The 288358-nt window shown below is 39.9% G+C and overlaps 6 protein-coding genes, 2 non-coding genes and 1 pseudogene across 20 annotated transcripts in view; 6 read left to right on the forward strand and 3 right to left on the reverse strand.

Moving 5' to 3' along the window:
• Positions 1 to 15308: 15308 nt before the first annotated feature.
• Trnaa-agc (transfer RNA alanine (anticodon AGC)) lies at positions 15309 to 15381 on the forward strand. Its single transcript has one exon. It is a non-coding gene; the product is annotated as a tRNA-Ala (tRNA).
• A 12501-nt stretch (positions 15382 to 27882) lies between these two features.
• On the forward strand, positions 27883 to 70677 carry Nme9 (NME/NM23 family member 9). Of its 6 annotated transcripts, none has more exons than XM_046431958.2 (12): positions 27883 to 28017; positions 28382 to 28418; positions 31473 to 31530; positions 36364 to 36467; positions 37333 to 37404; positions 39133 to 39249; positions 40664 to 40739; positions 43405 to 43487; positions 43753 to 43845; positions 44708 to 44862; positions 45963 to 46099; positions 69435 to 70677. In XM_046431958.2, the coding sequence occupies exons 2-12, from the start codon at positions 28386 to 28388 to the stop codon at positions 69464 to 69466; spliced, it is 960 nt and encodes a 319-aa protein (XP_046287914.1). In that variant the 5' UTR covers positions 27883 to 28017; positions 28382 to 28385; the 3' UTR covers positions 69467 to 70677. The 6 variants fall into 6 exon arrangements, with proteins under 6 accessions (XP_046287914.1, XP_046287911.1, XP_046287913.1 ...); XM_046431955.2 differs by lacking the exon at positions 69435 to 70677 and adding an exon at positions 48088 to 48337; XM_046431957.1 differs by lacking the exon at positions 69435 to 70677 and adding an exon at positions 48088 to 48337 and having other exon boundaries at positions 36364 to 36437.
• Armc8 (armadillo repeat containing 8) lies at positions 51011 to 150029 on the reverse strand. 3 transcript variants are annotated; one of them, XM_046431952.2, is made up of 22 exons: positions 149748 to 150029; positions 128705 to 128781; positions 117397 to 117468; positions 114552 to 114694; positions 114351 to 114448; positions 111205 to 111297; positions 104932 to 105012; positions 102972 to 103047; positions 102784 to 102874; positions 101235 to 101295; positions 99145 to 99345; positions 96573 to 96668; positions 79410 to 79492; positions 79020 to 79101; positions 75893 to 75979; positions 72481 to 72573; positions 70671 to 70820; positions 69608 to 69703; positions 62827 to 62922; positions 59217 to 59289; positions 57777 to 57870; positions 51011 to 53461 (listed from the first exon to the last, which is right to left on the reverse strand). In XM_046431952.2, exons 1-22 carry the CDS (start codon positions 149790 to 149792, stop codon positions 53428 to 53430), a joined length of 2022 nt encoding a protein of 673 aa, XP_046287908.1. In that variant the 5' UTR covers positions 149793 to 150029; the 3' UTR covers positions 51011 to 53427. The 3 variants fall into 3 exon arrangements, with proteins under 3 accessions (XP_046287908.1, XP_046287909.1, XP_046287910.1); XM_046431953.2 differs by lacking the exon at positions 149748 to 150029 and adding an exon at positions 149677 to 149738; XM_046431954.2 differs by lacking the exon at positions 128705 to 128781.
• Positions 125531 to 125637, forward strand: LOC124084631 (U6 spliceosomal RNA). The gene has a single exon (XR_006849172.1). It is a non-coding gene; the product is annotated as a U6 spliceosomal RNA (small nuclear RNA).
• Positions 150030 to 163408: 13379 nt separating the features above from the next.
• On the forward strand, positions 163409 to 173225 carry Dbr1 (debranching RNA lariats 1). The gene is made up of 8 exons (XM_046431940.2): positions 163409 to 163742; positions 164312 to 164436; positions 165093 to 165173; positions 166242 to 166327; positions 167908 to 168132; positions 170451 to 170531; positions 171351 to 171496; positions 172345 to 173225. Exons 1-8 carry the CDS (start codon positions 163546 to 163548, stop codon positions 173042 to 173044), a joined length of 1641 nt encoding a protein of 546 aa, XP_046287896.1. The 5' UTR covers positions 163409 to 163545; the 3' UTR covers positions 173045 to 173225.
• Positions 173226 to 196594: 23369 nt separating this feature from the next.
• Positions 196595 to 202358, forward strand: A4gnt (alpha-1,4-N-acetylglucosaminyltransferase). Its single transcript, XM_046431211.1, has 2 exons — positions 196595 to 197002; positions 201711 to 202358. Exons 1-2 carry the CDS (start codon positions 196595 to 196597, stop codon positions 202323 to 202325), a joined length of 1023 nt encoding a protein of 340 aa, XP_046287167.1. The 3' UTR covers positions 202326 to 202358.
• An 8730-nt stretch (positions 202359 to 211088) lies between these two features.
• Dzip1l (DAZ interacting zinc finger protein 1 like) lies at positions 211089 to 244137 on the forward strand. 6 transcript variants are annotated; one of them, XM_046431854.2, is made up of 17 exons: positions 216151 to 216274; positions 216391 to 216543; positions 218848 to 219429; positions 222044 to 222128; positions 224725 to 224849; positions 225589 to 225750; positions 226718 to 226846; positions 228218 to 228280; positions 229420 to 229560; positions 230011 to 230041; positions 230652 to 230705; positions 233363 to 233496; positions 234718 to 234907; positions 237672 to 237888; positions 238339 to 238529; positions 241307 to 241446; positions 243186 to 244137. In XM_046431854.2, the coding sequence occupies exons 3-17, from the start codon at positions 218929 to 218931 to the stop codon at positions 243345 to 243347; spliced, it is 2325 nt and encodes a 774-aa protein (XP_046287810.1). In that variant the 5' UTR covers positions 216151 to 216274; positions 216391 to 216543; positions 218848 to 218928; the 3' UTR covers positions 243348 to 244137. The 6 variants fall into 6 exon arrangements, with proteins under 6 accessions (XP_046287809.1, XP_046287811.1, XP_046287808.2 ...); XM_046431853.2 differs by lacking the exons at positions 216151 to 216274; positions 216391 to 216543 and adding an exon at positions 211089 to 211253; XM_046431855.2 differs by lacking the exons at positions 216151 to 216274; positions 216391 to 216543 and adding an exon at positions 211292 to 211754.
• Positions 244138 to 253661: 9524 nt separating this feature from the next.
• On the reverse strand, positions 253662 to 254261 carry LOC124084213 (large ribosomal subunit protein uL13-like; annotated as a pseudogene).
• Positions 254262 to 274268: 20007 nt separating this feature from the next.
• Positions 274269 to 288358, reverse strand: part of Cldn18 (claudin 18) — a 19323-nt gene continuing 5233 nt past the window's right edge. Inside the window, exons 2-5 of the mRNA XM_046431210.2 lie at positions 283094 to 283258; positions 281900 to 282017; positions 277943 to 278053; positions 274269 to 276474 (exon numbers count right to left, since the gene is read on the reverse strand). Coding sequence (XP_046287166.1) covers positions 276303 to 276474; positions 277943 to 278053; positions 281900 to 282017; positions 283094 to 283258 — 566 coding nt within the window. The 3' untranslated portion in view covers positions 274269 to 276302. The remainder of the gene's footprint in view (positions 276475 to 277942; positions 278054 to 281899; positions 282018 to 283093; positions 283259 to 288358) is intronic.

Here is a 288358-nt window from a genome sequence, read left to right on the forward strand (position 1 = left end):
GGTTTATCTTTTGTCCCTGTTGAACAGAGCTTGCTCTCTGATTCCTGGCTGTCACGAAATGAGTAGCCTTCCTCCAACATGCCCTTTAGTCATGAGCTCCTGCCTCCCCTCAGGCCCAGACCTATGAAATCAACCATCTATGGACTGAACCTTTGAAACGATGAGCCAAAATAATCTTTTTCCCCCTTTAAGTTGTTTCTGTCAGGTCTTTTGGCCACAGTGAAGAAAAGCTGATTGAAACAGTAGGCACATCCAGGTAACCTGGGCTCCTCCAACAGTGAGCTGAAACCCTGCAGGCTGTGGCTAGGGGTGGGCTGTCCCCTTTGGGCTGCCTCCTCTGTTCTTGGAAACCTGAAATGTGGCTCCGTCACTGACAAGCAGAGGCTTCAGAGAACAGGTAACTGAGCAGAAAACCAAGGCCTGGGTTTGAGAGTTTATTCACTAAGTAAACTCTGTCAGAGCAGCAACCTACTTGTCAGAGTACCTACTTGCCAACAAGCTGAGTGCCAACCAGGGTCAGTGGCATGGGGTTGGTGGGTGCCAGAGGAAGGGCATCTAACCTAAGCTGTGGGTGGGGGTAAGTAAAAGCTGATGACTGAGGACACATAGCACTAGCTAGGCTGAGAAGGGAGGGACAGACCCTACACTGTGGCACAATTGCACTGAAATCTTTCCCCAAATTCCAGCAGATCAGCATGGCTGATCAGGTGTGTCTGAAACATGGTAGAAGGCCAGACCCCTGACCAAGAACCCAGGCAGGGCTCAGGCCCAGATTTCATGCCCTGAGGTCCAAGGCCAGCCACTGGGTTAGGAACCAATTCCTGAAATGGGGCAAATACAGAACTGCTGGGCTGACCCAGATGGGACCTCCCCAGTTAGTGACAAAGCAAGTGTTTCATCCACTGTGGTGTGTCCTGTGCCTGCTTCTCTGCCCAAGCTTGCTGAATGCAGTGCTTCAGAGAGACTTAAGCTGGTGCCTAGATGTCGAGCAACCCAGGGGGATCTGGGGACTGCAGGGCTGGAATCAGCCAGGTCGTTGTGGTCCAGTCTTCCTCTAAAACTCCTAATCCCAGTGTGGTCCCTGGGGGTAAAAGTAGCTCTGAGTTCCTGAGTACTCAATATAACGTGCCCGACACTGGGCAGTGGTAATGGGGCCCACACACACCACCTAACCACCCTGTCCTGAAGGTCTTAACCACCCTGTTTTAGATATGAGCCAGCTGTGAGCCATGCCCACAAGGTGGTGGGCTGAGAGTCAGGTTCTTCTGACTACAAAGCCAGTGCTCTTTCCACCATATCAGGTGGCCTCCATGGGAAGGTCAGTCCCCTGTGTTTGGTGTTGGGAACAGGAGGAAGGTGAGCAGAACAGCACTTGTTCCAGACCCTGAAACTCCAACCACAGGTGAGCAAAAGAAGCTCACCCCAGCCCCATGCAGGTTCCTGCTCTCAAGTGACCTTTCTCCTGAGCCAAGTGCAAGGCTCTTCATATTCTGTCCATGATTTAGCACCAAGAACTACAGTCTGCTCGCAGGGTTTCCAAGGCCTTTGCCAACCTTGGTCCAGTCACTTCTCTTCACCCTTCCTCCTAGCCTCCTGCAGTCTCCTCCTCACTCCTCAGGAGTGAGGCCTCCCAGGGTTTCTTCTCGGTGCTTGTAGTTCATTCCTCACATGGGCTCCATCTTGCTCTTTGGAGCCAGAGAGCAGTTTCCAATCAGTCTGCTTCCCGCTTTCCACCAAACTTCAAAAGGTTGTCCATCCTCAACTAACAGGTTTGTTTCTGAGCATTTGTTTCCTCTGTCTTGGTATTTTCCTCCTTTAAAATTCAGTGGCTCTTAAATTTTGGGGGAGAATTGCAACTCATAGGAATAAATAAGTTTTACATTGTAAATCAGAAAACACACACACACACACACACAAGTGTAACAAAAGTTTCACAATGTGGATCTTGACTATGTGTGATGTCCTCTGATCTAATATGCTCTATTCTGTCATTAAAAGATGCTGGCAAGACCTACTAAATCAATTTCCTACCCCACTAATGGGTTATGTCCTACAGTGTGAAATGCACATTTTGACAGCCAGAGCCTCCATGGAGTGATATTATAGCAGATATTTGTCAAGAAAAAAAAGTCAACTTTAACATGCTAGAGACAATAGTTTGAAAAGAAAAAAAACATTCAGTTTGAGTTTTAAAAGCCCAGATTTCTGCTTCAAGGTAGGATCCAATAGGTCGCAGCAGGCTAATGTTCCCCCATCCCTCCCCACCCCTGCCCGGGACACTTGCCAATTTGGGGCACTCACTAAAGATCACGTTTTGCCCAGAAGGAGGACTTTAATGGAGGAAGGAGGAACCAGAAAAGTGGCCACATGTGCTGGGATGACAAATTAGAACATAGAGGGCCTTAAACACATAACCAATTTTCTCCACATGACATTTGCTGAATTCTGGGCCCAGGAATGCATATAAAAGCATAATGAAATCTTCCACAGTTCTACAGTTCTTAGAAAACAAAGGCTCCCCCCACCCTCCCCAGAAAAGGGCCTGCCTCAAATGCCAAGGCAGCTCCCACCTCTAAACAGTGAACAGATTTTGAAGCTTCATGGGGACAGTCTGAACTGCTGAATCAGGAACTCCTGGAGAGCAGAGCTGGATCTCTAGTCTTCCAAGGCTGAGGATACAGAGACCTGTGAGGTTCTCACCCTAGGAATAGGGTGAAATGAGATTAGTATGCTAGGAACAGGAAGACTCTATAGAAGTTGAGTTTTCTAAATCAAAACCGGTACCAAGCCAGTTCAATTCTATATTCCTGTGATCATTCCTTACCCCCATCTGCTTAACAGAGGAAAAAGGGAAAATTATATACAATGATTGCATATGATAAAAAATAAATAGGTTGGATGCGGTGGCATACACCTGAAATCCCAATGATTTGGGAGCCTGAGGCAGGAGGATTGCAAGTTTGGGGCTAGCCTCAGTGACATAGCAAGGCCCTTAGCCACTTAGCAAGACCCTGTCTAAAAAGGGCTGGAATGTAACTCAGTAATAAAGCACCCCTGGGTTAAATCCTTAGTACAAAGAAAACAAAAACAAAACAAATTTAAAAACCAAACTAAAACAAGCAGAGATCAGATTAGGGGTATACTTCAGTGGTAGAGGACATGCTTAGCATGTGAGAGGCTCTGAGTTCAATCCTCAGCACCAAAACCCCAAACCCAACAAATAAACAAAAACTAGACCTGTGAGAAGGCATGAAAATATAATTGATAAGCGAGAGAGAGAGAGAGAGAGAGAGAGAGAAAACAGATAGTAGAAGCAGACACAAAGGTGATTCAGATGTTGTGTTTGGTGGACAAGAACTTTAAAATAACTCATTGTAAGAGCCAGGGATATAATTCAGTGGTAGTTCACTTGCCTTGCATATGCACGGCCCTGGATTTAATCCCCAATAGCACAAAAACAAAACAAACAAAAATAACCTATTGTAGAGGAACTGTGTCTCACACGTGGGTGGTGAAAGCATAAAGTGGTATATGCATGTATCAGTACTCAGGGCTAACTCAGGATACAGAAATCACACAGTAATTTGGACAAGGATATTTAACAAAAAGAATTATTAAAAGTAAGAGGGGTCTATCCACTCAGGAAAAGAAAACTATAAACAATTTGGTTGTAGTAACACCCAAAGAAAGCACAAATCTGGATAAGGTCCTGCGCTTTGCCTCCTACCATCAAGTTCAATTCATATGGAAATGGTGCAGCTGTGATTCAGTGGATGAAGTTCATTGATGTTCCACGCAGATGGAATTCCCTGGGGAGCATCCATCAGGGGAAGCTATCCACAGAAAGGTGCCACACCACAGAAGTTTCTGGAAAACTTTCCACAGGAATAATGCATGGTGAGTCAATCTTTGGAATGTGGAGGGTGCCCCTAGAGATGTGCTGTGTGATTCTGGCTGTGATGTTGCAGGAATCTTCCAAGCGAGCACATGAGAACCGAGAAGAGAAGCCTGTTCTCTTGCAGTGGAAATGAAAGGTCCCCAGGTAGGTTGGAGGATCCCAGCAGAGAGGAAGCTATGCCTCTCTGGCAGAGTTTTCTCAGAGGCTCCCAAGCCACAGAGCATAGGAACAGGAGAAAACAGATAGCAAACTTGTTGATGGCGTTCCTAGTGAGGTGATGAACAGGACATGTCTGTAGCAGGAACATCATGGGTGGGGGCTCTAAAGCCAAAGAATCCACCACATCACTGTCACAGGGAAATGCAGAGTAAAATTATGATAAGATACAACCGCTCACCTTTTGGAATGGCCAAAACCCGGACAGCTGACAACACCAAATTCTGCTAAGGAGGTGGAGCATTGGGAACTCTCACCCATTGCGGATGAGAATGCAAAATGGAACAGCCACTTGGAAGACAGCTGTTTGGTAGTCTCTTATAAAACCCATGGGAGCCAGCGATTGTGTTCCTTGGTATTACTTGTGTTACCTGAAGGAGTTGAAAACTTAGGTGTACAAAAAAACCTGCAAGTGGATGTTTATAGCCTATTTATTCACAATTGCCAAAGCTTGGAAGCAACCAAGATGTCCTCTAGCAGCTGGGTGCATAATTACACCATGGTACATACAGACAATGGACTGCCATTCAGTACTAAAAAGAAATGATCTTCTCAGACCCTAAAAAGACATGGAAGAAAACTTTAGACATGTTAATAAGTAAAAGAAGCCCAACTAAAAAGGCTTCACACTGTATGATTCCAATTCTCTAGCATTCTTGAAAGGTCAAACTATGTAGTCGGTAAAAAGATTGGTGGTTGCCAGGGGTTGGAGGCAGGAGGTATGAATAAGTGGAGCACAGAGGAGTTTTAGGGCAGTCAAACTATAATGACACCATCATGATAGATACTCATCTGCCAAAACCCAGAGAATGTACACCTAATGTGAACTGTAGACTTTGGATGACTGTGATGTGTCAATTTAGGTTCATCAACTGTAACAAACTTAACACTAGTGAAGGATGCTGAAAACAGAGGAGGCCATGCATGTACATAGGCAAGTAGTACAGAGAAAATTTCTACCTTTGTCTCAATTTTGCTATGCACTTAAAACAGGTCTAACAATATAAAATCTTTTTTAAAAAAAGAAAAGAAAAACCAGGCACAGTGGCACAGGTCTGTAATCCCAGCCACTTGGGAGGCTGAGGCAGGAGGATTGTGAGTTCAAATCTAGCCTCAGCAATTTAAGAGGCTCTAAATAACTCAGTGAAACCCTGTCTCTAAATAAAATATAAAAAGTGGGGATGTGGCTCAGTGATTAAGCACACCTGGGTTCAATCCCTTATACCAATAAATAAATAAATAAGAAAGAAGAGAAAAGAAAGACCAGAGGATCATATGAACCTTAATACATAGGAGGATGCAGTCACCATTTGTTCGGACTAACAACCTGATCCCAGCAGATGTGTAGGTACCTGCAGATTCCAGAGCAGGCAGGTGACAGGGACCACCTGCATCTCCCACTGTGCAGTGGCATTAGGTAAGTCTTCTCTGACTGTAAGGCGACTCCAACAAAAGGGCGCATATTGGGGGTGAGTATAGAGAAACAGTAAGTAACAGAAAAACCTGAGTTTACTGTTATGAAACAGAACTGGTCAAGACTTCATTTGACCCCAGGTGAAATGAGAGTTTTCAATAAAAATTAGCTGAGTAGCTAGGTGCAGTGGCACACACCTGTAATCCCAGCATTGTGAGAAGGAGAATCAGCAACTTAGTGAGACCCCCAACAACTTAGCAAGACCCTGTCTCAAAAGTTAAAAAATAAATTTAAAAACTGAGGATGTAGCTTAGTGGTAAAGTGTCCCTGGGTTCTATTTCCAGTACTGGAGTTTAAAAAAAAAAGGAGGGGGGCTGGAATTGTGGCTCAGCGGTAGAGCACTCCCCTAGCATGGGCAGGGCCCGGGTTCCATCCTCAGCACCACATAATAATAAAGGCATTGTGTTGTGTCCCTCTACACCTAAAAGAAAATAAATATTTTTAAAACAAAAGAAAAAAAAAAGTTGCATAGTGTTGCTTTGAGATGAGAGAATTGGAAAAAGTCTTGATGTCCATCCCTGCAGAGAGGGTTGGGAAGGTTGCACGGAGTACCAAGCAGCCATGGAGTATTAGGACCAGAGGTTCACACATCAACACGGACAGATCTTAAAAACAGAGATGATTGAAAACATCAGAAATAGAGTGAGGAATGAAACGTAGAATACAATAACCTCTGTGTAACTGAATACATATGCACGTGCAACAGAATTAGATTTGGCAATTACATACACAGTGCAATTGTGTATGTAATTCTAATATTAGAATGTGTTCTGTGGGAGTGTGGTGGGGAACAGGAGTGGGGAAGGGGATCCTCTTCCCAGAAAACAGGGCCAGAGCCAAGCGTACATACTGACGTTCCTTCGAAGGAGGGTTTAATCCCAGGGCAGCAAAAGTGAGAGGAAAAGGTAAGTGACAGATGAAAGGTAGTCCCCTAACCAGGCGGACCATCGATTCATAAGAAAATGTCCTTTGGGTCCATGGTGCAGGGTGTCTGTAACCACCGAGACTCAGGGGAATCCATTAGGGAAAGGAGAGAAGAAGAATTCATCTCCTTCCTGTGTCTGACTCTCATGGGTCAAAGTTCTTCCTGATACATTTCCATTTCCAGGCTGGATCATTCACCTTTTCAAGGCAGCCACTGGAGGACCCAGATCCTGTGCTTCACCTGCCTTGAGAGGTAGGAAAGAGAGGTGCAGGGATCCGCTCAGCAAGGCTGTTCTGAGACTGCTGTGTCTTTGGCTGCAGCAAGTGCAAAGGAAACCCTGCGAGGGCTTGGCATTCGCCCAAGCAAAGGATGAAACAGCTGGTGGTGCAAGAGATGAGCTGGTGGTGGAGGCAGCTGGGCTCTCCATGGGGTAAGTGGCTGAGGGCCTGGGGAGCAGGTGGGCCAATAAATTGGGTCTGATACAATGCCTTTGCACAGATCTCCTACATCATTCTGCCTAAGGACCCAGTGATCAGGGCAGATTTCCAGGCTGGTATGTTTCTTCCCCTGATGGCACAGGCTAAGCTTGCCTGTGCTCAGGTCCCAGCCCTTGTCCAAATCTGACCTGTGAATAAGGCTCAATTTTTCTCCCTATTCTCATAATTTCCCAGCTCCAGCAGGTAAAGCAATGAAAATTTGTCATCGTTTGTTTCTCCATATTTTTGTGATTCTTAATATTTAAGATATTGTAAGGCCGAGACAGAGAAAAAAAATTGCTTCGATGCTGGGCTTCCTTATTTCGATCTAGCCCAATTTTCGGAATCCAATAGCATCACACCTGTTGACAAACAAGTCGGGAAATTGCTTTTGATTCCCGAATGTTTAGAATTTCAAACATTATTTTTATATCAAAACAAATGTAAATACAGTACGTAGCATTCCAATATGCACATAAAATCTTTTAGATAATTTTCAGGGGAATTTAGAGGTCCCAGAAGGTCATTTAGAATTAAGCCCTCAACTCTTGGAAAGAGTTTTGATGTCCATCACTGAGAGAGGGTTGGGAAAAAAAAAAAGGTGAAGGCTTTCATGGAGTACCAATCAGCCGTGGAATCCCAGGACCATTCAGGAAGTTTCCGGGGAAGTGCTGGAAGAAAGCAGTTCTTGGTAATAAGGACTTTGTGGTGACTGAGATACAGCTCTGCCTCAAAAGCTTATTTGTTGGCCCAATTGGATGGGCAAGAGGTAATCTGGGCAGTTAAAAGTTCATGCTGTCTAATTTCCCAGAGGAGCCTAAATAATCAAAGGGAAAATTTCATTACCTCTGTGGAGCTGTCAAGAAATGTAAAGCGGAGTCTGGTGCCATTGTGTGTGTCTGCAGACCCAGCACTTGACAGGCTGAGGCAGGAGGATACTTAAGCCCAGAAATTCCGGGCCAGCCTAGGCATCACAGGGAGACCTCATCTCAAAGAAGACAAGACAGGAAACAGAAATGTCTGAGATTTTTATCCTCCTTGCAAGCTAATAAGTTATCCTCTCCAAATTTTATGGATGCTGGCAGAATACATGAAAGTTCTGAGTCAGAGATGAAGGAGAGTTTACTACTCCAAGCAAAAGCAGCAGCCAGGTTACTGGAATTTTTGCACCAGTTTCCTGAAGCTCAGTTTTCACAGGACAATGCAGAGGGCCGGGTGACACCTGCACTTGGAGTGGGTTGTGTCACAGGAGAATCCCACCTTCAGGAAACCAAAGCTTTTACACTGGGAAGTAAATATGCTTTCTATAGAGGGAAACGTTATTTCTTCCAAAGCTGTACGCAAACCTTTCCTTTCCTTTAGAAGAAGTCTGTTTTTTTTTAAGGCTGTTCAGTCTATACACATTCCTGAAAAGATAGTCAGGAATAAAGACAATTTGGGGAAGAAACATGGGAGCCTGATGGAGAAAAGTCTGCCAACAGGAGTGACCTATGATCAGACTTATGTAAACATGAAGGATGGCTCTTTGCCATCGACCCTAACTTCTCAAGAATGGTGGGCAGCATAGGGCTCATTGGTTTTTGTTGTGACGGCAACCTGAAGCTCTGTGATAAAAGGTTCATTAGGAAGTCACCAGGACAATCTACCTTACAGGGGTTCATGATATAGATCAGCAGTTGAATGGTCAACTCTACAATTTGAAGAAAATGCCATATAGTTAATGCAGGTTGTTAGGCTCAGAAAGACAAGTTGCTTCCATTCCGTGGCTCACTAGCTTGTGTTCTCAAAGTCATCCTCACAATCAATGAAAAATACTACTAGCACAGATGAGTCTAGTGAGATTTCAGAATACATGGTCAATATTTTTTTAAAAGTTGTATTTCTATGTTCTGGCAACAAATAATTAGAAATCAATTTCATTGATAGTAGCATTGATAAGCACAAAATACAAATGACTTCCAAGGTTGCTTGATACTATATAATCTTTTTGAAATTTCAAAAATAAATGCAAAGATACACATATTTACACATAGAAAGACTCAATATAGATAACATGTCAACTCTCCTCAAGTCTTCTTTAGAATGAGTGCGATACTAATCAAATTTTCAATGGGATTTTTTGAAGAAAAATATTAACAAATCAACTCTGAAGTTTATATGAAACTCAAAGGAATTAGAATAGCCAGAGAAATTTTGGAAAAGAAAAACCAAGTTGGAGGACTTAGGTTACCTGATTTTAAGGTAATCTTGATTTCTACACAATTAGTAATCACGAGGAATAGACTAAAGAGTTCTGAAAGAAACACTTGCATGGCCAAATGACTTTTGTCAAAGGGGCCAAAGCAATTCAATGAAGTATAGGTAGATCTTTTCAACAGCTGATGCTTGAACAGCCAGAAACACATAAAAAAGTGAACCTTGATCCCTACCTCACATCTCACACAAAAATTAATTTGGAACAAACTGTGGTATACCAATACCATGGAATTTGCAGCAACAGAGAGGAATTAAAATACGAATGCGTGCAAACAAGAACTTGGATGAGTGTTCAGGGAAATTGCAAATTCTATGGGAATTATGCTGGAAAAAAAAAAACTTAACCCAAAAGTTTACATTCTGTAGTATATCATTTGTATAGCTTTTTTTAATTGACATTTTTAAAAGTGACAACATTTTGGAAATGGAGGAGAGAACTGCAGTTATCAGACATTAGGGGAGATACACAAAAGGGAGATGGGTATGGTTATAAAGGGCCACACAGGGGATCCTGTGCTTAGAGTGGTGACCCAGGCAGTGGATGCTCCAACATGTACTGGAAATAAAACCCTATAGAACTTATCACATATATACACAGGAATGAGGGCAACCAACACTGGGGAAATTTGTCTAAGATGAGTGATTTTTGTCAACACCAGTATTCTGGTTGTGATACTGTACAATAGTTCCACTAAATGTTACCATTAAGAGAAGTGAGTAGGTCTCACTCTTCTTTTATGCAGTCACATCAGTTCTGAATTTTTTTTCCATTTAAAATAATTTATTGTATTCTTCCAGAACAGATATAAAGAGCATCTTGGGAGTTGATATCACAACACAATGTTACCTACCATTTTCACAACTACCCTTGCATTGAATTCTTTCTTAAGGAACACAGCAATTTTTAAAAATCAGAATATTTACATATTAATAAAATATATATACAGAATATTAAGACATTATCCATAGATACGTGTGTTAGTTTTGTTTTGTTTTGCTAAGAAAGCCTATAAAAAGGATTTCTGAACAAAGTATGAACAGTAAGTTAACACACAAACAGTAAGTTAACACAAAAACAATTTTAACTTATAAAATATGATTTTGCGGTTATAGTTTTCATATGTATTTCCAATTGGTGAATCTATTGCAATCTGTGATTGAATATTCCCTCTCCCTCCTCCAAGATGTCACTTTGCTCTTGAAGGTTCATGGTGCATATTTAACTGACCCACAGTTATGAGTAAATGTTTCTACCTTTATTAGAGACATATGTATTCATCATGGTTTAATAGAATGCAAGGTCACTAATTAATTTTTTCTATTCCCTTGAGAAATATTTTATTCTGGGAGGCAGAAGACAAAATTTTAAGCATGTGCTGCAGAAAGAAAAAGCCCTGGTTTATACAGTAGTTCATCAAACCACTTGATAAAACAAAGGAACTGGTTTCAGGAAAGAGATTACTGACTGGGGTAGAAAAGGCTAACTAAAAAATACAATGGAAACAATTTTTCTGACCCTTCCTTTTATCTTCAAAAAGAAGAAAAACAAAAGACACACATACACAAGATTAACTGTCTAGTAGACAGATTCCACCAGCCACACCTAAAACCAGTTTTCTGTCACATTGCAGGATGTTGTGCATCATCTTCAGTTGACCAGCTGGTCTTGTGGAATACTGACTTATTCCAGAGCATCCCTCCTGACTCCAGGCTTAGTTTTTCAGGGTGGTACGACACCAGGACCTTGGACAGGGTAGTAAGGAAATCTGGGTTTTGTGCCCTGCCAGCCACTGAATGGTTCCCAGCTGTCACATGGTAGTTTTACTTATTTATTTACTTCTAGTTGTAGATGGACATAATACCTTTCTTTATTTTATGCAGTGCTGAGGATCAAACCCAGTGCTTCACACATGCCAGGCAAGTGCTCTACCACTGAGCCACAACCCCAGCCCCTCACAGTTTTAACCCCAGTATCTAGTGGATATATACTCAAATTTCTTTCATGCCAATATTTGGCCTTTAGATCAAGTGCTAAAGATTCAAAGGAAGAAAGAAATCTGGAGGCAAATATTTCTGTAAAACAGATACCCACATGGCAAGATATCTCTTTCAAATAATTCAGAATTTCTTATGTTGTGAATATGCATAGTTTTGAAGTATATTTATTTTCACATAAACTGCCTAGCTGCAGTGTAAAGGAGATTTTTTTTTCCCCAAGACTGAGAGAGGCTTTGTAAACACCAAAACTTATTATGCCTTCTTCAGCTTAGAAGAAAAAAATGTTCTGGGAGACAAGATAGCTCTGACCTATAAGATAAAATCATTTATGACATCAGTGCATAGCCCCCCCATCCCCACACCCCCCCCCAAAAAAACCTAATATTTGTAGCTAAATTAAGCTCAAGTGATGTGTGAGTTCTTATGGTAAAAGAAAAAAACCCATTTCACATAAATTGGGTCAACACAGCGACAAAATAACTAAGTATAAGGTGTAAAGTAGCCAGTTCTACTTGATACATAACAACCATTTAAACAGATGGCTTTAACTGAGTGAGCCAGGATATCAGCTGTGCCCTAACCAGCCACAAGTGTACATGCTTAATATTCTAGAACATTTCCTGATACACCTTTCCCTCTGCTTTATATAAAACCAACATAAGAAGTTCTGAAGTATTTTGATAAAGAAAATGCTCCTGCTGTTTTGACTCTCAGAAGAGATTTCTTTGAGTAACCCGCCACCTGGTGGCAAAGTACATATCTTGTAGGAGAAATAATTTGTTTTTAATTTTACAGATGTTAAAACATTTCAGTAATCCTTAAAATTAGAAAGTTTTGCATTAAAACAAAGCAAAGCAAATTTTAAAATGAAAAAAGTACATTCCTTATGCCAGGTTAATTAAAAACAGATATCTCTGAGAAAGACATCTGGATTTTGGACAAAACAAGTCACTGACCTTTATCATCAAACATGAGAAAGACAGAATTTTCATTAAATCAAGATGTAAAAAGCAGGGTGACTCAAGATGATCCATTTGGAGAAAAGTTAACAAAGTTCCATATTGTCCGCACTATTAATAATTGCATGGGATTGCAGGAATAAATTAGGGATATCCCAGGCAAATGGGGAAATATATTTCTTCTAAATTGGTTTCTGGGGTTCAGCCTGGAAAAGATGTGAATACATTTTAGAGTAGAGACCATGTGGTAAGAAATTAAATGCATTTAAAAGGAATAAAATTCTTTCAAAGCACTGGCAGGAGGAATTTGCATCTGATTGGAATTTTATTTGAGAAACTAAGTTTGAAGGGAGATGCCAAACAATTCAAGAGCTTGAATAGCCACCATCTGGGGGCAATGAACATGACTTGCATAAGGTCAACTCAGTTTGAAATGCTGTCCTACGGACCGACTCCGTGGCTCTGGGGAAGGTTGTCATGGGACTAAATGCTGTCATGGAACTGAATGCAAGAAAAACGTAGGTGGCTTCAGAGCTGAAGTGGGTGATGGCAGGACTGTGGTGGGATCAGAGGTGGGAGTCAGTCTTCAGTATCTCCATCTCCTTGGACTTCATGGAGGATTGCTGGCCCAGTACCAGTGCTCCTGGATGGAGATTATTTGGAGTATGTTTTAGTACCACATTCTGTCCACAGTCTCCAATTCTTCAGTGCCCATTAACTCTTCAGTATAGAAGTTTCCAGCCTCCTTCCCTCATTATGTCACAGAACTACCCTTAACATAATCACCACTGACCTTCAAATCAATAAATTCAATGTATGCATTTCAGCCTTCAACCTACTTAACCTTTGTGCAATAGTTTACTACCCCCTCTCTTTGGAGCCCTCTCCTCAAGTTTCTGTTTCTTTTTACCTTTTCTCTAGTGGGGCCCTCTTGGTTACCTTAGCAGGCAGCTCTTCTTCCCAATATCTTAATGCTTGATATTCCTCAAAGATCTGCCCTCCATGTAGCCCCTCACTGTATTGTAATGGTTTGTAAACATCTGGATTTTGTTGTTGTTGTTGTTTGTTGTTTTTCATTTTTTAAAAAAATCAGCCTTGAGCCTTCCACATACAAAATGTTTGTTTTGTACATTTTCATTTCCCAAAGAACCTAGAGTGTTTCTTAGTAATAAGGAAGGACCTAGAGATCTTGGCCAAAGGCAAGAAATGACAAAACTGGCGAGAAAGGTATGGAGGTATCTCTGGCTGTAATGTTTCCATGCTGACTGAGGAGTTAAAATAAGCAAACAAAGAATAATTCCAGAGTTTATTTCTACATTATGGTTTTTCAGGAGGAGAACATCAAGACAAAACAAAAAATAGGAATGTGGATATAAAACTGTATTAATTCAACATCCCAGACCATCTCTAACAAAGCCTAAGACCAAAATTCTGACTTTATTTCTTTAGAATGGATGTAGATTTATGAGAAAATTGATAATACAGAGTTCTATCCTCACAGCTTCCCCTATTACCATCTTACATTTGATTCAAGGGGAAGATGGCCAGTGTCTCATTGGAGGGTTCTTTAGCTTAGAGGAATCCAAGCCATCCTAAATGGCCACCCTAAGTCTTAATATCTCAAATGATTAACAAGTAATAAAACACACTCAGAAATATATCTACAAAAGCGAAGCCCCTGATAGATCTAGTTCACATGGGTTCTTGAACTAGACAAAGATTAAAATGGCTCCCGTGGTTTATTTAAGGGGGCACATCAAAGGCAGGGTTCAAGGGTGGAGTCTTGCTTTGTAATGTCTTGCAGTCAGGTTGATTGACATCTTGGAAGGTCACACCCATCTCAGGTGTTGTGTGGGATCCTAGGCAGAGCTTGAGTGGGAAGTTCACCTGCATCAGGCAATCAGTTCCTAATGGGGGTGTGGGGTGAGAGGAGTGGGAGGTGAGGTGCCCTAAGGAGGTTTCAATGCCAGACCTATCCCCTCAGAAGGCTATCCTAAATGGCCACCTTAAGTCTTAATATCTTAAATACTTAAGCCACCCTAAATCAACAGTCCATACACAGCCCATGGATGGCTCGTGACACATTAGCATATTTGTCACCATGATGAATGAATACTGACACATTATTATGAACTGGAATCCACAGTTGATTCAGATTTCCTTAATTTTTACCCAATTTCCCCTTTCTGTTACAGAATCTCATCCAAGACACCTTATTACATGTAGTCATCACATTTCCTTAGGCTTCTTTTGGCTTTGAGAGATTTTTCAGACTTTTCTCATTTTTTATGACCTAGCCGTTTTGAGGAGTACTGGCCAGTTATACTGAAGGATGCCCATCTAATGGAATCCGTCTGATATTTTTCTCATAACTGTACCAGGGGTTATATTTAGGGGGAGGAAAATCACAGAGGTAAAATGCAGTTTCATCATATCATATCAAAGGTACAAGGGTTCATACTGTCAGTTTGATCTATCACTTTGGTTGATCTTGATCACCTAGCTGAGGTAGTATTTGCCATATTTTCCCATTGTTGATCACTCTCTCATTGACCTTTGGAAGGAAACTACTACACACAGTCCATACTTAAGGAGTAGGAAATAAAGCTTCCCCTCCTTTAGGGAAGAATATTTACATAAGTTATCTGGATATCTTCTGTAGAGGAGATGTGTCTCTTTGCTCCCATTTATTAATTTTTTCAATAATCTATTTATACCAATATGAATTACTATATATTTACTCATAATTTGGATTGTAATCCAATATTACATTATTTTCTTGCTCATTCCACTTCTTTTTCTTTCCTTTGGATTGAACCCAGAGGTGCTTTGCCACTGAGTTATATCCCCAGCCCTTCATTCTACTTCTTGCTAAAGTTTGGTCACTAGGACTTCTTTCACTTGAATCTTGTCTCTTTGACATAGTCCATCAATGTGGGATTTATTTATTATTTATTTAGTTATTTCCACTTCTTTACTTTCTGACTCCACAAAATATCCCAGGCTCATTTTGTAGATTTCTACTATAGTCCTAGAATCAGGTATTTCTCTAAGGATTGCTGATTTCTTTTCTCAAAGAATGGTATTAGAAACCTAAATCTCAGGCTGGGGTTGTAGCTCAGTGGTAGAGCGCTCGCTTAGCATGTGAGGGGCCCTGGGTTCGATCCTCAGCACCACATAAAAAATAAATGAATGGAACAAAGGTATTGTGTCCGACTAAAGTTAAAAAAATAAATATAAGAAAGAAAGAAACCTAAATCTCAGTGCTAGATGTCCTCAATGATACTTGGGTATTATTTCCACTGGACATTTTTAGTTAACAAAGAAAGGAAATGTAAAATAATACTGAGGAATTTCAACACACATTGCTCACCAAAAGATAGGAATCCAGACATAAACTCGGTGAAGACTTTAGATCTGAAAAAATACTATAGAACTTCTTTCTGGAATCCGCCATCCCGCAGGCTTTGCTTCCCTCTGGGCCCAGGTTACTCTGCTGCATCTGTGCTGAAGCTTACCAGGGAGCAGGTGTGGCTGCTGAGCACCAGGATATGGCCTAAGCCCTACTCAGGGCCAGTGTCCCTTATTCCCACTGGCCATCCCGGTGTGGAGCATGTTGGTGGCCAAGACTCTTGGCAGCCTCTCCATCCCCTGTGGCAGCCTCAGCCCCTGCTCAAGTCCTATCTTTCAGATTAGGTTGTCTTGCAAGAGCAGGCCCAGCAGCCCACCGGCGTGGTAGACACATCACCCCAATTGGAGGAGGGGCAGAGCCCGCTGCCCGCGCATGCAAGGTAGGCAGACCTGCGACCTACTGGGAGAACAGGCCCAGTGGCCCGCCAGCATGGTAGACACATCACCCCAATTGGAGGAAGGGCCCAGCTGCCGCCCACAAGGTAAGCAGACCGCGCGTCCCGGAGAAGGGGCCCAGCGGCCTGCCGGCCTAGTTGAAAGATCACCCCAATTGGAGGAGGGGCACAGCCGCCGCCTGCGCCTGCAAGGTAGGCAGACCTGCAACCTGGAGAACAGGCCCAGCGGCCCGCCAGCGTGGTAGACAGATCATCCCTATTGGAGGAGGGGCCCAGCCGTTGCCCGCAAGGTAGGCAGACCACGTGACCTGGAGAAGGGGCCCAGAGGCCCGCCGGCGTGATGGACAGATCACCCCAATTGGAGGAGGAGCACAGCTGCTGCCCGCCCCTGCAAGGGAGACTTTGCAACTATACAAGAGCAATATAAATATATAGGGGGAAAATTCAATAACATAACAGTTTCACCAAGCAGAAAGAAACGTGAGCAGTATAAAAAGACAAGGAAAGAAAGGACCACAAGCAATGCAGGTCAACTCGACTTTAGAAGAGGTAATAGCTGCAGCAGATGGAATTTCAGATAAAGAATTCAGGATTTACATGCTTCAGATGATCTGGAGTATCAAGGAAGACATTAGACAGCAAAATCAGACAATGAAAGATCACTTCGACAATGATTACATAAACAAATCCAAGAAGCAAAAGATCAACTATACGGGGAGATAGAGGTTATAAAAAACAAACAAACAGAAATCCTAGAAATGCAGGAAGCAATAAACCAAATTAAAAACTCAATGGAGAATACTACCAGCAGAGTAGAACACTTAGAAGATAGAACATCAGACAATGAAGACAAAGTATTTCAACTTGAAAAGAACATAGACAGCTCAGCAAGACTGTTAAGAAACCATGAGCAGAACATCCAAGAAATATGGGATAACATAAAGAGACCAAACTTGAGTCATTGGGATACAGGAAGGAATAAAAGTCCAAACCAAAGGAATGAGCAATCTGTTCAATGAAATAATATGAGAAAACTTCCCAGACTTGAAGAATGAGACAGAATCCCAAATCCTAGAAGCCTACAGGACGCTGAATGTGCAAAATCATAAGAGATCCATACCTAGACACATTATAATGAAGATGCCCAACATACAGAATAAGGAAAGAATTTTAAAAGCTTCAAGAGAAAGGAAGCAGATTACATTTAGGAGTAAACCAATCAGGATAACAGCTGATCTCTCAACACAGACTCTGAAAACTAGAAGATCCTGGAACAACATATTTCAAACGTTGAAAGAAAATGGGTTCCAACCAAGAATTGTGTATCCAGCGAAATTAAGCTTCAGGATGGAAGATGAAATTAAAACCTTCCATGATAAACAAAAGTTTATTTGCAGCTAGAAAACCATCTCTTCAAAACATCCTCAGCAAAACATTCCAGGAAGAGGAAATGGAAAATAACAATGAAAACCAGCAGAGCGAGGTAGTAAACTAAAAGAAAAACTAATCAAAGTGGAAAACCAAGTCAAGTTAAATACCAAAAATCAACAAATATGGCTGGAAATACAAACCATGTCTTAATAATAACCCTAAATGTTAATGGCTTAAACTCACCAATTAAGAGACACAGGCTAGTAGAATGGATCAAAAAAAAAAAAAAAAAGATCCAACAATTTGCTGCCTACAGGAGATGCATTTGATAGGAAAAGACATACATAGACTGAAGGTGAAAGGTTGGGAAAAATCATATCACTCATATGGATTTCGGAAACAAGCAGGAGTGTCCATACTCATATCAAATAAAATAGATTTCAAGCCAAAGTTAATCAAAAGGGATAAAGAGGGACACTACATACTGCTCAAGGGAACCATACACCAACAAGACATAACAATCATACATATATATGCCCCAAACAATGGTGCAGCTATGTTCATCAAACAAACTCTTCTCAAGTTCAAGAGTCTAATAGACCACCATACAATAATCATGGGAGACTTCAACACACCTCTCTCACCACTGGACATATCTTCCAAACAAAAGTTGAATAAAGAAACTATAGAACTCAATAATACAATTAATAACCTAGACTTAATTGACATATATAGAATATACCACCCAACATCAAGCAGTTACACTTTTTTCTCAGCAGCACATGGATCCTTCTCAAAAATAGATCATATATTATGTCACAGGGCAACTCTTAGACATTATAAAGGAGTAGAGATAATACCATGCATCTTATCTGATCATAATAGAATGAAAATGGAAATCAACGATAAAAGAAGGAAGGAAAAATCATGCATCACTTGGAGAATGAACAATAGGTTACTGAATGATCAATGGGTTATAGAAGACATCAAGGAGGAAATTAAAAAATTCTTAGAGATAAATGAAAACACAGACACAACATATCGGAATCTATGGGACACAATGAAAACAGTTCTAAGAGGTAAATTCATTGCCTGGAGTTCATTCCTTAAAAAAAGAAAAAAACAACATATAAATGATCTTACACTTCATATCAAAATCCTAGAAAAAGAGGAGCAAAACAACAGCAAAAGAAGTAGAAGGCAAGAAATAATTAAAATCAGAGCTGAAATTAATGAAATCGAAACAAAAGAAACAATTGAAAAATTGACAAAACTAAAAGTTGGTTCTTTGAAAAAATAAATAAGATCGACAGACCCTTAGCCATGCTAACGAAGAGAAGAAGAGAGAGAACTCAAATTACTAGCATACGGGATGAAAAAGGCAATATCACAACAGACACTTCAGAAATACAGAAGATAATTAGAAATTATTTTGAATCCTTATACTCCAATAAAATAGAAGATAGTGAAGGCATCGATAAATTTCTTAAGTCATATGATCTACCCAGATTGAGTCAGGAGGATATAGACAACCTAAACAGACCAATATCAATTGAGGAAATAGAAGAAGCCATCAAAAGACTACCAACTAAGAAAAGCCCAGGACCGGATGGGTATACAGCAGAGTTTTACAAAACCTTTAAAGAAGAACTAATACCAATACTTTTCAAGCTATTCCAGGAAATAGAGAAAGAGGGAGAACTTCCAAATTCATTCTACGAGGCCAACATCACCCTGATTCCTAAACCAGACAAAGACACTTCAAAGAAAGAAAACTACAGACCAATATCTCTAATGAATCTAGATGCAAAAATCCTCAATAAAATTCTGGCGAATCGGATACAAAAACATATCAAAAAAATTGTGCACCATGATCAAGTAGGATTCATCCCTGGGATGCAAGGCTGGTTCAATATATGGAAATCAATAAATGTTATTCACCACATCATTAGACTTAAAGATAAGAACCATATGATCATCTCGATAGATGCAGAAAAAGCATTCGACAAAGTACAACATCCCTTCGTGTTCAAAACTCTAGAAAAACTAGGGATAACAGGAACATACCTCAATATTGTAAAAGCTATCTATGCTAAGCCTCAGGCTAGCATCATTCTGAATGGAGAAAAATTGAAGGCATTCCCTCTAAAATCTGGAACAAGACAGGGATGCCCTCTCTCACCACTTCTGTTCAACATAGTTCTCGAAACACTGGCCAGAGCAATTAGACAGATGAAAGAAATTAAAGGCATAAAAATAGGAAAAGAAGAACTTAAATTATCACTATTTGCAGGTGACATGATTGTATACCTAGTAGACCCAAAAGGGTCTACAAAGAAACTATTAGAGCTAATAAATGAATTCAGCAAAGTGGCAGGATATAAAATCAACACGCATAAATCAAAGGCATTCCTGTATATTAGCGACAAATCCTCTGAAATGGAAATGAGGACAACCACTCCATTCACAATACCCTCAAAAAAAAAAAAAATAAAATACTTGGGAATCAACCTAACAAAAGAGGTAAAAGACTTATACAATGAAAACTACAGAACCCTAAAGAGAGAAATAGAAGAAGATCTTAGAAGATGGAAAAATATACCCTGTTCATGGATAGGCAGAACCAACATCATCAAAATGGCGATATTACCAAAAGTTCTCTATAGGTTTAATGCAATGCCAATCAAAATCCCAACAGCATTTCTTGTAGAAATAGATAAAGCAATCATGAAATTCATATGGAAAAATAAAAGACCCAGAATAGCAAAAACAACTCTAAGCAGGAAGTGTAAATCAGGCGGTATAGCAATACCAGACTTCAAACTATACTACAGAGCAATAGTAACAAAAACAGCATGGTACTGGTACCAAAACAGGCGGATGGACCAATGGTACAGAATAGAAGACACAGAAACCAATCCACAAAATTACAACTATCTTATATTTGATAAAGGGGCTAAAAGCATGCAATGGAGGAAGGATAGCATCTTCAACAAATGGTGCTTGGAAAATTGGAAATCCATATGCAACAAAATGAAACTGAATCCCTTTCTCTCACCATGCACAAAAGTTAACTCAAAATGGATCAAGGAGCTTGATATTGAATCAGAGACACAGCGTCTGATAGAAGAAAAAGTTGGCTACGATCTACATACTGTGGGGTCGGGCTCCAAATTCCTCAATAGGACACCCATAGCACAAGAGTTAATAACTAGAATCAACAAATGGGACTCACTCAAACTAAAAAGTTTTTTCTCAGCAAGAGAAACAATAAGAGAGGTAAATAGGGAGCCTACATCCTGGGAACAAATCTTTACTCCTCACACTTCAGATAGAGCCCTAATATCCAGAGTATACAAAGAACTCAAAAAATTAGACAATAAGAGAACAAACAACCCAATCAACAAATGGGCCAAGGACCTGAACAGACACTTCTCAGAGGAGGACATACAATCAATCAACAAGTACATGAAAAAATGCTCACCATCTCTAGCTGTCAGAGAAATGCAAATCAAAACCACCCTAAGATACCATCTCACTCCAGTAAGATTGGCAGCCATTATGAAGTCAAACAACCACAAGTGCTGGCGAGGATGTGGGGAAAAGGGTACACTTGTACATTGCTGGTGGGACTGCAAATTGGTGCGGCCAATTTGGAAAGCAGTATGGAGATTTCTTGGAAAGCTGGGAATGGAACCACCATTTGACCCAGCTATTCCCCTTCTCGGTCTATTCCCTAAAGACCTAAAAAGAGCATACTACAGGGACACTGCTACATCGATGTTCATAGCATCACAATTCACAATAGCAAGACTGTGGAATCAACCTAGATGCCCTTCAATAGACGAATGGATAAAAAAAATATGGCATTTATACACAATGGAATATTACTCTGCATTAAAAAATGACAAAATCATAGAATTTGCAGGGAAATGGATGGCATTAGAGCAGATTATGCTAAGTGAAGCTAGCCAATCCCTAAAAAACAAATGCCAAATGTCTTCTTTGATATAAGGAGAGTAACTAAGAACAGAGTAGGGACGAAGAGCATGAGAAGAAGATTAACATTAAACAGGGATGAGAGGTGGGAGGGAAAGGGAGAGAGAAGGGAAATTGCATGGAAATGGAAGGAGACCCTCAGGGTTATACAAAATTACAAACAAGAGGAAGTGAGGGGAAAGGGGGAAAAAAAGGGGGGGGGGCGGAAATGAATTACAGTAGATGGGGTAGAGAGAGAAGAGGGGAGGGGAGGGGAGGGGAGATAGTAGAGGATAGGAAAGGCAGCAGAATACAACAGACACTAGTATGGCAATATGTAAATCAGTGGATGTGTAACTGATGTGATTCTGCAATATGTATACGGGGTAAAAATGGGAGTTCATAACCCACTTGAATCAAAGTGTGAAATACGATATGTCAAGAACTATGTAATGTTTTGAACAACCAACAATAAAAATTAAAAAATAAATAAATAAAATATATTTCAAATTAAAAAAAAATAGATTGTCTTGCATGTTTTATATCTCTAGGATACAGTGACTTGTTAGACCTGTTTGGGCTAGAATTGAGAAGAAACAAGTAAAACTAAAGTTGCTCCCAGAAACCCCCAAATGATGGTGAATTTAAAGACTAAAAAATGTGAAATAAAGTGTCTACATTTGAATTATATCAGCTAGAGAAATCATACACTTTTCTTGGTCTTGCATTTGTAAGTAATTTATTTTTAATTTTTTGTTATTATCTTTCTAACGTACATAATTTTTAACTGTTTTTTGTACGTTTTTCTTATTTTTTCATTTGTATGTGCTCCATTTTTCTTTTCCATATTTTTGTTGTCACTCTTTTTTAATCTCACCACTTTTTTCTATATATTTTAGTATTAAATTTAGAATAACTAATGCCTAAATTTGGGGCATTGTACCTTATTATCACTTCTTCACTGGTTAGTGGAGTTGAAAAATTATTTTTAATTTTTTTTTGGGGGGGGCTGGGGATGTGGCTCAAGTGGTAACGCGCTTGCCTGGCATGCGCGGGGCACTGGGTTTGATCCTCAGCACCACATAAAAATAAAATAAAGATGTTGTGCCCACCAAAACCTGAAAATTAATATTAAAAAAATTCTCTCTTTCTTCTCTCTAAAAAAAAGTTTTTGTTTTGCTTAAAAATCAACATGTGCTTTTCTTCTAAGTTTTTGCTATTACTGGTAGTTATTCTTTCCTCTTAAAGTGCTATGTATTTGTGGTCCCACCACTTTTGTCAATGAGTTGGGGTTTTGAATATAGAACATAAACTCTGTCATGGCATATCCATAGAGAAATCTTCCCAACAAAATTACCTACATCTAAGAGGAAAAGAAAAATCTATTTGAAAGTATACAAAAACCTCTCTGAACATTAAAACAGGAAAGAAGAAAGAGCAAGGTACTAGGACACTACCAAAGTTCTTAATTCCCCAACAACTTAATCCACATACTCTGATGTGGAGAATATGCTGAGCAAAGAATTCAAACTATTGTGAAAATAATTTAAGAAATTAAAGGACTAAGAAATAAATTAATGAAGGCAATTCAAGTTTCAAAAGAATATTCCAACAAGGAGATAGAGTTTCAAAAAAAATAACAAAGTAGAAAATTTAAAAATCATAAGTTTTATTAACTCAACTAAAATTCCAAATGGGAAGTATGGCCAATAAACTATGTCAGGAAGAATATTAAGTCTTGAAGACAAGGTAGATGAAGTAGAATTTTCATATAGTACTAAAAAGGAGAGACTTTTAAAACAATACACAATCATTCTAGGATAACTTTAAAAGACCAATTGAAGACTAAGGAATTGAAGGAAGGAGTGTCCATAAGGACTAATGAAATAGAAAACTTATGGTGAACTTAAACCAGAAAAATTTCCTTAATTGTGAGAACAAGTTGGACATCCAGGCACAGAAAACATTTAGAAGACCTGACAGACATGGCCAAAAAAGAACTTCTCAACATCATATTTGGGTTAAAATGACAAAATTCAGAGCAAAGAACGATTTTTACAAATTCAATAGAGAAGCACCAAGTTATTGATAAATGTTAATGTAGCTGGATAACTCTAAATGCCAGCAGAACATGCAATAATATACTTTAAGCACGGAAAGAAAAACACTGTAGTGGCACCTCCTCCTCCACAAATGCATCTTAATTAAGCTTCTCCAGAGACCCTAACCACAATTTTTCTTTTTAACAAAATATCAGCAAGGATCTCTGCAATAGGGCTCAACTATACTTACATGCTCTATTTCCTACTGCTCAGCTCTGTCATACAAAAACTAAATTTAACCACAAACCTAATGGATGTACTCTGCTTTTGTGGTATAATCTGCAAAATCCCAAACTGTTCTAATGTTATTTGTGGTATAATCTGCAAAATCCCAAACTGTTCTAAATGGACAATAGGTACCTTCTGAGAACTCAAAGAAAAAATTACTTTTAGTACACCTCCAAGCACCTCTGCCTACCACTGGGTATAAAGTTCAAAGAATGTCTAGACTTGGCATTAAGAGGGAGAATTTGTTTTAGGTGAAAGCCTCTGCTGGACAGGCTGCAGACAATAAACCTGCTTATGCCAATAAATAAATAAATAAATAAATAAATAAATAAAAATTAAAAATACTATAAATCAAATGGACCTTATAGGCACCTATAGAATATTTCATCCCAAAACAGCTAAATTAAATTTCTTCTTAGCTTCCCATGGAACCTTCTCCAAAACAGACCCTCTTTTAGGACACAAAGCAACTCTTAGCAAATACAAAAAAAATGAATATCATTCCTTGTATCTTATTGATCTTAATGGAATGAAATTAGAAATCAACACAAAAACAAACCCTATGGAAACTATATAAATACATAGAGATTGAACAATACACAAAGAGGTGGTTCTTTGAAAAGATAAACAAGGTTGATAAACCCTTATCCAAACTAACTAATATAAAGAGAGAATACCCAAATAAACAAAATTAGAGATGAACAAGGAGAAATCACCATGGACATAAGAGAAATCCAGAGGATCATTAGGGTCCACAGGGTCTATTTTAAAAACTTATACTACAAACCTAGAAGAAATGGGTAAATTTCTAGACACATACAACCTGCCAAAATTAAATCAAAAGGACACAGAAAATCTAAACAGATCAATAATTAGCAATGATATTGAAGCAATAATGCCTTCCATTAATAAATAAACAAATATATAATAATAAAGATAATAAATGAAAATTAATAAATAATAAATAATAAAGCCTTCCAAAAAAAGAGAAGTCTAGGACCAGAGGGATTCTCAGCTGAATTCTACAGACCTTTAAAAAAGAATTAATGCCAAAGTTTCTCAAATTACTCCATGAAAAGAAGGGGATGGAACACTTCCAAATTCATTCTATGAAGCCAGTATTACTCTCACCCAGACCAAATAAGGATTATATCAATAAAATAAAACTACAGACTAATGTCCCTGTTGAACTTAGATGAAAAAAATTCTTAATAAAATATAGCAAATCGTATCCAATACCATATTCAGAGATTGCACATTTTGACCAAGATGATTTCTTCCAGGGTTGAAGGATGGTTTAATCTACACAAATCAATACATGTAATTTACCACATAAATAGAATTAAAGGTTAAAAATAACATAGGCATCTCAATAGATGCAAAGAAAGCCTTTGATAAAATTCTAGCACCTGTTCATGATAAAATCACCAAGGAAGGTAGGGTTAGAAGAAATTCTATCCAGAGCAATTAGGCAAGAGAAAGAAATAAAAGAGATAAAAATTGGAAAGGAAGGAGTCAAATTATCACTGTTTGCAGATGATATGATCCTATAATTAGAAGATCCAAAATACTCCAATAGAAGACTGCTCAAGATAATAAACAAATTCAGAAAGGAATCAAGTTTACAAAATTATCTACAAAAATCAACAGCTTTCCTATATACCAATAATGAATCTGCTGAGAAAGAAATCAGGACTATAATCACATTAACAGAGGCCTAAAAAAAATTACCCAGTAACATCTAACCAAGGAGGTGCAAGACTTCTAGAATGAAAACTATAGAACATTGAAGAAAAATTGAACAAGACCTCAGAAGATGGAAATACTTCCTATGTTCATGGATAGGCAGAATTAATATTTTAAAATGGTCACATTACCAAAAAACTATAGATAGATTTAATGCAACCAATACTAATAACATTTTTCACAGCACTAGAAAAAAGCAGTCCTAAAATTTATTTGGAAGAATGAAAGACTCAGAATAGTCAAAGCAATTCTAAGTTAAAAAACAATGCTGGGGGCATCACAATACCTGGCTTCACTACAGAGTGATAGTAACAAAAACTGCATGGTACCTGCATAAAACAGATAAAACAGACCAATGGTACAGAATAAAAGACACACAGACAAACCCACACAGATACTGTCCTTGACAAAGGTGCCAAAATAATACACTGGAGGAAAGATAGGCTTTCAAACAAATGGTGCCGGGAGAATGGCTTATCTAAATGTAGAAGAATGAGATTAGATCCTTATCTCTTACCCTGCACAAGTCAACTCAAAATGGATCAAAGACCTGGGAATCAGACCAGAACTGCAACTCCTAGAAGAAAATGTAGGGTCAACACTCCAGCATATAGATATAGGCACTGACATTCCCAGGAGAACTCCTAAAGCTCAGGAAATGATATCAATAATTAATAAATGGAATGGCATCAAATTGAAAAGCCTCTGCACAGTAAAAAAAAAAAAAAAAAACCACTAATGTGAAGAACCTACAGAATGGGAGAAAATCTTTGCTAACTGCTCTTGTGACAGAGGATTAATATCCAGAATATATAAAGAATTCAAAAAACTTATCACACTCAAAAAAATAACACTTAACCCAATTAATAAGTGGGCAAAGTAAACAGACACTTCTCCAGAGAAGAAATACAAATGGCCAGCATATATATGAAAAAGTGTTCAACATCTTTAGCAATTAAGGAAATGCAAATCAAATCTATGCTAAGATTACATCTCACTCTGGTTAAAATGGCAGCCATGGAGGACACAAATACTAAATGCTGGAGAGAATGGGGAGAAAAAGGAACACTTCTACACTGTTGGTGGGATTGTAATATACTACAACCACTGTGGAAATCGGTATGGAGGTTCCTCAAAAGACGAGGAATGAAACCACCATATGACCCAACTATCTCACTCATTGGTATTTATCCTAAAGAATTAAAGTCAGCATACTATATTGATATATGCATGCCCATGTTTACAACAGCACAATTCAGTGGTCAAACTATGGAACCAGCCAAGGTATCTATTATCACTGAATAGATAAAGAAAATGTGGTAGATATAAACAATGGAGTTTTATTCAGCCATAAAGATAAATGAAATTATGTCACTGGTAGGAAAATGGATGGAAATTGAGAACATTATGTTATATGACATAAGTCAAACTCAGAAAATCAAAATTTGTGTTCTCTTTCATGCATTGAAGAAGAAAAAGGAAAAGAAAAGGTTAGGAGGGTAAATCTCATGAAGATTGGAGGGAGATCACTAGAGTGGAGGAAAGGGAACCAGAGGAGGCAGATAAAGGGGGAAAAGGGAAATACAGGGGAATGATACTGCATTTTATTGTTATATTGTGAGCAGGTATGGAAATGTAACAACAAATCCATTGTTATGTACAATTATAATGCGCCGATAAAAATATGGACAAAAAATTGGAACAACAACAAAAATAAAGAGGTTGTCTTTTTTTTTTTTAAACAGGCAACACACAATTCAGCCTTGTTTTTATGTTTGCTTTTTACAATATCCTAATTGCAGGGCTGGGATTGTGGCTCAGCGGTAGAGCCTTCATCTAGCACGTGTGAGGCCCTGGGTTCGATCTTCAGCACCATATAAAAATAAATAAAGAAAATAAAGATATTGTATCCAACTACAACTAAAAAATAAATATTAAAAAAAAAATCCCAATATCCTAATTGGTGTAATTTAGACTGTTCACATTTAAAGTGATCATTTATTGAACTACTTGAGTTAATAACTACCCTGTTTGCAACTGCTTCATATTTGTATTTATTATACTTGACATTCATACTTAATTTTAAATTCATAATTTTATTTTATTTATTTATTTTTGTCTTCAAGAGAACCCTTTCAAACCCCCTCAAAACCGATCGTGCCTGGGACGCGTTATGCAAGTACATAGTGGAAGAAAAGCATCACATTGGCTCAGGCGGGTAGGAAGGATGCAGGGATCCAGCAATGCAATTCTAGGATGCACGCAAAGGTCAGGTCTTTGCCTCAAATCCGCCCGACACTGACATACATACGCTCCAGCCAATGAGGGCCTTCCTAGAGCCTAACGCAGCCCTCAAGGGGCGGGACTCCCCCGTGCCATTTGCGTACCGGGAGTGCGGCTAGGAGATTGCGCAAAGCCCCAGGAGGCGTGGCTTACGGGTCCGCGGCTTCCCGGGCCGGCTGGGCGGGGTGCTGGGTTGCCAGGACGACCGTAGCGGGTTAGTAGCAGAGTCGTTTGGAGACTCCCGGCGCGTAGAAGACTGAGTACCGGTGGAGAGGTCGTTCGCAGTGGCTGCTTCCCGGTAGTACGTGGGGGAACCGCACGGACAACAGGATCTTCTCCTCCCCACCCCCTAATCCCCCCACCCCCGAGCGCTCTGGTGTGTGACAGGCTGCACCAGCTGAGCCCGGATCCCGGGTGGCGAAGGGGCTTCGCAGATCCGCAGAAAACCTCCTGGCGGGTCGCCCGCCGTGGCCTGCAGGCTCTGCTCCCTTCAGGCGGTGTTCATTTGCTATCAGGGACTTGATTTGCTGCCACTTAGAAGCACCTTAAAAAGGGGGCGGGGGACTTTGTGAAGAAGGCTCTGCGCATGCTGACTGGCACAGCGGTTATAGGGAGTCCGCTGCCAGAAGGGCCCAGACGGTAACAGGGCTTCGTCTTCTTTGCAGAACCATGGGCAGCAAGAAGAAGGAAATTGCTTTGCAGGTAAACCTCAAGGGGCGCTAGCTTCCAGCACTTGGTTAGGGTTGGAGGGTGGTGTGGTGTGGTGGGGAGGGGAGGGGAGGGTGCAGTACGAAAGTCATGTTCTCTGTGCTAGCAGTATGTAACGGTATTCTAGAACTTGAGTTTTCTACCCTTATGTCTTAAAGTTAAAAAAAAATTATCTCGGACCCCTCGTTTTGACAAACTTTTTATGCATAAATATATATAAACAAAATTGGGCAAAAGCTTTTTTGCTTATAGTGCACATACAACCGTAAGGACCCGAACATGCGTTATCACAAATCAAAACTAAGGAAAGATTATCCAGCATAATTCCCAGGTGATAGTTGAACTTCTTTGCTGAAACATAGTTGCAACTTGCATGGAGAATAGGATATAGATGATTTTGAGTTTGGGCATGGCTCTGTACCTCTGTGCTTTGTGCAGATTTCTCCATCACTGTTCTCTTCGCTTATTAACAATATGCTTTGAGATGTATTATGTGATGAGCATTTGTTATACAGAGTGCCTAACTTCATTTGCACTTAAGACAAGTGAAACTGTAAGTTTTTGTTACCTCTTGTTTTCTTCTTGGTCCTGGACAGTAAGTAGCGAGTGATTCTACAGCTATGGTAAAAACATGCATGCCTGGGCCCTGGAATTGGGAGAGAGGACTTTGTCATAAGATCATTGAATGATCTGTAATATGGGTACATTTAAAAACAAGCTTTAGAATGTCTCATAAATCAACTGAATCCCCAAAGATACATGCTTAGGCTGCAGAAGCCAGATATAGTTCTTGAAATTTTCTCTAAGTCAATTCTGTGATTTAAAATATATTACATAACTTCTCTGGGCTATGGCTTGCCCATTGTGGGATGAGGGTGTGTGTGATATCCTTAAGGGTCTTCTGGCTTTGCTATTCTAGGACTCTGAAGGTGGGAATCTTCTGTCTGTAGTAGATTCTGAGCACCTTGCCCTCCCACTTTTTCTATGTGTATCATTTTTTTCAGCGTATATGAGCCCCATATCCTTTATATAAATGGGGAGGGGAGGAATACATAACTTGCAGAGTTGTAATGAGATTCTTTTGGAAGTTTCCAGATCCGTCTGAATGCTTTCTGTGGTTTCTCTGATGTTATTGGCCCGTATGATTATCATCTCATAGGTTTATGTCCTATATCCCCATTGGGGGTAATGTGTTAGCAATATTATTTTTTCATGTGAATTCCTCACAGCTCTAAGTACCATTTGCTGAGGAGAAGGGGGAGCAGCAGCCCCTCCCCACTCACACCAAGGAATCTGTGTATCACCTACGTATAAAGTAAATCCCTTGAAAGCAGTGCCTAGGGTCTGCCATCCTAGGAACCCTGTCCTGTCTCTGGGTTTCCTTCTGTGACTAAGAATCAGAAATGATAGGATATTGAGGCAATCTGTTCAAAGGTGTTAATACATTTCCCATTATTTCCCTACCAAACGTGGGGCTTAGTGAAGTTCAAATAGTTTCTATTCTTTTCTCCTCCTGCCCTTCTTCTAGGGGTGAGATTCTTCAGCTACCCAGAGTCCTGGACCCAGAGGTGATGTAGCTCATTCCATGACAGGAAGAGCCACAGAGAGTTTGCCAGTGACTTATAGTTGAGCCTCTGGGGTGGGAGTGGGAGCTTTTCTGATCTCTCCTGTCATTTGCCCCAGGACTGTAGTTGTGCCTCCAGGATGACAGATGTTTAAGGCTCTTACCTCTTTTAAGGAAACCTACAGTATGATATTGTTCATGTGCATTTTAAAGACACTAAGAAATTTTATATCCTGATTTTTTTGTCATAGAAACAAAAAGTCAGGAGTATGCTTTCTTAAAAAAAGAGACTTCTCACAGAGGACTTGCAGATGTTACATGATTCCTGCCCTTATTACAGATAATGTATCCTATCCTTTTATAGGAATACAGACTTTAGCATACTTGTATTAAAAACAATTTGTAATTTTCATGGTATTCCAAATATTAATTACAAGAGGAAAGAGAGTGGTTTTTTTAGTGCAGGAGTCTGAGAGTAGCACCTTGTTCTGGTGGTTAATCGGCAGATGGAAATTGTGTATCACCTGATTGGATGTAAGCAGAGGAACTCTCTTCAGCTTCTCTAATACTCCAACCAATCTAAAGATGTACCACCTGAACCTAATCAGCAGGAACTAGACACACCATTTTACAAAACAACTGGCATATAGTTTTTAAAAGTTTTGAGATTTTGAAAATAAAAGAAAGAGTTAAGAATTATTCTAGGTGAATTGATGCTAAGAGATTTGACTAGTGTGGGATTCTGATTACCTCCTTTGCTATCTAGGACATTATTGGGACAATTGGTAAAACTTTAATGGCATGTAAGGATTAAATGTAACAGTATATCAGTGTTTTTTCCCCTGATGTTGATGATTTTATTGTGGATATATAGGATAATGTATTTGGGAGTGATGGAATATCAGACTAACAATCTACTTTTAAATATACCCCCACACATTCTTTATAATGTACTTGCAAAACTTCTGTAAGTTTAAAATTGTTTCAAAGTAAAAATACATTCTGTATACTCTATAAAAATGTTTACTATTAATGAAGAGGGATAATATGCACTTCTCCTTGAATTCCATGTCTAATATAAACCAGAACTCTTTTTAGATAAAAGAAAAAGAAGTGAATGAATGGTAATAAATTCAACTCTTCGTTATTTGTGATACTGAGTGAAAATATAAATTGCAAAAGGAAAGCTATAATATTATACTGTTCATGTACATTTTAAAGACACCAAGAAATTTTATGTACTGTTTCTGAAGAAGTAACATTTTTTAAAATGCTAAGAATAATATGTATCACTCTTAGTTTCGTGTTTTTTTTTTTTTTTTTTCCTGGGGGAAAGAAACAGGAAGAAAGGTAAGGACTAAAGAAGATTGGGGAGAGAGAAAAACTTGAATGTATTTCTAAGTGTTTTGGAGAAAGACAAAATTCATGAAATTGTTTCCCCATTTGTGCCCTCGGTGTTAAAGCATTTGATTCTCTGAATTTAGGTCAACATCAGCACCCAGGAGCTTTGGGAAGAAATGCTGAGTTCCAAAGGATTAACTGGTAATTCAAAATAAAATATATTTTTTTCAGATCCATTTTTTTCAAGAATGTTGATTGAAGTGTTGAGCCATAAAGAGAAGGCTGCAATAACCTTTTCCTATAACCTTGAGCCTCATAAACAGCCAGGTGCTTTCTTTGTGTCTGTGTGTACAGTAGTTCTCCCCTTGTCTGTGGTTTTGCTTTCTAGTTTCAATTACCTGCAGTCAACCACAATTCAGAAACATTAAATGGAAAATTCCAGAAATAAACATTTCATAAATTTTAAAACACACACCATTCTGAATAGCATGATGAACTCTTACATCATCCCATGGGTTGATGGGACATGAATCATCATTTTGTTCAGTGAATCGACACTGTATATGCTACCTGCCCATTAGTCTTTTAAGTATCCTGCTTAGTTATCCAAAAGACTGTCATGGTATTGAAGTGCTTATAAAATGTTGGGTACTATCCAAAGTATCAGGCATCCTCTAGGGGTTTTAGAACAAATCCCTGAGGAGAAAGATGGGTATTGTATTTATATCTGGCTTGAACATCATAAATTTGGTTCAGGAAATGAGTCAGTACTGTCAGAAAGCAGGGTTTCCTTATTTTAGAGCTGATTGATATTCTCAGGGTTGTTTGATGTTCAGTTACAGAAACTTCTTCTAATTACCCGAGGCACAAAAGGAGAATGCATTAGAAGGAAAATGGGGATCTCTTGGAACTCTCAGATAGGAGGAAGAGCCAGGCATCATAAGGCACTGGAACCAGGAACAGCACAGTAATCACTAGGAAGCAGCATAGCCACTGCCCAGGGGCCTCCTTGTTCTTAATCCTTCTTGTATTTGTCATCTGTTGCTGCACAAAACTAGTGGTTTACAACCACAAACATTTATTATCCCACAGTTTCTGTGAGTCAGAAATTCAGATGCAGCTTAGTTGGGTTCCTCTGGCTCAGGAGTGCAGTTGTTGGAAGGTTTCAAAGCTCAATTTGGGGCAGATTGGCTTCTAAGCTTTTGGCCAAATTTAGAAGGTCCACTTCCAGGTCCACTCGTGTGGCTGTTGGCAGGATTCAAATCCTCACTAGTTGTTGGCCAGAGACATCAATTTCTTGCTATCAGTTTCTCCATGAGGCTGCTCAGGACATGGCAACTTACTCCTTTAAAGCAGGGCTCTGGGAGCGCATGTGATGGAAGTCAGTCCTTATTAACCTAATCTTGAAAGTGATATCCTCCTGCCCTCTTCTGATCACTAGAAACCCACTAAGTCCAGCCCAGGGAGTACCAAGAGGCTGATCTTTGGAGACATCTTAGAGGTTACTACCTCCCTCGCACTCATTATTATTCCTTTCTCTTCCTCTTGATATCTTTCTCCAGATTACCTCTGGGCTCTGTTATTCTCTGCATGTCTGCTTGTATCTGTTCTTATCCATGTCTCTGCACCCCATTTGGATGACTTCCACATTCGAGAACTCTTGCTCTCTTGTGACTTGATCTGTCTTCCCAGCCCCTTCCCCACTGCTTCCTGAGCTGAGTCCTTGGTGCTGACATTTTCCCAGAACATATCACATGTTTCCCTGCTTCTTCACTTTACCCTTGTCCCTACTCCCTGGCATATCATGACTCATCTCAGCCTGTTGAGAGCTTTCTCCTTCCCAGACCCAGCTCCAAAGTAGCCTCCCTGGGTGAAATCTTTGCGGAAACTTTGTATGGTTCAGGAGCCCCTGGACTCTGTCAAGCCCCTCACCCCCATCCATGTGGGTGTCATTAGATTCTTAACACCACAGCGCTGGCTCTCTCATCTCTCATCTATAGCCCACCTGCCCAGACCTGGGCCAAGTGGATGCTAAATAAATGCTGGTTGCATTGATCCATTTGTGTGGGTGTGAGTACTGCCACACACTCCGATTTGAGGAATTATATAAAGCCTTTTCAATGGTGCCAAGACTGAATTATTGTGTTCTGTCTGGGCAACTGGAACCCAACTCCAAGGTGAGACAACCACTGCTTGTTTCTTCAGCAGCAGTGATTTCCTGCATGCCAGCTACCTTGCTAAGCACCAACACCATACCAAACACTGACTCTGCCAAGCCTGCTCTAATGCTCTAGGGCCTTGTAGGCAGCCAGGCTCCTACTGGCCCCTGATCATCAGGCAGCTAGATGAACACACACACACACACACAGTATAGATGCTCATTCTCCCTGGAGCCGGCAGAAACTTGCTTCCAAGGTCAACAACGGTCTTGGGAGTCTTCCTGTGCTGGCTCTTTTGCACCTGCCTTCAAACATGCTAGTCTAATCAGGTCACGTGGTTCAGGCACTCTCATCATTTCTGCTCTTTCTTCCAGGGGTCTTCTCCATTTTGCTTCCTGCCTTTCAGAGTCAACCTCTTAATGCCCCTTCCTCTCCAGCGTCCCTCAGGCCCCACCTGACTATCTCCTAAGTTGGTGGAGTTTGTTCCCATAGCTCCTGCCTAGAGCCAAGGAGAATGAGAGGGGACTAGAAGCTGGTAGAAGCGGCAGGTGAACTGTCGATGCAAATACTGCCTGGGGATTTTAAGCTGATCGGGGCCCACTGTCTTTCTTTGCAGTAGAACCTGCCCTCCTAGCTTGACTCAAATGCTTTCTTGCCTCCGCCCACATCACCCTGGAGTGTTGAAATCCAAACACTGGCCAATTGTGAGTCCTGTTCTCAAGCCCAGCGTCTGATCCCTCCACCTGGACACTGAGGAGGCCAAAGCCCCCTCTCTGCCCCTGGTCTCCTTCTGAGTGTCTGGTTGCCTGTGCAATCTCTTGGTTAGCACCAGAAAACCAGCCCAACTAGAACTAGTTCAACATTCCTCATCCCTTCAACTCTCTCTCCAACTCCACCCAGGTCTTTTTCTGCCAGGCTCAGAGGTGGAGTCCCTTTCACACCCCTTGGTGTTCATCCACATCTCCATTTCCACATTCCTTTTGCAGAGGTTGTGGTCCCCACCTCTTTGGCCTCTCACCCCACTGCAGCTCCTGTCTGGCTGCCTCTCCTCCCACCCAGCCTAGGTCTCACATTCTGCAAAATGCTGCTGCCTGCTGAGCCAGCCCTTGCTCTTGAACTGGCGTGTCTCCTCCTTTCCAGGAGCAGCTGAAAGAACGTGGGCTGTGACCTCGGACAGCCCGGCGCAGTATTTGGTTCTGCTAGGCTAGGGATTGACTATGTCTCCTCTAAAACTCCAGTGTTGAAACTTAATGGCCAAAATAGTGGCATTAAAGGTGGATCCCCGAGAGCTCTTCCCCTCAAGAATGGGATTGGCGCTTGATGGAGGGAGTTTGTACCTCCTGTCCTTCACCTTCCAACACATGTGAACACAACTTTCACCGAAGCTGCCAGTCTTGGTCTTGGCCTTCTGATATTCCAAAATTGTGAGAAACAGCTGTCTGTTGTTTATAAACCACCCTGTGTGGAATTCTTACCTTTGGCCAGCAGCTTCACCTCTATGAACTTCAGTTTCTTCATCTCTATGTTGGGATGATTCTCAACTCAGTGGGCTTTTTGAGAAAAAAGCAAAGCACAGATGCTTGCTTTGGCTCAAGAAAAGTTAGGTTCCTTTCCTCTCTGAAACTTACTGTGAGTCCTTCCTTATGGCCACATAAATCCAGATGGAGGTCTTCAAGTCCACATCTCAGACTTCTCCAATGAGCCCCACCACCATTTCCCATCACACAGGCCTGGGCAGGTCTGGTTAGGGCAGGCAGCCCAGGGTCCCTGAATTCCCCCTGTGTGTGCCTGGCTGCCCAGGCTTTGCAGCATGCTTACTTCTCTGCCCATGCATGGCCAGCATTTCTGCAATGCCCAGTACACCTGCCCTCCACCCAGAAGGCTGCCTTCCCTGGCTAGTACAAAATGGTGTTAATGCTGTGCCACCAGAGTCTATGCTTAATTTTAGTCATGATAGTTTGTTAGAGTAATTGTACTCACTTGATGTGAAACTATGGAAATATAAATCTGCATTAAACAATTAAAAATTGCATGCTATTAAAGCTGGTAGACTAATAAATTATAAGCAATTTTTACACTATTTGCCTATAACTATGTTATGGTAGCTGTTGAATGGAAATACCCACCTGTGTGGATTAGGCACAAACTCTTAAGTGGTGAGGCTCCTAGAAAACACTCCTCTACAATGTGGCCTCCAGTAAGCGACAGTCTAGCTCTTGCTGCTGCCTCCTGATTGGGCAGTTCCTGCATATATCTGGTACACAGGAGTTGGTTGAGCCTGCCTAGCCATGACACCCTCTATAGATCGGGATCAAAAAAGATAATGGAATCCAAGTTCCCATCTCATGCTCCAACAAGTTCTCTTTGCAGGAGAAAAGTACTGATTTTATAAAATAAATTAAATTCTTTTACTCAAAGCAAATGGCTTTTATCAATCAGGGAAAAGTTTAAAACTGTGTTTACTCTCGAGCAGGTGAGTCAATTATATGCTGACTGGTCACCCACAGTAACCTTCATGGCTCTTCTTTTGGAACAGATGGTTTCAGTCCAATTCAGATAATCAATTGAGGGTCACTCTGTGCCAGGTTTGACCCTGAATGTAGCCTGAAATATCTGTAAGGTAAAGAGGCCACTGTAAGAAAATTACTTTCTGCCATACTTTCTTCAATATGTTTTGAATTCAGAATACTGAGTTCATAAGAACAAGGGACAGTGGTTTCCATGCTCGCTCACAGTCTGATGGAATAAAAAACTCCTTTAACCATTAAGTATCCCTGCAAACAGATGAGACTTGAGGGCATTAGAATGTATGGGAATGGCTGTGCCTGTCTGGAGGGTGGGGTGCCTGCTGACCCTGCTTCTTGGCTCCTCACAGTTGTTGATGTCTACCAAGGCTGGTGTGGCCCCTGCAAACCTGTGGCAAGCCTCTTCCAGAAGATGAGGATTGAGGTTGGCCTGGACCTTCTGCACTTTGCATTAGTAAGATTCCCTCCAAACCAAAGGTCATAAAACACTGTTGACATTGTCATGATGCCTTCTAATTTCTCTAGATGTAGAGATCCTTACCCCTCCACCCACTGCAGTCCTTTTGGCTCAGGCAATCTCTTTATGCTGTGTGAAAGGAAGGAATCCATGTCACTCCTATGCATATACTCCTGGTCTCATGAACACTATTGATTGAAACATCACTTTCAGAGCACCATGTTTCAAGATTTCCAACCTCTGTTTCATAAAGGGGAACTTATAGCAAATGCTTGTTTTGTTTCATGTGTGGAAATGGAAATAAATTTCAGAGAAGTGTGCAAGAGACACTGTTCATATGCTGCATGGGTTCAAGGTTCACAGACAGTGAAGACAGGAGATAATATAACATATGCTGATCTCTCAAGAAGTTGGATTTCCAGGACTCTCCACTTGGGACTCAGTCTCTCCTTGGGACTCAGCCTTGGTGCTTCTATAGCAAGGGTGTTGCTGATTGGCTCACCTGGGGGATCTGTGGTGTCTACATACAGTGGGTTCATCAGACATCAAAGGCAATTTCTGAGGATTTTTCATGTCTGCTGTTGCCAGTCATGGCCGCAGAAGGACACCAGATGGTGGAGTTTCCTTGGACTGGTGGAGTAGCTGGGTGAGAGAAAGAGAAAGTCTTTTTCCTCCTCATTAGACTCTTTAAGGAAGTACACTTTTCACAATTACCAGTATGTTGACAGGACAGTTGTGATTAGAGCGAGCAGCAGGAGAGCAAGTTGGGCTTCACCTGGGGAGGTTGGTCATGGGGGTATGGAGTTCCCAGGGCCCTGTGCCCAGGTCCAGTGGGTGCCTGCTGACAGTTTGTCTTCTTTAGGCAGAGGCCGATTGTCTTGATGTCCTTGAAAAATACCGAGGGAAGTGTGAGCCAACCTTTCTGTTTTATGCAGTAAGTACATCTGTAGAATAAGAACTATTTGATGGTTACAGATCATTAGCTTTCAAATAGATGCAACTCAATGTCATTAATTGCCTCAGACCTGGTGACACATACCATCTTGACCCTGTTTAGGACAGTGGCCTTCAGGCCATCCCTACTCCCCAGGAGAGGACACAGTTCTCTGGTGGTCACAGTTGGCTGGGGCAGCCATCCTGACTGGCCGTACGTGGGAAAGAATGAGACACTCAAATACACATGCTCCTTCTTGGCTCCTATACACTTTAGACTATGGATTCACTCTCAGAGCACAGGGTTTGAAGATTTCTATCCTCTGTTCATAAAGAGGAAATTTTAGCAAAAATGAATACTTCCTTATGGGGCAGACAAGCTCTGCATTCATCTTTTCAATCATAAAATGTGAAGAAACATGAGAGACTATTGAGGAAAGCTATATGGCACCGTGTTCTGACAAGCTAATGTGGATGTCTCTGAGTGTGACATCCATGGCCCCACTCCATGCCCCTTAGGGCCCAACGTCAGATCTGGCTTCCCAGGCTGAGGCCAACTGCTATACCTGAAGGAAATGGAATAACAGGCTATTTCCAACCCAGTCCAGCCCCTCATTGTATTCAGAGAAAGTGGGATCTTCTCTCCCAGGGCTCCTGAGAGCCAGGCCAGGGTTGTTAGTTTGGAAAACGTAGGCCTCCTGGGCTTGTTACAGCCTTGCAAGTCTTACAAGTTGGGAAACATAATGAAACATTGGAGCTTCAGTTTTCGGTAGAGACTCAAGTTATACTATGAACTGAGATTGGGGGAAGGGAGGGATTAGTGGGAAGATCAGAGATGAGTGTCTGTGGCCACACCAGACGGAGCTCAAGTGCAGGAAGGGGATCATTATCACAGTAGTTTGGCTGTGTAAGTCCCTGGTGATGAAAGCATATAAACCATTCCTGGCTGGGTGGGAACACAAGCCTCAATCTCCAACTCTATTATGGGCCACTACAGGATGGCTGGAAATGTAAGGGAGCTCGCTTTACATGGCCTTCACTCTCCAGATTCACTCCTTTTGGGTACTACTTATAGAGACTCTTGTAAAAGTGAAAGCAGAGAATTCAGGCTCACCCTAAATACACCTCCATTGTGAAGTCTTCCCTGACTACCCCAGCCAGTGTTGGGAATTCTTGTCCCAAGTTCCAAACACCTTATAAGTTCCCCCATTAAAGTGATTCTCTTATCATAGCCTAATTGTCTATTTGGAATGATTACTCCATCCTTCATTCATTCAGTGACTATGTCTTTTCAAGTTTAGTGCGTATTCTTTGCCTCTGCCTGGGTGCTTGGCATAGTAAGTGCTCAATAAATATTTGTTTAAAAATAGGCTATATGTAAGTCACCCCCAAATTTTTGTGTACTGTTCTTCCTTTAACTAACTACCAGTTGCCCTGAAGGAAGCTTTGAAAGGAGGGGCACAAGGTGGAAGGTAGAGATCACAGTGAGAGATTATTTTAGAACTAAGAGCAGACCTGAGGAACTAAAGCAGATCTAAAGCAGACTTGACTTTAATGGGAAGGGCCCCAGAAAGTGGCAGAAGAAGTGAATATCCATGTTGGAAATGGGTGGTAGAGGCTGTGGGCCTGGGGTCAATGGACTTTGACCCGGGCATACTCTTAAACACTCCCAATGTTGAAAGAGATTAACGTGTGAAGAGGCTCTCATGAGGTGTGCGGTTTATTATAGGGAGGAGAACTGGTGGCTGTGGTCAGGGGAGCAAATGCTCCACTGCTGGAGAAGACCATCCTCGACCAACTGGAGGCTGAAAAGAAGGTGCTAGCTGAAGGCAGAGAACGGAAAGTGGTAAGTAGAGGTCACTTCCACAAACAACAAATTTATGTCTGCTTGTATGGGAAAGCCAGCAGTCTCCCCACTCCCACCTTCACCTGATTTTCTTGGAGCTATGAGAGGAAAGTTTCATGAATGTCCCACATTGGATCTGTTCCTCACTGAGAGTGCACAATGCTGTGATATATCTGCATTTTGAAGCCTTTTAAAAGCTGTCCCCTTCAACCAGGACCCTTTAATTTCTTTTATTCATTTTTCTTTCACCCTCCACTTCAATTTTTAACCATTAATTCAGAAAGGAAAATAAATTTACAGAATTGAGTAGTGGTATGTTAGTCAGATTTCTGTTACTATAACAAGATACTTGAAATAATCAACTTAAAAAGTGGAAAGGTTTATTTTGGCTTACAGTTTTAGGGGCTTCAGTCCACGATCAGTAAGGCATGTTGCTTTTGGACCCACGGTTAGGCAGCACATTATGATGGAAACATGCAATGGAGGAAACTTTCCCTCATGAAGGCAGAGAAGAGACCATGTTGTCTCACAATTCCCTTCCAGTGATCAGATCAAAGACCTCCCACTAGGCCCCTCCTCTTGTAGATTCCACAACCTTCCAATAGCGCCAAGCTGAGGACCAAGCCTTCAACACTTGGGCCTTTGCGAGACACCTATCCAAATGATAACAAGGAAGAGTCTCCCACTCAACCTTGGGGTAAAGTCTCTCTGGGTGACCCATAAACTCAAGTTCCTGAAGGTTTTATTTGTAATTCCCTTAATTTAGAAACCAAGCTCTGTCATTACTATAAAAACAGGATCAGCCTAGCTAGTGATTTTGATTATTTCCACAATAACACTGACTACACATTCTTCACAAATAATTGTCTGCTTTTGAAAACCAACACACAGAGAGTATTTCCAGGTGCTTTTGCAATCTGCTAAACTGCTCAAGTTTTCTTATTCAATTCCAAATAGCAAAGCTCTTTTTTAATGGAATGAATTAGCATTGAATCTTATTTTTTCCCAAACCAGTTTTCTGCAAATGCTTCCATTCTTATGAGCCTCTTCTGGGGAACAATGATCTCTCCCTTTACTTCTCTGCACTGTTTAGCCTATCACTTAACATTTACTTACAGTTTAATTCTTTCTCTTGCCAACTTTCTATTTTTCCTTAGTCTCTACTTAATGCTTGTGAAAAGAGGCAAACTCTAACATTTAAGATAAGCATGGATTTCTCGGTCCTCTCTGTGTCCCATCACCCTGCTACTAAAAAAGGATCTTGTAGGTCTCCAGGACTTTCCTCACCTTGCCCTTGCCACTTGTTCCACCTTTTGTAGCTTTATTTTTTGTTGTCATTTCTGTAGGGTTTTGAAGGTCTTAGGGGTAATTTAAATTGGCTAACTATTTTCTGTTCCTGACCAATTTGTACTAGATTAAAGATGAGGCTCTTTCTGATGAAGACGAATATTTTCTCCATGAAAAAAATGATGGAGAAGATGAGGACGTGGGTGAGTGCAGAACCAATGAGCAAGGCCAAAGGCAAAGGAGGTTCAGATCTGATGTGAGTAATCAGGTCATTGAGATATCTGGACTCTGGCAATATTGACCATGAAATGTCTCCAGTCACCTGAGTTCAAATGTACTGTGGTCAAATCTCCCTTCTGCCCTATAAAAGCATCTTGGCTACATTTCACAGCTTTCTGATCATGCTTCAAATATAACAAGCTTGGATTTCATGGCAATCACCAGGCCTCTGTTAAGCGTTACATGGAGGGTAGAAGAACTGGTCATGCAAAGCGATAATGCTGGTGTTTCCTTGGTCCTTGGCTGATCTGGAAAGTTCGAGTTTCTATTATCATCTCTTTCTCAAACATCAGAAAACCTTCCCTCCCCCCAGCTCTGCACCCTTCTTCCCTTACTGCTGAAGCATCAACTCATTTTCACTCATGGGCAACTTGGCTGGCCAGTGAAGACAGCTGGGAGTCGGGCTACTGCTGGGAAGGCATCTCTTGGTGGCAACTGAGATGCCAGGGGAACCAGGATCAAGTTCAGGAACTGAGCTGATGACAAATGGAGGTTTTTTTTTTTTTTTAATGTTTTATTCTAATTTGTTATATATGACAGCAGAATGCATTACAATTCGTATTATACAAATAGAGCACAATTTTTCATATCTCTGTACACAAAAGCAGGTTTTTAAATTATTATTGAACAAAGTAGAGAGACTGTTTTTAAGTGTTTTTTGTTTGTTAAATAAGGCTATTTGAGTTGGAAAATTCTAACAGGGAAGGAGTTGTGGCTTAGGAAAGCAAAAAAACTTCAAGTGCAAAAAGAAAATCAGCCATTTGACTCTGCAGGAAACATTCTTTGCCTGCTTTTTGCATTATCTCCTCTTTCTTTCTTCCTCCATGATTTCCTCCCAAGTCTCTCCAACCTGGAAAACCACACAAAACCTTGTCTTTGTCCTGAGCCATCTCCTTAACAGCCAAGCTTCCTGAACTTTGTCCACACTCTTGGGGCCACTCCTCACCCTCCACTCGTGCTGGACCTGCTGCATTCTGGGTGTACCCATTGCTTCCTGAAAGGGTGCCCACAGGGGGCATTGGACCTCCTTGGTAACAGGTTCATATTCTGTGGGATCTCCCTGCAGAGCAGGATGATATTCCTAGCATCATCTTCTCGAAAGTGTTCTCTCTTTTGGGCACTAAGGTATCCTGACTCTCCTCCTTTTCCTTCACATCCCTGGCCCCTCCTCAGCATCTCCTTCATTGAGTTCCATTCCAGCTAGAGTTCTCCAGGTCCCTGCTTAGGCCTCTTCTCACTCTACACTCTAGGTGGTCTTGTGAGTCAGCCAATGTATAATGGAATTTATTGTAAAAGACTAAGTGCTCATAGCATGTTGGTAATCCCGGGAAAACGGACAGGTTTGATTGCTTAAAATGATTTATACTGTTGGGTTTCTGTCACTGTAACAAATACCTGAAATAATCGATTTATAAAGGTGAAATGTTTATTTTGCTCACAGCTTGGGAGGTTTCAGTCCATGACTGATTGGGCCTGCTACTTGTGGGCCTGTGATGAGAGCACAGCGTGGGAGGAGAGAGGCGCATCCTTCAAGGGCCCCACCAGGACCCCTCATACAGGTTCCACCATCAACCAATGGTGTCACATACTAGGACCCAGACTCTACTTACCCAAACCATAGCACATGTATTTTCAGCACCTTATTCAGATTTTCAGAGCCAAAGGTCCTCCTTATATGTAGATATTGTTTTGTTTCACTGCAACATAATCAGTATAAAGGTTGAGAAACAGAAAATAGATGAGGGGGTATGCTGATCCTGTGGAGAGAGCAGGTAATACACCAAGGCCACAGAAGCAGGAGTGTGATGGAGATGGGCTTGTGGACAGACTTTGGTTTCCTTACAGACCTTTCCAGAACCTGGCCTAAGCAGTGGACTCTTCTCATTGCTACATCTGATTGGACGGGTGGGCACTGACTGAAGGGCAGCCAACCCGTGGACTAGCCAGTGGGCTTTGGGTGGTGCCTTGGATCAAGAAGATGGGTTCACTGGTAGAGCACTAGCTTCTCTCAGGAAACCTTGAACGGGGAGAGGACTGAAGCTGCAGTTTGGTAGCATGTGCTGGAGCTGGAAAGTCATGCTGATTCAGGACTTGGGGCAGCCATACTTACCACATGGCAGGAAAGGTTCAAAGAGGCAGAGACAAAGGAGCCAGCCAAGCGGGGAACATGGCAGATAGCAGTTAGAGACTCAGAGTCTTCAGGAGCTAATGGGAAGGGGTGAGGATTCCTGGGCCCGTGTTGCCCCTGCTCCAGCACGCTCTGTGCAACTCTGTTCCTCCTACTCATTGAGTTGTTTCTGCCTTTCTGTTCCTAATTTCTTCAGCAATCCTCTTACCTGTCTGTCCCCTGATCCAGGGACCAAGTATTGTCCCCCACAGCCCAGCTGAAGTTGAATTAGGTGGGTGCATCCACTAGAGTCGGGGTCTGCAGGGTAAGCAAAGAGGCCAGGGGAGAGAACCAGGAGCTCAAGCCTTGGCCTGGAACATGGTTTGCAATGGAACCTGTGTAGAGGCTGCACTGTCCCCTCAAGTGGCCTCTTAGTGCCTCAAACACCAAAATCTGACTGCACATCCCCTGGCTTATTTCAGTGTCATCAGAGGAGACCTGTACCTTGGCAATCATTAAGCCAGATGCAGTGGTCCATGGAAAGACGGATGAGATTATTATGAAGGTAAAGGAGAAACACTTACCAGGCACGACTGTCCTCATTTCCTCTCTGTTGGATAAGTAGGGATGGGGTAGCAGGCCGTGGATTCCTGCTGAGGAAAGGAGGATTCCATAGGGTTGGAACTCAAATCTGATTGGGACAGATGCTGGGGGAATGAGGGTCCCCACTGTTTTTAAAGTTGCTTATCTTTATTTTTTAAATTTCAACTAATTTAAATGCACATTTGGATTTGATTTACCCTTTCAGAATACTTATATATGTTCTATAGATCCAAGAAGCTGGGTTTGACATTCTAACAAACGAAGAGAGAACCATGACCGAGGCAGAAATGCGTCTTTTCTACCAATACAGAGCTGGAGAGGTCAGCTCATCTGCTCCCATATGCTTACCATGTTCTCCTCCTCCAACATTATGCCTATAGATTAACAGTAGTTTGAGAGATGATAGAACATTATGAAGGACAAGGATATGAACAGCAAGTGGGTCATGAATTTGCACTCAGAATCACAGTCATAGCTTCTATCAGTTCAAGGAAAAGATTTTGACACTGAGTAACAAAATAAAGAATTTACTAGATGGGTACTCTGTAGCTCACAGAATTAACAAAAAAAATTGAAGTGTTTACCAGGAAGTGCTTGGAGAGAAGAGGAATGAAGGGAGCTCAGAAGCCAAAGGCTGACAACACAAAACTTAAGACAACCCAGATTCAGCTGCTTTCCATTTGCTTTTACTTCAGACTCACCTCCTTGGGAGTCTAGTTGACCTAGCAGAGGTCACAGCCCCTACCTCTCAGGTTAGAGGTACATTGGGGGTACTAAGCATCATGGTTGTCAAAGTAGGACCAAATGAAATGGAGAAGAGCTGTTCCCCAAAGAGGAGTCAGAGCCTTGGTACTTGAAGAAGGAAGAAGGGTTGAGAAGCATCTCAAAACAACAAAACACTTAGCTACATCCCACCCCTTGGATTTGCAGCATCAACACAATTTCCATATATCTGGTCTTCAAGGCTCACCTTTCTGGGTTCTCTGGGGGTGGGAGGTCACTACCACCATCTTCCCCACAGCAGGCAGAGGTGGCCAGGAAATGGCTAAGTGTCCACAGGCACACACCAGCAAGGCTGCTCACTGACTCCCTCTTATCCTGTGGGTAGGATGGATTCGCTGACCCTCTTCAGGCCCTAGTATACCCTGCCCCATGTCAACAGTTTTCCTTCCCTGTGCCCAGGAGGCATTTGAAAAGCTGGTACATCACATGTGCAGTGGACCGAGCCATCTCCTTATCCTCACCAGGACCAAGGACAGCGAGGATGTGATTACTGCCTGGCGAACCCTAATGGGGCCCTGTGACCCCTGTGTGGCCAGGAGAGAGCAGCCTGAAAGGTGATGTCAGCAGCTGTGGTCCTTCCATCCATCTCAAAACCTCTACCCCACTTGGTGTTTGGTGCAGAATTGTGGGTAACGAAGCTCTCTGTTGACCAGGAGACCTCATCATTGTTATAAATTTGGGGGGACCCTGACGCCATCCCCTTCTGATCCAGTGCCCAGTCTTTGCTGAGCACCCCTGTGAGCTGCCTCCTCCCCTCCTCTACCCTCTTCTAAAGGTTGCTGCTAGATTGGTCCAATGGTCCTTGGTCACCATTCTCTCTTCAGCCAGAGGGTCCCACCAAGTGCTTCCAGAATACAGATTCTGGGGCTCCATTCAAGCCTGTCAAGCCAGAGACACTGCCATGTGACCTGAGAAACCGCATTATAGACACAGCCCCTTCCACCCAGGGTGTCCCAAGGCCCCTGAAATCTGGAGTACCCTGCCCGCACACTGCCCTGAGTTGACTTGGCTTTCTCCTTGGCCCTGTGTGTCACCAATGCCAAATCTGCATGTCTTAGCCTTTGAAGCTGAGAGGACCAGACAACAGAAAGGAGCTTAGCAAGAAGCCAAGGAGCTGCAGTTGGACTTACAGTTGTGAGGGGCTGAGAGCATTTATATAAAGGCAGCTGGGCTAGTGAGAAAGCCTGGGGTGTCACTAAAGCAAGTCCTTCTGAGCCTCAGTTCTCTCATCTATAAAATGAGGATATAAGTAAAATAACCATCAATGGAGGACAGAGGCATTTAGAACACTGCTCGACACACAGGAAGTCCCAGCTAAACAGTTGTATCAAGTGCATGGTAGTAATATTTACAACATGGCAGCTCAGTGCTTACACAATTACACCTGTCTAAAATGGAAATACCAGGGTTTCCCCTCAGGGCTTTGGTGAACCGCAGGAGATTCTGCATGTAAAACACCCAGCTGGGGGTCCAGACCACTGCCAGGACCAAATGAATGTTGCCTACTGCTATTGTTCTTGGTATCTCTACAAAGAAAGCAATTTCACAGAAATGCAGAGTGCTGATTTGTATCTGGAAATCATGTTGCCAGAAAGCAAGACATTTCTTTTCAAATGAAACAATTGTTTCTTTCACTTTTTACCGATGTCCCCAGTCTCCGGGCTCTGTATGGCACAGAGATGCCCTTCAACGCTGTCCATGGGAGCCGCGACCGAGAAGATGCCAGCAGAGAGCTGGCATTACTCTTCCCCAGTGTCAAGTTTTCAGATGAAGATGTGGAGGCCCCTCAGGGTAAGTCACCAAGGCAGTCTGTGGGAGACCAACCTCGGTGAATAGGAGTTTGTGACTAAGTGCTTGGGTGTGTGTGGGACTGGTAATCATTTGGTAACTAATTCAAAAAAATTCTGTTCTGAAAATATGGGTCATCAGGTAACTTGGATATGAATATTAAACTGTCTTATATTTTCATAGAGAAACAATGATGCCTTTCTGTACCTCACTACATCTTTAGTTTATCTTGGAATCCTATTTTCATTATAAAGGCATTTTGTATTTCTCTGTGAAAACCACTGGGAAGGTCTTAGCAACTTAGTGAAATCTCCTGCAAAAACCTGTGTTGCTCCTGCATGTCCCCTGTGCTCCGCCTCCCCCTTCCTGAATCCCCTAGTGGGCTGAGAAGCAGGGGCTGCAGGGGAGGGCCCTCTTCCTGGAGCCCACTGTGGCACGAGCTCCAGGTCATCTTCTCCATGAAGAGAACTCAGCCTCTGGGAAAGGTAGCCTGAGTCATTACCACCTCCAAATCTGGGCGAGAACCCCACAGGGTCCAGAGTGCATGTGACAGCTCATGCCACCAGTGGAGGAATTGGCCAGCACTATTCCTGTGCCCAAGTTACATCTGCATTGAGCCTGCAGTAAGGTGGAAGGAGCTGGGAATATCCACATGAATGCTCTGGGAAAAACCAAAGGACATGAAGGTCATTCTTGGAGAAGGCTGCGTGCAGATCTGAAGTGTAATAACCTATATATGTCCAAATGTTTGGGTTTAACCCAAGGTATTTGGCTAAATGTTTGCTATGCTCATGGTTTCAAGGTCTCAAACCCAGCCACAACAGAAAGGTGGACAGGGGCTGACCTGAACTGGCCCTTATTGAGTCCTTGCCACTGCCCTGAGGTGACTATTCCCACTGGCAATTGAGGAACAGGCTGAGTGTACCTAGAGCCTAGGGAGTCTGAACCTGCAGGGAAGTGTGACTGTGTGTGGATCAAAGACCCAAGCCACATCCAAGTACCTGTTACTCTCCAGTCATTCCCCGCTGGGGCCAGCTTTCCCAAGGACCTGGCCTGGGATGGCTTATGATGCATTTCCTATGTGTTCACAGTCATGGGGCATCTTCATCCACCTGAGGGATGACTGGAGGCATGGAGGTGTCACTCAGAACTGAGAGGAGGGTGAACTCACTGGGGTTCTGGGGAGAGTATTGGGAGATGTCAAACCTCACTTTGGCCCCAGGTGATATTGAGCAAAGGGGACAGTTCCAGAAGGAACTGTCCACCACTTTGAAGCTACCTGATTGGAATGCTGCTCCCCTGCCTATTTGTTTTGATGTGTCTCATCTTCTCAGTTCTGGGGAGCAGCATGTGCCTTCACTTACCCGGCATTTCTGCTAAGAAAGCATGGGGGCAGGGGACAAAAGTTCAGGACACGATGATACTGTGTTTGAATCCTGGCTCTACTACTCACCAGCTAAATAACTTCTGGAAAATTACTTACCTTTTCTGGGCCTCAGTTTCTTCATCTGTGAAAATGGAGAGATAATGATATGCCCATTATAACCCCAAACCAATAACTTTGTTTGGGCCCTACTGTTGAAGGCCATTGCATTCCCATGACCTTGTGCTGCCTCTGAATGGAGACGTGCAAGTCCCCAGTGCAAACCAGCATCTGTCCTGGGCCCCTGCATCAAACAATAAGCCCAGCAGAACTGTCAGAAAAGTGGGATCTACTGTTCCAGAGCCCTGGGCACACCTCCACAGAAATGTTGCAGAGACAGGATGTAAAGCTTAGCCTGGTGACATATCTTAAGTACTCAAACAGATGTTACTCGTTCTGCTAGTTCTTTAATTCTAAGACATATTGGGACCCCTCTGCTGACCTCTTAGCCTGACACCTAGCTTGGTCCTCAGTGATATGGTAGCTATTCCTTTCCCTGTTTCTTTGCAGATGGTGGGTGGGGCAGGGTTGGCTTCACAAGTCCTGCAGAACATCTGTCATCCCACAGGCACTGAAACCAAAGGAGCAGCAGGCGCCATGGAGGTGCTTTGCATCCCTGAGGACATGGACTGAGATGCTGTGCTGCTCTTCTGAGCATATGACCAAGGGCAAGGCCACAGGGCCACGAGATGTTAGTATACTGGAGCCTGCCTGGAAGGAACCTCAGAATTGGAACATGCTTTTATAAGCACCGATGCTTCCTTGTTTACCTGTCTTTTGTGGAAATAAAAAATAGCATATACTTTCTCCTTATTAAACAGTATATAGAACACATTCTCCCACATCCTGTCATCAGGTTTTAAAAAACAAATAGGCATCGGTTACTGTACTCTGGTATCATCTTAGAGGATACTGAGCCACATGGGGGCAGTGTCTTCCCAAGAGTACACCTCCTTTATGGTTAAACCATTTTAGATCCCAACCTGGTAACTATGGACTTAAAAGTAGTGCAACAAGCCAGGGTCTGACAAAGGCAGCTTCCCAATGTGGGGTCAGGTGTCAACTGGCTTTTGGCGGGGCCTCCTGCTTCCTGTCCCAGTCATGCATGGCCATTCAGTGCTGCCTGATCTGCCCACCTGAGGTTCTCCATGCGTCAGGGCACATTCATCGGCAATACTTGGAAGTTACACGTGGAACCAGAGTTCACCCAGTTTACTTGATATCTCCCTCCCCAGTTCTTTGGCTTCTGATTTGGCTAAAGCCTAATTTCAAACTTGCTCTGAGTGGGGCCCCAGGTTGCCTTCCACTGAACTGCCTGGGTTAGCTGTCTCTCTAGGTTCTTCCTTTGAAGGATGCAGGGTTTTAGTAAAAAGTAACTATTAGCTTTCCAGCAAATATTCCCACTCCCTCTTACCAGCTTGTTCTCAGGCTATTTTAAGTTCACCAAGTGCAGGCATCCTCTGTCTTTTCTGAGGAAAAGGCTGTATTGTTTAAAACCAAGAGGAAAATGCCAGCAATCTCATTTGCTGGTTTTCCCCAGAGGAGTCCACTCTTCCAACTTAAAGTTCTTTACATGGGCAGTTGGCTCCCAGAAGACAGCTCTTCACAGGGACATTACATTTCCTGTCAGCCTAGTGTGAAACTGTGCTGGTTCTGGAGAGAAATGGATAAGCCTGGCCTGAAGAACTACGGCCTGAGACATTGGATGGGCCCTACTGTTGAAGGCCATTGCATTCCCATGACCTTGTGCTGCCTCTGAATGGAGACATGCAAGCCCCCAGTGCAAACCAGCATCTGTCCTGGGCCCCTGCATCAAACAATAAGCCCAGCAGAGCTGTCAGAAAAGTGGGATCTACTGTTCCAGAGCCCTGGGCACACTGCTCACCATGGGGCTGTGCTCTTCCTTTGTACATGGGCTCAAGTCTGTGCCCATGACAGAGCTGGCAAGACTTGGAGTACAAAAGTCATACATCTGGGCTTTCATACCACAGGTGTCAATGAGTCACCTGGAGGAGGAGGTGCAAAGAGCTGATAGCTATCTGATCTCCCCAGAAGCCAGGAAGTCAAGAATCTCCCACCACTGGTGACATGAGAGATGCAGCAACCAGGGCCTCTGAAAAGCAGGTGACGGGGAAGAGTAGGTGGGGAACTGAGACTCAGGGCGAGAAGCGTTTTTGTCAGTGAGAGGGATCTTTAACATCCCCAGAAAACAGACAAGAAGGTCAGGGCTGGGCAGGAGAAAAACAGGAGAGGTACTAGGTGAGACGGTCAGAGTGGGAAAGGTGGTGACCTGCCCCTTCCTCCCATTGTCAGAGGCTTAGGGATGCTGTGGCTTCAGCATTGTAGGGAGTGACTTTTCTAAGAGTGCATAAGGAATGGGGGATAGGGTAGGGGCTCCTGAGAGTGGCTGTAAGACCATTCCACTCTCAAGGGGACAGTACTCCTTTGTTAAGACCCTGGTTGGTCCTGATTTCCTGCCAGAGGCTGCTTTGGGCTTCATCCCCTAGATGCAAGTGCTTGATGGGAGGAGGGCAGGCCTAGCCCCATTAAGTCTAGGAGGTGGACTCAACTCTTAAGGACAGGCTCTGGCCCACCCCCCAGGGAGAGAGCTGGTGGCCTGGCAAAACCAATGCCAGGACCTGCAGAGAAGGTTCAGTAGTTGACTCTGTGGCCCTTGGAGGGCTCCCACAGCTTTCCCTGAGGCCAGGTACTGGACAGAAACTTCCCTTATGTGCCTCCCTGCTCAGTAATCAGGGAAGATCAGTGTAAGGGGCAGGTTGGGATAGCAACAGTCCCTATTCCAGGTCACAAGGTGTTTGGAACCCTTTCTGTTAGCCTTCCATCAGGACCTGGGGTGGGATGTCCCTTTCCTCTCTTCCTTTCTAGCCCTCAATTCCAGTGTCCCATTGCAATTATGAAAAAGGGGACCTCCTAGTCTCTCCTTGGGTTCCCACAGAGCTCCACTCCACTAGGACTCCCTCCTCCATAGCCACTGCACTGTCCTCCTACCCCATGCTCTGTAGCAGGTGTCTTTTCTCTTCTTCCAGTGAGGCCTGGAGTTGGGAGTGCCATCTGCATCTCAGAAATGGGAAATGGTGATACACAATTAAGTGAAGGGCACCTGTGTACCCTTGCAGAGGGCTGGTGGCTGCTGGGCACCATGCAGCTGTGAACTGCCAAACTTCGGGTCTGTGTCCAGCAGGTGGTGGCAGTGGAGGACCCAACACTGGTGGTAACGGTGTCATGCTGGTTGGGAGTGGCCACCTATAAAGGGCCTGCTGGCCTTCAGGAGGCCAGGAAGAGTGGGGTCTCCAGACTTCAGCAGATGCCCCTGGGAGCGTAACTGCCTGAGGTACTGGCTTCCACCCTGAAAAGCAAAGGGCTCCCAGCCCTTCACATGGATCACAGGTTCCAAAAGCTGCTCCACACCATCTCCTAAGGTTTCCTAATGCTCCAGACATTTGGAAAACAGACTCCTTTTTAGAAGTTGCTATGATTTTTCTTGGCTTTTATTAGCATGTGTTAAAATCATATTATCCAAACACTACCAGAAGAACATGTATTGTTCTGAATAAAGTGCTTAAGGAAAAAAAAAATGCAACTTATTAAATTGGACATTCTTTTCTAGTTCATAAATTTTGGGTTACAATCAGGGCACAAGAGGAGGAACAGAATGCAGTATTAAAGAGAGCGAGAAGCTTAGTTAAGAACTTGGGTGTAGACACAAGACCATGTCCCATTCTTCCCACTTCCTTGCTGACTGAACACTGCACCTGCGTAAAGCAGCAAACAGCTTTGTTTTAATAAATACATTTCCCTTCATTCAAATCAGAAAAGTTACTTATTGTAAAGCACTTTTTACTTGACCATTGTGTATACCCACAGGCAAGATTCATGCAGAGTTGGAGTGTGAAAGTGTCACTTCCTTGGGCCTTCAGCTCTCTAATGCTATCTGGTTCAAGATTGTCTCAGCAATTCATTATTGGTTTCCTCATATTTACCTGAAACATTTTAATACCAACACTATAGTGTTTTGTGTTACAAATGCCAACCAACGATATTTTCTCAGTACTAAAAATGACAGTGAATGGGCCCTAAATAAGGCTGTACTCCCAATAAATTAGGTTTTCTTTAAATTGTATCTCTCACATTAGCACTCTAATATCTGCACAAAACCCAAGTTCCTGTTGGACAGAAAATCAGTGATGTTCTGAAAAAAATAACAATAAAATCTCTTGTATTTGAGTCTTGAGTGGCCATGTTGAGAACAGAAAACATTGCATTAAATACATCTAAAAAACATTCATTTGCAATCAATCATATTGAAATCTTCCAAGGAAGGTGCAGGTTGGTGACAGGGCAGCTGCGATGTGAGCAACCCCACTGGGAGTGGCTGGTGGGTGGGCGTGGGGCCCCATCAGTGGCACACACTCACCGCAAACTTCTGGACCGCAGACCTCTCATCCTGGCCTCGGTGCCTCTGGCCTCCTTCTAGCAAAGGGAAAAGGCTGGTTCTACCTTCAAACAGTCAAGAGCAACCGCTGTTGAATTCACCTTGAAGCTGACCCAGAAGCTGGAGCCGGTGCCGAGCTAAGGGTTGTAGAAGGGCTAAGCAGTACTCGCTGTAAAAAGATGCCATCCTCAGTCATCCAGGGCAGATTCCCTTCCCTTCTCTCAAGCTCTTAGCTTCCTGTAGGAGAAGATCTCAGGTCTCGTTTTCACAAAAGCACACCAACTAGCAACCCTGAGCTACCACTGTAGCAGCTGAGAGAAGACTGCTTTCTGAACTATTCTGTTTTTGCTTCTTCCTACAGAAGTGTCTGTAGAACACTCTTTAGTTTCACAGTGATATATGCTGTTTCAGTAAGCACAAAGTGATCTGACATTGTTTCCAAGAAGTGACGGCCTACTTTTAGCTTGAGAATAAGGTTCCACATCTGGTGCTAAGTTCTGCCAGACACTGCCACACCAATGATAGGATTTACGGTAGTTGGGAGGCTCTTGGTCTCCTGTCAAGGGAGCCCACTGGCTTTCACTATCATTAGTTATATTTCCCTTTGATGTTTTAAAAACCCTACTGTGAATCTGTGGCCTTACTCCACTCCGCTCTGTCCTTCTGACTTGGAAGCCTGAGAACTTATTAAATTAGGCTGAAAGGTGGCTCGACCTGCTAACATTGATGGCAGTTTAAGATGCTAGCTTACTCATTTGCACAGCACCATGTAGAGTGCCTGTTATTCAGGCCAACTATAGCCAACTTTTTCTGTTTTTGTTTTATAAAGAAAGTCTATGTAAGTTGAGGTTCAGAAATGCATATATTTTTTTACTTACAAATATTCATCTGACCAAAATTCAACATAACCTTTATGGAACACTAAACAATTGTTTTGTTTTTAAAATAACATTTCATTCAAACTGTATATAATTCAGTAAAGTTTTTTTTGTTTTTTGTTTTATACAGCAAGCAATGCTTAAACCCTGGAAAATCTGTAGAAAAGAGATTTTCACACAAAATAAGAAAAGAAAAATCTGAGGTATCCCTCACCCACACATCCACTCACTCTGACCCACACGCAAGCACACACACACAAACTCATTCTTACTCACAAAGTGGCTGCAGCATAGGCAAAAAATTGTAGGTCCAAAGGAAAATGATTGATTGTTCTAATAAAGAGTCCAGGTAGCTCAGAAAACAAAACAAAACAAAACACAATAGTCCTCTGAGGAAATTACTACCTCAAAAAAATGTCCTCAAGATGAATTTGAGATCTAAGCCTACTAAAATGCTTTTGCAAAACAGCTCCCTGCAGTCCAAGGTGACTTGTGCAAATAGAAGGAATCAATTGAGGCTAGTTCCTGTACTTCCTTAAACAAGGATGTGGATGCTCACAGATGTCCGGCGCTCCCATCATGCCAGGTACTGCTGCAGTGCCGTCTTTGCCCTGAAATCACAGTTCTCCTGTTAGCCATCATCTCAATTGTAATTGAGGGAGAGAAAAAAAACCAAAACCCTGTGGCTCAATGATGGTAGTTGGCGTTGATGTGTCCTAAAAAAAGTAGATTCCCAGAGTGAACTGGGGTGACCAGCTGGGCACCTAACTTAAGGAGCAGAGGGCCATATTCAAAGAGCTCTGAAACCTACACTGGGTATATTCTTCTTCCTGTGGTTCTCTTAGACAGCCATCCTTACCCTTTAACCTGCTATAGCTTGGTGACATTCTACACCCCCTTGTATGTGCTCACATTTTATAGTTTTCCTTTGTCACTAGTCCAGAGTTGTGATGGATCTGGAATTCTCTACTTTCTCCTACTGCCATGCAGGTTTTACATAGTAACACACAACACTAGGGAAGGACCCTTTGAGTTCTGGGAAGCTAAGGGGAAGGAAATCTGACCCAGGGATTAGCTGCTACTCATGGGATGAAGCGCCTCATGGTTCAAATGCCTCAGAACCATGGAAGAAGGGTACAATTTCATCTTGTTCTATATGCCTGATGATACCATCAATGTGGGACATGCAGCATGTTAAGGTGACTGGGAAGAAAGGGGTCAGGTGGAGAGGAAAAGGTGTAATGTCAACAGTGCTCCAACCTCTTCCACTCCTCTGAGCCTCCTTTACCACTCCCATCATAAGCTTTGTAGTTTCTAGAGAGGATGCAATTGTGGAGCTAGGAAGTCTGGTTTTAGCAACAGTCTCCCCTTCTAAATTACAGAAAGATAAGTCTAAAATTCCAGTTCTATTAGCTGACAAAAGTAGCACCAAGTAGACTGGGCATGCAATTAGCTGGATTTAGTGCAGTTTTGATAGTAAAGTAATATACTAAAGGTTTTTTTAAAATATTTTTTTAGTTGTCAATGGGCTTTATTTTGTTTATTTATATGTGGTGCTGAGAATCAAATCCAGTGCCTCACACATGCTAGATAAGCACTCTACCCCTGAGCCACAACTCCAGCCCTAGTCTACAGTTTGTAAAGTGGTACACTAAGGAATGTTCTTACAATTACATAAGACTCTAGAGACGATAACTGTGAACAGTCCAAAGCATCAGAACAGAAATCTCTAGAAAGACTGTCCCTGAGCCCCAGGCAAGATGGGTTTTAAGAAAGGACATTTTCAGAAACAAGTTTTCAAATAATGCCACAGTACCCCTTAGGGACCATTCACCTGCCTCCGTAAATCCATAAGGAAGCGGGGAAGAGCAGTGTGAGGGTTGGGTGAGAATGCCAGGGCCTTGCGACCCTGAGGCCCTCTGAGCCTGGGCTGGAAAGGCTGGTTAGCAACAGCTCAACTGTTAAGTACTTCAAAGTCAAAGGATCACAAAGACTTAAATACAGAAGTACCTGGGAGAGGTCTTCTCTAGATGACAGACTTTACTGTATGATTACGGGAATGTCCATTTGAGGGTCTTAATCAAAATCCTGTGTTACTCAAACTGTCAATTCAAATTCCTTCTGGATCTTACTCAGAGGCTGGCTATGTTTGATTATTTTGTGCCTCAGAAAGTTCTCTAATCTTTCTGCTGTCTATTATTACCTAAGAAGTTTTTTAGACAGATGTTTTCGGAGGTATGATCATCTTTTCTTAGATGGACTTAGACTGGGTAACTCACACCTTTTTTTCTTTTAATGGGCTGAAGTGTAAGAAGTGGTGAAAACTTATATATACCATACAAATTTGGGGGAGAAAGCACTGACTTGTCTATAGCAATGCAGGGAGGGCCCACACACCCCTCATTACATCTTGGTGAGGCCTCTCTCAGCAATCTAGATCATCCCAGAGACAATGTTAAGAAGAACAGTTTTCACTTCTGAACAATTATGAGAGAAAACCCTCAGAAAATGACCTGGTTATCATCCAGAAGAGGTGGGTTTACAGCCCTCCATATAAGGTGGCATCTATGGAGGGGAGCAGAGGTGCCAAACCTCAAGCAAAAGTTCAAATCCAGCCTGTGACATGTGGCCGGCCTGGACTTGCCTTTGGTGTTACACTTATCTGACCAGCATTGGGGTTGTGGTTATTCAAGGGCTTGCCCTCTTTGACCTATAGGACAACAAGCTCCAAGGAGGCAAAAGCCCAGCCTGCTCTTGTGTTCCAGAGTCAGGAATAGCCATTCACTGGCAGAGCAGTTACTAAGTACTTTGTCCCTTCAGCAGAGAAAACAGGCTGCAGCAGAAACACAGTGCAATGTGTTCTGCATGCTATGGCGCACAGAAGGGGTTCCTAGCATAGCCTGGGTCAAGGCAGGAGAGTGGGTCAGACAAGATGTTTTGGAAGAGGTGACAAGCTGATCCAGTTTTGAAGGATGAAAGGCCCTGTCTAGGCACTCTCTTTCTTTGCTCTCAGGACACTACATGCCTGGGTCTCAAGTCTACCCCGTTGGTTTTTCCTATGCTCTTTTACTGGAAGTTTCTCATCTTCCCCTAACTGTTGGAGGGCCCCAAAGCTTGGTTGTTGGCACTCTTTTCTCCTCTCCCTCTTTTAGTCTAGTTAGGTGACTCATCCAGCTCCCTTTAAACACCATCCAAATTTATATCCCTGTTTTTATCTCCCCTGAGTACCTTAGATACCTAATGGGTCTCTTAAAGTTGGCTCATCCCAACAAAAACTCGATTCTCTCTACCCCAACTCACTCTCCGAGGTTCCACACCACTGTCGTAAACTGCACCTCAATCCAGTTGCTCAGGCTACTGGCATTTTCCTTTCCTCTTTTTCATTAATACCTTCCACCAAGTCCAGTTGGCTCTGTCTTCAGATTAAATTCTGAATCCAACACCTTCTCAATACTTCACCAGGACCATTGTTGTTTCTTACTTAGGTTATTGCAACAGACTTCAACTGGTCTCCCTCCTTCCCTTCTGCCTACTAAAGATGATTCTGTACATAGCCACCAGAGTGATCTTTTAAAAATCAAAATTATTTAATGCCTCTTCTGCTCAGCACTCTCCAATAACCTCCAAATTCTGAATAAAAAGTCAAAATTCTTACCTACAAGGCTCTTTGTGATCTGGCTCCTTCCACCTACGTTTATGCTCCCCCTCATTATTTTCCTCCAACCCTACTGGTTTTCTTGCTGCTCTCTGGAAATGCCAAGTTTACCTGGCATTTGAACCCACCATGCCCTGTGCCTGGAATATTCTCCCTCTAAACATCTGTCTAGCAGATACCTTCATTCCATCCAGTTCTCTGATCAAATATCACATCCTCTGAGAGAGATTTACTGACTACCAGTATGATAACCAACTTTCTTTAATCTCCGTTCCCTTATCTTTGCTTTGTTCTTCTTCATGGTACCTGTCATTACCCAACTGAACTTACATTCATTTGTGGATTATCTGTCTTTTATAGTAGAATGTAAGTTCCATGAGCAAGGATTTCACCAAGTTTATTCACCATACATCTCCAATGCCTAAAACAGTGAGGGGAGTGAGTGCAGGGTAGGTATTAAAAAAAAAGAGAGAGAGAATGAATGGGGACTTGGAGGGAAGGGACCCAGGGTGGCAAAACAGATAAGAGAGTTTGTGAATGCCTGAAGTGTGATACTGAAAGCAGGCAGGTAAGGCTGGAGTATAGGGTGGTATGGTGGAGGTGGGATAGGCAGAACCAATTCACAAGGAGCTGAAGGGCTTTTGAGCTCTGCTCAGGTGTCTGGAGAAGGACAGCTGATGTTCCCTCCTGCTGCTACACACAGAAGTAAGCTGGCACATGAAGTCTGCTATCAGGGAGTGTACACAGCTAGGAAGAGTATTTCTGACTATTTTGAGGTTAGCTGGATGTATGGTTGTAACTCCTACCCTTCCTGGGGAATGGCAAGCTCTCTGAGGACAGGGACTACTTAGTGGTCACTGCTGATTCCCAGCAGCAGGGGTAGACTAGGCTAGATTACAAGGCTCAGTGATCTGATTTCAGTGATCTAATCAATGTTTTCAATAGTTGTCTTTCTGCTTTCCAAAAGGCTACATGCATTTCTATTCTAATGATCTTAGGAAGTAAGGGAATGGCCTCTGGATCTTAGATACCAACTAAGATGATGCAGACTCAACATTAATTCAGGGTGAGAGTCTTTAATAATTTGGTAATTACTAGTTTATACCTCACTCAAATGTCACAGTTGACTCAGAAAATTAAAAACGAAATTCTAAGAATCTAAAAGATCTTAAAAGTTTGGCCATGTGAATTACTAAGCAATTCAAACCATTTCATAAAAGATTTGACTCCAAAGTAGCTCAAATAGAGGCCCCTTTCATGTTGATACTCACTTGTCACAAAGGTTGGAATCTGGTGACTGGCTCAGTTTGTGTAGAATATCTACAATGCCCATGTCTCGTAATTTATCTTGGCGTTCTTGTGAACCTAAAAGATTAAAGCTACCAGGTTACTGGGAAAATGATGCAGACAGCTGTTCTCCTTCAGCCTTACTGGGACCCTTCACTCCTCAACCTTTTGCCTCTTATCCACCACCCTCCTGCAATGTACCTGGATCCTCTCATGCTTGGACTCTCAGCCTAAGTGGTCTCTGTACCTCTTGTCCCTCCTTCCTGCAGTCCACCCCATACTCTGCTGCTGGACTAATTTTCCCACAGACTCTTAAGATCAAGATCAGATTCTTTCAGTCTGGTACAAGGTCCTCTGTCATTGGCCCCAAGCTCTGATGCTTTTCTAGGACATTGCCACAGCACTGGGGAGGACAGTCTCTTCCTATTCCTAAGAGACCTTGTTTTCCCCTCCTTCTATTGTTTTCTGCCCTTTTCCTTCCTCCCTGCACTTCTTGCCTTTCAGCACAACTGGCAGTTCCAATTTCATACCACTCTGTTCCACCTTCCAACTAGACCAAGACTTTGAGGCCTGGATTTTTCTCTTGGAATTCAAATGTTACATGGTATGGAGACCTGTGGGTTAAATCCAGTTTTGCCTCCTACCACTTCTGGATACAAGTGCTAAGTATAACAATCCCTCTGGAATCTTTCCTCCCCACTGAAAAATCTACACTGATGCACTGAAGAACCTACATTGAGGCACCATACCCTCTAGACCCAGTGAACCAGAATCTCTATGGCCAAAGCCCAGAAACTCGCCTTCTAAAAGTTTCTCGGTGATTCTAATGCAGCCAGCCTAGCACTGAGATCCAGTGCTCTTCTCCATACCTTGGCTGTATACTGGAACAACCTGTTAGCTTTAAGAACTACTTGTACCTAGACCCACCCCCAGAGATTTTAATGGAACTGGTCTTTTGCAAAAATCCCCAGGTGACTCTAATATATGGAGAACCTTTGATCACTACCCCTAGCCACCTTACTGTAAGACTATATCTCACCAGTATATCCTCTTCTCTGTCATGCTTATCTGCCAGTAGTCCTTAAATGTGCTTCCTATGCTTACAACAGAAGGCCATCCTCTTATCCACTCTTCTCTCACCTTCTTCAAGTGCCTCTTATATCCTTCTTATCAGCTCTCCCAAGGGCAAGGACTGTCACTCACTCCTCACCCCTAGTAATTCGGTATAGTGTTGGCTCAGGTCAGCTGACTCAGGCTAGTCCCACTGACTCTCCTACTGGGGTGCCTCTGTAGGGCGGTGAGGGCCAGTTAGGCCAATGAGTAGGGCCCCTGCCTAAAATCTCAGGGGAACTTTCTGCTTTCCCTGTGCCATACTTTTATCTTCCCATACTTTTCTTCAGGAAAACATCTCACCAGACTCTTACCTTCCTCTTCATTCCATATGAGGTTCGATATACAAAACATAGCAGCAAGCTGCAGTTTGACATGTGAATGACCCTAGTAATATAGAAAAGGATTAAAAATGGAGGTGATCTCATTTCTGATCATTTTTTTTTTTGAGTAACATGTCATAGGTGATAATTAAATTACTCCTATTTCTGTAGAAGGATCAAAAAGACTAGACCCAATCTCTACTTTATCAAATGTATCAACTATCATTGAGCAGCCTTCTATCTTCTAACACATAATTCTTGTTTACTTTTGTTTATATACTAAAAGTACAACTATTTCTGGTTAAGTTGGATCATTTATCCATATAGAGTGCTTTTTCCTAAGTGAAAGAGGACTCATGAGTAAAAGAATCTTTTTTTTTTTGGTACCGCGGATTGAACTCAGGGGCACTGGACCACTGAGCCACATCCCCAGCCCTATTTTCTATTTTACTTAGAGACAAGGGCTCACTGAGTTACTTAGTGCCTTGCTTTTGCTAAGGCTGGCTTTGAACTTTCGACCCTCCTGCCTCTGCCTCCCGAGCCACTGGGATTACAGGCATGTGCCACCACGCCCAGCAGTAAAACAATCTTACAGGTTATTTACCTAGTGGTCAATTAAAAAAAAAAAAAAAAAAGCTAGCATATTTAAATAATTCATGCATAACTAATGGACTACCAATTACATAATATTCTTAATGGTTTCTTGAAGGTCAAGACAGATTTATCTCCTAAGTAGGACTGTACCTCTACCAAGAAGAAAAAGAAATGGACATGGCTTCCTCTGTTAGAATTCTATGCTTTGTGCTTCATCTTCTACCTGGCAACAGTTTTTAAGAGATGTCCAGTTTGAGCTCCATTAAGACCAAACAGAATAAAACTTACCATCTGCTCACAGCCTCAGGCCATCAATGGGTAAACTGAATAAATGAACTTGCATATACTATAAAATGCATTTACTATTTATAAGTTCATTAATCATTCAATAAAACTAGAGGGCAGGAACTTAATTTAGATGGTGCAGAGAACATTTCTTTGAAAGAGGCAACATTTTAACAGAGATTTAAAGAAGGAAGGTGCCAGATGTGTAAAAATCAAGAGGCTAGGGTTCCCAAGAACAATAGTTCCTGAAAAGATCTGAGGTAAGAAGATGTATATTCAGAGAAGGAGGCATGGCCAAATTGTGGGCCCTTTAAGACCAGAGCAGGGACTCTGGATTTCATTCTGAGTTCAAAGCTCTTATAGGATTTGTACAATGGAGGGACAAGATCTTATTTACACTTTTAGAAAATCACTTTGGCTGATGGGACTGAAGTAACAAAGCAGAAGATCCTGGAGGCTACTATGATTATGTAGTCAATCAGTCATAATATACTATGGCTTAGACCAGAAAGGGTCAGTGGTGATGGAAAGATATGAACAGATTCAAGATTAGTTTTGAAGGAAGAATTCATGGGACTTGGCAATAAATTAGATGAGTGAAGGTAAGAGCTAAAGAAATTAAGATAGACTGCCAGGTTTTGGCAATGGGGTAGATGGCAAAGCTACTAAACTAAATGGTAAAGACCAGGAGGTGAGACACGTAAATCTAAGGGAGATAGCTAAGAATTCATTTTTGAATACCAAACTTGAGAGGCTATCAGACAGTCACATAAAAATACTGAGTAGACAGGGAGATATGAGTCTAGAGTTCTGAAGAGAGGTTGAGGTTGGGGGCAGATACTTAGAAATCATCAGCACAGAAATGACAGTACAAGCCACAGGGTGGACAAGATTCTCCATGCCAATTGTTCTTAACTCTTTATGTAAGAACCACTCAGGGAACTTTTAAAAATCTGATGACCAGGCTATACTTCAGACCTTTTATATCAGAATCTTGGGAGAAGCAAGGCTATAGTCTCTGAAAGCTCCCCAGGAAATTATGTTGTATAGCCAAGGCTGTGAATCAGTGATTCAGGAAAGCTTGTAGAAGAAGGCGGCCCAGGCAAGAGGATCAAGAGAAGGTCATGGAAGCCAAGACAAAGAGATTTTCTGGAGGAAGAAACAGCAATGCTGAAGTCCGCTGTAAGTGGGGTAAGAAGTGGAGAGAAAGCACCGTTTGGATTTGGCATCACAGAGATCACTGGTGACCCTGACTAGAACAGTTTCAGGTGATGGGGATGGAGGCCAGATGAATTAGGTTAGAGAATGAACTTTGAGGTAAGGAGGGAGAAAGCATGTGCAGAAGATGCTTTTAAGAAATGTAACTTCAAACAGAAGCAGAGAGGTAGGTGTATGCAAGGTTAAGGGAAACTTTCTTTGCTTTTTGTTTTTGTAGTGAAGATTGAACTCAAGGATTCTTACATGCTAGGCAAGCACTCCTCTGCTGATGGAAGGACTGTCAAGAGATGAAAGCTACTATGTGGAAAGATCAGGGAACTCCTGGTTGAAGCAGGAGGTTTTCACTCAAGTTTACTGAGCTTATATGAAAGGCCAGGTACTACAAGGTGCTGGATACAGAACTGTGAACAAACTGATGTGTCCTTAATGTCATGGAGTTTATGCCTGGTAGAGGAGAGGCTCAGGTGGCACACTCACTATATCTGAGCTGAATGCTGTAAAGGCAAGAAACAGAATGCAGGAACACAGAATAAGAGAGGAAGGGTCAGTTCACCTTAGGTCTGAAGAGTGAGAAGGAGTGGGAAAAAAGTGTTCCAGGAAGAGAAGCCAGTATGTGTGACGATCCTCAGGCAGGCAAGAGCATGGCCTTGCCGAGGAAATGAAAGAAGAGAGCAAGGCAATGAGCGGGGGATGAGGAGGGGTTAAATTTGCAGTACATGATGGGCGGTCATAAGCGAGTATGGATTTGACTTCAAGGTGTACAAAGAGCCTCAAAAAATTTTAGCTTCTATTCTCTTAATAAAGCAAAAAACTAGGTCATCACTAAGAGTAATGGGGAGGGAAGAAATGAAGTTTAAAGAATGAGGAGAGGGTAAGAACCTATTCTTGTTTGTGGAGAATGGGGGTACCAAACTGCTTGAGAGTCACTGAAGGAAACCCAGTGAGGCTGAGTGCCCAGGTGGATTTTGTGAAGTGGATCAATCAATCAGCTTGTTCTGTCCTTCCTCTGCAATTGTTAACCGTGTGGTGACCAAGAGGAGGCAGGTTCCTCTGTGGTTAGAATTCAGTTAGGATATGTTGAAAATGAAAAGAGGAGGACAGATTTTAGCCATGGGTGATGAAATGATGTAGGGCATGGCCACAGCAGTAGGTGGCATGCTATTTGGAAGCAAACGGGTTGAGAAATTAAGGTGCCAAGGAAGCACCTTAGTTCCATGGGACTGAAGCCTTGAGAAGGGAGACAGAATTGGGGCACTGAGAGAAAGCCAAGAGCCCCCAGCTTCACTGGGTAAGGAGGCAATCAGTAGATGAGTGGAGTGGGGATTGGGGTGGTAGATGTTAGTATCTCCAATGGCATAAGCTTCAAGGAGTTAGTGTTTTCCACCCTTTTGGATGGAAGAGTACCCTGAATCTGTCACAATAATTTATTCTTCTTAGAAAATTCCTGCAACAACACTATAATCCCTGCCTTCCAATGCTGCAGTTTTGGGGGACAAGGGCTTACCATGTAATATTTGATTTTCTGCAGGATGTCATCATTAGTCATAATAAGTTCTTTTGCTGTTGTCCCATCTGCTATGTTGGCTAGGATGCAGAGCGTCTGAAAAAGAACAAGACCCAGAAATCAAGAATCCTCTGAGGCTCCCAGTCTCTCAAGAGTTTGGGCAATTTCTCACCTGAAGGTACATGTATTCTCACAGGTTCCATTATCAATGGCCCTGATTTCTCAACTCCTGACACTGCCAACAAAAGTAACCACCCCCAACCTGAGTCTACTTTAGGCAAAAACACATCAAACACTCCTAGGGTTTCTTGCTGAGCATTAAGCTGGGTAAAGTCATGTCATATAGGTCATACTATAGTACCACAAAAGGAAAAAAGAAAAAGTATTTTATTATTATTTTTTGTCTTGGAAAGCTCATTTCTGAGAGAAGCTCTTGTGATTAACCCACAGATTTCTTCAAAGTGCATTCAGTTTGGTGAATACTTCATTAGTGTTGTCCCCCTCCCTTCCCCAAGCCTCCACCTGCGACTTGCTCCCAAGCTAACAACCTCTGGGTGAAAGCCTAGACTATGTCCACCAGCTACACTGACCATGTGCAATTAGAACCTCTTAACTTTTTTTGACCCCTGTTAGAAGAACAGAAAAGGAAGCAAAATGTGTGAAGGAATGAAGTCCAGATTGACCTGCTGTGCAGACTGGAGGAAGCCCGTACCCACTGGTTCAATGGGACAATGGGACATCTAGAGGACAACCACTGCACTGCCTGGAGTTTCTTCTCAGAAGAAGAGATTGCTCTTGTCTGCTGGTCCTTTTTGATAGCTAAACCAGCAGATGGCAAGGGTTAAGGTAAAGGAGATAGGGCTATGGTAGGGGTAATAAGCTGGTGCCAGACTTAGTAACAGATTTACTGAACATCTATCATGGAGCTGCCTTCTGCAAGGCATGAAGCTGAGACAGGAATAAGATACACTCCTCGACTTGGAAACTGTGACATGAGGAATTACATTTCACTGTGGTATGATTAAAGTAGAACAGAGAACCAAAAAGCCTGAAGAGCAAGGGCCTGAATCCTGCAAGGGCCAGGAGGCTTCCAGGAGGAAGCGCCACTGACCCCTCCTGCAGTACAGTCAGCAATTGCTCCGGTAGGTTGAGTGGTGAAGTGGGGGAGAGACTAATAATTATCTCAAATTCTAACTTTTTTCTTTGCAAGACTTCAGTTTATTATGCCATTGAGGTTGTTTATTTTTTTCTTTTTTTACTCAGGCCTAAACCCTCAAATATACTAAAGGGTATGTAGTTTTATTCATCTAGATTAATACAGTGTAGTAACTAGATTTTTAGGGAGTGAACCCTGAGTTGTGAACTAGGAAAAGGGTGCCTCTAGGAAACAAGAGACGGAAGAAATACAATTTAGAATCATTCATACATATGTATGTATATAAATAAAATAAGGATATAATTTTATATATATAAATAAATAAAATAAGGAATATATATATTTACATATATTCCTAAGCGGACACTGGGGGACTAGCTAGGTAATGATGAGGAGAATCTGATCTTTCCCACAAGTTAGAGTTGACCTAGGGAAGATGTCAGATTTAAGAGTGATCTTTATTTACCAGAAGAGGCAGTGAGCTGGATTTAGCCCACAGGCCACAGTTTGCTAATCCCTAGTCTGTTTCATTGATTTCTAATTGTTCATATTAGTGGACATACACACATGTGTATTTTTTTTTAATCTCTGCTGTTCGGTATATTGAATTGATTTGGCCCTAGAACTAATTGAACTTTTTAACATTTGGTTTTATCTCCACAGAAATGTTTATAGTATGCTTTCCACGGGTCTATTCTAACACTCCAAAAAGAGGAATCAATCACTTATCTTGCTGCCCTAGTCTATTTTGAGGTATCTCCCTATAAATGTCATTCTTTCCAATGAATCTAAATGTATTCTCCTTTCCCCAGGGGCACCTTGGTCACGAAACCTTTTAGAATTCCTATCCATGGTCAGGGTCATTTCCATTATTTCTTTTTCTGCTTTAGCTAATTCATAGGATTGAAATGGGAGAAAATTGAGAAGAAGAAAGATTCTTCCATGTTCCCTTTGCACCCTCAGCCAGGCTCTACTTCTGTCCCTGCTGCTGGCTCTTCTTTTCCTGTTGGTTTTAGCCTGGCAGAGCCTCCTTCATGAAGACAGGTGATTTATTTACCACTGCCTGTTCTAGTAAATAAAGTTTTTCTGAAGAGGCCATGAATATTCACTTACATATTATCTTTAGTTACTTTCAGGATAGAACAGCATGGTTAAAGGGTTACTATAGAGATTGTATAGCATTATAGAAACTTGTAATACCAAAGCTCACTCAAGAATAAAGAACTTGAACAGTCCTGTTCCCACTAAAGAACTGAATGTGTAGCTAAACATCTTTTCACAAAAGAAACACCATGTCTACAAGGCTTCACTGAAGTTTCGACCAACATTTTAAAAAAAGAATACCAATTCTCTACAAATTCTCAAGGAAGATTGGAGAACATCCCCACCTTGTTTCCTAGAGCCAGCATTATCTCAATACCAAAACCAGATAAACACATTACAAGAAAACTATCCATTAGTATTTCTCAGAATGTAGAAGTATATGATCTGTATATGAAAACCTATAAAATATTGCTATAAAGAATTTAAAAAAAAACCTAACTAATTGGGAAGATAGTGTGTATTCGATGATTGGAAGACTCAATATTGTCACTTCTTCCCAAACTGATCTATTGGATGTCATTACAAATAAAATTCAAGTTGACTTTTTGGGGTTAAAAATAAGGACACAATTATTAAATACAGTAAAATTCACTTTTTGGTTTGATTTCTACCTGATAAATGTATAAAATCTTATAACTCTCACCACAATCAGCATTAAGCATGCAGAATGGTCTTCTGTCTCCCTCCCCACTTGCCCTATGTTATCCCTTTACAGTCCCTTACTCCTCCCTTAAGTCTGGGATATGTTTGTTCTCTCTTCTATGACTTTGTCTTCTGCAGACTCATAGAAATAGAAGCATAGAGAATGCTTCTTTTTAAATTGGGCTTCTTTCATGTAGCATAAGGCACTTAAGATTCATCCATGTTGTTGAATGCATCAACAGTTTGTCTTTCTTTATTGCTGACTGGTATCCCACAGTGTATTCACTGCCCAGTTAAGGGACATCTGGCTTGTTTCTAGGTTGTGGTGATTACCAAAATAGTTGTTATAAACTTTTTTTGTTGTTCATATGCAAGTTTTTGTGTGAATATAGGTTTTTGCTTTATGTGAACACATGCTTAGGAATGGGATTGTTGGGTTTATGGTAAGTAAAGTTGGCACTCCATTTCTATGGATTCCACATCCATTGATTCAACCAACCATGGATGGAAAATATTAAAAAAAAAATGTGTTCATACTGAACATGTACAGGCTTTTTCTGGTCATTATTTTTTAAAAAATGATGATTATTTATATAACCTTTATATTACATTAGATATTATAAGTAGTCAGAGATGATTTCAAGTATACAGGAGGATATGCCTCGGTTATATGCAAATACTATGCCAATTTATGTACTGATCTGGAGGGTCTGTAGATTTTGGTATACCTAGGTGTTCTGGAACCAATCCCCCACAGACACTGAGGGATAACTGTATATCTTCAATCTTAAAAGACACTGCAAAACCCAAAGTGTATCATCTGCATTGCCATTTGATGTACTATCAGTTTTAAAATATTTTTAACCAATCTAAAAGAGTGTACTGATATTTTATCATGGAGTGTCTGTTAATATTGTTCACTTGGCTTTTTTATTTGGTTGGTTTTTTGCTTATTATTTTGAGAGCTCTTTATATATTCTGGATAAAAGTCACTGTGTCCAATGTGTCCATAAGACATAGGATTATTCATAAATATTTCCTTCAGGTGGATGCTTTGTCATTTCATTCTCTTACAGTGCATTTCAAAAATAGTTTTACATTCTGATGAAGACCAGTTTTCCCTTTTGGATATTTATACTGTCATATCTAAGAACCCTTTGCCTAATCTTTCAAAGATTTTCTCTATGCCTTTTCTGTTATGCCTATGAATAAATTTTCATCTAAGTTGTGAGATATAATCCAAGTTAAATTTTTTGGCAAAATATTTTGTCAAAAATTGTTACAGCACCATTTGTTGAAAATGGTGCTTTCACATGTTTGTCAGTAATCAATTGCCATATATGTGTGGGCCTATTTCTGGACTCTAATCTGTTGTATTAATGTGCTACCTATTTGCTGATGGCATACTGTCTTGATTACTCTATTTCATAGTAGATATTCTAGCATTTACATTTATATTAATGTTTATAAGAGATATGCTGGGATTTTTATTAAGATAATGTTGAATCAGTAAATCTCCTTGGGAGAATTTTAACATAATATTCTCTAAATGGTTAAAATGTTAAATGGAATTTTAACATAGTATTCTCTATTTATTGGATTTCTTTCATTATCAGAGTTTTGTCATTTTCAGTGTACAGATCCTTCTGAAATTTATACCAAAGCATTTCATTTTTTTCTGAGCTACTATTAAATGGCACTGTTTCCACTTCTAATTGTTCAGTGCTTATATGTAAAAATAAAATCAATTTTTCTATTTTGTGACCTGCTTATTAACTTATTTATTAGCTCTAGATTTTGGGGGGTGGGAGGGTACCAGGAATTGAACTCAGGGGCACTTAACCACTGAGGAACATCCCCAGCCCTATTTTGTATTTCATTTACAGACAGGGTCTCACTGAGTTGCTCAGCACGTCACTTTTTAAAAAAAATATTTATTTTTTAGTTTTAGGTGGACACAATATCTTTATTTTATTTTTATGTGGTGCTGAGGATTGAACCCAGTGCCTCACGCATGGTAAGTAAGCACTCTACCTGTGAACCACAACCCCAGCCCCAGCACGTCACTTTTGCTGAGGCTGGCTCTGAACTTGCAATCCTCTTGCCTCAGCCTCCTAAACCGCTGGGATTATAGGCATGCGCCACCACGCCCATCAGTTCTAGATTTTTATGATGAATCTATGGCACTTTCTATTTATGTTGTCTGGGAATAGTTTTGCTTCTTCCTTTCCAATCTGTATATCTTTTTTTCTTGACTTACTATACTTGGTAGATATAACAGTATAATGTTGAACTGGATTGGGACAGATGAACATTCTTGTCTAGTTCCTCTTTTTTTAAAGAGAGTGATAGATATGTTCACCATTTTGGTTATGGTGATGGTTTCATGGGTATTTACACACATACAAACTTATCACTGCAACATACCGAACATCAATTAGGCCTAGATTAAAAAATTATTCATTAGATATTTTTGAGAAGCATTAAACTTCCAGCTAAGGACTAGGCAGTTTAAGCATTCCATACTTGTCTACTTCTGGATCATCTCCAAAATCTGTATGAGAGTGTCATCTGTTTCTTACAAAAAAACCCCACTGTTGTTGGTCTTTTTGTTTGTCCTCATCTAAATCTCACCTAGCCTTCCTGCCTTGCTTTACTTTTCAAGTTAGGGAAATTCTATCCAGGTGAGCTATCTTTCCTAGACAAAATCTATTCCACTGGTCTCCCAATAGAATAGTTTCTTCTGAACAATGTATTTCCTGTTAATAAGATTTCCAGTAATGAATTTCATCTCATTTCACTTCAGTGATGCTTTGGAGATTAATTTTAAGAAAAAAATTGGGGGCTGGGGTTGTAGTTTAGTTGGTAGAGTGCCTGCCTTGAATGTATAAGGCCCTGGGTTCAATCCCCAGCGCTGCCAAGAAAAAAAAAAATTGATTGGCCTGACTTTAAAAAAAAAAAGAAAAAAATCATCGAAACATCTTAAAAGCAGTCTGTCAATCTAACATTTTCTGTTCATGAATTACATCACAGCTGCTAAGTCCTTCTGCTCTTACTCCTGGGACTGCTCTTTGGAAGCTGGCTGAACTACTCCAGCTCCAGAACACAGAGGAGGAGAAGTCTGGGCCCTGCACTTAGACTCTATGCCTAACTTTCCACTAATGATTTTGGCAAGTTTCTGGCATTAATATAGGCATACATATATGTGTATGACTCAATAAATTTAAACCTAACACCTCAGATTCTGGGTAAAAATCTTAAATTTGCAAGTGACCTTTATTTTTATGGCAAAGTAAAATATATATATAAAACATTAAAATTGCCTTGATATCTCCCAGAAAATACAGAAAAGTGATTCCCATGCGGTTCCCTGATAAATGCAGTGTCCATACTTTTATGTCTACCACAATCTTGCCCTACTAAAATCCAACAGAAAGGGGGAGTTCAGGTGGTGACTAAGAACAGAAGATGCCTAAGAGTAAAGAAACCAAAACCATCAACAGGATAAGAAATTCTCTGACCAGGGAGTTGTAAGAGTTTGGGTTTATAGCACGGTGGCAGAAAGGGCTAGAAATAGTGAATTCTGGAGAAAGGAATAATTCCAGGATGACCAAAGAAGGCTGCTACTTTAAAGACAGGGACAGTGTATACAATGTGTGACACAGGGGGAAACTATAGACTCTGGTCATGTTTTTTTCTATTCCAGGAAGAAGAAATATTGAAGAGTTCAAGGGCTGATGGAGCCTCTCTCTTGCCTATGGACCCTCCATAGCAGCGCACCCTGTCTTCTTCAGACCTGAACATTTTAGGAGGTTCCTAACTAAGATCTGCCTTTGTACTCACATTCAGAAAATACTCCCCAGGAGAAAAGACACATACCTGCTCTTTGACCTCAATGTTATGCTCCCCTTCCAGAATAAGGGTGACGGCTTGCATAATTTGCTTTCCATGAGTACTCATTATTTTATCTATATGCTGTAAAACAATGGGAAGGCCACGGTTATCATCTGGGAAACGAAAAGCCCACAGAAAGAACAGAAAGCTTCTAAAAGTTAACATTCTATGATACACAGTTGCTTCAAGCAGAACAACACAGCATATAGAACGAGATGCCAAAGAATAGTATTTATTATACTGTAAAGCTGCATTTTGCCTTCAAATACGTTTCTGAATGACTTTATTACAAAGAGAACATAGAGTTGGTCTGATAGAATATAGAACTAAAATCAGTGGGAGTGCTCAAGCCCAAAGATATTAAACAAAAAGGAAGCATAAAATTATGGATTGGGGGGCAGACATGGAAAATACAGTATAGGTATTAATACTATCTTGGAGCACAACTGTATGAAGATGATTCAAAAGACAAGCAAAGCACAGAGAAGTAAAATATGACCATGTTTCTTCATCCACCTGAAGTGGTCACCTGACATGGTTGGTCAGGGAACATCACAGAACTACACTGAGTGTGACCCCACCAGCAAAGCTGTGCCTTTTCTATTGACAAATGCCCACTAATCTCCACAATGACATCTCCAGAGGTTAATCCAATAAATGTGGGAGGGGAAGGTATGGGAGTGTCTATGGAACGGCATTAAGAAGAGTTCTCTAAATCCAATCAAGCAGAAGCCTCAGAGAAAATGATTCAGGCAGATGAAAAATGTGGCCAGCAAGCCAAGCAAGAATAAAGTAACAAATCAAGGCAGATATATATTTGGTGCAAAGGGTGGAGAGACAGACAGGATGGGCAGTACAGCAGTGTTGGGCAGGGGGGCTCCCAGAACACCTATGAAGGTGGCAGGTCAAGACATCAACTCCATGCTTCTCTGAAAAGGGGCAACATTTGAGTCATACTCAGAGGTAGATGTTGGGGATTAGAGACAGCAGTGTTGGGTTAGGGACACGGAGGGCTAGCTAATCTGGAAGCCTGGGTGATTTTACTTACAGGCCGAGTAGAAAGGAGATTTCTAAGAAGTCCCAATGTCTTCATCAGCACGTTCAAATCTGAATCTGATAATAACCGGAATAGCTGTTCAGTACTCAAGCTTCGTAAAATATCTGCTTTTATTTTTTGTTCAGCCTGAAATGCCATATTCTGAAAGGATTAAAGAAGTTGCAAGAATCATTTCTATATTTATTTTATTAAATTATATAATTTTTATTTTTGTAGTAATTCTGATAATTTTCAAAGTATAAACAGAATCTGTTAAAATCCTTAAGCATGAGTAATACTATTTTTCTAATTCCTGTTAATTTCCTATATTTCTATTTGTCAAGAGAAGGATAACTGCTACTCTTAGGTATACACCTATAATGATGAATATGATTACTTTCTGGCATGGGCATTTGAAGGTCTTAAGGTTTCTCAGATAAATACAAAATGTATTTATTACTTTTGAGAAGTAATAAATACATTTTGTATTTATGGTTATCAAGTTGCCTTCCCTGTATTTTAGAAACAATATGACCATTTTTTTAAAAATTATGTTTAGTTGTAGACAGATACAATACCTTTGTTTATTTAGTTTTTTTTTTTAATGTGGTACTGGAGAAGATGGTTATTTCTATTTCAAAGTTCGGATGAAAACAAAGCAGATGTGGAACAGGAAGAAGAGTACAGATTGGGACAGCTTCAGAACCCATTTCCATACTTACTAGCTGTGAGGCCTTCTCCCTCACAATTCATTTAACTTCCTGGAGTCCTAGTTTCCCATTTGTAAGGTAGATATATACCAATATAACTTAAAATAAGAATTAGAGGAAACAAGAGTATCTGGTATACAGCAATTAAATTATAACTACTATAATTATGTTTTTAAAATATCATGTAGGATTACTTCCTTTCCAATTTCAATAAAACTTACTTTAATGATCGTAAGGAAAAAGGGTTGTGTGTGTGTGTGTGTGTGTGTGTGTTTCTTTTATTCATACATTTATTCATTCATTTATTGCAGTACTGAAGACTGACTCAGCTCATGGTAGGCAAGTGCTCTACCACTGAGTTATACCTAAACCCTTTTTATTATATTTTGAGATGGGGCCTCACTAAGTTGCCAAGGCTGGCCCTTAATCCTGTGCCTCAGCCTTCTGAGCTGTTATTATGGGTGTGCACTACACTGTCCAGTTGATGTCATAATTTCAAAATCCATTATTATAAATTATTTATTAGAAAATGTTAAATTATTAAGCATTTACGTTCCAAACCTATAATCTTGGCAATTTATTTAATCACTCTGAAAAGCATATGAGGCGATCCGTGTTATTAGCTCAATTCAGGTATTATACAATGTGTACATATTTTAAAACATGTTGTACATCTTAAACACATGCAATTTTTGTCAATTAAAAAATCAGCTGTAAAGTATGATAAGAATACTCAGTCTACTTCATAATGTTGTTCTTTAGAGCAAAGAAGAGAATAAAATACTTTGTAAAGTAGGCAGCTCTCTAGAAATATCACTATATTCATGGTAAAAAAAAAATTTTTGTTTTCCCAAGATTAAGTAACTGAAGTTTCAACATCTGTTCACTTTTCATAATAATAAGAAAACAGGCATACTATGGCCAAGCAACTTGCTTACAGTCAAATCTGAAAGTTGAATACCATATCTTCTAGGTTCTAGGTCATTAGAAAACTGGGCCATAATAGCCAGGTTTTTAAAACAGAAAATTCCTGACATTTCAAATAATACATTCTTTAGTTCTAAGTTTGAGAATTACATAAATTATGAAATAATAAAAAATGTAAAACATACCATTAAAGCCCAAATTCCATTCACTCGTAAAGCAGGATTTTCACTCTGGGTTAATCCACAAAGTAGCTCTACAGCTCCTGATTCTAAAATTGGCTGTGATTGCAAAAGTTTAAGAAAAAAAAAAAGAGAGAGAGAGAGAGTTTTATAGTCCAATTTGCAAAGTAAATGTGTATATACCCTAGTATTATATAATTTGTTTCCCATTCTTACTCAGTTCCAAGCAAGCTTCAAAAAGCAGGAGTGATACAGCCACAAAAATCACCTTGAGGAGGGAAAGGACACCTTTTCTCTCACAAATATCATCATCATTGTGCCATATTCTTTCTTTGCAGTCCTGACAGACTCTGGAGACTCTGACCGTCTGTACTTCACATACACAGCCTGTGTGACCACCGTCTAGTTACCCACCCTCACTCTCACCACCCTCTGACACTGGCCCTGCCTGCCTCATTTGTGTACGGACTTTGTTTGCTGCTTACCATCTAGGATTATGAAGCAGTGGTTGGTTTAGGAAAGAAATATAACAGAACTTAGATAACCAAATCGTCCTCTTTCCAAACAGTCAATTTTATTCCTAAATGCTATGGAATTCATCTTTGAGAACTATTTTCGGGACCACTTTTCAATTTTGTAAGCAAAACAGATTTGTACTTTTATAGTCATGCCACATTTTACACTGAAAATAGCATGCTTTAGTCTGACCACTTACTGTAGTAAGTACTAGGCTGACAATGAGTTTCTTTCTGGCAATTTCTAGAAAAATTCAAAATTTAGAGGATTAAGATTTATTATCATTAATGTTTAAAGGCCATCTGACAAGTGGATTCTAGAAATGTCTTAAGCAATTCAGATTTCCATATTTAAAAGTGCAGTGCCTTGCAAGATGACATTTTTGAAAGAGTAATATACTCTTCTATTTGTACAAATTGTGGTATTTTTTAACATTTTTTCTATAGTTGCTTTATCATCTCTCATTTTGTTCACCTACATCCACATTATTTTATCTTACCATTTGAAATCTGAGTGCACATACCATGCCCTTTACCCTTAATGTGTATTTCCTAAGAAGTTTATTCCCTTACACAATCACAGTATAGTTAACAACTTCAGAAAAGTTAACATTAAATTAAAACAATACTTTTATCATTCTATAGTCTCTATTCCAGTTTTACTAATGGCCCAACAATTTGTTATAGCATTTCCCTCCCTTCCAGAACAGAATCGAGTTTATTTTTAATATTTTAAAAAATGATCATTATTAATGATTCTTTGCCTGAGTTCTTCCACCTAAATTTCCCTAAATAGTGGACCCTAAATATTCTGAAGGTAGATCTGATCATGATCTAGCCAAGACCCCACTACTAGGCAGAGAACATGCTGGAAACTCTGCCCTACTCTTCTGCCTTTCTCTGCTTCCAGTCTCTCCCATTTTGTTCTAAAATTTTTAATAACTGTCTTTGAACCTCCACCTGTCAATACTGCCTTCCTGAAGAAAATCAATTCAACAAAAATGGGACTACTCAAGGAACTGAACAGGCACTTCACAGAAGAAATACAATTTGCCAACAAATATATGAAAAAAATGTTCCACATCTCTAGCAATTACAGAAATGCAAATAAAAACTACACTGAGATTTCGGCTCACTCCATCCAGTCAGAATGGCAATTATCAAGAATATAAGTAATAATAAATGTTGGTGAGGATGTGGGGAAAAAGGTTCCCTTTCACATTGCTGGTGGGGCTGCAATTGGGGCAACCACTCTAGAAAGCAGTACAGAGATTCCTCAGAAAACTTAAAATGTAACCACCATTTGACTGTTATTCCAAACCTCGGCATATACCCAAAATACTTAAAGTCAGCATACCATAGTGACACAGCCCCACCAATGTTTATAGCATCTCTGTTCACAATAGCTAAGCTATGATACTAACTTAGGTGACCTTCAACAGATTATTGAATAAAGAAAATGTGGCACATACACACAATGGAATATTACTCAGCCATAAAGAAGAATGAAATTATGGCATTTGCTGGTAAATGGATGAAACTGGAGACTACTGTGCTAAGTGAAATAAGCCAATCCCCCCAAAACCAAAGGCTAGATGCTTTCTCTGATATGCAGGTGCTAACACACAATAAAGTGGGCAGGGGAGAAGTACATTGGATTAGACAAGGGTAATGAAGGAAAGGGAGTGAGATGGGAATAGAAAAGACAGTAAAATAAATCAGACATTAACTGTCCTATGTTCATATAAGAACACACAACCAATGTAACTCCACATCATGGACAACCACAAGAATGGGAAGTTATACTCCATGTATGTATAAGATGTCAAAATATACTGTCATATATATCTAAAAATATTAAGAAGAATTTTTAAAAATTAAAAGAATAAATAAATAAGGTCTGAGATATGTACAAAAACAAAAATGGGACTGCTAAATGTCCAATACACTTGAGTTCATGATTTGGTAGGCCAGATTTTTGTTTTGTTTTAGTGTTAGGAACTGAACACAGAGCCTCATGCATACAAGGCCCAGACACTACCAGCACCAAACCAGAGATATTATAATACAGCCAAGCTGATTTTTTAAGGTTTGCCCCTCTACTAATTCTAGTTTTCCCTATTTAAAAAAAAAAAAAATACAATTTTGATTAATTTCTAAAATGCAGAAAGAGGGGTGGGAAAACATATTCTCTCCTTTCCCAAACAACTGCCATCAATATTAGAAACCAAAAACTAATCCTGGTTTACAAAAATGAGTCTTAATTTATTCTTTAGTATAGGTATAGTTTGAAAATAGTCTATTGTTTGCAAAATTATTTTTTATACTTGCAGATTAGATTGACTATAAACTGTAATATCTTAATAATTAATTAATTAATTAATGTACTTCTTTATTTATTTTTGAGGTGGGGTCTTGCTATGTTGCCCAGGTTGGTCTTGAACTCCTGGGCTCAAGGGATCTTCCCATCTCAGCCTCCTGAGGAACTGAGACTACAGGCACATGCTACTCTGTCTAGCTTTGTAATGTCTTTTATTTTTTTATTTTATTTTATTTTTTTAAATATTTATTTAATTTTTTAGTTCTTGGCGGACACAACATCTTTGTTTGTATGTGGTGCTGAGGATCGAACCCGGGCCGCACGCACGCCAGGTGAGCGTGCTACCGCTTGAGCCACATCCCCAGCCCATTGTAATGTCTTTTAAAAAACTGAATATGCTAGGTAGAATAGAAAGAATATTGGGAAATAATAGTCATATTAAAAAATGATCACCTCCATCAAACAATTCAGAAGTAGTTTTTATACCCAATCCATGTATTTCAATGTCAACAACTGTGAAAAGTTAATTTGACTAAGTGCTAGCTGGAACAGGCAACATCATGAAAAGAATATCAATACTAACCTCTTTGCTTGGAGAAAATTCAAGAAGAAGATTACATAACATGGAAGATGCTACTACTAGGATTTCATCTGGTGCATTTTGTAAAACCTTTGGAATAAACAAAAGGATACCATTAATGATTTAGAATCATGGAGGTGAGACCACAGAAGACAATATAAAAATAATTATCTCTAAACTTGATTTCTCACATGGAAGAGACACAAGGTTTAAAATACAACTTATGAAATTCAGAAGTTGACATCTAATGCTAAATTTCACCAAAAGGACAAAAAATAATCATGAATAAAACTTTTAATTAAAGTCCAAGCTTATTCTCTTGCAATTTGCTAACAATTTAAAAAATGGAAAAAAACAAGAGAAATATCAGCAGACCTGCAGATAGATAGCCTCTGAAATATGAGGAACCAAAAAATATCTAAAGCAAATCATTGGTTTTCTTCCAAGTTTTTAATATTATTTTAATACTTTAAAAGTCATAGTTTGAGAGTAATTATACCCACATGTACCCAAATGCACAAAATCTTTCTAGATTACTGCTCATCAGACCGCTTCCCTGGGGGAACTAGACAGAAATCATATAGTGTTCCATTCTGATTTGTATGTCAGAGGAGTTCTGAACTGAGCTTAACTGAGGAGAGTCTCTGAAAATCCACGAATGCCAAACCCAGTCCCAATGGTCTTAGATAAGGGATTGTGAATCTGAAATGGATTTTTGTTGGTGGGAGCCAGCATGTTCCTGGAACAAAGTGTCCACCCAGTGTAGAAAGGCACTGATGTTATAGTTGGAGAATGGGGAGTGGGCAAATCCCCTGAGTTTATAGCTTCTAAGTTAGGTTCAGGCAGCAAAAGGAGAGCAGAGAATGAGGAATATTCAGAAGGGCTGACATATGTCCAATTGAATGAAACAGGGTGAAACTCAGGGAGGAGGGGCAATGGAAGGAAATGGGTCAAGTTCAATGTCACAGATTGCTTAGGTAGGCCAACTGGAAAGCAGAAATTCTGAAAAGTCTCAGAAGGCCCTATTGTGACGATCTTTTAGAACCTCTTGGTGTCCTCTGACAGTTCCTAATTGGGTGGTTACGTACCCAATCCTGTCATTCCTTCCACTTAAATCTTCGGGGTTCACACTGTCCTTATTCCAGGACCTCAACACATAAATCATGTACTCTGCCATCATGAACCTCCCCATAAGAAAGGCTCAGCATGTCAACTTCCAAAGCCTATGGTACCGATTCATCTCTTCTATCTGTCTAGTGCTTATCTGTTCACTGGTATGCCTGTCTCATCATACCTGACCCCTCTATGGCAGTCATAAAGGGATCCTTGCTATTTCCTACATATACCACACATAATGTTTCTGCTCTTGCTATTCCTCTCCCTAGAAAATTCTCCTGGTCCTTTTTCCTTCAAAGCCACATCACATTATTTCTTTTTTTAAAAAATTGATTTTATTTTTTAAATACACGACAGCGGAATGCATTACAATTCCTATTACACATACGGAGCACAAGTCTTTATATATAAAGTATATTCATGCCAATTCATGTCTTTATACATGTACTTTGTGTTTTTTTGCATTACAATTCTTATTACACATATATACCACAATTTTTCATATCTCAAGTTTTTATATAAAGTATGTTGACATCCAATTCGTGTCTTCGTACATGTCCTTTGGATAATGATGTTCATCACATTCCACCATCCTTGCTAATCCCCTGCCCCCTCCCTTTCCCTCCCACCCCTCTTCCCTATCTAGAATTCATCTATTCCTCCCATGCTCTCCCTCCCTACCCCACTGAGTCAGCCTCCTTATATCACAGAAAACATTCAGCATTTGTTTTTTGGGGATTGGCTAACTTCACTTAGCATTATCTTCTCCAACGCCATCCATTTACCTGCAAATGCCATGATTTTATTCTCTTTTATTGCTGAGTAATATTCCATTGTATATATATGCCACATTTTTTTTTTATCCATTCATCCAATGAAGGGCATCTAGGTTGGCTCCACAGTTTAGCTATGGTGAATTGTGCTGCTATAAACATTAAGCCACATCACATTATTTCTGCGTGAAGTCTTTCCTGATTGTTTCTGTCACACTTACTCTAACCTAAAGTTTAAGCCAGGGCAAGAGCTCTGTAGTAAAAAATTTTAGTAGCCTCCGTGTCTGAAGGCTTGCTTAGTCTTAAGCAAGTACTCAAAAACAAAAGAAAAAAACCTAAATAAACAGAAAATTCTTTGAACTAAATGCAAGGGATATATATATAAAATCATTAAAAAGATGAAAGATCAAGGTAACCTGTGGTTCTGTGATAAAACAGAGCTAATATTATTAGCAGCAACCTGCTACTCTCCCAATTCATATTCATTTGCCCTGAATCCCCCCCAACCTTTTTTTTTTTTTTAATTGGGTTGGGAGTCCTCAAGAGCAGATCTGATGCCAAAAAAAGTTACTGTTAAAAAATATCCAGGTGAAACTAGAGATCATCCAGTTAAGTGAAATAAGTCAAATCCACAAGGTTAAGGGTTAATGTTTTCTCTCATATGTGGAAACTAGAGAGGAAAACAAAGGTAAGGGTGATCTCCTAAAAATCAAAGGGAGATCAGAAGAGGAAAGGGACCAAGAGTTGGGACATAGACAAGGAGGGGGGAAATGCTCGAGAGAAATGTTGACCAAATTATTTTGTTATATTGTATACATGCACAAATATGTAACAATAAATCCCATCAATTCATACAACTATAATATGCCAATAAATAAATGAAGAAAAAATTCAAAGATTGCCAAAAGACTAAGAACAACCTGTTATATCTGGAAATGGATAATGCTTTTCTTTTTTATAACTAAAAACTACAAGTTCAAAGAGTAATACTCAACATGAAGGAAGATCAGATGAGTAACTACAGCAAATCAGGTTTGTATTTTCCCCCCCACACACAAGATGTCAATCTCAGAAACATAGTCTGTAGATTTGTAGATGCTCAAAATATCAGATTCAAGGAGACAAATGTTCAAAATGTCCTACCCAAGTCAGACACACTCCTCGACCCTGGAGTGCCACTGGCTCACTCAGCTCACAAAGCCGCTGTGTGAATGGGTCACTTAATGTCCCTTTCTTCTTACCTTCATTAAAGGTTTCCACACAGCATGATCCTGAAAACTGGTTCGAAGTTGCTGTACAGATCTCGATAAACTGTGCAAACATCTACAAAGAATAATCAAAATTAGCTTTCTAAGAAGCCAAAACTTACTTCTCAAATAAACTGCTTGGCTTTTCACTATTACTAGTGTACATTTCAAGTACATCTATAGAGAGTAAGTCAACTATGTCAGGACACTTCATGGGCTTTGGAGGCTGGGTTTTCTGTTAGGTGATGTTACACACTGTATGAATTCACCTGAGCATACTTTCCAGTAACATTTGGATTCTGTGCTTACTTGGTGAAGGACCGGAGAGGAAACAAGTTAAACACACAGCAAAAGATGTTTATTCAGACCATTTAAAGCTCATACCTGACGGCAGCTAACCGCACCTTGACACTAGACTCAGACAAGCCAGTCACAATTCGGTCCATCATATTTTCAGTCTCAATGATCTGGAGAAAAAGGTTAATGCTGCATAAATAACAACATGAAGGTGACAAACTTCAGTGCTTGTAAATGCAAGTATGTTAATGTCCATTAAACTTTCATGTTTTTGGTAAAAGTTTTTACCTCTTGAACAATCATCTCGCAGTAAGGGAAGGCAGCTCATCAGAAAGGTAGGGCTAGCCCACTAAGGACAAGCCAGGATGAACGACGGGCATAGGGGCAGGTTATGTTTCTTTATTTTTAAAGACAATTAAATGGTATTAAGTATTGCAGAGGTGTTGCATAAATAACCTTGGGGGGAAAAAAAGAGAGGTATAACTAAATTCCTATTAGGTAAGTTCCTGCCAGAGAAAGATTCTAGAAAATCATAGTTCACACTCAGTCTTCAAGAAGTGAAATTTATCATTTTTCTGACAGAGTCACCCTGTGGTTACTTTCTTACCATGACCATTGAAACAAAGTTAAGTATCTGGAAAAGCATCATTTGCCATCTTTCACTATGGCACCAACTCCTGCTGTATCACCCACGAAGCAAGTCAAGCTTCAATCATGAAGCTTTATTCTTTTTATGATGGACTACAATTTTCCTTCAAGTAATGTACAGAGCCAAAATAAAGTATTCAGAGGAAATGAAGTTTAACTTGTGTGGGCACATGGAAAAAGAATAAAGTGTTAATGCCATCACAAAAAAGATTAACAAAAACAATGAATATTTGTTGAGGACTTCTACGTGCCAGGCATTGTGCTAAACGTGTTATATCATCTAATTTAATCCTCAATGTCTTGTAAGCATTATCATGATTATTCCCATCCACACATTAGGAAATTGAGGATTCTAGCTAATACAGTTTTCCTGGAATCAAAGTGCTAAACCCAGGCATCTGACTCCAGAGTCCATATGCTTAGCCATACATGTTATTCTGTCCTGGTTAGAGAAATAGTTCTATATTTATCAGGTATTGCCAGTATGGGAGTCATATTTCCATTAATGGGAGTCATTATCTTGCCTGGCAGAATACCAAAGATCTTAACCCTAGCCACACAGAACAACCTCCTAAAGAGCTTTAAAAACAGAAAGGAAAAAAAAAATCCTTATGTTCAGGTCACACCAATTAAATCCTTTTCTCTGGGGTGAGGCCCAGGAACCTGTATGTATGTTTTTTAAAAAAGTTCCTGAGTTTGGTGGAACCAATGTTGAAGATCACTGATCTGGAGTAAAATCTGGAGGATTCTGAAGCCTGATTTCAGAACAGGCAAGGGTGGGAAACCTCAGGATCTTCCAAGCCAAACAGGAAGACTGCAGGAAATAGAAATGAAATTAACATTGACCAGGAAGAAGAATATCTACTATTCAAAACAGGGAGCCACACGTTAGCTGTAGGTTCAGAACAGTAGTTTTCATATAAGTTCCCAAAGTGGCCAAAGTACATGAATATGTCGATCCACTCCTTATCCCAGACTAAATCTGATCCTGTGCTGACCTTTATGCTCACCCACTCTATTCTCCCATCTCTAGCTCCTACCCCTTTCTCAGTCCATTCATTCTTTTCAACTCTACCCCAACCCCAATATGAAAGTCTGACTGCTTGCTCTCTCAGCAAACACTACAGCACCTGGGTGTCCTCACTGCTGGCTCACCAGCCTCGTATTCACCTGCAGAAGACCTCCATATTCCCTACCTGCCATTTCAATTTCTTCCAACATTACTCACCCCCTCAGCCCTTCTGTGCCTACCTCAAATTTGTAGGGGAATATGGAGGTCTAGGATTAGAGCTAGGATTAGGGCTAGGGTTAAGGTTAGAATTACGGCTAGGATAAGGTTTCTTCTGGGGACACAAGCTGTCTCAACATTTTGTTTTAATCAAATTAATTAATTAATTAATTTAAAGACAGGGTCTAACTATATTGCTCAAGCTGGTTTCAAACTCCTGCACTCAAGTGATCCTCCCACTTGGGCCTGCTGGGATAAAGGTATGCCACCATGCCTGGCTCAACTTCCCACTTCTTATTGAAATATCTTTTGTCTTTGCTAGGCTGAAGTTGAGTACTTTAAGCTCAAAGCCCTTCTATCTTCACCCAAAAACCACCTTCCCATTCCTTTTTGCCCACCGGATTCTCTCCCTCAGCTTGCCTCACCTCCTGTTTCCACCCCTAAAGACAAAGGGTCCACACTTCAACCTCTAGAAGCTACAATCTCCTCTCTGCTTCTCATCCTTAAAGGGATCTGTGTTCCAAAGGTTCTGTCCAACTCTCACTCTACATAAGACAATGTTGTGACTTCAAAACCAGTTTGGTATGAGTAATTTCCTAATCTAAAGTTTGCTCCTAGAATTCTTTCCTCATATCTAGTTCCATACTTCCAATGATATGGATGTTCAGTGGAATTTCTGATTGTTCATGTCCCATGCCACGTTTTCTGCCTACCTCCTTGCCCCCCAGTCCAGGCTAAACCTGTTTCTTCTTTATGTCTTTTTGTCTGTCTCTGCTTATTTTGTTAGTCAGCCACCCAGGCACTAGATCTGTATTATTATTATTTTTTAACTTTATTTTATTTATGTATCTTTTATGTGGTGCTGAGGATCAACCCAGTGCCTCACATGCTAGGCAAGTTTTCTACCACTGAGCCCCAGCCCCAGCCCCAGCCCCAAATCTGTTATTAATTTTTACTTCAACTCTCTCCCTTAACACCTAATCAATTTCCTTTGCACTATGTCTTATATTCATCCCACCACCATTCTCACTCCATTAAAATAGTTAGGACTTTATTACTATTCCCTTGGGGGGACAGTAATATGTTTTCCAAATTGCTTCATCTTTTATTGTTACAGCAACCACAGAAGACTGGCTGGTTGATGGATTAGTTACTTCAGTCAAGCACTAGTCACTGTTCTTGAAAGAGGCAAAGCTAAACCAGGACCTTCCCCAAGGAGAAAAAATTATAACCTGGAGGCAGTCTCAGGCACTAAAGGGCTGGGGAGTGAATCCTGGAACCTTCTGATGCCTTAGGAAATTATTTTTACTTAGAAAGAGTAGTAGTAACTGGGAAGAAACAGTTGCCTGTGTTGGACAGTTACAATATCAGAGAGTAAGTGGGAGAGAAGTACGGGATTGAACGGATGAGACAAGTGATTACTCTCCAAGAAGAACTACAAATACTATTAGCACTGCTTCCAAAAGTGCTTAGAACCTAAGGCCCAGCAAGGTAAAAGACACTTCTGGATAAAATTTACTGACCAATTTAACCAAATATGTAACTCTACCAAGGGAGGGAACCAGTGCAGCAATCATTTAGGTATTTTATAAAGTTTATCTCCATAGAGCTTGGGCCACGAGTCACAGATCCTTGAAATTGTTTGGCACCATGAAAAATCCTAATTCTATACATGAGATGGGCCAGATGATTCTACAAGCTTAATATGGGCTGAAGTCCAGACTGATCCTTCCCAAAGTTAATAAAGCTGACAATCAAAGAACCTGGAGAAAGGGAACAGGGTGTGAGCAAAAATAAAATGAGTGGGTAGATAACTCAGTGGATGAAGCAGTAAGGTGAATGTTGTGGGGTGGGTTTCCTGTATTAATCTTGAGCAACTCACTCACTTTACCTTCTCTGGACCCTCAGTAAAATAAGGGGACATAGGGGCTGGGGATGTGGCTCAAGTGGTAGCGCTCTCGCCTGGCATGCGCGGGGCACTGGGTTCGATCCTCAGCACCACATAAAAAAATAAAGATGCTGTGCCCACCAAAAACTAAAAATTAAATATTAAAAAATTTCTCTCTTTAAAAAAATAAAATAAGGGGACATAGCAATGATTACTTTACCTCCAATCCTTTGCAATCAGCAGGTAAACAAAATCTGTCTGGGCAAAACTATCATGCTATTTAGAAGCAAGATGAGAAACAAGGTAGGTGAGGAGAGGCTAGAGATAGCAAGGTCTAGTTAGGGTGCCAAAATCAGGAAGAAGGCAAGGGAAAACAGGGTAGAGCTCCTATTTTCAGTCCTGCAAATATTTTTTGTTTGAATAAATAATTATTTATTCAGAAAATACCTGGGTTCTCAGAGAATGTCAAACATAAAAACTCATAAACAGTGAAGGAAAGAAAACTCTTTCTACCACCAAACTCACTGTGGAATAAGCAAGTAGGATTAAGTACAATTAACTATCTGAGTTACAGCAACTGAGTCTATGGCAGAGAACATGGGAATGACAGAGGCCACCGGCTCAAGGCACCCAGTGAAATAAGCAGAGAAGGTAGGAAAGACAACCATCGTCAAGAATGGGAGTTTTAGTATCCATTGGGAAGTGTTTCTTAATGACCTAGCCAGAGAATATCCAGGCTCAGATCAGAGGACGGTGAACTATTAGTACTCAAATACTGTAACATTAATAGAGTGGAACTTTGTACTTTCAAGTTTTCTAGAAGCATGTGGTACCTGATCCTTTGGAGATGTAGTACAGCTATTAAGTGGCTGTTGAACTTTCTCCCTGAGTCAGGATAAAAAACAGTAGGACTATCTAGCTGACCTTTCTTATATCAAAGTCTATCAAAATGCCTATAGCAAGAGGTCTGGATTTGTAACCTGGTTATGAAAGACTTCAGTAACCCTGCTCTAGGGTTCCAGAAAGTTTACTACCAGAGTATCTGATTGACCTCCATCAAGATTATCAGTCAGTGAGAGAGTAAAAATAACACAAAATTAGAATGTGAACCTAGGATTCTAATCCAAAAGGTATGCAGAGAAGTCATATAAATGAGTAACATGATCTAACGGAGGGTTTACAACCTTCAGGTCAGTAAGGCCATTTACGTATGGATAAAAGGGAGATTATAGTGAATACATGCACCAAAATCGGGGGAAAAATGTGATTATGAGACAGGAGAGGTTTGGAAATCCAGAGGAAAAAAACATTAAGTCAGCAGGCAAGGAGCTGGTGGTGTCCATGGCCAAAGTCCTTTGACTCCATGGTCTAAAAGAGCACCAGATAGCTTTTTAGACCTATGGTTTGAAAGCCAGGAGCAACAAAACCTGTTCTCTATGGTGCCTTTTAATAATCCCAGTACTGTGCTCCAAAGCCTTACATGATAGAGGGTGCCAAGTTGTAGAACCCAGTAAGAAGGATTAGTGATAGACTGAATCCTCAGAGTGGAGAAGGCCATTTCTTTTCTTCTTCTAGGGGCCTGGGCTTTAAATCTAACTATAGAATTTAATCACTGTGTCCCAAATTGATCAAGTTTTAAGTCAAGGATGGACTGGTGTTGTGTGAGTGTTTTTAGTCTTCATGACTTCATGCTTTAGCTAAGCTTTTTGTCTCTGGCAATGCAGCTCTTGCAGAAATGGACACGGATCTATTAGAACAAGACTGAAGCTCCCGATCAACAGGGCAAGTGACCCTTATGGCCTATGTAAGACAGAAGCAATCAGCCTACATTATGGGTTATGGGCAAAACACAGAACCCAAACAATACTAGGAGAGTGGTTCACCATATACATGGGAATGTCAACAATCTGAAGATGGCTTTTGACTGAAAGGAAATTTCCAGCTTTCCATGAGCTCTAGTTTTATAACTTAACTGTATCCAGGACACAAACTTAAAAAAAAAAAAAACAGATCCAATTATTCTTTTGGCATGACTCAGCATGAAGCATTCTCTAGGTATTAGAAAAACTTTAGCTTGGACTTGAGCTAAAGTCAAGCAAAATATGGAGAAACGGAATCCAGTCAGATTCCTGATGGTATCAGCGAACTTCTTGGACAACTCAAAGTGGATGGGCTTGGGATCAATGATGTAGGGATGGCAAAGTGGTCATTATCTTTACATCAATTGTTTATGCTTATGTATACAATAGCCAGGCAAATATAATTTAATTCCAAATGAGTTAATGTAAAAGGTTCCAGAAAAAGTTCTAATGAAGTGTGAGTGATAAATAACAAGACAGAACTAGCCTGAAAAAGTAAAGACCTGAAATTAAACTTTGAAAGTTAGGCAAGGTAGTCTCCTAAGATCTAAGTGCATAAATTATCAAATCCAGAAAGTCTAGTAATAATCCAGCAGCCAAGCAGGATGCAGTACAAGGAGGTCAGGAAGAAAGATCTAGACTGGATGTGAATGGCAGTGCTCTGTTTCTTAAGTGTCAATATGGGTGGGCCTTTCGTAACAGGGAACACGTAGATGAGGTCTAATGGCTTACCTCTCTCTTTTTAGGAGAAGAGCACTATGAACATAATAGTAAAGTTATGAAATGAGCCTAAGGTGTCCATCAAAAGAAGAATGGATCAATAAAATGTGGGCAATCTTGGTGCTTGTTCCTAAATAGATTCAGCTAGGAAATTTTCTTACTACATTCTTCTACATGGCTGTAATGGCAACAGACCATCAGAAAGAACTAGTGATATCTGTTTATTTTTGAGCTATGATTCTCTTGGGTTTTCTTACTTCGAGTGTGGGATCCTTTCTAATCAATGTGCTGCAGGGATAAGATTTTTTTTTTTCCACCTAGGCTTCATAACTAAATTGAAATCTCACTTTAAAAATGGAAAATAAATCTGAAAAGTTATCAGTGCTTTAGGAATCGCAGATCATATACTGACATCCTAGGCCAATAAGGATATGTAATTATAACTATATAGTAGGGAAGAGAGGTCTTCATGAATGTACCAACAAGGGGAAAACGTAAAAAAAAGACATTCTACAGCACCTCCAAGAAAATAAGTGATTCAGCTATGGTTTGGACTACAAATTGCAAAGGTCAGAGAGGGCTGGGTATGATGGTGCACCCCTGTAAACCCAGGCTAAGGCAGAGAGATCACAAGTTCAAGGCCAGCCTCCACACCTCAGTGAGGCCCTAAGCAACTTAACAAAAAGGTGGGGAGGGTACTGGGGATCTAGCTCAGTTGGTAAAGCACCCCTGGTTCAAGTCCCAGAACCAAAAAAAAAGAAGAAGATGGTCAGATAGCTAATATAGAGATATGGAGATAAGGTAAGAAAAACTGGGAAAAAAACACAAAGTAGAGTTTCACTACCTTTTCAATTCCATTCCCTTCTGATCTATTTCCATTCTAGAATCAAACTCTCTCAGATATGAGCCAAAGGGAACTAACACTCTCCTGCCTTCAGGCCACAAATTCCCTCTTTGTTGTGGAGGACTGTGGTTTTCCCCAATGACAGCCTATATTCTATGTAATATTTGTCAGTGCTCCAATGTAAGATTTTTGATGCTTTCCTTTAGCAATCATTTTATTTTTTAAAAAAAATATTTTAGTTTTTGGTGGACACAACATCTTTATTTTATTTTTATGTGGTGCTGAGGATCGAACCCAGCGCCCCGTGCATGCCAGGCGAGCGCGCTACCACTTGAGCCACATCCCCAGCCCATAGTAATCATTTTTAAAAGAAAGGGTAGCTGGGGCTGGGGTTGTGGCTCAGCAGCAGAGTGCTTGCCTAGCATGTTCAAGGCCCTGGGTTCGATCCTCAGCATCACATAAAAACAAACAGGGCTGGGGATATAGCTCAGTTGGTAGAGTGCTTGCCTCGCATGCGCAAGGCCCTGGGTAAAATCCCCAGCACCACACACACACCAAAAAAAAAAAAAAAAGTGGAAAAAAAAAAAAAGAGAGATATTGCCTGTCCTCAGAGAGGCTGTCATGTGGTGAGGAGCACATACAACAATATATGACTTCTTACAAATTTTTAAAAAAAAAGATTCAAGGCCATTGTATTGTCATTTATAACTAATTAAAACAAACAAACAAAAAACCCTCTATTTATAAAAATGTTCATTCCTTTTGCCAGAAATTCTTCTTTTAGAAATTCTTCTTTTAGAAATACTCTCCTAGTATTTAGAATAAGCAATTATCATATCAAGTTTTACTTTCAAGAAGGATGGTCAGTAAAGAGTTAAAAATAAATAAATAAATAAATAGTATTGTGTCCAACTACAACCAAAATATAAATATTGAAAAGAAAGAAAGGGTAGCTCCTTTAAAAAAAAAAAAAAACAAAAAACTTTTAACCAAAATCTCATTGGGCTTCTTTTAGATCACTGATTAATATACATATTCTGGGGCTGGGGCTGTAGCTCAGTGGTAGAGTGCTTGCCTAGCATGCATGAGGCACTGGGTTCGATCCTTAGTACTACATAAAAATAAGCAAATAAAATAAAGGCATTCTGTCCATCTACAATTACAAAAAAAATTAAAAATACATATTCTGGAGCTTTAGTAAACATTTTGCAAAGTATTTCTTCCCTGTTCTTACTTTTCTACTGCTACCCATATTCATACTCAATTTCTCTAATTCCATGGTCTTGTTTCCTGGTCTGCAATGACTGTCTCACAGGATAGTAATGAGTTTAAGAAAGATAATGTACAATGCTTAGCACAGGGCCCGGCACATAGTGTGTATTCAATAAAGAGCAGTTGTTATATTAATGTTGAATTCAGCTTTAAACAGGAGGGGTTTTTTTGTTTTGTTTTGGTACCAGAAATTGAATCTAGGGGTGCTTAACCACTGAACCACATCCCAAGACCTTTTTATTCTTTGAGACAGGGTCTCACTAAGTTGCTTAGGGCCTCTCTAAGTTGCTGAGGCTACCTTTGAATTGGGGGTCCTTTTGACACAGCGTCCTGAGTTGCAGAAATCACAGGCATTGCACTACCATTCCTGGCTCTTAAAGAGATTATATCTTGACATAAGTATTTAAATTAAATGATCTTTACATGTCCCTATGCCACCTAACATTATGCTTTCTATTTGGCAAAGCTTATTCAATGAACAGGATCTTTATTTTTTTCTTGGACATGGCATCTTATTCAAGCAACTTTGTTAACCACTCTACAGAATCCGATAACATTTCCTATCATAACTAAAAGCCAATTCACCTAGAGTCTGTCACATGCCATAATCATTCAAACAAAGGAATCACCCTGTAGGGAAATACCAAGTGTCAATGTCATACTGTCAACATTTGATAATACCTTTCTTCAAAATGTCAGACAACCAACTCTCCCTCTCCTGGCTTTAATGGGATCCCATTTCTTTCTATAATCCAGGACAGAGAGGCAAATGGGAAGTGTAGTTTTTCACTAAAACTAGCTTATGACAATTTCTATTTAGCTATGAAGTATTAGCATAAGATGGCAAATTATTTTCCTGAAAGGCCACACAGTAAAATCTTTAGGCTTTAGGGGTCACATGATTCTGTTTCAACTACTCAAGCTGCCCTGGCAATACAAAACAGTCATAGGCAACATATAAACAAATGTATATGACTGCACTGGGGGAGGAAAAAACTTTATGGACATAAATTTGAATTTAATCTACTTTTTGAATGTCAGGAAATGCTAACTATTCTTCTCCCCAAGCATTTAAAAATGCAAAACCCATTATTTCCTCATAGGCTATAGAATGACAGAATTACATGAGTAACAGTACTTACAGGGTGGCATCCGCTGACCCTGTGCTAGCATTTTAATCATGGAAGAACAGTGCAGCAATAGTCCTGCTTCTCCACCACAAACACAATGTTTTTAAAGTCTACTATTCTAAAAATATTTAACTATCCCAAACATTCCATCCATTTCCACATAAAATGTTCTTGAAAATCCAACAAAGTCACTCATATTAGCTTTACCCAATATAGATGATATTTTAGCTCATTACTTGGTTTAAAAGATATCTGTAGCTTTTAACTAGATTATAAACAACCAACCTGTACTTTATGCTTTAAAAACAGAAAGTTTTATAAGTCAATAGTTTAATTTAAGCATCTACATACCACAAATTGTATATGACACTAAAATTTTATATCTCCATCTAATGAAACTCTAAGATAAAAGTCTGTTACTTTATTTTATAAATACCTCTATTATATATATAGCATTATCACTCCCAGGTTTGCTTCTTTCAGTATACTGAAAACCAAGGGTCTTAAGACTGGGGGAGGGGCAAAACCTGGCCCTGTTACTGTTATCTCCTTAAAAATACTTACCGTCGTGAATGAACGTTGCAGGGTTCATTAAAAATTCTTGGGTAGGTCAGCTTTAAGAAGATAGCCAACAATTTAGCCACAACTTAAGGAATTCTGAATTCTGAATGAATCTGCTGCTATTTAATAGTAAAGCCAAGTTCTAAAGGGTGCTACTGAAGTGATATCATGGAAAGCCTTAAAATGTTCAAGGTACTTTGTTTCAATATGCAGGCTAGGTCTCAGAAATAATTCCTTACATCTGCTTAATTTCCTGACAGAGACAAATACAGAATTTTGATGTTGTGCCCATTCTAAATGGTCATTTAGAATCAACAAACTTTGCATAATATCTAAAAATATAAACTTACAGTATATTTATACAGTACAGTTAACCAGAAGACCAATTAGTAATAAAATCAAGCTATAACAAAGGATAAAAACATTCAAAGTGAATGTTTAGCAAGGTTTTGATATAATAGAAAGATGTTTAAAAAAACAGGCCTAAACTTACAAATACATTAAAAATCTTATACCATTGAAAATACAGAAAAAATTTACATGTGTTCAAAATGTGAACATATTTAGGGATTTGGTTTCATAAGAATGATGGTCCTCTGGAGAAATGACATTTATGACAACCATGGACAGTAATACTTAGAACACCAAAAAGATAGAATTCAGTCAGCTTCCTTTTCTCAAGAGATCTACTATCTTTGATTTTAACCAACTATTGATTTGTACTGTATATTCTATCTAGCACCAAGAAAAACAAACAAAATTATATTTGGTGCTTTGGAGGACATTTTATAACAGAAAGTTCTTTAAAATCCAGATTTTTAAGTATATTTAAAAAATAAAATTATAAGATAAAGAAAACTACCTGTCATTAATAAGAGATATTCTATAGAAAGAGTATATTTCTGAATATTAGTATTCTTTTATTGGAATGAATTAATAATTTTGTGAATGTACAGCATAAAATCACTTTCTTCATTGTAAACCTCTCTTAATTATACCTCCAATGTTGCTCATTTTTTCTCCTAATAGACTAAAATAAATACAGCATATATATTGATTCTTCCAACAAAGTAATTTAAGACATTCTAATAAATGCTTCCACTTATTGAACACCTATTATGTGGCAGGTATCATGCTAAATATTACAAACTGTCTCACCTACATAATGACTTGCTCTACAGTTATAACTGTAAAGAAAAATTCTCATTCTTTTTTGTTTTCCTTTTCTTATTTTTCTCTGCCTATACTTTTTTTTAAATTTGTTCTAATTATAGATGACAGTAGAATGCACTTTGACACATCATAAATAAATGGAGTATATGTTCTCATTCTTCTGGTTGTACATGATGTAGAATCACTCCGGTCGTGTAGTTATATATGCACATAGGGTAACAATGTCCCATTCATTCCACTATCTTTCCTACTCCCTTACCCTCTCCCTTCCCTTCACTCCCCTCTGCCTAATCCAAAGTAATGCTATTCTTCCCTAGCCACCCCACCACTATGAATTTGCATATGCATATCAGAGAAAACATTCAGCCTTTGGTTTTTTGGGACTGGATTGTTTCGCTTAGCATGATATTCTCCAGCTCCATTTCACTCTAGTCAGAATGGCAATTATCAAGAATACAAGCAATAAACATTGGCGAGGATGCAGAGGAAAAGGTACATTCAAACACTGCTGGTGGGACTGCAAATTGGTGCACCTATTATGGAATGTGGTATGGAGATTCCTCAGAAAACTTGGAATGGAACCACCATTTGACCCTGCTAACCCACTCCTTGGTTTATACCCAAAGGACTTAGAAAATGCGATATATATACACAATAGAATATTACTCTGCCTATGCTTCCTAAAAATAACAAAAAAAGTTCAATTTAAAAAGAAAAAATAATTCAGGTGCAGCGGCAGTGTTTATAGCTACATAATGACTTACTTTACAGTTATAACTGTAAAGAAATCAATTATTTAGAAGGCTCAGGCAGGCGATCTCTTGAACCTAGGAGTAGGAGGCTGGCAGGGTAATATACAGAGACCCTGCCTCAAAAAAAAAAAAAAAAGAGATAGAGAAAAGAAAAGAGAAAGGAAGGAAAGGGGAGGGAAGAGGAGAAAACATCCACTGTCCACTGTCAGATACTTTTTTCATGTCATGGAAAACTACTGTGAATGGATAACTTTTCTCTGGATAAGGAGCAAAACTTAAAAGAGTTTATATTTTCAATTTTTGAAAAATGTAAACTAAAAAGCATTTAAAAATTTGACCAAAAAAAAAAACAAAAAAAAAACCTGTTCAATTCCAAAAGGATTCAAGGATAGCTCCATAGATGTACATTTTAATTGGTTCCAAATAATTCTTCAAGCTCTTGGCAAATTCTCACTGATCACTTCATGTTTTTCTCTAGTACCAAGGTTTTATTATACATACTGAATTTTAGGGCTGTCTAATTGTTGTTTATCTCTCCTTTCTAGATAGTTCCCCTTACTCAGTGGACAATTTGTACAATGGAGGTAATTCAATCAATCTACTTAGAACTAACTTAAATTAATGACCTTTTAAAAATTAGACATCCAATAAGTGGGAAGATAATATTTCACACATAATACCACTTTACAGGGTAAGTCTATTCCTAAAAAGTCAGGTTAATTTCTATAAATCAAGTTATATTTTTGTTTGTTTTTAATTTTTTCTTCTTTTAGTTGTCAATGGATCTTTACTTTATTTATTTATATGTGGTGCTAAGAATCGAACCCAGTGCCTCACACATGCTAGGCAAGCACTCTACCACTAAGCCACAACCCCAGGCCCAAATCATATCTTCATCCCTAGAAAATTTAGACCAGAGTCACACTTGTGAATTCTATAAATTGCTTTAAATCATATATTTAGAAAAGGAAAAGAAAACTATATTTTTTATTTAAGAAATAATGGTCAAAATTACTTTGAAATAAAATGTGCTCTTTGACCTATACCCAAGTGAGTAGAAAGAATACATATCCTTGGAATTACCTGCAACTTGAAAAGTGGGAATTTCTGCGTATTCCCTATAGTAAGTATAGTGAAACCTCTTGTCTCTATGTCCACATATGTATTTCTACTATTTTATATTTCCTCTCTTTACATACACAAGAATTGCTAGTAAGATTAGCAACATTACTAATGTAGAAAGGACTGTATATAATTTGATAATGGGTACAGAGTAACACAATTCTGCATTTATTCATTATTTTTTTCATTCACTCATTCATTCTTCAAATATTTATTGTCAGCTACGCACAGTATTGTAGCTGCTGGGAACATAATGATGAACGAAACATTAAAAAAAAAAAAACCCTGCCCTCATGGAGCTTACACTCTAAATCCTCAAAAGGTATCTCCAGCTAAAATATAAGTATTCAAATATAGGAGGAAAGCTTTCTGAAAGTCTCCATGGGTCAGATAACCTAGAGGAGCAAAGCTACAAGTTTAACATTTGTAATCTGTTTATTTTTCTCAAAAATAAAAACAGCATCCTGCTTAATTTAATTTCCTTGCATTTTAATTTTTCTGTATACTACCACTAATTCTCTTCAATTTATACCTTCTAACATTTCTGATAAATATTATTTCATTTTAAGAGATTAAAAGAGAGATATTTAAAAATTTCCATTCTGATGATCAATTATCCAATAAGTGATGGTCTTCATAAAAACAATACTTTCTTATAAAAGAATTTCTTAAAAATTATAGGATTGTTTGCTACTGCTGCCTATTACTTAACCATTTGTTAATGATGCCAGTACATGAAGCAATTTCCTGATCTATTTGTTTAGTATCTTAACTTCTCTTGCTTTTATTGCCCCATGAAGTGGACTTCTGATTCTTAATAGCATTGATATTTTGGTAAAAGCCACCATTAGAAACTAGATTTCCCCTGGCAGAGATTAGAGCTAATGACATTGCTGTCAGTAGTTAATGTGCTCTGGTCCTGTCTTCCATTGAGCTCTCAATTCCTACCTATACCTTGACTCTCCCTAACCATAATCCACTCAGAATCAGGGTCAATTCTCCCCACTCTCCACCCCAGTACCGGGGCACTCTACCACTGAGCTATATCCCCAGTCCTTTTTATTTTTTATTTTGAGATAAAAGTCTCATTAAGTTGCCCAAGTTGGCCTCAAACTTGTAATACTCCTCCTGTCTCAGTCTCCCAAATAGTTGGATTAGAGGTGTGTGCCACCACACACTTGTAATCACTAGAGTGATAAAAGATGCAAACTTAGGAATTAGGATCCCAACTTTGTTCTGCACAGGATACAGAAAGATCCAGGCAGGTTAAAGGAAATGTCACTCTGCATATGATTTCTGCATTGTCATTTCTATATTTATGTAACAAATATTTACTGAATGCTTATTAGGTTCCAGAAAATTAATTTCTTTTAATAGGAATATGACAACATTGCTCCAAAGAAAGGTTGGTTAACCTCTGACTTGGAAGTCACATTCAGTCTTCAGCTTAAATCTGGCCAAAAGAGAAGATATCAAGAAATGAAAACGGCACACTTTCAGAAGTCTTTAGAAGCATTAAGATGGAGACAAAATTCTATGAAGAGAGAAGGCCAGTGTCCTTTCCCTTTACTGCAGTGGATACTTCTCATTGTCTCTACTTCTTTGCTCTTGTTTTCTTTATTCTGCTTCCTTTCCTTAATTGGATATAGCAGGGCACATATTGTTAATTGTAATTACTGAATTATGTTCCCATTTTTAGTTTGAAAAGCAGACCAACTGAATATTTCATCTTTTTCTGATGATACAAACAAAAAACTTCATTTTGTTTTTGTTTTTGCTGTTTTTTGGGAGGGGGCAGTAAGAACAAAAAGAGTAGGTCTATATTCCTTGGCATTTCTTTTGAGGTTATTCACTCATTAAAAATACATGAAAAATAAAACAATAAACATTGAACTATAAGAATCTACATATAAAAAGGGAATACAATCAATGTTTATAAGGCATAAGCATAAAAGAGAAATAAATATTTCATGGGAAAAGTAAATTAAAATCTACCCAAATAATTATTTCAACAAAAAGCTGAATAGAAACAAATGCATCCAAAGGAAATGAGCTATTTATCATTTTTTACACACTGAAAATAAGGACTTTCCATTCCTATGACCAGGATTCAAGCAGATTTTGTCACAAAATTCTTTTATATTTTCCATTTTCCATTTCTCTCTTCAAAATAAATATTATGAACTGTAAATCATCCAAACATTTAATTTCCTAGAAATTAAATATCTTCCTAAAAACACTATGTGATCCCAATCACACAAGAATGTCATAGCATCTTCTTTACCACACAAAAAACTATAATTAATAATTATAACTTATTCTTTATTTGTCATCTTTCTACAGAAATGATCAGGAGTTAGCCTTACCAGCAAATTATACATGTTATAAATACAAATTTTAATAGACTACTGTTTAGACTGTTGTGTTGTAAGTTTTTCTAGAACATGACATCACAAAGTAAATCATTAATTCCAAAAACAATAGTTTATTAACAAAAAAGTACAAATAAGTACAAACGCACATCCTATTTCCCCCATATGGTCTGTCTATCTATCTACCTATTTATCTTCCTTTCATTCCAAGACACGGTCTTGTGGAGGTTTTAGAATGGGTAAAATACTTCTGTTTTCAACAGGTCCTAATCACCATCCCCAAACAAATCATTATGTATTTAAATTATACAGTCCATGTCTTCTCTAGTTTTATCTATGAATTACCAGAAAAGCCTCTTCCCTTATAATGTACCACATACCTATAGTGAATGAAATACATCAGTGTCAACATTCATAAATTACGTTTAGACACAGGAAATAACATTATCACCAGTATGTGTGTCTTGAAGTAACACTTTACAAGTGAAAGCTTAGAGGTATCAAAAATTATTTTTATAGGTATGTACTAAAAACACTTCAAAAGAGATCAAAAACCTCGTTAACTGAACTAGTCTGAGGTTACATGGAAAACAACAAGCTTCTTGTGCTTTTTTGTGCTGATTTTAAATCAAAGCTACTCACACATCTAATCTTATTGCTATTACTTCAATTTCTCTAAGAATATTTCCTTTTCGTTTATTTCAACAAACGTAAGGTTGTTCCATATTTCTCTTTCTACAGGCCTGCAGTACTTCCTGAATCATGTAAATGCCAGTCCAATACTTTGTGATTTCTCTCCTCAGTTCTCCTTAAAATACCAACATAGATGGGGAGAGTCAGTAAATTGTCATGTTCAGTAAATAATGCCACTTGCTCCTTCTACTACTGATCTTCAAGACAGATGTCATTTTGCTCACTGATAGTTTTAAAAGCCTTGTGTGGCACTTATTAAATTACATACAATTTTGAGTGGGAAGCTCCAGCCTTTTGGTTGTGGAGGGAGCCAGGTCAGAACTTACCATTATACTTTATTCCTATCTAGAACTACTCTCATAAAGAACGTAAGTTCAGTGTTAGACTAGACTTTAGTAACATACAGGTGCTATACCAGAGACACACTTTTGGGGAGCTGGAAAATTCAGATGACCACTCACTAAACATAAAATCATCATTCCACAAAGATTTTATTCACATTAAACTTGCACAGTAGCAAAAAGAAAAGAAAAGAAAAGAAAAAAATCAAAACATAAAACTAAGCCACATATCAAAGAACAATATACAATAGAGATTTGAACTTCTTAATGGCATTGGAAGGAATTTCCATAAATAACATTTACAATTCTAGTGTTAGGTCTTTCAAGGTGTCTGAAGCTTCACAGTGCTAGAATTGATTTTTATCAGAACACATGCAAAAATGTGCAACATAATAATCCATATTAATGACACACAAAAAAATCAGGCCAGTTATTTGTCATTCCATCATGGCCATGCCACTCTATGTTCTAAAAACAAACAAACCCCCAAATCCAGGTCCCATTCATTCTTCAATTCTGCCTTTTGTCACTCTGCTTTATTATATTCAAACAGTCACTGTTAGTGCTCTTCACCACGACTTTCAGGTTGATGTCACTCCCTGCCTGCTGGCTGTCAGGACTGGGGGACGCCCCTCTCCCAGACTCACCTTCTTCCGGATGTCTTCATCATTTGCTCCAAGAGAGGCATAGAGCTTGAATGCAGCCTGGCGGAGTTCATGAGCATGTTTTAAGTCATGATCAAGCTACAAGAGTAAGAAAAGATACATTCTAACTCAGTCCGTAAGTTAAATTTTTATCAAAAATAACTGAGTTTGAAGATTAAAAAAACAAGTGTGTTAATGACTATTAACATTAGTGATGTTGTTCAATTCCCTAGGTTTTTTTTTTTCCCTAGTTCTATTCACGTGAATGAGACCATGCTGAATTCGTATCAATGGGACCTAAAATGCAGTCTGCTTCTAAGAACAAAAATACAACATTTGACACTGATATATTGAATTCTATTCTATCAATATCTTTAGATTTTCCTAAACATTAACAATAGTGCTGGCCTAATTTCAATATTCAAAAAGCTTTACAAACAGGGAATTCTTTGTGAAAATGTTTAATAAACAACATACCATGGTAATCACTACTATCATAAGTTACCTAAGATTCATATTCAGAGTATATCATTTTTCTTTAAGAAAATTAATTATTTATTGGTATGAAGCAATTAATGCTATCTTAAAATGGCCTAAGTTAACATTTCATTTGTAAAACTGATTTACCAACAAAGTATCATAAAAACAATAGAAACATGTTCTCAGCTACTTCCAATGACTCTGAACCAGTAACTACACAAGGCATATTCTAATTTAAACTAAAAGCCCTAACTTACTCATCTTTTCCTTAGAAAGGTTAATTCTTATCCAATGATGAAGATGTTGTTCAAAACATTCGGAGAGCCTCTTTTGAAATTCACTAAAGAAATAACTAGTTAGAAGACCCTGAAAGGTATAGCTTCATCAACCTAAGAGTTTTAATTTAACTGTCACTGTGGTGTATGGAGATGGATAAATCCAGCTGGATAATACAATTTAGGATAACTACACTAAATACAAAGTAAAGAATAACAACACATTTGAGGTAGTTCTGTAGGCAGGAATAAAAGTAGTTCCAAAAATGTTTTGATTAACATCAGGCACAGACAGATTATGGGAGGAGCTCTGCAATATACAATACTTATTTTTTGTTCCAAAGTATGTAAAATATCTATCCTTAAAGTCCTAACTACATTCTAGCCATAGCCTACATATTCTAATGCTGACTTGGATCTAAAATGCCATGAAAATCACACACATTTATTATCATGTGGGAATTTCTTTCTATGGATACTTTTATAGCCAGAAACCTCTGGATAATCTACCACCAAAATGATAAAACAATCTATTATTTAAGTTTGGCACTAGGGGGCCATTTAAAAGATTGTCATTTCAGTTCTACTGTGATGGAAATGAAATGGAAAAACTCTGACAGCAAGGATAATCCTCTACATATTAGTTGAATGAGCTGCACAGTTTATGCTAGAAGTTCTTAAAATTATGTTTCCTCACTCTCAAGCCCAGCAGAGCATTCTCTTTGCATCTCAGGGTATTTGTCAGGTATTTATCAGGCTATGATTAGGTCTTGCTTATGTATCTTGGGCTGATGAGATATCGTGTCAGTGTGAACAAATGGCCACAGGGAAACAAGAGGAGGCAACTAGTTCAATGTATCCTATCACCTCTTCTAGGAAAACATGATTATCGAGGAAGAGAATGCCTAGGACATTAAGACAGACAGAAGGTGGTGCAAATTACTAATGAATTATTATCCAAGGTGCTCTTAGGCCCTTCCAAAGACAGAGAAAAGGTATACCCTTAATGCCAAGTGAACTACTGACTACTGAATGGGGTTTTTTGGAACTCAGAGCATGGGGGAAGTTAAGAGAACAGTTAAAATTGGGACCATAGTCACATTCATGAAATCGTACTGGCTACTAATTATGGTCTCTCTACCATGGCTTCCTATAATAAACTTCCTCTAGTAGAATCTCTCATGCTTAGGAAAATGGGCATGTCAAACAGGCTGAGAGACAATAGGTCAAAGGAATTCTAATTCCAATTTTAAGGAAATTACATTTTCAGAAAAAGCATACTTTGGCCCTTGATAGTCCCAAACTAGAGGTTCAATAGTGCTTTAGCTCTCCGTAGGCAGCTGAAAGCACAGTGCAAAACTGAAAAATGAAAAAAGAGAATGGGAAAGGGTGGTAAAAATCAAAGACTGAGGGAAGAATAAAATGCAGACACTCAGTCACCTGTAAAAAAGATCACCCTTGACCTAAAGAACAAGAATATGCCAACAGAGATGACTGCATGACCTTGAATAGAATTAGATGATGTTGGTATGATGTCAATATCTAGCTTAGAAACCCACTATTTAAGGGTTTCAGTTAGGGCCAGGGATGCAATTTTCTTATATCATCCTTATGTGCTTAGTAAAAGTTTCCTGACAATAAACATTAAGCAAATTGGATTAAAAACATACAAAGCAATATCACCTATGTTACCCAATATAAAAGATTATTTTCTTTTAAAAGGGCTTTGCAAAGCTCTAATGACCAACTGGTTCAAAGTTGTGAGCAATAAGAAAACTTAAAAAAACTCCTGAGCTGCTAAAAAGGAAAAGAGAACATACCCTTTTAATATCAGTGATAGCACTCACTGAACTGGGATACTTAAAGTAATCAGCAAGCATGGCAATGAGGTGATCAGTTATGCTAGCGATTCTCTGCAGCTCAACATCTGGCTCAATCAGATAGGCGAGTGTTTCAGCTCCTTCAACTCTCTCCTCCAGTAATCTTTCCTTACTGCACATTCGGACCAAACAAGGCAACGTCTGAAAGGTAGGGACATTATTATTTGCTTTTTGGTAAAGGCAAGCTTGATGAAGAGCATATAGTGATTAACTCAATGGTTTTCATTGGGAGTCATGCTTGTGACCAAGTATTTCCTTCACTGACTTTCAGAGAATAAAAGATTTTTCAAAATGCAAAACCAAACAAAACTGAGTGCAGATTAATCATTTGTGCTGGCACACTACATTCTAAAATGCAACTTATTAGAAACTCTAATTTGCTTTTGTGACGAGACAAACTCTATTAAACAACTTTACCAAGATATTTAAGAACCCTTTACATATCATGCCTGAGGGTTCTGCCCCATGTATGCATTTATTTTACCTAAAAGAAATGCAGCAGTTTAATCAGGAATGACTTTTGCCTTACAAAAAGCATGTAATTCTTTCCTTAGTGAGTAACATGGCTGGAATGGCTTTTATTTTTGCTTTGGTTAAGATCCATAACTGTAAAAACAAAATATGGCTATAAAAATTCAGTGATCTTATCTTTCTCAGATTCCACCAGTTCTCCTAAAAATGTAAGTGAATGGCAACAATCGCAATCATTAGGTTTTCCCAAGAACTTTTGGAATAACTGTATTATCAACTAGTTCAATTTTACTTCTGAGGTCCTTCAGAAATCTTGGCACCGGTCTTTAGTAATTTGTCTACCTTAAAATCTCAACAGAAATGTTCTATGTGTTTACTACTCTTAAGGCGTATGCATCCAATTTGATGGATAATGTAGAAGTAGAAATGGAAATGTTATAATGACATGAAGTCTTCCTCAACAGCTACCGTCTACTGTGCTTTACTGTTTTCTATGATCCTATCATATTTTTACCACAGAATTCAGCATTTTATTGTTCACTATTGATTTCATATTTGTCTACTTCTGACTTTACAACTCAAGCCTAGGCTTCTGAGAAGGTGCCATTCTTCTTTTCCCAACATTACTAATTACTATTTATCTGTACTAAAAAATCACAGTTCATTCTATTTAATGCTTCCAATTACTACATGAAGGTAATGCTACTAAACCTATTTTACCAATGAGAAAGAAAATAAGGGTAAGAGGAAAAAAACAAACAACAACAACAAAAAAAAAACAGTACAGAAAGCCTCAGCACACATAAAAATTAGCTGACTCTCTTCCCAGAAGACTAAAGCAAACATTAATCTTCTTAATGCTCCTTTATCCTTGGGTTCACCTTTTGAATAATGGTAATAAAAGATGTCACATTCATAAAATGACACTCTGTTTATACCTGTTTGTTCTTTATAGCAAATAAGACATGTTACTGTATTTAATATATTGTTATCCTCACAATAACTCTGAGACAAATGAGCAGGAATTATCACCTCCATTTTCATAATTGAGAGTCCGAAGCAACAAAAGAATAAGGGAGATCAAACCAGTCAGTGGTGGAGATGCTAAAACCAGAATTCAGGTCTTAATTAGGACTTTCAGGACTGATCTCTTATGCTATTGATTACTGGCTACCAGAGTGATAGAAAGTCTATATCTATAGGAATGGCAAATTATACTGCAAATTTAATGAAAACCAAGGACTAAAATACATTCCCTGTTTCACCTGAATTTTACCTACTTTTTACAATTTCCATATGCTCTTAATTATCACAAAATAGGCGGGAGGAGTTGTGCCAAGGGAAGAATTACTTCACTGTGATGTTCAAAATTTCTTTAAACCAATTTTTAAAAGCTACATGGCTTCCCACAGAAAAGAAAACATGGCATTTAATATTATTTTCTTATGCACACTACTACAATGATAAATATGTAAAAAGAAACAAATATCAACATTCATATTAACACTTATAGGATCACATAATATTCAAACATTTTTAGAAAGAGTTGGCTAGCTTACTTTTAATACAATACAGTTGTCATCTGTCCGAATCGCTCCAGCTCTACACATGTAAGTTAAACTGGAATAAAATAACAGAAAGTAAGTTTTTGCTTGAGATTTACAATGGTAAAAGAAAAAATTATTTGCCTTTAAGATTTCTTTGAACAAAAAAACACACAAGAAAATAAATACTATCATTTATTTTGAGAGAGAACACTTTGACATTCTTTTATGTGGTTCAATTCAATCATCAAAGAAAACTAACAGATACATACAGTCAGTCAGATATTTAGGAAAAAACCCTACAAAATTGTTTTAAAAATAAACAGCCTAATGAGTGCACATTTTGAAGAAAACTGGGCATGTGTGGGTTCTTTATTATTTTCTCCATACTTTTTACATTTGAAAAATATTAATAAAATATAAGAATAACAAAGTATCTTAGCTTAGATGAAGTTAAGTTGGGATATTACAACTCCAAAAGCAGTAGAAATATCACAGAAGAGGTATTTAAATTATAATACAGCTATCCATCAGAAATGAATTATTTAGAGGTAACCAGCAGTGGTTTTGGGGACTCATCAATGGTTCTATTGAAAATCAATTTATCTTCATAATTATATATGGCTTTGAATAAAAATAAAAAATTAATTTGTATTCCACAGGCAGACACTGAACATTATTTGAGAAACTTGTATTAATGAATTTCCTTTTTGAGTTACAGTCCTTTAGTAAGCTGGTGGAGGGAGTATGGATTGAAAACTTTCCATACTTGGCTTTTACAAAACTATAGACAGGACTGCGGTTGTGGCTCAGTGGCAGAGCACTTGCCTCGAACATGTGAGGCACCGGATTCGATCCTCAGCACTACGTAAAAATAAACAAACAAAATAAAGATATTGTGTCCATGTATAAATAAAAAAATATTTTTTAAAAACGCTATAAACAAAAGAGTAAAATTCTTTTCTACTGTAGAAGGCTCAAACTCCTTGTAGCTATTATTACTGAGAGGTTTGTTACCATATTATTTTTTTAAACTATTTACAAGAGAACATTACCTTACTAACAAAGAGGCAAACACTAATTTTGCAGTTAAGACAAAAAGCAAGCAAACAAAGCACAATACAAATAAAATAAAATTCATGATGCATGAATGATTCATTGAGGTAAATCCTGCACAGCAGGTGCTCAACATATCTGCAAATGTACTGATAATTCAACTTCTCTTTCCATATTTCTCTATTTTTTGGGGGGCTTCATGCTTATTGTAATATGGTTAATTTTGATATAATTCTGTATTATTTCAGCTGGCATACAAGGACTGTAAGTTGAGAATAACAAAGTAATTTTGTATAGCTACTCTTGAATACAAGAGTTCTTATTCTACATACTAATAGTAATAAACTAAGTATAAAAACTTATATCCATTTTAGAAAACGTGAGAAAGACCAATGACTATCTAATTTCAAGATCCCAAAATAAGATGGCAGCTGGAAGTGAGCAAATTAGGTCATTCAAAAATTCTCTAAGATATTGATAAAAGTACTGTTATTGTTTTGACCTTTACCATTTTGCTGATGTGAGCTGCATCTCAATAGGCTTATCCCTCTGTAACATCTTCACAAATATCTGTGGTAACAATTCTCCATCAACCAACACTAGAAATAAAAAAATAAACAAGTATTAATGAAATTCTTTAAATCTACAAAATTGACAAATTGAATCATGTAGGTGCCACTGAAATTTCCAGCCTACCATTTACCAGGGTCATCGATACCTGGGGGTTTTCAAAAGCTAAAACTGAGAAGCATTTCAGTGCTTGCATTCGAACCTATAAAATTAAACAGACAAGAAAATGCATTTATTTTAATTTTTCAAATATTATTTGAATGTCTCAGAACCTCTGAAGAAATAACCATTTAATTCTGCTTAAAGTACTAAAGGAAGCCTTCAGAGAATAAAAGTACCACCTGTCTGAAGAGTACAGTAAAAGTTCAAGTTTGTTATAAAAAGTTAAAATTAACTTTGTAGTAATAAAAAAAAAAAGGGAAGAAGTAGCAGAAATTAAAAGTGAACAAGACAGATTCCTAATCAAATCTAAAAGAACATTGTACAAAGTATAGTGTTGGTTAAGACAATGGGAATGTAACCAACACATGGGACATTTCTTCTCTGACTATAAACCAGAGAACTGAAGGGAAGACAAAAAGAAAGAGTACTCTTATAAATGTGTATGGGATGAAAATGGGGCCAAGAGAACAGAAGGAGAGGAAAGATCGTTACAATAGAAGTTTGAGAAGGACTAATTTCACTTTAAAATACCTAGGAATTGTGCTATTCTTCCTCAAAACCAGGTTACTGGGTTTGATATCAAGAGCTCACTCTCGTTTTACAATATGAAAGGGTTCCTATGAGGGCTGTTAATTTTCACTGTCTCCTTTAGTTTTCACGAGGAGATGTCATCCTCACTTCTGAATCTGAGTCTACACATAACCTTTTTATGAGGTTGGAAGGCACCCACATGACACATAGGTGGAGTGTGAAGAAATGTCCTTCATGCTCTACACCACTAGCACGTCCCCATAGGTGGACCCTAGAAGATGTCACGACACTCTTAACAATGGAACAAACCTTAGCAAAAGAGTAATGTTACCATTTTGCCCTTCCACAACTGGTAAGTTTTAAAATTTGACATAATAGGCAAGTCTAATGCAAAAAAGACAAGAAATGGAGGAAGAGCTGGGGAATAAATGAAACCAGAGGATAACAAAGAGACAATAAATAGCGACCCAAACAACATTTTATTGATGTGCTCGTGTTGACTGAGTTCAGCTTCCATGTGGCACAGGACAGAGGAAGCAGTTTCGGTAGATATTTCCTTCTCCTGCCTCTGGCTAGTTTCAAGCTACTCCATTCCCCATTCCTATCCTTGTGAGCTCTTCCCCAAGACCAAACCTTGGATGATGTCTAGGGTAGGGAAAACATACCCATTAGCAGGCCCTACCTGAAATACAGCTAAGAACCAAAATAGCAGACTAGAGTCACTACAAATAGATACAGGACAAAAATGACTGCTTCTTGTTCTGCCATACCCAGCTCTGATGTCTCACAATACCAACAATATCCTAATATTTGCCACAGTTTGCTAACTGGCCAACAACAAATGCCCTAACTTTTAACTCAATGCTTGATAATATACTATGAAACTGCTTAGCTATATACAAAAGATAGTAAGGAAAATTTAATTAGTAAGTCTGAAAATTCTTGACTTTTTAACTCAAAATACAAAACAGAACACATTACACATATTGAGATATATGTGAGTAGAGGCTATAAGTTTGAGTTATTCAACTGTGAATTCCATAGTCTTTCCTGAACTAGCCAGCCACTGTTTCTACACATTTTAAAGCAGCATTTCAAGAGCAGCTTTAGCATGGAAGCTGTCCAGGAAAGACCTGAAATACTACTGAACAGGCAAAAAATCAACAGTGACTCATGGCACAACGATAGCCTGGAAAAATTGAGATGCAAGGGCAACATTTTTTCCCCCTATAATGAAAGAACATTCTAGAGGTAACATAATTCCCTAAAACATTTTACTGATAAAATACTACTCCTGATTACAACATCTATCAAAGAAACAATAAAATATGTGGACCTCTTTCTATAAACCAAAAACAAGTTAAAAATCCGGTCACAATTTTTAACATCTTACTTTGTAGGAGAGTGAGGTTAGTAGGTGAGCAATATTCTGAACTGCACCATGGTTAAATAAAATCGTTTGATGATCTGGACCCTGTAAAAACAGAGAACATAATAATAAATTAAGAAGAGTAGTGATTCATTCCAACAAAATCTCATTTAATAAATGTTGAAAACCACATCCACAATACTACAGATTTCTTAGTTACCCTCTGCTTGTAAACTCAACCCCAAAAAGGAAGGCAGACAGGTTTTATTCCTGCAAGGGGCTGCCACGTCTTACCTCATTCCAGTTTGAGAACTGTTGCTCTCTTAACTTCCAGAAATAAGGAAAGGGACAGAGAAGCTGTCCCAGCAGAGGACCTTCACAATGATTACATAGCAATATCACCACAGAGCCACTATGAATTCTATATTTCATGTGTACACCCTCACCCTATGCCCACAAGAGACAAGGGCATGGCCATTCTTACAACTTAGGGCTGAAGAGCTACTCAGGGGAAACTCTAAAACTAATTCCAAGAACCTAATCTACGATAATACATCAGGGAGGTTTCAGCAATGCTATAATGAGAAAAAACACAATACTCCATAATTAAGAAGTGAACATGTTTTGGTTTCTGTTTCTCATTTCTTTTTTGAAAATGATTACTTCTTAGAGTAGGAAGGTGAAGAGAGGAAAAAAGTGGTATTTTGTTTTTCATTCACTGTTTTCTTTTTTTTTTTTTTTTTGGTGGGTAGGAGAGTACCGAGGATTGAACTCAGGGGGAGTCAACCACTGAGCCACATCCTCAGCCCTATTTTGTATTTTATTTAGAGACAGAGTCTCATTGAGTTGCTTAGTGCCTTGCTTTTGCTGAGGTTGGCTTTGAACTTGCGATCCTCCTGTCTCAGCCTCCTGAGCTGCTGGGATTACATACAGGCTTGTGCCAGGCGCCTGGCTTCATCACTTTGTTTTCTATTAAACAATGTACTGAAGATCTTCAAAGGGGAAGAAGCTAAAGGTTAATACAAAGCTTTAATTTTGCTATGACTCTTATTCAATCATTTAAGTCCAATCTCTTCCAACCAATTAATTAAAAGTCAATTAAAGCCAAGGCAGGTATAGTACTGCATGTTTATTCTTATTCAGAAGAGAAGAACATACCACCAAAGGTAGGAAATCTATCTAGGTTCAACAGTCAGTTATTGATCTAGAATAAAAACTCTAGAAATAGTTTCTCTAATCCGTTATTTAGCCAACTAAAAACTATCTTGTAGTCAATTCACTCTTTCTTAGGTCAAAACATACATCATTTGAAGTGGGATTAATAGTCATACTTCTAAATAACACAAGTGCCACGGTAACAATACCCTAAACATTTCATACATTATTAAAAAGGTCCTTAAAAAAAAAAGAAACTTCAACAATCTCTCTTAATTTCTATTCATTTTCTAATTTCTTTCTTTTCTTTTCTTTTTTTTTTTTTTTTGTGGTGCTGGGAATTAAAGCCAGGGCCTTGTGCATGTGAGGCAAGAACTCTACCAACTGAGATATATCCCCAGCCCTTAATTTCTTATTTTAAATTATTACAGAGTATTTCATAGTTTACACATGCAAATCCCATTCTCAGGGCATAGATTTTAAGTGAGCTCCCTTTCCTCCCACCTCAAGGAGTTATTATAGGTCCTACTTAAGGGGTATGTGCAGTGGACTGGACAATGCTCTAAATGCTTTACTAGCACTCTCTGGATTGAAATAAAAGGGTCTCTGGCTTATTTCATATAAAAATAATGATGAAACTCTCCTAAGAATATGACCCATTTTTTTTTCTTATCTAGGAACTAGAATCAATTATGAAGGTGAATCTAAATTAGCCCCAGCTTACATGTCAGCATGGTCAAGTTCTATTGGTCTCAGTTTAAACACTGGCAGAGCTTATCAGAATGGCTAAGTATAGACAGGGTGCTTCCTTGACCTTTTGTCCTTCATTGGTCAATGTAGCCAACTGGTTCCTGTGCTTTGCAATGACCTAATTATATTATTTTATATTCTTCTAGACATTTTATAAATATACAAGTATATTCTTTCTCCCATTTTAACACAAATGGTTGAAGACTATATGTACTACTCTAAACCTTTTATTTCCTTTACTAAATATCTCAGAGATCACTCACATCAGTTTTCTCATTTTATTCATCGCATAAAAGTCTCATACTTTATTCAACTAGTACCCCTTAGTTGGACATTTAGAATATCAGTCTTTCACTATTACAATATCACTTCAAAGTATACCCATGTGCATGTATCTTTTTTCTAAGATCTAAATAATTCTGAAATATCCTTGCTGAAAGAGTTGTATTTACAAATGACAGTGAAAAGATCAAGCATTTACAATTCTCACTCTTCATAATTATTCCCTCTGCTAAGATACCTTACTTTTTAATCCCTCAAATACTTTGCCTCAATTATGGCAACAACTGTGTATCATCAAAGGTCTTCCTCCTCTCCAAGACTATGTATAAGATTGGGTAAAAATGATCACAAGGAAGGAATCAGTGGCAGAAACAACTGGAGAGGAGTAGCTATTCTTTGGTTCTTATCAAGTCTCTCTGCAGACAGGAGGTGGTTAACAAGGCAGCATTCACCTGGTTGGATATTAATAAGCCCCTGCAGTTTTAAACTCCAAAAAATAGGACTTAGAAATCTGAGCAAATCTGTTGTTAAGGAAGTAGCAACAATTTATAAGTTACAATTCTAACAAATATTTCTAGCCTTTTTTGATCCTTAATAAATCATGGAAAGAATTCCAAAGATACAATTATAATGAGTTTATATACATAAAAGTTTTCATAGTCTCCCTTTTTCTGTCTCCCCTCCAACTGTACCAATTGATACAATACCAGTCTGTGAAAATTAGTAATGTCTTATCCCATTTACTTGTATCTAACTAGGCCCCTTTGAAAGTATTTATTACAAATTTTGTTATTTTGCATCTAGGTACCAAAAAAAAAAAAAAAATGAAAATAAGGTTTGTGAAATTAATGATAACACATAGACCATCAAATAAGTTGTTTTCAAAGATATATTGTTAGTGTATTAGGGAGAAAGTTAATATTGTATTTTAACAATTACTATTCTTGCTGGGTTTATAAATAGGGCAATGTTTCTTTAAGTCTAGTTATATCTCAGAATACTTAAATTTGGTAATTTAATTACAGTAGAAAATGATAACTATCAGGTTAAAAAAAAAGCTTACTAAAGGTGAATCTCTCTGATAACATCTTCTGTTCTATCAGTGGCATCAGGGTGGCTGTAAATTATTATCCTCAAGAGAAGTTTCTGTCTAATAAAAGGTATAGTGATTTAATGGTACTCCTTTATCTATGATTCCAGCTAAGATGGCGCTGGGAAATTTCAGATGAGCAAATCCAAAAGTTTTGAGAAATCTCTATGAGTAGTCCTGAAGGCTAACTGAGTTTTAATTTCAGGAATGGCATTATTCAAACTTCTTATAATTTAACAAAATAATATGTAGTTATTTTTCCAGGTTCAAATTTCAGTACCCTCTGGAATCACTGTAGTTATGACTAATAGATACCATGCTCTCTTGAGTAGGAATAGATGCTGAAAGGTTGGTAATAAGGCTCTGAATTCTAGAATATCATCCTCTACTCACCTGCCATGGAAGGCAAGACTTTATTTTATTGTTGGAAAATTCTATATCTTGTTGGTTTGAATTCATTTTTAGCAAATGAATTGTAACAAAACTTCATTTTCTTAGAGCATTCCTTTGCCTACCTCAAATGATGAAGGTAGCCAGGCATGGGAGTGCACATACCTGTAATCCTAGTGACTCAGGAGGTAGGAGAATTGCAAGTTTGAGACCAACCTCAGCAACTTAGCAAGGCCTAAGGACTTAAGGAGATCCTATCTCAAAACAAAACATAAAAAAAGGGCTGGGGGGGCTGGGGTTGTGGCTCAGTGGTAGAGCGCTTGCCTCGCACATGAGAGACCTGGGTTCGATCCTCAGCACCAATACAACAGTCACTAATATGGCATTATGTAAAAATGTGAATGTGTAACCGATGTGATTCTGCAATTTGTATTTGGGGTAAAAATGGGAGTTCATAACCCACTTGAATCAAATGTATGAAAGATGATATGTCATGAGCTTTGTAATGTTTTGAACAACCAATAAAAAAAAATTAAAAAAAGGGGGGTGGGGGTACTGGGCTGGGGATGGGGTTCAATTCCTGGTACAAAACAAACAAAAAGAGGCACTGTTTGATATCCCTGGTTCTATGAGCTAACTTACACATTGTCAAAGGAATCAAGAAGCAAAACCTCAAAAATTTTTGACAAAAATCTTAATTTCAAAGTACCTTAAACAGAAGTAAAGAGACTGTGATAATCAGCTAGGGTTTGGGAAGAAGTTTAAATGATTAGATTTTAATGTAGGTATTTTTTCTGGGACCAAATGATCTAATTTTCATTTATTTGGGGGAGATGTTCTAAAACAGCAAAGATTTGTGATCTTTCCACTTTGCAATGTAGGTGTTCATTTCTCTTAGTCCTTCTTACCTCATTGGTATCTATATTACAAATGATAGGAAGGCAGGTAATGCTATCCTGAAACACAGAATCCTCCCTCAGAAGATAACCAATTATTTGGTGAGAATTAGAAACTGCTTAAAATTAAGAAAACTCTCAAATCATCACCCATGGCTACCAAAACGAGTACACTCAAAATATAATCTATGAAGGAAAATAAGTAGCACTTCATAGTACCCAGCTATTTCGGTTTGGAAGCTACACAGAGAAATTGGAGCTTCTGGAGATGGGACATATGGAGGATCCTACAGGGTGATGTATCTGAAGAGGGTATGAAAGCTCTGAGCTCTTTCTCTCATATCCCACCCTATTCATTTCTTATCTGGCAAGAATAAGGAGGATGGTAATTCAGATATGCCAAAGAGAAGCCATAAAGTGTTTTTTTCTTTTTTAAGTTCAGGTAAAAATTCTCCACTTAACACGGAAAGACAACGATCATACGCTAAGGTTGCTAAAATCTATGATGAGGAAACTAATGCTCAGCGATGTCAAATAACATACTCATTGTCCCTCAGTCATCACAAACCAGAACTGGAATTTAAAACTGGGTGTTAATGGCTACAATGTACAAGCTCTTCTAATTATGCGAAATTATCTCTGTTATACTTATTTACCTCAGGATACTTGCATAAATACCTACTTGAATATGACTATAAAAAGGGACGGGGGAGAGAGAGCACACTTAACCATGAGCAGACAAGAATCATTCTTATTTCTTATAAGAGATCACTAAAAACCGTTTCTAACAACATGGGAAACTAAGGTTGTAAGGAAACAGACATGATCTCATGCTGCTGGTAGTAATACCAGTACAACCTCCAGACAGGACCTTATGGGCAAAATTACAATTTGTACATATTCTTTGATGCGATTCCATTTCTTATAAAATGTCTTCTACCCAAAATACTTGTTGGAACATTGCTTTGTGCTTAAGACTGGAAACAAACTAAATGCTTAAAAACAGATGACTAATTAAATCAATTATTGTACATTTACATAGTAAAATGCTATGCAGCCTTTTTTTTTTTTTTTTTTTTAAGGAACAGAGAAATTCCTCATGTACTGATATGGAACAGTGTTGAGAGCCACAGCCAAAGGGGCCCCAGCAAACTTCCAGCTGCCAGCAAACTTCCAGCTGCTGGCTGATGATTGGCTCACAGCGGCCCCAGCAACATCTAGCTGATTGGCTCCTCTGCAGTGATGCTCATTGGGCTGTTTCCCTGCCCTTTCAGACCACGGAACTGCTCATTGGGGGACTTTTTTGGCTCCGCCCACGTGACCCAGCCAATCGGCCTCAAGAGCAGGAGGATTGTGGGAGGTGGGGAGAAGCTTGTGGGGGAGAGAGAGGCTTGTGGAAAGCCGGTGGTGGCAGTTGAGGCTCTGAGGGTTTTTCCTGAGAGGCTATTTTGTTTGGCGTGTGTGGTTCTAAAAATAAAGTTAGTTTCTTTTGACAAGTGGCTCCTGATTGTGCCCAGCCAGACTGCGGCAGAACAGCCTTCAAGATATGTTAAGTGAAAAACGCCAGATGCAAAGCAGTATACACTACATGCTGCCTTTTGTGTTTAAAAAAAAAAAAAAAAAAAAAAAGGATAAAATATACACATAAAATCCTGAGAGGACATACAAATAAGGCACATCTCTTAAGGGCATGTAAGATTTGACATAACAGAAAGTACTTATTCTGGTTCTTACTTTACAGCAGTGTGAGAAGATCTGACAGATATACTCCTGGGTGTAGCGGGACCTGCTCAGCAGCGCCATGAGGTGTGGTATCACTGTGGCATCCTGGAGTGGATGGGAATGAGAGCACAGCAACAAGGAACTTAGGCACTGTATACACATTTGACAAAGTACTTACATGAGCAGGTACATAGTTTAAGCCTCTTATCCTAATGGCAATAATTCATGTTTCTTTTGAAGGAACAGAGCAAAACAAAAACAACATGGCCATCAAAACAGCTGAGGTCAAGGACAAGGAAAGGGACTTCAATATCCATCCTTGAAAACTATATACATATGAGGACAGGAACCTCTTAACAGCTCTCTCACAAACACCTATATGCTAATAATAAAATAATATCATTACAATAAGACTAATCATTTCTGGAATCAAAATGTGAGGTGATTAATGAGATATAGAGTATAAAGAAGTATTTTGAAAGAATTATAAAATAAAATTTGACCATTTTGATCTCTGAGATATATGGTAAGCATCAGTAACAACTACAATCTCGCATAAGACTGTAGTTGGCTATTTGCAATCTGTACAAGACAATTTATATGATTAGCAATTTTTCAACATAAAACCTACTGCCTATCACCTTCACTAACATTTACATGGTGACACAGGTAAAGAGAAAAATCAAACAACCCCGCTGCAGGTTCTTCAAGTAACTATTTATTTTTAATACAAAAGGAATTACAAACTGAAAGAGAATTTGGCCTTAAACACAGATGGACTTAGCTCAAGTCTCCTAGCCAATGTTGTCACAAGTCCTCAAGCTATGCTTCTCAAGTACAAATGTGCCTGCAAATTCCCAGGGATTGTTCTTCACGTTCAAATTCTGATTTGGACTGGGATCTAAGAGTTTGCATTTTAACTAGCTCCCAAAAGAGGCTGATCAACAGACCACATTTTGAAGACCCTCACACAGAGGGCATTGAAGAAAAAAATGCCAAGACACATAAAAGCTAAGAAAAATAGCAGGCTGTTCATTCCCTAAAATGGAATATTTTCCCCTGCTTGTTAGTATAATCTCTGTGTTGTCAACAGCAATTTAAAAACAAAACACAAAACCTGAAAACCTCAGAGACCGTTAGGTACTAAATGCAGAGAAAGAAAAGGAAGAGAGAAAATGGAGTTTCAAATAGAGCAAGGGGAAACAATAGTTCCACTGGCAGGACAGAGGGAAGCAGGAACATCGATAAACAGGATTTCAAACTAGAAATCCTGCCCTCTTCTGACTAGACAGTCCTATTTAGTACTTGAGCTGCTGCAGCAGCTGGGTCTACCTACACTCAAGTACTGCTCTCTGTTGCTTCCCCTCATCCGACACTTTTTACAGATTCCCCACTGACTCTGAAGTATAAAATCTTTTGAGGCATAAAACTGAAATGTTTCATAATTTCCATGATCTCACTGTCTAAATTTAACCTACCTGTATCTTAACTGTTGTCATGTAAAAAAGTTAAGTTGACCTAGACGAGAATTTTCCAAACTGCACCATGATCCATTAGTGGGACATAAATCAGTTCAGAGAGTGAGGAAGGAGTCAAAACAGTTGGCTAGGATTAATTTCTCCCCCTCTTTCCCCAGGGCTGGGGTGGGTGAGAAATTTCTAGGGTAGAGAAGACAGGTCATTGGTTTAATCTCTTTGTAAACATGACAATTTGACACCCAGCAAAACACTGTGACACTTACTACAAAGAGCAGTCCAAAAAGCAGCAGCATTTGAATTACCTGGAAACTTGTAGGCAAGGCAAACCCTCAGGCCCTACCCATCTTATTATTCAGAAACTCTGGAGGTGGGGTCCAGAATCTGTTTAACAAATCCTCTAGGTAATTCTGGAACTCGCTCATGTTTGAGAACTACTATAGTAAACAATCTAGACTTATGAGGCATAAGTCTCTCAAGAATGTCACATAAACCCTAAGGTATAAAACTGAGATGTTTCATAACTTATACACTTCTTACTTTGTGAAGTGACCCACAAAGCTCACTTGGAGACCTTATGTATCATCGAGGACAGAAGAGTACGTATCTATCTGATGTAGGATGGAGTATGAAGCCCTGTACCATCTCTTTCCATGCTTGTTTTCCCTGTGCCTCTTGTTTGTTTATATTCTTGAAATACTTATAAATCTTGAATATGGATAAGATTTCTGATTTCTGTGTATCTGATCAAACAAGTGATTCTTTGTGAACTCTGAGAACCACAAATGGCATTATTTGTTTTTAATGAGAAACAACAAAAGAGAAACCAGAGGACATCAAATTTGTGGAACTGTGTTGTGATAGTTGTCTCAGAATTCCACACACAAGTTATACATGTGTATACTGAGGCAGTGAAAAATATATTTTTACTATAGATTGTAGATAGTGCTTCAACAACACTGCTAGGTAATTTTCATTAAGAAAGTCCCACCAATAGATTAAAAAGAACCCTTGATAAATCCCTGAGGCTTCTGAAAAACCACTGACTGACTCCAAACATCTTTGGATTCTCTTATGGGTATGCTCTGATTCTGGTCTGTCAGCTAAGCCTCCTGCAAGCTGGTTCTGGTCTCTCTCTCCAGCTGAGACTAACAGCAATGCCCTCTACACATCAAACTGTTCTGCCCAACATACTGCAACTGCTTCACAGAGATCCTTCCCAGAATGGCCTCCTTCCTCTCCAATTTTCTAAATTATCTATTATTCAAGACCCAGGACAAATTATAGCTACTCTACAAAGCCTACTTTCCTGAACTAGAACGTAAAGTGAGAAGAACTCCCTATCACTCATTTAGCATAAAATATATTCCCTTAATATACAAAGAGATAAAAATTGATCTTTTTTATTTTTAACAGTTTGCAAATTCCTCTAGGATCTGAGGCTATCTTCTTGTTTGTCTGTTTTGTGGTGCTGGGGATTGAACCTAAAGCCTTGCTTATTATAGGCAAATGCTCTACCATTGTTCATTTTTAAACAAAGCCTAGAACATTTAATATTTGAAAATAATCAGGAACTCAAATACTTCTTGAGACTTTTTGTATATCACAGCTATGAGTCTGAAGTGAGAAGCAAATAGCCTTTAGTGAAATATAACCAATGACCCCAAAACATCCCAAACTCACTGTATACAGTAGCTCCTCTGGAGTGACAGGACTGGTGAAGATGGTACGTAGGCATCGGAGACAAGCTTCAATGAACTTCAGGTCTGGGGACAGTAGTCCTATTAACAGAAACTACATGTGAGATTCATCTTCTCAACCAGTACTTAAAACACTGCAAACTCATTCTAATCTTTTCTTGTGTGAAATGTCCTCCCTGCATACCTTGTAGTAAGGCAGGGATAATATGGCAGTCCAGCAGAGACTTGACATTGTTTTCAGTACCCATAGCAAGACTTCCCAATACCACTGCACATTCCGTTTTCAGCTCTGTGCTTGACGTTTCTTGCTGAAGCAAATACAACAATCTAAAAAGAAGGCACTTGATAAACAAAGAGACTAAAAGAACAAAAGTAAATTAAAATATTGTGACAAAGGAATGTGATAAATACATTCTACATAATAAAATTAGAGTTGATTTGGCTTATTTGAATTTCTCTAGGTAATATTTATTTATATTATCTGCTACTTCAACAAAGAAACATCTAAAAAAAAGAGATTTTCTTCATTTTGAACAACAGGACTATCATAGGATCTCAGAGTTTATCAAACTGTAAATCTGAGAGTTGTGTACAATGGTATCTGCAGAACAAGTGTGATAGTCCATGTTATCTGCTATTCCCTGGTTAGTCTTTTCAAAACATGCTGGATCACAAACTCAAACCAGAAATCCAGAGCTATAGTGTTGAGATGGCACAGGTCTAGCATACAGGGAATAATCTTTGTGCAGTTTTTCAAACAAGGAAAGCTTTCTTCTCTTCAGTTCTCCCATGTGGGGACTGAGGAAATCCTCCAAATTCCACTCTAGCCCAGCTCGCCAAACAGCTAATCCCCAAACTCTAATGCTCTACCACTTAGGATCTTCTCTTTTACATTCTAATTTCATGCTCTCTAAAGCACTATTTAGATATACTGCACACAAACCCTATGAATGGCTGCTGGTCAGTGAGGTCAAACACATTAAAACCATTAGTCCTGTATTAAAAAATAAAAATATTTTTCAAAATGTATAACAATTTTTGAGGAAAAAAAAAACACCTTGGTTCTAAGTAGCAAAAGCATAAAGAAAGTTATATAAATGTCACTGCCTGCCTAAAAGAAACATCTAGGTCGTCAGAAAAATCTAACTTCCTATGATAACTCAAGAAACAACAAAGTCTCAAAATCAGATTTTTTTTTAAAGCAGGATTAAAAATCACACAGAGACAATTCTACATAGATAGAGTCATCTGATTCTTGACAAAGCTGCCAAAAACATGTTACAGAAAAGACAGCCTTTTAAATAAATGGTGCTGGGAAAACTGGATATTCTTATGTAGAAGAATGAAACTGGATCTCTATCTTTCACCCTGTACAAAAGTCAACTCAGGGATCAAAGACTTAGGAATTAGACTCTGGTCTGAAACTGCTAGAAGAAAACAGGGTCAACACTATGATATAATGGCACAGGCATCAACTTCCTCAATAAGATACTAAAGCTCAAGAAATAATACCAAGAATAAGTGTGTGGCATCAAGTTAAAAAGCTTCTGCAGAGCAAAAGAAACAATTAAGAAGGGAGAACCTATAAAATGAAAGAAAATCTTTGCCAGCTACTCTTCCAACAGATAATTAATATCCAATATATAAAGAACTAAAAAAAAAAAAAACTCCAAAAGGAAAAAAAATCCAATAACTCAATCAATAAATCGGCAAATGAATAAATGGACATTTCTCAAAAGAAGAAATATAAATGGCTAACAAATGTATGAAAAAAAATGTTCAACCTCTTTAGCAATCAGGAAAATGCATATCAAAACTTCACTGAGATTTTATCTCACTCCAGTTAGAATAAAAAATAATAATAAATGCTGGCAAGGATAAGAATTGAAAATGGTACACTTATATGTTATTGATGGGACTGTAAATCAATATAATCAAAAGACTAGGAATGGAACCACCATATGACTTGGCTATCTCACTCCTTGATATTTATCCAAAAGTACTAAAATCAGTTTACTATAGGGATACATGCATACCAATGTTTATAGCAGCACAATTCACAATAACCAAGTTATGAAAACAGCCTAGGTGTTCATCAATAAGACTAATAGACAAAGAAAATGTAGTATGTACACACAATGGAGTTTTACTCAGTCATGAGAATGAAATTATGTCATTTACTGGTAAATGGATAGATGGGAACTGTGGAACACCATGCTAAGTAGAATAAGCCAGATCAGAATGTCAAAGGTTGAATGTTTTCTCTCATATGTGGAAGATGGGGGGAGTTCCATAATAAAAAAAAAAAGGGAGATCTCAAGAAAATAAAAGGGAGACCAACAATGTAGAGGAAGAGGCTAGAGAAGAAGGGAGGAGAAGAGGGTGTGGGGAAGTACTGAGGAACAAAATCTATTAAATAATGCTATGCCATATATGAATATACCACAATGAATTCCATTTATATATACTATAATAATGTGCTAATTGAAACAACAATAATAGAAGGAGATTAGCAGAGTGGGGCAAGCTGGAATAAGGCTGGAGAGGAAGGAAAGGGAAGGTACTGGGGAATGAGACTGATCAAATTAATGTTATGTGCATGTATATTATACATAATGCACCAACAAAAAAAATTAATTAAAAAAAACCAAGCAGAGTTTTTTCCCCCTTTGTTTAAATTCAAAAATGTCTTGAAAATTCTAATAAATTATCTACTCACACAAAAACTTTGAGGACTCTAAGGAGATGGAAAAGAAATTATCAGGCAGGTATACAGTCCTATGGATCCATCCAACAAATTCTTACACTGCAAGGTTAATGATCTTTCTGAATTTCCAAAGAGTATTAATATATTAACTTCTTATTCCATTCTCTGGAGATGGTTCTTAGAGATGGTTTACATATGTCAAGGCATTCATTTTTAAAAAAATAGACAATACAGAAAAAAGGGGTCTTTTCCCTAAGAGTAAGAAATACATTAAGAATGTATTCAGCATGAATGGCAGAAAGGGCACAGACAGCCAACATACCTTGGAACAGCTCCTAAAACAATGAGGTTGGCTTTCTGCTTGTTGTTTCCAATTACAGCATTTTTCATGTCTCTGAATTCAGGGGAAGAGAAAAAGGTATGAAGTATGTTGAGATATCACAGAGAAATATAAACATCAAAGATTAATTCATTCCACTTTATCATGCAACAAGTTGGGCTGGCAAGTACAGAAATCAGTGACAAAGTCAAAGCATTGACCCTTTTTCACTAAAGAAAAGGGACTGAGAGGTGCTAAGTGACCATGGGAACTATAAAACAGAAGAGTAGTGTGGAAAGTGGGAGATATTCTGCATACTGGCTAAGATCTCCAATACAAGCAGAGTTGGGTTCTTCTAAAAAAGGCCCCAGTCCTTTGCCCATAAAGGAATACAGGACACCTTCAGCATATATGGCTTGGGGTCCCATTTTATTGGTTTTCTAGTGGCCATTTTAGAATTTCCAATTCATCAATTTATCATAATCTTAAAGTGGTATTTTGCACTTGTTTTAAGAGCCTTGCAAGTGTACTTCCATTTCCTGTTCTTTCCGCTACTGGTATAACATACTTTACTTTCAAATTGGACAGAAACAACATAGTACATTGTTACTATTTTGCTTAACCAGCCAACTGTCTTGTAAGATTAAAATATTTTAAGAACCACTGTAATATTTCTTAAACATATTCACCAGTATTTTTTGGTTTAGATACAAAGAACTCTTTATTTACTTCCCCACAACTAAAACTCTATTTCATAATAAGAGGACTTCTATCAATTAGCTCACAAATTGATGATTGGTTCCAAAGGACATGTTGAGAAAAAATGTACAGCTCAAAACAAACCCAGAACTACTAATGTTTTAAAAATACTTCCCTGATTGGACAGCACTGCTATCTTAATATACAGCAGGAGTTCTCAAAGTGGGAAGGGAGGCATTATCGCCCCCAACCAGTTTTTAGAAGTGTACAAGAAAGGGAGGAAATGGTTTTAGAAACAGATAAAAAGCATCTTTGCGTAGTTTAAAAGAAAACTGAATTTTTCAGTATTGTGCTTCTCCTGACAAAAAAAGAAAGATGTGCTTTTTATCACTATGGAAAAATCAGATCACCAGTTCAGTGGCATTTGTATCAGTCAATACCACATATCCATAATCAGTCTACATTGCGGCTCTTGCATCCATATTATCTCCTATTGCAGTTAGACCAAAGCATTTACGTATCGCAACATTATAAATTATATCTTTCTTTTCTCTTTTTATATTGTAAGTAGATGAGGCATTATACTATTTTGGAATTATGTATGTAAGCAGGTTATATACCTGTGAACTTAATTTCAAGAGCGAACAAGAGGCATTATAAAATATTTCTAATAAGGGGCTAGGGTTGTGGCTTAGCGGTAGAGCGCTTGCCTCGCACACGCGAGACTCTCAGTTTGATCCTCAGCACCACATGAAAATAAATAAGTGAAATAAAGGTATCATGTCCAACTACAGCTAAAAAATAAATATTTTAAAAAATATTTCTAATACAGGGAAGTTAGGTATGCAAATATTAAGATCATTGGTAGCATTGAAGTTTTTAGCTCAACCATTTCTTTTACATCCCAATAAGCTCCTAAACACTGATTCAACATCTCTTTTCACTTTTCCTCTTCTGGCTAGTAGAGCTCTATAATACGTAGAAATTTTCTGACAACCTTAAAAGTTACAATCTCAAGAAGTTGTACTGTTAGCAAAACATAAATCTTGTAGAAAACCTGAGGGGAAAAGTTACTTTAAAAAAATAAATACATATTTACAACACCAGATATATTCACTGGCATGTAAAACTCTGGTGATGGGCTGGGAATACAGCCCAGGTGGAACACCTGTCTAGCATGTGCAAGGCCCGGATTCAATCCCCAGCAAGGCGGGGTGGTGGTGGTGGTGGTAACGATCCTTCTTTACATTTACCTTCTTCAATTACTATAGAAAAATACTGCTATGACAAGGGAGGTGCTGAAAGTAGATTCTCCCCACAAGTTTCTGAACAGCACTTTTACAAGCCTTGAGCCAAACACTGAAATTACTTGTTCTTTTCTTCCATGAGCTCAGTACCTGCATATAGGTCTTACACAGCCTGAGATATCCCTCTCTGTAAACTATCCCTCAGGTTTCTATATGGTTTACAAGAGATATATAACAATAATTTTTAATTTTGTTACTAAACCAAATGAAGTTTACTGAAGTTTTTACCAAGTTCTGACATATGATTATAGAATGGTAAAATATCAAAGCCTCAGTTCAGTTAGTAAATTGTAGTTTGGGAAAGGTTTCACGTCCAGGCTCCTGCCTCCTTGTGGATGCCTCTGTTTCCTTCTTACAGGCTTAGTTTCAATTCATCAGCTTATAGCTCTGCAGCTATTCATTTACTTTTGTCATTTTCCCTTCTCTACTGTGTTCAGCTTTCCCTAAATGCAGTGCATTCATCTATCTAGATAAGAGTCTACTTTGTGCCAGGTGCCATTCTGGGTATCCTATTACAGAACTCCCCATCTTAGTATTTTCCCAGTTTCCTCTCCATTCTTCCAAAACTAAGCAGAAATGAGGTATTTGTCTCCATATCACCTATGAGCCCATTTCAAACATTGGTAACTGTGCTAAAGTAAATGTTTTTATAGACAAAGCAAACAAAAATCACTCCAAAAACAATTTTCCAGTTCTCTTAATTTACAAAAAAAAAAAAAAAGACATGAAGAGGCAGCCAGTGGTTATAGACTAAATGCAAGCTGAAGAGAACACTTATTAATAAAAATGAAGTAATGTCTAAGGAAAAAAGAATTGTTTTGGCTCTGATAAGAAAATATATCTATGCTAATTGGCGGGGGTGGGGGATTTTCATGCCCAGCAAATAAATTCTATTCAGTTATTATTATAAAGGGATGCTAGTAGGTCACTTCTATGAAAGGGATAAAACGGAAAGAGACAATAATCACCATATTTCTCCCTCTTTGGCAGATCTAAGTACAATGTAGTGTGTGTGTCTCTCTCTCTCACTCTCTCACTCACTCAACATTTCTTATCCCCTTCCTCATATGGTCCCTTGGCTAATTTTATTCATTCTTCCAGTCTGAACTTAGGTGTCAATGTCACTTCCTCTAGGAAGCATGATCTGGGACCTCAAGGTCTGGGCTAGGTGTCCCTCCATCAAAATAAACTTACCACTTGTTAGAATAGAAATCTATTCATCTTTAGCAGCATTAAAGTAAATCTGGTCTGGAAATATCAGAGAAGTTACTATCAAGGGATCATTAATTATAGTGATTTGAGAAAATGTACTACATAGAAATATGTACTTTTTTTCTTTTTGCCACACTGTGGGGATTGAACTCAGGGCCTCACCAATGACAATGAGCTACATCACCAGCCCAGAAATACATACTTTTTAAAAAATGCAAACGCAGTTAACAACCAAGATGGGAATACAACAAAACTATGTAAAATCTATATATTACTTAAAGCTTATAAAATATGCCATAACCACTACATTATTTCACCTTCATTACATCTTGCATAATATTAACCCCATTTTACAAATGAGGAAGTTATAACTCATGCTTGGAGATTTTTTTCAGAACTCCATATTAAATGACAGAGTCAATAATCTCAACCAATGTCTTTTTAGCCAAATGAGTTTTGCCTTACCTCCATTCCAGCACATTAGGCATTTATAACAAACTGATGGAAAATAAAAATGAATTTGATAAATTCAGTTCCTTTTTCACTTTTTACATTGTTATACAAAATAAAAGTATCTCTAAGTTTTACTCAGACATCCTTTTCCCAGAGATCAATGGAATATAACCTTCTGCCTATCAACTTTAAATGTGGGACAGTGATGCCCTACTTATATTCTACTGAAACTCAACTATTAGTTTTTGAGCAGAGTACTATAGTGGGCTATTTGAAGGACCCAAAACCATCACACAAGGAGATGCCTGTTCTGAGGAGTTTAAGATCTCTTTAGAAAGATAAAAATAACATTAACAATGTAAGGCAGTGTTATGCTATAAACTCAGTGTTTATATGGACAGGAAAATTTGATGGTTAACATATCATTGAGGCTATGGTAGGAACTAAGACAATCCTTAAAAAATGGTCAGGACTTGGATAAGTGGATGGGGAGGGTGAAATGAAAAGCCTTCACAGATGATCATATTAGAAAGGAATATAGCTTGTTTCTGGGGTGAGACAAGAACTGAAAAGAAAGTTAATTTCAGGGTAGCATGAAACAAAGCTAGAAAAGTAACAGGGAGAAAGGACAAACTAAAGGGAGATGGATTAAGGAGCAATTATGGTTTTGAACACAGAAGTGGCATGAAGGAAGCAGTGCCTAAGTAAGATAAGCTGAATGTGGAATGTATTGGCATGCTGATAAGACTAGAGTCAACGGGGACCTAAATGGCTGATGCTTCCCCTTTATGGTTCCAAGGAGGCTGTGCTTTGTTATCATCTTAGTATTCACCAAACTATATGTGGATTGCCTCTTTAGTTATTTGACTTCTTCATTAGACCTTTAAATTCTCTAGGCCAGTGACTACATTATTCATTCTTAAACACCCCTATACTAGCACAATGCATGGCACTTAATAAATGTTAAAAGAATTAACCAAACCCCCTGGTGATCTGATTATGTGAGAATAATTAGGATAACAGCCACTGGAATCATTAAAACAAAGGACATTTTGAGGAAGAAGTTAATGAGATGATTCAATAGGTACAGGAAATTTTTTGTGGCATATCTTGAATGACTAATTCATGTCTGGACACAGAAAACATTAGGAAGCTTAAAGATAAGCATCTATCCTGACTTGAAACACACTGAATTATTTTGAGGTGAGATAAGAATATCCAGGTAGAAAGGCAAAAAAAAAAAGTAAGCCTTGAGGATATCCCACTTCCAGGGGATGAAAGAAAACAATATTAAGATGTTCTAAACATGCATTTGTCAAGTAACAATTTCAGCTAAAATCTAGACAAAATCTTAAATTTGCAAACTAATAAATGGACATATGAGGCACCCACTTTCACATGTAGGTTAAACTTTGTACTTCACTTCCTTTCTTTGCTCTGAAAGAGATCAATTAGGAAAAAAAAAAAGTCTCAAATATTAAAACACACCCAATGCCTACTGCAATTATGTCTAAATTACAAGATCATAAAGGTAATCAATACTAAGAGAAAATAAACACTAAACTATGCCATTAAAATAGTAGCAAAAGCTAACAAAAGAATTGGAATCTCCTAGAGAAACAAAATTTCAGTCAATAAGCATCTTTTGCTCTGAAAGAAATTAGAGAAAAAAGACTCAAATATTAAAACATACACTGTAAAACATACCACAGTTACCTCTAAATTAGAGGATCGTAAAGGCAATCAATAGTGAGAGAAAGTAAACACTAACTATGCCATTAAAATAATAGCAAAAGCTAAAGAAAAAATTTGAATGTCCTTGAGAAACAAAGTTTCAGTCAATCAGGTATAAGCGCATTTACTTCTAAACAGTCAAAAATAGCATAAATTTTAACTGAAAACCTATTATCTTCTAAAAACAAAAATTATCTTTAAAAAAGTATTGAAGGTTGAAGCCCTGAGCTAAAGATCAATATTATTTTCATTTTGAACAAGTATTACTTTTCACTTACCTGAAGCAGCTCTTATTTAGAACACAACTCTTTAATCATGTTAAGTCTAATCAATATAAAGTAACCAAACATTATAGTAGATACTATAAAAACTACAATCTGATAAGGTTTGACCTACTTATGAACACTCACTGTTCATAAGACATTCACCCATAAAATAGGGGGGAAACCATATTTATAAGTAGCTAAGAATAAGGTAACAAAGTAAACAACCAATAAAAATTATTTGAAGTTTGAAAATTATAAAAGTACTCATTTTCTGCCTTAACAATTATTATAAAGCTGTTTTTGGAAAACACAGTATTAAAACACCCAATACAATTAGCTTTCCGTTACCAGGCTTGTTTGGGTATTCCAAACTAACAACTGGCCATATGTAAATTTCCAATTTAAAAAGAGTTTCATAATGATGATCTATTATTCAAACTAAAGTTAGTTTTACAAAAAGCTTTAAAAGGGAGCAAACTTTTTTCAGAAAACTTTAGCTCAAGTTAACTTAGGTACTTATTGTATATCTACTAGATATATAAACCAAAAAGACCTGAGAATTGACAGCAAATTTAGTTTCATACTTTTTTTTATAATGGGGATATTGAACTCAGGAGCACTCAACAACTGAGCCACATCCCCAGACCCTTTTTTTGTTTTGTTTTTATTTAGAGACAGGGTCTCACTGAGCTGCTTAGGGCCTCACTAAATTGCTGAGGATGGCTTTGAACTCACAATCCTCTTGCCTAGCCTCCCAAGCCACTGGGATTATAGGCGTGCATCACTGTGCCCAGCTCATTCTTACAAATTTATTCTGTGATGCAAATTTTTAGAATACATGTAGTTTCAGATATAGTTCTGATTTGTATAAAACCATCAAAAAATTATTGTAAATATTTAATCTTCCTTCTACCGCATTTTAATGGCTCCTTAATAACAAGTGAATGCATAAATTTTAAAATTAAATACTAGCTCAGAAAGTAGGATATTTATTGTATTTAATTTTTTATCAATATATGAATATAAATCACATTCTCCAAAAATGAAGAGTACAATTTAAATAGAAAAAATGTGGCAGCAAATAGGCAATTTATATATATGAAAATATATATACACATAGGCATACAAATATATAGCTATTCTTGATGTTCAAAGTTAATATTACACACATACAAATACAAACAGCTTATATGTATGCAGGACTCCCAATGTTATCTAACAAAATCTGAAAATCCTGCCACCCTTTTAACCATAATTCTGACTAAATTCTGTTTCAGAATACATAGTTTTAAACAACTAAGACTCAAGATTACTCTATTACATCTGATATTAGCACTGTCTTTGTAGACATTCATTTGTGTATGGGTGCGTGCGTACTGGAGATTGAACCCAGGGGCACTTTACAACTGAGCTACAACCCCAGTTCTTTTTTTTATTTTTGAGACAAGGACTCACTAAATTGCCCAGGCTGCCCTCAAACATGCAATCCTAGTACCTAAGACTCTCAAGTTGCTGGGATTATAGGCGTGTGCCACCATGCCTGGCTACTCAAAACACTTTTTAAAATTACAGATTAAATGTATTAGGTGATAAGCTTTTTAAAGGCATTTCTTTTTTAGGATATTTAGAATTATTCTAAAACTTAACCCTTAGTTCTCAAAACCCTAATGTTTCATTTTATAGAAATTTATCTTTAGCTCATGTAAGAAAATGGAATCTGTCTATACTGAAATCAGAGATCATTTCTGGGACCAGTAAATTGAACCAGAAAAATCATTATCAAAATAAACTCATTTCATAATACAGTAAAATACTTAATAAGACACTTTAGAAATGGATTCTTGGTTTAAAACACACACACACACACACACACACACAATTTTAAACCATCTGCAACTGTCGGTATATTAAATCAGAAGAGTCTAGTTGATTCTATTCAACTTTGAAAGGACAAGTCCAGTCACATTTGCTTCTATCAGTTTTTTGCCTTTTATCACAGGGATATCAACACAGGGCCACGAAGGAATATCTGCCAATCTTTTCATTATGAATCAGTAAAGTAAGAACCAGATCAAGAGCTCTAGTTTAGATATGTTTTAAAAGACACATATACTACACAGTATTTAAGTAACTTAGACTCGAGCTACAAAAGCACTTGAAAAGCTATTGTCTTCAACTATGAGATTTAACATGATTGAACTAATACCATAATAACCTCACTAAAAATTGCCCTGCAATTGTTTCTTAAAATTACATGCAGATCTCCACATGAGAGGAAGCCCAGAATCTGCAATGCAGGGTAGTTCATCCAATATAGATACATATTCTTTCAAGTAGTTACAAAGGCTATATAGTTCATGACTTACACCAGGGACCTCCCTTTTCTCTCTATTCATATCTTATACCATGTCTAATAATCTATTCAGTTATGCATATGATATTTTGCTCTTGTAGAGAAAAGAACATGTGCTCACTTCAGCAGCACATATACTAAAATTGGAATGATATAGAGAAGATTAGTATGGCCCCTCTGCAAGGAAGACATGTAAATTCATGAAGTACTCCATTAAAAAATAGAGAAAAAGACCTGATTTTGTATTCAAGCCTTTGATACAGTAAGATCATTTAAATTTATTTTAAATATTATACCAAAAAAATGTTACATTTTGATAACTCCCGCTCTTCAACAACTGAAAAATAACCAGTTCTGATGCTGAATATTATTTTTCACTGATTGGGTAAAACACTCCTGGGCGATATGGGTTATCTACAAAAATGCTCCCTATGTTTACGGGTGGAGCTATGGCTCTAACTCAGTAGAGTAGATTATAAACTGATGAAAACTGATGACTTACCTTCAATTTCCTCTATTTTGTTTTTTCTGTTAGTATGTTTTAGATGTTTTCAATCTTTATTGACAAAAATCAAATCAAATGTAGCTAGAAAATGATAAGACTGTAGTTGTTTTATAGACAAAGCTGTAATTCTTGTCAAATTTTATGTCCCTCCAATTGGATATTTTGGATTTAAATAAGATTACCTCAGCCTCTCTTTTTCTTGCCTAAAATTAGCATAGTACCTTACTTGTTTACACTCTGTGGCCATCTTTTTTACCTACCTACCTATTTTGGTCTAGTAATGGTCTCTCTGTGTGACTCAATAGTTGTATAAGACACACAAAAAGGGAAAAAAATTGGTCAACTTTCTTTTCCTAAGTATCATTTTGGTTCCCTTTCACACTATCAATATTGCATTAAATAAATAAAATGTTTAAAATATAATTTATTTTTCATTCTAAAATTAATTTTCAGATAATGTTGTAACTCAAGAAAGAATTAAGTCATAAAGAATAAGTATTTCTACCTAGAAAAAAGGAAGCTTTGTAAAATCATATCAAATAAACCTCCATAAGGCCAGCTCTACTCTGACATAAGGGGAAAAAATGCTGGGTAATCTATTCTTTTCAAACTATAAACAGATGTTAGTATTATAAGTAGCAATCACATTTACCAGAATGTGTTATGGTTTGTATTCTCTTGTCTAAGTCAAGAATTCTAGTCCCACTTCCTCTTTTTTTTCAAATCGCTTTATGTTTGATTCTTTAATTTGAACTCTCCTTTTAATTCTGTGCAGAGAATCATCTTATTTTTGAAGTTATTTTATCTTGGAGCTAATAACAACTAACTACTTAAGTGCCAGCTGGTGGGTATCCACAACACACCAGGCACTGAATTTTTTATTTCTGACTTAATTCTCACAAACAGCTGGCAAAACAATGCTTTACAGACGATGAAATGAAGGGTCAAAGAAATTAAGTAATTTGCCCAATCACACAGCTAGGAAGGAACCCCACCAGGAAATGTCATAACCCACTTTTGTCCAACACCAAAGTCCCTGCTCTTTCCACTCTACCATCCCACATGAACAGCCTTTCTTTGTCTGTCTAGCTGGCAGCTAATTGTGTTTGAGACTTCATAATTGTTCAAGAGGCAGTAAGGCTATCAAACCACACTTTAGTTGCTTTGTTATAATTCAATCTTTCTCAATGTTCTTTAGTCTCTTATTTCATAGCTTATCAACTTTTAAAAAGTTATAGTATTCTTTGGTAAATTAAAAATTTCTCAAAGTGACAAGCTACTCATATCAGATACAACTCAGTATACATACTTACCGTGAAAAATCTTTGATTAATAACTAGCTTCCTCCTAAACATCTGTAGCAGCATTAGTACATCATCTTCTAATCTTAAATGAGTCTTATGTTTTTGATATTTTAACTATTGATAGTTATTTAGGACTGTCAATATATAGAGCTGTCTGGCTGCATGTGGAGAATGCTTGTCTGGTCTCAGGAGAAATGTCAAATTAAACCTATCCCCTCAACTAATTTGTGCATGTAAGTATAATCCAAACTGATTTGATTAATAGAAGGATTTAATACCACTTCTCCTGGTAATAATCAAACTAGTTTTTAAAAGAGCAGACTTAATCATCACAAAGTGTCCTAGTTAAGGGGACAAAGACAAACACTACCACAATGAGAAAACAAGAAATATATCTATTATTGTTTCTGTAAACAGAAGATGTAAAGGTAAAGTGTCAATTATCTTAGGTGGGTCCCAGGCAGCTCCAGCTCAGTTTGAAGAGCAATATACACTTCTTTTGCCTCCTTTTACAAATTCACATCTCCCAAACATCCCTCCATATTGTCTTTTGGGGCAGTGGGAGCTTTGAAAACAAATTCCAGTCAGAAGAAACTTCTACAAATAAGGCATCCTAGCCTTGTATGGCCGAGAAAGAGTTACACTTAAGGTACTATTGGGCTGACACCAACAACAGGGTAAGAGAAGAAAAAAGGCATTTGTGCCCTCACTGCTACCACTAATGTACCTCATCTTTACCATTTTTTGTATCCTTCTTTCGTCAAACACAGTTCAGGCCTGTGGGTCCTGGGTGTTTCTAATCCTGTGAGGAGCCTTAGGTTAGAACTTTTTCCTTAAAACTAATGTGTTAGGAGCATACTGTGTTAAACATCAAAAGGAGAGAAAATTCACCTTTCAGTCACTTGAAATTTTACCCGATTTGTCCCATTTCATTTTTTAAAAATAATCACCTCCAGGATACTGCTTAAAAATGCTTCTTTTCATTAAACATGATGAAATTTTGGAGAAAAAAAAAGGGCATTAAGCTTATCAAGAGTTTCAATTTTCTGATGATTGTTTAGTTCGAAATTCTGATATATAAAACATCACTGGGAAACTCAGTGGCAGTTGGTGAGTTAACCAAAAAACAAAGCACAACAAAACCTACTAACCTATTCTCCCACTGCATTCTAATTACAAAAGATTAATTTTATTCTCTGGCTTCTGTGGATATTAAAGTAGCAAAAGTATTCTCCAGAGGAAAATTTTTAAATTTAAAACAATAATTCTACAAAAAATAAAGATAATTATGTCAGTTAATAGCTATCCAACAGACAATTATTTATAGTAAAATGTTAAAAGTCATGAATGTCAAGCAGTCTTTTCAAAAAGAAGCCAAATGGAAGGAAAATTGCATTTTCATAATTATAAAATTTGGCAGATTAAAACATGAAAACAAACAAGACTTTTTGATAGACTCTTAAATGCATACTACTTACATGACACCTTGTAGAACTTTCTGGGGATCAGGGTCAAATAGCCTGTCAACATAGTGGCGACTGCTAGCTGTTACTTCCTAGAAAGTAGGGGAAAAATTATGACATCTGAAGCCATGCAAATCACAAATTCATAGCATCACCCACAACATCAAATAGCTACTTACAATCTAACCTAAGGAAGATGAAGCAAGATTCCTCTAAGTATTATTTGCTTCCTTACTATGTGGGACACTTAAGCAGGTGACTTTTCTCTCAGGTATCAAAATAAATGGAAACTGCAGTGTTCGGTTCAAAATGCCAAAGATCTTTTTCTGTTTTTCCCCTAAAGAACACTCAATTTCAGTAATGCAAATTAAAACTACTCTAAGATACCATCTCACTCCAGTAAGAATGGCAGCCATTATGAAGACAAACAACAACAAGTGCTGGCGAGGATGCGGAGGGAAAAGGTACACTCATACACTGCTGGTGGGACTGAAAATTGGTGCAGCCAATATGGAAAGCAGTATGGAGATTCCTTGGAAAGCTGGGAATGGAACCACCATTTGACCCAGCTATTACCCAAAGGACCTAAAAACAGCATACTATAGGGACGCAGCCACATCAATGTTTATAGCAGTACAATTCACAATAGCTAAACTGTGGAGCCAACCTAGATGTCCTTCAGTGGATGAATGGATTAAAAAAAAAAATGTGGCATTTAAACACAATGGAGGGTGGCTGGGGATGTGGCTCAAGTGGTACCACACTCGCCTGGCATGCGTGCGGCCTGGGTTCGATCCTCAGCACCACATAAAAATAAAATGAAGATGTTATGTCCACCGAAAACTAAAAAATAAATATTAAAAAAAATTCTCTCTCTCTCTCTCTCAAAAAAAATGACAAAAAAAAAAGAAAATCAATGAAAAACTACAAATTTTGAAAATGAAACTGGCAGAAGAGTTTGGGAAATCAACATAATTTATAGAGTATACAATAACTTGGTTCATTTTAAAGTTAGAATTAGAGAGGAAATAGTAAATATATTTTGTAAATACTTTACAAATTATTCTGAGAAAAAAAATGTGACAATACCATAAATAATAAATTGAAGAAGAAAGAAGACATCCAGTCCTCACTAAAAACAACTGTGGGAAGGAAGTCCTGCAAACTGTCAATAAAGCAGCTGGGCATTTGTGCTATGAAATCAGCTAAGTTTCTTCATTAACTGTTGGATGTCACATATGTGAGCAATAGATAGGAATGTACTTCTGTTCAGTACACAATTAAGGAGATAATATTTGGCTATGGGCCAAGAAAAGGGTGCAGACTTCACAGTCATCAAGCAGATACAAGTGGAAGTCCCTTAAGACAGTCGCAGAGGGGCTTCAATGCAAGGAGGCAGATGTAAGCAAAAACAGTGACTACAATAATGAAGTTGACATACCTTCTTTGAAGGAAACAGTTCAGAAGCAGGGTGATCTATGGGTCCAACAGAGCAATCTATCTGAACTGGGTAAAGCTGGGTAAGCGTGGAAAGTTAAGAATATAAAGAATAAAGGACAGACACTTACCTCATTTTACTTGTATGTGGGGTTTGCTCTACTATACTATTTCTTGAATATCTATTTTGGTCAGTAATACCTTTTTATATTAATTTGCAATACTTAACATTACTTAAAATGAAGAGTAACTAGTAAAACAAATTTAAAAAATAAATAAAATGAAGAATAAAGGAAAGAAGATTTTTGTCCCTTTGTGCTCTCTGATTCCCGCTAGAATATACTTACACACTGCCACCACCCATTAGCAATGAATTATCATAGGAAGAAAGAAGTAACTTTTTCAGTTTACTCAGATACCCAATTCAGTAAAGAGCTCAATGCCAAGATAGGGTGCTGGTTTATAAGTCACCAAAAATAATTCTGGAGAACTGCACAAACTCTAGTTCCATCAAAAATAGGGCTGGGGTTGTGGCTCAGTGGTAGAGCGCTTGCCAATCATGTGTAAAGCACTGGGTTCAGTCCTCAACACCACACTTAAAAAAATAAATAAATAAAGGTATTGTGTCCATCTACACATAATTTTTAAAAATTAATACACATTTTCATACTCTGAACCTGCTACCCCAATATCCTCATAGGCAACTCAAACAGTTTAGTGGTTTTAGTATGAATTCCATCTATAAAGACCAAACAGCAGAAGCAAAAAAGCAGAAGTTACAAAAAGTACTGTGCCCACCAGGGTATCATTAAAGCACTTCTAATATAAACAAAATCAGAGTTCGAAAGATGCTTATTAATTATCTATCCCAATCCCTTGGTTTACAAATAAGGTTTCTTAATGCTCTTCACCCAGATATCAGACCATCAAATGGACATAAGGACAAAGGTAGTGTAAAAGAGAAAAAAGCATATCTGTATTACAAACAGGTAGGTTCTGCCATTCTGTTTTTGTTTAGTTTTTTTGTTTGGGGGATACTGGGTATTGAACATGGGGCACTTAACCACTGAACCACAGCCCTATCCCTTTTTTATTTTTGAGACAGGGTCTTGCTAAATTGCTTAGAGCCTTGCAAAGTTGCTGAGGCTGGCTTTAAACTTGCAATTCTTCTGCCTCAGCCTCCCAAACCACTGGGATTACAGGAGTGTGCCAGTGTACCTGGCAGTATATTTGCATTCTGTTTTTAATTTTTTTAGTTGTCAATGAACCCTTTATTTTGTTTACTTATACGCAGTGCTGAGAATTGAACCCAATGTTTCACACTGCCACTGAGCCCTATATTTATTCTCTTGATTTTCTTACACAGTAAGCTCATCTGAGCATTGCGATCCTTAGCCTCTTTCCTATTCAGGGACTGATCTTCGATTTTACTGTTCTCCACATTTACTATGGCTCTATATCTCTTGTCTCCCAAAGTGGTTAAAATATCAACAAACAAAGGGAATGAAGGGAAGGGAGAGGGGATAAGAAAATAAAAGACAGTGGAATAAATCTGAAATAATTTTCCTATGTACACATATGAATACACCATAGTGAATCCCACCATCACGTACATCCATAATAGGATTCTAGTTAGAATATGATATATTCCTTGCTTATATAATTATACCAAAATGAATCCTACTATCATGTATAGCTCAAAAAGAACCAATAAAATAATAAAATAACAAAAAAGGTACAATACTTGGGTTCAAGACACATATCTTAAACAACACAAATTTCCTCCATTAATAGCAATTCTGTTTTCTCCTCTGTGTTCTGATTCATTCAATACAACAAGTACTGACTAGGTACCTATAGCAAGGCAGTGAGGAAAACATTAAAGATGAAAAATTTAGTAAGGCATAGTTCCTGCCCTCAAAAACTCATATCCTATTTTAATTGGGTTCCTACTAAGAATATAAAAAACAGAAGTACATTGAATGTAAAGGCAACAATGAGGAAGAGTTAAGTTAGAAGAATTGGGGAAGGCCTCTTAGATGAATTGGTTTTAGAAAATGACTAAGAGTGTACCACAATGGACAAGGAAAGAAAGAATGAGTCAGTGTATAATTTATAATCACAGCCACAGGACACGTGAAGCCAACACATTTACACCATCAGCAAGTATAACAGTTGGTGGTACTGAAAAAGAACAAGAGGTAAAGAGGCCACCATAGAATATATAACATAAAAGGCCCATACAGGAGATTTCAGACTGCCTTTTGTTCAGAGCTATACTAAGTGCCAAAGAAGGTGCAAGAGGACATTAAGGCAGAATGCTGCATTTATACAATCTATAAGGGGTCTGCATGCATACAAAAATATCACCTAAGGTAGCAAGCAAGCTCAGGGGATATGGTCACTTACTCAATTTTACTTTACTCTGTGCTTTTGCCTAACATACTCATTTACTTGGATGTCTGTATGGGACAATTCTTGTATTTCACTGCTTTCCTTTGTAGATCAGGTCACCTCTCCCCTCTTACTTCTCTTTTCTTTCAGAAGGCAGCTTACAAATGGAAGAACTAGATACAGAAGACAACTGGTACAGATATTAAATAGGTTGGCAAGGGAAAACACCTCTAAAAGGGACACTGGAGAAAAGACCTAAAGAAAGTGAAGGAGCACACTGTGCAGCTATTTAAGAAGAACTTTTCAGGCAAAGAAAACAACAAATGCAAAGGTTCTAAAATAGGCTTCATCTGATATAATCAAAGCAAGGGAGGCCATTACAGCTGGAGAAGGACCAAAGGAAAAAGTAGTAGGAGATGAGGTGAAAGAACAGGAGCCAAATGATAAGAGAGAGCTACAATGTCCAATATGATAGTCATTAGCCTCATGACTTTTTTTTTTTTTATTTTAGCATTTGAAATGTGGCTAGGAACTCAATTTTGTTATTTTTTTAATATTTACTTTTTTTTAGTTTTAGGTGGACACATTATCTTTATTTTACATTTATGTGGTGCTGAGGATCAAACCCAGTGCCTCATGCATGCTAGGCTAGCACTCTACCACTGAGCCACAACCCCAGCCCAATTTTGTTAATTTTTAAAACATTAATTAAAATTTTAAAAACCAAGAGTGGATTCAGTGACTAGAAAACTTTTAAGGCTACTTGAAGCATATGAATCTACTTTTTTAATTACAAATTTTATGGAATCTAAATAGAAATTGAGTATGTCCAATAAAAATTTAGCATCCAAACTGTATAAAGTACACATTAGATTTTGAAGAATTTAAATGAAAAGTAAAATAATTTCATTAATAACTTCTCACATAGATTACCTGCAGGAATTATATTTTGACATATGAGTTTAAGTAACATTAAAATTAATTTCAGGCTGGGGATATAGATATAGCTCAGTGGAAGAGCACTTGCCTAGTGTGCCTCTGGCCCTGGCTGTGATCCCCATTACCACAATAATTAATTAATTAATTACATTTTTTTCTTTAATAGCATTGGCTTCTAGAAAATGTTAAATAGAGACAAATTTGACTTGTTTTTAGATCATTCTGGTTGTGATTTTAGGAACAGACAAATGTGTAGAGAAGAGTGAGGGGTTATAAGACAGAAACAGGGAGATCAGGTAGGAGGCTATTTAAATAATCAGAAATGCTGGTATTTCAGACACAAAAATAGCCTGGGGTAGGGCAAACATTAGGAGGTAGTAAGATTCACTCAGAATCCAGATAAATGGGGTAGTCTGAAGTAGCTGTCAAACTGGATGTGCCATCAGACAGGATGTAGGGTAAGAGAAGAGAGTCAATGGCAACACTTAAAGGTTTTGCCTGAGCATGTGGAAAGATTGAGCTGCCAGTTAATGAGATAAGGAAGTCTGTGAGAGGTGCAGATTTAAGTGGGAAGAGCAAAAGTTCAGCTTTGGACATGTTAGGACTGAGAATCCAATCAGACATTCAAGAGAGGCTGTCAAGTGGCTGTGAATATATAAGTCTAGAGTTTAGGGAAAAGTTGTGGGCTTGAGATACAAATCAGAAAGTTGTCAGCTTGTAAACAGGATTAGCTCAGTAAAGGACAGACCATGGATAGAGCAAGTCTGTGCTTCACAGCCAGAGTGATAGGGAGAATTCCAAGAAGTCAAATCAGAGAACATTTCAAGGAGGGAATAACCACCCATGACAAATCCTAGCAATGCTCAGTATAAGAAAATGACAAAGACCTGACCATTGGATTTAGAAATATGCATGCAAGGCATCACTGACCTTGACAACAGCAGTACAGTGGAGCCGACAGCTGTTTAGACAGGGTATAAGAGAGAATAGGAAAAGAGAAACTAGAGAATGTTAAATATAGACAATTCTTTCAAGAAGTTTCACGGTAAAAGGAAAAGAAGAAATAAGGTAGTAGCTGGAGGGAAAAGGAGAGTCAAGGGAGATTTTATTTCATTTCATTATGGGAGGGTTTTTTTGAGATTTTATTTTTTAAGATGGAGTAAGTTAGTATATGTTTATTCGTGAATGGAAATTCTTAATAGAGAAAAAATAACCAATGCTGCATGAGAAGGGGGAGAACTTATAAAACAATGTTCATGAATACTGGAAAGGGAATGGGGCTTACTGATCAAAGACAGCAAAACCCAGAGGGAATCCACTAATCGGTGAGAGAGCTAGAAGAATTTCTCTTTTGCTAAGAATAAAAGTAAGAAGTGTTGAGTGGTTTGAAGATAGAAATGAAGGAATAAGACACAGATTGAATGAGCTGGGAAAGTTTACCATGACTACTAGGGAGCACTAAGAATCCCCTTGAAGTTTGTGATTTTGAATTTAAACTGAGAATAGTAAGAACAGCTATTTTTCCCAGTTACATTTAAATGCATAATAGAATTCATGAATAAGAGGATGGGAATTTTTCCAGGCAAAGATAGAAAGGCTAGAGAAAGGGTCAACTGAATTGAGGGTATATGCAAAGGTGTGATAACAGTGATGGACCTACTAAAGGTCAATTCAAAAGTGGTATAATTAATAGACTGTAGGTAATGGGCAATGAAGGATTGCTGGCATGGGAGTACTAAGAGTGATTTGAGAGAAGGTGCCAGCCAAGACACTAGAAATTGGTCAAGGTTTAGGAAACAACCATGGGAGCAAGTACCTCAAGGTAAGATTGAGTATATGATCTTTAGAGAAGTCTAGAATTTTACAAAATTGCATAGATAATGAAATTTCCATAAATCATCACAGAAGTAGTGCTAGAAAAAATTTACAATGAGCTATAATCCTAAAGAAATGAGGGAACAATCAGGAGGTCTATAGATGAATATAAGGTAGAATATAATGAGATTTAAAGGTAGGGTTTTTAAGAGGGAAAGAGCAGGGTCTGAAAGCACCAATGAGGAACAAGGAGGACTTCTAAACCATCTTTTTTCAAGGATGTTATGAGGGATATAGGAAGAAAAAGAGATGAGAAGACTGAGAGGCTAGGAAAGAGTGGTCAACAGATGAAAATCTTGGTTGCACTTTCAATAAAAAGATGAAGGGAATGTTCAAAGAGGCTGAGCATAAGGGAAGTAGAGTGAAAGAAACAAAATAAAAGCAAGGGATCTGTATACATGGTGATTCCTCCATTCTCCAAACAAAAGAGCAGCCAACTAAAGCTCAGGGCACAGTCTGAACAGCAAAGTTAATCAGAGTCAGACTTGTAGTTCTGCAGCCTTTTGGCATAGGGCTTCAAATAATCGAACCAGCAAGCTTTAAATCTGGCTCTGAACTCACTTTCCATATTCAAAATAATAAAGCCATCACAATGCATAAACTGTTGCATTTTATGATTAATAGTACTACCCAAAAATTATATTACGTGAAATTATACATGCATTCCTCAGCAGAAAATTTGTGAACATCAAATCTGTCAATTAGGGTTTATTCTAAGAAGTTGAGTGTACAGTAAATTCTGTACTGTGTACCCAACAAGTACAGAGAAAAGATGGGAAGGGGACAGCTGAACCAATTTTCTTCTTTCAGAAAAACAAAAATAGCAGCAAATAATTACTTGCACTCTACCATAAGGAGTATCATGTGGAAACAATGTACCTCTTATTAGGGTGACTACATGTGACTGGCACCACCAAGATGGCTCCCAATGATTCCCACCTCCCAGTATTCATGCCTTTGTGCAGTCTTCCCTTGAGTGAGGAATGAACCCTATGGCTTTGTTCTAGCAAACAAAATGTAGCAGAGGTAATGAGATGTTATTTTAGAAATTTCAAGGTTCTCCCCACCACAACCTTTTTCCTCTCTGATGGAAGCCTCCTGTCTGGTTATGAGTTCCCCTATGGAAAAGTCCACTGGCATGGAATTAAAACTCTGCCTGATGACAAGAGTAGTGAGCAAGGAATTGTATTCTCCTTGAACAGCCTTCAGATGAGACTGCAGCTCCACCTGACCCACTGACTGCAACTTCATAAAGAGACCTAAGGCCAAAAGTCCAAGCTACTCCACACCTATATTCCTGACCTACAGAAACTGTGAAATAATAAATGTTGTTTTAAGTAGCTAAGCTTTAGAGTAAATTTTACACAGCAATAGATAATCATTGTCTTTGAACTTACCAACAAAACCAGAATAATTATTATAGAATAATAAACCAAGAGTAATGGAGACAATTTGGGCTTTCATTCATCCTTAGTAATACCAGAGCAAAGAGGAAATACTTAGTCGTCTCAGAACACTAGTCAGATGCCCTGAAAAGACAAACCAGAACAGGTTCTCATTGCCCCTCTGAATAAACTATCCATGACCAGGTCGAATTTAAGCCACTACCCTTTAGGAAAAAAAAAAAAATTCAAGAAGAGTATCTTGTTACAACTGCTTGCCAAGTCCTAGACTCGCCATGGATTTAACTCCAAAATCAGATAATTTTGGGGGTAAAACTATGAGTTTATTAGACAATGAAGAATGTTCAAAGGTTAATATAAAAATACCGAACTTACTTTATTTCACTAAAGTCTTGCTCTATGTAGGCCAAAATATATTGTTATATTATGTGCATGTATGAATATGTAACAACAAATTTCATCATTATGTACAACAATAATGCACCAATAAAAAAATGTGGAAAGAAGAAAAAGACTTGCTCTATGTATATGTCATTAACATAGAGTATTCTTTATTTCCAACATAGGCATTGTGTAATAGAACAACAAATGATCTGCATTTGCAGACTTCGAAAATGCATTTTACCACTTCGTAACTATGGGCAAAAATAAAATGTTGAGGCTGTTTCTTCAATGATAAGGTGGTGATGTTATCACAGCACTCAAGTGTGGCTCATGAGCTAATATACAGGGAAATCCCTTGTAAACAATAAAAGTACCCTAATGATTTCAGGCAAGTTACTAAGGAAACGCTTGGGATGATACCGGCCAAAGTAAATTGTTACACTGTGTGAATATACAAATACATTAACAAATCCCACCATAATGTACAAGTATAATGCACCAATAAAATTATGAAAAAAATAATAAGTCCCAGATTATGCTATATTCCAAGCACTCATATAGATTTAGGTTGTAAAACAAACAACCAAGGCCAAAAAAAAAAAAAAAAAATCAACTAAATTGCCCTTGAAATTTCCTTAAATTGCTAATCAAGTGCAAGATGCATGACTTATTTAGGAAGTTTTATTCTACCAACGTTTATGAACTACTGAAACAGACTTCTATAGATTGAATACTTATTTCCCCCCTGAAATTCATATGTTGAAATCCTAACCTTCAATGTTGGAAGTGGGACCCTTGGGAGGTGGTTAGGTCATAAGCCCAGAACCCTATGAATAGGATTAGGGCCCTTACAAAAAAAGACCCCAACCATACACAGTCTGAGAACTCAACAAAAAGACAGCCATCTGTGAGCCAAGGAACAGCCCTCCCCAGACACTGAATCTGCTGACACCTTTTTTTTTTGGACTTCACAGCCTACAAAACCACAAGAAGTCAATTTTTCTGTTATTTATAAGCTACCCAGACTGTGGTACTTTGTTATAGCAGCCTAAACTAACACATAGACTTAAGAAAAGGAACAAAAAGGAAGCCTCTCCACCCAACTCTGGACATCCCAATCATCCCACGTCAGACAACTGTAGTCTCTTGAGTTGAATGGGACACCAGTGAGGAATTTTAAAGACTTCTTGCTTATAGGAAGAATTTACTCATTCTTTTCTAATATTGAACTTCTAAAACTTGACATTTGTTAGTAGATGTGCTCCTGTTATAAGGTGTAAACAAGAAAATTATGGAGTCTCACCCTGGGACAAGTATACAAAGAAGACTGCTGTTATACACACACATACACACACACACACTCTCTCTCTCTCTCTCTCTCTCTCTCTCTCTCTCTCTCTCTCTGTTTTAAACTTATTTCAAGCTGAAAATCATTATTTATTTATTTTTTTACTTTTTTATTTGTTTGCTTGCTTTTTGTGGTACTGGGGATCAAACCCAGGGCTTTGTGCATGTGCAGCAAGCACTCTACCAACTGAGCCATATCCCCAGCCCCATTGTATATTTTTAATTTATGGGGTAATATGGTAGGTGCTGGGAATAGAGAGATAAGAGTCCTCAAGGGGCTCATAGCACCAAAAGAAAGACATGAAAGCAAGTAAGTTACAAGTATAACCTGTAACACATGCATATGCAGTTGGAGATATAATTAACCAACACTAGAGTTGGGATGGAAGGTAATGTCTAAGCAGTTAAGATGATTAACCTGAAGATTAGTACTAGTTTTCCAGGTGAAAAAGGGAGAGAGAGAGAAAAAAAAGATAAGTACTCTAGGAAGACAGCATAATATATACATACAAAAGAGAATTCTGAAGCAATAAGGTGTGTTCAAGAAAGAAAATGCAATTTAGTATTATAATCATGTTGCATACAGTTGGGAATACAAAACAATGCTGAAGTAGTTTTGATGATGTTGTTGTTTTGCCATACTGGAGGATTGAATCCAGGGTCTCATCCTGCATGCTATGCATGACCTCTACAACTGAGTTACATTCTAGGCCTGAAGTAGTATTCTATAATCTAGTCAATAAGATTTTTAACAGTTATACAGGCAATGTTCTAGAAAATAAGCAAAAGAAAAAAAAGTCTATTTTTGCAAGACCTTATATAAAAAAGCAATAAACATAATTTTTAAAAGGTATATTAGAATATTAGTATATAAGAAGATGTACAGTATGAGGAAAATGTTCAACAGCATATTTTATTTCCAAGTCTTCATACCACAACTACAGTATCACCAGCTAGGAACAAGGGAGAATGGAGGGGAGGGAGGGAGGGAGAGAGAGGGAGAGAGAGAGAGAGGGAGAGAGAGAGGGAGAGAGGGAGAGAGGGAGGGAGAGAGAGAGGGAGAGAGGGAGAGAGGGAGGGAGGGAGAGAGAGAGAGAGAGAGAGAGAGGGAGGGAGGGAGGGAGGGAGGGGTATAATAAGATACACAAACCACTCAGAAAGTCCCATGCCCCCAGTAGCTCTGAACAGGTGCAGTACTATTCCCTATGATATATTCTGTATATCTGCGGAAGCAATTTTGGCTGTTACAATGACAACAAGGTACTACTGATATTTAGTGACCAAGAACTAAGGATACTATATGACTTGGGACAGCAGGCTCATATCCTGCAACTTTGCCAAATCCAGTCATGTCTAGAATCTAATTCCATTCTACATATAAACACAAAATACATTGTGTACCATGTTAATGCATGATTTTCCAAGAATGCAATTCCTACATGAATAAAGAAAAGGTTATATTTTATTTTATTGGGAACTTTACCAAACATTCAGACTTTTCAGAAAGTCATATAAAAAATGACTATGGGGGGGGGGGGGTGTTGGGGTTGTGGCTCAGTGGTAGAGCACTTGCCTAGCACTTGCCTAGCACGTGCAAGGACCTGGGTTCGATCCTCACTCAGTACCACATATAAATAAATAAATAAAGGTATTGTGTCTAACTACAACTAAAAAATAAATATTAAAAAAAATTACCATCAGGCTGGGGCTATAGCTCAGTGGTAAAGCGTATGCCTTGCCTGTGTGAGGCACTGGGTTCAATCCTCAGCACCACATAAAAATAAATAAAGATACTGTGTGTTAATCCACAACTAAAATAATATTTTTAAAGATGACTTTTTATTGTATTTAAATAACTGCATGCCTTTATCAGTCTGCAGAGTGCTGTCACATTCACAGTCAAATTGTGTACATTTGCAAAAATATCACTACTTTATTACTTTCTGGTATAGTAGTACCTGAGCACTCACACATTTAAGTTATATTGTAAATTCATTTACTGTTTTTCTCCCTTAATTCAGCTGGAATATTATGCCAGCTTTTTAAATTACATGTGAGGATAATTAACTTATCTATGCATTTCGTTTTGGGAAAGCCAAGGAGTCACCACAAAATAATTATAAGAGTGTGACTGATAAGGTTGGTAATCATTCACTAAAACAGCTCTTAATGAGCCAGTCAACTGAGAGCCCGCAAACCTGTTTTTATTCCCAAAATAGCGTAAAACTAAAGTTTTAAGTTTCTTTCTTTTTTTTTTTTTTTTTGTACTCGGGATTGAACCCAGGAGTGCTTAACTACTGAGCAACATCCCCAGTCCTTTTTTATATTTTATTTAGAGACAGAGTCTCACTGAGAGGCTTAGGGCCCTGCTAAATTGCTGAGGCTGGCTTCCAATTCACGATCCTCCTGCCTCAGCCTCCCAAACCACTGGGATTACAGAAAAAATTTGAGTTTCTAATGCTTCCAAAACCCTCAATCCAAAAAAAAAATTCCTTTGGTCAGTATGACAATTTTCTAAAATGCCAAATAAATGCACTGCTTGGATCAGCTACAATTTCACAATATTTATTTTAAAACCTGGGGACACTTATCAGTTCGTACTTGTTCCTAGAGAAGACTGCCACAATCCAGAATATCAGAAACCAATATGTTAGAGTGGCATTTTACTAAATTGTGCTTTAATTTCAAATTGCACATTTCCCTCTTTGTTCTGCTTACATTCTTGTAAGCTCATGCAAGATGCAAAATCTGTCACTTGAAGAGTTCTGGTAATGTAAGTGCTTCTCTTGACATAGGATTAATTTCAAATTGCTAGACAATTCTTTCCTTGTGTTGAGAGGAAAAAAACCTCCATTTGGAACAATACCAAAAAAGGATGATAATATCATAAGATACCCTTTACTTGCAGGCAACTACGATGCCTTTCCTAAGTATTCCAAAATTCCTACTTGCCTACAAACCAAGGGAAAAAAAAAAAAAGAAGGAAGAAAATGTTCAAGCACTATTTAAAAATCCAAGATTTTGGTGTAGGTTTTTATTGTTTATTTTTCTTGTTGCTGTTGTTTGCTTTGTTTTGTTCTTCATATTTTGGTAAACTTCTGGCCCTATTAGAAACCAATCAGATCTAAAATATTTGTTTTATACCTCTCACAGAGTAATTTTGCAATTATTTTTATCCTTACTTTTTTTTTTCTTATGGGACTACCTTTTCAGTATTTCTGGAGTTTCACAGCATCCTCTCTCCCCAGAATAAGCAAAGCTTTGGTGTTCTGTAGCCTCAAACAACTATGGAAAGTTTCAAAATGTCACTTCACAGTTTAGCTGGACCCCATCAGTGTGGAATGTAACATACTTAGATCAATTAAGATTTGTAGAATGTAATCTGATTTGATTTCAAATACCAATATGAAAATACTAAAAATATAATTTTTATTTAGTGTACTTGTATAAGAGGAACTCTGACCTCTCAATAGACTGAAAAACACTTTGAATGTTAAAAGAATTTATTAAAATAAGTTTCATCAGAGCTGATAAAATTTGAACATGAAATTCTAAAACAGAAAGCTGAGCATACAATTCTGTTTTTAAAAAGAGATAATTTGTAGGTCTGACCTTGCCACACAACATATGACAGCAAGCAAGTCAATTATCTCCAGTTCTGTTTTCCCCAATAATAAATGACAAGGGTGAACTAAAGATTATTTGCAGGTTTTTTTCAGGCAAAGAATCCATAATTTTATATCACAGAAAGAGAAGTATTTTTTTTCATAAAAGAAAAGCCAGAAAACAGCTAGATTAAAAGGGATATGAAGAGGAACCTTTCATTTTTTTCTGGAGTTTCCAGTGTGATAGCATATTCTTCTAGCCCTGTTCACTATTAACAAGTACTATTAACAACATGCTTTTATGGTCACAAAAACTGAAATCAATTTAGCATTCATGCATCTAAAATCAAGTACTATGATATTTATCCTTTTAAGTGTGGTGCAAATCACAAAGAGATATATGAGTCTAAATGATCTTTAAAGCTTCTTCTCCCTATTAAAAATTGTGTTCATTAACTTTCAATGTAGATGAGAAAGCCTGAACTGAGGGCCAAGAAGAGATCATCCTAGAGAGAGTGAATGAACTAAGCACCTATGGTGCAAAACAGAATAATATGGAAGTCCAAGGGAACAAGAAGCACCTCTGGACAGCATATATAGAGTGGCAGACTTGTGAGGAGTTTTACAAAGACTGAGATATTCTCTAGATTAGATGAGGTTCATTTAGATGCCTCCAAAGATAAGATGGTCAGGAAATACACTGAGATGCATTCAAATACTTCTCAATCCTGACACAGGTGTGGTATTGTCCTGGACTACATACAACAATGATTTAAATTATAATTCAAGATTACAACCATGTAATGATTTAAGAGATCCTGGGTACCATTTTATATGGTACACCTCAGCACTAGTATTGTTCAGCCAGGCCAGCTGCTTCCTGACAATAAAGGGCCTTATTTGCTTCAGATGCTTACAGGCAGTACTACCCTTGCCTTGGAGCTATCCATGGTGCTTGACTCAGACTCAGCTGTCTCTTCTAACAGCTAATCCATTCGCTTTCTTATCATAATACCCTTCAGGATCTATCTAACCTCTCATATATATTGTGGCTTATCATGGCAATATCATGACTGACATTTGAGCTGTGCCTAGTCCAGTTTGATTGTTCCCAAACACCTTACTTTGTCCTGGCTTGGACCTCCAGCTAACCCAGCTCTGCACCCCAGACCCGGGATGACATCTGCTTAAACAAACCCCTTTCTGAAGATACAGAACACCTTGGGGGAGATCACCAGCATATGCTGGACAAAAAAAATCACTTCACAACCAAGTCATGATACCTTACACAAGTTTTAAAACCTTATTGTTATAATCTTTACCATTCTGAAATGCTTTAAAACGACTTAAGTTTTGGTGACTAACATTGCACTGGGGCAAGCAAAGGAGTTAATTCAAAAATAGGAGTTAATTCAAGAGAGTCTATAAACTCCTTGAAATTATGCAATTTTTCAGGCATATATATGTTTTTCTGAGGAAGAGGGTGTGGAAATGTTTATCCTAGAAAGGCTAAGAACCAATGATCAACATGTTGATAACTCTCAATTAATGATCACTATCCTAGATTTAAGCACTCAACCTTTATATCCAACTGCCCAAATAAGCATCTGGAAGAAAACACTTCAAACTCAGCATGCCCCAAAATTAAACTCCTGTTGATTCATTTCATTTTTAACATATTTTTATTTATTTATTTTTATATGGTGTTGCTGAGAATTGAACCCAGTGCCTCACAGGTGCAAGCGCTCTGCCACTGAGCTACAGTTCCAGCCCTTGATTCATTTCTTTCAGGATCATCTCCTGACACATGCTGTGGTTTGTAGAGTGAACTAATGGCAAACTTGAAGATACACTGAAACAATTTCATTTTGCATTTATTATGAAAAACTAGGGAAGGTCAAATTATGCTCTGAGTACAGAGCATAATTTTAAGTTTAAGTTCACAGAAAATTTTTTTTCTAATTATTGTCAATTGCCCACTTAAGAGAATAAATCAATATGTAGTGATAGGCAAGGACAACAACATGCTAACAGCTGTCAAGACAGAATAAAACCAAGGAATACCTAAACTTCAAATATCCTACGTAGGTCCAATAGCTGCTTGTCAGAAAAAGTACAATGGCACTGGCAAAGACTGCAAAGAAGGCACTTAAGGGTTGAGGTTGTGGCTCCATGGTAGAGCACTTGCCTAGCATGTGTGAGGCACTGGGTTTGAGCCTCAGCACCACATAAAAATAAATACATAAAGGCTGGGGTTGTGGCTCAGTGGAAGAGTGCTTGCCTAATATGTATGAGGCACTGGGTTCACTTCTCAGCACCACATATAAATAAATAAAGGTCCATTGACAACTTAAATAAATAAATAAATGAATGAATTTTCCATCTACAACAACAAAAATCCTAATGCTGGCTTTAGAACATCTCCAGAGAGTGATAAAGGTAAAAGACAGTCCTTTGTTATTTAAAAAAAAAAAAAGGCAATTAAAATCCACAAGTGCCTTAGCTGTCTATACTAGTCTACAATGTATCATTTAACCCAATACAGAGTGACCAAACTAAAATGTAATCATCCTCTGTTCAGGGGTGCAAAATTTCATTTCCTTAAGTCTAATTTATTGATTTTTTAAAAATTAGGTTTAATAATCCTTCAGTGGTCCAAGGTTCTGTGGACTTTTCCCTGTTATACTCTAAAAAAGTTTTATTTCATGCTTCACAATAAAATCTATGATCCACTTTGAGCTACTTTTGGTAATAAGGTATGAAGTTGAGATCAAGTTTGTTTGTTTGTTTGTTTTTTGGAGGGTGCTAGGGATTGAATACAGGGTTTTGCTCTACAGCAAAGCTACACCTCTGACCTCAAGGTTCATTTTTTAAACTACAATTAAGGGGATGAAAAGACAATTGGCAGACCCAGAGAAAATACTTAAGCACACCTATATCACAAAGTGCTCATATCTAAAATACATAAAGAGTTTTCAATATTCAATAGTCAAAAAGAACAGTGAGAAAACTGGCAAAATAAGAAATATTTCACCAGAGGATAAGTGGATAACAAATATGCAATGAAAAGATTTAACATTACAAATCATTAGGGAAATAAATGCAAATTAAGACCATGATATCACTGCACATCTATTAGAACAGTTAAAGTAGAAAAGTAACAATATCAAATGCTAGTGAGTATGCAGAGAAACTGAATCTCTCATACACTACTGGTAGAAATATAAAATGGTACATCCATTCTGGGAAAGTTCATCAAGCTAAACACACATTTACCATATAAGGTAATAATTGCACTGCTGGGCATTTATCTCAGACACCTCAAGTTACGTCTACACAAAGACGTACACACGAATGCTCAAAGCAGGTTATAATAATCAGAAACTGGAAACAACCAAAATGTCCAATAGATGAATAATTAAACAGTGGTACACCTATACCAAGGGATGCTACTCAGCCTGATACAAGGAACAAACTATTGATACCTGCAACTAGGATGGATCTCAAAAACATTATGCTTAGTGACAAAAGTCAATTTCAAAAAGTTACATATTGTTTGATTCCATTTATATAACATTATAGAAAACAACAAAATTACAGAGATGGAGCTGGGCAGTGGCACATGGCACACCCCTATAATCCCAGCAGTTTGGGAGGCTGAGGCAGGAGGAGCGTGAATTCAAAACCAACTCAGCAATTTAGTGAGGCCATAAGCAACTTAGTGAGACCCTGTCTCTAAACATATATAAAAAAGGATGGGAATGTGACTCAGTGGTCTCAGTGGTTAAGTGCCTCTGAGTTCAATCCCTATTACCTGCCCCGAAAAAACTATAGAGATGGAGAACAGATTAGTAGTTGTCAGAAATTAAGGGCAGTGGGGGGGAGGGAGATGGGAGGAGTGTCAGGCAGGTATGACTGTAAAGCGGTAGAAGGAAGGAGATCCTTGTGGTAATGGAATAGTTCTGTATCTTAGTAGCGGTGGCTACATGAATATACTCTTGAGATAAAATGATACAGAAATATGTACATACTTATCCCAATTTCCTGGTTCTGACACTGTACTATAATTATGTACGATGTAACCAATGAAAGGACCTGAGTGAAGTATACACAGGGGCCCCACTGTACTTTGCAACTTCCTGTGAATTTATACTTATTCCAAAATAAAAAGTTGTTAACATGAACTCAACATAAAACAATCCAAAAGTCTGGAAAGCATAGAAGGAATCTGCAAATTTGCTGACAAGAATGAGGTTGTAATGATAAATGCAAACCAAAGAGGAATAGAGTGGCCATATGCTATCTAAAAAAGAGATGGATAGTTTGTTCAACTCCCAAAACAGTTCAATCAACCATTTACTGACTACCTGGTATTTGCAAGACATAGTGTTTTAAGCAATTATAGGGTTAAAAGATTGAGCACTTAGCTCTGAATGAATTTACTCTCTAAGACAAGGGCCTCCACAAAAGCAGTGTTCCTTCACCTGGAATGTTGTTTTGCCTTTTTTTTTCTCTAGTTAGTTCTTACTCATCCTTGAACCCTCATTCAGTGTCACTTCTTCAGGGAAATTCTCCTAGATCTTCTCATTGCCCGCCACATTAGATCAGTTTCTTGTATTACATGTTTGAACAGCACCCTATATGTTTCATTCATAATATTAATCACCAGTCATGAACAATTGTGTGATTATTTGATATCACTTTCCCCGATGGGCTAAAATCTCTGAAGGGACATAGGTCTATGTGTCTCATCAATGTATTCCAAATCCAATGCCATGCCTGGCAAATGACAGAAACTCAAAACATATTAGATAATAAATCCATGCAAAGATGTAGTTCATATGTACAAATGAGCAGACAATAAGCTACTGGAATTTGGAAGAAACTAATTATCAACTTCAACCTGAGAGGCCAGTTTATATGGAATAAAAGCTTCATGTAGATGATAAAGAAACTTGAAGTCTAGCCTTTCAACAACAGGAACCTACCAAAGAACTAAAATGAGATTGGTGGTCCAATGTGTTCTTTAGAAGAATTAATGTGAAAATGGACTTGAACTGAGAAAGTAAGGGGGCAATAAAAATAATTAAAGCCAGCTGTGGTGGAGCATGCCTACAGTCCCAGCTACTTAGAAGTCTAAGGTTCATGGTTCACTTGAACTCATGAACCTAAGACCAGTAACATATTAAGACCTTCATCTCAAAATAATCAATTATTTAACTAAAATGACCCTGTAGGATTAAAAGGATACTGTGATAGTGCAGGGCACAAAATGATAAGGTCCTGAATTAGAGTGGCCATGGAAATAGAAAAATGTGAGAAACACTAAGAATAAAGGAACAACAGAGCTTAACAACTGATTAGATAGGGAGGAATGAAAAGGGGAAGAGTCAAAGATGATTCAGGAGATTCAACAGTGAAAGACAGTACCAATAACCGAAGTGACTAAGTCCTCTTAGGAGAAGAAATGTGCTTTGTTGGAAGTGATGGGGGCATCCACACAATTTAAGATATGAGATCAGACATAGGAGAAAAGTCAAGATTGGCAATGTAGAAGTATGAACTGAGGGGTTAAGGTTGGAAGAACAATGAAGTTTCTCAGGAAGAAGGTGTAATGGGTCTTGGATGGAAATCACTTAAGATGATTTGATAGTCCCTTGGTCAATTTATGCATTTATCAAACTCAAGAGTAATCCAGATAATCAGCTTCTTGACAGCATTTCTGATATCCTCCTTGCCTTCCCTAAAGCACATAATATACAACTTTGTACTTAATCTGGTACATAACAAGTAGCTTTTTAAAGGAATCAACCATTCAATTTCTGATTGACATAAAAAATGCTGCCATACATAGTAGTCTGAAAGGAAGAAGCTTTACTTTCAATTAGTAAAATCACTGAACTTAGTTTAAATCAATTATCCAAAGCTTTGGGAAATCAGACCTTTGGATAAATTATTTAAAGTAAATTCATTGAAATAATAAGAAAATGAAACAAATGAAAATTTTCAACTGTATACACTCTAACTCAAAAAGTAAAGAAGCTTCAGGTGAATTGAAGGATAACTAATCTAAATGACAAAACTGAGGATAGTCAAAAAATACATATATAAAATCTTTTTTACAAATGAGGAAGAAGTCATTGGCCTGCTCTCCCACAAAACATAAGTATTTCAGTCAAAATGGGCTAATGTACTAATCTGCTTCAATACTTCAGTAGCCAGGCCTGGTGGTCTGGGCCTGTAATCATAGTGGCTCAAGTGGCTGAGGCAGGAGAATCGGGAGTCCAAAGCCAGCAGCAATGGCAAGGCACTAAGCTACTCAGTAAGACCCTGTCTCTAAATAAAACACAATATAGGGCTGGGGATGTGGCTCAGTGGTGGAGTGCCCGTGTTCAATCTCTCATACCAAAAAAAAAAAAAAAAAAAAAAAAAAATCCCAATACTTGAGTGAACAGTATTTTTTCTAGTAGTAGTTTAAATATAAGAAAAGCTAATAAAATGGATTGAGGGACAAATTTGTTGACAGCCTTCCAAAATTAAATTACCACTGTATTGCCAAATTAAGCCCTCTCAAGGCCGCAGTCTGCCACTTAACTCTAACCCTGAATCAAGCAATGTCCTACGTGTTTTTAGGTAGGCCTGCTCCTGGGAGAAGTCAGGGAAAAGAAACCAGCTGGAGTTATGGCAACTCCAGGAACCTGACAAGTAGTCTATAATCCGACTACCCTCTCAGCATTAGACTGCCTTCCATGAGTTTAAAAGATGGTCATTCTTTGTCTACATATTTCCAACAACAGCAAATGAACCACTGATAAACTGACCATTCTGACAGTCAGACAGGTAAGATTGGTGGTAAAGCCTAAGAAGTTATCTCTCAGTAACTTTCTCTGTTGGTCCCATTTTTTCAAGGACAACACAGAGAAAGATGAACGTTGTCGTCCACTTTTCGTTTAACTTAAAAAAAAAATAGGTATTGCTTCTTAGTATATCAATATGTTCCTTCTCTTAATAATGGGGATATCTAACCATTCCCCTTAAAGAGAAGAGGAATATCAGCCACAGGGAACAGAGCCGTGACCTCCGGAGCAGAGCTCCGACAGGGGGTTTAAATAACCACACACGTACGTGTACACACACACACACACACGAGTTGCAGCTGATTTATGAAATCCCCATTGCCAAGAGGCAAGCTCCAGCCAGTACCCAGGTGACACACGGAAGACACACGGACCTGCCTGGCGGCTCGGAGGCTGCGGGGGCCAACGAGCCTGCACCTCTTCTGGCCAAAGCCCAGGGGAGCTGAGTGGGCGCTGGTTCCCAGGCCGGCGGCAAGCCCCACAGGGCAGCGCGCCCGGCCCGGGAGAAGCGGCATCGCCGGGAAGGCTCAGTGAAACGCCTGGCCAAACCCAAGCCTGCGCCGCTGGGCCGGCTGCCGATAGCCCAATCCCCCCGCCTGTCGCACGCCGTGCTGGGAGCCCGCACTGGTGAGAGCTCCCGGAGTTGTCTCCACCGGGGTCCCGTCTATCAGCCGTCCACCCTCCCTCACTCCCGGCCCAAGCCCCAACCAGAGGACACCGCAGGGGGTGGTGCCCAGGAGACGCACCGCGCTTGGGGGAATACGGCGGGCGGGTCCCGGGCTCCCCGGCAGGAAGGCGGCCGCAGCGGGTCACTCACCGAGAGGACGCTCATGCGGATTGGGGTCTCCAACAGGCACGCCATCTTGAGCCTTCCCACCCGGCTGCTGCCGGCGCCGGCGCGGGGGCCGGCACTTTCGACAGCCAACTACTGGGCCAACGGCAGGAGCCTCTGCAGAAAGTCAGGCAGGTAGACGAGACCGACCACTCTCTGGATGCCGCTCAAGTATGGGAAGGACCCGCAGAAGGGCGAACAAAGGGGACCCTCTCCAAGAGCCTCCTTACGAATCGTCCTCTCTGAAACGGCAGCTACTGTCAGCCTGGGTCAGAGGTGGGCGCGGGCAGCGGATTCCGCATGCGCAAAGATCTGCCGGCCCCACCTGCCGTTCGTGGTGGGTGGAGCCTCGGGGGCGGAGTCTCGCTCTGGCGTTGCGAGCTGTCCAGACTGATAAATTGCATTCTATGCGTTCACGTATTCATATTCCGGAAAACTAGTATGTGGAGCCACCCACCTACATAGTTTGAAGTTCACTTTCACATTCATTATCTCTCCATTTGCACCGAACTCTTAGCGTCATTATCATCTCCATTTTATAGGTAGGGAAACTGTGATCTCAAAACCAAGGTTTCTGCCGCCAAGAACAGTGATTATTTCACGATCCAGCCCTTAACTGTGACCTGCTTTAGCGTTGAGTGCCCGACCTATTTATTCTGGTATAGTGTTAAGAATAGACACTCTGGAGCAAAAACGCTTGGGTTTAACCCTCGCTATTTCTCTTACTAGCTGCCTTGCCGTTACCTTGAACAGGTTACTTAACCTCCTTAGGTTTCGGTTCCTCCTCTGTAAAATCAATTTTATAAGAATAGAGGAACTAATAAACCTGAAGCACTTAGAACATGTCTGGAATCTTAGAAAGCATTACACAATATACATGTTAGTATTTCTGAAGCCTCTATGTCAAGTTGGGGGAAAATGGGTCAAATATCTGAATTCTTCATACTGGAACACTCCCGATAACTGAAGTCAAACAAAAGTACGTCCTTAATTATATTTTCCGATTAATTCACATCTCCTACTCCTTCATGTGAGGTTGGGCGCGCGCGCTTATGTGCAACACTGCTCTTGACTCAATGGACCGGTTTCACCTTCCTGCTTATTGCAACCAGTAGGGTTTTCACAGGATGAGTGCAATGAGCCTATTACATTACTTGTCTTTCCTTCCATTTCTCCCTAATCCGTGCTATTACCTCTCCCTTGAACTAAAGCAGTAGCCTTCCAACTGGTCTGAGCTTTACCTCTGTTCTGTCTCCCCACTGTACTTGACTTCTAAATCCATGGTAACATTTATCATACTTGTTTATGGATCTGTTTGCCTTTAAAAATTGTTGTGTTCCCAGAAGGCAGGAATTATATTTTAGACAACCTTGCTATAACTATTTCCCAAGCTCCGAAAGTCTGCATACTACCTACACAATCTCTGCCAATCTGCACCCAGGAATTATCAATTATTCAATATTTTTCTTTAAAGCCAATTTTAACACATTTAAAAATTTTAGCCTCATCCCAAACCATAAAAATCAAGTTTATAAAGCACTCTATTTTTATTCTGGTGCATTAACATCCATAACTATTTTTAAAAAAAGTTTAAATGCCCATCCTATAACATTTAAAATCATGTCACACAAAATCATGGAATATGCAGGGGAATGGATGGCATTAGAGCAGATTATGCTAAGTGAAGCTAGCCAATCCTTAAAAAACAAATGCCAAATGTCTTCTTTGATATAAGGAGAGCAACTAAGAACAGAGCAGGGAGGAAGAGTATGAGGAAAAGATTAACATTAAACAGAGACGAGTGGTGGGAGGGAAAGGGAGAGAGAAGGGAAATTGTATGGAAATGGAAGGAGACCCTCAATGTTACTCAAAATTACATATAAGAGGTTGTGAGGGGAAAGGGGGGGGGGAACAAGGGAGAAAACTGAACAACAGCAGATGAGGTAGAGAGGGAAGATGGGAGGGGAGGGGAGGGGGGATAGTAGGGGATAGGAAAGGTAGCATAATACAACAGTCACTAATATGGCATTATGTAAAAATGTGAATGTGTAACCGATGTGATTCTGCAATTTGTATTTGAGGTAAAAATGGGAGTCCATAACCCACTTGAATCAAATGTATGAAAGATGATATGTCATGAGCTTTGTAATGTTTTGAACAACCAATAAAATAAAATAAAATAAAATCATGTCACATATTGCAAACCACAACCTGGCAGCCCATAACTTACACATAGCATACAAAACTATTAATTTAATTTTCAGTTAACTATTGTATGATGCAGTCATTATAGCTTTATGCAATTTATGCTCATCAATTCACTCAAGCTATACGTCTGGCAGGGAAGCCCCACCCCAAGTATGCCATAGGTGATCCCTCCCCCAAATCTTCATGCATCACTTTTTCTTGCAGCTACCAATATATTGTACAATATATTGTTATTGTATTGTTTTTTCTTAATTATACTAGTTTGTCTCCTCATCAGGCAATAGGGATTTTATCTCCTAGGACTTTTATCTCGATATCTAACATAGTCATTTACAAAATGTTTGCTGAATCTCTGGCTTAGTTTGAGATGGGGACATTTATACTGGATATATGTACATATATACTAGATACATGTACATATATACTAGATATATATGTACATATATACTAAATATCTATTACATTCCAGGTACTATGCCCAGGAGTGGGAATACAATTATGAGCAAGATGGATCTTTCAGGAAAGAGCAAAAGAGAAATAAGTGCAAACAAGTTTAGAATGTAGGGATAAAGATGTAGATACAGGTAGTTTATTTGGGAAATACCTCCAGGGTACAGAATTGATCGGTTAGAGAGAGTGAAAAAAAGGAAAAGCCAATGAAAAGTCAATATAAAAGGGCAAGATTTATTCTCTGAGCACCTCTGGAAACACAAATTCCACCTTGGATTGTTCATCTTGAGGCTGGGGCATTGCCTACCACTCACCCTCATGCTGTATTGGTTGAGGATTTCCCCAGAGTGTTAACTCCTACACCCCTGGACTACACTTGTGCACAGAACAGAGAGGGCTTCCTTAAGCAGGTGTACAAAGGCAGAGTCTGAAGGTTTGCTCTTGTGGTAGGATACAGTCAGAATACATCTGACCTCACCCAGAATTGTCACTACAGCTGGAGCTGAAATGGGGGATGGGTGTGGGTAGGAAATGTGACCTGAGGCATCCAATATCTCTGCTATCAGGCTTCCCTGTTTTATTCAAGAGACTAACATGGCCATTTTACGTGATGGAAGCATTGAATAGAAAACCTCTAAATTTGAGGGTCAGAAATATTGTTTTTAGTTCAACTTTGCTGCTAAATAACTTTAGGTAGAGTTTGAATATAAGAAGAGTAGAAATTGAGGGGTAAGAAGAAATCTGATTCCGCCTCCACATAAGGAGGAAACAGTTAATTTTGGTACTGCACTGAGGGGAGGCAAACACCCACACCAACTTCCTTGCAAATGAAACTTCTCTCTCTCAGAGCAGTATTAATTTCTGAAAAATAATGACAAGAATGAGAGTTTAATGATGAAAAATAGAATACAGAACAAGAAATAAGTTGCCAGGGGAAAAAATCTGGGAAGCATTTAAAAATAGTTATATAGAACTTCCCAAAATGCATAATAAACTATATATTTAAAAGTAAAAACATATCTATGTAAAACTAGAAAAGTTTAAAGGACAGAAAGATATATGTAAACCAAAAACTTGGTGGTCTCAAAAGGGATATAGAAGAATCTTTTAAAATATTTGAAAACAGGGTAGTCTTTAAATAAATAAGAAAGATAATTAACTGTGATACACAGGAGATACAATGAAGTTTAAGACATGCAAGTTTACTTATTCAAGTGGCTATAAATAAAACCACCAGTAATGAGATGGACACCATGATATGCACTCAGAAAGATGCATCACTTCTATATAGGGGTTCTGCTAAAAATGCACATGTATAATTAATGAGGAAGCATCAAATAAAACTTAAGGGACATTCTACAAAATAACACACTTAAACCCTTCAAAAATGTCACTAAAGACAAAGGAAAACAGGCCGGACGCCATGGAATACATGTAATCCAAGTGGCTCAGCAGGCAGAAAGAAGCAGGAGAATCATGAGTTCAAAGCCAACCTCAGCAAAAAAAAGCCAAGGTGCTAAGCTACTCAGTGAGACCCTGTCTCTAAATAAAATATAAAATAGGGCTGGATGTGGCTCAGTGTTCAAGTGCTTCTGAGTTCAATCCCCGGTACCAAAAAAAAAAAAAAAAAAAAGACAGAGAAATTGTTCCAGATCAAAGGACAATAAAGTGATATAACAAATCAGGCAGCTTGTGAGCTAGGGTTGACCCTTGGACAAGGAAAACAATTGTTTTCTTAATGAAAAAGTAACTCATTTAGAAAATAATAATTTTAAAAATCTGTAGGATTTAGCCAAGGATCCTGGAAATTTGTTCACTAAGATAGATAAGACGAGTACATATACACATACATATGTACATATATACTAGATATCTATTACATTCCAGGTACTATGCCCAGGAGTGGGAATACAATTATGAGCAAGAGGATCTTTCAGGCAAGAGCAAAAGAGAAATAAGTGCACACAAGGTTAGAATGTAGGGAAATAAGTGACAGAGTGCAACTCAGGGAGCATATAGAAAGGAAATCTCACCAGGACCAAGGTCACAGGAAGTCCTTCCGGTGGAGCTGGTACCCAAGTACTGACCTGAAATATAACCAGGAATGGACCAGGCAAAGCCCTATGTGTTACTCCTCATAGGGCCTGGCTTGACCAGAAACATTTCTCTAATTGTATAATTAAAATAGTAATTTTCCGGATTTAGTAGTGGAAACACTAGTGGATCCTTCAAAAATTATCACCAGGACAAGAATTACCAAGTATTTCTGGGAAAAAAAAAAAAAAGAGACATTCCAAAATCAGCTGGTCTTCTGAGAGCTATAGCATCTTCTGGATTGTAGAGATAAGAGAGATTTCCTCATCCTCTTCACACAACCACTTTAGGAGGATGTTTCAAAATGGAGGAGCAAGGGTAATGAGCTAGGCAAAGTAAGTTTGATCTTTTCATCGTTTATAACACAGGAATAGAATTTAGAAATCCTCAGAACACTAAACAAGAGGTATTGTCTGTTTTTATCCTGCTGAAATCAGAATGTCTGACAAGATGTCTGACCAGTTGAGACTGAGAGATTACAGATATCACAGAACTCTTTTCCCCATTTGTGATTATTTGCCTCTCATTACAACTGCATCCTAGAGTTTTAGCACTAGACATGCTCTCTCCCTAGTTTTCCTATAGAATTGGGAACCAGTAGGTAGTGATAGGTGTCAGAATCGCTTAGTTCAATTTTAAGACACAGCAGATAAATGTTTTTCCTGATGTTTGCAACATTTTGTTTATAAGACTGACTTGCAGGTATCCCAAGAGTTCACTCCTTTCTTTCATGAAGTTTCTGCCCAATGTCATCAGCAAGGTGTTCCTGAACGACTGTGTCTCAAGTATTCTACAATAATCCCTAACTCCTCATCTGCTGTATTTTAAATTATTCATTGTTTAAATATGTTTCTTCCTTCCTAACTTCTTTAGTTCTTTTCAACTTTTATTTGACTGGATTTCATTATCACATCATTTTTTTTTTCCCCAAGAAGGGGCAATGGGTGTTGTCTCCCTGAAATTCTTTCCATGTTCAAAAACATCTGCTTGTTGCCTTTTACATGAATGACATCTTAGCTGGTGCATCACACAGAAAAACAGAGCTCACATTAGGTAATTTAGCAAAAAAGATTACAAATTATTGGAAAGACTAATTCCAGAGTCCATAACCACTGAAGGATTTGGGATCTAGGTTGTCACTGTAGAGGTTCAGGCTTGTCTGCTGCCAGCATAAGAGCCAAAAGAAATAAGAAGTAGCTTTTATCTTTCTTCTATCTTCTATTCTCATACAACCCAGAACAAGTTGTCAAACCTAATCCAGACCCTGATTGGCAACGAAGTCCAAGAAATGTAGTTTCTTAGCTTCTAATTCCTTCACTACAGACATAGAGAACTATATAATTATATATAGTTATATATAATTACATATAATTTAAAAGTAAGTTGAAGAAATTTTATCTTTTGCCCCTAAACATTGCAGTGTTTCCTAAAATCAAGGAATTATATAAATGCACTAAAATGATCAAAATTTGGAAATTAATATTGATATGATATTATCTAATTTGTAAACTTTTCCCAGATTTTGCCAATTGCTCTAATAATGTCTTTTATGGTACCACAATGAATATCATGAATCTTTAGTTTCCTTTAATTTTTCATCTTTCTCTTTGTATTTTATGACTATAACATACAAGTATACACATATATGTATATATACATATACACACATCTTAAATATGTGCTACTTATTTTGCAAAATCTTTCTCAATTTCAGTTTGTCTGCTATTTTTCCAAGATTAGATTCAGATGTCAAAAACAAAATTACAATAAACTTTTCAAAAAGATCTTAGATGGCTTATGTGTGATTCTAGTCTTGGGCAACACTCCATTCTATAAAGTTGGATAAGTACCCTGATGGGCTGAGAGAGAAGGTATGCTTGATAGACAGAAGAGGACTAAGGAAAGCAGAAATAGAATGAAAAGCAGATGGACAAAGTTGTTTTCTCTGTTAAGTTTAAAACAGAGGGACTTCCTTGAGTCTTAAAGAAAACTAAAACTGACTCAATTGGGGATTTCTCTATTACATTTTACTTTCTCCATTTCTTTGAAGGTCAGATAAACAAGTTAATTTTGGCTTGTTGGCATGAAACATTAGCATGAGTAACTCCATTTTGGTTTGATCTGTTGAGCCTAGTCCAGAAGGTCAGTCCAAACCAATGGCCTCCTATAAATTTCATTTCAGACAGGTTATGCACTTTTGGCAGGAGTACCTCAGAAGTGATGTTGTGTCAGATTAGGGGCTCATGATGTGGATTTGTCAATTCTAGTGAGGTTAAATTTGATCATTCCGGCAACTTCTCTAGTGTAAAATTTCATATTTTCTCTTTGTTATTAATAAAGTATCTTTTGGAAAGATACTTTTACTATGTAAGTAGACTCAAGTAATAGATATGTTAAGACTATGTAAGGAACCTGTTACTCTTCTAAGATTACCCTCCAGTTTAGCTATCATTGAAATTCTTACCTGAAACAATGATGATGATGATGATGATTGCTATATGATAATTTCTAATTCCCATTTTTCTTCTATATTTATCAATCAAATATTCTTGTGTAGATAAGAGATCTCCCTTCACCGGTATATTTTATTTATTTATATCAGTATAAAATAAGATGCTCTGAACTTATAATGGGGTTTTGTCCTAGTAAACCTATCATAAATTGAAAACACCTTAAGTTCAAAGTGTATTTCATACACCTAATCTATTGTAACCTAAGCTTGTCATAGCTTACTACTGTTTGTTTATCCTTATGATTGCCTCACTGACTGGGAGCTGTAGCTTGTTGCTGCTGCCCAGCTTCGTGACATAGTATCATCATACTATATATTGCTAGTTTTAAAAAGGATATTAAAAACAAAATTAGATTAAATACAATTTCTACTGAATGCATATTGCTTTTACACATTGTAAAGTCAAAAAATCGTTGGTCAAACCAACATAAGTTGAGGAACATTTGTAATAGATTCCTATTTTATTCAATGATCTGTAGCTTGTTACTATGATACACACACACACACACACACACACACACACACTAATTGGGTTAAGACTCTTACAACCCTATCATTTCTCCTCTGAACCTTCTTGCATTGTTTCACACGTGAGCTTTTGGGGAATACCTCACAATCAAACCATAGCAACGTATTTGATACTAAAGTTGTTCCAGATCTGCCAGTGGAAACATCTTCAATCTGGCATCTTTTGAAGTTCCCAGATCCTTTAAGTACTTCCTTAATTTCAAGCACAAGAAGATAATTCAGGCTCATTTTGTACTTTACTTGCCCTAGAATCAACCATTTCAACAAGCTGACCTGATTTCTTTTGGAATTGTATTTAGACATCAATATCTGGTGTGTACCTAAGAAAGTTTTGGGTTTCCTTCTTTTCTTTTCTTTTAAGAGACTGAATCTTGTTATTTGCTCAAGTAGGCCCTGAACTCCCAGAGTAAAGCTGGTCTCCTGCTTTAGCTCCTGAGTAGCTGGGACTAGAGGTATGTACCACTGTTCCTGGCATATTATATAAAATAAATGCCTAAAAAATAATTTAAAGGAGAAAAGGTTTATTTTGGCTTATGGTTCCAGAGACAATGATTGCTTGACTCCCTCCTTTTGGGCCTCTGGTGAGGCAGTACATCATGACAGAAGCTCATGCTGAGAAGGCTGTCCACCTCATCACAGTTGGGAAGCAAAGGAGAAGAAGAACCACAGTCCCAATATCCCCTTCAAGGGCACATTCCCCAATGACCAACTGACTTCTACTAGGCCCCATTTCCTAAAGGCTCCACCACCTCCCAATGGCACTGCAGCCTGTTGAACAAGTCTTTAGCATAGGAGGCTTTTAAGACCCAAACCATAACAGGATTAAACCCACGGCCTTGCACATGATAAGTATGTGCCCTACCACCTAGCCACAGGCCCCTAAGAAGTCTTAAAAGGCTGGGCATGGTGGCACTGCCTGTAATCCCAGTGGCCTGGGAGGCTGAGGGAGGATATTTATGAGTTCAAAACCAGCCTCAGCAAAAACGTTAGGCACTAAACAACTCAGTGAGACCCTGTCTCTAAATAAAAATACAAAATAGGGCTGGGGATGTGGCTCAGTGGTTGAGTGCCCCTGAGTTCAATCCCCAGTGCCCCCCACCCCCCAAAAAAAGAAGTTTTAAAAGCACTTCTGACAGACTCATTCTGGGTAATGCTCTTTATAGCATGTTTCCATAGTTGATATGTGGTTTCTTTTTTCACATGGCTCACTGTTAGGTGCACCTCTCTAGACGCTGATAGACACTGTTCTGATAGAATCAAGAAACTTCTTTCCAACCATATGTGAGACTTGTTTGTTTTCCCCCATGGGCCCTCACAGTTTGACAGCACCTGCCTGTTCAGTAGGCAACCCTTCAAATATGTCAGAGTTATTTTCAACTGGGTGCACTGGCGCACGCCTATAATTCCAGCAGTTTGGGAAGCTAAGACTGGAGGATCGAGAAAAGCCAGCCTCAGCAATGGCGAGGAGCTAAGCAACTCAGTGAGACCCTGTCTCTAATAAAATACAAAAATAGGGCTGGGGATGTGGCTCAGTGGCCAAGTGCCGTGAGTTCAATCCCTTTAGTCAGAGAAAAAGCTGACTAAAAAAAGAGTTATTTTTCTTTGTTTGCTCAATCCATTTTTGTTTTAGTCAGCTTTTTCACTGCTGTGACTAAAAGATCTGACAAGAATAATTTTAGGGGAAAAGAAAAGTATTTTTAGGAGCTCATGGTTTCAGAGGTCTCAGTCTATAGAAGGCCAGCTCCATTCCTTGGGGCTCTAGGGGAGGCAGAACAATATGGTGGAAGAGTGTGGCATATGATAACCAAAAATCAATGAGAGACAGTCCACTCACCAGATATAAAATATATGCCCAAAATGCACGCCCCCAATGACCAATTTCCTTCAGCCTACCTGCTTTCAGTTACCACTCAGTTAATCCCATCAGGGGATTAATTCAATGATTGTGTTAAGATTATTCTACAATAATCTTTCCTCTAAATCTTGCATTTTCTCACACATGAGCTTTTGGGGGAACACCTTACATCCAAACTGTAAAAAATTTTCTCCAAAAACCCTCCTGTTTCTCCTCATTCATAATGGGGTGGTGGTGAGGATTTCTATTTCATTTGACTACTTTTTGACTGATTTTAGAAAAACCAGTAAAAATTATCCAGTGTGTTGACTCACCAATATGGCCTCTGGAATTGAGATTTGGGTTGGAAATAGAATTAGGAATTGAGTCATGATGCACTTCTTCATTCTTATAATCTATTTCCTTCTTTAATCATTAATTTTTTAATATTATAGTACTGAGTTACTGTTTACTATTGGTCACAAAAATTCAAAAATTTTTTGGGGGGGTGTTGGGGATTGAACTGAGGGGCACTTCACCACTGAGCCACATCCCCAGCCCTATTTTGCATTTTATTTAGTGCTTCAGAGACAGAGTCTCACTAGAGTTGCTTAGTACCTTGCTTTTGCTGAGGCTGGCTTTGAACTTGTGATCCTCTTACCTCAGCCTCCTGAGCCGATGGGATTACAGGTGTGCACCAGCATGCCTGGCTCTAATTGTTTGATACGTCAAAATTTTGTTGCAAAATTGACATGGTAACATAAGAAAATACCCTTATCCAACCAAAAAAAAAAAAAAAGACTAAAATTGAACAGGCAATACCAAGTGCTGCTGATCATGTGGAATAATCAGAACTCTCTTACATTAACAAAGCATAAATGAGCATAATCCTTTTGGAAATGGCACTAACTGCTAAAGTTAAACATACTCTCTCATGTAGAGATTTTACTCCTGGGTATAATCCAATGAAATGAGTACCTATGTTCACCAGAAGATTTTACAAGAATGTGAATGCCATCTTTATTCATAGTAGCCATAAATTGGAAACAATTCAACTGTGCTTCAATAGGGAAATATATAAATTGTGATATATTCAACACAATGGAATACAGCAATAAGAAATAGCATACTATGGCTTTATCTATAGTACAGATCTACAGATGAATCTCAAGGCATTACATGGCATAAAGAAGCCAGACACAAAAGAGTGAATAATACAAACTGACAAATATCTGACATTTAAAAATGGGCAGGGAACCTAGGGCTGTATGTAGCTCAGTGGCAGAGTGCTTGCCTAGCATGTATGAGACACTGGCTTCAATCCTCAGTAGCACTACTTAAAAATAAATAAAATAGAAATATTCTGTAAAAAAAATGGAGGGGCAGAATTGATCTATGGTGACAGAGGTCAGAATAGTGTATTCCTTCTATGATGACAGATCAATGGTGCTTTTCTTCTGAAAGAAGGGACTTGGAAGGAAGCATAAGAGAGTCTTTTAAGAGTCTGATGTATATTAATGTACCTTAAAATGGCAGGTGATATTTTGGGTTATCTATGTAAAAATTAATCAGACTGTACACTTAAGGTTTGATTTATGTACTCTAAGTTATATCTAATTTTTTTAAACATGAAGTTTTCTCTGGTCAACTGACACAACATGGCTAATTGCAGGTTGGCATCATGGGTAAATCCTGGAGCCACTATGGTGCCTCCCTCCAGAAAGTGATGAAGAAAATTGAAATCAGTCAACACATAAATATACTCACTCCTTCTCTTCTAAAGAGAACAGAGAAGCTATGGGGATCTGACACTGTGGTTCCTGCATGAAAAGTATATCTAGTGGTGCCTGAACCTACAACACCACTGCCATCATCACAAACAAGTTTGTCGACAAAACTGAAGGGACTGAAAGACCTGTAGAAGCTGTACCAGTTGAGATATCATTAGCCAATGATAAGTGTATTAATTTAGGTTATGAAATTGCTTTGGTTTGTTACTTTTATTTAATTAGATGTTCTGATTTGAATTGCTTTAATGTTGCTCTTTCAAAAGATTTAGAAATCAAAATTCTTCTAATTTGTATAGGAAAACTTTGCTGAGATGAATGACAGTAATTCAGCATTTTTTCCAGTAGTCACATGACATGGCATAAAAATATAAACTTTGTGTCTTAGCTTTTAATAAGTTTGTTCTTACCAGTTCAACTTTTGTGAGATACACTGTGATAAATTATGGCGTCACTATACCACTAAGCTATATCCCCCATCCTTTTATTTTCTAATTAATTATTTTAGTTTTTTTTAATACCTTTATCTTGTTTATTTATTTTTATGTAGTGCTGAGGATAGAACTCAGTGCCTCACACCTGTGAGGCAAACGCTCTACCACTGAACCACAACCCCAGCCCCTTTATTTTAGTTTTTATTTTGAGACAGCCTGGTCTGGAACTTGCAATCTCCTGCTGTTATGCTCGAATTCGGGACCCCCTAAAGACCACCAGAGACCAAGATCGATGTAAGCAGCAAAGAGGTGTTTATTGCGAGCTAGCTCGGTCCTCCTCTCACACACACAGCAACAGGTAACGCTAAGAGGCCCCGAGCCCAGGGTTTGCAGCAGTTTTATACATTCTTTGGAGAAGGCAGGGACCCCCACATACATCATAGCATCTCCTAGCAAATCATCACACACCGCGGGGAAAATCAAATAACAACTCTAAAACATGCTTAGCACATTCACTGGCGGGAACAAGTTTTGGGTAGGAGTGGTCACTACAAGAGTGGGATTCATTTGCACTGATTGGTTTAAATCATGAGGATGTCGAAAGGGGAGCACGTGCCAAACTGCAAAATCCCTGGGTATGGTTGAGCACAGCCCTGTGAGCACATGGGGTAAGGCCTGTGTCACATGCCCACCAACTGTTTTCTGATGGTAATAGATAAGTCATTTGGGTGGGCATAGGGGAAGTCTGATTGCATAAATGCTGCAGAGAGGGTGGTGGGTTTCCCACACAGCTGCCTTTTTCAATAACCTTCTCCAAGTCCAGATTCCACTGGTTCCCAATGGCAGTCCTGTACTTTGCTAGTCAGTGTATAACTTCCTGGGAGAGCTATCCCCTCATAAAAGGGGAGTTGCATATCATAACACATCTAACAGGACTCTGTCACCTGGGGTCGGGTTTTGTTTGCAACATCATAAGTTTTTAGCAGTAGTTTCCACAAGGGAGCTCCCAAGGTGTTCTCCTCTGAGATGCTGGGCACAACTAGGTTGGGTAGTTCAGGTGGAGAGTTTAGGTCCCTTTCCTCAGGGATCCTCTGGGTAGTCTTAGGTATTTGGGTACTTTCAGGCATAATGGGGATGTTAGCTAGTTTAAAGCTGATCAGAGATGGACTTATCATTCCGTGTATTTCCTTGATAAGATTACCTTTTCTTGGTTAAGTTTTTCAAAGGTGTTTTCCTTGTTTCTGCCTTGGCCATTCATTCTTCATTGACCAGTTTGGTCCTTTTCTCTCCTTCAGTTTTCAAGACACTCCTCTGCTTTCATTAAGCTTGCATCCTAATTAGGCAAACAACTATTTGGTAGCAAAAGGCAAAATTCTCAGTCCTCTTACACACACACACACACACACACATCATAATTTTAGAAACTCTTTGTGGGGTAATTTTTAAATCCTCAGTTTTTAAATTCCACTTAAAATTATTATTTTTGAATGTCCTTTAAAAATCTCTTGATTAATTTGTAATTCACTATCAGGCAACTGTCATTGCTGGGAGAAGTTTCGTCCTAGGGAATTCGCCAGTCGCTCTTGCTGGTTTGGCTTGGTTTCATTCCTACCTAAATTCCTACCTCAGAGGATTTTATTTACTCTACTGGTTCTAAATTTTATCATCCCTTCAGACTGGTAGGACTCGCGAAAACACGCTCAGCCCAATTCGACTGGAGAGTTCCCCGAGATCCTGGTGTCAGCGGTGCCCTTCCCGATCCCTCTCTCGCGAGATTTGGGAACCGGAAGCAGATTATATTTGCCGGAGTCAAACGCGGCGGCGGCTCAGTGCAAGTTGGCGGGAGCAGAGCGCTGCTTCGAGTTGCGCGCTGTCGGGCCCGGCCGCAGGCGGTCTCCGGTGCTGAGGGCGGTGCTCAGCGCCCCAGACCGGCAGGATGCGGGTGGCTGTGGCCGGCTGCTGCCATGGCGAGCTGGACAAGATCTACGAGACGCTGGCACTGGCCGAGCGGCGTGGCCCTGGGCCCGTGGACCTCCTTCTGTGCTGTGGCGACTTCCAGGCTGTGCGCAACGAGGCCGACCTGCGCTGCATGGCTGTGCCCCCCAAGTACCGCCACATGCAGACCTTCTACAGGTGAGGGGCGCGGTCTGGGCCTCTGATCCGGCGGTGCGGAGCGTGTGACCGGTCGGCAGAGGACGGAGACCCAGGACTGGGTTCGAATCCCCTGCTGCCCTGATAAGCTCTCTCCTTTGGTTCCCGTCTTTGTTCAACCTAAGACCTGGCGCTTAGGAAATGTCACTTTCCTTTTTTCCGTTTTCTTTTTCTGTATACATCTGTCTGTTCTGTTTCCCAGGCAGCCTGAGGGGGAAACCTGGAGGAAGAAGCCAACAGGTTTCAATATCTTATACTTGACAGGACTCTGGAATTAGTTCATTTAATGATCCAGGAGTTTTTATTGGACTCCTGCTGTGTGCTAGTACTGGTTTTAGAAGCTTTGAGTTATAGCCGTGAACCTGACACTGAAAGTGGGCCTGCTTAAATTCGGTCTTCATTCTTAAGGACAAGGATGGATACTTGGGATTGTTTACAAAGATCTTTTTAACTTTTTATGATGAGCTTAACTTTTTTCCTTGCAACGTTATTTTGCTTTTCTGTTATGCCTGTTTTAGTAATTGACAACTTTACCCTTATGTTCTTTCTAGGTATTACTCTGGAGAGAAGAAGGCCCCAGTTCTTACAGTCTTCATTGGCGGAAACCATGAAGCCTCAAATCATTTGCAAGAGTTACCCTATGGTGGCTGGGTGGCACCAAACATTTATTATTTAGGTATGTGTACATGTATAATTTTTTGGTTTGATGGGATGGAAGAGCCTGTTAGGATTTATATTAGTAGGGCAGCATCTTGAAGTGTATATAGTATTTGGGGGAATATTCTGAATTTAAATAGTTAATCATGAAAATTTAGTTAAAATAATTACTAAATGGTTAATCACAAAAATATGTCCTTGCTTCATCTAATGTTTTGAGATATTTAATAAGACTGCAGAGACCTTACTATTTGTAGTTATTATTATTTGCAGTATTAGAGATTGAAATATAAAACTTCAGGTACTTATACCTGATGACTTGCAGATGTATAATGCATAATTCCATTATAGGACATTTTTCCTTATGTTTCCCCCCTTCTTCCTCATCACTATGTTCAGTGAGTTACCAAATCATGTCTGTTTCCCTTTTAACACTCTACTTCATCTATGGACCAGAATGAACTTAGTCTCTTGGCTGACTTGCTTCTAGGCCTTTTCACCCTAGTCTTACCTTATATATTGTTGATATACTATGTAAGAAGAATAACTTCATCATGGTACTTATTTTCAAATAATTTTAGGACTGTATGGAATTTCAGGCCTCTAAATGATTTATTATTAGTAAAGAAATTGCTTTTGTCTATACTAACTTTATTTAATTGCATGATTTTTCAGGTTTGGCTGGTGTGGTAAAATACCGAGGTGTAAGGATTGGTGGAATCTCTGGTATCTTTAAATCTCATGACTATCGAAAAGGTATTGCTGTTTTTGGAAATTATTTTTAAATTTTAAAACTTGTGTGCTTCAGAATAACAAGCAACATATGTAGTTTAACTTATTCTTTACATTTTTTTCTGCGAATGATTTTTTTTCTCAACTTTTTATTATAAATTTTTTTTGGGAGGGTGCTGGGAATTGAACTCAGGGGCACTCAACCACTGAGCCACATTTCCCAGCTCTATTTTTTGTATTTTATTTAGAGACAGGGTCTCACTGAGTTGCTTAGTGCCTCACCATTGCTGAGTCTGGCTTTGAATTGCTGTCCTCCTGTCTCAGCCTCCTGAGCTGCTAGGATTTCAGGCATGTGCCACCACACCCAGCTATTATAAAATATTTTATATATTTGAAAATATAGACCACACTATCATATCTGTGTATCCACCATCTAGTTTTCTTTGTATTTGCCATTTTAACTTTGATTTTTAAAAAATAAAACAGTAGAGATAGAACTGAAGTTCATTGTTTTCCCATCCTCTATTTTCACTCTTTTTCTTCCTTCCCTCTCCTTGCCAGGCAGTTCCTATTCTCAGGTTGATGTTTATTATTCACTTTAGTATTTTATGTTACTGACGCACATATAAGAATTTTAAACAATGTATTATATAGTGTGTTTTAAGCTTTGTATAAATGTATCTTATTGCTGGTAGCTTTCTGCAACTAGCTTCTTTGTTTAACATGTTTTGAACTCTGAATTCATATATATAACTACATGGTTCACTAGTATATAATATTTTGTTGTGTAAGTATACCACAAAGTACCAGTCATTCCACTGTATCTGAAAGAGTTAGACCTTGATTTTTAAAGTTAGAGAAACAGCTTGGATTCATATTTATTTCATAAATTTCTTGGGTTAAGTTGCCAGTTAAAACTTAAATCTTCAATCTGTCAAATCACAAATCTGCTCCCCACCCCTCTGCTCTCCATGATTCTGAACCATTGACATGATGTACAAAAATAGGCTGTCTAGTTGTAGCACATGCTAGTGTAAATTGAAACCAGTCTTGGGAAGATATTTACAATAATAAAGCTTATTTCTCTTTAAGGTCATTTTGAGTACCCCCCTTATAACCCATCTACAATAAGAAGTATATATCATGTGAGAAATATTGAAGTCTATAAATTAAAACAGGTATGTCAAAAGTCTATCATAGCAGATTGAAAAAAATTAATTTTGAAACAAAATGTATTTTGATTATATTGGTATACTACTTTTGAGAACAATTGATTCAATATTTCAAAAAGGTGGATTTCAAATTGCTTGTAGGAGGTTCATAGATGAATAAGTTTTTTTTAATTGTTAAGAATTTATTTTGGTTGGTAATTATAAATTATAAATGGATTCCTGATTTCAGGTATTATACTTAGGGTAAATCTAAGAATACATATTAAACTCTAGTGATACTTTGAAGAAAAAATTAAACATTTTATGTGATAGTAATGAAATAATGGTATCAAAGAGAAAATAATGGGAAACATGATAGAGGATATGGGAAAGTTGTAAAGATGGTATTAAAATGTTGACTTAATGGGAGAGTAGATAAAACTAAGTTTTTGTTTGAAAACCTGTGTGGCTGACATTGGGCTGTGCAGTTTTCGTACAAGTTATTTTGTGTAATCAGCTCAAATCCTGTAAGGCAGATCTTATTACAATTCCCTCACTTGAAGTATGAGAAACCAGGGCTCAGACAGGTGAGTACCTGCCAGGACCTCCCAGGTGGTCCAGTGGGAGCACCTGCCTGATTCTGCTCAGGCTCCATCACCCTCCCTAGAGCCTCCTCAGGGGCATAAGATTGCTCGCTCACCTTATGTGGCATTCATACAGTTCCCTTCGGTGGCTTTTTCCTTTCACCTGTCTAAATCCTACCAGTCTTTTAAGACCCAACTTAGATATCACTTCCCAACTGAGACTTCTGGTTTAAAGTCATTACCCTTCCCTGAAGTTTCACTATGCCTATTATCCATACTAGTTATTCAGTGGGTGGTCATATCAAGGTTACATTTTATATTGTTGGCCAGTTATTTTGGTTGTTTTAATTTAGTTTTCCAAGAATTTATTTCAGATTACTTGAAGGTGCTGGGATAAGTAAAGTATGCAGTGTGTTTTGTGTCCTCCTCATGAAGATACCAGCTGGCCAATTTATATATTAAATATTAATTTATTTAGTAAATAGAGAGTTTTGTGTATGCCATATGAACCCATTAGATTTCCACTCTTCCCCAACCCCCACCCCACTCTGATCCTGGGATCATGCATGCTAGGCAAGTGTTCTACTGCTGAGCTACTTCCCTATTCCCCCTTCTGATAAGCCTTTGGGATTGCTATATCAGTTACATTAATGTAACGTAATTGTCTGGATCTTCAAAATCGTCATTTCTTTACCAAGGAGAAAAGAACTATGGTTATCATATATTTCAGATACAGACTTCACCTAATTGACGGTCTAATCAGTCTGTCTCTGCTGCTCTGCCTTACAACAGAAAATAGGGTAATTTCTGAGGCAGAGAAAAAGCTGTTCCTCTTTGCCTAGATGAATGAGGAACCTCATTTTTTTTTTTTTTTTTTACTTCTTTAAATAAACTGTCTCTAGAATGAATTACACATACATCTAGATATTTAAATGCATGAGTGGTTGTGTGCTGGTGGAAAGAAGGGAGGGGTTGTTTTTAGTTTTTGAGAATTTTTTTCTTTTTGTCCTTCTGTTTTTAAAGCTGAAGCAGCCTATAGATATATTCTTATCTCATGACTGGCCAAGAAGTATTTATCATTATGGAAATAAGAAGCAACTTCTTAAGACCAAATCTTTTTTCCGACAAGAAGTGGAAAATAACACATTAGGAAGTCCCGCTGCTTCGGAGCTTTTAGAGCACCTAAAACCTACTTACTGGTTTTCTGCACACCTTCACGTGAAATTTGCAGCCTTGATGCAGCATCAGGTAGAAATCAAAATATATATTCCTTCCTTTTGCAAATGCTTATTGAACATCTATGAAATAGGCACTGTTGGCCTATTTTAGTTAGACAAAGAAATGAAAGGTAATGCATCTCTTGTGAGTAGCTCAATACAAAAGTGTGGGGAAGAGACAAAGCACGCAATTACAAAACAGTGTAAGATTGGTTGCAAAGTGCTAAAGTGCTACAGAAATGCCTAAACCAGATTGTGGTGGGATGGGAATGTGGCAGAACTGAAGAGGGAGAGGTTTCCAAGGTTGAGCTGAGTCTTGGAAGTTCTAGGAAGAAATAGATTCTAAGAGTATTTTAATAAGAGGAACCAACATGTGCAAAGGCTAGAGTTCTAAGAGCATTTGGGAAACTGCAGGTAGTCCCTGTGGCTGAGGCACAGGGACAGATGAAGCTGGAATAAAATCTTAACTGCTTTCTGGACCAGACTACAGAGTTGGGGTTTAAAGCAGAAGATGATATAGAAAGTTGGGGAGCAATGAAACTGCATGTTCATTTTAGAAAGATTAGTTTGGCAGTAGTTTTGTGTGTGGATTGGAGTAATATGAAATGGGAAACACAGGAGGCTCTTTTAGCAAAAGAGAGGGTTCTGTCTAAGACAAAAAGTACAGAGAATGAAGCAGGTTCTAGAGAGAGTTAGGAAGCAGAATCATCAGGGTTTCATGACAGAAGAGAATCTAAGAAGACTCCTTGAGTTTTCTTTGGGTAATTGCAAAGGTGATGATGTTTAATGGAAAGTAGAGAATAAATACTTATAAATAGGCTCTTAAGTCTTCTATGGAAATTTCAGGAGTTGTTAATACACTAATGGGCATTGCCTTTCTCAAGTGGAATGTGATGTGTAGTACTTCCCAAATTTACTTCACCAAATACTTTTTTTGTGTTAAAAGTACACTTTAACAATGTCCCTAAAATGTCATTTCATCTGAAAACATTTCAAAGGCTGCTTCTGTTGTGGACTTATTGTTCTCACAATAATTTTCTTAAGTAATACTAAAATTCATAGACTACCAGAAATATATAATAGTACCTCCAGGTTTCACTGAGAGAAGGGCAGAGGTTAGTTCTTCCACTTAGCTTTAGGCCACTGCCACTCAGTTCCAGTCACCTGTTTATGTCACTGTCCTTTTCCATAATGTGCTACTCTCTCCTGCTTCTTAGGACTGGCAACATTCTTGGCTCTTGAATTTTTATTGAAGCATCTGATGTGCTGCTTTTTCCCCATTCATCTTCTGTTGTCAGCCTGCATTAATGCCACGTTTTATCCCTTTTTATTTGTTCCTCAGCCTCCTCTGACTTTGCTGTTCTGTTTTAGCCACTTCACCAAAACCAAAGATCACTTTTCCTCAGAACTGCTTTGCTGCCAAATCTGCCTCTAATCTCTGCTTCTTTCTCCTTTTTCAGTACCTCCCCAGAAAAGAATTGGTACTTGGTCATCAGCAAGATGTACAATAGCTTACTTTCTTGTGTTTTTATTTTTTTAACCTTCATGTCCCTTGTTTCAGTGAGTTACTTTTGTACTTCTCCCAGTACGACATTCATGTTTGTGGTTTCTGTTCTGTGGTTCCTTTTGTCAGTTCACTTTTGGAAAAAAAAAAAAAAAACTTCATTGAAACATAATTTTTAACACATCTCAAATGCATAATTCAGTGATTTTTAAGTAAATTTCCAGAGTTCTGCAGATGCCAGATACTGAAGTTTCATTGCCCCAAAAGATCCTTTGTGGCTATTTGTAGTCAATCCTTATTCTCATTCTCAGCCCCAGGCAATGACTAATTCGTTTGCCTCTTCTAGATGGTTTGTGTAAATGGAACCTAAAATAAATAGGTTTTGACATCTGTTTTTCTCCCTGGCTTATTTTTTGAGTCACTTATGTAGCATGTATTACTATTTCATTCCTTTTTAGTGCTTAGTATTTTATTTTGTGGATACAGTTCGTCTACCTTTGGTAGTTTTAGTTCTGCCAGTTTAGTTTACACTCTTTAGTTATCTTTTATCCTTGTAGTGTATGCTTTGATTTATATTTTATAAGCTTTCATTTGACATGAATACCGTCTTCAGTTTTTGCTTTGAAATTTGTAAGGAAAGTGAGGCCCAGAGACTTTAAGTGCTTTGCCTGCCTTTGTACAAGTAGATATAGAACTTTTTTTTTTTTTTTAAAGTAACAGTTATTCTTTTGACACAAAACTCAAGAGGCATGTGCAATAAAGATTATTTCTTCTGTCTTATTCAATGTATGACTGACCTGTGATGTTTGGACTTTTTTTCTTAAATCATGGTTCATATTATCTAGGCTGCAGAAAAAGGACAGACTGCCAAAGCAACCAAATTTTTAGCCTTGGACAAGTGCTTACCACACAGAGACTTTCTTCAGGTAAAAAGAAAATGAAGTAGCTTTATAATATATTTTATACTTTCAGTAGTTAAAAACATTTTTTAAATTTTCCTTTCAGAATTTATTTGTGCTCTTTGTAATTTATATAATCAGAGAATTCTTTTTTTCTTTTTGGTACGGGGATTAAATTCAGGGGCACTTAATCACTGAGCCACATCCCCAGCTCTATTTTGTATTTAATTTAGGGATAGGGTCTCACTGAGTTGCTTAATGCCTCGCTGTTGCTGAGGCTGGCTTTGAACTTGCAATCCTCCTGTCTCAGCCTCCCGAGCTGCCCCAGCAATCAGAGAATTTTTAAGGGTACTAGGGGTTGAACCCAGGGGTGCTTTACCAGTGAACTACATCCCCAGCCCTTTCCCCCCACCCCATCTTTTTAAAATGTTGATATAGGGTATACCTAGGATGCAAAGGATGGCCTCAAACTTGCAGTCCCCTGCCTCGGCCTCCAAAGTTGCTGAGATTACAGGTGTGCACCACCAGCCCTGGCATATTCTGAGAATCTTTAAGGCTATTTAAGTTATATTGATGTTTTAAAATTAAATGGTTGATTTACAATTAAGTTGTTTTAAATTCTTTTTTAATTTTCTTTTTTTTTTTTTTTTTTTTTTTTTAATTTTTTTTTTATTGGTTGTTCAAAACATTATAAAGCTCTTCACATATCATATTTCATACATTAGATTCAAGTTGGTTATGAACTCCCAATTTTACCCCAAATACAGATTAATTTTCTTAATATTCAAATTCTTGGACTACCAAAAATACATAATATTACCTAAAGATATCAATTTCTTTCTGTAGGTATTAGAAATAGAACATGACCCCAGTGCTCCTGATTACTTGGAGTATGATATTGAATGGCTCACTATTCTCAAGGCTACTAACAATCTTATTAATGTGACTGGAAGCCTATGGAATATGCCTGAAAATAATGGTCTGCATACAAAGTAAGTCTGACCTCTTTAGGACTTCCTTCTCTTTTGCATGTACAATTATGTCTCTCTCAACTTTGTTTTGTTTTGGGTTCCCAAGGTGTTTGTTTGATCTATAGAAGGGAGGAGGGAGCAGGATAAGAGAGTTTGCTATAATCTGGGTATTTGGCAAACCTACTGTGAATTGCCTGCCCAGTGACGTGACATATTTTTTTAGGCACAGTACTTACCTGGGGTTCCCAGCTTGGGACTGACTGGGTTACTGCAGCCTTTGGCCCCAGTAGACACTGGCTATGGGGCCCCACCTTTGTTTTTAGTCACAGGAATCATTGTTGATTAAGTATAAGAACAATGCAAAATTGAGTGACTATAATAGTCTAGAAAACTACAAGTTTTCCATCCAAGGGAGATAAGCAAATGGACTATTGAACATCAACCCAAGTAAATTTGTAAGTGAAATTTGTGGATAAAACTATAATGAAGTCACATTAAAAAGTAAGGGTAACTGGGGCTGGAGTTGTGGCTCAGTGTTAGAGCACTTGCCTGGCAAGTGTGAGGCTCTGGGTTCAATCCTCAGCACCACATGTAAATAAATAAATTAATTAAATAAAAGATTCATTTACAACTAAAAAAAATATTTTAATAAATAAATAATGGTGACTGTTTTGAGTTACAAGTTAAGGATTTTTCTAAGAGTTGTTTGTTATTTCTAAGTGATCCTTTGCTAATTTAACTGTAATTTTACTACATGGAATTTGATAGCTATTTACTCTATATCCTTGTACCTGGAGTCCATAGTTAGGTTTATCATTTGTTGAGTGAAGTTGATAAAATGTAAAAATCTATTGTTCTGATTTTTGTAGGTGGGACTATAGTGCAACAGAAGAAGCTATGAAGGAAGTATTGGAAAAACTGAATCATGATCTCAGAGTTCCATGTAACTTTAGTGTAACAGCTGCTTGTTATGACCCTAACAAGCCACAAACACAAATGCAGCTGGTTCATAGGATCAATCCTCAGACTACTGAGTTTTGTGCCCAGCTTGGCATCACAGACATTAACGTCAGCCTCCAGAAGGCCAAGGAAGAACATCATTTATGTGGTGAATATGAAGAGCAGGATGATGTAGAGAGTAATGACTCTGGAGGGGACCGGAGTGAATACAATACAGATACATCTGCCCTATCCTCTATCAATCCAGATGAAATAATGTTAGATGAAGAGGAGGAAGATGATGATAATATTGTAAGTGCACATAGCGACTCGAACACACCATCCATAGAACCTTCTTCGAATCAAGGTTCTGACTTTTCTGCAAGCTTCTCTGATATCAGGATCTTGCCAGGTTCCATGATTGTATCTTCTGATGATACATCAGGTTCACCAACTGATAGAGAAGGGAAACTTGATGAGGCCGTGGAGTTGGAGAATGAAAAGGACTTAACTGAGATGCCATTGAAGAGGCGGAGTGATGAACATGAACCTGAACAGAGAAAGAAGATTAAGAGGAGGAATCAGGCAATCTATGCTGCAATAGATGATGATGATGATGATGATGCATAAGACAATTTACTTAGTACTACGTGTAGATGTGTAATTTTTGAGACCCTATTTTTAGAGTTGAATTTTTGATTAAAGACTTTGTAATAATGAAATTACATAAGAGAATTTTAGTTAGATATTGACTTTGTCTTAAGGCCTTTGTATGTTTTGAATATAAACATATTAAAGTTTCATATATTCACTTGATCGACTACCCTTTTTTGAAGACATCATTTACTTCATTTTTCCATCAAATACTTATTACATGTGTACTTTGTGCTAAATACTCTTCTGTCAGTTGGGGCTATAAAGATGAGTAAAACAGGGATTTTTGCCTTCAAGGAGTTATTACTGTAAATGTTTTGAAATGTAAATTGTAGCATATTTATTTATATTTTGTTTTACAAAGTTATGTCATTATTGTATATATAATCATATATGCTTTCTTTTCATTATAATTTTCCCCCATAATCAGTTCTTAATGTCTGTCAAATATAAATTTAAATTGAAGATGGTAGATAAGATTTCAGGAAATAAATTATTATAAATACTGAACATGGATAAACATAAAGTATTATACTTAATTGCCAAAATTAGTAATCCTATTGATGCTCATATTTTAGCTTTAATTTTTACATAACTATAGTAACTATACACAGATCATTTTTGCATAATTATAAACAAGGGCTAAGTTCACAATTCTGCCCTTTATGCTGCATAATGGATTACTAGTGTTAAAAGTATTTTTCAAAATCTATGTGGAAAATCTACACTTGTGTTGTCTTTGGCTTTAATGCCTTTGCCACCTGAGGAGAGTCACCCTAGCTTTTGGATGAGGAATCATGGGATTCAAAGATTGTTCCAGAATCTCATTATTCCCTGCAGCCCAAATCCAGGAGAACATTTAGAAAAATAATGTAGCAACTGGTTTCCATCTTGTCAGCATTTGATTTGATAAAGGTCTAGGACTTTGGGGCTTTTATTTTTATTTCCTTCTATACCCTGCATTTTTAGAGTTGAGTATTTAATTCCCATGTGTTGATTCTAATTTATGTAAAGTATTTGGAAGTATAAATTTCTCCTATTCACTGATTTAATCCATGAAAACTGATATTTGGTGGTTTTTCCCAGAAAACATTTTTTAGCAAGAAAGCCCAGAATTTATTGCATGCCTAAGGCATTGGGAATACTGTACTCCCCCCAGAAACTCTTCAAGGTAAAAGCAAAAATTATTTAGATATAAAACATATTAGAATTAATAAATGTTCTAAAAAAGAAAAAAGTCATCCTCTGGCTTACCCAATCAGGAAAGCAAGTAAATGCAAATATGAGAAAAAGGAAAAAATATTCAGAATGAATAAAATGAGTCTGTATAATGTTATGAATTTGATACATAGATGGTTAATTCCAAGGAAAATGGAATTTACAGATGCCATAGCAGAAGTGGAGAGAAACAAACTCCATACATGACACACAGAAAGCTATTAGATTTACCCCCATTAAAAAAAAAATTACCTGATATAGAAGGTTTCAGGAGGAAATTATTAAATCTAAAAGTCTGTTCCCAAATATAAAAAAATGAAGAAAGTTTTAAGAGCTATTTTTATGAAATAAAAAATATGTCATTAATGCCAAATCTGAAAGAGTATGTAAATAAAGAGCCACAAATCAATCTCATGAGAATATTGAAACAAAAGTTCTTTAAAAATTAGGAAATAAAGGCTGGGGTTGTAGCTCAGTGGTAGAGCACTTGTCTAGCATGTGTGAGGCATTGAGTTCAATCCTCAGTACCACACAAAAATAAAGGCATTGTGTCCATCTACAACTAAAAAAGAAAGAAAAATTAGGAAATAATCTATAGTAAATTTTAAGGTGATTTGATCTTATCAATAGAAGTGGGTTTAATATTAGGAAATCTGTTTATAGAATGGACAAGTTAATAGCACTAAGGACAAACAATGATCTACACAGATGATGAAAAGGCCCTTGACAAAATTCTGGAATTCATTTCTGAGTCGGGGCAGGAATTGTAACAAACTCCAGCATCTTTTTTTTTTTTTAATTTTTTTAAGAGAGCGAGAGAATTTTTTTAATATTTATTTTTTAGTTTTCAGTGGACACAACGTCTTTGTATGTGGTGCTGAGGACCGAACCCAGGCCGCACACATGCCAGGCGAGCGCGCTACCGCTTGAGCCACATCCCCAGCCCACTCCAGCATCTTAATGGGATAGCTAGCTAAGCATTTCTTTCAAAACCAAGGAGCAAGAAAAGGATACCCACTATTTCCATTATGGTTTTTTTTTTTTTTTTTTTTTTTGGTACCAGGGATTGAATTCATGGCACTTGACCACTGAGACACATCCCCAGCCCTATTTTGTATTTTATTTAGAGAGCACTGAGAGGTTTAGCTGGTGCCTCAGCCTCCTGAGCCACTGGGATTACAGGCATGTACCACCGTACCCAGCTCCATTATGTTTTAACACTGTCTTGGAGAGAACAAAACAATCGGATAAAAGAACATAAGAGAATAAAAAGGCATTCAAATGCAGATGACCTGATTTGTAGATAGAAACCATTAAATCAAAACCAAAATCTATAAAAAACACTATACCTCAGACAAGTGGTAACATAAAATTAATGTTCTATAGATATGCATGACAGAGTATGTTTTGACATCCATACATGGTGTATAACTTATTTTGATTAGGATCTCATTCTTGTGGTTGTATATATGTGGAGTTTCGCTGGTGGTATATTCATATATGAACATAGGAAAGTTATGACTGATTCATTCTACTGTCTTTCTTGTTCTCATCCCCCCTCCCTTCTCTTCATTTCCCTTTGTCTAATCCCCTGAATTATTCTCCCCCTCACCCCATTGTGTGTAAGCATCTGCATATCAGAGAAACATTCAACCTTTGGTTTTTAGGAATTGGCTTATTTCACTTAGTATGATAGTCTCCAGGCCCATCCATTTAAGGGCATAATTATAAAGCCATTCTTCTTATGGCTAAATAATATTTCATTGTGTATATATATCACATTTTCTTTATTCATTCATCCTTTGAAGGGCACCTAAGTTACATAGCTTTTGGGAATTGAGCTGCTATAAACATTAATGTGGCTTTGTCATTGTAGTATGCTGATTGTAAGTCCTTTGGGTATATATTGAGGAATGGGATAACTGAGTCAAATCGTGGTTCCATTCCAAGTTTTCCGAGGAATCTCCATACTGCTTTCCATAGTGGTTGCACCAATTTGCAGTCCTACCAGCAATATATGAGTGTACCTTTTTCCCCACATCCTTACCAACATTTATGTTTACTGTAATCTTGATGATTGCCATTCTGACTGTGGTGAGATGGAATCTCAGTGTAGTTTTAATTTGTATTTCTCTAATTGCTAAAGATATTGAACATTTTTTTAATATATTTGTTGATCTTTGTATTTGGTCTGGAAGTCTCTATTCAGTTCCTTTGCCCATTTATTGATTGGGTTATTTGTGTTTTTGGTGTTGGTTTTTTAGTTCTTTATATATCTTGGAGATTTATGCTCTATCTGAGGTGCAGGTGGTAAAGATTTTCTCCCATTCTACAGAATGGGCTCTCTTTTCATGTTCTTAATTGTATTCTTTGCTGTGAAGAAGCTTTTTAGATTGATACCCTCCCATTTATTGATTCTTGATTTTACTTCTTGTGCTTTAAAGAATCTTTTTGAGGAAGTCCATTCCTGAGCTGTCATAATGCAATATTAGGCCTACTTTTTCTTCTAATAGGCACGGAATGTCTCTGGTCTAATGCCTAGGTCCTTAATCCACTTTGAGTTGAGTTTTATGAAGGATGCTCTCACCCTTCATAAAATAAAATAGGGGTTAAATTTCATTCTGCTACATATGGACTGTTGAAGAGGCAATCTCTTCTCCAATGAATGTTTATGGCATCTTTGTCTAGTATGAGATAACTGTATTTATGTGGGTTTCTCTCTATTCTGTTCTATTGGTTTTCATGTCTGTTTTGATGCCAATGCCATGCTGTTCTTGTTACTATGGTTCTGTAGTATGATTTAAGGTCTGGTATTGTGATGCCTCCTGCTTTGATTTTCTCACTAAGAATTGCTTTGGCTATTCTCAGCCTCTTATTTTTCCAAATGAATTTCAGGACTCTTTTTTTCTATTTCTATGAAGAATGCCATTGGAATTTTAATAGGAATTGCATTAAATCTGTATAGTGCTTTTGGTAGAATTGCCATTTCGACAATATTAATTCTGTCTATCCAAGATCATGGAAGATCTTTCTATTCTCTAAGGTCATCTTCAATTTCTTTCTTTTATTCTATAGTTTTCATTGTAGAGGTCTTTCACCTCTTTTGTTAGATTGATTCCTAAATATTTTATTTTATTGAGGCTGTTGTGAATAGAATGGCTTTCTTAATTCCTCTTTCAGCTAGTTCATCATTGGTGTATAGGAATGCAATTGATTTATAGGTATTAATTTTATAGCCTGCTATTTTGCTGAATTAGTTTATGAGATCTAGAAGTTTTCTGGGTCTTCTAATTATAGAATCAATCATGACATCAACAAATAGGGATAGTTTGAGCTCTTATTTTTCTATTTGTATCTCTTTATCATTTCCTTCTTTGGTCTAATTGTCTGTTTTTGTCTTTTGATTGATGAGTTTAGGCCATTTACATTCAATGTTGTTATTGAGAAATGATTTTTATTCCCTGTCATTTTGATTTATTTCTGATTTTAATTTGAATTAGTTTCTCCTTTGATTGACTATTCTTCTAGTGTAGATCCTCCCTTTGCCAGTTTTAAATTTTATCTCTACTTATGAAATATTATTTTTTTTGTCTTTTTGTGGTGCTAGGGATTGAACCCAGGGCCTTGTGCATGTGAGGCAAGCACTCTACCAGCTGAGCTATATCCCCAGCCCCTGAAATATTTTATTCAGTATATTTTGTGTAGTGCAGGCTTTCTAGTTGTAAATTCTTTTAACTTTTGTTTATCATGAAACAATTTTATTTTGGGCTGGGGTTGTGGCTCAGCAGTAGAGCACTCGCCTAGTACATTCGAGGCCCTAGGTTTGATCCTCGGCACCACATAAAAAATGAATAAAATAAAGGTATTGTGTGCAACTACAACTAAAAAATACATAAAAGAAACAATTTTATTTCATGTTCAATTCTGAAACTTAATTTTTCTAGGTGTATTATTCTTGGAAGGCATCCATTTTCTTTCAGATCTTGGCATATACTATTCCAAGGCCTCCTAACTTTGAGCATCTGAGTTGAGCAATCAGCTGAGATCCAGATTGGTTTCCCTCTAAATGTGACTTGCCATTTTTCTCAGACAGCTTTTAAAATTCTATCCTTATTCTATATTTTAGGCATTTTTATAATAATGGGTGTTAATGTTTGTAATTTTGTATATTTGGGTTTCTGTAAGACTCTTGTACTGATATTACTTCATTGAAAATATTCTGCATTTTTTGGTTTGTATCTCTGAGCCTTCATCCCAATAAATCTTAAATTTGGTCTTTTCATGTTATCCTATATTTCTGGCAAGTTCTGTTCATGGTCCCTTCACATCTTTTCTCCACAGTCCACTTTGTTTTCAAGATTATATAGTTTGGGGCTCGAGATGTGGCTCAGGCAGTAGCATGCTCGCCTGGCATGTGTGCGGCCCGGGTTCAATCCTCAGCACCGCATACAAAACAAAGATGTTGTGTCTGCCGAAAACTAAAATAAATATTTAAAAAAAAATTATATAGTTTGTCTTCATTGCCTGAAACTATGTTTCCAAGTGATCTATTCCGCTGGTGATACTTTCCATTGAATTTTTAATTTGGTTTATTGATTCCTTCATTTTAAGGATTTCTACTTGAGTTTTTCCCCCAGAATCTCTAGCCTTTATTGAAGTGATTTTTTACTTCCTGTATTTTATCTCTGATATCACTCCTTACATCATCTTTTGCCTCACCAATCAGTTTAGCTGAATTGATTTATAGGCATTCTAAAGTCCTTCTCTGACATTTCTTCCACTGTGGTGTAGATGGATTCTGTTATTGTATTTTGGTTTGTTTAGGGTGATGTGTTCCCTTGCTTTTTCATATTTTTGTGTGTCTACCCATCTAACAGTATGGATTTGAGGCAGATTTCTACACTATGGACTGATAGTGTCCCTGAAAGTTTCTACTACCTCCCCACTTAGGTGGAGACAAATAATAACAACAACCAATGCAAACAATATACAACATTAAACCAAATAGTTCCTGCTATGACATCTACAATGTTAATTGTCCCAATAAACAGGAATGCTCTGATTATACAGTAAAGCCAGTATATTTGCAAAAGGATTTACAATTTCAAATGGTAATAAGGAGAGAACAGAAATGATGTAGGATGTGATGATTATGGGGGAAAAGGAGAGAAATTAGAAGTAAAAAAAGTATAGGAAGAGTGAAAGAGAGAACAATAAAATTTGGATATTAGCAGTGAGAAAGAGAATTAAGGGAAACAGGTAAGTGAGAGAGCAAAACACAAAATAAAAATTTTAGAAAATTAAAAGTAAAAGAATACAAAACAAAACCAAAATATACTAATCAAATACATAAGTCCTCAACATACTGATCCATGAAAAATAACTGTCTTCAAAAAATGTTAGGAAAAAACATGTTTAAGTTTTCATGAATCATTCAGGTCCCAATTAAACAGAAAGGAAAAAAAAAAACACGAAAGAAAAAAAGATTTCCATTAAAAGTTAAAGAATTGTTTCTGTTGGAGTTCAAAAAATTCTTGATTTCCCTTTTCAGCAGTGTTAGGTGGGGTGGCCTAGAGTGATATCTGTTCCACCTTCAGTGTGGGGTTGTTGGAGTGTGAGAGGAGATCCCATAGGCAGAGCTCCTGGAGGTAGGGCTTAGGCTTAGGTAGCCTCCACATTCTTCAATGGTTTGAAGATTTTAAATCAGTGAACCTCTAGGGCCCAGCAGTAGCTGGTCCACACTGGGAAACTGTACCCCAGGGATCTCTCTTGGGTTTCATTCATGCAGTGGAGGAACCAAATCTTTGTCCCTCCATCACCCATGGACCCTATGTTTCCTGGTCTCTTGGGTTCAGTCTAAACTTAATCACTCCCATTTTGAAAAAATGAACCTCTCGCCCAGCCAGTCCTGTGAGACACTGGAGTCAAGGCAAAGGGGGCAGTGTGTGTGACAGGTTTCCATGACCTGTGTGCTCCTGTGTAAACTGTGGTATGCCACCCATGATGCTACTTGAGTGGTTTTTTAAATTACTACTGAACCATGGGGTCTTAGGTCTCCCCTTGGGAACAATCCTGGCTTTCCCATGTGTATAATGCCTAAGACGTGAGATCTCTGCCCTCAGTCTACTAGTGGAACAGCTCTTGTAGCTTTGGATTTGGGTGTTACCCTTAGGCTTGGACAGCCCACCTCCTACCTTACTTGGCAAAAGAACATTCCATCAAAATCCTTTTGAAGCCCTCTTTGAATAAGTAAAGAAAACACAGGTTCTCATGCTCTCTCTCTCCACTGTGGAAACAGGACCCTCGAGGTCGCAGAGCCATCCCACCCCTGCATTTCAAAATTATTTCTGTGCATGTGATTTTTCTTCATATTTCTCAGCCAGCACATTTCATGCAAGGAAAACCCAAAGTTCATAGCCCACTCGGGTCGCAGGAGAGAAGTATAGGAATCAAGAAGAATAAGAATCGAGGGTCAACCCCTCTCCTTGTTTGGTCCCTTTCTTCTGGTCCCTTAGGCAAGTTCTACGTCCTGTGGCATACCTTTGCAAGGCCTATATTTTAGGCCACTTGAGTTTGCCAGGAATGGGCTCCCCAAGCTGCCAGCCCCTGTGCCACAGCTGCAAAATGGCTCCTTCCTTTGTCCTCATGGGCAACTGGGAGCAATGTGGCTTCCTTCCCACATAAATATATTGTGCAGCATGCCTTTTAGGTTAGTCTGGCGGTATCTTTGATCTCTGATCTCTTCATACCCAGCCATGCCAGAGGCCTCCTAAGAATGTGGGTTCCTTTAATTCCCTCCATTTTGCTCATGGGGAGACCTCTCTGGATAGTGCTATTGGCCACAGTGGCTGCAGCATTGGGGATTTTTTTCTTACTTCATTATATCCAACTTCCTGAGTCCCTGATCTGCTTTAATTCTCAGTAAAGCTCCTTTTTTATCCCCCTACCAAACTTGCTGAGAAGCTGCCTATCTGCTTTCTTGTTTCACATCATGAAGCAGTCAGAAAAGTGACCTTCTTTATTTCACCATCTTGAAAAACCCAACAAAAAATACTTTTACATCTGTAAAAGTTATACTGGAGAAAGCCTTTGAACATACCTGAAAAATATAAAAGCAGGCTATGGAAAACATCTTCTATTCTTGGATAGGTAGACTTAATTCTAAACATGTCAACTCATCCCAAGTCAGCAAATAATTTTAACATGATTCAAATCAGACTGCCAATACACAGTTTGTTTGTTTTTCTATAGGTAGATAAGTTGATTTTAGTGTTTGTATAGAGAACTGGAAGACAGAGGAGAAAAATGGTGGTATATTGGATATGTCAGATATCAAAAAAAATTATGAAGCCTCTATAATTAAAACCAGGTGATGCTTGTACATGAATGGACATACCACGGATTAGAAAGACCAGAAGTAATAGCATCTTAAATTACTCAGAAAAAGATGACATTTTAAATATACAGGGTTGGATGTCTACCTATCTATCCATTTGGAAAGAAAGAAACTTTAGTTTATACTTTATATATCTAAACTCCAAATAGATCAGAGTTCTAAGTTTGAAGAAATACCAGATGAAAACACAGATACATTACCTTATAACCTGGGACTGAGGAATATCAATGAAACTATATTTTAAAATCCAAACACAGTAAAAACCCAATAAATTTTCAGTATATAAAGTACATAACCTCTGACTGGTAAATAAAATACCATAAACAAAGATAAATGATAAACTGGAAAAATATATTTGCAATTCACATGTCAGAGAAAGGGCTCATCTTTGCAAAATATAAACTTTTAATTTGAACTGTATTATCCCACTTGTAGGAATGGGCCCTAAAGGCAACTCTCTATAAGCTAGAAGTAGCTCACGCCTATAATCCCAGTTACTTGGAAAGCTAAGGTAGGAAGGTCACAAGTTCAAGGCTAGACAAGCAATTTATCAAAACACTGTCTCAAATTTTTGAAAAGTGGCTGGAAATGTCAGTGATTGACTAACATCAACCTTCTGGGTTCAATCCAGAGTCCAACCCCCGCCCGACACACACACACACACACAAGCTGTTTTCCACATATACACAAAATTATTTATTATAGCATTCTGTGTAATAGTAAAGACTGGAAAAAATCTAAACGTTCACCAAGAAAAGGATTGGACAAACCAAAGAATAATATAAAGCTTTTTAAAGAAGAATGTGGGACACAAAAACTGATACATAAATGTTCATAGCACCATTATTTATGATCACCAAAGAGTAGGAAAAATGCAAATGTCCACCTGATGAACTGATAGCTAAATATTTTTTCCATCCTTTTATTAACACTTTATAATTATATATAATGTGATATTCATTGTTACATATTTGTACATGCATACAATATAATAATACAATTTGGCCAATGTCCCCTGGTTTTTTCCCTTTCTCTCTTCTTCTTCCTCTCCCTGGTCCCTTTCCTCTACTGTACTGTATTCTTTTGATTTTCATGAGATCCCCCACATATTTCTTTTCATTTTTCCTCTCTAGCTTCCACATATGGGAGAAAACATATGTTAATTGGTCTTCTGAGTTTGGTTTATTTTGTTTATATGTTATTGAGTTCCATCCATTTTCTTGCAACTGATATATTTTCATTTTTCTTTACAGCTGAATAAAACTCCATTGGGTATATATGTCACATTTTCTTTATCCATTCATCTACTGATAGAAACCTAAACTGGTTCCATAGTTTGGCTATTGTGAATTGTGCTGCTATAAACATGGGTACGAATGTATCACCATAGTATGATGACTAATTCTTTAGGGTAAATACTGAGTAATTGTATACTGGATTGTATGGTAGTTCCATGCCTAGTCTTTTGGAGAACCTCTATACTGATATCTATAGTGGTTGTACTCATTTATAATCCTGTCAGCAATGTAAAAGTTCCTTTTTCTCTACATCCTTGGCAGCATTTATTGTTATTTTTATTTTAACTAGAGTGAGATGAAATCTGTAGCTTTGATTTGCATTTCTCTAATTGCTAAAGATGTTGGACATTTTTTATTCATATATTCTTGGCCCTTTGTATTTCCTTTGAGAAGTGTCTGTTTAGTTCATTTGAACATTTAATAATTGGTTCTTTTGGTGGTAGTAATTTTAAAAAATATTTATTTTTTTTAGTTGTAGTTGGACACAATACTTTTGTTTTTATTTATTTATTTATTTTTATGTGGTGCTGATGATCAAACCCAGGCCTTGCATGTGCTAGGCAAGCACTCTACTGCTGAGCCACAACCCCAGCCCCTGTGGTGGTAATTTTTTTTTAATATATATTTTTTAGTTGTTGATAGATCTTTACTTTTTTATTTACTTATACGTGGTGCTGAGAATCAAACCCATTGCCTCACACATACCAGGCAAGTGCACTACCACTGAGCCCCAGCCCCAGCCCCATGTGATGGTAGCTTTTTAAAAATTATTTATTTATTCTGGATATTAATCTTCTGTCAAAAGGATAGCTAGCAAAGATTTTCCCCATTCTGTAGGTTCTCTCTTCATTTTCTTAACAGCATGTTTTGCTATTTAGAAGATTTTAGATTGATGTCATTCCATTTATTTATTAATACTTGGTATTATTTCCTGAACTTCAGGGGTTCTATTGAGAAAATTACTGCCTGTTGGAGTGTTGTCCCTAATTTTTCTCCTAGGAGTTGCATAGTTTCAGGTCTAATTCCTAGGTCTGTGATCATTCCTGTGTAAAGTGAGAGATAAGGATCTAGTCTCATTCTTCTACATATGGATAACCAGTTTTCCCAACGCCTTTTATTAAAAAGGCTATCTTTCCTCCAATGTATGTTTCTGGCAGCTTTGTTAAGAAGCAGATGACTGTGTCTCTTTGGATTTGTCTCTTTGTCTTCTGTCCTGTTCTAATGGTCTATGTGTCTGCTTTTATGCCAATACCACACAGATTTTGTTTGTTATAGCTCTGTAGTATTGTGATGCTTCCAGCATTGCTTTTTTGTTTTTTGATTTTGGGTTCTGGGGATTGAACCCAGGGATACTTAACCACCGAGCCACATCCTCAGCCCTATTTATTTTTTACTTTGAGACAGGGTCTCACTAATTTGACTGGGGCCTTGCTAAATTACTGAGACTGGCTTTGAACTTGTGATCCCTCTGCCTCAGCCTCCCAAGCAACTGGGATTATAGGCATGCAACACTCTGCCAATAGTACACAAAATCTAAACCTAATTTTGATTTAGAATTGCTTTGACTATTCTGGATCTTTCATTCTGCCAAATGAATTTTAGGAATTTTTTAAATAGTTCTATAAAGAATATTATTGGTAGTTTTGATAGGGGATTGAATTGAATCTATGTAATGCTTTTGATAATATGGTCATATTAACAGTATGAATTCTACCGATACATGAACATAGAAGGTCTTTCCATCTCCCAAGGTCTTCTTCAACTTCTTTCTTCAGTGTTCTATAGTTTTCATTGTAGATGTCTTTCACCTCCTTGATTAGATTTATTTGTAGGTATTTTTTTAAAGGCTATTGTGAATGGGATTGTTTTCCTGATTTCTTTCTCAGCAGATTAATAATTGGTTTATAGGAAAGCTACTGAGGAACTGGGGATATAGCTCAGTCAACAGAGTGCTTGCCTTGCATGCATAAGGCCCTGGGTTCAATTCCCAGCAACACACACACACACACACACACACACACACAGGCTACCAATTTTTATGTTGATTTTATAACCTTGCGGTTTTGCTGAATTTATTATCTTCAGCAGTCTTCTAGTGGAGCTTTTTGGATCTTCTAAGTATAGGATCCTATTATCTCCAGACAGTGATAATTTGACTTCTCCCTTTTCTATTTTTAATCCCTTTAATTTCCTTCTCTTATCTAATTATCTGGCTAGAATTTCTAGTACTATATTAAATAGGACTGGTGAGAATAGCTCTTCTTCTCTTATCTCAGTTTTTAAAGGAAATGCTTTCAGTTTTCTCTCATTCACTATGACATTGGCATTGGGCTTGTCATATGTAACCTTTATGATATTAAGGTAAGTTCCTTCTATTCCTTCTATTCCTCTTAATGAGTTTATATCTGGATAAGCTATCTGTTGGTGAGAGAGGTATTTTGAAATCAACCAATATCATTGTACTGGGGTCTATGTAAGCCTTTAATCTGAGTAGTATTCTTTCTATGTAATTAGGTATTCCAGCATTTGGGGTATAAATATTTTCTATTCTTATATCTTCTAAAGGCATCTATTGAGATGTCTGCAATTTTTCCCCTTAGTTCTATTTGTGTGGTGAATTGTACTTGTTGATTATTGTATGTTAAATTACTTTTACAACACTGGAATAAAACCAACTTGGTCATGATGAGCAAATTCCTAATACGTCATTGAATATGACTTGCTAATATGAAGAACTTTTTTTCATCTAAGTTCATCAATTATATTAGCCTATAGTTTTCTTTCCTTGATGTGTCATTATCTGTTTTTGGTATGAGTGTGCTATTGGCTTCATATAATAAATTTGGAAATGTTTCATCCCTTTCTATTGCCTGGAACAATTTGAGGAGCATTGGCATTAGTTCTTCATTAAAGGTCTGGTAGAATTCAGCTGAAAATCCATCTGGTCCTGGGTTTTTCATTTTTGGAAAGCTTTTTATTACTGCTTCAATCTCATTGCTAGTCATTGGTCTACTTAGGTTTTCCATGTCCTCTTGCTTCAATTTTGGCAGGTCACATGTGTCTAAAAATGTTTCCATTTTTTTCTAGATTTTCCAATTTATTGGAGCATAAGTTTTCGAAATGGTCCCTTTGGATTTCTGTGATGTTTGTGGTGATTTCTCCCTTTTTATCTCTAATCTTATTAATTGTGATCTTTTCTCTTTTTATTGTGGTTAGCTTGAGTAAAGATTTATCAATCTTGGGCTGGGGATGTGGCTCAAGCGGTAGCGCGCTCGCCTGGCATGAGTGCGACCCAGGTTCGATCCTCAGCACCACATACAAACAAAGATGTTGTGTCTGCCGAAAACTAAAAAATAAATATTAAAAAAATTCTTTTAAAAAACAGATTTATCAATCTTATTTATCTTTTCAAAGAACTATTTCATCAATTCTTTGTGCCTGCATCCTGTGTGAGGAGGCAGTGAGATGTGGGCCGGCTGGCAATAAAAGCTAGAAAAGTAATCTTTAAAAAAAAAAAAGACAAAAGATGAGGATTATATATGCAAAAGTGGGGGCATTTACGGGTTGGAGCAATTTGATGGGTCTGATTCTAAAAAAAAAGAATAAAACCCACAAATGCTTTATTTATAGTGGAACATATCAAAGGGTTTCAGTGTGACAAGACTTCCTCAGGAAAATAGGATAAGAGTGGGAAAAACGAGTTGTTTGGGGCTTGACAGGTTAAGCCCATCTCCAGGCAGCTGTGTTTGGACCTAGTGCTATGAGCTAAGGAAGGGCGCCAACATGATCTGAGCTTTCTTGTGTTTCACCCAGGAGTTCCCAGAAAAGCAGCTTCCTTGCCTTATGTTGTCAAACAAACCCATAATTTACAAATGGCTTCCAACACCTTTGTATTGCTTTTTTGTTCTCTATTTCATCAACTTTGCTCCTGGTCTTAATTACTTATTTCTCTTGGTATTGGAACTGCTTTTTTTTCTTATTTTTTAAGGGCCTTAAGATGCATCATTAGTTTTTTTTTTTTATCTAATCGGTGATCCTTCTGGTTTTCTTCTATAGGCATTCGTAACTATAAGACTCTCTCTTAGAAACACTTTCATAGTGTCGCAGAGATTCTGATATGCTATATCACTATTCTTGTTTTATTCTAAGAATTTTAAAATTTCTCCCTTGATTATTTCTTTTAGTCATTCATCATTCAAAAGTAGATTGTCCAGTCTCCACGTGTTTATATAGTTTCTGTAGGTTTCTTTTTTGTGTGTGTGTGCTAATTTCCAATTACATTCAATTTTGATCAGATAAGGAAAATATATCGATTTTTCTCTTTCGTATTTTCTAAGAATTGCTTTGTGGCCTGAAAATGGTGTAATATGGAGGTTTATGAGCATCTGAGAAGAAAGTGAATTCAACTGTTGTTGCATGAAATACTCTATAGGTATCTCTTAAGTTCTTTTGAATGATAATATTTTTAGGCCTGAAGAATCTTAATGAGTTTATATCTGGATAACCTATCTGCTGGTGAGAGAGGTATTTTGAAATTATCCAATATCATTGTACTGGGGTCTATGTAAGCCTTTAATCTGAGTAGTATTCTTTCTATGTAATTAGGTATTACAGCATTTAGGGTATAAATATTTGCTATTCTTATATCTTCTTGTTGGATTGTCCCTGTTGCCAGTATGAAGTGACATTCTTTGTCTCGTTTGATTAATTTTGAGTTGACATCTACTTGGACACAAGAGTAGCTACTCCTGCTAGTTGTGGGGCTCCATCTTTTCACTTTTTGCCTATAGCTGTCTCTGCCTGCCAGGTGAATCTCTGGAAAGCAAAATTTGGTTAGATCTTATTCTTCCTTCAATTCTGCCAGCCTATGTCTTTTGCTTGGAAAGTTAAGACTGTTTACATTCAATGTTTTTATAGAGAGTTGTTTATTAATTTCTTTTAAAACTTTTAAAAATTTGTTTTAATTAGTTATACATGAAAGTGGAATGCATTTATGCACTTTAATATATCATACATAGATGGGATATAATTTCTTATTTTTATGAATATATATATATATATATATATATATATATATATATATTATAGAATCATTTTGGTCATGCAGTCACATATATACATAAAATAATAATGTCTGTTTCATTCTACTATCTTTCCTATCCCCATATTCCCTCCCCTTCCCTCCCTTCACTTTCCTCTATCTAATCTAAGGTAATGCTATTCTTCTCTAGTGCCCCTTGCCTTATTGTGAATTAGCATCTGCATATTAGAGAAAACATTCCACCTTTGGGGTTTTGGGATTAGCTTATTTCGCTTAGCATGATATTCTCCAACTTTATCCATTTACTGGCAAATGCCATAATTTCATTCCTCTTTAAAGCTAAGTAATATTCCATTGAATATATATGTACCACATTTTCTTTATCCATTCATCTATTGAAGGACATTTAGGTTGGTTCCATAGTTTAGCTATTATGAATTGAGCTGCTATGAACATTGATGTGGCTGCATTACTGTAGTATGCTGATTTTAAGTCCTTTGGGTATTGTTTATTAAATTTCTGATATTTTGATTTAGTTCTAATATTCAAGTTGGTCCCATTTCTCATTTGTTAAGCTACTCTTCAAATGAGAATTTGTCTATTTGTGAACTTGGGTTTGTTTTTGAGTTCTTCTATGTATAATATTTCTTTAACTATTTTCTGTAGTCCCGGCTTAAAAGTCATGACAGTTTCTGCTTATTTTAGATGGTTTTTATTTTTGCTTTGATTCTGAAGGATAGTTTTGCTGGATACAACAATCTTTATTAAGAATTATTTTGTTATTTTCTTTCAGGACTTGGAACACATCATTCCAAGGCTTCCTGGATTTTATAGTTTCTCCTGAGAAATTGGAAGTAATTGTGATCGCTTTCCTTTAGTTGTGATCTGATGTTATTGGTTGATTAGTACTGGAGAAGGGAATGGGAGATAAGAAGGAGTGCTTGCTAAAAGATACAAGGTTTCTTTTTGGAGTGATGAAATGTTTTAAACTTAGAATATGGTGATGGTCACACAACTCTGTGTATTGTTTTCACAGATAGTTTGTCTTATCTTCTCCTAAATAGTTAAAAATTCTTCAAATTCTTTCCCCCTAAAAATTGCTGCTGATGCTCATTTCTTGAATCTCCTTCTCCTTCCCTTACTCTTCTTAATTTTTCTTCATTTCTTCTGAGAATATTTCCATTCTGTCATATGTTTTACCCTTTCTCAGTTTTTTTGTTATACTCAGGCCCTCAGCAGAGAGGATGATGCCCAGACATTGGTGAGGGCCGATCTTCTTGGCTCACTTTACTGATTTCAATGCATTTGCCCATCACTTTCCAGTGATGGAGGTAAGGGAGTGGGCCCATGACCATGGGATCTGCTGGTTGTATCACAAATCACACCACACAGAGGCAACATTCTGCAATGGCTTTATAAAGGTGAAGCTGAAGTTTTAGCTTGGAGGAAACTCTCTAAAAAAATGGGGTGCCATCTTTCAGGACACAATGCATTTATGTCAATTCAGCAATCTGTATATAGTGCTGTGTTCTGGACAAAAATAATCCAGAAATCAAGGGCTTATAAATAGGAGCTGTCCCACTGATTTATTGAAGGATTTGGTGCTTCTTGTCCCAGCAAATCTTAGCTCTTCACTCTTGGAGGTTCTAGTCCCAAATAGAGAAAACTCTTGCCATTTGATTCTGCAAGAGCCCCATTGAATTACACACAACTGCAGGACATGTTGAACTTCTTGTGCCTGGGAACAGCAAGTAGAAACAGCAGTTACATTGGTAGAAGTGATTTACCGGGATCGGCAGGAGGAGGTGAGGCTGCTTTTCCATAATAGCAATAAGAAGCAGTATGTATGGAACCTAGGAGATCCACTTTGGCATCTTCTGGGGTGAACAAACATGTGCAGCAATCCTGAACTGAGAAAGGTGCGACTGTCAAGCATTCGGGAACCTAAGCTACCAACACCTGATGGCGGGACCTCTGAGAGTGAGGGGATTTAGACTGGGTATTGGAGGAGGGAGAGGGTGAGCTGGAGCCCTGAGGTCAACTACAGAGATGAGGGCTTTTGTAGTTCATCCCACTCACCCCTCCTTGTTAGTTTTTCCTCAGAAAAAAATGGCCAATGGGAACCATAGAATCACTGTTCCTTGAACTTCTGTGGGGAGGAGGATCAGTGCAGCCCAGGGGGTGCTATGTGGCATCCAAGAGAATGTGCCCCACAAGCCTCCCAGTAGAGAGCACGACTGACCCAAAGCCTCAGCTACTCGGAGTTTGTGCTGATGAAATGCCTCTCACAGGTTGCTCCCAACTAGTACCTGTGTAGCAAGAGGACTGAGGTAGACCCATTCCTGGGAGATGCAGGTCTCCTCTAAAGACTTCAGTTTGGTTTGAGGACTCCCTGATGACTTGGCTGAACCTTCTTTAGATAAGGCAGCTCAGGATTTCCTCCTAGATTCTCTAAGACTTCCATTGTGATCTGAACACTGTCCTAGCCTTATGCAGCTTCTTTCCTATTTTACCACAGACATTTTCCTTAACAAATTCCTTGAACAGTTAATCTTGGTGTCTGCTTCTCAGAGGACCTGAACTCACATAGCTTGCCCGTTAGGGGTAAACAAAGAGGAGTCAAAAATGACTCAGTGATTTCTGGCCTAGGCAACTGGGTGCAAGGTGATGTTGAGATAAGGGAGACCAGAGATCTCCATTTGAAGAAAAAAGATATAACAAGAAGATAGTGTGTGTGTGTATGTGTGTGTGTGTGTGTGTATGTCAGGGGGCAGGAGCAGGGGAGTTGTATGAAGGCAGAGAGGCCTCAGGTAAGAAGTTCCACCCACTACAAGTTTATCTGGTAGTCAGTTTCCCCATCCCCACTGAGGCCTGGCTTCTGTTGTTAAGTGCCGGAGTCTGGCTGGGCAAAATAACCCGGAGGTGACAAGCAACTTGAAGGTTGAAGCGGGAACTGCTTTATTGCGGGGGATCTCAGCGGGAACTGAGCGGGAACTCAAGGTAGCGGGAACCCAAGGTAGTGGGAACCGCTTTATTGCAGAACAGCAGAGGTATATATACCTAACTGATTACACACAGCTCGACTCAATTAGTATCATCTAGATACAGCAGTCAGCCAATAAGGAATCCCCACCATCTTAATGGCTCGGCGGCGTTGCCTCACAAACCACTCCTCCTGGCAAACTGCCAAGCGCCATCTTGACTTGATTTGCGGTCCCCAACAGTTAAGAGTAGCTTCAACATTACAGATGGCTCAAAAATAGGTTTTTATGAAAACATGTGTAAGCTTACCATGGAGTTTCTGTCTTGGTCTGCTCATGTTGCTATAATAAAACACTACAGACTGGGATGCTTAATTATTTCTTACAGTTTTGGCGGCTGGAAGTTCAAGATCAAGGTTCTGGCTTGTATATCGATACTTTCTCACTGTGTGCTTGCATGGCCTTTCTTCGGGGCAAACGTGTGGAGAGAGAGAAAGATGTTCTTATAAGGGACCTAATCTAAAAATAAGAACCTCCAAGGACACTGCCTCCAAATACCATCACATTGAGGTTTAGGACTTTAAGATATGAATTTTGGCCTGTAATCCCAGCAGTGCAGGAGGCTGAGACAGGATTCAAAGCCAGCCTCAGCAATGGCGAGGCTCTAGCAACTCAGTGAGACCCTGTCTCTAAATAAAATACAAAATAGGACTGGGGATGTGGCTCAGTGGTCGAGTGCCCCTGAGTTCAATTCCCAGTACAAAAAAAAAAAAAAAAAAAAAAGATATGAATTTTGGGGGAAACATTCAGCCCATAATGGTTTCTTTCTTCCATATTGAGATGCACTCACTCTCACAGTCAGTCTTTATAAAGGTCCTGTGCCACCTGCACACCTAGTACAGGTGGCTTTAAGAAGTGCCCAGTTCCTTACAGGAAGAAGAAGCTACCTTATTGCCCATATGGCTTAGCCACAAAGTCCCTTTGAACAGCCCGACACTCTCAAAAAGGCCATTGTTTTCTGTAGGCTTTTTTTTTTTTTTATTAGTTGCTCATGACAATATAATGATCTTGACATATCATACATTTGAATTAAATAAGATATAATTTCTCATTTTTCCAAGTGTACAGTTTGCAGAACCACATTGGTTATACAGCCACGTATATACATACAGCAATATTAGTGTCTATTGTATTTGCGGACACTGTGCTTCAACCTTTAAAGTGGTGTCTGGCGCATCATTTGTTCACTGAGAATAGTTACTCTCCTTATCTCCCCACCGTTATCCCCCACCAACTGTTTTATCTGCAAATAAATTTAAAAAGGTGCGGTGTGGGGGGGGATTACACATGTGAATAGAATAATTTCCAGAACAAACCCAGGAACATATCCTTGATAGCTATGTAAGGTTTATTAACAGGGGCATGTTTGACTGGTATGGCTGAGTGAGGAGAAAAAGTCAGAAACACAAGGCTAGGACCATTTTATGGGGAATGTAAAATAGTTCAAAATATTTCTACAGGGCCAGCAGATTTAGTAAATGGGTGTTTTTATTGTTATTGTTGTTGTTTTAGGATTCAATGTAGATAATGTCATTCCTCAGGATGCATTGATTATTATTCCTCCATGGGCTCCCAAGTGCTATGTAAGGGATTGTTTCTTACTGTGCAATAAAATGCCTCTATCCAGCCATCTCCCCTCAATTCATGAAAATCCAACCCCTCAGTCTTTGTTCCCACAGCAGAACAGCGGGGAAACAAATTGGTAATGCTGATAAGGTATCACTTCGTACATAGGATTTTTTTTTTTCCTGTTAATAGCTGAATGCTTTAACAAATTTATCTGTCCCACTTGCTTAACAAATGTTAAAAACCGGAACTATGGTTCCAAAGGCTCCAAAGCAAATAGGAGAAGTTGCTGGAACATTTCCTTCTTGCAGTAAATCTGAGTCCAAAGAAGCTACAAAATTGCAGGGTGTACTTTTCCTGTACAGTTCAGTTCAACAAACACTTATTGATAAAAAATTCCTTTAACTTTTCCTGCTTGATACAGTGGGTCCTTTATAGAAGAGGGAGCTTAGCCCAAATACTGAAGTACTTAAAATTGAGGTTATCAGAAGTTATGTTTAGGGCTTCAGAGTTGGAGAAGTTTCTTCTACAGTTCTGTGTTTTTCCTCCCTGGTCTTCCTTTTATTTGCACTATCTCCAAACATCAAAAAGACAACACTATAAAATAGAAATAAATTTGGATTCAGAGATTTTTTTTTTCCTGTCCTAAGGTCTTGGCAGTCAGTGAAAATTACCCAGACTCTATAGACTTTTAGATTGACCAATTCTGGCTTATATTTTCCTGGAGAAAGAACTCTCTTACACAAAGAAAAAAATCCTAGGAAAATAGACAATACCTAGAAGCATATATAACATCTACTAGATTATTCAGCCCTATCCATCGCTCGGAGGCAAGTAGCTCTTTGTCTCTCTCCACTCAGGTACCTATATTGGAGTTCTTGGGGGTCGCTTGACTGATTGGAGAAGGTCTGAGATTATGTAGTGAAGAAATTCAAAGGAATTTGAAAAGAGTGTCCTGGAGAGTCAATACATAGGAGAAGCTGTGGGTAATTGGCATCCAGGTTTAAGGTACTGTTGGAAGGTATGGCCCCAGGGTTCAGGGTTTCCTGAAGTCCATTTATGCAGCCTCTGGGGATTTGTGTAGTTCAAATTAAGAGCTGCTGCTAGACATCTGACTGAACAGATGGAAAGTTAGTGTGAGAAAGACCAGATATGGCAGGAGGGAAAGGCAGCCTTGCTCTTCTCACTAGAGGGAAGGCTGATGGATGTGTGTGAGGGCCCTTGGATGTTCCGAGTGGAGTGGCTCAAATGACAGGAGGCTTCTCAAGAAAGACAGGGGAAGGACATCAGACTGTGATCCCAAAGAGGCCCCAGGTACCTGTGACCTGACTTCAGAACACATCTTATCAACTCTCTCGCTTGGGGTCAAGGATTTCCTTTTTAAATATTCGCTGGAACATAGACTTTATTAATCTGAAAACCTTAAGCAACACAACTTAATGTTTTTTCTAATCAAGAGTGTAAATACCATCTTCATTAATATTCTTCTCCTTCTTTCCCTTTTTCCCTAGTGGAAGGTGAGAGTTGCTGCTTTGGTTTACAGAGTCCTTTCATCCTTACAGCTAGTATGAATGTGGTTAACTTCTGCACTTTATAAGGGACCTGAGGCATGTCCTGGGTCCTCAGTCTGTGACAGATGGAGGCACAACTCTAAGCCGACTGCTCAGACAGGACCTGCAAGATTTCACTGCATCAGTCCTGCTCACATCACCCCTTCCTGACCAACACCACTAACTACTGCACTGCTTTCTACTTTGAATCCACATGTTCATTGGTCTGGGCCATTGTGCAAGCAACTGGAAGGCACTAAGATTTGTGACTTTTCTGAGACTCAGGCACAAGGAATGCATCATTTCCACAAATGGAGATCTCTGATTACCCCAAACAGGGAGCAGGAGCACTTATCTCCCTTCCTCTTTGCAGTAAGCAACCAATCTATTCAATATATTCTCTCAATCTATTCTCTCAGTTCTCTTTCCAGAGAACTTTGGAAAGATGTCAAAGCACACTAAGTCCAGAACTGATGAGGTTCAGAGAAGAAATTCAGCTTCATAAGGAAGAGTCACAAGGAAATCCAAGAACTGTTTGGGGGGCTCGTTGGCACAGAGAAAACCAGAGCCATCAATTGGGATGGCTTTAACTTGCTTAATCTAGTACCTGTGATGTTTGAATTCACAGTCTGCTCAGGAGGGGACCTCACTGTTCATATCAGAGCATCCAAAGGAAATTGTGGATACCTGTACATAGCTAAGAGAAGGCTCTGGACTGAGAGCAGGTGATTCTCTGAGCAGAGGATAGCTCCAAAGAGCATATTCAGTGCTCATTTCAGGAATGATGAGGAGAAGACCACAGGAGAGTGAAAATACCTTGGGAGATGTGGAGATTGCCACATCAGTAGAGGGTGACAAAGCTGAGTTTGTGAGAGTCAGAAGAGGTTCTATCCGATAAGAGGGACAATGGCAAAAGTATCCTTTCTGTGGCACTGTAACTTATACTGGGGGATCTATTTTCATTAAAGACCCCCAGGCTTTATACCTACTGGGGTTTGTCCTTTGCTGTTTTGTGGTGATGGGCTTTCTTTTCTTTTAATCAAGCCTATGTTTGCAAAGAAGCAGTTTAGATCAACTTATAGGATTGCCTGGCAATGAAACTTTCCTTAGTCTCCATGAATTTGATTCAAGCTACTCTGATCAGGTGCAGGATCTGTTGGCTCCAGGTTTATGTTATTATATGGTAGTTTCTTCTACCTGAAATGAACCCCTTAAAGCTCTCCTAGATTCACAGTCAGACTGGATTAGTGTGTGTGGGTCAATTGAAAATCCTCTGAAGCCTCTATTGATCTCAGGTCTCTGTTTTGGGGGGCAATTTAGTAAAGGGGGAAGTCTCCAGGGAACTTCTGTGTTTAGTCTTAATCCTCTGCCAATGATTTACTTACCTGTGGGTAGTTGACTGAAAGATTGGGCGGTGATTTATCAGAAAGTACACCAGGAAAAAACTTGTCCTCATTTCTAAGACTTCAAATACTGGCTAACTGCAAGTTTCTGCCTAGAAGGTAAGCTCTGACTTACTGATTTTGCATTTTGTAGAAGAGTTATATAGTTTGTAAAAAATAGACTTCCCAAGAATTGAGATCTCCATTTTCCTGGAGTTGGAGCTAACATTTACAGAGGGGCAGATACTTGACAGTTCAGAGCCTGGCTTTGGTGCTGGACAGACTCAGGTGGGAGTTGTAACTTCATTACTTGCAAACTGTGTGATCACTCTTTATCTTAAACTTATTTAACTCTCTAACATTCCATTTTCTTCCTTGGATAATTTTCTTCTTAGTTCTATTAGTTTTTCTGTAAGTGATCTTGGATTTTTCTAGGTCTGCAATCATATTTTCTAAAACTGGTGATGTTTTTGCTTCTTTTAACATTCATAGTACAGATTCCTTTCTTTCACTTTATTGCGTTGGTTGGAATTATCAGAATGAGGTTGAACAACAACAGACAGTCATAGTGGCTATATCTTTATCCCATTCCTGATATGAACAGATGTTTCAAATATTTCGTATGAAGTATGATATTCTAGATGTTATAGTAGACATTATTTATTTGCTGAAGAAAGTTTTTATGCTTCTTAAAAATCATGAATGGATGTCAAATGTTATCACAGTCTTGGCGTTTATTGAACTGAAATGATTATATGGCTTTTCTTCTTTATTCTCTTAAGAATAGTTTCTTTCTACCAACAAATTAATTATTCTCCTATGCATAATCATCCTTAAATCTAAGATAAACCAAATTTGGTTATGCCAAGGTTTTCTTTTTATTACTGCTCAACTCGATCGTATTTCTTTCGTATAGGTTTCTAAGTGATATTCTCAAGTGGTATTCTTGTGTGCTATCTCTATCCAGTTGGGAATGTGATGTTTAATGAATGGTGGGTGTTGTTAAAGGGGCAGGCTGGGAGAGAGCAGTGGACATGCTGAAGGAGCTCCAGTTCTCCCTATCCATCACCCTGCTGTTTGCCTGTGGCTTCCTCTACCAGTTCCTCCTGAGATCCTCCTGCTTCTTCTGCCTGACGCCCTTCAAGTTCCAGCAGGACCCGGAAGCCCTCCTGAGCCATGGACGTGGCATTGTATTTGTAGAGACCTCAGAGCGACTGGAGCCACCCCCACTGGTCTGCTGCGCCGTGGAGTCTGCTGCTAGGGTTTATCCAGAGCAGCCTGTGGCCTTCTTTATGAAAAGTCTCAACAGTTCCACTCAGCTGCCCTCAAACTCCAGCTACCCAGCCTTTTCCCTCCTCTCAGCCCTGGACAATGTTTTCCTCCTCCCTTTGGATATGAAAAAGCTGTTGGAAGACACACCCCTGTATTCATGGTATATTCGAGTAAGTGTTTGGGGGAAAACTTACAAAATTAGTGTTGGGAGGGACCAACAGAAAACTCACCCAAAATGACTCCAACTACTCACCAGACAGATGGGTCAAAGGAGTAAGGAATCAGGGCCAACGGAGTAAGGAATTCAGTCCGTACTCTTATTTTGTAATTAAAAAACAAAAAGTAATTAAAAATTGACATTAAAATAACACTATTTACTTGCCATGCAAAGTCCTTGACCAAATATCATCAAACTTCTACAAATGGCAGGACAGTAAATATTTTTTAGGCTTTGTGGGCCAAGCAAAAAATTGGAGGATATTATCTAGGTTCTTGAGTTAGTTTCCAATGGGTGCTATTACAAATTATCACAAACTTGGTGACAACATAATTTTTTTTTTTTTTTTCAATTCTGGAGGCAGAAGTCCCAAATCAGCTTCACTGGGCTGATCTCAAGGCATTGGCAGGGCCACATTCCCTGCAGAGACTTTGGGAAGAATAATTCTTCATTTCTTTTTTTTTTCTTTTTTAATATTTATTTATTTAGAGGTGTAGATGGACACAACACAATACCTTTATTTGTATGTGGTGCTGAGGATCGAACCTGGGTCCTGCCCATGCTAGTCGAGCACTCTACCGCTGAGCCACAATCCCAGCCCTAATTCTTCATTTCTTACCAGCATCTGGTGGCTGCCAGCATCATTGGACTGGAGACCATTACTCCAAGCTCTGTCTCCATCTTCAAATTCCCCTTTCCTCTCTGTGTGTAAAACCTCCCTTTATTCTTCTGTTAAAGCACATCGGTAATTTTTTAGACCTCCATCAGGATAATCCAGAATAATCTCCCCATCTCAAGGTAATCACATCTGAAAAGCTTCTTTCCCCATATGAGGCAACATCTACAGTTTCCAGGAATTAGGATCAGATATTTTGGGGTGGCAATTATTCAGCTTACTACAGTATCTATATAAAAGAGAGAAAAATCTTGCCTCACTCTTCCACATTTGCCTGGGCTCTGGGTGAGCTGTCGTAGGTAGTGGGCATGCATGCATTTTATTGCAGTCAACTAGAAACACTCTTTGGATTAAATCATAGGCCTGAGGGGGAGGGGCCCGGGGGACCAGGCAGGTAGGGGACAGGGCTGGAGCAGCCCTTGGGATCAGTTCCATCTTTGGCCCCAGTGACTTCAAATTGGCACCCATCAGAAGAAAGTGGAAAAACGGACCTAGTTGCTATCTGCTAGATCCTGGCAGTTGGCAACAGCAGGGTTCCTGCCAAGTACGTGGCACTACCCTGGGCAGAAGCCAGGTATGCAGCAAGCCAGGGAGGCAGGCACTGGGAGTGAAGGGGACACCAGATTTTTTCCCTGCAGCTGTCAGTGTGGGCCTGCTAGAGGGTGCTCCCCTACCTGGGCTAGACTAACACTATCTAAATTGTGTTTTGCTCCTTCGAAAAGGAAATCTCTGATCACATGGAGCACAGCTGGCATTGCTTTGAGCTCCAACTATGTGTTGGGTTTTAGGAGCAAGGTGGACTGTGAGATACAAAACTCTTAAATATCTGCTCCACTTGAGCCTGCAGGGTACTACAGCAGGCTGTGTATCTATAGCATTCATACTGTCTCACCCTTAGGGTGTCAGGCTGTGGTATGTTCTGCCCCAGTAAGATCACAGGATAACCGGGGGCTACCTGTTGAGAGGACTCAATTTTCTATCACTTGCTAGTGGGGGGTTTGCTACACTTATCTGGGCAATCTTGGTCTTTGAAGATGCCTAGGAATGACTACTGTGGGCATAGGATTGGGGGTGGGGGCAACAGTCATCTAAGCAGCCAGAACATCAAACCTCCTTCTGAAACCCCTGTTGAGGCTCTTGTGCTTAGGGTGCACTACTATAATGTTCACATCAAGGCAGTTTTCCTCCTCTTCTGGTTCCCTACAGTTTTTGAAATCCTACGTCTCATTGTCTGTTCACTAACAATCACTAATTTACCAAAAATATCATACTTCCTTATTTTTATCAAAACCTGTTTCTTTCAGATGAGTAGATGTCTGAGGTCAGCTAGTCGTGGTTCAAATCTAACCTCTTCCTCTTTGCACAGATGGTTAAACTTCCTGATCCTTCTAATTTTTCATTTTTTAAAGAAGAATGATCTTAGAACTTTGAGGATTTGTCTATATTTGGACCAGGTATTGGTAAATGTCATCTATTATTATTTATGAGGTTTTCAGCAATTATAAACAAGGTGATGATTTTTTAGCAACTTGGGAAGATTTTTGCAAAGTTTAGTCGGCCTGCTTTCATTTGATTTTTCAGAATTTTAAAGAATGTTTATTTTTACCAAAAGTCAAGGTGGTTGTTTAACCTTTTTTTTTTTTTAAAAAAAAAACAAACAAACATGTATTTTAAAGTTATAGGTTGACACAACACTTTATTTATTTTTTAAATGTGGTACTGAGGATCGAACCAGTGCCTCACACATGGTAGACAAGCGCTCTACCTCTGAGCCACAATCTCAGCCCCAGTTGTTTAACCATTTAATCAACACATTTAAGTTCAGAAAAAAAGTGCTGAGACCCTGAGGCTGGGGTTGTGGCTCAGTGGTAGCGGTAGTGTGCTCGCCTAACATGTGTGAGGCACTGGGTTTGATCCTCAGCACCACATAAAAAAATAAATAAACAAAATAAAGGTATTGTGTCCATCTACAACTAAAAAAAAAAAAAAAGTGTTGAGACCCTGTCTCTAAGTAAAATATAAAAAGTGGCTGGGGATGTGGTTCAGTGGTTAAATGCTTCTCGATTCCATCTCTGGTACCAAAAAAAAAAAAAGTATATTTTGTTTTTGTATTCAAAATATTAGCATCCCATGTGGGAACACTGCTATTTATGCTGATTTGTTTTCATTCCTTTTAATTTCACTTTTAAATTCACTTTCAGTTTTGTTCACTTTCCGCATTTGCAGTTGTCTGTGGCTTCTCTCTCTCCCACTCCCCCTCCTGAGCAGCTTTATCTGCAATATGTGTCCAGAACCCAACCATTTCTCTTCCCCCCAACCAGGTTATCACCTAGGCCCACGCCACCATCACCTCTTGCCTGGATCATTTCAACAGCCTCTTCATTTGCTCTTTTATTTCTGCCCTGCTCATCTCTCACCCCTTTATCATGGTCTTTTCTATACAGCAGCCAAAGTGAGCCCTTGAAAATTAATTCAGATCCCATCCCTCCTTTCTTCCAAACCATCTGAATAACTTCAAAGTCTTGACCCCACCCTACATCAATTGCTCTCTGTTTCTACACTTTCTATTCCCATCACCTGCCCTGCTCTCTTCTCTGCCTCTGCCACACGGCCAGGGTGCACCTGCCCCAGGGCCCTTGCTGTTCCCTCTGCCCAGAATCCTCTTCTCCCAGATATGGTGATGGTTCATCACCCACTTCATTCACATTTCTGAGGGAACCTGATATCATGTTGAGCTCCACTCTCTTTCATAACCCCCTCACCCACCTTTTTTTCTCTTCATAGTTCTTATCAACACCCAACAGAGTATTTATTTATTGTCCATTCCCTCCCAGTAGGGATGTTTGCCTGTCTGTTCACTGCTGTATCCTTAGCAGTTCTAACAGAGGTTGGCACATAATAAATAGACCCTCAATGAATATTATCAAAGCAATGAACAAGCAAATGAATACACACATTTAAAGATTCTTTTACCAATTTCTCATCCAGCATACATATTGACCTTCCCTCTAGTTTCCTAGTTTATTTTCTTCTCCATTAATTTTTAGCATTCTTTTTAATTTTTTAATTTGTTCTCTTTAGTTATATATGCCAGTAGAATGCATTTTTTTAAAAAATATATTTTTTAGTTGTAGATGGACGCAATATCTTTATTTTATTTATTTATTTATTTTATATGGTGCTGAGGATGGAACCTAATGCCTCACTCTTGCCAGGCAAGTGCTCTACTACTGAGCTATAACCCCAGCCCCAGTAGAAAGTATTTTTTTTATATTTATTTTTTTAGTTGGACACAATATCTTTATTTATTTAATTTTTTGTGGTGCTGAGGATCGAACTCAGGGCCTTGCATGTGCTAGGCAAGCGCTGAGCCACATCCCCAGCGTCATGTAAAAAGTATTTTGACTTATACATACATGGAGTATAACTTCCCATTCTTGTGATTGTAGATATTGTGGAGTTATACTGGTGGTGTATTCATATGTGAATACAGGAAAATTATGTCAGGTTCATTCTATTGTCTTTTCCTATTTCTGTCCCCCTCCCTTCCCTTCTTTCTTCTTCGTCTAACCAATGAGCATTCTGAGGGCTTTTTGATTCTTCCTTCACTGCTTCATATATGTGGTTAAAATGTACACCCACACTGAAGAATGACTCAGATATTTCATTGTGAAATCCCTGTTGGATTTCTTCTTTCTCTTTCCACTGCTGTGGTTTATTTTTTCCAGAAAATCTTTAAAAGTTACTAAAAATCTTTTCATTGATAGTAATTGCTGCAAATTTTTACTTAAAGGAAAATTTTCACTTAAAGGAAAATTCGGGGAGGTAAGTTTGGGAAGTTTGGAAAATTTGGCTTGTGGCCAAATCCAATTTTGGGAAGCTGGTTTATTGTACCCCTCTCCCTGCTCCTCTGGGCTTGGCTTTCCTACTGTGACTCCCCTCCCTCTTCTCACTGCTTGGGGCTGATTTGCACCTGCTCCCACAGATCAATGCCAGTACACAGGCATATTGGCTCCACGTCAGCTCAGATGCATCCCGCCTGGCTATCATCTGGAAATACGGTGGTGTCTACATGGATACTGACGTCATCTCCATCAGGCCTATTCCCGAGGAGAACTTTCTGGCTGCTCAGTCCTCTCGGTACTCTAGTAATGGGGTGTTTGGGTTCCTGCCCCACCACCCCTTCTTGTGGGGATGCATGGAAAACTTCGTTGAACACTACAATTCAAGAATTTGGGGCAACCAAGGTCCTATTTTGATGACGAGGATGTTGAGATTATGGTGCAAACTTGGAGACTTCCAAGGGCTGAGTGACCTCAGGTGTCTGAACTTGTCCTTCCTACACCCCCAGAGATTTTACCCAATCTCTTTTCGCGAGTGGAGGCGTTACTATGAAGTCTGGGACAGAGACCTGAGTTTCAATGACTCTTATGCCCTGCATTTGTGGAACTACATGAACAAGGAGGGGAGGACCGTGGTTCGAGGAAGCAACACACTGGTGGAAAATCTCTTTCGTGAGTACTGTCCCAGGACCTACAGGGACCTGATCCAAGGCCCAGAAGGGTTAGTGACCAGGAAGCTGGGGCCAGGTAACAAATAGAGTCAAACAACAAGTTACTGTGGGCATGTGACACTGGAAACTACCGGACTGCCATACTTTTGCTTGATTTCTACTCTCTCCTGGGGCGGGGGGGGGGGGGTCTTACCTGCATCTCAGGATTAGCTTCCTCTGTTCTCTAATAAAATAATCCCAAAGAACAGTGGCTATAAGACATAGAAATTAATTTTTCTTTTGTGAAAAGGAAGTCTGGAGTTGGACAATCCAGTACAGGTAGGGTGATGGTGATTGTCAGGGACCCAGGTTTACATCTTTCTGCTTGTCATCCTTAGGGACTATAGACCATGGCCCATATGCCTGCTGGGCTTCCATCCCATCATGTCTGTATTTCAGGCAATAGGATAAAGGAAAAGAGGTACACCTCTTATTTTATAAAGACTTTCTGCAAATACCATTGAGTGCCATAACCACTTCCCCTTGCATCTCCCTGGCAAGAATATAGCTGCAAGAGAGGCTGGGTGCTGGGGTAGGCAGCTAATAGTTTTGCTGCATGTTCTAGTTAATACTTTAAAATTAATTCTAGGACCTGTTAGAACCTTGACTAGGGGAAAGAGAGACTTGATTTCTGGTCCTGATTTTGACATTGGTATATTAGTCCATTTTCTGTTGCTATAACTAAATACCTGAAACTGGATCACTTATAGAGAGATGAGACTTGCTTAGCTCACAGTTTTGGAAACTGAAAGTCTAAGATCTGGTTGCCCTTGCTGGTTAGTCTCTGGTGAGGCCCTTAAGGAGAATGGCACCACAGTGGCAGCAATAGCACACTCAGAGGTAATCATGTAGTAATACAGGAAGCCAGAGAGACACAGGGGCTAGGCTTCCTCTTTTTAGAACAATTCACCCTTTCAGGAACTAACCAGGGTCCCATGAGAACTGTATTAATCTCTGCCAGAGTAGCACCCCTAGTTTAGCCAGCTTTTCATTACTGTGACCAAAATACCCAACCAGAACAACTTAGAGAAGGGAAATTTTATTTTGGCTTATGGTTTCCAAGGTCTTAGTCCATAGTTGGCTGAGTCTATTGCTCTGGGCTGAAAGTGAGGCAGAATATCATGGTGGAAGGGCATGGCAGAAGGAAGCTGTTCCATTCTTGGCAGCAAGGACGCTAAGAGGGGGAAGGGGAAAGAGACAGTAGGGAAGACACACCCGTCCATGGCACCCCTCCAGAGGCTCATCTCCTCCAGCCATGACCCACCTACCTACAGTACCACCCAGTCCCTCCATTTAAACTAGAGTGGACGGATTAGGTTACAGCCCTCAAACTCCGATCATTTCACCTGTGCATTAACACAGGTGCTTTGGGAGGACACTTCATAAAACATAATAAGCCCAATAACCTAACCACCTTCCACTAGGGCCCACTTTCTAGCTTCCGCCACCTCTCCGCATCACCACAGTGGGGACCAAACTTTCCACCACATGAAACTTTGGGGGACACACTCAAAAACATCCAAACCACAACATTCATGAATGAATTTAGTCAAGAAAGTATTTATTGATGATTCCTTTCTGTGCGCCAAACACTAGTTTAGAGGCAGAAGGTAGCAGACCTAGAATCAAGCAGAGGGTTCCCAGAACTTACATCCTAATCACTGGCCACTTGTCCTTGGCATAGCCTCCTCCCTTCCCGCATCTGTCATCCTCTACACTACCCCTTCCCAATGTACGCATTTATTCTACCAGTTGGCTCATAAAAGCAAATTGCAAACTCAAACTATTTAAAACTTCTGCCCCTTCTTAGGTTCACATAAACATTTACCTCCTTCATTTCAAAACATCACGTTGTGGGGCTGGGGTTGTGGCTCAGCAGTAAAGTGCTCACCTAGCATGTGCAAGGCGCTGGGTTCGATGCTCAGCACCACATAGTAAATAAATAAATAATAAAGGTATTGTTCCAATTACAACTAAAAAATATTTTAAAAAACCCATAATTTTGTGCAGCATAAATACATGTAACTTTTATTTTTCAATTAAAAAATAAAAATGAGTTTATTTCCTCTTTTCAGGAGGTACGAAAATTAATATTTCTTGGGTAAAGTCTCTGGCCAAGATCTTCTGGAATCTTCCTTTTGGTTGTTTGCATTATAGCACAAAATTGACTCCCCCCCTCCAAATATAGTTACAATGTTTTATGAAACTAGATCCATCTGTTTCCTTTCATTCTAGTATTTTCCCCTCTGAGAATCACTGTGTGATAGTCTTATTGAAAAATATTCACTAGTCATGTCTCCTGCCCCAGGTTTATTTATTCCCATTGTCTTGCCCTTTACTCTGACATTTCAGTCAAGCTTGGAGGACACCCCCATGGCTGACCTTGAGGTTGTGTCCCTGGAACTTTAGCTGGTTTTCAGCTTTCCACAGGGAAGGGTTCCTGGTGTTTGCCCTCTCAGCAGGGGAGCAGAGTCACACATATTGACTTTCATATCCACTTCTGAAAAGGGCATGATAAATAGTTCTTCAACTAACATGCCCAACTACCAGGGTTTTGAGGAGCTTGATTAGAAATATTTTCAATATTTAAAAAATGTATGAAGTATCTTGCAATGAGACCAAATAAGTCAACCTGAGTGTCAAGTTTCTTCGTGCTGGTCTGTGATTGTATGAATGTACTGTGACAATAATGATAAATTGAAGTTTATAGTGACTTTTGCTTGGCAGTAAAATAAGTTTTTAATAAAATGTGGGAAACAAATTAATAATGTATTGTGTAATAAATGCAGTTTTATAGTAGAAAAAATAATGATTCAAAACGTGGTAATGACAGTGGTAGGGAGAATTAAACAATGTAATTTTCATGTTCCTTTTGGTGAGGTTCAGTTTTTCACAAGTTTCAGACAATCTACATTTTATTACTCCATGAATTACATAATATCATTTGTCCACTTTCCTATTGGGTTTTCTCTTTTGTGTTGATTTGTAACATAATAATACTTTATTAAGTATCGGTACTTTATTACTATGTTGCAATGTCTTCAGACTGTGCTTTGTTTATAACCTCATTTATTAGATTTTTACCATATATGTAATTCAACTTGTAATGTTTTTGTTCATGTCTTTTGGGTTTCATGCCAGCTTCCATATTATTCTACTATCCATTTATCTTTTCAAATAAAGGAAAGTTCAGCTTCCTCCCTGGGGAATTGACAAAGTCCTAGGTCATCAGTTGTAACTTCTAAGCTGAATTACAAGGTTAATATGCTCTCCCTGGTGATTTGGGGGTACAGATTCTTGGGAGTCTGTGAATAGAATTGGGGGATGGAGGTCTATGAATTTACATATTTATTTTTACTGTTGGCCATAAACATTACAAGTATTTTCATATCACATTAAGGTTGTTGCAGACATCTTGAAATATTTACTCTCCCATTCCTTTTAGACCAGATGCTAGATCTTGCCATTTAATGCATTCATAAATAAACAAGAATATTATTATATCATAAAGTCGTTTTCTAATGTTTTCACAGCTATATTTTCAACAAACTGGCTCCATCAACTGACAAATGGGAATCCTGCCCAAAAAAGGAAAGTTATCTCCTAGCAGAAAGGAGGGTGAGGACTAGTTCATTCTAGATCCTGTCCCCCACCCCCTCATTGCCAGCCAATGAGTGGCTAGATTACAGCCAGCAGCCATTAGCCTCCAGCCAATGAGTGGCCAGATTACTTTTTCCTGAGAAAGTTCCCTTCTGCATGTACACAGACTTCTTCAAAATAATCTTTTGAGGAATAGGCTCCCTTGTGGCTCTAAGGAAAATTGCCCCCTGGGCTCTAATCAGCTCTAGACACATCCTTTGTTGCCTCATACTTTTCAAGAGAAACTAGCAAATCAGACCCGCCCTCAGATTGTGTGCCTGCCTGTCTATACATCAGCACCGTGAAAACTCAACAATGCACCTTTGACCTACAATCACAGTGATGGCTGGTGTCTCGGCCCTGGGAGACCTCAGTTTCCCTAGATTTTTCCTCCTGAAGCCTGAGATCTGAGCTGGCTTCTGAGGTGTGATGTTAGCAGTTGGTGGAAGAGAACACACTGCTCTCCTGGGCTGTCAAGACGTGGCCCACTATTTCCTGACATATCTCCAGGTGTAGGAAGGGGAACGCTCAGGACAGGCTGAACTGGATCGGAGGGCCAGATCCGGCACGGGACTGAGGACGACAAGATGGAAACTGCAGATATGAAATACCCACCCTCCTGCCCTCTCGCTCCACAGTCATAGCCCACCTCGGCAGAGTGGCAGGAATGTCTCCTGGTCTAGCCACCTAGGGCCAGTTTCTGGCCTATTCCTAGATTATGGACTATATAGAGTCCCTACTAGTGCCACCAAAATTTTTGAGTGCTGTGGCATCAGAGGGTAACAGCTGCCCAGTGCTAAGTGGTCTAGTCCTCTATAAGCTTTGGGTGTTCTTAGGGCCAAGAACAGAACTTAGCACATAATAGGCACTCAAAGCTCCCCTGTATTGAATGCTGATCTGAGGCTACTTAAGGAAAAGATACAAGGGTTATATATGTGGGAAATCTTGATCAGCCAAGGCTGGAGGCTTTGGATTTTGGCTAAGGTGGATAGGGTGTGTGTTAAATCTGCTTTGATAGGGTGTGTGTTAAAACAGCCCTGCAAAGGAGGGCACCTCATGGGGAAATTGAGGGTGGAAAGAATACCCACAAACATACACAGGTGCCCTGAGAGCTGCTTTCTGTACACTTCCAGTGGGTGCGGGGATACAGTGGGAAGAGAGCTGAGAAACAAGTGTCCAAGCAATTTTATAGTGTGAGTTCTGGAAGATACCCCACTGACTGTCCAGGTCCTGCTGAGCCTAGAGACACATCAGTCAATTCTTTTCTCATGACAACCTTGCTAGGTAGAGTTTATTTTTTCAGTTTTACAGATGAGAAAGAGGAAGGTCAGTGAGGTTAAGAGACTTTCTCGGATTTAAACATCTTAGGAAGTGAGAACTTAGACTTTAGTCTTTGACTGCAAAGCCTGGATATTTCTCTTCCATCCAGTGAAAAGGATTCTCTGACCAGGGGAAGAGGAAAGGAACAGGATTCTCCATCAGAGCAGAGGCTAATTTAGGCTTCTTCACTTGATCCTGATCTCTGTTCTGTACACTTTATTATTCTTATAATTTTACCTTTTAAGATTTGTGTAGAATATACATAACATAAAGTTTGCCTTATTTATTTATGTTTTTGGTACCAGGTATCAAACCCAGGGGTTAAGCCCTGATTGAGCAACATCCCCAGGCTTTTTAAAATTTTGAGACATGGCCTCACAAAGTTGCTGAGTCTGGCTTTGAATTTGCAGTCCTCCCGGCTCAGTCTCCTGAGCTGCTGGCATTACAAGCTGTGTTCCCAGGCCTGACTTATGGAATGGCTTTTCTCCTGTTAATGCACTTTACGGAAATTTGATTCATAGCCCAAAGAGCCAGGAAGAGTAGGAGAAAGTGTGTTTCTCTCCTGGAGTGGAGTGAGGCTCCAACATTGCTGCAGCGTGGATGGACTGAGGACTGTGCTCAGTGAGAAGCAGATGCACAAGGCCACAGTGTGTGAGCCAGTGACAGGAGATGTCTGGGACAGGGGAGTCCAGAGATGGACGTGGACCCGCAGGTGCAGGCTGGAGGGATGGGGGGCCACTCCTGGGACCGGGCTTCCTTCTGGGGTGAAGAGTGTTCTGACCGGATGAGCTGCAGCTGCACATGGCTTGGCAGCAGGGCCTGTGACTTGTACACAATCACGGCGTGAGTCAAGTGCAAGACTCCGGGACACCTGCCCAGACTCCCTACCCGCAGTGCACACAGCGTGCTGGCCGGTCAGCACTGCCCCCTGCTGGCTCAGGTGCCCCCACCCTCACGCCCTCCTGGGAGAGGCTTGGGAGGTACCCCTCCCTTCCCAGGTTGCAGCTGCGGTGGGGTGGGCCTTTGTCTCCCTACCCACTTTCCTGGTGCTGGAGTGCACCCAGGGCTCACACGCACAGGGAGGTGCTCTACTGCTGAGCTGCACCCCTGCCCTTGATTTATGTATTTATTTATTTTTGTGGAGCTGGGAATTGAACCCAGGGCCTTGTGAATGTGAGTTGTATCCCCACCCCCTCTTTTATCTTTTGAGACCCGGCCTTGTTAAGTAGCCCAGGCTGACCTTGAACTCCCATCCTCCTGCCTCAGCCTCTGAGTTGCTGCGATGACAGTGTGGCCCCTGCACCTTGCATACCCAGTTCAGTTGGAATGAAGAATCACTGTGAATCGGTCCTGGACCTGCAGATGTGCCCAGTCTCCAACTGCTACGTCCCTCCCTGAACCCTAAGGGGAGGGTCTGCCACCGAGAGATCTGGTCAACTGGAGTGCCACATCAGAGGCCAGGATGGCCAGTGGCTGATGACCCTCCTGATCCAGGACACATAGGGGGCCATGGCAGTAGCCACAGGAGGCGGTCCCAGGGAGTGAGTTCCAGTCCTTTGTTCAGTGAGATTTTACAGGTTTTGGGGGGATACTCTGTGAGTCACAACATCACACAGCAAATCATTTCACACAATAGGAAAGTCAAACAACATTGATTAGCACATTCACTGGTGGAAACAAGTTGGGTAGGGGTGATTGGTTAGTACAAGAAGGGGATTCCTTTGAACTGATTGGTTTAAGCCACGAGGGGTGTACGTGCCAAACTACATGGTTTCCCAACATGTTATCAGCCACCATAAACTACTAGGGGGTCATCTGGCATCCCAGGTATTTTTTCTGTCTCATGCTTAATGGTGGTTGCTAGGGGGTTGCTATGGGTCCTCACCTAGCCTAACTGAGTCAGGGACACCTGGTGCCCTAAAGATCTCTCCTGTTATTTGCAGACAAACAACTCAGCAGGGTGGGTATGTGCCTAGGAGTGCTCTGTGGGTTTTTCCAAGGACAAGGGTCACGCCCCCTTCCTTGGACAGGCTTTGCTCTGAGGTAGAGTCTGGTTTCTCAGAAATGGAGTCACATCAGTTTCTCAATAGCACCACACTGGGAACAAATCTTTTACTACAGGGAACTTTGAGGGACACATCCAACCATAGCAGCATGAAATTTTGCTTTTGTCTGAATGTTTTGTTCCCTAGCAATGGAATTGAAATCTGGACCCCCACAGTGATGGTATTAGGAGTGGGCTCTTTGCATGTCATTAAGCCATGAGGGTGGAACCCTCATGACTGGGTTTGGTGTCTTCATAAAAAGAGACTCCAGAGAGTACTTAGGCACTTCCTCTATTGAGCACACAGCTAGACAACAACTATCAATCAGGAAAGGCTCTTAACAGACACTGAGTATGTTGATCCCTTTATCTTAGACTTCCCAGTCTCCAGAACTGTGAAAAATGCATCTGTTGTCTATAAACTACCCAGTCTATGGTATTTGGTTATAGCAGCCTGAATGGATGAGACAAGTTTCCAAGTTTATTCATGGTGTAGCATATATCAAAATTACCTTTTTTTCTAAGGGTAATATTCCATTGTATGTATATACCACATGTGCCTATCCATTCATCTGCCAGTGTACCTTTATGTTGTTTCTACCTTTTAGCTATTTGCTGAGGCTGGCTTTGAACTCTGGATTCTCCTGTCTCAGCCTCCCAAATGCCACCGCCTGGTCCCTGTGGCAATTCTGTTTGATTTTTTGAGGGACTAATGGTAGTCCCTCTTTTCCATAGTGGCTCTACCATTTGTATTTCTACCAGCAATGCACAGAGGTTCCAGTTTCTCTACATCTTTGCCAATATGTATTCCCCAATACTTTTGCTTTTGAAGCCAGATTTACAGATAGGTAGTTAGTGTAGTTAGGTAAATCAAGTCTAATATCGAGTAAGATAAAGAAAATGGAGACCATTATTAAATGGAGTTCAGGAAACCAGAGCAGCACTTGCGGAAATTGAAATGTTAATGTCCCCAAGGCCAGGCTGGGAACCCATCCTAAGGGATGTTAATGCTGAAGCAGCTCCCAGCAAACAGATTACTCCTTCAGCCCACCTATCTCCCACCTCCCATGCAGGCCTTCTCACCTGCATTCTATCACTGCAAGATAAAGGGAAACAAAGGACATGAGTGTGGGAAAGTTAAAAAAGACCTTAGCTATAAAAAAAAGGGAAGATCTCGCCCTTCCTTTTAGCAGATTCTTCCTCTGGGGAGAAGTCTTTTCTGCTGTCCTTTAATAAAGCCTTCTACTTTCTACTTTACACTTGCCTCCTTGGGTGCTTCTCTGTTATACTTGAGGATTTGGGGAAGCACTGGTAAACAGCGGTAACACTTTGACTGTCCCAAGATGCAGAGGACTGAGGCTGCTGTGGAAGGAAGGCCTTAACAAAATCAAACAAAGCAAAAAAACAGAACAGCAAAGCAAGACAAAACAAGAGCCCATAATTTTGGGAATCGCAAGGGATCAGGGAGAGAAAATGAGGTGCGTGGGGGGAAGGTGGTTGCCATCTGATCAATCTAAAGCATATACCCAAAGGATTCAAAGGATCAAAATCTAGAAAGTTCCCCTTAGTTTTGGGCGGGTGAGCAGAGCTGTCTGCGGAGATGGGGCGGAGCTGCAGTCGCCCCAGTTTACAGCAGGCCCATCGCTGTGGGCCTGGAGAGGGAGAAAGGGAGCACGTGGGGCGGGGATGGGGACTGGGGTGGTGGGGAGTGAAAGAAGGAGAGGGTTGGAGCACTCCAGCCGCCCTGGGCTTCAACACGCCCAGCTCTCAGCAAGGCCCGGGAACTAGTGACTTGGATCTTGGATTTTCTTAACGGATTAAACGTGGCATTCCCTCCGTCCTCCCATCCGTTACAGATCTAAAAATAGCTCGTCCCGGGGGTGCTGGGAATAGGCTCCGCCTCTCCTTGGAATGGTTGGGACGCTGCGGAGGGAGCGGGAGGCACCAGAGACCCCAGGCCTGGAGCTGCTAGCGTAAGGAGGCGATCTCGGCCCCTGACCACTGCGGGTGGACCGCCCTGGGGCGGCGGGGGCTAGCCTTCTCCCCGCCGCGGAGTGCGCGCAGCCCGGCTCGTGGTGGCTGGGGAAGCAGCATCCCTGGGCTGCGCAGGGCTCCGGGCTGTCTCTGGGCTGTCTGGGGCGGTGAAGTGAGTCAGGCGGCGGGCCTGGGGCGAGAAGGAAAGCTAGAACCCCGAGACCTTTTCCGCTGCCCCCAGCCCTGGGTGAACCCCTGGTGAGCCTGGCCGCCTGGGAAAACTATGCCAGGAATTCAGCCCGGGAGGGGAGCGGGAAGGCGGCGTGGCTGCAGTCGGAGCGATCCGGACCGTGGGCGGAAGGAGGTTAAACCTTGGCTGCCCTGGTGTCCTGCAGGGGTCCAGCCCCGCGCCGGGACTGCCGGCTCTGCCTCCCGACCAGCGGCTCCCTGGGCTCCGCTGGGCACTCCGCGCTAGCCCCTTTGGCCTGCTCCGGACTGAGGTACCCTGGGAGGGAAGGACTCACCCGGGCGTTGGAGGCGCGGAGCGGGAACGACTGATCCCCCAGGCCTCGGCTTCCCTGGGAGGCCTTGACCTTTTACTTTTTGGGGGGGGGGAAAAAAAAGGAAAAGGAAAGAAAAAGAAAAAAAATGTGATTTAGGGGGCTTGATGATTTGAGTTCTGTAGTTAAAGAGAGATCTGTTAGCGATGAGACGACTTTTTAAACAAACATGTTGGCATTTACTCCCGGTTCCACCCCTGGGCTGGAGTTTAGCAGCAACAGGATTGTCGATTTTAGGTGGTCGTGGAAAAAAGTCCACAGGAGATTTACTTAGTACTGGGCAAAGGTGTAAAAAGCAGATTTTGTTTTTTGGTTTGTTTTTTGACAATTCTGCAACTCGGAAGATAGGGCATTCAGGCCTCAAGTCTAAAATACTTCCAAGGGGCATCAGTCAAATCTCCACACCTACTTTTATTTTAAAGAGAATCTTTGCGTGGCAAAAATTTACAATAGACTTTTGACAAAAAACGTAAACACTGTCTTTTAAAAAATACCTCCTTGGGATTGGGGCTACAGCTCAGTGGAAGAGTTGGAGATTAGCATGTGCCAGGCCAAAGGTTCATTCCATAGCTCCAGTGCACACAAAAGTGAATAAATAAAATTAAACTACCTCCTTAAAGTTACTGGGAATAGGAGGCCAGCTGCAAGGGAGAGAGCTCTATTCCTGGTGGAATGGATCTCTCCCTCTTGCTATTTGAAGGTAGTGACCATGGGTGCAGCCCCTATGAGAAATAGGGAGGAGCAGGAAAGGGGGTCTCCTTTTTTAGAAAAGGACAGAATTCAAGATCAAGTCTAAAGTTTCTATACAGTAGTGCTCCAGGAGAGCCCATGGGTCCCTGATCTCCACCTGGTCTCCTGCACTCCCTTGCCTGTGCTGTGTATAGAGCCTGTTTGCAAACTGTGGGAAGGTTTCCTTGGCAGCCATAGCAATTAGCACTAATGACGTGCCCCAGTTTCCCCAGGCAGGTTTGGAAGCCAGGGCAGGTTTGTAAATGATTGCTTGGCAGCCCTTCAGAAGCTTGGCACCCTCCAGAATCTCCTCGTGGGGGCTTTCTTGAGGGAGAAAAGACAGTACAGTGTTGTTGTTGTACTGCTATCAAGTTAAATAAAAAAAACCAGGCATTTGGCCAATTTTGTGGAAGTTATCTTTGATCGATTTTAGGTGGGAAGATTTCAGAAGAAACGTAAATTCTCCAGGAACTGTTCACAGTGTGATGGCTGCCTTGCTGGGTGGTGACCAGGGGTGTGCAAAGCAAGGGTGGTAGATGGGTTTTCCCTATTGGGTGTGGGATTGCCATGGTTAGAAGCCAACTCTCCAACAATAAAGTGCTAGCACAAATATTCTTTGGGGTTATTAATTCATGGTATTGGACTGGGATTGGGAAGGGAAGTTTCCTAGAGCCCCATCAAAACATGTAGAGGTGGATGACACAGCTTCAGATTTCCTAATGACAGTCATATCTACCTCAGTGTCTATTCCCAGATGTGGAGAAAGCACTGTGCTGATAATTCAGTCAAGAGAAAGCACGTGTCCTTGTCCCTAGAGCACGTGGTTTCCAGGTAACCTTACACACTTTCATTTGGCTTATCTTCTGTCTACTGTAGCCAGAAAGCAAGTTGTAGAGCTGAGTCGTGTTCAGACTAGCCCTGCAGACACGGGGAGATTTTAAGATCTCCAACACTGATCCTGTCATGATTTGCTGTAAACCCTGTCAGCCCTTGCACTTTGGTCAGGAAGTCTCAGGTACTGTAATTTCCATAATAGGAAATAATTTATATATCATCATCATCACTCCCCGCCCCCATTCCATTATTGGGAGTTAGTTTGGCGTAATTCAAAAGCTTTCAAGATAGACAGAAGTTGGTTGCTTAGTAGCTGAGTGACTTGGGGCAGGTCTCTTAGTCTCCCTGAACCTTGGTTGCATTTGTCAGATGGGGCAAATCATAGCTACTTAACAAGGGTATGTGTGGGCTGGAAATAGCACTTTTAAAGGCTGGTACAGTTTCTGGAATATAAATGTCTGATAAATAATAGCTGCTATCATCATCATCTTCCAATTCCCACAGTTCTGCTTTACCTTTTAATGCCAGAGCCCTAGGACTTCTGAGAATTGGACCCTTGGGGTTCCAGAGGGAGAGAGGCATAGTATTTTGGGGGTACAGTAAAAACTAATTCAAAATCCTGCATAACTGGGAGTGAGAATGTTACTCTCTATGCTCAGAGTATGAAGGCAAAGGTTTAAGAGTGGCTCAGGATGCAAGCTATCATACCAAGGGCACATAGTGACAGTGTGGTACTGGGATGCCTTACTGGTGTGCCTGAGCCCACCCACAGGGCTCCTGCACTCTCTGCTTTCATTAGTAGCCATTGGAGTCAACCTGTGGACACAGGCGGTCAACAAATCTAGCATTTTACTCTGCTATTTTACTCCAGTGAGTTCAAATGAAGGACTCCTAACTTCATTTTTACTCTTTACCCTAATTCTTGGTGGTTCATAGCTTCATTTCTTCAAGACCCCAAGAATGTAGGCAGCTATTCTAAGATTTGGACAATGTTACTCAGCTCTATAGCAATCTGAGCTCAGGAAAATTGGTCAGGGGCTGGAATACAACAGATAGGAATGAGTCCTGGTGAAGGTCCTGGAAAGCTTGGAGTTGGAGGAGGAGAAACAGAAATATTCTGGTAAGGGACCTTCCTTGGTGCTCCCACAGCACCCTCTCTTAACTCCTTCCCTGGCACTTACCAGTCTGTGAGTAATTTCTGTGTTTTTCTGCCTTTTTGGAGAATAAACTCTGGAGCCAGACACTGCAGTTGGCATTGTGTGAAAGTCATTTCCTCTCTGTTCACTCTCTCAGTTTCTTTGTCTGTATGATGGGTTGTGAGAATTGAACCAGATAACACACATAAAACTTTAGAAGTGTGTGTAAAACATAGTTGGATTCCACAGATGTTAACTCTTTTTATTGACAATGGCAGGGACTGTTTGCCTGGGTCACTATTCAATCTGAATGTGAGTTACGGTGCCTGGCACTTAGCAGGGGCTCAGGAATCCTGTGCTGATGGATGGATGAATGAATATTACACAGCCACCCCACATGGACTAGACTGTACACTCTGTGCTCTGGAACACCAGGAGGGCCAGGATATTTTGACTGTGGGTCTGGAAGGGCTTTCTGGTGGTAATCATGATAAGCAGGGCTTTCAGGCATGCATCCACCCTCAATAGGATCAGAAGGAGGTGGCCGAAGCCCTATAACAAGAGGTGGTGCTCAATAATGGCCAACAGTCCCGACCAGAGGTTACCTGCCTAGGTTTGAATCCAGCCTCTGGACCTTGGTCAGGGGTCTTTACTTCTCTGTGGCTTAGGTAATAAGCATACCTCCCCAAGGGGTTGTTCTGAGGATTACATGAATTCTACTCTGTAAAGCTACTGAAAAACAGTGCCTGAGACTCAAATAAACACCCAGAGGTGTGAAAGTGTGTACAGAAAGTAACTCCGTGGTGGAAGTTACACTTAGAAAGGTGGTTTGGAAAGAGTCATAGATGTAGTCTTGGGATGTCGTTCTTAATGAATTTGCAGTCAGCCTACAAGAAACACCGTTCTTTTCCAGATGGCTGAAGTTCAGTGGTGGCTGCTCTTTTTAAACAGGGCACACCCTCCTCCCTCCTTTTCCTTTATCCCAGCACTATCTACTATGCTGGTTCTGAACCCTAAGTGTGGGAAGCTACATTTCTAACAAGTTCTTGGGTGCTGCTGCTGCTGATGGTCCAGGGAACATACTTTGAGAACCACTGCCTTACTTTATCTTGGACTCTAAGGTGGGGAATCAGTTGCCATGTATCATCAAACTTGTGCTGTGCCTTCTCCCTTACCTGGCCCTTCAGGCATGTAATGCTACTTTCCTGGTGTTGGTAGCACTTGGGTTTGCAACTCTAGGTATATTCAGTTTAGAAGGATTGGGGCTTAGGGTCACAAGAGAGAAAGGCCAGAGAGAAAGAGATTCGGGGGTGTCTGAGGCTCATACGAGAGCAAGCCTGTGGTAGTTGAAGCTGTATGTGTGAACTCATCCCCAGGACAGTGTGCAGGGAGAATGAATCATGGGTGAACAGAAAAATCTCAAGGTTACACTGGCAGTCCTGCTTTAAGTGAAAGGTGAAAGAATAGTCACTGTTTAAAGAGGAGGCAAAGAGGTGGGAGGAGAGCTGGGAGAGTTGGTGATGGGCAGTTATTGGCCTTGTTCTTGCGGAGGACTGCTGGCAAGCAGCTGAGGTCAAAGCTTAAATAGTTAAGCAGTGAAGTTTTCAGGTGAGCTCATGGTCTATGGGAGGACAGGAAGCAGGTGTCCTGTTACCCTTGCCTGCAACATGCCTGGTAACCTGCTGTTGCTCTGAGGCACCGCTTGTTGTGAGCAGTTGTCTCCGGGGCTCCAGTGGTGCAGTTAGCTCGGAGCTAAGCATGGTGAGTACCATGTCACCCAGCTCCTTTTTTTTTTTTTTCTTTTGTGATATGTTAAGTAGGCCATGGGGGAGGGGTGTGTGTTTATTCAGGATGGCTCTGTTTTTGGGGTATGTTAGGGAAGAGGATCCAAGAAAAGAAGGAAAGATGGGAGCTGAAACTGAAAAGGTGGGTCTGCAGCATCCTGTGGGCAGTGTCAAGACCTGGCGAAGAGGCCTGCACTTGGTGCTGTGACAAGAAGGAGCCACACTGAGCTGGACAGTGGGGAGCAGGTGTGTGGTTGATACATCTGGGAAGCCCCCAGTGCCTAGCATAGGGCTGGGCCCATGGAGGTGTACCTTCAATGAATGAATGAGTTGGAAGTTTGAGGGAAAAGGACTGAGATTCTAATCAAAGTAATAACCCCAAGAATCAGTGTTTAGTAGTTCAAAGTCCACAAGCTTTGGAACCAGAGGCCTGTGTACTAGCACTTCAATGCTAATCTTTCTAGCTGGGACAAGACACTCAACCTCTCCAGACATCAGTTTCCTTGTTTGTGAAATGGGAATAATAATCCTGTGCCTGTTTGTAAGTTCGTGTGTAGACTCCCTGAGTTGTGAGTGCCATGTCCTCGCCTCTCTTCCACTTCGTACAGTGGCCTGTCACTGCCTTTCCCAGATGAAGAGCTCAGTAAGCCCAGGTGCTTTCCTGGAGACCCTTCCCCTGTGCCAACCCAGCCTCCCCTCTCCTCGAGGACTTTCTCCTTCCTGAGGTCAATGGCCTTTCTTCTCTTTCTACTATATTTTCATGTCTGAATCACTCAATCCAGAAAGAACTTGATTAAATAGGGTAACATGTACCTCAAGGGAAACTGCAAATAACTTAGAGAAGTGGAAAATGAAAAACAGAAGTCCTCTAGCCTCCCTTTCCATTCTCTAGAGGTAGCCATTGCTGACAGTGTTTTGTCCATCTTTCAAGAATTGCCCATGCGGCCTGGGGTGGTGGCTCAGTGGTAGAGCGCTTGCTTAGCATGTGTGAGGCACTGGGTTCGAGTCTCAGCACCAAATAAAAATAAATGAATAAAATAAAGGTCCATCAACACGTAAAAAAAATTATATATATATATATATATATATATATATATATGAAACCAAATTGTCCATGCTCATGAAGTCCTGTAGATAAATGAATTTATGCATGAATAATAATTATATATTTTATATAATTATAACAGATACAGATTATTCAAATTATCTCTGGTTTGTGTAAGGCCTATCTATCTGACCGCCTCCTATCCATGCCATATCCATCAATTCATTTATTTATTAATTTATACTCCCATTGCCCTCTTCTCATAGGTGACCATTCCAGTGTGACATATATGTAAATAATTAACATTTATAAATATTGTTAGTAATTAATAATAAATAATTTCGTGAGCTAGTAAATATGATTATATTAATATATCATTAAACCAAATGAAATATTTATGTATATACATTAATTTATGAGATTATTATTACATATCAGTATATGTAAAGTTGCCTTATACTTATCAATAGCAGTATTTTATTTTATAACAATTCCTTTTGTATTCCTTATGGTCTTTTGCTTTCTTATTTCCTTGTACTTCATTTTTATAAACAGTATTACAATGACAAATTTTTCTCAAGCTCCTTTACACATGTGAGTTTGTCTATAAATTGTAGTTCTTTTTTAACAACCTATTTTATTTATTTACTTACTTTAAATTAAATTTTAATTTTTATTTTATTATTTTACAGTGTTGGGGGTAGAACCCCGGGGCATGCTAGGCGAGTGTTCTAACTCTGAGCTACATCCCATCTAAATCAAAATTTATAGTAGTCACTTTAAATTCCCTCCGGTATCATCAAACTACTATTTGGCTCAATTCCTAGCACAGCAAAAAATTGAAGGAAAAAAGCTCTTTCTGGATTGAACATAATCTGTGCAGAGACATGGCAGCTCTCTTGAGCCCCTCCTGGCAGAGGTAGATATCATTTCACTTGCATTCCACGGGAGAGAGTTTAGCTACATCATCACACCTCACTGCAGGGGAAGCTGGGAAATGTAATCCACCATGCTCCACTGGAACCCTGTGATGACAGAAGGCAAGGATTGGGTGGTTAGTAGATGGTTCTGCCACCTATGGCAAGTGGTTGGACATTGTCCTGAGACACATGTAGGGTTGCAGAAGGACCCAGTTATACATTTGACAGCTCTACCTGACAAAGTTCTTTGCCAGGGACTCCTGCAGTGGGTCTGGAAGGGTTCTCTGAGTACCTACTGTGTGCCAGCACTAGGCTGGGTGCTTCACCTGCCTCATTCCTTATCTTCTGATAAATGGGTCTTCTGGTCCCTTATGTATTCAGGAGGCTGAAAGGGAGGGATCTTGCCCAGACAGAGGTTTCAAATCTATACCCATGCAATTAATTGCAAGGCCCACACCCTTCCTTTCTACGTCATGTATTCCTTATATTGCAACCACTCACCCACTTGGTCTGATGCTGACCAGCTGCACAGTACATGCAGCCACACACACCTTACTTAACTTGGACTCTCTTCTCAATTTTCAGGCTCTCTTCCAGTTCCTTGGCCAGCAGCCGTGGCCTTGGTGGCATCACAGCCCGGTGGTCAGTACAGGGTTTCTCCCCTCCATGCAGTCCACAGCCGCTACTACTGAGGGTATTAGCAGCCCCCACTATGGGGTCTACACACTCCCCACTTTCAAGTTCCAGCCTCGCAATGAGAGCCTAGACTGGAGGCGTATTAGCGCTCTGGATGTGGACCGTGTGGCTCGGGAGCTGGATGTGGCCACTCTGCAGGAGAACATTGCTGGCATCACCTTCTGCAACTTGGACCGGGAGGTGTGCAGCCGCTGTGGGCACCCTGTGGACGTGGTACTGCTCAAGGTGCTGCGCCTGGCACAGCTCATCATAGAGTACCTGCTGCACTGCCAGGACTGCCTGAGTGCCAGTGTTGCCCAGTTGGAGGCACGGCTGCAGGCCAGCCTGGGCCAGCAGCAGCGGGGCCAGCAGGAGCTGGGCAGGCAGGCCGATGAGCTCAAGGGAGTGCGGGAGGAGAGTCGCCGACGTCGCAAGATGATCAGCACCCTGCAGCAGCTGCTGATGCAGACAGGTGCTCACAGCTACCACACGGTGAGGAACCACCATAGTGCACAGGGTGGGAGGGTGGGGTCTGTGTGCCCCAGCCACCAGGCCACCTGGCCAGCACAGTCCTGGGCCATAAGGCCAGTATGGGTCATTCTCACTGGTTAGGAATAGATTTTAGAGATGTTGCTTGTGGTCTGAGATACTGAGCATGTCTGATCAGGTTCTACTCTGTGTGTTTATGTATGTGTGGTAGCTGTACACATGTGAGAGCTATGTATGGAGGTGGTGTACATGGAGTATGTATGTGTATAAGCACATATACAGGGTGCATGTCTAGTGTGTGTATTTGTGAATGTGTGGAGGATATGTGTATGTGTGTGGATGGTGTGAATATGTGTGTTTAATGTGTGTAGGTGACTCTTGGAGGTACTTCAGCAACTGATATTTGTGTTTATGTAGAGTATGTGGCATGTCACATATGTTTGGACCGGTATATCATGAAGGGTGCAACTCAAGAGTGTATACATAAAGATGTACTTTGTGTGAAAGCATGGTGCATAAGTGTGTAAGGAAGTGTGTTTGTACTTATGGAGGGTGTGTGTATGGACGTATATGTGAAGAAATGAAGGACATGTAGTGTATGTACCTAGGTATGTGTGCATTTATGGAGGGTGTGAATGTGTGTGTGTGTGTGTGTATAGAGAGTGCACTGTGTAAAGATGTATGTGTGTAGAATCAATGTGTGCCAAGGGAATAGTAGGCCTCATTTTTGGAAGGGGGCTCCACTGTTTACCCAGGTGATGGTTCATTACCCTGAGCAGCTTTTGAGCATTGGAATCTGTCTCCATGGAAAATGCAGACTGGAGACATTAGCCCTATAATAAATTGTCACAGTGGCCAGGCCCTGAGGTTTTGGGCACAGGTTATGTTGGTTTACGTTTCAAGAAACTCAAAGTTTGGGAGTGAATGGGTGACTTGTTTTTTTTTAGTCCTCGACAATACTTTTGACACTAGGTTCTCATCCCCACATCATCAATTCTTCTTTTTTTGAAGGGGGAGGGTATCAAAGATTGAACTCAGGAACACTCAACCACTGAGCCACATCCCCAGCCCTATTTTGCAATTTTCATTTATAGACAGGGTCTCACTGAGTTGCTTAGAGCCTCACTGTTGCTGAGGCTGGCTTTGAACTCATGATCTTCCTGCCTTAGCCTTCTGAGCTGCTGGGATTATAGGCATGCGCCACTGCACCCAGACCCACATCAATTCTTCAATACCAGCTGAAAGACTTCTTTTTTTCTGATGGTGCTGGGGAATCAGAATAAGGGCCTTGAGCATGCTAGGCAAGTGCTGTACCATTGAGCCACACCCCTAGCCTGACATTGGCTTTTTTTTTTTTTTTTTTAGGATTTAAAATCACATATATTTCAGTTATGTTTTATTTTTTAATTGATTTTATTTTATTTTTTTAAATACACTACAACAGTGGAATGCATTATAGTCCTTATTACACATATAGAGCATAATTTTTCGTATCTCTGTATATAAAGTATGTTCATGTCAATTTATGCCATTATACATGTACTTTGTTTTGCATTCTTAATATACATATATACCACAATTTTTCATATCTCTGTTTGTATATAAAGTATGTTGACACCCAATTCAAGTCTTCATACATGTACTTTGTTTTGTTTTGTTTTGTTTTGTTTAGAGAGAGAGAGAGAGAGAGAGAGAATTCTTTAATATTCATTTTCTAGTTATCGGCGGACACAACATCTTTGTATGTGGTGCTGAGGATCGAACCCGGGCTGCACGCATGCCAGACGAGCGGGCTACCGCTTGAGCCACATCCACAGCCCCATACATGTACTTTGGATAATGATGTCCATCACATTCCACCATCCTTGTTAACCCCTGCCCTCTCCTTTTCCCTCCCACCGCTCTGCCCAATCTAGAATTCATCTATTCCTCCCATGCTCCCCCTCCCTATCCCACTGTGAATCAGCCTCCTTATATCAGAGAAAACATTCAGCATTTGTTTTTAATGAATACTTTTTTTATGAAAAATTTGAAACATATACCAAAGCAGAGAGGATGATATGGTGAACCTTCATCTACGTACTGTTAGCCCAGCAGTTCTCATCTTGTGGCCAACGCCATTCCATGTGTATCTCCACCCACTTTCCCCCACTCCTGAACTACCTTGAAGTGTATTGGTCTATGCTTGTATCTATAATGTTTCAGTATGTATCTCTAAAGGGCGAGGAATCCCATTTTGAAAGATAAACACACCCCTATCATCACATCCTGAAAAATCAACAGAAATTCCTCAGTATCATTCCTCAGTACCAGTCAGTGTTCAGAGATCCCCAGAGCATTGATAGTATTAGGCAGATGTCACCCACTAAATCAAATTCTTCCACCCAATAAATCAAATTCTTAATTTCTTGCCCCTTTTTTTTTCATAGTGCTAGACATTGACCCCAGGGCCTTGCATGTGCTGAGCATGTGCTCCATCACTGAGCTGCATTCCCAGCTCCTCAAATTCTTTGTTTCTGAAGTAGCCCAGGGGTCCCAAGAGAAGGGGTGTTTTGATATATGGAAGATGTCTCAGGAGATTTAATGCCAAAATCCCAATTGCTTCCCTTCTGTGTAGTGCCACTTATGTGACAAGACGTTCATGAATGCCACTTTCCTCCGGGGTCACATCCAGCGCAGGCATGCAGGAGTGGCAGAAGGAGGTGAGTCAAGTTGCAGTCCCCCTGACCCCACCACCCGCCAGGAACTGAGGAAGGGCATAGGCTGGCATTCAGTGGACAGGGGGACCCTGTACACCCATCTGGGCCCTTAGAGTCTCACCATCCAGATGCAGATGGGGTGACCTACTGTCCACAGAGGGGGATCCCACAGGGGGCTGGATGATTTGTTGACTGCCTGTATGGGGAAGATGAGATGGGAGTGGATGGGTAGTTTCCAGTCTTAGCTTTGTCCCTATCTGTGATGTCACCTTAGTCATTGCTCCCCTTCTGGATTTCTGTGGACTTCCCAGAGAATGGGACAGGCAGATGGGGTGACTTTGAAGGACCCTTGCCTCCCAGCTGTCTGTGAATATGCAGTTCTATGAGGCTTGCTAGGAAGGAGCTTAAATGGGGTAAAGGAGCAGTCAGACCAGATTTTTGACTTTTCCATATACTTGAGCTTATCTTGACTTAACCACTTAAACATTTTACCATTTGAATTCCCAAATGAGTGCCAAGACTGTGTGTTGTTCCAATAGAGATCATCATACTTTATGTCTACTCTTTGAAGTTCAACAGACATAGCTAGCTGTACAAGTAAGATAAATCTAAATATGTAACATAAATATAAAAATCCCATTAAAGAAAACCTTTTTTATTTTCTATTATTTGAATTCCCTTTTTAAAATAGTATCATATACCTAGCCTCTACCTCTATTATGTGTCTAGTTGTTGGTGCATTGCAGGCTGCTAAAGTAAAACAGATTTCCATGTCTTAAATACTGGTGTGTTGATAAAAGTATATGTCTTTGATATAGAAACTTTAAAAATAAGAATATAGGAAAGAGAAAATAAAAACCATGGACAATATCACCAACAGTTAATATTTTGATATACTGTCAGTTTTTTTTTTCTGTGTACATATGTAATCATAATATGCATTTTTTTTTTTTTTTTTTTGGTACTGGGGATTGAATTCAGGGGCATTTGACCACTGAGCCACATCCCAGCCCTATTTTGTGTTTTATTTAGAGACAGGGTCTCACTGAGTTGCTTAGCACGTTGTTTTTGCTGAGGTTGACTTTGAATTTGCGATCCTCCTGTCTCAGCCTCCTGAGCTGCTGGGATTACAGGCATGTGCCACCACACCCAGCTTCATAATATGCAATTTTGACTATTACTTATTTTCATTTAAGAATATATCAAGCTTTGTACACTAAATTATCTTTGAAAATAGGAATTTTGATGACTAAATTCTCTCATGTGGCTATCATAACTTATTTCATAATATTCTCCCACTGAATATGTGGGTTATTTGAAATTTTCCCTATTATATATCACAGGATGATTGATATTCTCATATGTAAATCTTTGTGCATATCTCTTAATATTTCCTTGATGTAAGGAGTAGGGAAATATGTTCATGAGGCCACTTTTGCTACATGAATGTTCATGGCGTTTTATTCTCTAGGAGTGGGCTCCCCAGAGGCCCAGCTCTGCTATTCCACACTTGCCAGAGATCTCCTTATTAAACCAAAATAATTTATACTCCTTCTAAAAATCACTTGTTTTCAAAAAAATCCAAACTGAGAAAAACACTTCTTTTCAAAGAAAAATATTCAAACTTTTATAACAGTACCATCTATCTAGAGATCACTATTAATACTTCAAAACCTAACAAATTATTAGACATAATTGGTGTCTTTATTAATCCTTAACTCTTGCATTTATTTGTATGTATTGCAGTTTTAAAAAAATTTTTTTTGGTTGTAGATGGACACAATACCTTTATTTTATTTATTTTTATGTGGTATTGAGGATTGAGGCAAACGCTCTACCCCGAGCCCCTGTATTGCAGTTTTATAATTCATTCTAGATTATTTTTTTAACTTAAAAAATTGGAAGTAATGCTAATAGAGAGACTGTTATGAGTTCTCTCACATTGGTGCCCCAATGAGATAATACATAGTTAAATTATCTACATTTAATCATTTCACAGTGTGTATATTCTTCAAAGCATCACATTGTGCATGATACATACATTCGATTTTGTCTGTCAATTAAAAATTTTAAAGTAGACACTTAAAGCAATGTTGGTTAAAATTTTTTCCATGCTGCCTTTTTTTAAAATTGAAAATTAAAACTGTACATTTAAATAATATTACTTAAAAAAGACCTTAAAACTACACTTATGTTTAATTTCTTTACGTTTCCCTCTGCTGCAATGATACCCAGAAATGTTTCCATCAATAGATGGCATATGCATGCTCGAATTCTGTTTCTGGTACTCTAGTAATTTTGCACTTCCATGTGACAGTATTTTCAGAATGCTTATTTAAAATGACAGTACAATAATAGTTCACATTTATTGAGCTGTCATGAAGGCACTATGCTGAGCATTTGCATTATCACATTTCATCCTCACTAACCCCTTCTGAATTGGGTGCTGTTGTGATTTCCATTTTGCAGTTTGGGAAACAGGGTCAGGAATGCTACGTGCTTTGCCCAAAGTCAATGAACTAGGTGGCAAAGCTGGTCCTGAACTGAGGTGTGACTGCAGAGGCAAGAAACTACCTTTCTACCCTCTCTTGTCATGAAGCCCCAGGAAAACAGAAGCAAGAGAAGCCTGTGGAGGAGGTGTTGGAAGAGCTACAGGCCAAGCTAAAATGGACCCAAGGGGAGCTGGAAGCTCAGAGGGAAGCTGAGAGGCAGCGGCAGCTCCAGGTGGGCACAGGAATCGGGGAGACTTAGGTCACTGGCTACTTAGACCTCTGAGGCACATGAACCCCACAGGGCTGAAATTCCAGCTGTCATCAGAGCTGGGAGTCAGAGCTAGAATGGCACCTTCTTGGATGTGGCAAATGATTTTAGGTAGTTTGGAAGGGAGAATCAAATTATTTTGCCAGACCTGTGTGGCCAAAAGTAGAGTGGAGAGTTGCAGAATTCTTGCACTAGTCAGCACCCCCTGAAGCCATTGATCTTGAATTTTAACTCCTTACTCTATCCTCTTAGTTGGTTTTCTGAGAACAAAGACTGGATTTGATTCCGAAAGTTCCAGAACCCAGACTGGAAGAAATGTTTAGTAAATATTTGCTGAATGAAAAGACAAACTTGCTGCTCATTCCTTCATTTATTCATTTGTTCATTCATCATTCATTTTCTCTGCGTGCATTTATTGAGCACCAACTATGCCAGGCATTGCCAGGAGTATAAAGAAAGAGAAGACAAGTCCTGTTCACAATTGAGGTTTGGCTGATTTAGAATGGCCAGTTCTAGATCCAAACAACAATGGGACAAATACCCTTTGTCTCCATGGTGACAAGCATGAATGGGGGCCTTTGCAAATTCTCAGCAATATTTGCTATATTGTGGAATTAATGATTTACATTGTTCTTGCTTTTTTTCTTCTTTCTTTCCTTCCTTTTTTTCTCTTTGTTCTTTCTTTCCTTTTTATTTTTGGTAGGAAGCAGAGTTCACTCGTCAGAGGGAAATAGAAGCTAAGAAGCACTTTGATGAATGGAAAGAAAAAGAGCGGACCAAGCTTTATGGGGAAATAGACAAGCTAAAGCAATTATTTTGGGATGAATTTAAAACCGTTGCCAACCAGAACTCTACGCTAGAAGAGGTAGAGTAAAAACATAAAAAGCATTTCAAAGTTCTTTTGTTGAAAACCTGTTTATTCTCAAAAATTCATTTCTTAGTTTACATTACTTTTATTTATTTTTATACAGTATATGAATGGGTATGTGTTGCTTTTGTTAGTGCAGTAGTGGTGTATATAACCACAATAACCACAGGTAGGTGGAAAGACATTTCTGTCTCTTTGTTGTTATTTTATTTTTTTTAGTTGTAGTTGGACACAATACCTTTATTTTATTTATTTATTTTTATGTGGTGCTGAGGATTGAACCCAGGGCCCCACACATGCTAGGAAAGTGCTCTACCGCTGAGCCACAACCCCAGCTCTTTGTTGTTATTTATTTAGTGCCGGGAATTGAACCAGAGTCCCATGTGTGCTAAGCAAGTGCTCTGCCACTGAGCTAAACCCCAGCCCTTGGTGTTTCCTCTTTGATCCAATTTCCTGTGCCTTTTCCTTCTCACACTCTGCTAGTTCTGGAATCAGTGGACTGGGCTTTTATGTGCAAAACCAGCCCTTCAGGTGACAGGACTTTTTGTTTTGTGGAAGAGGGGAAGGAGGCCTCAGGGGGTGGCCTGGGGTGCCTGAGTCCTTCCCCTGAGTGTGGTTCTCCACAGCATATTCCAAACTGGGGAAGAAATGGGCAGCAATCAGGTGAGCTCAGGGTTTTGAGTATGGCAGAATTTTAGTGGAATTGGAAGTATTCTCTTGGGTTCTGTTCTTCCCTGGGAGCTTGCTTCCCCTGTGCAAGGGCTGAGCCCTCAGGACAACCCTTGTGAAGGGCAATGCTGATTCATGTGAACATTTATAGGCACGTGGGTGCTTAGTGAAGACTAGTTGAGGGTTCGTGGTTGGGGTAGGTTGTGCCCTTCTGACACTGTATTGGCATAAGGTGTAAAAGTCAATGAGATGACTAGATCTTCTTCTAAATGATATTATGCCCTGGACTTTTCAGAAACTGCAGGCACTGCGGTCTCACAGTGCAACAGAGTCCCACCTCGGATCGCTGCGGGATGAGGAGTCAGAGGAGCGACTCAGGCAGGCGCAGGAGCTCCAGGCCCTGAGAGAGAAGATGGAGATTCAGGTGATCATGCTCTGTGCAGTCCAAGGTTCTAGAGCAAGCCCAGAACCTTGTTATCTCCAACAAAGCCTCTCATTTTTTGCCATATGGATTTAGGGGAATTGCAAGACATCAAAGGTCTGTATTTTCAGATCTTGTGCCAACTCATGAGAGGGTAGAGCAAGGTTCTCAGGCAAGGCTGGTGCTAGGTGTCCAAGGTCTGACTTGACTGACATATTTCCAAAATATATACAAACATATATGGGGTGACACCTTTGTCACGATTTTTATCCTAACCCAGTTGAAAACAATTCAGAAAGTGTGATGGTTTCCTGGATTTGAAGATATTTAGGATGGACCCACTGGTGTGATGGTAAATGAGAAACTAAACTAGCTCTCTGGAGCTAAAATACAGTTTTGATTTGTAGCATTTGCCATTTGCTGTGGTGTAAATACTCCCACTGTGGCTGATTTCATGGTAGCAAGGTGAGGTGACGTCACTGAATGAAACTGGGTAAACTTATGCACCATCTGCTCTGACCCAGATGGTTGGAGGTGGCTCTGGCTGGTGGGTGAATCTTACTCCAGTTCAATTACAGGTGGTCTGTGTCACTGATAATTCCATGGTAGGGAAGAACAGTTGACAGTCATTAAATCACAGGTGCTTCTGTTTCTGCTCTCCAAGGTGGTTGAGACAGAGCTTCAAATTTAACTCTCAGCAATGCAGCATTTCCACCCATAGATACTTCACAAGTTTCCCATCATAAAGCAGCCATTCTTTTTCTACGAACTTCTTTGCCAATTTTCTATTATTGCCAATTTTTCTATTATTGATGTTTTTCTTGCCCATTTGTGGGTAGTGTGTGGAAATTAGCCCAGCCCTTTATTGTTCTAGTTGTGGCTATTTTCCGAAGTTTTTCTCTTTGGTCTTCAACTCCATTTATTATGGCTTAGCCATACAAAAATAAAGAATGTTTTATGTCATTAAAATGACCAAATTATCAATCTTTTCTTTATGGCCTTTCCTACTCTTGAGATTTAAAAAGAAATGATTTAAAAAGAATTTTCTTTCAGTACTTTTATGACTTTAATTTTTACATTTAATTCTTTGACCCATCTAGAATTTATTTCGGTTTAAAATATTAAATATGGATCCACGTTCATATTTTTTCTAGACAGATAGTACTTATTTAAACATCATTAGTCAATAATCCATCTCCCCTTTCCCTCACCAACTAAGTTTCCATTTTTTCCCCCCTCTTTGTCCGAGCTTTCTATTCTATTCTATTAGTCTGTCTGCCTAATCATGAGCCAGTACTTTTTAATTTCTGTAGTTTTCTGATATATATTTAATATCTAGAAGGGCCCATTTAATAAGCTTTTAATCTTTTTCAGAATACAGAGTGGAAGAGAAAAATGAAGAAACTGCAGGAAGAGCGTATGGCTGAGAGGAGAGAGGTAGTTGTCCCTGGGTGGTCTGGGGACATGGTTCCCGTGACCTCCTCTGATGATTCCGCATCCTTCCATTCCACCTCTTCCACCCAATCCCACCTATAACTGGATGGCAGATATTTTCTTGCTAATATTGTTCCCAGATGCTGGTTGCTATCAATATAAAGAATTGGTCAGCTGATGGGTTATTAGTTTTCCTGGGCAGGGGCTGGGGACTCCAGGCCTTGTCTTCTGAGCCCAACGAAGTCCTTCATTCAGTGCTGAGGCCCTCTTGTCTTATAAACCTCAGATCAGTCGCCTGGTCCATGTTTGGGGTTTTCCTTAAAAGCCCCCAAGCCCAGAGAACCAGGTGACAACGGACCTTAGTGATATTACACTGGGGGTCCAAATGTAGAGTTCAGTTCCTGAGCCCAGTACAGGCCTCAGGGCAATGAGAACTGCTTCTGTACACACGTCCATGAGGAGGGGGTCAGTTGAGGAGGTCACTGGTTAGCCAGGGACCCAGGTTCTGCCATAGAAAGCTCAGGAGATGACAAGGCTCAGGTCAGAGCCCGGCCCATGGCTGATGCTGCTCCCCACTTCATCATAGGGGTGTGTGGTGGCCATGTGATGGGTTTTATTTTATTTGAAATATTTTCAAATAGAAAACATACTCAAATTGGTTCCAAAAGCAGAAGAAATATACTAAGGTACACGGAGAAGTCATTCTCACCTGTCCCCTCTCACAGGTGATGACTTCTATTGCTTTCTTGTATATTCTTCTAGAGTTCCTTTATCAAATATTAATAAATAGATTCATTTTGCTTTTGCTATTATGTTAAAAGTAGCATGTTAACACATTTTCTTCACCTAAATCATGGCATTGAATGATTTTTTTTAATGGTCTCAATTTACCCTCAATGGATAATCACATCTGTCAGAGGGCCCTTTCTCTCCTGGTCTTAGGGACCTGTGTTCCATTCTTACTCCTTAGGAACACCCCACAAATGTTATTAGAAAGCCACTTGCCCAGCTCTAGAAATCCTCTACCCTGGTTCAAGTGAACCCTTTACCAGTATTTGTCTCTAGAAACAGACCCTGTGGGCACCAGACACTCTGAAGTCCCTGCAGACATTTGACCTACCAGCCATCCTTGTGTCCACCAGCTGCAGGAGGAGAATGAGAGGCTCCAGGCCTCCCTGTCGCAGGACCAGAGGAAGGCAGCTGCCCAGTCTCAGCGCCAGATCAATGCCCTCCGGGCCCAACTACAGGAACAAGCCAGGCTCATTGCCTCCCAGGAGGAGATGGTAGGTCTCTCCTCCTCCCATCAGGCCCTGCTGCCCCTAGGCCTTTTTTTCTGCAAGGATTGCTTTGGATTCCTCTGGGCTCTTTAGGTTCCTGGAAGGGAGAGAAGAACTCTTTGGCATAAGGGGCACAAAGCAGCTCCTTCCCTCCCAGGCTGAAAAAGTGTCCCTTCTCTGAAAAGGGGTCATTCTTACCTCTCCACCTTGGGGAAATGGAGTGGGCTGTCATCTGGGTTGTCCCTGTCCCACCTGAGCTCCATCCCCTTTCACATGTGGACTGTAAGAGGTGTGCCAGGAGGCTGGGGCAGTGCATCTGAGTGTCTTCCAGTTTCAGTGGGTGGCATGACAACAGTGGCGGTCCCTTCTTCACCATGCTAGACAGGTCTACTGCTCAGAGCAGGATCCCCACATGTTCTTACCAGACTCTAACCTGCTCTGTTCTACCTCTTACAGATCCAGACCTTGTCCCTCAGGAAGGTGGAGAGTAAGTCTTCAGGGAATTGTTTTTACCAGTCTTGGGTTCTTCTCCCCGCAACCCCCATCAATTTATAGGCAGAGGATTGGTGGCAGCAGTCCATGGGACATGTCGTGTTAGGCTTTCCCAGGGAGCTCCTGGGGCAGACGACACTGAACTGAAGGCTTTCTACCTGCTGGCAGGCTTTCTCTTCTCTGTAAGAGTATGGAGGCAAAGGGGAGGGGCAAGGATCTTGGGGGCAGTGATTGGTGGACTAGGGTTCATGAGTAGGTTTTTAAACTCACCTTGCCTGAATTACACTATATCATATTATCTCCACAATTTACTGTAGGGTGGGCATTATCTTTATTTTCTAGATGAGGAAACTTTGGCTTATGGAGGTTCAAGGACTTTCTATCTCGTGCTAATGAGGGACAGAGCTGGCATGTGAACTCCAATCATTCTGCCTCCATTGTCCGTGGTTGTGACCACTGCTCCATCCTGCCTCTCTCTAATAAAGATGAATTGACTGGAGGGCTTGCTCCTTCTGACCAGTAGTCACCTGGGATGCTTCCCTTTTGTCTAAAGTTGGGATGGGGTACAGGGTACTGGAGCCACTAACTATATCTATTCTTTTCAGGGACCCAAGAGGTGCCAAAGGCTGTGGACACAGAGGAGGACTCTCCTGAGGAAGGTGGCGCTTCTTCTTTTCTGGGTGTTCAGTGCAGAAAACAGCTTTGCTGCTGTCTTGGTTGTTTAGTTTGTTTCTACTTAGCTGTCTCTGGACACTGAAGCTAGGGGTGGAGGGAATTAAGAATGTGAAATAATGTCTTTAGTACCTGTGTGTGCCAGGTATGTCACATGCATGCATTCACATGCAATCTTCTGGTTCACTGATGGGGAAACCCAGGCTCAGACAAAGTTGGTGGCTTGCTCTGAGTCTATTGACTTAAAAATGGCCTTTTCTGTTTCACTCTGCATTGTGAGTGTGCTGCGGATGGTTCCCACAGGGCCTGACTATGTGCAGGAGTCTGCCTTCCTCCCTGTTCAAAGGACTGAGTACCTGCTGTTTTCACACACCTCATTTGCTGACTGATTCTGATTTGCAGAGCTCTCAACCAGATGTTGTGAGGGGATACATAAGAGAGATGAAAACAATAGACATGCTTCCTGACCGAAAGGAGTTTCTAAAGCACAGCAGAGAGAGGAAGCTCCCTGGGGAAACAAGAATGTACTCTTTCAGGGCAACCTACTGACCAAGGCACTCAGTGAGACTGTGATAGGACAATTCCAAAGTTACCCAATAGATGTATCTCCAGGAAGGGTTAGACTTCTGTCACCAGAGTTCATCACAGCTTTTTTTTTTTCTTTTCTTTTCTTGTACCAGGGGTTGAACTCAGGGGCACTCAACCACTGAGCCATATCTCCAGCCCTATTTTGTGTTTTATTTAGAGATAGGGTCTCACTGAATTGCTTAGTGCCTTGCCGTTGCTGGGGCTGGCTTTGAACTCCTTATGCTCTTGCCTCAGCCTCCTGAGTCGCTGGGAATACAGGCGTTTGCCACTGTGCCTGGCCTTATTTTATTTTAAAAATGTATATATATATATATATATATATATATATATATATATATATATATATATATTTATTTTTTATTTATTTTTATTTATTTATTTATTTTTGCGATAGTAGTCTATGCACTTGGGAAAAACAGTGCGAGAGGAAGCTCTGCTCCAGAGCAGTAGGCAGAAGCCTGACTTGGGAACTTGTTAGAAATGCAAATTTGCAAATTCTCAGGCCCCATCCTAGATAAACTACAGAGATCTTAAGGGCAGGGCCTAGCAGTCTGTGTTTTCATGTGTTCCAGGGCATTCTGATTCCTGCTCGTGTTTGGGGTTCATTGTGAGACCAGTGGCTCTCTACAACTGGCTGCACATTGAGAATCACCAGGACCTGGTCTCCAGCCTGGGAGCCCAGGGCTACTGACTCCTACTCCTAAGTGTCCCCCTGGGCTGGAAGCTGGGGTATTTCTGCTCCAGGGTACTACTGTCCCAGATCTGGGCTCAGTCAGTCCTGCCACAGGTTAGCTTTTGGTCCCCTGCTTTTGGTCCCCTGCTTCTTGAAGCACACCATGTAGGGGATGCCAGGTGATTCTGATGCACAGCCATGGTTGAGGTGCCTGTCCCAGTGCAAACTTCATTGAGGAGAATCAGCCGTGGAGGGTTGGGTTGGGTTGGGGGGTTGGTGATCATGGGGTGGGGGTTGTTTTCGTGCACATTGTTGGGCCCCACCTGCAGAATTTTTGATTCAGTGGATTTGGGATAGGAGCTAAGAATCTGCATATCTTGCAAGTTACTGGGTGATGGTGTTTGTTAGAATGTTCAGGAAGTTTTAAAAATAAACATCCAGGGTTGGGAACCCACCCTTTGAAATTCTGAAGTAATTAACCTGGGTTGGTTTCAATATGCTGTTGAAGTTGAGATTAATCAGCCCTGACCTTGAGCTCTGTTAGAGGAGATGGAATTCTTCTATGTCCCCAGCATCCACTCTAGTCTGTTCATACCTTTGTTCTACTTGTGTAGTAAATGTCTGTTGAGTGAATTTCAGGGGTTGGTTCAGCTCTAAGCACGGTGCCTTACTGACTGATTCTGTACTGCCCCTTTGTAGCAGTTAGCATGTTTTATTGTAATTGCTTTTTTTGTTACCTTGTGGATCTGTATTTATAAATGTGCAGCCCATGGCTCATCTCCATGAGAATCAGGGCCTGTGGAAAATACAGATTTCAGGGCCGTTCCCCTGACTTGTACAATCAGACTCTGGGCAGAGTATAGCCAGGGAATGGGTATTTTTAACCCAGGTGATTCTGATACATGCTGCAGTTGGAGGGAGAACCCCTGATCTAGACAGCGAACTTGAAAAAAGCAGAGATCTGTCTATCTTGCCCACCAATTTGTCTCCTGAGCCAAAACAGAACTGGACCTGGCATTGGGATGAGGATGGCAGGTGGAGGATTATGGAGCTGGCAGAACAAGAGCCCAGAATTTGGGACCAGAATGGAGCTCAGGATCAAGTTACTTTCAGGGTTCAAGTGCAAAGCCCAAACGAGTTAATCTGTGGCAGGATTGACTGAGCCCAGATTTGGGAGGTCCAGACAGAGAGGGAATGAGCATACTGAAGGGTCTGGGACAGTGGTACCCAGGAGCAGAAACACCCCAGCTTCTGGCGCAGGTGATCACTTTGGAGGAGGAGGCCAAGATCACTGGCAGCATGAGGGCCTGGCAGGTGCATGGGTCTCTGCAAATGGGGGTCTCAGGTGGACACGCTGATCTTGGTGATTGTTTTGGGCTACAGAGCTAGAAGACTCCCCACACGAGCAGCAGAAGGTACTGGCAGCTCTGAGGCAAAACCCTTCCTTGCTGAAGCAGTTCCGGCCCATCCTGGAGGACACCCTGCAAGAGAAGATGGAAGACATGGGGATAAAGAGGGTAGGTTCTAGGACCGCCATTTAAAGGGCCACACCTACAACTGAGTCACAAAGTGTTCTCAAACTGACAAGTGATCAATTGTTCTTTTCTTTGTAAACTCATCCATTCATTTGTTCTGACCTGGGCTCCTTTGATATGCATGAAGGGAAATCCACGTGCCTTCCAATGGCATCTTGTGAGTGGCCTTATTTGGCTATTGGTGGTCCCTACACCTTGACCCCTTAGTGTTCTCCACTCATGGGCAACTTCTGGGTTTCCAAATTGTCTGACAGAGGGAATTTAATTGGCTCAGTTTGGCCTATGGATAGGTCCCCTTTGGATAAATATCCATCTGTGAGTCCATCACCTGTGACAAACATACTATGCCCACTCAGTTTGTGCCTGTTGGTGGGACAGGCACTGAAAGCTGCATTTGCTGCCAGATAGTATTTGAGTGCCATTGTGTTTAGCCAGAGCATTTACATTATCATTAATGGCACCAATGAAATCTATTATTAAGTAAAAACATCTTGTTATTAAGATAGCTGAGCATGGCATCATTGAAAATGCCATTTGTGTTTCAATGAGTGAGATTATAGAAAAAAATAGACTCGTAGGTTTAATTCAGGAAGGATGTTCACTAATTTGGACTGTTTTTTTTTTTTTTTAAACTACTGCTTAATCTAACCTTGCTCCTATATTCAGACTTAAAATATTTCTAAACTTGGATGAATCCCTGTCTTGGAATCAGAAGTCTCCGAAGATGTTCTTATGGGCTCTGGGTAGATGCCCAAACCCTTGGAAACTTCCAGTAATTTATTTTTTGCAGTTTAGTTATTCAAACATCTTTATCTGGGGATAGCATATGTGAATGGTGATAGTTCGTGGGGGTTTAAAAAAGAGCAAGTGACCGATCATCTTAGGATTCAGTGGGTATTGGAAAAGTTTGTCCCAAATAAAGCCCCTTATGCTGTGATATGCATGGAACTGTGACACAACCCTTTGCAGTTATGTTACTATGCACATTTTGGTGGGGCTCCCAAGCCCTAAATCACCACCCTTTGAGCAACCTGTGAGGCCCCTGCTCTCCCTCCTCTGAACCTCATTTCACTCCCCCATCTGCCACCTAAAACATATCAGGCGCCAATTACAGAGACCCCCAGGTCAGCCGCTACAGGCATGAGAATAGGGGAAGAAGAAGGGCAGCTTCTGTCTGCAAAGGTGAATTTCTGTCTCTGCTAGGATGCAAAGGGAATCCCAGTTCAGACCTTCAAACACCTGGAGTCCCTACTGAGAGCCCAGCGGGAGCAGAGGGCCCGGAAGTTTTCTGAATTTCTGAGCCTGAGGGAAAAGCTTGTCAAGGAAACCATCCGCAGAGTGAAGGAGAGACAGACCGAGGCTTCCGTGTTTCATCAGGATGGTCAGCCTCCAGGTAGGCTGGGGACAGGGCTTGCTTTGGGACTGTGACCTGGGAGGATCCTGTTCTCACTAAGGCTTGTTGGCACATGAAGAGGGTGTGCAGTTCCTCCCATGAGGCGTTGCCATGAAGGGCTGAGCTGATCCTCAAGGGCTAATAAGTCCAAAAGTCTTGTTCTGGGAAAATAATTAGGAATTGGGTTGGGGGGCCACTTGTCCAGGGGTCATTCCAGCTGGAGGAGATGCAGAGCTGGAGCTTGTGGCCAGTCTGACCTCCTGCTCAGACATGAGGCCGCCCTTGCATGTGGCCTTGCTTGACTTGCTTTGATCACAGGTTCAATTTTGCTCCAACAGACAGCAGCCCAGGTGGTATCTGGCTCTGCACACCAGGCACGCCAATGTGGGAGACAAGCATTAAGGTAGCAGGGTGGAGCAAGTATCAATCAAATCAAAACTTCCTCGTAGTGCAGCGATTCTCTGCCTTGAGCAGTGGCATAGAAGCTGGGCTGGGCTGAGCTGCTTTCAGACAAATCTTCAGGGCTCAAGCTTTGTTCCCTGCTCAAGTCAAAGTTATTGCTTTGCCAATTGTCCCTGTTCCCATGGGTTGACAAGGCGAGACTGTGTTTTGGTGGAAGATTAAAATATATGGACAACAACACTCAGGTCTCTTCCCTCAAAGATCTTGTGGACTAGGGAAACTTTCCTTCCTAGATTTGAAAGGCTGCATTTCTAGAGGATTCCTAGGTCCACTGTGTTTCTGCTGACCTGGAGGCTCTATGGAGGGCTTCTGTGGGCCTAGGTCTATTCATGCAGACGATGCTCAGCTTCCTTCATATCATCTCCTTAGGTGTGGACACATGTGGCTCAGAAGGAGGCTAATTCTGGATCTCAGGTCTGGACAGACCCAATCTGAGCTCCCTAGGCAAAGAGATTTTGTAAAGTGTTGTCTGCATATTTCTGGAAACAAGATGGAAGATTTTAGCACTACACAAACCAATCTTTTTAAAATTTAAGGTTTATTTTTCTTCACATGAATTAGAAAAAAAAAAAGAGTATTTCCAATAGAGCAATCCTGTGAGCTCATGAAAATTATTACTTGGACAAGTATAAAACAGGTATTTTATGTTTACAAGTGCTGTCATTTTATATAAAAATGTTAAATAACAGGAAAGTTGGTATGAGAATGGGATAAAAATTATGTGATGATCGGGGAAACTATCCTATTCAGTATAAACTGCTGGTCTTATCAAATCTCTAAGGAAAGGACAGATCTTGCCGTACATAGACATCTCTCACATGGGGTATTTGTTCTGGTTACTAACATGCTTTTCATGCTTTGGTTTGCTCATTTGTACAAATGTCCACTCATTAATTCATCTCCCCCCGGCCCCCGTTTTCATTTTAGTACAGTATTTGCTGAGGTTGACTTTGTGCCGGGACTGTCCCCTTACCTGGGAAACTAGCCAGGACTAGGTGATACAATGGAGCCAGGCACAGGGGTGGTGGGACTTCTGAGGAGGGAGGGGACAGTGACTCAGGGAAGATGAATGGAAACATCCTCAGAGCGCCAGCTTCCAAGAGAAAGGAAAGGTATCTTTGTCCCTCTATGTGCCACCCACTTTCTCTTGACCTCTCTCCTTCCCTGGCTCCAGGTCCAGAAAACTGAGGTGTGAGAGGAGGGCACTGGTTTATGGTACTTTGTAATCATTTCCTTCCAGCTCTGAGCCCATGCTCTCCTCCAAGACCCCACAGATGCTCTGCCAACGCTCTCTTCCTATCTCTGATCAGACCATGCCTCTTCTCTTGCTTGGGAGTGGAATTGTGGGATGCAGCAAAATTGGCATCAGGGGTGAATATTTGGGGCAGAGAGACTACCAGGGTTTGCATCTATCACTTTCTTCCATGGAGCTATGGGCAAGTTCCTTAATCTCTCAAAGCCCCTGTCAGGCAGAACAATGCTGTCTGAAGATGCTCTGGCCACCGAATGGATGTTGTATGAAGTGCTTTGTTTGGACCTGGTACACAGCAATTGTGAACAGTTGTTGTTTTCCTTCAGCAAGTTTGTTTTCACCTTTCCCTTCTCTTCATCTCACTCTTTGCTAGGTTCACTTCTGAGTAAATGCATTTTCTGAAAGCAGTGTATTTCAAATGTTTTTTACCTTGAGTTACTGCAGTAAGAAACTCTATTCAAACATATACGTTTTATGGAGAGCACTTGGACTCTCTGTGATGCCCTTTCTGTCCTATTCATTTCATAATCAACTGTTGGGCCCTCCCCCCACCGCCCCACAACAGCGAATCCTGATGCAATTTGGAAAACGGAGGGGTCTATCTAATTGCCAGGCACATGGTGGCCCCAGGCTGCATGGGGGAGGAGGTTGCATGTGGGAGGAGGATGGCCCATGTAGTCCTGCGGCGACCTCTGGTGGCAGCAGGACCTTCCTGCAAGGTTGCCTATATTCCAGCAGCAAGTAGGGAGGGAACATTGCCAAGACCAAGGTCCAGCTCTAGGACAGCTCAGGGTGCTCAGACCTGCTGACTCCTGTGGGTCTCCTGTAATGACACCCTGCTGTTCTCTTAGTCTGATGAAACTGTGGAACTGTGCTCCCCTCAGAGGGACTCCTGGAGTAGGGTAACTTAAATCTGCTGTGGTTATTACTGCTCACTGCAACTGAGTGCCTTGCCCATCTCCAGTGTGTCGGACCCTCTTTCTATATCCTCTCAGGCTTGAGAACCCAGCACAGGCATGCTCTAAAAGTCATTCTTTTCTGTATTTCTAGTCAAAAGCCAGCAGAGCCCACTGGATACCGGAAAGGCCCAGCCAAAGACCAGGACCCTGCACAAGGTGTTGCCATCCAAGCTGGCAGAGTCACCCACACCAACCCTTCAGAACCGCAGCAGCCGTGGCCTTGGCCTGGCCCAGGTGTCCACCCCTACTCCACGCCCCAGGCTACACAAACCCTCCAGCATCCCTGCTTCTCCAGGGCCCGGGTTGAGGTGAGCCCTGAGCTCAGGCCTCTTACTGGTGGTGTCCCTGGCCTCAGCCACCCCTGTCCTGGGCTCCCTACAGGCTTCTGCAGAAAATGGGTTGTGGGGTAGAGATGTCAATAGGAGGTGCTTCAGGTGGAGTCCAACCCAAGCTGGGAATCCTTTGCTCCCAGGCAAGACAGGCCTATCCTCCCCTTCCCCAACTCTTCCTCCAACCCCGGTTGCTACACGGGAGGATGGGGTCCTCAGGCCAGCAGGGCTGCCTCCTTCTGAGCCCCTTCTGGAGGAGAAACTGGTGTGATGGGTCCACTCCTGTGCAGCTCCTGGCTATCATCAGAGCCCAAGGGACAGAAGAGGGCTAGCTCTAGGAAGACCAAACCATCTAGCAAGGTGGTTCACTTTGGATTTTAAAATTTTCTTTCTGGTTCATGTACCCTTCATTTCTTCTCCTTCATGCAGCAGCACGCCCCCATTCAGTTCTGAAGAGGAGTTGGAGGGGGACACTGGGCATCACGTGCCTCTCCAGCCTCCACGGACTCCTTCCAGGACAGTGCCCACGCTGGAGGATTCCTGGGACTGGTCTGACACTGAGACCTCAGAGGAGAATGCCCAGTCCCCTGGCAAGAGCTCAGGTGGCCTGGCTTCCTCGGGTGAGTGGGACCCCTTGGGTAGCCCTTCTCTAGGACAAGTTTCTTGGGATTTCTGACTTGGCATCTCTTTGTTTGTTTAACTTGGAAAGTGTGATCCTCCTTCCCCTCAGATATTTTTTTTTTTTTGGGGGGAGGGGATAGAGAGATCTCAGGAGAAAGCTAGAACATGGGTGAGGTTTATTTGGTAGGTTTATTTGGTACCTTGTGTCGTCACTGAGTTGTTTAACTGTTGGATGTTGGAGGAACCCACTTCTTTTCTCCTCCACATTCTTACAGGTAGAGAATAAACACTTTCACCAGATACATTGAGATCAAAGCCTCATTCTGTTAAGGATGATAGGGTCCAGGAATATCTAAGGCATTAGATAATATCTAAGGCATTCCTGTTAGGGCTAGAGTGAAGAAACAGCCTAAGTGGGGTCCCCTCCAAGCTCCCCAAATCCAGATCCTGAATGTACCTGTGCCAAGGGTTGAGTTGGTAAAGTAAACCTGAGGGGCAGAATCTTAAACAGGCAGCTGTGGGAATTTTCCACTTGACCTCCAAACCGCGCCACAGGTGCAGGGAGAGGGTCAGACAGAAAGAGTGGCATTGTCACCGCCCAGGGGATTTTGTCGTTCCTCCCTTCTTCTTGGCTTCTTCTGTGGGTAGGAGAGAACAGGGTGGTGTGGGGAGAAACTGAGTGAGCACCTCTCCCATTCTTACCCATCCGGGTAGATGAAGAAGTTCTTCTGTAGAAGCTTGAGGCAGAGAGAAAAAGTTTCCCTCTACATTTATTACTGAGTACTCACCACGGGCCCAGCTCTGTGTATATCTGTCCACAGAAGACTCTTGTTTACTCCTCACAGCCCTGACAAGGGAAAGATGTGACCCTGACTTACCACGGCCTCAGGCAGCCCTGTCCTGGGCCCCCTATAGGCTTTTGCACAAAAGGGGGAGAAGAGACAGATGTGAACAGGAGGAGCCTCAGGAGGGGTCCAACCCAAGCTCTTAAGCAGAGATGGGGAGCCTTTGACCACAGAAATGAACAGGAAGTCTTTTCAACGGGCTGTCTCAGTCTCTTCCATCAGCCTGTGGAGCACAGCAGCCCTTCAATCATACAGGAAAGGTCTTTGCCCTTTACTGCAAAGAGACAGATAGGAATTCAGCTTGTTGGTGAACAGAGCATCATACAGATGTGAGTCAAATAATATGGTAATTAGAGTGCTTAACTACCCCTTAAACTTACCATCTCCTGTATAACAGGCTACAATGACTAGTTGAGCATTCTTCTTCTCAGAACATCTGTATCCTTTCCATTCTTGCAAGTTTTTCTTATAAAACTGCTAACAGAGGACTATAGCTTCCGTTGCATTTTCTCTCCGTGGCTGAGCTGAAGAGTATAGAATTTTATGTTTCCAGGGTCAGCAAGGAAAGCTTTTGGATTTGTGTTGTTATGGTTTGGATATGAGGTGTCCTCCCAAAGCTCCTGTGTTAATGCAGAGGTGAAATGATTGGAATTTGAGGGCTGTAACCTAATCTGTCCATCCCAGTTTGAACTGGGATGAATGAATAGTACCTGTAGGCAGGTATGGGTGTGGCTGGAGGAGGTGGGTTACTGGGGGCGTATCCTGTAAGAGTTCTTCTTTTTTGGGACACTCCCTTTACCCACTCTTCCTGGCCACCATGAGCATAGCAGCTTTCCTCCACTGTACCCTTTCATCACGATGTTCTGTGTCATCTTGGGTCCAAAGCAATGGAGCTGGCTGACCATGGACTTAATCTCCAAAACCATGAGCTCAAAATAAGCTTTTCCTCCTCTAAGTTGTGCATGTCAGGAATTTTGGTCACAGCAATGCACAGCTGACTGACCCATACGCCTAGGTTTGCAATCTGCAAGTCCCTGTCCTTAATGGACTCTGCAGTACTTCAGCATAAGTCAAGCCTGTCAGCCCATGAGAATCCAGTAGAACTGGATCCCTGGAGAAGTCTCGATGCCCTACCAATCAGGGCCATAGGCTGGCAAGGAGTCAGGAATCTCCTGAGGCAGTTCTGGCTCTGTCACTTGCTACTTGCTTGTCCTGGTGCATAGATTTTGGTTCCTTTGTTGTAAAATGAGGTGTTTGGACAACATGATTAGTAAGAGGGTAAGGAACACATAGTAAGCTCTTAACAAACATTTTTTGAATGAGTCAGTTAGCCAGGATCTATTGTAGCTTAAAACACTTTCTCAGGCCCCAGGCATTTGAGTCCTAGAAGGCTGTGTGGAGTTAGGTCCCTGCTTCCTGGTCAGCCTTCTGTCTCTATATCACCTTGGTTTCAGGCATCAGGGCCTGATAATGATCTCCATCTCTGTTCAGTTCCTGTTTCCTACATGGAGTTCACAGAAAGCCTTTCTCTTCTTCAGTCCTCCTGTGCTAATTCATAACTAATATTTATTCTTGTCTCTGTGTGAAAGTTTTGAAGAAGAGCCCATCTGCATGTTAGTTCTTGCATCACACTGAGCAGGGGTCCACCTCAGCCTCCACTGAGAGGGGAGGACGTCTTCCTGAGCCACCATCAGCTGCAATGTCAAGTCAGCACAGTGACACATTCAGAATATTCCAAGCCTCTTGGAACTGGGCGTATGCGGGCCTGGGCCTTCTATCTCCTTGCCTTTTTTCTTTGTGGTTGCCCTACATTCTTCCTCCTGACCCTCTCCCCACTTCCTCTATCACATTGTAGTCTGGATGTGACCCATAAGGATGAAGCATCCACTCTCCAGCCCTTTCCAGTGACAAACCACTTGTCCCCCTTCCAGGAACGCTGGTCCAGTCGATGGTCAAAAACCTTGAGAAGCAGCTTGAGACTCCTGCAAAGAAGCCTGCTGGAGGGGTCAGTCTGTTCTTGAGGTCCAACACAGGGCTGCAGAGGGCTTCCACGCCAAGAGGGAAGCCTCAGGTAGGATGCGGGATGCTTGGGGTAGCCCTGATATTTGAAGGGCCTGGGGTGAGAGTTGGGGGGAGGGTCCCACAAGTGTCAGCCTTGACCTTCATAGGATATTGAATGTGACATTGTCTCTCTATACCCCTACACATGTGGAGAGATGGACACTTTAGAATTCTTTTTGTGTCCATGTTAACATTAGAATCCTTTTGAGCCAGATGCAATGGCACAAGCTTGTAATCCCAGTGACCTGGGAGGCTGAGGTTGGAGGATCACAAGCTCAAGGCCAACCTAGGCAACTTAGTTAGACCCTCTCTCAAAATAAAATATAAAAAGGGCTGGGGATGTAGCTCTGTGGTAAAGCACTCAGGAGTTCAATTCCTAGTACCACACATGCAAAAAAAAAAAAATCCTTTTGTTCATTATACAAGCATCCGTTCAATAGGTTTAATTCTTAGTCATCTGCCTCTAAGAGTCTGGGAACTGACCACATATGGTTTCTGTTGTGGCTGCTTTATTCCTGCATTATCTCTTCCATGGTGGGCTCCTCCCAAGCCCTCACTCTATCATAACTCAAGGCTGTGTACAGAGCAGAACCCTTCCCTGCAGGGGTAGGCCTTAGAGTGGTACCATCAGAGGCGACAATGTAAAATGGCAATATTTAGATAATTTTGTTATTCAAGGCCATGGCTCATCACTAAGTGACCTGATGGCCTTGCTTCCATCAGGCTGTAGCTGCCATCAGACTTTTAGACTCAGATATGGCACTTCCCCTACCATTACCAGCCCCTTATCACCTTCCACACTCCTGTTATTTTCTTAGGTAGGAAAACTTAGACCTCACTAACTCCAAGCTCCTTTCTCACCTTCTTAGTCAAAGAGGTGCATTTTGGAATACTCAGTGCTAATGCCCTGAAGCCAGAAGTAGTGGACAATCATTCTTTGTTTGTTTCTTTTCTTTCTTTCTTTTTTTTTTAACAGTGCTGGGGATTGAACCCAGAGCCTCATGTATGCTAGGCAACTGCTGTACCACTGAGCTGAACAACCAGCTTCTTCTTTTTTTTTATTTTTTAAATAGTATCCCCCTGCTAATTCTTCTTATTACTTAGTGTATTTGGTTTATCATATCCCTTTTCCCACCTCATGAAAGAGGACCAACTGTCCAAAACAGATGGAGGCGCTGATCAGAGCATACTTGCAGTTCAAGGCCCCAGGTGGTTTCTGATTGGTTGGCCTTACATGCCAGGAGAAAATACACAGAGTGTCTAATATTGAAGCCCAGGTGATCAGCGGGGGCACCAAGAGGGGAAGGCCTGGCCCGGGCTGTTGCTGTGGTCTGGGGTTGCCTGATTCCTCTGTGAACTCTGAACCCTCATTGTCTGCAGTTGAACCCCTTTCAAACTGAAGGGTCCTGTGTCCCTTCCTATGGTGCATTCAGCTCTAGAACTTGCAGAGGTTGAGGTTCTGATTTCCAGTTCTGTCCATATGGGGAGTTAAAAATCTGCAAAAATTTGAATGAAAATGCGAGCAACAGATATACACACAGATCTTTCCAAGGTTTGGTTAGTAGAGTTCCAGGGGTATTTGAAATCTCTGTGGCCTCTGAGGTCTCTTGAGCAGGTTCTCTTGAGAAGGCAGGAGTAGTGTCTTCCAAATCTGCATTTGTCCTCATTTCCGTCCTGCATGGTGCTTACCTTTCTATTGTTCTCCTGCATTTATCAAAATGCATTTTCTTCTCCCCTTACACCCCACAGCTTTCTGAAGATGAGAGTGACTTGGAGATCTCTTCCTTGGAAGATCTTCCCCAGGATCTGGATCAAAGAGAGAAAACAAAGCCCTTGTCCTGCTCAAAGCCACCAGAGAAGTCTGATGCCGGTCCTTGGAGCTCTGGCAGACCCAGGGTTTCTGGCTGGTGATCCTGACCAGAGCCTGGCTGGCAGGAAAACCAGCCTTGTCACCTGGCTGAAGCCAGCTAGGGTCCTACCTCAACAAAAGAGGCTGCTGCTAGGTTTCTTGCCTTTACTAGCTACTAAGAGGTTTTCCCTTCAGAGAGAAACAGAATAGGGGACAGATATGATCTTCCCTTCTCTACCTGTGAGGTGCCCTGCCCTAGAGGGCCAGAGGTGTTTGGTAGGGTTCCCTGAATCCCAGGGCTTGAGAAAGAGTTATAACAAGGCTTCCCGCCTCTATTTTCATGTCAATTCCAAACTGAAAGGGGTCATCCAGTCACTCTTCCTAAGCCTTTTATAAATCTGCAGGATCACGGTGGAGATGGGTCCTGTATAGGGTCCTTATGCCTGTCAATGATTGACCCAGATTCACTTATTGAGCACCCTACTATATGCTGGGTTCTCCAGCTGCTCACAGCTGATTTGGGGCACAGCAGAAGTAGGTAGGCAGAATTTCTACAGCCAGGACCAGCATGGGATGGTTATCTAGTGGCAGAGATTAGGGTGTTATAGGAGCATAGAAGAGGCTACCCAACCCATCCTGGGGTGATCTTGGAGAACTTCCCGGGATTGTGATATCTGGTAGGACCAGCATATGGGTGAGATGAAAGGAGAACCCAGACAGGGGCTTCATTTCCCCAAAGGACCACAAATTAAATTTTTGATAACATTTCAAAATCACATTATATACATAGCCACTGTATTTTTTTAGTGTAAAAAAAGTTAGTTTATTATATGCAAAAATTTATATACAAAATGATGTGTGTATTTGTTATTTCTTTATTATTTTGGGGGCTTTGCAGGGGTTGGGTTGGTGAAGAGGGACTCAAGCAATCTGTGCCTCCATTGTGTCAAGTTAAGTCTTTTGGGATGCCATTACCAAGGTGGAAGTCAAAGTTTTATTGAGGAGTCACACCTGGGAAAGGCAAAGGTGTCGGAAGTGGGATTGGATAGGGAAAGGCTGCCGAGTGCAATGCAGAATGAAAAGAGAGGAAGTGGCAGAAAGGAACAAGGAGGGCCCCTGACTGCAATGCAGGTCTGACAAGGTCTCCACCAACACCGGGGGAAGCTCCAGAGCAAGAACCACTCACCTGGGGAGTCCCCAGTGGGCAGAACCCGCTGGGTCTCATACCTGCAACTGGGCTTGTCCATTGGCTGGGGCGGTTCAGGTGAGTGAGACCTCTGCCTGAATGCTGAGGTGAACCCTATTGGCCAGCTTCATTCTTCATAGTTGAACAGCAATTATTTTTCTTAAAGGAAACTCAGTTCCTTCGTGTCTGGCACAGTAAGTCCTATTTTTAATTTTCAGTTATGGAAAATTTCAAATATACGTATGTACAAGTAGAGGGAATGTCGTCCTGGGCCCACGTCCACATCACCAGGTGTCAGCTATTATCCACTCCACTTGTGGCCAGTCCTATTTCATCCATTACCAGCCCTCACCCCATCTGGGCTTCTTTTGACCTCTGGGTGATCCTGACATCTGGGCTAGACCTGGAAGCTCTTATAGGAGGAGCCAGGGAGGAGTGGTGAAGGAAAGGCATTGCAAGGGTAGGGGGAGTTTGGGGGTGTCATGATATGAAGGAAGCTGTTCAGTGAGGCCAGAGCATAGGTTATGTGGAGCCTCATGTGGGCATTGGGGAAACTCCTTGTGAGCCTCACTTCACCAAACAGCTGAAAATGGGGGATGGATGGTCCCGGGAGCTATGTGGGGAGGAAGAAAGGGCAGCAAGTAGGGAGTGATGGTGGGGTTCATCGCTGCCTGAGAATTCTGCCAACAAAATCACATTGTCCTATTCACTGGGTTTGGGCAAAAAGATGCTTGTCTCTTCCAAAACATCCAGATTCCACATGGCTCTGGGCACACTTCCATTGCCAGCCTCCTGCATCATGTGTGTTTCCAGGGCGACTCTGCTGTTTGACCTCAGGGTTATCTCTGAGGCTGTGGGAGGTCACACAGGCTGCTTGGAGGTACAACCTGGAAGTGAGCTGCCACTCCCAAGGCAGTCCATATTGTGTGGAATGGGTGCTGGTGAGCCATTGTTCCAGGTTCCCATGGGGCTGGGGGACATTTTGAACTTTATCTGATAGTTTCTCAGAGTTCCTGTGGGAGTAAGTCCTACTTCACCTAGCCATTGCTGCTTATTAGTGCACTTTTGATGGTGTCTCTCCCTTCTTTTTTATTTTTCTCATTCTGTCACTTCTGCATCCTGTGAACACCTCTGAGATACGTGAACCTGTACCCAAGTTTTTGTCTCTGGCTCTGCTTTTAAGGGGAACTCAGTGTGTGTGAGTGTGTGTGTATATGTGGTGGTGGTGGGGGGTGATTAGTACCAACCCAGATGACTATTCTTGAATGCTCATTATTATGTTAAATGTTTCCCAATGGGTTTTCTATCCACTTTGGAGAGTTGACTACATATTACTTTGCCATTTCTATGCTGTTCATCCTTTTTTGTTTTCAAATACATTTTAAAATTCGTTGGCAAGGGAATTAGCCTGGGTTATTTAGAGAAACAGACTCAACAAGATCTAGATCTAGATATGGATATAAATGTAGATATATGAAAGAAAATTTATTAGGGGATTGTCTCACACAATCATGGAGACTGAGAAGTCCGAGGATAGTCCATCTGAAAGCTGGACACGCAGGGAAGACAATAGTGTGTCTCAGTCCAAGCCTGAGGGCTTGAGAACCAGGGGAGCTGATCCTTTCTATTTCTTTAACTGTCAAAGTCCAAAGACCTGGGGGCCTGGGGATTCAATGGTGCATCTCCTAGAATCCAAGTCAGAAAACCTTCTCCATAGGCAGGAGAAGTTGGATGTGGGATGGGTGGGGGAAGAGAGAGAGAAAGCACACATTTCACATCGGGTTAGAATGGGTCTTCCTTACTCAGTTTACTGATTCAAATGCTATTTTTCTCTGGAAACAGTCTTTCAGTCATACCCCCAAAATAATGCTCTTCCAGGTTCCTGGGTATCCCTTAATCTCATCAAAGTGACCAGTAAAATTAATCATTACAGAAAGATTTGTAAGGACTGTAGAACATATGTAATACAGTATTTTAAAATGATACAATAAAATGGATGCAGAGAAATTAGAAACTACAGGTAAGCAAAAAGAACATAAATTCAAATAATCCCCCAATTCAGTCTCAACTATTATTATTTTCTTTAATTTTTAATTCTAATTTGTTATATATGCAGCAGAATGAATTACAATTCATATTACACGTATAGAGCACAATTTTTCATATATCTGGCTGTATACAAATTATCTTCATAGCATTCCTGTCTTCATATATGTACTTTGGGTAATGATGTCCATCTCATTCCAACTGCATTTCTAACTCCATGCCCCCTCCCTTCACCTCCGACTCCTTTGCCCTATTTGGAGTTCATCTATTCCTCCCATGCTCCCTCTCCCTACCCAACTATGAATCAGCCTCCTTATATCAGAGAAAACATTCGGCATTTGTTTTTTTGGGATTGGCTAACTTCATTTCTTCTCCAACTCCATCCATTTACTTGCAAATACCATGATTTTATTCTCTTTTATTGCCAAGTAATATTCAATTGTGTATATATGCCACATTTTTTTTATCCATTCATGTACTGAAGGGCATCTAGGTTGGTTTCACAGTTTAGCTATTGGGAATTGAGTTGCTATAAACATTGATGAGGCTGTGTCCCTGTAGTAAGCTTTTTTGAAGTCCTTTGGGTATAGACTGAGAAGAGGGATAGCTGGGTCAAATAGTGGTTCCATTTCCAGTTTTCCAAGGAATCTCCATACTGCTTTCTGTATTGGCTGCACCATTTGCAGTCCCACCAGCAATGTATGAGTGTGCCTTTTTCCCCACATCCTCGCCAACACTTATTGTGGTTTGTATTCTGAATAGCTGCCATTCTGACTGGAGTGAGATGATATCTTAGGGTAGTTTTGATTTGCATTTCTCTAATTGCTAGAGATGATGAGCATTTTTTCATATATTTGTTGATTGATTGTATATCATCAATTTGTTGATTGATTGTATATCATCTGTTCAGGTCCTTGGCCCATTTATTGATGGGGTTATTTGTTATTTTGGTGCTTAGCTTTTTGAGTTCTTTATATACCCTAGAGATTAGTGCTCTGATGTGTGAGGGGTAAAAATTTGCTCCCAAGATGTAAGCTCTCTACCTCACAGATTGTTTCTTTTCTTTTTTAAATATATTTTTAATATTTATTTTTTAGTTGTAGTTGGACACAGTGCCTTTATTTATTTTTATGTGGTGCTGAGGATCGAACCTAGGGTCTCGTATGTGCTAGGCGAGTGCTCTACTGCTGAGCCACAACCCCAGCCCTCACAGATTGTTTCTTTTGCTGAGAAGAAACTTTTTAGTTTGAGTCCATCCCATTAATTGGTTCTTATTTTTAATTCTTATGCTATACGAGTCTTATTAAGGAAGCTGGGGCCTAATACAACATGATGGAGATTAGGGGGTTTCCTGCCGCAGTCTGGCTGGGCACAAATCACGAGCCACTGAAGCAGGAACAAACTTTATTTCTGAACTTCACCAGCACACTCCACACACGCTCCCCGGGAACTCTCCCAAACGCCACGCAGCTCCTCTAGGAACCACCAACCGGAATTCCCTCCTCCGGCACTTCCCCAACCAATGTGAACTCTTCAGGAATCCCCGTGAGAGCTCAACCAGAACTCAACGGTAACTCCACGAGAACTCAAAAGTCATCATCTTAATGGCTCGCTGGCGTCATCTCTCAACCACCACTTCTGGCAAAAATGCCATGCGTCATCCCGACTCAGCTGTGGCCCTCAACAGTTTCCAATTCATTCTTCATGTTTGGAAAGTTTTCTGATATTATTTAATTGAATAGATTGTTCATTCCTTTGGTTTGGACCTCTGTATCTTCCTCTATCCCAATAACTCTTAAATTTGATCTTTTTATGCTATCCCATATTTCTTGAATGTTATGCTCATGGTTTATTAACATTTTCACTGTGTGATCTAAATTCTTTTCAAGATTATATATTTTATCTTCATTGTCTGAGGTCCTGTCTTTCAAGTGGTCTACCCTGTTGGTGATGCTTTCAATTGAACTTTTAATTTGGTTTATCGTTTCTTTCATTTCAAGCATTTCTGTTTGGGTATTTTTTAGAACATCTATCTCCCTATTAAAGTAATCTTTTGCTTCCTGTGTTTGTTTATGTAGCTCTTTGTTGAAATGATCTTTTGCTAACTGTATTTGCTCTCTTATATCATCCTTTAATTCACAGAACATTTTAATCATCCTGAACTCCTTCTGTGTTATTTCTTCTGCTGTGCTAGCCATGAATTCTAATAATGTGGTATCTTTATTTGTTTGGGGCACTTTCTTCCCTTGTCTTTTCATGTTGCTTATGTGTCTTCCCTTCTAGCACTGTGGGTCCGAGGCATTATCGTTTTTTACCTATAGGCTTATGGTACTCCTGTAGGGCTCCAATATCTTTCCTTTGTGGGGAAGGAAAATGTTAACAGATTCCAATATAAATAATATACCACCTATAAATAATCCATTGCTTTTAAGATGTTTATAGTTTGGTCACAACGTACAGGAATGTTGAATTCAATTACTATCTATAACATCATCAGTAGGTTTGTAAAAGGGTTTACAGTTTTTGATGGTGGAACTGGGAGTGAGATGTAGGATGATATTCTGAGGAGTCAGGATGTGAGGATACAGAGTTAGCATATCTTAGGAAGTGTAAAAGACAAATCTAATGAAAAGGGTTAGTAGCAGGAGAATAAATAGGAAGTAATTTTGGGTAGACAAGTATGTGGGAAGACAGTATAGTACATAAAACAAATACACAAATGTATTAAGAAAAATAAAGGATGTTAAAATAGTAAAAATTGGAGGAAAAAAGAAAAAAGGCATATACAACACAACTTTAATATACTATTCAGACATCCCAGTCCTCATAATCCTAATTCATGCAATGTACTTGGTTTCACATATGTTGGGGATGTGAGGGTGGGAGAATAGATGGGGAAAAGAAAAAGAGAAAAAAATCTCAAAAGAAGAAATCAGGATTGTTAATTGTTTATGTTGGAGATCAGTATCTTTCCTGGTTCCCTTCTCATCCAACAGATGGGGTTGTCTGTTGTTAGCTGATATCTCCGCCTTCAGGATGATGAAGGTAACCAGGGTGGGAAGGCTGGTCCTGGTGCAGGGCACCTGGAAGTGAAGTGTGGCACCTGCCAGTCCCTGAAGGGATTCAGCACCTAAAGTGTCTCTTTTTGGGTCTGCTTGTATGACTTGAGTGCCCGGTCCTATCTCCCTGTCCTGCCTGAAGATTTCCCAGTTCCTGGTCTCTCTGTTAGTCTTCAAACCTTTGTACCCTCTCCTTCTAGAGACCTCTGTCACTGGGCTATCATGGGCAGTGCCCTGGTCACACTGCGCATCCATCCCACTGAGTGCTGTTTTGAATTGCAGTTACTGTGCTGGGTTACCAGCTGCTGGGGAGAGGGGAAACATGATACTTGGCCAGTTAGAATTCCATTCTGGGAGCTGCCCCCATCAAAGATGGTGAGGAAGGTCAGAGTCAACTATTATTAACATTTAGATGTACATGCACTGATTAAAAAAGAAAAGAAGAATCATCCAGGGTTAAAGTATATTTATTCTTCTCTAGCTTGATTTTCTTCCTCAAAAAAAAAAAAAGATTAGAAATGTCCTTATATTAATACAGATAGATCAGCATAATTATGTTTAATAGTCACATGCTAATTTAAGGCAGATTACCAAAATTTCTAATTAATCAGTCATTTCCATCTGTTGTCATTTATAAATTATAAGGTGATTTAAAAAAATGTGGACATACGTCTTTGTGCACATGAATAAGGTTTTCTTAGAAATCAGGTCATTGGGCCAACACAACAAGAGCCAGCAGTCTAAGCCAGGCTCTGGTCCAGATTCCTCCTGAACATTAACTGATTGAATCTCACAGCAATCCTTTGAGGTGGGGCCACTTGACTTGCATTTTACTGTATAGGAATGGGGACCCACAGCTGTTAAGAAACTTGCTTTGAGGTCTGCCTCTCATGAGTGGTGCCACTGGGAATTGACTGGGAAACAGCCCTGGAGCTCTGGCCTGCAGCTCCCTTGTACTTTCTTACACACTACCGAATACTCTCCAGGAAACTTAAGCCAGTTTCATGTTCTCACTGCCTCAGGGAGATAATTTTTGCCTTCTCTTGCCACTATGTTTCACAATGTGATACATGAAAAGAATAAGTCTTGTTTTTTTAAAAAAATCTTTTTTTTAAAGATTCTAAAGTGGGGTTCTCTTTCATTCTTTTTCACATCGATCATTTCTGTTTTTTCTTTTATGAATTGCCCGATCATATTTCTAACCCCACCTTTTTTAGTTGATGTAGTTAACTTTTTTTTTTTTGAGAGAGAGAGAGAGAGAGGAGAGAGAGAGAATTTTTATATATATATAAATAAATAAATATATATATATATATATATATATATATTTAGTTTTTCGGTGGACACAACATCTTTGTTTGTATGTGGTGCTGAGGATCGAACCCGGGCCGCACACACGCTAGGCGAGTGCGCTACTGCTTGAGTCACATCCCCAGCCCCGATGTAGTTGACTTTTCTTTGTTGCTGTTTTCTTCATCTTTTTATTATGGAAAATATCAAGTATATATAAAAATAGAATTATATAATGACCTTGCTGTCCCTATTACTCAGCTTCAACAAATGTCAACAAATGTAGGGAGTCTTGTTTCCTGTATGTCTCTCACCAACTTCCTCCCAAATAATCATATCATTTATATCAATAAACATTTCTTTATTTATCTATGAAAGATTATCCCTTTACACAAACACTATACACCATGACCCTACAACAAAAAATCAATACAAATATCATCAAATATTCAGCATCCTTGATTTCTCTATTTTTCTATACATTTCATAATAAGTATTCCTTTCCCATTTTCCTCTTTCCCTTCCTACCTCTCCTTTCCTTCCTTTACGCTGAAAGGAAAGTTACCATGACACTTGGAGCGACCAAGAGATCTTTATTGCGGCAGTGTCTGATTAACAGGGAAGGAGGAGAAGAGAGAGAGAGAGAGGGAGAGAGAGGGAGAGGGAGAGAGAGAGGGGAAAGGGGAGGAGAGCAAAGCACAAGACAGAGAGGAAAGAGAGAGAGGGAGAGAGAGAGAGTGAAAGTGAGAGAAGAAAGAGAGCGAGAGTGGGGCACCTGGCAGGAGAGGGTTTTTATGGCCAAAATCGAATGAAGTCTTTGGGTCTGCAAGCTGCCTTGTTGGCATAAAGTCATTGGATCACACAGTAGTTGCTAAGGGCGTCATCTTCTGCCTTCAGGCAGATGGGGTAGGGGTCAGATGTGGGTTTCTGTTGCACCAGACAGGTGGGGGTCTAGTGTTCAAACTTGAGTTGGGTTGAGTGTTCTACTTTGAGTGGGGTTGATGATAAGGAATCAGACAGGTGAGGATGAGGGTTGAGCGTTCAGCCCACTCTGCAGCTAACATTTGTTCAGCCTGCTCTGCAACTAACATACACTTTGTGTTATATTTTTTGTTGCTGAAGAAGTCAGATTGTTTGTCTTTTAGAATTCCCCTTCATCTGAATTTTGCTGATTGATTACTGTGGTGGGGTTTAGTGTATTCCTCTTTCCCCTGAACTATCTGTAAATTTGTTGTTATATCTAAATATTTCATCAGATTCAGCTTTTTTCAAGACTCTTCACAGGTGGTTGGTGTACCCTTTCATGAGGAGACATAGAAGAGTTCACTTATCTGTTGATGATAACATTGATGATTGACATTGATGATAATTGTTTAAATCCATCTGTAGATTATGTATCTCTAAACTTGTGGTTTTCTAATTCTTTTGACATTTGCTTTCTGAGAAGCTACAGTTCATATAGGACAGGCAGTTCAGGGCTTGATTCTTTTTCCTTTTGAATAATGAATTGGTTTCCTAGACTCCTGTATAGGTACTGCATGACCTCATATATTTAAATATATTTGACTTGTTTAAGTCCACTATTGCTGTTACCTTTGCTGATGATGAAATTATCCTGTCTTTGGCCAGTGGGAGTTGGATCCAGGAATCAACTTGGGGAACCACCTCTCAAGTTGGTTCCCAGATCTTTCTGACCTTAGAAATGTATGAGAGGATCTTCCAGGTTCCTCTCATACACTTGCCCAGATGTAAAATTAGTGATTTATATAAGGGATCCTGGTTTCTTTTAGAAGAAAATTATAGACACAACCCAGGTGCTAAGGGTGCCCATTGCTACTGGACATACCATTGTTTCTAAGTCTTTCTAGTGCAGAGAGATAAGAAATACCATGAACGAAAAATACATTATGAATTCATACAGTATGCATTTGCAGTGTCTGTTTAATTTCATTACTATAAGATTTTTGCTTTATCTCATTGATTTAACATTTGTATCTCTTTTCTTCCACACCAAAAGTTCTGGCTCTAAACATTACAGACACAGGCAGAATAGCAAAATCACAACATTATTGCCAACAATATGAATACTGAAAACAACTTAAAATTTATTAACAATCTTTGAAGTTCTTCTCGTCCTTAGAACTTATCCCACTAAGGATGCCCAGTTAAATTGCTGCATTTTAATGTCAATTGGTATAGTCCCTCTCTGTAGTGTTTCTGCTGAATGTCTTATTTAATTCTTGACTTTTAGAGATTGCATTGTTATTAGTTTGTCTTATTGCTTTTAAGAGTTCTTTCTTTTTTCTTCAAAAATAATTTGTTTTTGATCACAAAACAGAGGGAAGGAGCAAGGGCAATAGTACACTCCCTTGATCACATCTTCCAGTTTTTGCACCTCTAAAACTTGTCCCATTCAGCAGGTGCTCTCCCATTTTGTTAGCTACAGAGTAAAGGATGGACACTCCTGCAGTCAGGGCAGCCTCCCCCACCCCTTAGTGTTCCAGGTCATTTTTTTTTTTTTTTGAATACTGCAAGTAACTGGTGGTTCTATCAATTTTCTAAAACTCATGAATGAGCAGGACGTCAGAAATGTACGTCCTGCTCTTGCTCCTGTTTCAGAAAGACCTTCTGAAACAGGAGCAAGAGACCAAGGCTAGGCCCTTCTCTTCCTCAGCTTTCCAGGTCCCAGGCTGAGGCACGTGGAGAGCTGTCCTATGTCCCCCATATCTCAGGGTGGAAATGGAGGAAGAGCAGGCCAGGCCAAACATGAGGCTTAACAACAGTCTTTATTGGGCTCAGACCAGGAGTCCATGGGTCCTGAGAACCTCTTTGAACTTGTTAATTTTATTCTCCATGTTTTTTTTCCCCCGAAGCCACATAAGCTGTTTTTTTCGTAATGGATCTTGGCTTTCTCCTTCCTCTTCTTCTCCAGGGAGGTTGTCAACCTCAGGAGACAGGCCTACACTTTCCTGTAGGCTTCAGACGCACAACCTTGAGGCAGCCGGAACCACCATCAGCTCCTTCTGCTCATAGGCACAGGCCTTTGGAATCCCATCAAACACCTCGAGGACGCCCACAGCAGCCTGGAGTGGCTCAGTCTGTCTCGTGAGGCAGCGGGCCCCGCCCAGTCTGCCGGAAGTGAGGGGGGAGGCCGGAAGTGAGACTGGGGGCCCCCGGAAGTGGCTTGGGTCCTGGAATGGGTTGGTTTCCGTTTGTTTGAGGAGGAAGGGCAGGTACTTCAACTTGTTTCTGTAGAAATTTCCAGAAATGTTGATTCCCTCGTGGCACACTACCACCACCTGGCGGTTCAGCAGTACCTGTTTAACCACAATGGCCACCAGGCGGCCCAGGAGAAGGCCTCGGTCATCCAGCACCAGAACCTGCCCCTCTGCCATCTTTGGCAGCCTCAAGAGTTCTTTGTGTATTGAAAATATTGATCCTTTGCCATGTATGTTACGTTTCTCCTTTTTTGTTTGGTTAATTGTTAATTTTGTTCACGGGGTTCTTTGCTGTAGAGGGGTCCAATTAACCAGTTTTACTTTATAATTTCTGCTTTTGATGTCATTCATTTTTCCCCCTCTTTGCTGTTTTTTTTTTTTTTTTAATTTTTATTGAGATATTCAGTGGAGCAGATAAAGGAGAATGAAAGGAAGCCCGGGACAGAAAAAAGCAAAAGACATTGGCAAGAATCTGTCATATTGATTTCTGCTTCTGGTACCTCTATTTCAAGATTTATATACATTCTTCTATATTCTATTTTCCTAGTTAAAAAGTTTTTAAAAATTGAATGTTTAACATATCTGGATTTTTTTGGGGGGGTGGATGTTAACTATGAATTAGGGATCTATTTTATTTTTACAGTTAGCAGCATCTCAACTGCATGTAACAATTTATCCTCTGTTTACTTTAAAAATATATCTACCTTCTCAAATATAAGTTATATGTGATTAGTATGTTTCCATATTTTCTATTTATTCCATTAATTTGACTATTTTGACCCAAGTATTGCGTTTTTTTTTAGGTTTCTCATTTTTTATTGTAACAAAATATACGAACATAAAATTTACTGTTTTCATCATTTTAAAGTCTACAGTTCTAGATGTTCTCATCACTATTAAATAATCAACACCATCCTTATAGAGGCATTTTTTTTTTTTTTAAAAAAACTATCCCAAATGGAGAACTGTGTACCTGTTAAACAAGAATAGCCCATTCCCCACTGTCCTCAGGCTTTGGTAACCAGGCTTCTACTTTTTATTGCTGTGAATTTAAGTATTCTGGGTACTTCTAAATTACTTTGTGTGACCAGTTTAAGATTTAACATAACATTCTCAAGGTTCATGCTTGTTGTAGTATGTGTCAGAATTCCCTTCCTTGTTAAGGCTGAGTAATATTCCTTTGTATGAGTATGTCACATTTTCTTCATCCATTTATCTGTCATGTATGCTTGGGTTGCTTTCAAGTCGTGGCTATTGTGAATAGGCTGCTGTAAACATAGGTATGTGAATATCTCTTTGATATTCTATTTTTAATTATTTGAGTTATATAACCAGAATTGGAATTGATGGATCATATGGCAATTCTATTTTTTGTTTTCTAAGGAAACCATATTGTTTTCCATAGTGGCTGTACAGTTTTGCATTCTCACCAACAGTGCACAACGGTTCCTACTTCTACATCCCGGCAGACATATACCTGATAAATTAACACTACATGTTTTAGTCAGCTTTGCATCACTCTGACTAAAATACCTGACAAGAACAACTTAGAGGAAAAGTTTATTTTGGCTCATGGTTTCAGAGGTTCAGTTCATGGTCAGCTGACTCCATAGCTCTGAGGCAGAGAGAGCATCATGGTGGGAAGGTGTGGTAGAAGAAAGCAGCTGAGGATGAGGTAAAGGGGAAGGAGGGAGAGAGAGAGAGAGAGAGCGCACGCAAGAGAGAGCGTGAGCACGCGAGAGCAAGCATGTGCAAGGGCGATTGATAGCTCTACTCAACAGGTACAAAATATGAGCCCCAAAGGCACACCTCCAATGATTTACTTTCTCCAGTCACACTACAGTTACCACCCAGCTAATCCATCAGTAGATTAATCCATTGATTAAGTTGTAGCTCTCATAATCTAATCATTCTGCCTCTGAACCTTCTTGCATTGTCTCACACATGAGCTTTTGGGGGACACCTCAGATATAAACCATAACATTGGGATTTGTTCAGCCTTCAGATTCAGCAGCCCTTTCTTTGCATCAGTTGAGCACAATAACCATGTAAAGGAAGTGTTTTGGCCCTCTGATGAGAGGTGATAGTTTAGCTCAAAAGCTTTTACAGCTTCAGTTTTATTTTGTGCAGGACCAGCCGACAGGTGCCTTCCACGTGGTGGCACTGTGGGCCACAAAGCTACATGAGTGCTTTTTAATGACATGTGGACTTCACAGCAAGAGATACTGGGTTTTACCAGCCTACATCACCACCTTCGATTGGGCAGGATGGGAAGGATGTGGCAAACTGTCTTATTCAGCCAGGCAACTCTTCTGCAATTAACAAAACAAAACAAAACTCCCAAACCTTTAAAGATAGGGAACAGAACAGACAGTGTAGTTTTCCTGTTCACCTTGTGTTGCCAGGGCTTAGCTGAGGTCATTGCACAGATAAAGCAACCAACATATGTCAGGGCTGCAGGATAGCACTTGCCCAGTGTACATGAGGCTCTAGGTTCAATCCCCAGCACCACAGAATAGACTCACAAAAACCAAAAACAAGCCCTGATGGGTTTTTCAACCCATACCTGCATTCAAGGAGCCTCACTGTTGGGGCTTTTCTCTGGCCTGGAACTATCAAACATACATGGAATTCTACACTGAAAAATCCTTCTGATGCTATTGTTTCCTTAGTTGTGTACCATTCCATTTTATTTATAGCTCTGTCTAATTAAATTTTTCTCTACCTGCTGTGTCCCTTTGTTCATTCCAACAATTTCTTAGACTATATTCAGTCCTAACTGAAATTTTAATTTTGGCTGCTATGTTCTTAAGCTGTCTTTGAACTAACCACCTACTCCTCAGCTTCCAAGTACATGCACATGTCACTATCTCCATTATCTCTGCTGCTTTTCCTATTGCCAATGCCACTTCTATCGTCAACAGCATTATCATCTCCACCTCTATCATTATCACCTCTACCACACCATTACCACTTCTACAACCAGCACCACTACTGCCTCCACCTCCACCTCTACCACCTTCATTACCACCACTACCACCACCAGCCTTGCTACCTTCATCACCACCTCCTATGAGACCCCACCCTTTAAAGGTCCATCACCTTGACACTGCCACATTGAGGACCAGTCCTCTAACACATAGACCCTTGGGGGACAAATCTAGTCCAAATCATAGTAACGAGCATTACCACAACCTCCACAAACACCACTGCTGTATATTTATCCAAATAATCTGAGGATTGCCACCACATGGGAAAGCAGTTCCCACTGTTGAGTGAGAGGAAAAGACCTGAGGAAGTTCATCAGTTTTATGATCACGTCTTAAGAACTTGGGAAAGTCAGGGAAACTTTTGTTTTCACCTCTATGAGGTGGGGAGGTTGGCAAAGAGGGTCCCCCTAGACTTACAGTACTCTATAACTCCATGAATGCTGCAGGCTTTAGAAATTCACTTTTACTTTTAAAAAGGTTAGTCAATTTACTAATTATAACCTGAAAGTCCTTTTGATATTTAAAAAAAGTCTCTTGCTTTTTCTTTGTTCTTTGAAAGTTTAGAGCTGCCTCATTTCATAATGCCTGAAGCCTGTATTTATAATCAGCATCTATTTCATGGTTCTGAGCCGTTTTCACATAATTGTCTTTTTTTTTCCTTTTTGCTTTAGAATTAGTTCTTTTGTGGTTAATGTATAGCAGAAACAAATGATTTTTGAAAAAGCCCTTTAGGAATTATGGAGTTCACAGCTGTATCATTAGGATCCACGTGGTTCTATGACAGAACTGGGTCTCAGAAGGGGAAGCAATCCCATTCTGGGGAGACAGAAAGAAGCGACTGAGGTCAGTGGCAGGGGCTGTGTGGCAGATCCATAGTGATGTAGATGATGGCTTGAAGGTGGCCTGATGGGAGCCAGAAAACGGTAGTCTGGATCCTAGAGAGGAGGTGGATGAAGTATATCTAGTGAGGCCATCAGGGGCAGCAGGTCTCAGAGCACAGAACAGATGAAAGCAGAGGCCACAGGTGGTAGTCATGTTTATATCTGAGACACTCTGGGAGAAAACAGGCCTTACCCATGACTCACAGCTCAGTAGATATAGGGACACTTGGCTTTCACATGTAATGCAGGTTATATCACTGCTCAGAGAATATAGGTGAGACCACTCTCTAAGGACTGCTGGTCCTCTGTGGCATGGAGCCTGGAAGGGGTTGGGAGATTGCCCTGGGTGCTAGCAGTGGAGGACCATGGGGTAATGGAGAACTGGTACCATTGGATGTTGTAGGCCTGAGGCAGCATGGTGAACAGGATGTGGAGGAGTGAGATTTGACACATGGGCCCACACACATGGTTTTGGGCCTTTGGTAGCCAGGTCCCTGAATTTATTCTGTGAAAAATGTGTGTCGCCCTAAATTAGCATTTTAGCACCATTTTAGGGACCACACCCTGGGATCAACAACCCAGGATGCCATCCTGCTAAGCCTTTCTCCTTTCCATGTTTCTCAAGTCATTAGGGAGTGGTGCTGCCATAGGGTTCCCCCAGAAGCCCTCTAGAAACTGAAACAGACTGAATTTGTACCCTTCCCCTCCACGAATTAGGAACATATTCTTTCTGTTGAAAAAGGAAGCTGATTGGGTGCAGGGGGCGGGGATCACATACAGTCACTTGTCAGAGCAACCTAGTTGCTTCTCCCCAGTTTGATCAAATTGCATAAAGTTCACTATTCAATTTTCCATCTTATTTGGGTGGCCAAATTCAGCTAGCTGGCATCCAGGGAGGCTCCCTGGGATAGGCTGCTGGTAAGAAAACCAAGGTACATCTTCCTGGGGTATTGATTTTTATTTTAGCCACTGTGAGGACAAAAGTTTTAACTGGTAAAATACCTTTAAAGATTGCCAAAAAACCCCCAAAACACAACATAGAGCTATATTGTGGAGCAGAAGGTGACATGTACAGGGAATTCATAATTAGCATTGTCCACTGAGGTCTGCGACCTGTAGGCCTCTTGAGAACACGGGCTGAGTTATCTATGTCATTATTAGTGTGGAGCTATATTCATGCACTGTAACTTTGATAAGGAACAGATACAAGCAGTGGGAACCTGAGGTTAAGGGAATAACTCTATAAACTGGGCCCATTGTGCTGAACCCCCACAGACTTTCTCTTTTAAAAAGCAGTGTACCTGTAGCCCTGCCTGGCTTAAGTCAACAGGGTATATTACATTCCTTAGTAAACTACCTGTTATCTGCAGAAGAAATTCGGGCTCAAATGCTTGTAAAAAAAGAACATGAGTTACGCTGAGGGAGAAGATTCTTGTGACCTTTACACAGACCATATTCCAGAACTTGGGTAGAAAGGATAATTTCTCCTACCACAAAATCTATTCTAATTGGAACCAGTCAAAATAGCTAAAATGACCTAGAGTTGTCATGTGCAGTGGGGACTTGAGAATCTGATGTCATCCTGTTGTCAATCAAAAGTCAAGAGGTAGAATTGGATGGGACTCTATGGAAATTTCCCTGAGACCCACAATAAAACTGGAGGGGTGGGCTGTCCCTCTCTTCCCTGAGAGAGCTCACTTTTTCCTTTGAGAGCATCCCTATTCTTCTTTTCTATCCCTTCTGATAAACGCATTCCTATTACTCTGAGTGACATGTCTGATATCTTTCTGGCACGATTTCAAGTATCTAGGTTTAAAGAGGGGGTCTCCATGTTGCCTCAGTTTTGCAGCATGTAACAACTTCAGCACTTAAAATTGTTGAAGTTAGTGGTTGTCAACCATTTCCACTATTCTCATTTTTTTTTAAGAGAGAGAGAGAAGAGAGAGAGAGAGAGAGAATTTTTAATATTTATTTTTCAGTTTTCGGTGGACACAACATCTTTATTTTATTTTTATGTGGTGCTGAGGATCGAACCCAGCGATCCCACGCATGCCAGGCGAGCATGTTACCACTTAAGCCACATCCCCAGCCCTCCACTATTCTCATTTTTAAGGGGTCTTTTCATGAAAAAGTTCCAGAACTGCTGCCAGCCTAGGATGCCCCCCAAAGTCTTTTATTTGTGGGTGGGTTGGGCATCATGGGGCTGTGTCTGCACTTCCTATGGAGTCCTTCTTTCTTAGGCAACTGTCCTTCTTTCCATTTGGGAGGTGGACTGTTGCTCAGTGTGAGAACCTGAATATTCATGTGTGCTGTGTAGATTATCACTAGAAGAAGGATGGAGTCTTCCTGCCATAGAAATTACTGAATCACAAAGGACTAAACAGCTTAGAAACTGTGAAGACTCCTGAGAGAATAGAAAGGGTTGGCCTCACTTTTAATCAGGTTTCAATGCAGAGACAGGTGTCCTGTCAATTCCCTTATTCAGAGACACATTTGTTGTGGCATTAACAAACAAAGTCAGCATTCTCCAGAGGCCAACAAAAGCCTGATCCAATGTGAGTTTGTGCCTTTCTATAAAGATTTGCGGTGGGATTCCAGGCACTTTAGATAATGGCCTTCCACTGGCTGCAGATACCATGGCTATTCCAGGGGGCCAGATCCAGTGGTTATGTTGTTTATCACTTTTTATGCAAATTCACTAACATTCTCAAACAAAGGCAAGTCCTCTTGTCATTCCTGGCCAGTAGCACAGCTGAATAAGGGCTTGGGAAGAGGAAAGCACATCTCTGAACTTGCCTCTGATTTGAAATTTTCTTGCTGACTTTCCTGAGATTTTAGAGACAACCACATAATTTCTCAAAGCCATCTAGAAAAATCTTGTTAACTTAGATCCTAGATTTTACACCCAAGATTTGATGTGTAGGAAAATGGCTGCTGTTTCTTTTGAGAAATGGTAATTTATATAGCTCTGAATAGCAACATTCATTCTTCATAGACTACTTAGTATCTGGGAGGAAATTTATACACATCATCTTCAATCCTTAGGAAAATCTTGGGCCTAGATATTAGCCCATGTTGATTGGGCCACTGAGGCTAAGGGAAGTTGGTAACTGGCTCATTTTCCTGTTGCTTCCTAGGAAGCACCTAGACCCCAAATTTCCCAGGACTTCTTACCCCCACTTTCCTGCAAAACATACTTTTTATTTGGTTCTATTATGGTGAATTAAAACATCATGGGCTTTGAGCAGACAAGCATGATTCAACTCTCATTTCCATTAATCACTAGATGAATGACTGGGCAAGTCATGTAACCTCCCCAACCTCAGTTTCCTCAGCTGTTATCATAATAATGATGCTCTGAGAGGTGTTATGGGAATGGAATGAGCTGAACACTTCAAAGTCCCCAGCGAGGTACTGGCATACTGTATAGCAGTCAGAATCTCAATAAATGATACTTCCCCTTTCTTCCTCATTCTTCTTTGTACTTGCTGTGGCATCTGGCACAGAGTAGGCACTCAAGAAATATCTGTGAAATAAATTCAAAGGATTCTCCATGGCCTTGTTTCAGAAGGACAGCCAGAAGTTGGACCCTCTTCAAAACCTCCCTGGAAGAACAAAAGTTTTGAAGCATGTCAAAGCTACTCATGGTTACGATCTTTAGGATGAAGCAGAGAGACAAGAATAATGCTAAAAATTAACAATAGCACTAAAATTCTGAAGTAAGATTCACTAGGTGGAGTGCTGTTGCTCTTCAAGAAGCAGCAGTAGTTGAGGATTGTCAAGTATCCTGAAGCAAAGAGACAACAAATGTGACAAGAACAGCTCCTACGTTTGGTGGATTGTTCAACAATGACTGGATTGGTTAGAGATAGTGCACTTTTGTAAGTGTATCTTTACTTAAGAATAGAGAAAAAAGGTTTTTGAATGTGTAACATGGGTGTTGGAGAGAATGTGTCCTCTGTGTTTCAGGAATGGTTGATCAAGGTCTCTCTAGGAAGAGATTCAGGATGTGCATGTGGCATGTATACTTCTGGTCCCTAGCCACTTCTATGTCAGATATGGCTAACTAATTGTGTCATTCTTTTATGCCTGAGTCCTTGGCATTTATGATTTGACTGCTCGTTGTCCATTGCTTCAAAAAAAAAAAAAAAAAAAGGACATTTTTGTGTCTTTACTGACACTCCTGAAATGGCCAGGTCACAGCACCGGCACCTTTTAATATGCAATGGAGATTTCAGTGAAGCAATTATTAATATTTTTTTCACTTCTTTTTGCAGTGGACTTTCCCTTGAACTCATACATGAGTCTGTGTACACTAGAGGACAGTTACAACAATGGCCATCCCATCACATCCAGAATTGCCCCTGCTTATCCTTGAAGTAAGTGTGTTCTTTTTCACTTTTCTTCCTTCAAAATGGGGCTTTTCAAGACATTCTTCCTCCCTTAAGCTTTCCAAGTCCACGAAACACATTTGACACAGCCGATGTTTCTGTGGGAGCCATACCCTCCTGCCCATGATATGCAATGAAGCCCTGGCCTGGGTGTCCATGCTTGGTTAGGGTTCATTGGCTATAAGTAGTCATGAATCCTAATTGAAATGGACTTAAGCAATAAAGAAGTACTCATACAGGGCAGAGAAGAATATAGAGATACCCTGTAGCAGGCTACAGGGTTTCACAGGGGTATCTTTATATTCTTGCCCGCTCCCTCCTTCTGTAAACCATATACTCTTCACTAGCTGCTCTGGGGTAAAACTGCACAACAGAGACCACAATAAACCCCTTAGTGATCTGGCCTAAGATCACCTAAGATCTGCTGCTTCTGAAAGCCTCCTGCTTTCACATATGGAGGAAAATATGCCTAAAGGGAGGGAAAAGTTGAACTTCAATGATGACTAATTAATACTTTGCAATCCTTTTGTAAAACAGTTTCTAGGTGATTAAAAGCAAACAGTAGAGTTAGTTTCATTCCCTTTAAAGTATTATCTCTCTCCTTTCATATTTACACAAAATGTTCCCATTACCACCCTACTGTGGAAAAGTTTAACAAAGGTTTTCGATCAGCTCAGTGTACTAGGCATAATGTTACATTCTTAATTTTTTGTTATTATTCTTCTGGAAGTCCAGTACTCTTATTCCTTAGTACATTCTGAGAAATAAGGATAATGGAATTAATTTTATTCTTACCGACATTCAGTGCTTCCATAAACATGAAACAAAGAGACACACATTAGCACACAAAATATTCATGAAATGGGAGATCAAAACATAAAAGCGAATGTCTAATAAATTGATAGGTTGATTGTCGCAACCCCTTGCCCGCAAGGAAGACGCAACTCAGGAATCTTCTTTCAGCAGTTTATTCAGGCCCTTGATATTTCTTCTTCTCCCTCTCGGATGCCCCTCCCAGCCTTAATAAAGCATCCCAAGCCCCAATGCAAAGCTGCCGCGTGGAGCTTTCTCACAGGGTGGTGAAAAATCATGTGCCAACTTTCCCAGATAAGGAGTTGTTTGTCACAGACCACAGCGGAGCCAGCGTCATCTTGTAATGGCGACCATAGTCTGCAGAAACGGCAGAAGCGGCTCACCACAGTTCCCCCTTTTCTGTTTTCTTAAAACAATACAGGCGAGAGTAGAGGTCCTATCCCACTGTGCAGAAGTGGCTGCATAGTATGACTCAGTCCTAAGGAGGCGCCTTCCCCAGATCTGAAGCCATATCAGCCGACGCCTTTTTTCGTGGGGCGGGGCGTGGACGCGTCTAACCCGCATGCAATAGGACATGCTCTCCTTGAGGTCCACATCAAGGATCACTCAAGTGCAGTGCCTTGCCTCGCATCCTGTATCGTGATGATGGTGGACGAAGGGGGATAGCTGAGGCTGAACTGTGGCTGTTTATAATGACAAACAAGTTGACAGCACCCTGAAAGAAAGGCACGAACTTCAAGGCGATAGAAAAGTACTAGTGTGGAAACCCATCTGCGTGCAATGGCAGTAATACCGGCAGAGTGCAAGGGCTTTCCAACACTAAGAGAATAACAAGGAAAGTCATGTCGATCCCAGTGCAATGTTATAATAACTTGGGGTGTAACGACCATGACAAAGGTTTACTGCTTAAGATGCGCAAGCCAGACTTGAGGCGAGTTGCCATTTTCTAAAGCTGCAAGAGCTTGTATGATCATAGCCTTTTCTTGTGCATGGCGAGTTTTAAGGCGACAGAGAAGCCACAAACAAAGCACAACACTGAAGCAACACATTGCCCCAAAAATGCCTACTCCCACCCACTCTTTGAAGAAGGAAAAAGCAGAAGATATCCAATCGGTGAATTGACCCAAAGTCACAGGATCGACACGAGTACTGTTCAAGACAGCTATCTGGGTTAGTTGAGACTGGATCATGTCTTCCGCTGCCATGGACCAGGTTCCGGATAGATACTCTCCGATGATGCGGGAGGCATTTCTGGAATCATAAAATCTGACAGAGGTTATACATAAATGTGCACGTTGATCAACACAACCCAAATGTACTAGGTCAGACAATTCCTCAACTTGAGCTTGAAGCAGATCTATCCTTTGATTAGCAGCCAGAATCCCAGATAAAATGTGTTGATTAATTCTACTTTGAGATTCAAGTATGGTGGATGTTTGTTGAATAACCTCATTAATAGTGGCAGCAGTTTGTACCTGGCTGGCCATGGCTACTCCAGCTGTAACTGCTGCAGCAGCAGACACCGCCACAGCTGTCACTATAGCTGCCGTAATTCCAAAATCTCTACGGGCTCTAATCAGTTCAACAATAGGAAATGACTCTGGATCTGCAGTAACCGGGATCGGGACAAAGGTTGGAAATTTCATAACCATTGCCATAGTCCAGGAGCCATTCCAACACTCAGACAAATAACAGGTAATATTAGAACAATTAAGCATCCCCTGTAATGTAACATTAGCCAAAAGAAACAGGAACGGAGATTGGAGACGGACTGCTGCGGAGGGTAATGTAGCATTAGATAATTGTGAATTATTTGCAGAAATTTTAAGCCTCCTACCTCGCTCCGAGTCTTGGGTACTGCCAGAAACATTAAACAGCCAACTTTGGACTCCTAATATTTCCCTGGGGAAACACAAGCGCGGACTAGACTAGCCCAATCTGAGGGAGTCATGCAAAATCTAGTAAGTCCCTCCACCTGAGTGAGAGTGAAAGCGGCATCTATGCCATAAGTGCGGACAGATTCTGCCAAGGTTTTAATTATCTTAAAGTCTAAAGGCTCATGATATCTTCCCCTGTTATTGTCCTGAAATACAGGGTATGCAAGTCCCATATCTGTATTAACTGTCCTCCAAACTTGTGCATGAAAAGATCTCCCGGAACCTTGGCTCCCCCCCACATACGGAGGTGGGGCAATCGGCATCATATCTTCTTCTAGATATTCTACCTCCTCCTCCTCAGAGTTTTGTTGACCGATGTTAACTCCCTTCCCCTTCTTACAGTAGGCCTGCATGCCCTGTGTCTCCTTTTTCTTCTTTTTCATTTTTATCTTATGTAGTTGTTGTAACAATATATCAAGGTCCTCAGAACTCTCTGAGTCGCTTGTGTTCTCAGGCGTTTTTAATTCGGTCAAGTCTGGGTAGAGCCTTCTCCTATTTTTATCTTCAGGCTCTTTTGCCTTCTCACTACTGTTACTTTTAATACTCTCTGCCACTCCACTACATGATCCTTCAGATTTTTCCTCATGCAGTTGCTCAAGAATAGCTTGACCCTCACTCACAGCTTCCTGGCATTTACCATCTGTAAGGCAACCACGGACCATTTTCCAAAGGAGTATCACCCCACCCTCTAATATGCCCTGCTCAGAAGCAAAGTCAAGATCTTTGCCTAATTTATCCCAACTAGGCACAGTAAGGCTGCCCGAAAATGCAAACCACGGTGCAGCGATATCTATCTTCTGTAAAAATCTCTGTAAAGTACTATGTTTCACTTCCAGTCCCTTGGAACGTAACAGGCCATCTAGGGCCAGGAGAAGCGGACTTGAAGATGCGGCACCCATGACACAACAACAAAGGAAGCACAAAAAAAAGAAAGCGAAAGTAGGAGCGAAAGTACACAGTGCAGCTGCAATAAAATGTAAGGCTCTCTCTTTCATTACAGAGAAGCTGTCCCGCTTTGGTCGCGGATCCCACTTACTAGGGACTAACCCCGCTTTGATCGCGGATCCCACTTTCCTGGGACTAACCCCGCTTTGGTCGCGGATCCCACTTACCTGGGACTAACCGGTGCACCACCCCTGACTGTTGAAAGTTCTGGTTCCCGGGTTTCGGCACCACTTGTCGCAACCCCTTGCCCGCAAGGAAGACGCAACTCAGGAATCTTCTTTCAGCAGTTTATTCAGGCCCTTGATATTTCTTCTTCTCCCTCTCGGATGCCCCTCCCAGCCTTAATAAAGCATCCCAAGCCCCAATGCAAAGCTGCCGCGTGGAGCTTTCTCACAGGGTGGTGAAAAATCATGTGCCAACTTTCCCAGATAAGGAGTTGTTTGTCACAGACCACAGCGGAGCCAGCGTCATCTTGTAATGGCGACCATAGTCTGCAGAAACGGCAGAAGCGGCGCACCACAGTTGATGAGGAATATGAATTGCAATAATTTAAAAAGAATGAGGTGGTATTACCTCCTACTATGAGATAATGACCAGGGAATGACCATTGACTACTTCTTTGTTCTTGGTACTAGTTTCACTTAATATCTGGAGAGTTACTAAAAGATGCCTTTGAGATATGGGGTTGTGAGGAAATTTTCATCTAGAAGTTTCCAATTCTACATAAAATATGTGCAAAGTAATATTTTCAAAAATATTATTTAAGATTCTACAGATTTATTGTATTGGGTTTAGAGGCTGCCAAGATTTACCTATGGCTTAGTTCTTACTTAGTTATACCATGCTTCCTCTTTGTACATAAGCAGATATAATCACCCCTTAGTATCCTCAAGGGAGATGGCTCTGGGAATACCTGTAGCTACCAAACTGCTTGGATGCTCAAGTCTCATGTAAAATGGTGTACAACTTGCATGCAACTGATATACATCCTTCTGTATACTTACCTCTAGATTAATTATAATACTTAATACAATGTAAATGCTTTGTAAATCATTGTTATACTTTATTATTAGGGAATGATGATAAGAAAAAAATCTGTACATTTTAAATACATGTTATTTTTTTTCTTGAGTATTTTTGATTAGTAGTTGGTTAAACCCCTGCATGTGGAGCCTGTGGATAGGGAGGGATGACCATATACATTTCTATACATGAGGCAGTGTGGGAATGCTGACAGGCTCAGAACTTGTGTGATGGGGGAAGTGAGGTCCAGCACCTGATAGCCTCCAATTCTCAGGCTAGCATTCTACGTGATGATAGCTAGGGTACTGTTAAAACAAGGTCTGTTTCTGATGCTCTTTATTTCTTCCTGATTTATTATTTCCCTTTAGTTTGAAGGGAAATAGATTTTTTTTTTATTTCCTTAGAATTTTTTTTTTTTTTTTGTAAAACAGTTTCTAGGTGAAACTGTCTGTTTCTGATGCTCTTTATTTCTTCCTGAATTATTATTTCCCTTTAGTTTGAAGAACTTCCTTTAGCAATTTTTTTTGGGGGGCACATAGTAGGGCAGATTTGCTGACAGTGATTTCCCCTGCTTTCTTTTTATGGGAAGGCTATATTTGACCTTTAGTTTTGTAGGTGTTTGTGCTGGTTGGAATAGTGATGCCCATGGGGAAAGGGCTGAGACTCGGGGTGGGTGCTCCAGGTCCCGGCCCTTGTCTGGAGAGAGGAGATAAAGCCTGCTGATTGCATAAGGCAATCAGGTGGACATACTGCGCCACAGCCCTCGTGAGCAACCAGCCTTCCTCTTGCCCTTTCCTTCTCCCTTCCCTCACCATTTTTTTTTTTTTTTTGCCAACAGCAGAAGAGGACCAAAAAGGGAATGTGTTAGAGCATTCACTTCTTTAAACACAGTTAGTTCTTGTTATTTCTTATAGCAGAGCTTCTCAGCTTTTAATGAGCATGCAGATTGTCTAAAAATCTTGGTAAAATGCAGATTCTGATTGAACTTATCTGGGATGAGCATCAGGGTTCTGCATTTCTAACAAACTCCCAGGTAGTACCAAAGTGCTGGTTGATGGGCTACACTCTGAGCAGGGAGATTAGAGTTCTGAGCTGTAGCAAAGTGTTAACATGAAGGGGAGGAGCCCGAGATCTGGGTCAAGGTGCAGTGTGGAAGTTTTGTAATAGTTCATGGTCTCTGCCACTACAGGGCAATATCAGTGGAAGCACAGAAGGAACAAAAGGGTATGGAATTATTTTGGGCATAATTCTGTTTTGGCAAAGAAATTGAATTTTACATAGTTCATAAACTTGGTCTTTGACCAGGTGTGATCTCAAAGGGGGAAATGTTTCTCCACTCTGAGAAATAGACATATACGTGCCTACTATGTGCTGTGGAAATTCACCATTTTTTATGTATGTATATTCTTGGGCCAGCCTTTAGAAACAGTATAATTACATCAGTTAGGGATACATTAAACTTCTAGTAAGATAAAATTCAATGACAGTAGTATTTCTTGGTTGTGCATAATAAGAAATCTGAATCACTGGATAGTGAGTACATTAGTTGCTCTCTGTGTGCCCCTAGAATTTGGTTTCAACCCTGGCTGAATCACTTAAGAAACTTTAAAAGAAAAAAATCCTAATGCTCAGGCCACATCCCAGAGCAATTAAATCAGAATCTGGAGAGTCAAAACCTGGGCATTGGTATTTCTAAAATCTCCCCACATGGACCAAATGGTTGAGAACCTTTGCCCTTGGCCTTCCTTCATGCAGTTTCCTCTTTTCATCAAACTCTTAACAACTGCCAGCTGCTAACATTGGGGCATATCCTTGACAGCTTTAAGGTCAGCATCTCTGTCATCCTCTTGGCCTTTCCAGCTCATTCCCAGACGCAGCCCAAGTCTATGTCTGCCTCCTAGACAGGAGGAGGGGGAAAGGGCAGGGCTTGCACTTCATATCCATCTACTTGGATGGTATTGTGTTGTGTGGCTTCTGATATCTGCCAAAGCTGCTGAAAAGGTGACAGTTTGAGCTTTTATAGCCTGTATGTGCAGGCAAGAGTTGGGAATGGGCACAAGGTGGGACAACACATGTTGGGTCTTTTGAAAAGATTACTGTTAAGTGCTCAAGTGCTTTAGCATCCTAGTTAAGAAATAAAATATTACTTATGTGGTTGTGACCTCTTCCTCCCTAGAGGTAACTGCCATCCTAAATTTGGTGTTTATCATACACATGCATTTTTTTTTTTTTTTTTTTTACGGTTCTGTTGCATGAGAATGGTAAGGGTCACTTTCAAAATATCTACCACTCATGATAGATACTGGCCATAAACAACTGGTTCAGCCATTCCCAGTTGCTCTGGTGAGTTATCAGCTCTGTCACAGCTCTCTAAGCAATGTTTTAAGATTATATATATGTAATGTAGCTAACTGTAAGTTGCAGGCTCTTCTGTAAGTTGTTTACTCTTTCCACTGTGAAGTTCACCTATACTGGAATATATGTAACTATGATTGGTTCATATTCATTGTTTAACATTCTATTGTGTGAATAGGTCACAGTCTATCCATTCAGTATTTGTGGATATTTAGTTTTTCTACTGCCCTTTTTTAGGACTTACCTGTTCATATCTTTTACTTAACTTTTCTACTTTTCATCTTTGTGATTTATAAGTAAATTGTTTAAATATTTTTGGGAAACTGTTTTTAAATAAACAGTTGACATTTAAAAATAAAGAAAAGATTATTGTTATTGTAAACATAAAAATTACATGCCCTTTTTAGAAACTTAAGGAAGTAGAAAATAAATTCATTTCAGTCTCAAGACAAAAAGACAAAAACTACTAGTTGTTTGACACATTTCCTTCCAGTTTCTCCTCTGTTTTCACCATAATTTAGATCATGTTGTATTTGCAATGATGATTTTTATCTTTTATGTAAAAAGAATGAAACTTTCTCCATGTATTGTGAAGATTTCTTAACCATTGATTTTATTGTCTACATCATCTTTCATTATGGTGTTGCATCATGGTTTAATGCCTCTCCTACTGTTAGAATTAAATTTTTCCTTTCTATTTTTAGTTCTACAGACATAACAATAATCTTGCACTTGATTTCTTTGTTACCACATCCCTTTTTTGGAGTGAAGAGGATTTTCTATGGGCAGGTTGTTAAGGAATACTAAGGGATGACTGGGTCACAGAGAATGAACAGGTGGGGTCTTGGTACATGCTACCAATGAGGGTCATTTGACACCAAATATACTCTAGTGACCTTCCTGTTGGGTTCTTTCTCTCCCGTTGGCTGTGCCCCTCTGCTGATGGATGGGGACTGGTCTCTCTGCACAAAAGCTTTTGTAAGAAGACAGAGTCACATCCATTCACTATTGACTTTCAAAATTCCTCTACCTACATTGTGACCCCACCTCCACTTCTTAATATGTTTGTTTGCTGTTGGACATTTTTTTTCTTTCAATTATGACTTAATTCCTAAGACTTAAGCAAACACTCCTAGCATCATAAGGGGCCTGCTGGCTAGCTGGGCGACCTGTGTCCCATTGTGGTATTTTCTTCACCCTTCAGGCTGATTCCATCCTCCTTACCAGAGGTGTTGCCATGGCAATCTCCCTCCTTTGGGCCATAAGTGTGGGTGGCAAAGTCCTACATGCTTAATGCTTGATATTTTAAACTTTCAAAAAATTCTTTGGGGGAAAGTTCAAGTTGGCTCATTGAACAAAATAAATAAGCTTTTGTTGTTAGCAAGGGCTGGGGCGGCAGCTTTGATCATGGAGGGGAAGCCTACTCTGGTCAACAACCTGAAACTAAATGAGAAGGTCATGTCCAGGAATTAAAAACTGAAGTTTTAGTTAAATTGTTTTAAGTATCACTTGAGACAAGAAAGGAATGGGAAACCTCTCAGTGCTAACTAACATGGATCCCAGATACTGCGGGGGTAGCTCTAGTCTAAGGGGATTGCTGGTGTAAAAGGAGCCCCATCCCAAACCCAACCTCAGGAAGGCCCGGGAGCGTTGGCTAGCACTGCTTGGGGAGACAGATACTTCTTCACACAGTGCACTTTGGGGGTCCTGGGACATTCTCTGGCTTTCTGGGTGGCAACACATTGCTGTTTTCTTTAAATACAGAGCACACTGAGAGCACTGCTGTTCTCTTTAGACACAGAGCAAACTGAGAGCATTGCTGTTCTCTTTAAACGCAGCACACTGAGAGTTTTGCAAAGGCTGAATGTGTAGGCTCCAGAGGGGTTCAGGGAGCCCCAGGTGCTCTCCCACTCTCTTCATCTGTCAGTGCACCACTTACAACAGACATGCTTTTAGAACTTTGTGAAAATAGAAATTAAAAACTGAAGTTTTAGTTAAATTGTTTTAAGTATCATGCTTCTTGGCTTCATAGGAAAATTTTTCTCTTTGTAGTACATTTACAACTTCCTTCCACCCTTCTTTCTTTCCTCCCTTGCTCTTAGTTCCTTCCTTTTTCTTGCTCATTCATTTGTTCTTTTTTTCTTTCTTTCTACCTCCCTCTTTCTCTCCTGTTATTCCTTTCTTCAATTCTTTGTATGTATTTATAAATTTATTTTGCCCATTTGTTGGTATTCCCTCTGGCATTGTGGCAAGAGAGTGAGACATGGAGCCAGACAAACCCTGGTTGGGATCTAGGCTTCTCTATCCATCAGCTATGCAGCTTGGCATTGCTGTCCTGGTTTTCTTGGAGCTGTAAGGCTTTGAATGGTATGGTTGGTTACCTCATTTAGGCAAGATTCTTCTTGACCTTTCTGAATCTTGGTTTCTTCTCCTGGGAAGCAGAGATAACACCTATTTAATGGGGGCTTGTTTGAGGGTTAGAGAGAGTGTACAGAGAGGGCCTGTTTTGGGCCTTGTAGATTCTCAATAGATGATATTGATAACAATATTAACATTAATAATTATCTGTACTTTTTCAAGGCTCAAAGTAATCTTTCACTAGTCTTCTGTTTCTGCCATTAGTGCTTTCTCTTTATTTCTATTATCTATTCTAGGAGGCATAGTTTATTTTTCTAATTTTCACATAACACTGGGTTCATGAAGTTTTGCTTTATCCAGTTAAGAAAAAACCAAATTTCCCCTGAATGTGAAAATCTCTGAGTAGAGTCTAATGCTACCATTCCAATTGACATTGAGATCATCTTTTTAAAAATTTTTTTTAATATTTATTTTTTAGTTTTAAGTGGATACAGTGTCAGGCTGGCCTTGAATATGCAATGCTCTTACCTCCTGAGTAGCTGGGATTGCAGGTGTGTGCTACCACACCTGGCTGGCCATTGTATTTTATTGGTTCAGAATAAAGAGAGACCTTTATTCAGCCATGACTTTATAACTTCCTTCTTCCAAGCTGTCTGAGATGGATTTTTCTGTTTTTTTTTTTTAATATTCTGCTCTTAAGTTTCAGTTTTATTTTTTCTTGAGAAACAAAGATATTATTATTGGAGAATATTTGAAAAATACTGAAAAGCATAAATAAAGAAGAAAAGTATCATATCTCTATCCAGAAGCAACTACTTTAAACACATTTTGGAACATATTTGTTTTGGGGGCATTTTTCAAAGTGCTCTTTAATAGAGTCAATATTAGAAAAAGATTTTAATAATCTTAATGGCTGCATGCTAGTTCACTTATCTATAAAAACTATTATGACACTTAGAATTTTAGGATGATCCAGTTATACTGTTTTCAACAATTGATACATATCTTTGGACATATATACTTGGGATTATTTCCTTAGGAGAATTTGAAGAAGGAAAATTGCTGGATTAAAGGATGTGTACAGTGTGTCAAAATGCATTCTACTGTCATGTATGACTAATTAGAACAAACTAAAAAAAGGGACAAACATTTTTAGCTTTCTTTCACATTAGGTACAACAATAATATTATCTTTATATCTCCTGATGCCTCAAATCTAAGTTAAAAGACAGGAAAAATATAATATTTTCTGTGGTAGGAACTTGTATGTTCCTTGGTCGTCAAGTAGAACCATCTCTTCCTTGAAGTTTGGTAACTTGTCAGAGGCTCAAAGATGAGACCTCTGCAGCTTTTCTTGGAATTTGGTTTCAGCCTCTTCCTGTGGTTAAATAACACTGCTCTGACTATAGGAAGAGGTTTAGGGATGGGTATAAGACTCAAATAGTCCAGTGAGTTGTATCAGGATTTTGTTTTCTCTTGCAGATATCAGAAAAGAGAGGCTTCTTTTTGTGAGGTTCCATCACTGAAACAGGAGCAATCATCACTGCTATTCTGTGGGACAATCTTCTCAAGAAGCAAACTGACAAGCTGGGCACAATGGCACACAGTTGTAATCCCAGTGGCTTGGGAGGCTGAGGCAGGAGGATGGCAAGTTCAAGACTAGCTTTAGCAACTTAGTGAGCCCCGTCTCAAAACAAAAATAAAACGGGCTGGGGATATGGCTTAGTGGTTAAGTGCCCCTGGGTTCAATCCCCACATCCCCCATACCAAAATAACAACAACAACAACAACAAACTGCTAAAAGAAACAAACCAACAGAGGGGAAAGAAAAACTGAGGTGAGGGCAGAGAAAGGTAGAGTCTTTCTTGATTGAACAGTGCCTGAAGCCAACCCTGGCTACATATCTCCCAATTACATAAGCCAATACCCTGTTTGTATTAAAGTTGTCATAGTTGGGGGCCTATCACTTAAGTATAGATTTTACTTGCATTATTCAATTATTGTTATTATCCCCATTTTATAGATGAGGAAACTGAAACTCAGGAAGTTTAAATGCTTTACTTAAGCTAACAGCCAGGATGTGATATGACCTGGGGTTGAAGGTGGGTTGTTCTGAATTCGTAGCTCACATCATTGCTATAGCTTAAAGACTCAGTGAACCAGCTTATTGAGCTGGTCAGCCCAACCCTTGACAGCATCAGGAGGGCAAGCATTGGCCCAGGGACAGGCCAATGACATTGGATACTTCAGACTGTTGTGCTCAGGTTCATACAGACTAAAATAGTCCTTAGATCCACAACATTTCAGCCTGTTTGCTCTGGGAACCCCCTTTCATGAAGGCTTTCCAACTTGCAGAATTCACTAAGTAGGCTGGACCCAGACCAAGTTGGCCCTCAGCTGCCAAGCTGCTGCTGGAAAGATGGATTCAGTTTTGAGATGCTGAGACTTCCCACCTCTACTTCCCAAAGCTCAGGAAAACAGAACAGAAGATATTCAAATGGAACATAACAATGTTTATTAATATTTAAGTAACAAAACATGCAGGTCAATACTCAATGCATATACAATAAGACAGAGCAACAAAAAATTATAAAGCACAATCTAACTAATGGAGGCTTTCAAACAGTTAAATGATAGAGAATATGCCAAGGGAAAACTCAACTGAGCCTTCAGCCTCAGACTGATTAGGGGTTTTCTGGTGATGGGGGAAAGCTCACTGTACTCATGGCCTTCATCTTATAGGGATGGACCTGCTAATTCCAGCAAGATTATCCAATGGGGTTTCTTCTTCCTATTGCAAATCAGAAATTGTGCCTTCAACTCAGCTCTTGAGAACCTTAGAGGTCTCCATGCCTTAGATCTCTCATTTCCTCCCCCCCCAACCAAACTGGTTTATCTGTTCATTCCTTACTCTGCTGTAAGCATGAGTTCCAGGAGTGTCCTCTCCAATTTGGCCTAAAACTCTTGCTGGGAAGCTCTCTGAGTTCACTGCTCTGGCTCTTGGTGAGAACTCTCCTTCCTTTTTAATGGGCCGTGATCTGGTCTTTATACAGCATGGTCCATTTAACCTGAAAACCCCTCAGTATTTACCAAGTCCCCGGGGGCCACTTTCTTATGCACTATTGATGTAAGGATTTTCTTTTCCTCCAAATAATAATCCAAAAATCAGATTCTTCCAGTGACACTGCTGCTCCCTGGTTTGGTGGCTTTCAGATTGCCTTTTACTTATATTTCCCAGGGAGTCTATTCTGGCTTTGGTGCTAGGATGAGGTTCTGGTGCCCTGGAAGGAGTTAAGGTTTTCTGTTCAAAAGGGCAGTGATACAAGCACTGGGCAGGGGTGTGGCTGCAAAGAACTTGCAGTTCTGCCTGCAACTCAAATATTTCAACCACTCCAGGTGAATTTAGTGAAGGGAACAGCTCTCAGTAAGTGCTACTATCAACTGCTAGTGTGGACAAAAAATATTAAATTTGGCCTTACCGTTTTTTTTTTTTAAAGAACTTGCTTTTAGCCACTTCCTAGGCATTTCTGTGTTCCATTATTTGTCATTTACATGGTTTGCATTTATTATGTATAATTGGTCTTGGAGGCTTCAAAAGGGAAGAATTAGGATCAGTGAGCTTTTCATGGAATTTGGACTTATATGTGACTATACAAAGTAGTACAATAAAGACAGTACTTTTTCAATTTTCTTCCTATGTGCAAGGGTGAAGCCAATTCACTATACACCAGGGGGCAGAAAGAGAAGAGAGAGAGGAGAGAGAAGAGAGAGAAGGCTATAATTTTGCTAATAAATTTCTGATTAAATTTAGGACTTAGGTTATAAAACAGTCCTTTCTCAGTCCCCTAGACACAATTTATGACTTGCAATAGGAAGAAGAAACCCCATTGGATAATCTTGCTGGAATTAGCAGATTCCAACAGAAGCAGAAAGTTTTGGTTGCCTCAAGTAGAAATCACTTTGGTCTAGTAATTTTTAAGGTTACAGTGTAAGAAAACTCAGAGTGGGCTGGAGAGATCACACATGTGTTTCCCTATCATTTCTTCTCCAATTAATGTTTATTAGTAGCCAGTTGGGAATGGGAAAGGCAAAAATCAAATAGCAGAAAATAATGTCTTTGGATCTACTTATTTTCCTTTCAAAATTTTTCTTGGGGACAAGCTGGCAAATAAATGGTCAATGGGTTTATTAAACAGAAGGAGCAGGAAGAGTCTATTTAAATTATCAGTGTCAGGGAGTCAAACCACATTCTATCCTCAGATTTAAAAAGTTGTATTGAAAGAAGTGTGGAAAGTATAAGCTGTGTAGCCTCTACTTTACAAATGATAACTCAACTTTTTTGTGTTGGAATATTTAGAGACAGAGACATATAGTCAAGATCATCTGGTTTCAGGACAGATGAAATCAAGATTTTCTAACTTTCAACTCTGAGTCAAAAACAATAAGAAATCAAGGTAGAATCTTCTTGTTTTGTGGTGGGTTTTGGGGGAGGGTTTCTTTTGTCCGTTCCAAAGGATCTTGGAGCATTACACATAGTCATACTTGGAAGGATGAGATTGTCCCTCATCCTCTGTGCGGGCACCCCCATCATATATCTTCTTGTTTTTCATGTTGGACCCAAAGCCAGTGCTGGCCTTGAAGCCTCCAGACTTGTAGCCAACATTGTGACCCGAGGCATGATAAGACACGGCTTTGTAGCTAAAAGAAAAAGAATTGTTCCATGATCACAGATGTTTGTAGGAGGACAGACTCCTGTTACCCTGGATGTCTCTAACCTATTAGGGGCAAACTAAGATGTTTGGTGATCCTGTTCTTTGTGATAATAGTTTTTTTTTTTCTTTTCCAGAGGGGCAGGATTTCTTGCTTTTATATTAGAGCTTCACTGTGCTAGTAGTGGGTGACTAATGGGTTCTCTCTGTTAATTAAAATGAAGATTAACTAGAAACAATGTCTAGGGGAACACTATTCTGACAAAGAATCATAGACTTTGTGAATTGGAAGATATGTGCAACCCATCTCCTCCAGTTTGCTTATTTTATGGATAAGTTAATGCAGGCTGCTATGCTCTGAATATGTACCCTCCAAAATTCACATGGAAACTCAGTTACCACTGTGATGGTATTAAGAGGTTGGACCTTTTGGGAGGTGATTAAATCAGGAGGATTTAGTGCCTTAAAAAAGGGATTGAGGTTGAAGGAGTCTCTCTTGGCCTTTTACCTTTCTGCCCTGTGAGGTCAGTGTTCCTTCCCTTCAGAGAAGGCAGCAAAAAGACACCATCTTGGAAGTGGAGACTGGGCCCTACCAGACACCAAATTGGCTAGTGTCTTGATTTTGGGCTTTCCAGCCTGCAGAATCATGAGAAATATATTTTTATTGTTTATAAATGAACCACTCTGTGGCATTTTGTTATAACAGCCCAAATGGACAAAGACAGAGGTCCAGAGAGGACAAATGGTCCACTGGAGGTCACAGGACTGGTTAGAAGTAGAACTACATCAGAATTCAGCTCTACCAACTTCAGGTCTTTTGTGGATTTAGAGTAGGATTGCTCAATAGCAGTGCTGTTGACACTTTGGAACTGTATGCTTCTTTGTTGTGAGGGACCATCCTGTGAATTGTAGGATAGTTACCTTGGCCTGTACCAGGGTATAGAAATCATTATCACTTCCCCTCTGCCTCTTACCAAAGTTGCAGCAATCAAAAATATAAAGTGTCATATATGGTGTGACACTATATCATGTACAACCATAGAAATGAAAAGTTGTGCTGCAGTTGTGTACAATGAATCAAAATGCACTCTGCTGCATATATACTTAATTAAAATAAATAAATAAATTAAATAAATGTAAAGTGTCTTTAGATATTGCCAAATATCCTGGGAGGTGGTACAAATTCTTTCCCAGCTGAGAACTACTGAGTTGTGGAATAATGGAGCTAGGAGCAACCTAGAGGGATGTTTTTCTTTTCCTTAAAATAATATCATTCCTAAATCTTCCCAATTGAAGTCTTTCTGTTCTCTTCTTTAGGAGAAGGGAAAGTTGTAATGAACTTTCAGTCAATAAAGTTCTTCTAAGTACCTGGATTAATCATTTTGGCTATAAATTATACATTAAAAGGGATTCTGAACAAATGAGGTGTCTAATTGCATTGGAAAAAGAAGACTCACTTGGTATCATCCGGTGTCAGGCCGCGGCAGGCGATACACATCATCACACCCCCAATTAGCGTGAGGCCTCCAGCGACCCAGCCCACGAACAGAGCTGCACCAAAGGTGTACCTAGGTGGTGAAATGGTGAGTGTGAATGAAGCTGACTCGACTCTCCAAGCTCTGCCCACTGCCCCTGGCCATGCCCATTCTTTCTGTCCCCATTTTGGGGGGTCCCCCTCCCTTTTCTACTGGGAAAGAGAGACTAGGAGGTTTGGCAAGAGAACTTTGAAAGGTATGGAATTTTAATTCTTTGAGCTCTCACTATGGGATACTAAGTATTCATCTTACCTTACCCTAGGTAATCCTTATGCTTTGGTTTTTGTGTTGAATATCTCCCAAGGGCCCATGTTTTAAAGGTTTGGTTTCAGGATGGTGCTATTGAGAGGTAGTAGAATCTTCAGAAGGTACTGCTTAGTGGGAGGTCCTTAGGTCATTGGGGGAGAGCCCTTGAAGGGGATGATGGGATCCTAGCCCCCTTCTTATTTTTTGCTTCCTGGCCATGGGGTGAGCAGTTTGCTCTGCCACACATTCTCCTACATTGCTATCTGGCAACTCCACTGGAGGTCCAAAGCAGTGGCTCCACCTGATCTTAGACTGGAATCTCCAAAGCCATGAACCAAAATAAACATTTTCTCTCCATAAGTTGATTATCTCAGGTGTGTCATTATAGTAATGGGAAGCTGACTAATATACCTTACAATCTTCCATGCAAGTAGTAGTATTATCTTCTGAACCAACTAGATTAAAGTGATTACTCATTTTTTGTTCATTTGTTTACTCTTTTGTTCAACAAGTATTTGTTGAGATCCTGCTATGTGCACAGAATTTCCTTGATGCTGAGATATAGGGGATGAATGATGTAAGACTTGTGGGCAAGCGTAACATGTAGGGCAAAACTGAGCTTGGATATTGAAAAAGTTCTGGGAGAAAATTTACACACAACCTATTTAATTTCCTTTGGACTATGAAAAAGACATTTGGTTTGAGGGCAGCTGCCTTGGAATGAATCCTGTTCTACCTCCTTGTCCTACATAGTGTTGTTGGGGGATGAATGGCAGACCTGTGGTCTTCTCCTGGGGGCACCTTGTTGACTTTCATGGAGGCAGCCCTGGTCTCTCTGCCCTAACACAGACAGAGCCCCTGTCCTTGCTCTCCCTATAATTTGGCTGAATGGCAACATAATGCTAATGATTTAACAATAATTGCTACCATTTATTGAGCCCTTACTGATATTGTGATAAGTGTATATTTCACTACTATCTCATTTAATTCTCATAAGACTCACTGTAATAGGATTTATCATTCTCATTTTACCAAAGAGAAGATTGAGGGTCAGAGAGGTTAAATAACTCCTCCAAAGACTCAGGAAGGACTTGGCACTGTCAGGATTTAAATTCAGGTCACTCTGCCTTCAAAGTCCTCATTGTTAATTGTTAAACTATATTCTCTTCTGTGATGGGAACAATGTTCCTTTCCTCATCTTAGACACTCTCTGTCAAAGTTAGCAAACTTAAATATTCACATGGGATAGGTGAGGAATTAAATGAGTGAAGTAGTTGTATATAAGAAAACATTTAATTTTCTTGATTCTTATTGGGGGGAGCCCCATAGCCATGATGATAAATGGCTTAAGAGTTATGCCCTTTAGAGGTACTGGGGACTTAGGTAAACTGAGAATGTGATACCTCACTAAAAAGGAAACCGGCCTTTCAGCTGCAGAGATGGCTGCCCTCTGAGAATGAGGATCCAGTGCTGCCAGATCTTATATGAGTTTTTTTTTTTTTATACAGAAAGCTGGAAAAATAGGTGTATGTACGTGAATGTGCACATGTGTGCTGTGAAATCTGTCCAGGTGCTCATGGTGCTTTGCCCCTTCAATCACTTTGTGTGTCTCTTCCCAGCCTGTGCATGCTTTTGCCTTAACCTGCAGGTCCCTGAGGCTCTTCCTGGATTGTGGTTTTGGGTCAGCTCCTGAGGCCACTTTGCCCTTGTGGACAGTACTGAGGCATGGAAGCCCAGCTCTTTAGTCTGGGGTGGAGACCATCCTGAGGTGTGCCTACCCTGCAGAGCTTCCGTGAGGACCAGCCTGACCTTGAGACTCATGCCTGGCTTCCCCTTTCCTGTCTTGCTTCGCACCCTTCCTAACCAATCTTCCCTTTCTCCATGAACACTGCACGGGCATCTTCTCAGGATCCGTTCTTGAGGATCCTAACCTGGGATGCTTTGAGTTTTAAAAGTTGATGATTAATTCAGATTGTAAGATGAAAGGGTTAGGCTATACAAAATACCTGCATGCCATTCATCACAGGTCTGCCATTCATCCCCCAGCAACACTAGGTAGGACAAGGAGGTAGGATAGAATTCTTCATTCCAAGGCAGCTGCCCTCAAACCAAATGTGTGCTGTGCAGTTTGCGAGTAGGCAGTTTGAAGTTCTGCTCCAGGGCTTAGGCTCTGCCAGTGTTGCAATGTGGCATCAACAGAGTTGGGGGACAGGTGAAGGAGGGGATATACAAATGGGGCATTGAACCCAAAGTCCCATCAAATGAGCTGCAAAGATGCTTCTTGTCAGCTGGGCGATCTTGTGTGACTTCTGGATAGAGAAAGTGAGGAGAAAGAAGAAAGGGGAAAGATAGCTGCCCAGCCATGGAGAGAGAAGTTCAGAAGGCCTTTCAGAATCCAATCTTACTTATAGGACTGAAGTGGCCTGCCCAGGGGACAAGGTAGGTGCCCAGAAGACAAAGTGAAAGAGCAGTGGTGTCAGGTGTTTGCTGTGGGTACAGAGTGAGTGGTGGGTGGCTCCAAGCAGGTAGGCTTTTCTAAGTAGGATGGTCAAACATTCTGTTTTGCCTGTGATGGAGGAATTTCCCAGGAGGTGGGAATTCTAGGGCTAAAACTGGGAAAGTTCCAGGAGAACTGGAATGAGTTGGTTAGCCTATTTCTAAGTTATCCTGGCAATCAAGAGACCTTGAAGAACATGGAGAAGGACAAGGGCAGCTTACAAGAACCGTAAGCTTCTTATTCATAAAGCAAAGCAGAAGCATAGGTGGGGATTGGAGTTCCAAGGAGCCAGAGAGTAGTGTATTTATCACCTCCTCACACCCTACCTGTACCTCATGTTGGTGTGGCTGGAGAGATACCAAGTGCATCTACTGCAGAGAGGGGAGGTCACTTTGATGTACTATTTATATCATTCTCACCTAACAAGATCTTCTCCTTTGGGATTTCACCATTGTTCCTTGTTATCCAGCATATTCATTTGAAGTGGTTAAGTGAATATAGGTATTGGTATTGCTTTTCTGTCCTTTTAAAGTTCTACCCTTATTTGGGCCCCAAATTATAGAATGGTTTCAATTCCCTCTGCTAGACTCTGACCTCCATAAAAGTAGGGACTTGTCTGTATCTCCAGCACTGAGAACACTTCCTGGCTCATAGGTGCCCAACACATTTGCAGAATGAATGAATGAATGAATGAATGAGGTAAAGAGGCTGTTGTATAAGGAAGAAACATCACTTTTCTTACCTTGCTCATTTCTATTCAGGCTTTTACCTGTCCCTAGCCAGGTTCTCATTATGGACTGTAGATGTAAGTTGGTGTTCATTTACATGCCTGGGTTAATAGTGCCTATTTCATTGCCACTACAATGGGGCCTGTGTAAGAGTGTTAGATAAATACTGTGAACTGTCACTGTATTTCAATGCAAATGTCAGATCAGCCTCAAGTCATATCACCAAGGATATTTCACTGAAACGAAGTTTATGAATTTACAGATTATTCTTGATTTACGATATGGCATGGTTGCCTGTGATAAATTTTTGCTATTTCAGGCACTGACAGTCACATTAGGCACATGTGTTTAATCAGATTCTTAAAAAGTATTCACCATGGAATTTGGAGACATGGATTAGGAATTTACCTGGTCTGAACAGTCTGTACCATCCCACCCATGGTGCCGTACATGCTAGCCGAGGACATCCAGAAGTTAGTAACCAGCATGTTGGCAAACACGGACACGCCAATAATTGCACACACACCTGTGGGCAAAGAACAAGAAAGCTCCAGAGTCAGCTTTAAGAGAATGCAATATTTCTGAGAAAGTTTATGCTTACATGAGTTTAGATGAGCAGGCTTCAGACTGTTTTCCTCTTAAAAAAGAATGATCAATCCAACCATTGATTATTGAATTCCTGTTATGTGCTAGACCGTGGGCTAGGTGCTTATCTGGAAGGATGTGTGTTTGTGTGTGTGTGTGTGTGTGTGCGTGCGTGCGTGCGCATGCACAGAAAGAGATATTCCATGCATGTTGGAACCAAGGATAATAGTTCAAGTGCTTTGGATCTGATCTTGATAATGTTAAGAGCTTGTCCCTTGTTAGAGCCTCAACAAAAAGCCTTTTAAGAATCTAGTCACGTGACTACCTTAGGGTTGAGCCTCTTAGGTTTGGGTTGGGGTGACGGCTAAGAGAAACAGTTATGGTTTGGATCTGAAGATCCTCTCATATGTTGCATGTTTAGTCAGCAGTGCAGCAAATTTGGGAAGTGATTGGTACCATGAGGGCTTTGATGACATCAGTAAGTTAATCCACTGATGGATTAATAATTTAAGACATTAGTGGGAGGTGGTGGAAACTTCAGGAAGTGGGGCCTCGTTGGAGGAAGTGGTTACTGGGGGCATGTCTTGGAAGGGTGTATCTTGTCCTTGGCCCTTCCTCTCTCTCTTTGTGTCGCTCTGCTTCCAGCCTGTTATGGTGTAAACAGCTTTGCTCTACCATACCTTCCACCATGTTTTGCTTTACCTCAAGCTCAAAGCAATAGAGCAGAACAGGCATGGATTGAAACCTCTAAAACCAAGAGGAAAATAAATATTTCCTCTTATATGTTGTTTTTCCTCAATATTTGTGTCAGTGATGAAAAGCTGACTAATGCTGGGATCTTAGCATTCATGATGGTTCTGTAGAGTATAATTAGGCCTCCACACTCAGATCTTGAATCCCAGTGTCAAAGGGTCTGAACCATGTTCCATAGGAGGGAGGAGGCACATTTTCTCTACCACAATGATTTTTCTTTTGACATTCTCAGAAGTGTGTTTGAGACTGGGAATTCGTGTTTACCTGAGATAATGAACACAATTCCGGAGGTCAGTGTCATTTTGGCCTTGGCAGAGTCCTCCATGTTGCCAATGCGGATGCACTTCAGGGCAAAGATGGACACCAGGAGGCCGATGACACCCAGTACTATGCCCACGATCATTAGGGCTCGCACTGCCTGCAGCATGGCTGTGGGACAAGGGAGAGACACAAGTAGACAAATTAGACCACCCCAACACAGATGATTAGGCTCTGGGCTTATAAAACAGCAACCACAACTAACCAGCACCTCTGAGGAATAGCATGTCCATAGCTGGGAACCCCATCATTGTCAAAGATGTGGAACTGTAGGAAAAAATGCAAAACATGTCACATGTTTTGAAATGCTAACCCATAAGACCTTATCTTCAATGGAGAGTTTGCACCCCTCAGGGGTCACAGTGAGCGCAGTGGACTGATGAAGGATATGGACACAGATGTGTATCAAAGGAGAAAATTATGGATGGTTGGAATTGGGAGGACCCTTAGAATTTACCTACTTCAGTTTCTTCAGTTTCAAACTTGATAATTTGAGGTCCAGAAAGGGAAAATGATTTGTCTAAAGTAGTAGTTAAATTATTGTAGAGATTACAGTGAAACCATATTGCTTTCACTCTTAACCAGAATCTCTTTCTTCTCTTGTCTTTCCATATGAGTTCAAAGTGTCATATAGTTGTGTCCACTTGAGAAAAATTCACTATTACTTTATAGCATAGTATGAAGCCAAGGTTACTAAATGGGAAGTCAAGGGTACGTATGCCACTTTTGTCCATTTCTAAAAACAACTATGAAGGTCATGGTAAGCTGTAGGTTTCAGATATATGTAAAGAAGATCAGTATATCAATACCAGGCCTTTCAACATGTTTACCACAGCTTATCAGTAGTCCCCATTCTAAAAATCAAAATTTTTTTTAAAGCTGTAAATTCTGCTAGATCCTCCCATAGTGACTACACTCCAGATATGTTCAATATTGTTTCTAGTGCATCCTTTAAATTGCAGCGGCTATCACAACACTTACTTAGTGAATCCCCACAGGTGGGCATGGGATGACAGTAGTTAACAGGGCAGACCCACCTCTGGTCTCAGAGTTTTTGACAAAGTATGGAACGACAGTCATTACGCATGTCTGTTACAGGTCTGATGAATTTTATAAGGAAGACAAATTAGTTCTTGGTGTCTTCCAGAGGGCAGGTCTGCTAACTTGGGTCAGTCTGCTTGAGTTGACCACAGAGCTGTGTGAATATACAATGATGTGGACACCAATTGTTCTAGCACTCCAGGATATTTATCTAGCACTCCTTTTTCTTCCCTGAAGCATATGACTTCTGAAGGAGCTGCCAAGACTTACATCTGTGCTTTTCAAAATTTTAGTTTCTGTGCTGTCACAAATTGATGCCCTTGGCAAAATACAAAATTACTTGCTTGAGTGTCACAGAAATGTCAAATTATTGTAAAAGTTTAGAAATGTTTATTTTCAGTTTTGGTAGCAGAATTGTTCAGCTGGATAACAAACAGCTTGTGCAGCAGTGTGGTCCACAGGACACATTTTGAATAGTACTATTGACCCTGATCTTTCAAGCCACAACATAGTATCTTGTCCCTTGACCACAGTAAGGTAAGTCAGCATGGGCATTTGACTCAAACTGCACAGAGGAGACCCTTATGCATGATGTGTGTACTTTGGACACAGACAGCAAGCTTCAGGTCAGTCCCTCTCCAGGGGCTGAAGAACTAATGCATGGGGCTGGGAACCCACAGTTTCTATCAGATGGAGAAAGCTGTTGTATAATGACAACCAGATGAAATTCAAGAGGTAGGTACAGTCCTGATGGTTGAGCTCTGGGATCCAGCAATTCCTGAAATCCAAGCACATTCTTTCCTTGGGATCCAGGAGCTATCACAGTATCATTATTTTTTAAAATACCCTTATCTGTTGAAGCTAATTTATGTTGGGGTTCTAACTTGTGAAAGATAGTTTCCTCAATGTTTAGAAATGCTAACCTATAAGACCTTATCTTCAATGGAGAGTTTGTACCCCTCAAGGGTCACAGTGAGCACAGTGTTGCTGAAGCCTCTTGGGGATAGGTTCTTGTGTCTAGTCTTATAGCCACAAATGCACCAATTCCACAATGTGGAGTCAGAGAAGGGTATAGGAATTGGTTTTCTTCTATTTGAAATAGCTGATTTTCCCCCCAATTACATAAGCAGTAAATGGTCATTATAAAAATCGCAAAATCTATAGAAAACCATAAACTGGGATAAAACCTAAAACCTCTTTATCTCACCTCTTGGAGATAACTTTTAATATCTTGGCAAGTAGTGTTCTAGGAAGGCGTTTTTTAAAAAGAAGAAAAAAGCCCAGTGAAGGTCTCACTACTACTCAGACCCAGTAGAAATGCAGATGGTTAAAGACCTTACAAAACTGTAGTAATAAGAGGGCTGTTGGGTATACCCAAAGGAGGTGTCTTTCTTGCCCTCAGTGAGCCCAGTTAATGATGCCCTGGCAGAATTCAACTTGGGAATGGAAAAAACAAACAAACAAAATCCAGAGAAATACTTAATAATATTTTTCTCTTTGGGAACACTGGGGGATCTGGCCACACTGCTGCAGGCAAAAGACTCAGAGGATGCTGTAAACTGAACAGGAGGCCCTGTCCTGCCCTCATTGTCATAGCAAATTGCTACATTTGACTGAAAACTATTAGGAGCTTTTCAGACATTAAAAATTTCAATCCACATTTAAAAAACCCTGTAATGCAGATAATAATATTAACTCCATTTTATAGTTGAAGAAGTTGAGACTCAGAAGTGAAGTCACTTGTTCAAGGACACACACCAAGGGAAAGGCTGATCTGGAGTTCCAAATAAATTGCAGAGCTGTCTCCAAATCTTTCTTTCTCATCACAGCACATGACTCTGAGGTACTTCACTCTGGAAAAACAGGTAGAGTCCTGGTACAGGGATCACAAAACTAATAGAATGTATTCTCCAAAGTTGGAGATGTGACCAGAAAATGTCGTAATCTAAATCAATGCTAAAAATGTATAAATGACATTCTCCCAGAATCATCTCAGGGAATAACCTATCCTGGGAGATAATTTGTAAATGTGGTGCTCAAGATGAGGGCATTCCCATCTGACTAATCACCTTGGGAAGACTTCCATCTCAGGCAAAAGCCAGTGCCAGTGGTGTGGCCATAAACTCTAAGGCGTGTATCACAAAGCAATGTGTCATGATGTAGGAATTGGCAGTCAATGAGATATATTGAAAAAAAAAAAAGGGAGATTGTGCAGAATTTGCTGAAGTGGTTTCTTCAAATACAAGCATGGATCTTCTACTTGTGTATTCATTTATATCTTTGTGTGTTCAAGACAGCACACATTGGCACACTCTTCATATTATCAATTAATATACACTCATCCATGAATTCATTTATTCATCAAGTATTTTAAAGCTCAAATACTCTGCAGTGCCTTTTGCCAGATGCTGTAGAGGGTCTAAAGTCTCATGAGAAATAATTTCTGCCTTCATGCCTTTTAAAACCTGAGAAGATTTTATTTTTACTGCAGGTACTAACCTCAAATTTCTTTTCACCTTGAGAGTACCTTGGCTGAGTAACCCAAAAGAACCACTTGGTGACAATAGCTCAGGGGGTGGTCCTTGTTCTCTTCAACATACTCAGTTATATTACACATCAGCCCTGTGATTGAGGACAGAGATGTAGAGGACATTTGTGGCACAGCCCCTGCCTTCAGGAAACAGCCTCAGAGCTATCCTGTGTTTAGATGTTACTCTTATGAAACTGGACACTTGGAAAAAGAAATAATGTAGACATCCCTCCATCTTGTTTCCATAGGCCTCTTACAAACTTCAACTCTACCCAGGAGCCTGTTAGAAGTTTAAAAATCTGTTCTAGTTTTAATATTTTTAAGCCTGAAGCTATTCAGCGAAAAAAATAATTTATTCCTTTTGAAAAGCACTTGTCAAGGTATCTGGTTAAAATAAAACAACCAAAAGCAAGCAAATAAGCAAGTAACCAGCCAAACGAAAAATAATTAACCAAGTGAGGTATCTCTTTCTCATTTTATGGGAAATTACACTTATACCCACCCTCAGCAAGGGACTCTCTATTGATTGCATGATTTTAACATTTGTTCCAGACACATCATGGGTATGCTGTGGCTGTGGCCGAGGGATCTGGTATTCCCTGACATTGTTGGATAGGAACTAGTGGGGATGCTGGTAGGTGGGAGGTGAAGCACTGTGGTTTTGCCAATGTGGAGAGTTGGCTACTGGTGTGCCACAGGAGTCCTTGGGACTGGAGCCCTGGCTAGTTTATTCTGATTAGCATTTGTCTCAGACTCTCAGATGCTCTCCTGCCTTTTCTGGTCAAGTATGCATAAGACTTCATTGCTTTCCTGTTCTCTTTAGACCTCTAAATTTCTCATGAACCCCGAATCCTGCTTTGAATCAGAGGTCCACTATGATCCTGAGTTCCTTTTCATTTTTTAGAAACTCTTTCTAGCTTACTTTTGTCCCATTGTAAGTCTGTGGTTAGAAAAGATGCAACATTGCTTTATAACTTGTGTGGCCATGGTTGGAACCAGAAGTCTGTGCTTGTGTGCTTGGGCAGATGGACCAAGATCTTACCTGCTTTGGAAATCAAGGCCCTCGAAGAGTTCTTTGAGGAATGGGAACTCTGCTGGGAACAGGTGTCAGGAAGTGGGGGGAAATGTGCCCTGCTAATCATTGCTAGAGACCCTTAATCCTAATAGTAATGATCCTGGAGAGCTGCAGCATAGTGCTTTGAAGTTCCCTACCAGCTGGAAGATTCTGCCACCTGGGATTCAAATTTTTCTCCGTTAATAGATAAACAGAGAAACTGCCCCGGAACAGGTAGGGTTCCCTTTTCAGCATTCTGTCTCTTATTTGATATTCTGATCAAGAGGCCTGGTCTTATCAGCTGATAACAAGGGAGTTAACTGGCTCTGGAGCCTGATTCCCTGCATGAAGGTGTGACTCCTGCATTCCCAGTGAGTAAGGAGGTGTTATCGAACCTGAAGGGCGGGCAGGATTCAGGCTGAAAAGAGTAAACAGAAAAAAGGGAACTCAGTGTTCCCTCTCTCTTGCAAAATATCTCATTCTGCTAACGTAGCAGTGGACTGACAGGTGAGGTGCACTCAGGTGTGATTCTCAGTGTTGGCCGCACCTGAGCATCCCTTTGGAGAAACTTTAAAGAAATCGTAAT

This window comes from Marmota monax, unplaced genomic scaffold (genome assembly GCF_021218885.2).
Source record: "Marmota monax isolate L192 unplaced genomic scaffold, Marmota_monax_Labrador192_F-V1.1 WCK01_AAM20220418_F8-fsc00022, whole genome shotgun sequence".
Taxonomy (NCBI): domain Eukaryota; kingdom Metazoa; phylum Chordata; class Mammalia; order Rodentia; family Sciuridae; genus Marmota; species Marmota monax.

Bases quoted from the DNA above. Each gene is read 5' to 3' on its own strand.
- Armc8 (XM_046431952.2), bottom strand. From the start codon at position 149,792: ATGGCGTGCCTGTTGGAGACCCCAATCCGCATGAGCGTCCTCTCG. The intron at 117,469-128,704 runs GTAAGTAGTATG...CCCTGAATTCAG, and splicing joins AAAGTTCTACAAGGTGTCAT to AGACATGAAAAATGCTGTAA. The intron at 57,871-59,216 runs GTAAGAGTCTGG...TTAATCTTTTAG, and splicing joins CATATGGAATGAAGAGGAAG to GTTCACAAGAACGCCAAGAT.
- Dzip1l (XM_046431850.2), top strand. From the start codon at position 216,137: ATGGGAGGACAGGAAGCAGGTGTCCTGTTACCCTTGCCTGCAACATGC. The intron at 228,281-229,419 runs GTAGTTGTCCCT...TGTGTCCACCAG, and splicing joins GTATGGCTGAGAGGAGAGAG to CTGCAGGAGGAGAATGAGAG. The intron at 237,889-238,338 runs GTGAGCCCTGAG...TCCTTCATGCAG, and splicing joins TCTCCAGGGCCCGGGTTGAG to CAGCACGCCCCCATTCAGTT.
- Dbr1 (XM_046431940.2), top strand. From the start codon at position 163,546: ATGCGGGTGGCTGTGGCCGGCTGCTGCCATGGCGAGCTGGACAAGATC. The intron at 163,743-164,311 runs GTGAGGGGCGCG...TGTTCTTTCTAG, and splicing joins CACATGCAGACCTTCTACAG to GTATTACTCTGGAGAGAAGA. The intron at 165,174-166,241 runs GTATTGCTGTTT...TTTCTCTTTAAG, and splicing joins ATCTCATGACTATCGAAAAG to GTCATTTTGAGTACCCCCCT.
- A4gnt (XM_046431211.1), top strand. From the start codon at position 196,595: ATGCTGAAGGAGCTCCAGTTCTCCCTATCCATCACCCTGCTGTTTGCC. The intron at 197,003-201,710 runs GTAAGTGTTTGG...CTGCTCCCACAG, and splicing joins TGTATTCATGGTATATTCGA to ATCAATGCCAGTACACAGGC.
- Nme9 (XM_046431955.2), top strand. From the start codon at position 28,386: ATGGGCAGCAAGAAGAAGGAAATTGCTTTGCAG. The intron at 39,250-40,663 runs GTAAGTAGAGGT...AATTTGTACTAG, and splicing joins AAGGCAGAGAACGGAAAGTG to ATTAAAGATGAGGCTCTTTC. The intron at 46,100-48,087 runs GTAAGTCACCAA...GTCATCCCACAG, and splicing joins AGATGTGGAGGCCCCTCAGG to GCACTGAAACCAAAGGAGCA.